This window comes from Molothrus ater, chromosome 12, assembly GCF_012460135.2.
Source record: "Molothrus ater isolate BHLD 08-10-18 breed brown headed cowbird chromosome 12, BPBGC_Mater_1.1, whole genome shotgun sequence".
Classification (NCBI taxonomy): Eukaryota; Metazoa; Chordata; class Aves; order Passeriformes; family Icteridae; genus Molothrus; species Molothrus ater.
In genome coordinates this window covers 12,152,106-12,395,898 of record NC_050489.2, presented here as the reverse complement: position 1 = coordinate 12,395,898, position 243,793 = coordinate 12,152,106, and the positions used below count along the sequence as shown (strand labels likewise).

The following is a 243,793-nucleotide window of genomic DNA, read 5'->3' as shown; positions in this document are numbered from 1 at the left end:
ATCTCAGAATACTCCTGCTTTTAATCAGAGAGAGAGAGAGAGAGACAGGTACCACAAGTATATCAACAAAGGACTGACAATAATACAGGGGAATCTATAACAGAGAGGAACTTTACTGTTTTGAAGAAAGTCTGAGCAGTTGCATTAGAAGGCCAGAGTTACTTAAGATAAAAGAACAACCCAACCCAACAGATGTCTTTAAACTGTCTCATCCAGAAGAAATTTATTTAAATGCTGTTGAACTCAGTTACAAACATCATAACTAAGGGCTTCATATTCTTCAATCATAGTACCCACATGCTAATTTGGGACCTGAAACAAGAAAAAAATACTTATCCTTAAGATGCTATTTTTTACAGCTACAAACCCTCCTTAGTTTGTTTTTATACATAATTACTTTTAATAGCCTTCAAATTAGACATGGACAAAGAGCATAATATTAAAAAATCCCTGCAGTGCTATAAGACTTGTGAAACAATGATTCTGACTCCCATGTCGTTTTCCAGGAAAACAAAGAACTGTGATTCATTCATTCTCATTAATAAATATCCAGATGCTCCTGAAGTAATTCAACATAGATAATCAAAGGATAGGGTCTCAAAGCTGAATGATTTAATTGTCTAAAACATTAAACACAAACCATCTGTTTTAAAACAAGTATTATGTTCAAGGGACTATTTTTTCCAAATAAACTCCCAAAATTGACTGGGAAAAATTTTATGTACTGCTCATTCCCCTTTTAATAGAGAAGATTACATGATCAAGAGAAATGTAAAATTAAAATACAAAGTTTATGGCATTAATCAAAATAGTGATAAAAAAGTCCTAGAGACCTTTGAAGTTTACCTGAAGATGGACATATTTTTGCTGGTGTTTTTTTGCCCTCCTAGCAAAGTTAACATTTGAAAACTTGTCCATGTTTTAGAAGACATCTATTCCCACTTCTGCATTGCAGCATGGACAGCACTGAACAAAACCAGCTTGCAATAATGTGCAACAAAGATATGTGTAAACAAATAATAAACTTGGTGAGAGTAGATAAGGCAGTGAAAAGAAAAAGGCACCTGAAAGGCAACAGAACCAGATAGGACAAATAAAATTAAAAGATGGGATGTCAAAGCTCATTTTACAATCTGTTTTTAAAAACTTTAGTATATAGAAGCTAAGTTTTCCATAAAAGAAGGACTAATGTTAATCTTCAGAGTATTAAATAAATGCAGTTGGAAAAGACAGAGACATCCCACCGTTTCTGTTCCTTAAAAGGATATTTTCTACTACCTCCTCCTCTGCTCCTAGCTTACTCCATGTTTGTACTCATGTGATTTTGATAGTAAAAAACTAACCTTCATAAAAGTATTGTTTTCTGCCAGCTTAGTGAGCAGAACTGCCTTACAGAGGGGGCTGGGCAAGTGCCAGCACCAGTCAAATGCTGAAGGCCGCTGGAGTGGGAAGAGACATGGAGCTAGAAGCAGGGGAAGGTAAATATAGAAAGCTAAATTTAGACCTTTTTCTTTAATTGCATAGCACTTTGGTGCTTATAGTCGCTCTCAAACCTGCTTAAACCACTTCCTGCAGAAATTTGTGTGATAGAAAGATGAAGGTAAAAACAAAGGGCAAACGATCAGTGAATTTGTTTTTGTAAACAAAGTCACTCAGCTTTAGCCAAAGAAAAGAAACAGGTTCACTTACATTTGTGTTTGAACTGATTCTGTTTCCTGAAATACATGGTTGATACTGTTTGTTGTTTGAAATCATTAAGGTTGAAAAACTAACAAAAAATCATGTCTGCTTTTAAGTGCTTATAAAAATTGTCATTTGCTGGGATCTGGCTAAACTCCCAGATTTACTGTCCTGAATAATTTTATGACGCCTGTGAATAACTCCCGTGTCAACAGAATGTACATTTCAAAACAAACATCAAAGTGGTCCCAGGACTCACTCTGTATGGTAGAATTTCTAAGGGAACCAGCGCAAACTATCAAATTCATGGCTGGAAGCAATATTTCCATCATAAGCTCCAAGCTGCAATGAGTACTGCTTACATTTACACAGCACCCCTTCAGTGCTGACCCTTAAGGAGCTCAGTGCATGCTCATTCTTCCATTAATTAAGTGCATGAGCAACACATTCTTGGGGGACTTATGCTGTGAGGATATGCTTAAACTCACCAGAATGACCATGTGAACAAGCACAAAGCTGATGTATAAGGTTTCAAATTCACTCAGATTTAATAGCAATTTTTACCTTGGTTTTGTTTCATGTTCTCAACCCATTTAATGAATATCGCGTGGATTTGGTTTCCCATAATCTGATGCTATTTCAATTTGGTTTGTTCAGGGGTATTTAATTGGTTTATTCTTCAAGCTTTTTGAATTGAATTACATTTTCTAAGATGTATCTAGTGGCAATATTAGTCAGACACAAAAAAGCAGATAGGGCAAAACTCACGGACTTAACCAAACTAAGTCTGACTTTGTTCTCATTAACTGAAGGAGATAAGATCTTAACTTCATTAAATTAATATCAGATAAAACCCTAGTGGAAACAAAATCTTTTTTAGCTGTTTTTTGTCTAGCACTTAGACAATACACACTCCTGTATAAACATAACTTACCAGTGGCCATTTATGGAGCATCAGGGAAGAGCCACACAATTTATGTAATCTGTAACAAGAGAAGAAATAAAGGAGTCCAGACTTACATTTTGCTTCCATAGTAGAATGGAAAAAGTAATTTATAAAATATGAACCTTACCAAAATGAACAAAAATATCTACCTGCATGATTATTCTGAGGTTTGCTTCTGCTCACATGCAAACATTTCAGAAGCATTGTCTAGCCTTATGGTGCTGTCCTAACTTGGATCTCTCATACCAATCTCTGGTGTTTTAAGTTCTCATAATCCAGGTAGTGAACTTCTATTTTGAAACCCTCAAATGGGCACTTTTTCTAATAAATATTTTTCAAAGTTCTAAGGTAAAATGTCATTCTCTATACTTCCAGCATATGCCTAATAATTTGTTTCCTATGCCTTGTCTGTTCTCATATATTTCTTGTTTCTAAAGGCAATTTTATAATTAGCTCACATTTTATGAGTCCATTTTTTCGAGGAGTCAATGCTGTCTACAGTAGATTCAATCATGGGAGAACTTAAAATGCAGCCTACCAACAACTGAAATCAGCTGCACTTTTACATTCACACTCAACCCACCTTTTGATTAACGTGTGAGACTGTTGCAAACACCCATCTACCTGAAAATCCTGCACTACAGAACACAGGGCACCAGCACGTTTGTAGAATCACTAAGCACTATTACCATCTAATGTCTGCTTTCTGGTACATGTTATCTTTGTAACAACAATCAGTTTCATATTGTAAGGATTTGATTATATTCTGGGGATGTCATCTATGTTTTTATCTTCTATCAGTGCTGTATAAGTGGCTTAAAAACAAAGAAGTCGCCTATCAGGGCTGTTAAGCTCCCAGAAGGCAGCAGACTGGTTTTGTTTGTTGCTTTGCAACACTGTCAGTAGCCTCAGCAGGTAATAGATTTAGAATAGCTTGTATTTGACAAAAGCCAAACAAAGAGTTGAGACAGACATAATTAAAGAGCTGAGAAGATCAGGCTCCTGCAAATGAGAGTTTGTTTTGCTATGGTGCTATATATAGTTTAGAAATAAAGTCTAATTATCTTCTTTGTGTGCACTTAAAAAGCAAACTTTTAACAAAAAAAAAATCCATAAACAACTTTCTTAATTCATTTTTATCCAAATACAGTGTAATGAATATCTGGAGATCTAGATGAGTGCAGCAGTTGCTTGGTAGCTTGATTGTGACAACAATCAAGGAAAACAACTCCTTGATAAAACACACAAACTTTGAGAGAAGAAGCAGAATGGAAATCAGAAATGTAAGCCTTGTGGCAATAAAATTGGGCTCCACTATTGCATTTACTAGCACATTTATGGGTATGACAGTGAGTGCATGGTTCACCTTTCCCTTTTCTTTTACAGCCTTTTAATTTTTATTTGCCCCTAAGATTTTTTACCCTCTTGAAAAACGTCATGTCTTACTTATCTGTGTCAGATGACAGATAATAACCGTGGCCCAGGGAAGGGAGCAGTAATTAAATTATTTAGAGTGAAACTACCCTGGCTCCTGAACCCTGTTGTCCTTCCAGGCACTGAACCATCCATCCCTTTGCCTTGCAGGGAGCAGTAAAAAGGCAATGAAAGAACATTAGGAGGGGGCTGCGGCCTGGGGTTCACTGGCTTGGGGTAAAACTATTAATCTGCTAGCGGAAGACAAGAAAGCTTTCATTACATCCCAGATAAATCTGCTGAATGGCCAATTCCTTACTATTATAATCAGGGACCACGGGTCACTTTTAATCACGATTCTGGGCAGTCCATTACTATTTTAACAAAGCCAAATTTTGGGTGTAGTAGCTATGCCTCTCTTGGAGGCTGGAACACACCAATGCTACCGTTCTATTTTCATTTCCATATCCTCTATGACTGGTGCATAGGACCTATGGGTAGAAACCCAAAATATCACCAGATTTTAGGGTTCCCAGCCTCTCAGGCCCCTCAGTCTCGAGCCTGAGGGTCTTCCAGGAGGTGTAACTCATGTGGATGTAACTTTGTGCGGCCCCGGGGCCCTCAGGGAGCGCGGTGCGAGGGCAGGGCCCCCGGCCCGGCTGGCAGTGCCGTACCGTCAGCGCTAGGGCTCCTCTCCATCCTGCCCCCGCGGGGAAGGGGGAGCCTGGTCCCCCGCTCCGGCTGCGGCGGGGGAGGCGGTCGCGGCTCCCCTCACCCACCGGTAGCGGAGGGGCCGACGCGAACTCCGCGGGGCGGGGGGGAGCTCCGGCCCGGCAAACACTTCCCTGCGCACCAGCGGGTGCCGGAGGGTGCCGCGCAACCCCCGCGGGGCCGGTGGGCGGATTTCGGCCGGGGAAGGGCGAGCAGGCGACGAAGGCGGTGACGGAGGCGGCGGGGCCGGGGCGGCGCGGCGGCGATGCCGGCGTGGGGGGGCGGGGTTGAGGGGCCGCCATCGCGTGTCGGTGGCAACGGGCGGGGAGCATCCCGAGACAGCTCCGCGGGAGCGGAGGTAACGCGGTTCCGGCCGGCACGCTCCGGGCGAGGTTTTAGCTTTACCCTTTCCTTCATCTCCCTTGACCTTGAGGGAAAGCGGGCAGGGAGCGGCCTCAGTGCAGGGGCTGCGGCGGCAGCGCCTGCCCTGCGGAGCATCTGGGGCGGCGGCTTTGGCGGTCCGGGCTGCCGAAGTGTGCGGTGGTAGCCAGATGAATGCCGTGTGTGTTTCTCTATTGTCCTTAAAGGGCGCCCCGACTCTGACAGCCCCCGCCTGAGGCGGGTGCCTGCAGCTACTTCCTTCCCGGGGCTGTGTGAACCTCGCTTATTCCATGAGGAGAAAGAGGGTCACCCCTGCTTGTGGGGAGCGGAGCGGCCTCCGAGAGTGGCGATGACACCTCGGGAAATGCCCCCGCTCCTGCGGGAGCCCTCGGGCCGGCGGCCACAGCCCTGGGGTCACGCTTATGGCGACTCGAGGGTGGCTTTGTCAAGCCACGTGTTCCTTTAGTGCCTTTGGTGGTGGGTGCAGAGAGCTAGCACACCTTTTCTTGCTGACGTTTAGTAGTGATTTTGGTTGTTTTATGTGTTTTTAAACGGAGGATATAAACTACAATCTGATCAGGTGCCACCTAAAGAGTACACATGGGTGTAGCGTGTGCCTTTTGGCGTTATTTTTCCTCCTTTGAAGAGGTATCCACTTTTCTGCCCCAGCATGAAAAATAAGGTGAATTACTTTAACAAACTCTACGATTGTTCCTTCCTTCTGTCTTTACCTGTGGCTTATCGTATAAATGTCACCAGATCTTCCTCTCACTGCACCAGCCTCGTGCACTCCCAGCCTAAATCAAGACTGATCAAAGTCCCTGTTGTGAGCTTACCTGTGTTTTTTTCCTTGGAAATATGAAAATAATTAAAAATACGAAAATATTACCTAATTACCATACTGATAAACTATCAAGTGAAAAGACTGTCATAGTAACTTCTCTTTCATACTTTTTTACATGATAAACATACCTTGTCTTTTTTTTTTTTAAAGGATGTTACAACCAATTCTATTTGATCAAAAGTTTATTGGTAGGATTTCTTTTTTATTGTGCTAAAGATGGTGTGTTTGTATATGCAAGCACAAAATACTTGGTTGAACAAATCTTTACAGTGGGAATTGTTTTTGTTGCATGGGCTTCCTGTCTGCTAAGTGTATATATGGCAGGGCAGTGATTCTTCTCTCAGCAGAAAAAGAAAAGCATGTCCTAGACAAACTCTAAGCCTTTCCCATGTAAATGTTCAGACTGTGAGGTGCCTAAATATATACAGTGCAATGAATAAGCGTTTGCTCTGTCGGAGCTTAACTCCCTGAAGGCTTTGATGCTGTTTCCCTGTATAGAGAGCAATCTTGAATATTGCTCATGGGGCCAGTCATTGTGTTCAGAAATAGTAGTCTTACATCTGGTATATGTGAACAGCCAATGTAAAGCTGTGTTACTATGGGAGTTGTTTTATGCAATCAAGAGCTGAGGAAGACAGAAGCAAGAGCACCAGAAATCTTTGCTAATGAGCAGGTATTGTATAAAAGCACAGCAAACACAGTAAGCTTTTAGCAGTTTGGTACTTCACCTTGGTCATGAAATCACTTGCAGGTTCATCCCAGGTAAAACAACTGATGGGTATTCTGCTCGGTGGGAGAAAGGGGATCTTGGCAGATGGTTCCTCTTTCCCTCCCCTTAAAGGAGGCCCACCCTGTAATGCAGTGTTAGTACATTGCTAATTGCATGTTAACCTTCATCAGCTCCTCTGGTACCTGGCTGCAGTGTGATAGGCCTCACCAGAAGATACATTTTTGGTGAAACAGTGAAGCCATCCTAGTTTCAGGTCACTCTGCCCTGGTTTCATACCATAGCTTTCTATACCAACAGCAGTCATTTCAGTAAAAAAAAAAAAATAATAAAATCTACATATATCAGCAAAAAAGATTCCTCACAGCTGCAGTGATCAGCAAAAAAAGAAAAAAAAAAGAGTTGGAGACACTGTGTTGCACAAGGGTGAGCGATGAGGAAATCCGTGTGGGTTAGCTTGTGTGGAGGCAGAGCCCTGCATTAGCCATAGCACTCCTGTGGTCTTCTGTTGGAGATTGTTCTGAAAGTATTTTTAGCTGTATATTAGGATGATTGTATGTTAGAAAATGTATACTATTTGTCTCTGGCTCTCCTCCTCCAAGCCTCTTTTCTGTTTCCACTGAAATAATGATCTTGGGACAGAATAATGGATTTTGATACATGTGTTTTTTCTCTGACATAGCTTCAGTTTTCTCTAGTCTCTGCTTTCCCTCTTTCTTGGTAAGTTTTTTCCAAGTAGTCAAAGTTGCAGATTCTAATTCCACTTAAAATTAAGTGAAGTACTTGAGAGAAAAAACCTGCCAACAGTTTTGATTTTGTCCGAGGTGGTGGTAAGGCAAACAAGCAATTCTGCCCTGAAGGCTTTAAAAGGCATAGTAAACAAACAAGACTAGAGAGGAGAATGAAGTATCAAATCTCTATTGAGCTGTTGTACACACCTTCAGGCAAATCCTAGTTGTTAGCAGATTCCCGAAATTGGGAATAACAAAAGAGACAAAATTGGGAGAAAAGAGTCTTGGTTGAGAGATACTATGATTGTTCTTTCCCGATGGAGATAGTAGGGCAAGAAACAGTCAAAGTCATGGGTAGCAAAACTGTATAGAGCTGCAGTCACGTGCTGCTGGTTGAGGTGGATGCATTTGAAGGGTGACTGAATCTGCAGTTGCAGGTAATTAAATGCACCTCTGAACTCCAGACCATGAGGTAAATCAATCATGGTTACTCTTTGTGCAAAACTGGCTATAAATTAACACACCAGGTTTGATGGGATTTGAATTATTCAATTGACTTAAATCATCAAAATGCCTGAGTATTCCAAGTAATGTGTATGCTGCTGATGAATTTGTACTTTGGAAGGTGTTTAGGAGGAAACGGAAATGATGATTGCAATAAGTGAGCAAGAAATCCTAAAGCTGTGTAGTTACCACCAAAACGGTGTTTTACATTCATGATCAGTTCTTAACATATTTATGCAGTTTTGCCCTTTGGCTATAAGGGCTGAAAATGAACATGGCATGTTTTCAAATGGCAGCTGGATGTCATAATAATAGCTGTAGTATTCTTGTTTCTTCTGCTGACATTTGTTCAGGTTGAATTGCCTTCTAAAAAACATTTGCAACTAGTGTCCTGTCCTGTTCTTTTCATGGAAATTAAAAGACTCAGTTTGGAGTTGAATTATATTTGTATGGGTCACAAGTGCTTTTTTAAATCCACTTCTTACAGCCAAATTAGTCATGAAAACATCTGTTTTGATTACTTGTTCTGCTGTTTTGCAGAACTTTCTGATGACTGCATGGTATCTATAATTGCTTAATGATTATATGCATTTACAGATAATAACTTCCTCTTGTAAAGCAAACAATCTTGTGAATTTATAGAGCACATATATTTTTGAAAACTTTGCTCTACTACGCCACTAACGCAAAGTCAGGCTGCAAGTGGTTGCAGTTGAATTTGGCACAAGGTAGATGGAAGAATAAATTACGAGAGAAACAGGTAACAACTGCTGTGAACAATTTACTTTGCTTTTCCTTTGCAGTCTTGCTGACACTTATCCGTAGAAACTGTGGGGATGCCTCTCTTCTAGTTAATTTTGCTGGGGATGCCTCATTATAATACTCAAGCTTTTAAGTTCTGAAATGGCAGTGATTAGTTTCTAGAAGTTTGAAAACAATTTGTTTGATTATAAGTGTGAAATTTGATGTCTTCTGATGTATCTGTGATATTTGATGTTGACTCATATTAATGATAAAATCTGTATTTAGTAATTAAACATCTTTAAAGTGTTTATGTGGAGTATTGAGGGGAAAATAAACCAGAAGGCATCCAACTAAACAGATTGAGGGTCTCAATCTGCATTATTTAAAAGAACACAGTCTCTAAAGATTGATGAGTTGGAGATGAAGATGTAATATTTCTCAATAAAAAATTTGTACTCCATTTCAGTAGAAGTTACTTCTTTAATTGATTGAAAAGAACCTTTGTAATTTTCACATCTTCATTCTAGTTCAGGGATGTCTGGTCAGATTCTCTGTGCTTTAGTATACAGGTATTGGCTTTATGATAGACGAGGAGTATTCTCTCAAAAAAGGTGTGCCTGCAAGAGCTTGTATGTTCATATGTTACTAGATGCACATGTAGTTTGGGTGACTGCATGTTGACCTTTAAAAATTCCCATATTCAGGTTTTTTTGTTGTCACAGTTGACAAGTTTATTGTTGCATTTAGAAAACCTTTTGTAAAATTAGTGTTACCCCCAAGGAAGCATAAAATCCACACTACACTAGATTAGCTGCTAATTGACCCAGATTTATTCTAATTGACCCAGATTTCAATTTTTTCCTATTCTATCATAAATAGCTGAAGTATACACTAAAGGTTTAATCAGGGACAGGACAAACGAATAGTTATGAAAATAATTCTGGTAGATATGTAGGGCCTGGTTTTTTATGCAACTAATAAGCTAGTGATCTTGTGTAAAATGGGTCTTATTTAGAATTATCAATGTCTTCTTGAGTTGAGAGATTTTATTAGCAGTAACTTGCTTTTGGAAGGCATGGGAGCATTTTCTGGAGACTTCAGAAGAAGGGGGCTCTTTTCCAGTCAGTCAGTGCTGAAGCAGAGGAAAAAAGCTAATTTCTGTGTCCTTAGATACTGTTAAATGCAACTGCTAACAGAGGAATTTGGATTGTGGATTTTTATGCACAGTCTGTACTTTTAGATAAGTGAGTGATGAGGCACTGAGATCTGGATAAAGAGTTTGCAGAGGGAGGGAAGAGCTTGGTGTCAGTCAGAGGTCAAGGCTTGCAGCAAGGGCACAGTGGAGTGAGTAGCTGTGCCTGTGGCCCTCAGCAATTGATAACATGTTGCTAGATCATTCATAAATTACCTGTGTAAGCACAGTGCTTGGATTGGTAGTTTTGGTATTGCAATACATCTGTGCTCGTGCTTATAACTTCCATTTTGGTCTTGTGGTGCGTCCTGTTCTGTAACATCTCACTCTTGTTCTTTCTGGTCTTTCTTCTGCTCTTCTCAAGAGAGGAGACCTTTAATTCTGTCCTTCCTGCAGTTCTGTTTGTTTGTAGCAGTTTTGGTAGCAGTTCCTCTTTCATTCTAAGTTATATAGGAATTTGTCTCTTGGTTTGTCTGGGTTGGTTCTGCTGTTTAACTGTGCATGAATTCGACTTTGTGTAAAAAGAACCAAACATGAAGCAACAAAAGGAAATATCTTAATTTATATTTGTAAGTCATAGGGTAAAAGGTGGAAAGAAGATTTTGCAAGAAAGTCCTGGGATAAAAAAAAAAAAATTATTTCAGCTGTCTATATTTTGTTTTAGATTGTGATTTGGAGTCGTGGAGAATTCACAGTCTTACCACAATGGCAGAAAGGACAGATTATACAAAATCACAAACTTCACTGGCTGAATACAGCCCCGTCAATAAATCAAAAAGGACAGATCGAAGTCGAAAACAGGACGGAGACCAAAATACAATGCAACTGAAGAAAGAAATATCTTTAATAAATGGGATAAGCCTCATAGTAGGCAACATGATTGGTTCAGGTATCTTTGTCTCGCCCAAAGGAGTTCTCATCTACAGCAAATCTTATGGATTGTCTTTAATAATTTGGGCAGTTGGAGGGATATTTTCAGTCTTTGGAGCTCTCTGCTATGCTGAGCTTGGAACCACTATTACTAAGTCAGGAGCCAGCTATGCATATATCTTGGAGTCTTTTGGGAGCTTCATTGCTTTTATTCGTTTGTGGACCTCACTCCTGATTGTTGAACCAACTAGTCAGGCAATCATTGCCATCACCTTTGCTAACTACATAGTCCAGCCTTTCTTCCCTTCTTGTGACCCTCCATATGTGGCTTGTCGTCTCATAGCAGCTGCTTGTGAATGTAAGTATTTATTGAAATTTACTATGGTAAGTTTTTATCCGTGTTTTGTTAAAGGTGTTTTATTAAAACATCTTACCCACACTCAGAGTTGGTACATAATGGATGTGCAATTGTTTGAGTTACAGTGGGGAAAAGAACAATTCCAGCCTGAGAAACTTGCAGGTGTTCAGTCAGTGATGGACCATTTTCTCATTTGGAAGCAGAACAAGGTGTTGAACTCTTCCAAGCTTACTTACCTGGCAAAAATGGGGGTAAAAATTGTTTTCCCTTGAGAGAGATATTTTAAATCAGACCTTGGGGTACTCTTGGTGTGGTCTTAAGAGCTATTGTAGAATGGCTCTTATGCTATAAATTCTGATGTACTTTGGTTTGCAATAATTTCTCAATGGTTACATGGTTCAGTTACTACTCTGGTTTCAAAAAAATCGTTCATTCAAGATTATTCTTTATACTTGGGTTTAACTGTATGATCAGTAGAGCAGTATGTGTGGTAAAGCTGTTTTGAAAAGTGGAAATTTTGTATGTACATAAAATTGAAATATTTGTATTCATATAGTTAGTCAATATAGAGGAAAAGCTGCCCACACTGTTCTGCTGTATCGAAATAATGAAACTGTATGTTTGAATTGTGTGTCTTATTTAATTTTAGGTGTTTCCTATTAAAAGTGTTTATGTACATATTTTACATTTCCAGCAAACAGTGAAAAGTGTATTTCAGCAAGTCTCTAGGACAATGCTTTGTGATGTACTGATCCATTGCTGTGTGCTCTGGAGGCTTTTGACACGATTTTGTATCAAAATGCTAACCCAGAACTTGGACTCTCTTACTGCCAACAATATGCTGCAAGGATATGTGCTGCTTCTAGCTGGTTCCTGTTTGAGGCTTCCTATGGAAGAGTTCTAATGTTCAAATTGTCTATAAAGGATAAGGAAAGGGAAATGACAGAGCATTTGTACTTTGGATATTTGACCTTTGTAATTGGTTATGATGATTGCAGCTTCCCCTTCCATTTTTGTTATTTTTTACTGCTGTGGAAGCATTAATTGAGAACCAGGTAGGGGGGGGGAAATAATCACAAACTTTTTCCAGGAAATCTGTCAGTTTAATCAGTTCTGTTCCCTCCTTCTTCCAAATGAGTGAAGGGCCTGTCGTGTCATGTTCACATTCCTTAAGCAGGTATTGTCCCAAGGTGTCTTGGCACAAATGAAGGAGTGTGGGAGAATCTCCTCTTCCATTTAAGGTATCCCCTCACTCTGAGGGCTGTTAGCCCTTATAAAAAGGAGTTGGTTAAAAAGCAATAAATTAAGACAAAGTGATTAAATTAAAATTATTATATAGTAGGTATAGACAAACACTTTGATGTCCTCTACATATGCTGCTAATCAAGAGGATTTAACACCTCTTTTTTTAGTGGAGACACATGACAGCAGGATCACTCTCAGGCAGGTGGAACAATTTACTTTAACAGTCTGTTTTATGGTTTAAATGCTTGTTCTGCCCTGCTCTGAGTGTCAGTGCTAAGACTCACCCCTGCTCTACGGCTTCATTTAGCTGTTAAAGCTTAGACTTCTCCCTGTCTTGGCACTGCTGAGGGTGTTGTCACATCGCTAGCTCTGGATATGATTAATCCCTTTATAATGAAGCTGCTGGGAGTGGAATTTAGGTTAGGTACAGATTGTGTGTGAGACTGGGTGGGTTTGTTGTGGGGTTTACTTTTAGTTTTGTTTGTTGGGTTTTTTAAATTTTAGTAATAGCAATACTGGAGCTAGTGTGAGAACAGTCTTTGTGTTATACAGCTTCACTTTGACAATCATTTTGGCAGTGGGGTGTCATCTGGTGCTACAGAACTAAACTTGATGGTTCTCAGAAACTTTAAGTGGCTAAACAATAATTAAATTGAAGAAAACAGTATTTTTAGCAAAAGAGAGGTGTTGCTTATTCAGAATATTGATAACCTTTCTTTTTTTTCCCTTATAAGGTATCAGAGTATCATTTCAACTGAAGTAGCGACCAAGCCCTAACTCAATAATTAATCCAAATGAAAGTTGCTTTAAAAAATATGGCAGAAATAAATCCAGCAAGCAAATACTCCGGTCCCTAATACTGAAGAGCAGAGACTGAGCAGAGTTGCTTTTTTTTTTCCTGAAGGCTCTTTGGGAGCTGCAGCAGTCCTGACTTTTGAAATTTGATACGACTGGGTTGTTTTTCCCCGTCATCTTGCCACACTCAGTTGAAGCTCATCCAGCTTGTCCAGACTGTGTAACATACTAGTGCTGTACTTATCTGATCATTACCTGTCTTTTTGTAGCTTCTAAAAGTTACTGTTTTCAATTTGGTAGCTGTGCTAAGGTCATTTTTATCTCAATGGTATCATGGTATTCTTGGATTATGGGAAAGGAAATAATATATCACATCTTTTTATATAATTTTTATTTACTGCTACCTTACTCCTGAAACAATCAAGTTTAGTTTTTATTTATATGCATACTTAAAATACACAGTACAAGAAGATTCTATGGAGATAAAAAGTACAGTAGTATATAAACATTTTTTCACTAGCTAGAGAGAAAACTGAGATTTGGGAGAAACACTGTTTCCAGTACAGAAGTTTCAATTATGTAGTAATCATTTAGCTAAGAAAAATATGTACCAAATTAGGATTTTGTTAAATAAAGAATACTGAAGATACTGAATCCTATTTAGTAGGAGTTCAGGCAAAGGTTGTCTGGCTCTCCACTCCAGAGAAAGGTAATGAATGCATAAGCAAAATGTTGGGAGTCATGAGAACTGTCTTGGGGAAGTTGATCATATGAGTAAGTTTAGTCAGCAACTACAAAATATTTGTGAGATCTGAAAGTCTCATTTCAAGTTTCATTGCAATCTTGTGAAATAGGTCTGACTAATTTATTTTGGGATAGAGGACTAAAGGCATTCAGAATACTCATTACTTCCTACCAGTTTGTAAAAATGCAGACTACTGTTGTATTAGCTGTAAGGCACACGCCCTTTAGAGCCACAGAATGGTTTAGGTTGGAAAGGACCTTGAAGATCATCTCGTGCCACCTCCCTGCCATGGGCAGGGACACCTCCCACTCTCACAGGTTCCTCCAAGCCCCATCTAATCTGGCCTTGAACACTTGCAGGAATGGGGCACCCCCAGCCTCTCTGGGCAACCTGTGCCAGTGCTTCATGACCCTCACATGGAACAATTTCCTGACGACACCTAGTCTAATCCAATCCAATCTAATCTAATCTACCTTCTTCCTGGTTAAAGCCATTACCCCTTGTCCTCCCAGTACATGCCCTTGTAAAATCAATATGTTCTCTCTCCATAATATAGTTCAGTAGAACTGTAAAAGAGTATTGAATCACCTGTAAGCATATTTAGCATTGCAGCTACTCCATGGATGTTGAACTCAACCTAACAATGAAGCATAAAGAAACCTTTTCAAACACTCTTTTAATGTTTGCCCAAAGGAATTTCTAGATAATCTTTCATTTATTACAACAATATTGGTACATTGAAATGAATTATTTCATGTAGCAGTTTCTTTAGTTTCAGGGTAGTTGCAGACTACAGCTGATGAGGGGTAACATTAGGAAAATGGGCAGAGAACAGGAAGGTACTTCCTTCTGTCTATTGAAACAGTGTTTAAAACTGTTTCCAACTGTTGGAACCAGTGTGTTTTCAGTACCCAGTGTATTTGGCTTAGTTTAACCTAAGTAATAGTATAACAAGTCAGTGCATATTTAGATGACAATTAAAAGCTTTGAAAAGTGAGTTAAACTGAGCATTGCTCAAATAGTCTTCTAATTTTTCCTTTTTCTTCCTTCCCTAGGTCTTTTAACATTTATAAATTGTGCCTATGTTAAGTGGGGCACACGTGTGCAGGATATATTTACTTATGCTAAAGTCGCTGCTCTTATCGCCATCATCATCGCTGGACTTGTTCAAATCTGCCAGGGTAAGCTTGTAGAATTGTAGCAAAGGTTTGTGCTTATCAATTAAGCTGAGTGACTGATCTAAGGACTGTGAACTACCCCTGTATGTTTTATGAAATGCCTCAGTAAAAACAGTGTAATACAGCCACCTTGAAGAGACCCATAATACCAATGTTAGGCATTATCATGATACGGTGTCATGAGATACCCATCTTATCTCAGCTGACTTTGAACTTGGTAAAAGAAGGTAATTGACTGCTCAGCAATGTTGTGTTATTTACAGCCTGCAATACAGAATTAAAAAGGAAGTGAAAACAGCAATACACAGAGACAGCAAAATCCAGTGGGAGTGGTGAAAATTACAAATTTCTCTAAGGAACATCCCTACTTTATAGTGAGATCAACTGAATATTTTTTTTTTACAAAATGAATTGGTGGCCTGAAAGTGTCTGAACTTAAGGCACAAATGTGCTAAGAATATGTAGGTAGATTTGTGAAGCTACAGCTCTGTTTTTGTTCAAAGCCTGAGTTCTGTTATAGCTGTTGAGAATTAGAAAGTGTGTGTGTTGGGCATTGTGCCTTAAAGTTAAGAGAAATTCTGAACTTAGTTTTGTTCTTAGCCCTTCCTTTGGGAACAATTTGTTGGTGTGTTAGCTTAAGAAAATTACCATGTGTTCAAAGCTGCCATAAAGGGCTGTCTTTCCCTGGCAATCTAACAATTTATGTCCTTTGCTCTAACTGGTTGTTATTGAAAGTTCATGAGCAAGACAATTACTGTGAACCAATCAAGAATATGCATATGTGAGCACCATAGTCCTTAGCACATCTGCCCATCCCTAGTTTCGTAGATACCAAGCTTGTTCACATCTGATTTCTTTGACATTGTCTCCATTTTCTATTCCTAACTCAGCAGTTACTCCGCCTGTGTCTGTTCCAAGGGAGTAGCAATGTCTGATTGGGATAAAAAGTAGGAAAGAAAAATAAGATATTTTAGAGGCTTCAAATATTACAGTTTTAATGGAGTCTCAACACTTCAGGATGCATAGTATAGGGCACGTTTTGGAGTTGCACAATAACTTGCCTTTCTGTTTCTGGTGGTTTTGTGTATGTTTATATATATATATATAGAGTCTAATATTAAACTATGGTTGATCAACTTGTCTTGGCTTGCTTACAGTCAAAAGATGGCACAAGTTTTCACAAATACTGGTCGAAAAACCACACATACACTTTAGCTTAGGAAAATTTTATCTTAACAGGAATACTTTATTCTCTGTTAATTTTTCTTAGTTTTCTATTATTAGTAGCAAAACCTCAAACATCCCTGTAGGTGTTTGTGTGGGGTTCTCTTGCCATAGTTATCTAAGTCACTTGTAATCTTCGTTTTATGCATAGGCTAAATATTTGAAAATTTAAAAGGTTATAGAAGAATTGAGTGGGTTATTTTCTAAATATATATGTGTTATAGACCCCCACACTTAACCTGAGTACTGCCATTGCCAATTGTTTATATCTTAGTCTGAACTTTATGTTCCTGAACTTCTTGCACTACTGTGGACAAACCAGGTGTTTAATTGTAGAACAGTATCATACACAGAGAATAATTCATAGTAGTTTTAAATGCCATGCCATTCTCATGGCTAAAACTTGGAGTAGAATTGGAAAAAAGTTCTTAATAAGCAGATTTGAAGGAATTAGGTGAGGTGGAAACCCTATGGAAAAATATTACTTACTGTATTTTGTTATTCTGTTTTTCATTGCATCTTTTCCACACAGGACACACAGGGCACTTTAAGAACTCTTTTGAGGGATCATCTATTGATATTGGAGAAATCTCCCTTGCATTATATTCTGCCTTGTTTTCTTACTCTGGTTGGGATACGCTCAATTATGTAACAGAAGAAATCAAAAACCCAGAAAGGTAAATGATTTGAGCTTTCTAAATGGGGATAGTCCCAGGTTGGTGGGCTTGTGGCTGTTATTCACTAATAAATTCTGAGCTTATACAGAAATGAGTGGAACTGCTCTACTGGTGAGGCTGGGGATGGCCAAGAGCAAATATTTACTAAGCTCCATTAAAAGTGAAAAAGAAATTAAAACACAAGAACAATTAAATGTAGATGATTGCAGGATGCTGTATTCAGTGCTAGATAAACTTTCAGTTCAAGATGTCGTTACAATTTATTATAATAGGTGTTATTGTTTCAGTGGTATCTAAATGTTTTCTGTGTTTACCTGTGCAATCATTCTGATTTCATATTAAGGAATATTAATATTTTCCAATAATTTATACTCTAAAAGTATGACTGGCTAATTTTGCCCAGTTGTGAGTCTGTAAGCAGATACCTTTATGTTAGAATAGATTCCCTTTGATAATTTTTGCATCCAGATTGCTATAGCTGAATGATAAAGAAGAATGTGATTTTTTTTTAGTTCTCCTGACTGATTTTTAGTTTTGCAGTTTATTCCCTTCTATGTTGGATGTTGAGTTTTATGCTGGGCATTTATCTAACCAGGAAAGCTATCTATTAAAATAGTGGATAAGTACTTTAAAGAAAACCTAGTTATTTTTAGTTAGATTGAATTCCAGATTGACAGTTTGTTTCTTTAATCCTCTTGCAAGATTTGATACACATATTCAGAAGACACACATTGTGTATTTTCATCAGTCATTTGGTCCCTCAAATCATGGATTTTTCTGCTGAAAAGCTTCTTTTTTAAGTATTGTTGCACTGCCTTTTCTTTTTAAGTTAGTGTTCTCTGTTATCAGTTTGATAGCTCTTCTATTTGATGCATTGTTTTGAAAAACAGTTTTTCTCACAAGATATTTAGCTGATGAAAATTTCTTCATCATCATTTGCTCTAGATAGGCATCAGTGCCTAATACAAGCTTCATTCTTGGTAGAATGGTAGCTGGTAAAGTGAACTTCAAATTTCAGCTTTCTGCATTGACAGTTATTGGGAATAATGAGCTATTTCAGACTTCTACAAAATTACTACAAGAATTACATATTTTTCATGTTCACTTGATTGGTAGTGCCTCCATGCTTGTCCACCCAAAAGTTGCAATGCACAAATTACATTTGACATCGTCCCTTGGCATTAATCTTGGATGATACAAAGTCCTTAAAATGCTATTTCAGATTTTTGTTACATTGTGTAATATTTCTGAATTAAATTCACAGTTTTCTGCTTCTTTTTCTTCTCTGTGCTGGGATTCATGGGTCTCTTACTATGAGTGTGCAACCTTATAGAAGAGTCAGAACTCCCAGTTACTAATTTACTGATTTATATGGAGGATTGTGAGCTCTGTTTGTTTTTCTGCTTCCATGGCAGCAGACAGAAACAGCTGGACTTCTGGGCCTCAGGAAGTTTTTGAGGAAACTTGCAAAGTTTCAGTCAGACTGAGAATTTTTACGCTTTGGGGTTTTGTTTTTTGGAGGTTTTTTATTGTTGTTACTGAAAACAATGTTCATGGCAAATGCACATCAATATCACCCTGCTGTGTTTGATTTCAAACTGGGCAAATGTGAGAGTAACACTCTCAATTCTGCTTCCCTTTTGAAACATTTGAATATTTCTGTGAGGTTTGAGGGAAGAATAAGACTGAGAAAAGCCAAAGCCACACATTAAAAATGTGTTTCCCTGGAGCTGCACACTCAGGCCTGTGAGTTTATCTCACAGTTAACTCTAGCCTGCTCACATCTAAAGGTTAGCAGTTTCCTGTTACTCTTGACTTGTTTTTGTGTAGCTTTCTAGACCTGTGTTTGCTAGTAGGATACACCACATGCAGGGGCTCATAGCTGTTCAGCAATTTTAGATCTGCATCTCTGTTGTGCAGCCCAGTTAGCTTGTTCTCTGCTGTGATGAGTGCAGATGAGAACAGGGGTTTGGTTTAATAAATCTCCCTGCATCATTTCCAGAAGGAAGTGCTGAAAGGACAACCCCATTCCCCAGGGAGGAGGAGGGCAGAACCTCAGAGCTTTGCCTCTTTGGGTTCTAAATGTGGTAAATTAACATGGACATTAGGAAGTCATTTAAAGCATGTAAGTTTGAAGGCTGTCACTACAGATGTGGAAACCTTGAAGCTAGAGTGTTTGAAGAGCAGATGCAGAGAATCCCTTTTTACACATAATTTAGGTTCTAAGTTACTATAAAAATCTGATTTTTTTTCCAGTCTTCTATATTAGAATTTCTAGTTATAAAAGAAACCAAACTCTGATTCCAGAGATACCTTCTTTGAAATCTTTATGTTGGTTTCATTAATTTTCTCTGTATTGTAAATGATACAAATAAATAACTTTAATCTGTTACTAATGTAAGTTTTCTTTTTCTGCAGTTGTGGGTTTTGGAGTTTTGGCATTTTTTTTGTCTTACAGGAACTTGCCCCTGGCTATTGCAGTGTCTATGCCAATTGTGACTATTATCTATATTATGACCAATATAGCTTACTATACAGTGCTGGATTCTCATGCTGTTCTCTCTAGTGATGCTGTGGCAGTGGTAAGTTGACCAAGTGTTACAAGTGAGTGTTTGAGATGCTTAAAAAATCATTGTAAGGGTATGAGCAAAAAGCAGATTGTCTGGGTGGTGGAAGAGAGTTCTATCCTCAGTGGAATCTTTAGGAAGGCTTAGAGCATTGTATTCAGTGGATGAATGAAGAAAGGAGGTGAGAATTAAGCTATTGAAAGAAATCTGATGAAATTGAGGCCCTTAGATCTGCTCAGATATTCTACCTGTGACACAAGCTACAGATTGCTTGTTGCCCTTTATGTAGTTGGTGCAAGTTGGCGTAGGTTAATTACATTGATGAATTTTTAAAGAAACATGGTAGTAATATTGCTTCAGTTTCAAGTCTCTGTGTAATCAAGCAGCAGTTACATTTCAGCCTCCTTGTTGCTATTTTGGGAAGAAGTGAAGTGGCTTTCTCCTTTTCAGTGAAGAGGCTTTGAGCTGGAAAGGATGGAGTGAAGCTATTTCCAGTTTCTGAATGGACTGAAAGTTCTGAGTAAAAGAAGTATGAAAGGATCTTTCCAGATCACATTCTGTGCTGTTTTTCTTGGTGACGGGGCAAAAAAATCCTACCAAGAGGCTATATGGGAAAAGAAATTATAAAATGCCCTCCTTTTACAACACAATTGGCTTCATGTGATATAGCCCCAGTGTTGGGGCTAAGAAATGGATTTTTTGAAGCATTTTTGTTGAAGAAATTTAAGTGATACAGCAACAGCGAGCTTAAAAGTTCTGCAAATGCTCTTCAGATGGTTGCTGATAGTGTCAAATCACTCACTTTTTCAGTGATTCCTGTCAGAGTCTCACAGTTGACTTCTGTTTTACCTCCTTATGGAAACCATTACAACCTTTGCTATTAACTTTGATGGAGATGAAAATTACTCTGTAGCACAAACACAAATAAAGAAGAGCAGACATTTTACCTCATCTTTCACTATTACTGAACAACCTTTTTTATGTTTTTTGAGACTACTATTGTGCTTTTGTCAGTGAAAGAGGCAGCTGGCTCCACAAGCACTTTCTGGGCTGTTTTGTCTCCTGACTGGAAGCATACTGGCTGCCAGTGCACAGTTTGACACCTGCTTCCCGTGTTTGGTCATGTCTGTGGGCCTTGATTGAGTTCCTATAGTAGGTGGTGTTTGGCAACTTACTTCTTTTAGCTCTTCCTTTGGAAGAGCTAAAACTGGTTGAAGCAAACAGTTGTCCTGCATAGCCAGCTGTCTCTTTCTTGGAGCTGTACAGCTTTGTCAGCAAACTGGAGATAAAGAGGATGACTTCAGTTGCATCTTTGAATATCATCCTGTGAGTGCAGTGTAAATCCATCAGTTCACCCTGGTGCTCTCATATGCTAGAGCAGGCTTGCTTTGCTTTGTCATGCTCCCTCAATGAACTGAAACGTGGGAGGCTGTGAGTTTTAGCTGTTTTATTCTTCTTTGGTGTATTTAATAAATATTGACTATTCTCAACTAACCACAAAGATATCGGGACCCTATACCTCATTTTTGGTGCATGAGCCGGAATAGTGGGTACCCCCCTAAGCCTCCTCATCCCAGCAGAACTAGGCCAACCTGGAGCTCTTCTTTTTTCTAACTGAATTCAGACAGAAATTTTGAAGTTCTTCTTAGACCTTTTGGGTATTACTTCTCTTCCTTCATTGGCTTCACTGGCTTCTTTTCTGAAAAGGAAAATCCGCTTGTCCTTAGCCATCAGTGTCATGTTCCTCTTCTTTGCTTGCACAGGCACTTCCCAGTAAGGTTTCTTTGGATGAAGAGCACATTCCATACCTTCAAACTGAGGGTAGGCAGTTGCTTTTAGAGGGAGAGTTGTTCAGTAAGTTATTTGCCTTCTTTCTTGGAGCTAGCTGTAATTCACTGCCAATGCAACACTCCTGATGGCAGCTGCATGGAAGTTCTCTGGCTTTGGAGTCCAGGCTGAAAAGCTGAGCTGAACTTGAGAATGATATATTATATTTTCAGTATGAGATAGGTAAGAGACTTGGGAAACACTGAACCCTTGTTCTACAGCTAGCTATGAGAGATGATTTAAGATCCTTAGATCCTCTAAGAAGAGGATAAACACCTGAGAAGATTTAGATCAAATATCTTCAGCACCTCCATGAAAATATAAATGGAACTGTTTTACTGTTGGAGCTGATATTGGAAAATTTAATGTGGGCTGTACAGAAGAGATAACTTACAGGCAAGTAGGAATGCAGTGTATTAATGCAGCAGAGTAGTGCTGGTTCTCTTGCCATAAGATTGTATTCAGTGACCTAAAAATGAAGTGGGAATTTTATGCTGGACTTCTTACTGCACTGGTACCTTTTTCTCCCAGTAAAGGTATTGCCAATTATTTGAGAGAATTATGTCTGTTTGAGTAGAATTGATCAACAGCATAGTAATTGAAATGATAATTACAAGAGACACATTTAAATTGTTTTCTTTTGCACCTTTACAATTTTCTGGGTTTGGTTGATGGGCACTCTTCCTTTTAATATATGTGACAATAAATCTAATTTGGTCACATGGGGAGACATGTCATACAGTATCCTGACAATGTAATCTATGGCAGTGGGAGAAAACTTCTGCTGAGGTGCTTTTTTTTTTTGCATGTGCAGCTTCCTAATTGCCATTAATTAAGTGTTTGTTTTTGTTAAGCAGTAGCACCTTAGAGTCCTCAGAAGCTCAAAATTAAGAAAACATACTGTAGTTCTGACTGCCAGATCTTCCTGTAATGTGGGAATGTATTTATACTTCACCTCAAGAGAAATTTCAAAGCAGAATTAATCGTGTTTCCAAAATACCAGTCAGATTGCTCATATATATATATATATATATATATACACACATATATATCCCCTTACTGCTCTGAATGTTAATAGAACTTGGTCTGGAAAAGCTCCTGGGCAATAGGCTCTTGAAATGAGTTAACATGAAGAGGCTCTGTAGATGCCTTTTAAACTTTCCTAACAGAAACACCTGATAATCCTTGGGTATTTTTTTGGTATAAGTTTCTTATTCCTGTTAGGCTACATTCTCTTTGCATTTCTCCATTTGTCCCTCCAATCAATACTGTGTGCTGCTTTGCCAGCCTCACATGTGCTTGTGGCTCCATATGCTCTCAGTGTAGTCTGACATTTCTTGTGTGCCTCTAAGTACACTTCTAATGTGCAGCTAAGTGTGATGAAACAGTTCTCATCTTGTGATTTGTAATATGTATGTGGGTCTTGCTACTCATCTGTGTGCCTGAATTACTGAGTGTGAGGCAATATCCTGTGTATTTTGCTGTGGCAGCTCTTGATGCTGGAATTTCTGCTGCTTTTAGTTCAACCTGTTTGTACAGAACTGTTGTTTGGACCTTTAAAAGGACAAAAAAGTGTTCTTGCAAACCATTCACAACTTACCAGCTGATGATCATGAGATCAAGCTAACCCAGGACAAAAATAAAATGTAGTTTATTCAGTCATTCATGCCTTGAAACAAAGCTGTAATTCAGTTTTTGTCCATTCTTCTGGGAGTAATGTAACATTTTAGTTATGATTAAATAAGGGCAGTTCAGCTGAGAAGTGCATGGCTGGAAAGCCTCTTCCCTCATTATTATTCCCTGATATTTGAAAAAAAAATCAAAACTTAAAGGGGACACTTCCAGCTGCATGTCCTACAGTGTGCATGTATCCATGTATACCTTACATATTCAATGGATGGGAGGGCATAAAAGAACTGTATCTGTAATTACAAGGGTTACATCAGCACTTCTCTGAATTCTCTGTTTCCAAGCTGTTAGAAGCAGTTATAATTCAAGTCTGGACTACAGGATTTGTCAGACTGTAGCAGAGATGACAATTTAATCTCTTAATCCTTCTTGCTCTTTAGACTTTCTCAGAAGAATCCTGAGATGATATCCTTCCTCATAGTGGTGGTTTTCTCCTGTTATGGTGGACTAAATGTTTCTGCTTATAGCTACCTCCAGGTAGGCTCCCCTGTCATCCTCCACATGCCTTTGTGAATGCTCTATTCTTTCCTCCATTGTCAGCTCATTTGTTTTTATACATGCACTTTACAACTCCCAGAAGTAGTGGTAGTTAAAGTAGAATTGGTGAGAAGCTCTGCTCAAAGCCCAGGTCTGGCTTATTTCTGGAGGATCCATGATTGTACAGTTGTGGTTTTAGCAGAAAGCAACCACTAACTCTTCTACTTTTCCCTCCCCCTTTCCCTTCTTGGTGCAGTGCACTCAGTGTGCATGCTTGATAATTTGATTTTGTGTTGTACTTTCCTCTACCCTGCCTTCTTATGCAAAATAATCCTCTGATATGCATGCAGTGAATATTTCTCGTGCTGCTTTTACTTAGACTTCAGTAACTCTTTTAGCAAGAAATGCTGTGGAGATCTTTGGGTTTATCTTTGTTCACAAGAGACTATAGCTGAGCTTGGAAGAAGACATTTCTTGGCATCTGTTAGAAGGAGGGTATTGAAGGATTTATAAATTTGTACTCAAGTGTCTGAGTAGTAGTAATGAACTTGGCTGATTTTTGTTATAAATAAAGGTGAAACCCTGTCAGAAAACACCTGCCTACAGGCAGGTGGGTCTTTATGTTCATGTAAAGCTGGTTAATATCAATAGATAGATTAGGCAAACTTCAGGTACCTTTCAACTTTGTTTTGCTGAAAGATCGTTTTGCAGGCAGATAGATCTACTTGGCAAACCAAGCTGAACTTTTTTTAGATGATTCTCAATTGAAATAGTCTTTTGTATTGCCTCACTTAAAGTTTAGCTCTTGAAGTTTCTCTACCTTTTGCTCTGTGATGAATCCCAACTACAGCATTAGAAAGTAGATTGGAAATGACAGTGTTTGGTAGAGGTTGTCACTACATTACTCTTTTTTTTGAAGAGTCTGACTTGTACAGCTCTAGGGAAGTCACTTATTTAGGCTTTGAGCTGGATCAACAGCTGATGTAGAACATAGCCTGCATCCAGAATACATTGAATCTGTAGCATTTTGGTCTGTATATAGTTTGTGGGTTTTACTGTTTATATGAATTAAATGTTGTTTTCCAAGATGTGTGGAACAGTATTAGCATCTCCTAGAACACTGGGATACACGTTACAGGATGGAAATAGCCTTTGAGTTAGTCCTGCACCCATCATTCACACTGGCTCATTTCCAGATGTTTCAAAAGGAAATAGAAAACAACATCATTGCAAAGAACATCTTTGGATGAAAAAAATTTCTCCAAATGTTATATTAGCTAATTTGCATCCTTCAGCATAAGATTGCATTAATAGATTTTTTTTTCTCTCTTCTTTAGCTTTAGCTGTTAATATTACTTATCTAAATGCTTATCCTTTAGGCAGTTTTACTAAACATCTTAATTCTCTAACATCTTGTTCTGTAGCTTAACTTAATATATTAAAACAAAAAATCCTCCAGGAGTTTTGTGTCTGGTAATTTCCCTTATTGTTTGGGTTCAGAAATCAGCAGTTCAGGTTTAAATATTCCTTTAAAATATTACAACAATTGCTTACTAGAGTTTTCTTCTTGTTCTCATTCTTGTTTCCGGAGGAGTTGTCTTAATTCATTGACTGGATCATAACAAATTACATTCTGCTTCAGGGGACTGCTGCTTGCTAAGATGTAAAATGTTCAAATCTTTGTTTGAATACTTATACGTGAATACTGTTTCCTTAAATAGTGACTTCATGCTGTCTAATGTAGATATGATTCTTTTGCTATTAGTTTGCTTCTGTAAAAGAAATGATGGAAGTGATTTAGTTTTGTGTAGGTAGGCTTGGGATGGATAGGAAGGCTTCCAGCCATGTCCTCTGAACACAGCCTGAGGGCATTTCTGCCTCGCTTCATGCTACTGTCCAGATATGTACAATGCTCACACCAGGATGGGAGGTGGAATACCTGTCAGTCTGCATTAATTAAATTTCTTCATGTTTCAAATGTGTTGTCTGATACTTTAAGTCTCTCTGACTTTTTTCTCCATCCAGGAAGTTGAACAGAATAGACCAGGACAGTATATTGCAAATTATTACCCATTTTTTGTTTAGATCCAAGATTGCTGGCAATCAGTGGCTCTTACCACTTGCTGTTAAACTTTGATGCTCCTGACTTCTTGGTTTCAGAGCTCTACCATGGACAGTCACCACAGTTTCTTGCAGTATTATCTAGCAACATCAAGTATTGAGCAATTGATAAGATCACTTGCTCTGTTATTTGACAAATTGTGAGAGTAGAGTCCAGAGGCCCTGCCAGTGGAGCTAAAGAAAAAGGTGCTACTTAGGAAACTGAAAAAAAAAAAGGAAATTAAAGTAGATTCCTACAATAGAATCTATCAACAGTAGCTGTGATGTTGGCAGTGGTTATTCACTGCAATATGGTACTTCCCTGTTTGGTTAGGTAATATTTTTAGTAATCCAAAGAATGTTCACTTGTGTTCTGTAGGTCAGTTAGATAATAAAATATATTAGGATTGGGAAGAAAATGCTCAAAACATTTTCTTTTCCCTTGTGAGCAGAAAATATGACTTCAGATGCTTGGCTAAAGAAGTTTGTGTTTATTTAGAATCCATAAATAAATAAGAGAGCTGTGTGATTCCTTGTGCTGCATTATGAACTGTCTTACTGTGTTACTATTTTTTCCATACAAGTGTATTACAAAAGCTCTGATATCATATTTTTACATATTCTTTTTTGCAGATATTTTCATGTTTCCTTTTCTTTTCCCTTTCATCAGACATTTGCTGACAGGATATTTGGTATATTCAGCTGGACGATTCCCATTGCTGTAGCCTTTTCTTGCTTTGGAGGACTTAATGCTTCAATTCTAGCATCATCAAGGTAGTGCATACCTCTTTCAGTTTGACAAATGTTCATAAATCTTTTTACATGTGACTGTTATGCTGATCTATTATGAGAGAGGCAAAAATACTTCTAAAACTCAACCTATAATGAATAGCCACAATGAAACCACGGATCTAAATAAACCTCTGTGTGTGTGTACATACACCCTTAACACTGCCTTGTTTCCCCAAAGCATTCCTGAGTGTATGCAGAGCATAATTATAAGATCAAATGAATTTTGTCTGGTGAAAATGAATCAAATGAATTTTGTGTGGTGAGTCCTCAGGCCTTCTGATTGTTTGCATTACCTTCCATTTTAATTGATAGAGTAATTCTAGCAAGTTTTTGTTTTCAAATGTGTTTATCTAAAACTTACTGACCTTTTAATATCAGTATTTTAAAACTTTGTACTTGGAAAAACCCTAAAAAGCTTGCTACTGCTATGAAGCTGCAATCAGAAAGCTTAGGATACTGTCTTGAACCTTTTCTTTGAGCACTGATTGTGGATGTAACTAGCAAAAGTTTTAAATAGATTTATTCAGGCATTTTAATATTCTGCCTATCCATTGAATGAATTTGCAATGTCTCTACTGAGAAGAAATATGATCATTTGGTGAAGCAGTCAATATAGAACAGTTGGTAATAAAATTGTGTGTTTGTTTTTTGAGCATGTGGTTGAGTGACATCATTTTAGGGACCTGGCAATCTCTTCTGGTTGGCATTGAAAACTATTCTTCCCTAAGCTGGAATGATTTCAGTGCTAGCTTTTAGAATTTTGTGAAACAATAGAAATTTGTTTCAGTTACTGTAGATATTGCCTATTTTACCTGTAGGATGATTTTTAAAAAATGGTTGTTAACAGCTTGTTTCTAAAAGCTTACCTACCTTTCAATGGTTATTGTCCAGTACATCTTTATAAGAAGGTTCCAGTTTAAAGGACAGAAATTCAGTGTTATAAACATTTTTTTTCACTGGTGTTGTTCTTTGATTTTCTGTAATATATTCTGTCTTGCCTGTGGTCTCAACATGTGTTTTACTGCTTTTTTTCAGGCTATTTTTTGTAGGATCTCGGGAAGGTCACCTTCCTGATCTGTTGTCTATGATCCACATAAAGAGGTTCACACCTGTGCCAGCTCTGCTCTTCAATGCAAGTTATTGCTTTTCTTTTCAACTAATTAGATGGGACACACAGCACAGCTTCCCTCAAAATGGAGCTTCAACACAGGGCTAGAAAAATGTACAAAAATATATATGTATAAAAAATAACATGAGAAAAGTATAAAAGAACTAGTCCATGTATGTGTTGTATTTCATGCTGAAATCAGAACATCAATTTAGCAGAAGCCATGCCATAAGAAATGTGTTCTGTTTACAATGGATTGCATTTTCAGCCATTTGAAACTGCAACTAATAATTGACATATTGTATATAAAAGATTTCTGCTGCTCAGGACTGAATAATTCCTAGAGCCCAAAGTGCTTCTCTCAGATCCTTACTGCATCTAAACGCAGCTGAGAAACCCAGTCTCCTGAATAAGAATGTAATTTATTGTGATACAGTCAATGAATTAAGACAACTTTTTCAGAACAAGAATATGAATTATTGAAAGGAAAACTTTAAAAAATTCACAAGAGATAAAATATACTATCATCAAGGTGATTGCTGAGAGAGTAATTTTTTGAGGCACAAAATTGTGCCAGACACTAAGGAGTATAAGGTGTTACTTAAAGGCAAAAACCAGGATAAACAGTAAGTTTCAAACCTTTGGGTTTAGATTCTAACTCTTGTTCTTTTCTGACAGTGTTTTATGACCCTTATTTACCTGGCTGTGGAAGATGTCTTCAAGCTGATTAATTACTTCAGCTTCAGTTACTGGTTTTTTGTTGGTCTGTCTATTGCTGGGCAGTTATATCTACGTTGGAAAGAACCAGATCGGCCAAGACCTCTTAAGGTAATACTGATTACACAATTGTTAAAAATCCTGACTTCCATATAATATAAAAGTACTGGACCATACTGTCTAAAATCATCTTAAGTATGACCTAAAGGTTACAGATTGGTCAGGACATAAAGTGTGGTTTCCCTTTGATGTTGTACCATGAAAGTTAGCTTGTCTGCTAGGTAAAAACAAGAGATTGTTGTGTCAGTATACTCCAGTATTATATGCTAGTTCAATAAGTACCCCTTCTGTCTGCCCTCTGGAGAATGTCTCAAGAGCCTAACATAGCAGTTAGCCTTTTATCTAGCAGCAGAAATCTCTGGTTGGAATTGCTCAAGTTAAATAACTCTGTGGATCACCTTTAGCTCCGATGGTATCCGATCCTCTAACCTCATACTTGGATACTCTACTCAAAAAAAGTCAGTAATTCTTGTTTCCCAAGTTTTACTGGTTTTGTCTAAAAACACTTCATGCCACTATGCACTTTCTTTCAGCACAGCAGAGTTACCATACTTGATTACTTTTGTAATATTTAGCAACAGTTCTGTTAAGAATAATTCTGCAATTTGCTTGTGGTCCTAAATAGCCAGATATATGAGAGGAAGAGCAGAGAATCCTACAGAGGGGGTTTCAGAGAGAAAAGTCTGTATCATAATGTTTGTAACTATAGATAGTAAATATTTCATTAACATTGTGTTCTCTTTTTTCTGTCTACAGCTGAGTCTGGCTTTTCCAATAATATTCTGTATATGCACAATATTTCTGGTGGTAGTGCCACTCTATAGTGACTTTATAAATTCAGTGATTGGAATTGGCATTGCTTTATCTGGAATTCCATTCTTTTTCTTGGGAGTCTATTTACCTGCATCAAGGAGACCTCAATTTATTAACAAGATTGTGGGTAAGTTTCTTTGTTTGCTGGAGATGTTGCTAGGAAAGAGGAAAAGTAAGTAGACTCTTGATCTGTTCATGGAAAGGGTTGTGGTGGGCGGACCCAGCTGAGTAGCCAGGGCTGGCTCATCAGCACCCCCAGCAGCACGAGGGACCGAACAGGAAGAAAGAACAAAGGTGGGAAGACCTGCTGGTCGAGTCAAAGAAAGTTTAGTGAGTGAAGAGGGGAAAAAGCCCTGCTGCTGCAAGAGCAATCAGTCACACATCTCACAGGCAGCCCAGTGTGCAGCCAGTCTCCAAGCAACAGCTGTATGGGGAAACACTTCTTGCTCAGCCCTTTTCTATTGCTGGACATGACACCAGAGAGCATGAAATAACCCTTGGCATAGTTTGGGTGAGCTGTTCTGGACATCTTCCTGCCAGACTTCTTGCCCTCTCCCATCCTGCCAGCTGCAGGAAGAGCTGAGTAAGAGGAAAGAAAGGAAGCCTTGGTTACTGTGCAAACACTGTTCAGCATTAGCCAAAACATCAGGAAAAAGTCTTTAATTTGAACCAAGATTGATGATTGTAAAAAGTGTGAACAATCTTGGTAGCACAAACCGTCCAGCTTCACTGAATCAGTTATTTGAAAATGGATAGATTTTATGTCAGTAAAGAATGGAATTTTGCCTTCTGTTGAATTACAGCAGTTAAATTACACAAATTTCAATTTTTCTCCATCGGTGCTCTTTTGTTATTGTCACTATGTGAGACAGCCATGATGAGGGATGTGGTAAGGAAGGCTTATAGCATAACCTGACCCTGAAAGCAGGATGTGGTGCTGCAGTAGTAGAATGTATGTAAATACTCAGTAATCTTGTAGCTTTCCCTGTATGCTATTAGTTTTATTTTCTTTATTCCACCAATTTTACACTCCTAATTATAGAGAAAAAAGATTTTACTTCAGTTATTTGCCAGGGTGCCTAAGAAGGAGAACACCCTAGGATATCAACAGAACAGTTTAAGATTCTGTAAAAAATGAGTGGGACAAAGTTATTGTACTAGCTTTTATTGTTTGTTTCCCTAAAGAGAGGTGAGACAGCATTCCTGACAGATTTCATGAGTCAGATGTGTTTTGTACTTAGAGTTGAGATAGGTGGCTGTTGTTCTAATCTGTCTCCAATTTCTCTGCAGGTGCAGTCACACGAAACATGCAGCTGCTCTGTTACTGTGTTTTAACAGAGATGGACCCAAATGAAGAAAAGAAACCAGAAATCAAATCCAAGTAAAGTTTAAAGCCATTACAAGAAGCAGGAGGGAGGATAAAGCAATTACACAAACTAAAGGGAAGAGCTGGAACTGGAAGACACAGAAAAACTGTTTTTGGTGGTCTTTCAGAAATGCTGAAAATATTCTTACTTGCAGATGGATTCCAACGTGGGTCATGCCCTTGTGTCATCCTCCTAAACTGTGGCATGTTTTCAGGGCAGGTTTTCATTGGATAATGATTACCTACTCATTACCTACTCACACAAGCTGTGTGTCAATACTGTTTCTTCTTCAGAATTGGTATGAAAATGGTAAGAGCTAATGGATCAAATTAGATTTCAGCAGAAACAGGTGGTGAAGTAATGCATTATTACATCAGACTAAAACCCACTTTGACTCCAAAGACTAAGTAATTTCCAGCTTAATTCTGATGGATGCTTGCATGAAATGATTTGTTGTACTGTCTCAGTTATTTTCTCAGAAGAAAACTGGTGACAACAAACTACTTCATTTGTTTTTCTGCCCCTAATGATAAATTAAGTTCTGCTCCATTATTTATAGACTGAACCATGCTACATGGAAATGTATCTGAGTGTGGCAAGGATTTAATCAACTAAGCACCTTGCCACTGAAGATTTGATTAATGGTTGATTTTTTTTCTTCTTAACTCGTTGGTACTTTGTGTTGTACTGTGCTCTCATATGTTTTAGTTGCGTAAAGTTGTACTTTGGTTTATACCAGTTTCCCCCTGTTATAATGGTTCTGCCCCTGCTGCCTCCTCCCTCCTTTTTAATGTCAATCTCCCTACCTCCTCCCCGTCTTCCCCAAAAGTGGCTGAATCCATCCCTTAACCCCTCCCTGGTGTCCTGTCCATCACTCGACGGCCCATCCCCTCCCTCTAGAAACTTCCACCAAGGGTGTCGAGTGATAGGTTCAGGCACCGGGGCCCCTCCCTCGGGTGGCCCTTATTGGTCCCCCTACCTGCCTGTTTCCCTGGTCTCCACGCCCTCCTGGATCCCCATTGACAGGCAGGCAAACCCCCCCCCCCCCGGTTTACTCCCTCCCTTTATAAGACCCTGCACACCCCAAGTCGCCATTTTCAGTTGGCTGCAGCTGCTGGGTTTGGGGTCAGCTTTGAGCTCTACAATAAACCTGGGCTTTGACCCCGATTGGGGTCCAGTCTCCTCCTTCTCCCTAAGTCATGCTGTTGTCTCATCCCAAAGGTGAGAAGCCTCAGCTGCTCTCCCAACCTCCCGAGGAACAGGGGAGTGTCCCCTGCAGCTCGCTGTGCCAGAGCAAGCCAGGGTGGCTCCGAGCGCCCACTCAGAGAGGCACTGCTGCAGCTTTGTAAATCTCCTCCAGGTTTTATGAAACTTCCGAAATCAAAATGTTCAGTTTGAAGCCTGCGAGGGTTTGTTTGTTAATTGCGTCAGTGAAGACACAGTAGCTGAGATACCTCAGCTGAGAGAAAATTCCCTTCATAAATTTCAGTGCTGTTCCACTAGAAAGTGACCACCTAAAACCTAGAAACCATTTTGTCATTCTGTAGCAGAATTTCTCTGGCAGATAGTAGATCTTGACAGCTAAGTAGCAGGGAGAAAAACTAGAAATAAAAACAGAAGTAAAGGGTACTACTGCAGCATAGACATGCTGATTCATAGTCTATGTAATTCCAAAGCTGTAAGCCTAGAATCAGGACTGTTTTGATACTGAATTCTGGTGCAGCAAAAGGTAACAAGAAGCCTGTTTGTCTGGCAAAGTGAGGTATGTATTTCAAAAACATACCTAAGATTTTTACCTTAGTTCAGAATGCCTGTCTCAGTTGACCGGAGTTTGGCCATGTGTATGGTTTTGTGCAGTTAAGTTGAACTAAATCTTGAAATTACAAGATTATGGCTAAAGCAATACACACCTCAAAGGGTGCACCACAGTTGCATCAGTGACCTGAATAATAGTGAGGATGATTTGGATTTTTGCCCTGCCTTGTTAACTTTTGTCTGAGGCAAACAAAAATACCTTGTCTCCACTCCTTTTTGTTATTACCAGTCAAGACTGATTGGCCTCAGTACTGCTGCAGCCTCCAGTTCATGAGTGACATTGATCAGCTAAGAGCTGATCTTATCAGCTGGTTTGTACAGACTCAAGTCGGAGAGTGCTGAAATACTTCATGTGTCCAAACAGGTTCAATGGAATTGTTTAAAGATCTACAAATGCAAATTAAAATGGTGACCTGGGTTCAGCTCTGCCAACTTCTGTGATTTTTAAATGAGTAAAGAAAACTTGGTAAAAAAAAAAAAAAACCAACAACTTTGTGGTACAGAATAGCTCTCCAAAGAAAAACACATGCCTTTGGAAGACTGCAACGGACCTAAATTTAGGGCATAATATCCTTTACTTTATGCTAAGAAGACCATTTCCCAAGAGGGACATGTCTTACTCAATATAAAAGGCTGGATGGAGGCTGTTATCCTTGTAGGGCGGAGCTTCAGCATCTCTCACGGCAGAAATTGAAGCTTCACTTACTGACTGTTGTGTAGTTTCCAAGTGAGGAAGAGCGTAGAGAAGTGCAGGAAGGGAGTGCTGCGCACAGTGTCAGGGGGTCAGTGCGTGCTGTGGGCCGGAGCTGTGCTGCTGCCGTGCCCGCGGCTGTCACAGCGCGGGAGGAGCCGCCGTGCCCTCGGTTAGCGGCACCGGACGGCGCTGCCCGGGGCCGGGCTACTCTGCAGAGCAGCGCACCCACGGCGGAGCCCCGCAAGACCGGCGAAGAGCAGCCAGAGAGGGCCGCTGCTTTCCAAACCCGTCCAGGAGCACCGGCCCACTCCGCCCGGCCCGGCATCTTGGAGGACACGGTCGCCACCAGTTTGAAAGCGTTGTTCTGCACGGGCTCGGCCCGGCGCCGCTTGCAGGCCAGGAGCAGCGCCTCGGCCGGCTCGGAGCCGCCGCGCTTCCGCCGCACGCGCAGCACGGCCGCGCCCGCCATGGTGACTGCGAGAGAGGGCGGAGCGGCCGCACAGCGCCGGCCCCGCGGCTCGGGCTCAGCGGCGGCAGCGGGGAGCAACCGCCGTGTGCGGGACAGGGACACGCGGGGCCGGGGCGGGCACAGCCACGGGGCTCAAGGCGGGCACACGCGGCGCCTGGGGAAGGTACACACGGCTTGCGGAGCTGTCGGCCTGGGGCTCTGAGGAGGGACGAGCCCGCGGCTTGTCCGGCCCGCTGCGCTGGTTCCCGGCTGGGGACGTGTCCTGGTTTAGGGCAAATCTGGGATAAAACCTCCAAAAGGGGGCCTGTCCAGAAAGCAAACCCACATGGCCCCTTCCCCCAACGGGTTCGGGAAGGATTCCTCGAGAGAAGTGGAAAGAACCTGTTTATTTAACAGGCACAGCACCCCCAGCACACAAAATGAACAATACCAGATGGCACCACTCTTTCACTGCTCTGAAAAAGATGACAAATTCGGAAATCTCTCTGGGGGATGGTCGTCGCTCTGTTATCAGTCCCTCCGGCGCTTGGGTGGCTGCTGCAGCCACAAGGTGCAAACTCTCGGTGTTTCCCAGGTCCCGGTCCGGAGCAGGTTTGTGTAGGTCCAAAAAAAAGGGAAAGGAGAAACAGTCCAGGAAAAAAATTTGGACTGCTTAGCTACGAACTAATGAGCAGAAGCAAAAAGCGAGAGCAAAGCAGAAGCAAGCAGAAACAAGAGCAAGAGCAAAGCGAAAAGCCAAGCAAAAAGCAAAAGCAGCACTATGTACTGCTCTGTCTCTGTGTCCCCCCAGCTGTGGGGGAGCGGCTGATAGCAAAACCAAAACAAAACATTCACTCTTCAGAGCCAGTCTTGAAGGCACAGAACATAATATCCAGCATAAACAGAACACACGAATGGGGATACAAGCATCATAACGCCACCCACCCTAGGACAGGATGGCGGGGAATGCTCTGGCTGTGCCCCATCGCAGCTCGTTCCTGAGGCGGGCAAGGGCTGGGCCTGTGCTGGGTCCCCACTGTGGAGGGGAACAACTTTTGAATCCATGGGTCTCAAAATTGGCACAGAGACCTGAGGGATGGGTGTTGGAACAGTGAGTGACTGAACTGTTTGCATCAGCCGAGAGGGAAGGGAATATACCGAAGTGGTGGGATATACCCAGTTTATATCCACTCTAGTGGTAAATTGAAGTAGTGGGAGCAAAGTCTGGCAACCAGAGCCTCCTACAGGATGCTGGAGTCAAAAATGAAATCAAAATGAATCATTTTGGAGTCAAAATGAATTAAATTGCGAGTGGAATGGTCAAACTGAACTCTGTTGGGTCAAGAGCTCCGAAGCTAACCCTTACCAATCATTGGGGGAACTGAGAGAATACTGGACAGAACCAGGAAAAACAAATGTAAGGTGGAAAGCCCCAGCTGGATTTTTTTGGATTTGCAGGAAAAAGGAGTACAGCAAGTTACTTCCAAAATGGAAAGGATCATGCACTTTGGGCATGGTCTGACCCATGTTCTTCACTCTCCCCCAAACGAAAAAGTAACCTGTTAAGGGCCCCATTGTATGAGACCCTGAACAGGGGAAAGAGGAGTCTGGAGAAGATAGTCCCTGTCCTAAGTGGCAGGCAGACTTGGAGAGAGGAAGAATGGCTGGCAGCGAGAATAATTGAATATTATGGGCCGGCTACTTGGGCTCAGGACGGAAGCTGGGGATATAGGACCCCAATTTATCTACTGAAGTGACTTACCAGGCTGCAGGCAGTGGTAGAAATTGTTTCGAATCACCCCTCGGAGACCCTTGATTGTTAAGCCGGCAGCACACTCAGGTGTGGGCTTTTGTGTACCAAAATGGAATAGTGTGACTGTTTGTTGGCCGAGCAAGGGGGAGGGTGTGGAAAGTTCAACGAGTCAGAATGCTGTATTGAGACTGATGATTATGGGGAAACCATAAGGGGTTTGGCAGTGGAGATGAAAAAGGTGGCTCATGTACCAGTCCAGAAATGGAATTATATCTTGCAGTCAACCTGATGGGACAGACTATTCGATGGAGCCTGGTGAACAAAATGGTATTTTTTGTAATGTGTTCAGTAGCTGGGGTCGTATTCCTTCCATGTCTAATACTGTATTTTATTAGATTGATACACACTCCAGGAAATACTTATTGATGGCAGGCAGAAGGAATTCTGCAGTGACACAAGTACAGGGTATGCAAATAGCAGTTGTGCCCATGGACCTGGAGTTGGCTTCTGGAAACAACATGTTCAAAATCATGAGCCTGGGGGAGGGTGGATGTACCAGCAATGCCGCTGAGGTCCTTGCAAAATTTGAAAAAGAAGTCAAAAGTAATGAGAATAGTTAAAATGGCTATCAAGAAATCCCTCAAGGAGAGCAGGGCATGCAGAGAATTTAAGTAAGTCCTTCTCTTTGTAGGAGATTCTTGGAGGTGGAGGGTAGATGTCCAGCCTGCACAGTGAAAGAAACTCTTACGCATATGCAGGATTACAAAAGAGATCAGGGTGCTTCTGGCTCAGGCATAAAAAACTGTATAAAACAGCCTTGCTGGAAGCAGCACTCGTGAACAGAGGGAGGTCTGATGCGATAGAGGTCAGATCCAGGTTCACCCAGCGCCGACCCCGGGCTCGACGCTGTCTGTTTGGCTGTGGTTTTTGAGGACTGTTTTTGATCGTAGAAAATAAAATCTTTTGCGTTTTGATAATTTGGCTTTTTGATTGATCATTTATAACACATCTATTTATGAATATGAACGAGGTTAAACTTTCTCTGGAAAAAGAGGTGTCATTTATTAACATAGCTAAAAGGAACTGAAGACCTAGGATAAGCCTGAGCACCCACACAGTGAGCCAAAAACGCTACCCCCAAGTGCACCGGGCTCTCCCCAGAACACAAGTTTCCAAAAAGAAGAACCCCGACCCAAATGAACTTCCCCCATTTATAGCCCCCTTCGAGTCCATTATGGATCCTCATGGTGATTGGTTCGTTTCCAGGCTCCTCATTGGTCTTTACCACCGTTCATTCTGGACCAATCGTTTCTGCAGGGTTTCGAATGATCGGTCAGATCTTCCATCCAAACCCTCTTCGACCTCACCTTGCCCCACCAGACCGCCCTTCCACCAAACCCTGGACCCTTCTCCTAGAACATTCTAACAACCCTCCAAACTCATAACATAATACAATTAATATTACATAATATATACAATATAATTGAACTATACACTAATCTAACATAACTTAACTTTTACCTAAATCACACCCATCTGTTTAATGTCCACCAGCTGAAGCTGGCTGCTCAGATAGTACATTCTCCTACAGCAGCAAATGTTCACCTTCAGTGTGCATTTTATCTCCAAAACCAGGCTGTTAGTCAGAACCCAAATCTTCAATCTGATCATATCCAAATTCCTTCAAAACCTCCTCTCGATATTTGTCCCATGTTCTTCTTCTGTAACACTGGTCCTCATCACTGAAGCTCTCTTCAGAATCTGCAGAGAAAGCATCAACACTTCTAGATTATCCCTTCTTTTTACTTAAAAATTAAGTTAGACTAGTTTAAGCTTCTTGAGAAACTAACAAAGTCTGAACAACTTCTATATGAGCTGAGGTTTGAACTGTGCTTGAAGGACTCATGTACGGACTTCAGAAGGCAGAGGCAGTGTTTCACAATCATGTGGACCCAAGTCATAGATTCCTTATGTAAGCAAGCAAACCTTTGCAATTCCAGCAGCCTCAATTTGACTTCTCAATTTTGTCTTTTCACAAACATTAATTTCTCTTCTAGTTCCAAGAAAGATAATCCTCCTCTACACGCATTTCACCATTTTAAGAGCAAAATGCTACCCCAGCAGTGCACAGTTAAGTTGCTTTTCTAGGGATAGCATGTAAAAAAGAGAGGATGTATACATGCAGGAAAGCAAACAGCATTTATGACAGGTGTACCTTTTTCTCCATCTTCCTCTGGCAAGAATTCATCTTCCTCAGGATAATCATTACGCCAGTTATTTTCATCATTTTCATCATCTTCATCATCATACACTTCCTCTGGACCAGGATCATCATTTACCTGCATGTCAGCATAAAACACAATGATGAGTGTCTGTGTTTATAGTGAATGTTAAGTAAATTTTCATCCAGCTGTGCAATACTATACAGATCAGAAAGAGCCAGGAAATACTTATTGATGGCAGGCAGAAGGAATTGTGCAGTGAAACAGGGCACACTGCAGGAGAATTTGGAGTTGTCACTGCATTCACCACACCACTTCAAATGTGCTTGAGGTGAAAAATCAGTGAAGTCCCACACGTATGTGTTCCAGTCCAGCATTTCACTGTTAATGTCTAGCTTAATCCTACTCACTTCAACAGTAGTGTAATAGATCAGGGAAGGCAGAAAATCATTTCAGGCTCTCAATATACAAATCTGTTGACCACAGGAACTATACAACACAAGACTAAACCCTACATTAAACTTCCTAACTCCACAGTCACTGAAGAAGAATTTATTAAGAAAAAATATCTCTCATGAAGATTAAAGTCAAGTCCTCAAATAGTGTAAAAGTTGTGTTCCCCCTTGCTCTTCTTTTCATTCAGTCCTATTTACAATGCTATTTTACTGGCTGTCTCCTAATTGCAAGCAAGACATAAATGAGTCAAGTTTCCTGTGCCAAAATGGAATTGTCAGTTTGAAACCAGACAGATTCTTCTCATGACATGAGCAGCATCGCTTCCATTTTGTTATATGATGTCCTGGGATCATATAAGAGTAACCTGCAGGAACGTGGGACTGGCAGTTACAAAAGGCCTAACACAGAAGTCACTGAGCATACATGTAGTGTCTACCTTAAAGGACCTTTCTTGGCATGGCAGCTTCCAAGAGCAGAATTTTAAACATCTTTTATTTGTGGTCTTTCTAATTGAGAAAGATTGTTTTTTCCGCACTCTTACCCATTCATATTCTTCTCTATAGGGCTGTACAGAAAGGATATTTTCAATCCAGTCAGGGGCTGATGTTTCCTTATAGTAGATGTCATAAACATACTCATCTTCTTTGTGACCGTGTTGTTCTTTACCATCTTCAGAAATGTTTAAACGCTCACGGATCATCTCTACTGCATTGCAGAGGATTGCATCTGGATTGGTCTTCTGCTGAGAAAAAATGAAAAATATTTCCAATAAATTCATGCAAAGTCTCATTTACAGCCAACAGTTTTCAGATGAAAAGAAAACTTATCCATCAGACCAGGGCAAAGAAAAATAGGGTGGTACAAGCCCTTCCTTAAGCAGCAGCTCCACACAGTTTGAACATTAGTGCACTCAGGATCCTCATGAAACATTCCAGCTTGCAATCTAGTTAAAGCTCCTATGAAATAGTGGAATACTTTCAGTCTGCCCACATGTGCTACTCAACAGCCATCCCAAAGTGTACTTCAAGTACCCCAAGTTCATAGCTGACCTGTGAGTTTGCAGTGGTTACACTGGAATCTCCCACTCTCTCCTCTTCCTGTATAATATCAAACAGCTGGAATTTTCCACAGCAGTCTGAACTTTTATCCACAGCACCACTCTCCTCTGGTGAAGCATCCTGCAGTGCTTCAGACCCCGACCTGTCCCCGTGGGGCACGGCCTGTCCGTCTGTGGCAGGTGCAGCTGTGTGGGCACAGTGGGGCCGGTGGCTGGAAATGACCCGGTACCGCTTCTCCTTCCTTTCCGCCTGCTTGGCACAGCGCAGCTCCTGAAGGATTTGCTGGGTGCTTCCCAAAGGGGGCCTGCAGGCTCTGAGCTGCCTTGTCCCGCGTGATGGCATCTTTAACATATTTCTGAACTGGTTCATTCTGGGGGAAAGGAACAAAGAGGAGGAGGAATCTGATGATAACATCAACATATCAAGTCATACTCCTTCCTGGAAGGGATGAAGAAGTGCAATACCAATAATCCTAACAACATTCAAGTGACTTCTACTATGACTTTAAGCAACATAATCATAATATTCTCTTGTTATGAGGGGAAAAAAGCACAAGATATAGAAGTCCTAAGACTATTTCAATTTGATTTTTACACAACTTTGTGGTACAGAATAGCTCTCCAAAGAAAAACACATGCCTTTGGAAGACTGCAACGGACCTAAATTTAGGGTATAATATCCTTTATGCTAAGAAGACCATTTCCCAAGAGGGACAAGTCTTACTCAATATAAAAGGCTGGATGGAGGCTGTTATCTTTGTAGGGCGAAGCTTCAGCATCTCTCACGGCAGAAATTGAAGCTTCACTTACTGACTGTTGTGTAGTTTCCAAGTGAGGAAGAGCGTAGAGAAGTGCAGGAAGGGAGTGCTGCGCACAGTGTCAGGGGGTCAGTGCGTGCTGTGGGCCGGAGCTGTGCTGCTGCCGTGCCCGCGGCTGTCACAGCGCGGGAGGAGCCGCCGTGCCCTCGGTTAGCGGCACCGGACGGCGCTGCCCGGGGCCGGGCTACTCTGCAGAGCAGCGCACCCACGGCGGAGCCCCGCAAGACGGCGAAGAGCAGCCAGAGAGGGCCGCTGCTTTCCAAACCCATCCAGGAGCACCGGCCCACTCCGCCCGGCCCGGCCCGGCCCGGCCCGACCCCGATACCTTGGAGGACACGGTCGCTACGAGCTTGAAGAGGTTGTTCTCTACGGGCTCGGCCCGACGCCGCTTGCAGGCCAGGAGCAGCGCCTCGGCCGGCTCGGAGCCGCCGCGCTTCCGCCGCACACGCAGCACGGCCGCGCCCGCCATGGTGACTGCGAGAGAGGGCGGAGCGGCCGCACAGCGCCGGCCCCGCGGCTCGGGCTCAGCGGCGGCAGCGGGGAGCAACCGCCGTGTGCGGGACAGGGACACGCGGGGCCGGGGCGGGCACACGCGGTGTCCGGGACAGGCACACGCGGCATCCGGGGCGGGCACAGCCACGGGGCTCAAGGTGGGCACACGCGGCATGTGGGAGCTGCCGGCCTGGGGCTCTGAGGAGGGACGAGCCCGCGGCTTGTCGGGCCCGCTGCGCTGGTTCCGGGCTGGGAATGGCGGGGAACGCTCCGGCCTTGCCCCATCGCAGCTCGTTCCTGAGGCGGGGAAGGGCCGGGCCTGTGCCGGTTCCCCCCTGTGGGGACTCCGGGAGAGGGGCCGCCGCCGGCCTGATCCACATGGATGCTCTTCCATGAGGATTTACTGCTGTGTTGGTTTCTTTCCTCCGTGGTGTTCTCAGGGGTTTCACCTCGATCATCTTCAGGGTCCCCTTTCAGTGTAGGGCTAGGTGACAGATTTTAGGTTAAAACGTCCTTGTGAAAAAAGCATAAAGCGGTCACCAGTGCTTCTGGCCAAGACAGATGTAGTGGGGGAAATGTACAAGAGCTAAAGTGATATTTGTTGTGTTTACTAAAAGTTGTATGGTTGGTTTTATTTTTGTTTTTTTTTAATAGCCAGCATTTGGTGTATTCTATTGAAGCGAAAGCAAAGCTGCACACAATACATAAATAATACAATACGGCTTGAGATTGATCATGAAAACCTTTTGTGGAAGAGCCAATCCAACCACTGGCTCGATGGAGTGGCTGGAAGAGGGTGAGGACTATGACTACCACCAGGAGATTGCAAGGTATGCTTGGAAAAGTAGCCTGTTCTGTTAAAGGACACCGAAAAATGAGCAAATCCAACTTTTTTTAAGGGCAGTTTGGGGGTCTGTCTTTGTAGAAATTCCAAGGGCATGAGGTGAACAGGCTGTAGAATCGTCTAAACGGCAGCAAATGTGCCCAGTGGTGTATGGAGCAGAGCTGTCAATGTAAAATGTTGTAAACCATTCTCCAAGTAGTTTCCTTCTAACTTTCTAAAATTCTTTTCTGTGGAGCTGATCCTGATACTGACAGTGTATCAGGATCTGTAAATCCTGAGCTGGTAAAATGCATTTACCAAATTGCTTTTAAATGGCAGTGCAACGTGTAACTGCCAGTTGTCTGTTCTTGTTGTAGCTTTTTAAGAGCTTAGTGTAATAGCCAGAGAAGGTGAGAAGATTTATTTTGGGGTATTTTTGAGTAGTGCAACCCATGAAGAAATGGGAACCAAAGAAATTTAAGTCTTAGTAAGAAATAGGTCATTAGTAGTCTGTCTTTCATTGCTCTGTATGACTCTATGTGTGTCCTAGGTGCTACTTCACAGCTGTTTGTCCCTAGGTCTGTCTGTGCCTTGGGTCCATTGCTGTGGAGAGGATTTGTTCCAGTGGTTCATGAGTTCATTTATATGCTGATGGCCAGATCACTGAAATTACATTATCCCTTAGATTAGAGAAACACTTCAGGTCTTCAGAGTGTGTCAGTTTGTACATTTGTGGGGCACAGGGACCAGTTGCTTTGCAGAATGGAGTATTTAAACTGGAATATCTTTTATTGCAGGTCACGCTATGCAGATATGCTTCATGATAAGGACAGAGTAAGTACAGAACCAAAACCCTTTTGAATGGTGGGAAAAGAGCCATTGCATTTCTCTTGAATAGCTTCACTGTGTGATTATATGGGTTTCTCTGAAAGATTAAATGATCACATTTTTGTACTGTCTAAGGTACCAGACCTGCTCTTAAATCAGATGTAAGAAGATGCCTTCTTACATCTGAACTTTACTGTTCTGTTGTTTACTGCAGAACATTTTTATGTTCAGTAGCCAATTTTGCTGCTCTGTGTTTGACATTTTTGACAGAGCACTCGTTAGATGAAATTTCAAAGGTTGTAAAAGTGAAGCTGGGCTTCTTAGTTTTTCTAGGAGTATATGTAAAGTCTGTTCTTCTGTGGTATTTCCACCATATGTACAGGCATGATGAAGTCTCCCTGAAGTGAATAGTTCAAATGTTCATTTTCCTCTAGCCATTAAGTCAGCTTTCCATCAATAACATTTTGAAAGATTTTTTTGGTGCCTCCATAATGAATATTGAATTCATATTGAAATAAAACTTGTCAGTGGGATAAGGCATTTAATAAACTTTGTAGAGGCAGCAGGTTGTGTCTGAGTGATAAAAACAGCTACTGGAATTATATATATCAAAGTTGTTGACTAGAATTGTTCAGAAGGGGGTCCAGCAGACCTTCCAAATGTATAATGTTCAAAGGTTGTCTATTCCTTGGAAAGGCTTGATAAATCATTTGGAAAGGAATGTCTTACAGTAGGTTGTTATAAAGAAAATATAACCATATATATCAATCTGTATCTTGTGACTGACAGCATTTATTTTCTTCCTGTTGTTGGTGCTGGTGTGCTTACAGCTCCATTTAATGGCCTGTAACTAAAACCCAGGATTTACACTTTTAATTCTCATGTATGAACCTTTTTGAGTAAATGAAGAGAGGAATCTAAACCAAGATATTTCAGCTCTTGTACTGCCATAGGGAGAACATGACTATTTGAGTGGTCCTGCAGGGGAAGATAAATCAGAAAACCTGTAGTATCTCCCATGGGTCTGATTATTATTTACTTGGGAAAATATATGACATTTGGAAATCATACATATGTTATGAATAGCTGATTGACCAATGGTAATATGAGCATTATGATAAATATTGATATACTTTAAATGGGCTGATTCTGCCAGGTACACTTGATATTGCTGAAGATGGCTTTGGTGTGACTGCTTGGCATGAGGAGTGTCTGTAGGACTTTTTCTGATTATAAACTCACAGTCAAAGAGTGCAAGATTTCTGCACAAAAATTAAAAACAGAAATGGATAAAAGGTTGCTGATTTTTTTCCTTTTCCACAGAATGTGAAATACTACCAAGGTATTCGTGCTGCAGTGAGCAGAGTAAAGGAGAGAGGTGAGAAAGCAATTGTGCTGGACATAGGGACTGGCACAGGACTCCTGTCCATGATGGCAGCTTCAGCTGGGGCAGATTTCTGCTATGCCATTGAGGTGAGTGTTTGTTAGGGATTGCACACAGTCAGCATGTTCTTTGTGATGCTCTTATTTTCAGGTTGTGTACTATCTCTGTTATTTTTGTTCTGAATGAAACAGAAATTCTCTTCACAATTACACTGTTAATATAAGCAGGTTTTTGGCATCCTTCAGTGAGTATTTCAGTGCTGGCTGTTTTGGTTTCATTGACATAGTGTCTTGAGCACATGTAAGTCTTTAGGGCCTTCTGTTGATGCATGTATAGGTATCTTTATTTTTACAAAGAAATTAATTTGTTTAATGTAAATGCTACAATATTAATGTGTATTCTTGTGTTTCAAAAGTTAAATTGGAGTAGCTTTTGGAGGCAGCTGATAACTCTCTAACAGTGAAGCTCTGAATTTTTCAAGTGAGGCTCATTGCCTTGTTTCATGATAGTGAACTTCAAACATAGGAAAAGATAAGACGATGTTAATTTTTTTTCAGAACTAAATGTATTACATTTTGTGTTAGTGCCCTTCCATTTTTGAAAGCTGACTTGAAGGGTACCATTTTGTTACACTCTCGCTCTTCACAGGTGTTTAAGCCCATGGCTAATGCTGCTGTGAAGATAGTGGAGAAAAATGGTTTTTCTGACAAGATCAAAGTAATCAACAAGCATTCTACTGAAGTCACAGTTGGCCCAGGTGAGAAGAATAGGCTAGGCTTGAAAAAATTAGCAAGTACCTGAAAACCATGAAGGAATAGGTCTTACTCTTATTTCTTACACATTTTTTTGGTTAAAACAAGTGCGTTGAGTACACCGAGGGAGCTGGTATGGGTTCAACTTGGGGAAGAGGAGGCTTAGGGGAGACTTCATCTCTACAACTGCCTGAAAGGAGTTATTGGGTGAGAAAGGTGAGGGTTGCCTCTTCTCCCAGGTGACAGGATGACAGGAAATGGCCTCAAGTTGTGCCAGGGAAGGTTTAGACTGGAGATTAGGAAAATTTCTTTTCACAGGAAGGGTTGTAAAGCATTGAAAAGACTTCCTAGGGGAAAGGGTAGAGTCAACATCCCTGGAAGTGTTGAAAAACATGAGGACATGGGTTAGTGGTGAACATGGTGATGGTGCTGGGTTAGTGGTTAGACTTGATCTTAAAGGTCTTCTCCAACCTTAAGGGTTCAGTGATACTTTACATTCTAGAAAGTAACACTGGAAATCTACTACAGAAGAAAGTGTTCTGGTAACATCTCAGTAGCCATTTGTATCTCAAGTAGGAAATAATTTCCAGTCTTCAGCAGACTCTTTAACAGGAGTAAGTTTTTTAATTACTTGTGTATTCAGGTAAAAGATTTAACATTACAATGTTAATTTGTGTCTTTCAGATGGAGATATGCAGTGTCGGGCAAACATCCTGGTAACAGAATTATTTGATACAGAGCTGATTGGAGAAGGAGCTTTACCAACCTATGAGCATGCACACAAATATCTTGTACAGGTAAGAAAATATAGGGAGTCTGTCACATCTATCACTAGAGAAATTCTTCTGCTTCTTTTTAAAGTAGGATAAAGATTATACAGAACTTAGGCTTCTGTATCCCTTGATAAATACACCATCAGCTCTGCTAGTTTCTTATTCAGTCAATAATTTATTAGATTCATTCCTAGAATAAAGCTATTTGAATTCATATTGTAAATCACAGGCTCTGAAAATACACCTAGTTGCTTTGTGTTGAAACCAATAACTTGCTGGTTAACAAATGTCTTTCAGAAAGGCATCCAGTTCTGATTTGAAGCTCTCCTTAATAATAACTTTGTCCCAAGATATTTTAAAAAATTCTCCTAAATTTGATGAGCTTCACCTCCCAGGCATTAATACATTTTTGGTTGGATATACTTTTCTATTGTGTTCTTACTACTCCATATGCATTTTGCATGTGAAAATATTTTAAACAGTGTATTTAAATAACATCCTTTTTTTGACTTACAATCTATGGGTATAATTTTGGGGCTTTCTCTTTTACATTTTCTAATATTTTCCCTTCATTAAAATGTGGATGGCAGAACTTTGTTTAGGTTTCCAGGTTTCCATTCATGAGTTTAAAAGACACCACATAAAGACAACAGCGCTCCATAACTTTGTAGTGATCTCTATTTAGAACTCTTAATTGCAATTAGTCTTTTTTCTGTAAAAGCATTGTTTTATGACTTCATGGTTGGCTCTTAGTTCTTAGTGGGATTTTTAGGACAACTTGTATGTTTTCCACTCTTTAACAGGGATACAGAGTTATCCTTGCATAAATATTTGAGCCATTATTTTTCTTGTTTCCTCATTGCAATTAGCACCTGTCTTGTGTTTTTGATAGCTTAGTAGTTTTCTGCCCTGAGAAGCTCAAGCTTATCTCTTATTTCAGAACAAGAATGGAAATTCAAGTTTAACTGAGGCTAGTACACAGATAATGTTGCATGGTTAATGAAGTAATCTGGCCTTGCTGAACCACGCTGAACAGGATAGATATGTGTATTCTGTTTCACAGAGAGACAAATTGCTCTAATGTTACAAAAGTCTCTACAATAACTTGTGTTTTAGATTTCAAAGCTCCCAGTCCAAATTTTCTTTAAATGGGTTTGCATTTCAGTTGATTTAATCTTACTTATGTTAATAAGTGAAACTTGTTGAATGTGTTTACCCTTTGTTTTGAACACTCAGGAAGGGTGTGAGGCAGTGCCTCACAGGGCAACAGTCTATGTCCAGTTAGTGGAATCCAGAAGAATGTGGTCCTGGAAGAAACTCTTTCCTGTTCATGTTGAAGCAGAGGATGGTGAAAAAATACTTGTTCCACCTTCAGAAATGGAGAACTGTCCAGGTCTTGCTTCTGTTTGTGATATCCAGCTGAACCAGATGCCTTCAAGTGACTTCAGTACCCTTAGTGATGTGGTGAAAATGTTCAGGTAAGGGAGACATTGTTTTGTTCAAAACAAAGTTATCCTGTTATGCCTTTCATATAAGCTGTGTATTGAGCTTAAGAAACTGATGAGAATTTCTGAAGAATTCATTTTACAATTTCCTTTCTAATATTTCTTTTTACAATTTTCATGCTTTCCTGCAGTGTGGATTTCAGTAAACCAGTACAGAGTGCTTCTACCTGCTATAGAGTGCAGCTGGAGCCTGTGAAATCTGGCAAGGCACAAATTGTACTTTCCTGGTGGGACATTGACATGGACCCCTCTGGGATGATAAATTGCTCAATGGCTCCCTACTGGGTAAAACCCACTTCTGCTTTGCAGGTAAAATACTGAGCCTTCAGATACCATTGTCAGATGACTGAGCAACTCTTTGGAGTACTGGGGGGTTTAGCAGCTCTGCCTTAAATTGCTTAGGAACTTTGCTAATATTTTATGTATTGGAAGATACTAAATAAGCAAATTGTAGAAATTTTAGCTATGGTATATGCCCATTTGCGGTTTTCTTTATGTTAAACATTAAGGATCATCTTTTACATAAAACTTAAAGACTGAAGCTGTCCTTGCACATATTATTTCTTTTATGTTCAAGAAATAAAGATTTCTGTATCTTTTTCCTAAATAGTCTCTATCCCTGATTAAATATTAGTCTGTGTTTTGCTTCCTTGTAGTTCTTCTATTAAATTTCCAAGTAAGTGTTATGTTTGTGGTAATATATTTATACTCTCATAAAAAAAAGGTGCTGGTGTAGGAAAGTGCTGGATTGATACAGATAATTACAGAAATACTATTAAGTCAGATTCCTGTGGTTTTTTGTGAGTGAATTTACCAGTAGGATGAACTTAGTCAAAAGGAAGTTACAAAATTATTGCCTACACTTAGCATGTTTGAGAATAAAATTTGAAATTATCAAATTGGAGGTGTTCAATCAGCTTAGAGTGACTGATCAGCATAGGATATTTGCAGTGCAAAAACCAGCTTTTTGAAACACAAAATAATTGTGCTGTGATCAGAGAGACACTAAATGACATAATTCTGGGTGCATGAGGCTGTCAGCAGTTCAATACAGGTTTCTAACACAAGTTAACTGTGGAGGGTAAGCAGCATTAATAAATGAAAAGCAATTTTTGGTTCTTTTTAATTTGGTTGCAGTAGAAGCTTGGCTAGTGAGCAAGCCAATGGTCTTGGGTTTATTCTGTTGCAAGAAATCAGTATTATTCAATATGTGATATTGGTCTTTATTCAGCCTTGCTAAATTGAACAAGGTTCTTTAAATTAATCATGCATTTTCAAAGTTGTGCCTATTTTTCCTAATTGATTTCCTACTATTTGTTTACTTTCCATTTGCTATTTATGAGTGAGTTTCTCAGGTTTTCTATATCAACTTTTTCAGTGGAGAGATCACTGGATGCAGTGTGTTTATTTTCTTCCACGTGAGGAGCCAGTTCTGCAGGGTGAGAAGTTGTCCCTGACTGCCTGTCGTGATGAGTACTCTGTGTGGTACAGCCTGCAGAAAGCCAGGTAACAATCTGTGGGAAAAAGGAAAAAGCAGTATTTGCTGCTCTTAGAGCAGCTCCTTTTCTAGAAGAGCAAGATTAGAGCCTAAAGAGTAGAAAAATATTAAAGGCTAATATGGGCACAGGTGGAAAATACACATTATGCTTAAAACCTCAGTTGGACTGCAAACTCCTGCCTCATACCTGCTTGCATTCTCTGACAAAGAAGCATAAAACAATCATGGTTGATTCTTAGGAATCCTAAAATACAGCACAGCTGAAGTGGCATACAGGTAAAGAAGTGAAATAATTGCCATTCCATTTTCTATTTTCCTAGTCAGCATTGTCTTTTTGAGGTTGCTGCTTTTTGCTCAGATTAAAAAGAGTTTAGTCATGTTGGTTGTCATGGCAATTGCAGCAAACATTTTTAAAACCAGTGCTAGCTTTAAAATGTCTGAATCTGCTGTGCCTTTTTTACTTAGGAATCCAAAATCCAAACAAGTAATTGTTGAAAGGGCAAAGCCTAATGTACCTAACAATCATAGTTAGTGGTAAAGTGGGGGATGATTCTTGGTTTTGTCTTTTAAAGAAGGTGAAAATTCTTTTTGACCCCTCTTCATTTGGAAATGCAGAGTTACACAAATGTCTCTGGAGAACCAGTAGCTTCAAAAAAGTGACAGCAGAGTTCAAATTCATTACTGTGTATATCAGCCAGAATGCATCAATGTGTTGTTTACAAAAATGTCTTACTGATGCTGTGGTTGATACTAGACTGAAATATTTTCCAGAGAAGGGGAGAGCAGAGCAGAGGAAGAGGAGCACAAAGCAGATGTCTGTGTGGAGAGTCCTGTCTGCAGGTGTCGTGCCCATCTGCTGTGGAACAGGCCCCGCTTTGGGGAGCTGAATGATCCGAGCCGAACACGCCGGTACATCGAGTCCTTGAGGAAAGTGAGTGCTTGCTGCCTGCAGGTTCTATTGCCTTCTCTGAGGGATGCACACACTGCTTTATTTATGGAATTATTTATGGAATTTGTTTGTCCCCTGCAGTTTGCTCACAAAGTGTATTTTTCTTCCATCAGAAGATGGAAGTTATAGTTTTGTCTTGAAAACTTCAGTATTAAATTTATAAATGGTAAGCAGCCATTTGTGCATAGGATTTGTAGTAGCTCTGGGTGTTTGTTAGACATGGTATTGGCAGTTGAATAAAGACATCCATTACATTTTTGAGCAAACTTTTTCAGACCTAAGCCAAAGGCATTACATGAGAATTTTTTTACAGTCATTCAATATGAAAGTGTATAAAGTGTGGAAAACTTTTCCCTCTGCAATAAGATTAACAATGACTATTTGTTTTTTGTAGGTTCTGAAAACAGATAGTGTTTGCCTTTGTATCAGTGATGGCAGTCTGCTGCCTGTGCTGGCTCATTATCTTGGAGCAAAGCAGGTACACTACTTGTCCTGTTTTTCAGATCTTTGCATTTTAGCTTGGTATTTTTCTCTCATGGAATTCATTTCCAGCTCATTATTTAACTATTTGCAGTGCCTCTTCAGGGACAAGTGAGGAATAGGCTCACATTGTGTTGAAGGGGAGGTTAAATTCATCTCTGATCAAGCTGAAGTTTAGGAAGATAATAATTAACATATTTGACATTTACCAATTTGTAGTTTTGAGGGAAAGTTCCTTATTCCCCACTGCTTCCTGTTTGCCATCTTGTTTCTTTGAAGAAACTCTATGGACCTAAATGTCTGGGAGGGTATTTTTCTTTTATGCTTGCAATTCCATAATTACATTTATTACCTAGTCTGGAGTGGAAGATCTGTAAGGAAGCAGTAAGAGTACTGAGAGCTGCCTGGCTGTCTCAGACACATAAATGCCCTACTTGATGGGTGGCTCTTTAAACTAAAATCTGTTAGAGCTGAACTGAGTAGCTGGGAATGTGTAATGTAATATAATCCTGAGGAATGTAGCATATTTCCTAACAATTCATCAATTTTGGATAAAAACTAATTTTTTTCTTACTTCAAAAGGCTTCTGAGCACTTTCCAGCTGATACAGTCAGGTTATACTAAGCAGCATTTACAATTTGGCACAGTGGTGATATACCTTCATTTGTTCATGAATAAATACATGCTTAGGACAAATGTTAATATGCTGTGTGTAGCTTAAAAGTGGAAAATAAGTATTGGCATTCTGTTGAGGTTTTTTTTTTTTTTTTCCTGTATAGCCGTGAAAACAGAAGTATTTAACCTGTAGTTTTGGGGGGTGTTTTGTTGTTATAAAAAGTTCATTATAGTGGGCTCTGGAATAGATGCATAGTTCTTATGAACTGTGCTCACTAGGGCATCAAAATGTTGCTTCATTCTTCGGTTACAATACTTTTAATTAAAAACTATAAGGGTAGTTTGACTAACTGTGTTTTTTCATTAGGTGTTTACCTTAGAAAACTCTGGGGTGTCCTGTTCTGTCATGGAAAAAGTGAGTATTCCATTTTCTGTTAAAGCTGGATCTCTCCTTGCTGATGCCTCTGGGCTTGTCTGCTTGAGCTGCTGCTCTGCTGCTGCCATTGCCTTGGTGATGAAAGCCAGGCTGTTTGTTTCTGAGGGTTAGTGAGAGCATCCCAAAGCTTGCACCAGTCTCAGCTGGCAAGCAGCATCCAGCACTTCTGTCTCCAGCTGGGACAAGTGGGAATGTTTGCTGTGCCTTGGGGAAGGCTCTGCCAGAGCAGTGGAAGCTGTTCAGGAGAGGCAGCTGCTGCCTGAGGAATGACTGGAAGCAGCTTCCTGGAGTCATCCCTGGGCTGTGGTTCCTTTAGTTGGCACTGTGTATTTGAAAGAGATCTGGCTCAGCCTGTGGCTCAGAAATGCAAAACCAGGAATGGTGGGCGAGGGAGGGCTGGAACCTGATCTCAAAGAAAAGCCAAATATGCAGTTATTCTTAGGTGAAGTGATTCTTACTTTGCTGGATTATCCTTCTCATATGCTTCAAAGTACAAATGAATGAAGGTGAAGCAGCTTTTGTGTTATCTGCCTTTTTGGATAGATAAGGGCACATGCTCTAGTTCCCTAGACATGCTGGCTCTGGGTGCATGCAGTCTTCAAGAATAGACTTGTATCATCCTCATGAGTTATGGCAGGCAGTTTTGTTAAAATTTCTTTCAGCTGCTGGGGTTTTTTTCCAAACTTCTTTTCAATAAAATTGTTATTTTGGACTCAATTGTGGCTTTTGATAAAGACAGTGTGTTACTGTTTGATTTTAGTTTTTTAAAGCAAATAATCTTGAAGATAAAATTAAAATAATAGAAGCCCGTCCAGAGTTGCTGAAGCCTTCTCATTTGGAAGATAACAAGGTATGTTAGAGTTGTCCATTACACAGGAGTTGGTAGGGAGCAGAAGGTAAAAATGAATTGTACCCACAATGAATTCTGTTATATCCCAATTAATCTAAAATGTAATGAGTAAATGGTTCACACCATGTGCCACTAAAATTAAAGAAGATTAAAGAATGTGGGAGGGTTGTTGCTTTGTTTTTGAAGGGTCTGACTTTCCCTGCTGCATAATTGCCCCAGTAGTTAAGGCAGTTTAACTGGTTCTACAAGGCTGTAACTCTTCCACAGGCCACTCAAGAAGATTGCAATCTATTTGGAAGTAATAACATACTTCAAAACTTCAAAATTCTGTGACTCATTACAAAGCTTCCAAACTCAAACTGCAATATTTTCTCACAAACTTTGTTGCATGAAAATGGAATTTAAAATGTGGTAGCTAAACCCACAGAACAATGTCCAGTGTGCTGTACGTGCAGTGTACAATAATTAAATCCCTATGGAGCAATTTAGATGATTTCACATAATATATTGCACTGGCAGCTACTGGAAGATCTAAACAGCCTGTGTTGTGAGTTGTTTTTCTTTATTACAATGCTTTTTATCTCTTCCCTCCTTTGCCAAGATTTCTGTCCTTGTGGGAGAGCCGTTTTTCACGACAAGTTTGTTGCCATGGCATAACCTGTATTTCTGGTATGCCAGGACAGCTGTGAGCTCTCACCTTGCCAGCAATGTCACTGTCCTACCTCAGTCTGCTTCTTTGCACATGATGATTGTGCAGTTCCAGGTGAGTGATGATCTCACTCCACTTTGTGGGGCTATAGAGAATGTGGTTCTCTGGTAGGCTGTGAGATGTTTGATACTACTGGGAGCACTTACCTGTGCTGGATAGTGAAAGTGGAGGGGCTGTGAGGGTTAGATCTTGGCAAATCCATAGCTGCTCTAAAGTAAACCACACACAGAAATGGTAAGAAATGTTCTTTAGAGGAGTTGAAAATAGTGATTAAAGAATTAACCAACTTAATAAAACCTTTTCCTTGAATTATCTTCTGATTCTTGCAGTAGTTGTAATGTTTTAGCAATATATACATAGTATGTGGTTTGCTATTGAATTTAAGCTACAGCTAAAATTATTGCAAGATTTCCCATTTCCTTTGATAAAGCCAAACAAAATGCTCTTGTTTCTTCCAGGACTTGTGGAGAATCCGGAGTCCCTGTGGCATCTGTGAAGGTTTTGATGTCCGGACTATGGATGATATGATTAAAGTAAGAAAATCAGTTTCACCACAAGTCTTAGCAAAATAAAAATTCAGTTTGGTTTAATCAAGCATTTAGTAACTGTTGAAAAACTTGTGTGTTAGGCAGAACACCATTGTTTGAGATTCATTTGTATCAGTTTCTAGAGCTTTGCTCTAGATTAATTTGGAGGAGTATAGGCAGTTGTAGAGTGGGATTCATATTGAGGGAAGAGAAAATTTCAGTGCATTGTATTTTGAAAGTGCCTATTTCTGTTTCAGGGCCAAGGGCCCCAGTCACAGCATTTGTTTCATGCATGTAGGACATTTTCTCCATTGTGACTAAGTGCAGTCCTGCCCTCTTGCAGTTCTGTTTTCAGTTAATTTTATTCCTTCCTTTTTTCAGGATTCTCTGAATTTTAGGGAATCCAAGGAAGCAGAACCTCACCCGCTGTGGGAATATCCCTGCAAGTCACTCTCAGAGCCCCAGGAAGTTTTGACATTTGACTTCACAAAGACTGTGCCACAGCACTGTCTCAGCACAGAGGGCTCTGTGAAGCTCTTAAGGTCAGTTTCCTCACAGCAATAAATATTTTTGTCATCATCCATTTCTTTTCCTCCCTGTCAAGCTCTTTAGAGGAGCTGAGTTTAGAGCTCCTTTAAGTGTATTACACTTAACCTGGTGCAAATGTACTTGGCAGTTTTTAATAATGTGACCTAAGATTGTGGAAGTTGCTCTGACACAAGCTTCCTGTGGGTATTCACAGTAGGCTATAACAATAATACAATAATGTTTGATATTATTAGATTAGATAATATCATTAGATAATATGCCTCTGTTTTAAAAAACAACATTTTAATAGCTCTCACCATGATTTAAAATTTAAATAGATAAATTTATAGTTTAGAGAAAATAAAATATTACCTGGATGTTTTTTAGTGTTTCTGTTGTTGCCTACTGCTGAGTTCTTGCACAAAAAGCTTCTAAATAGCGTGTCAAATTATTGTGTTTAATAATTAATAACTTATTATGTTTAATAGCTTTAAAATTATATGCTAGTAGCATATAATTGTTGTATATATGTTAATAGCTTTTAATGTATATATTATCCTTTTAATGTATATGTTATCCTTGTAACTGTAATGCTGGCAGTCTTTATATTTTGCCACATCTTTTGAGATACTTTCCACTATAACTGTGGATTGTACTTAATTCTGTAAAGAATTTTAAAATGAGAAAGCTTTCTTTTTTAACTATCTAGAGCTTACGTAGCTCAAACACTGCTGTGTTTCTCATTAAGCAAAATTGAAGCTTTCATAGACTGCAGAGCCATCTGTGGGGTCTCTGTGCCTTTGCAGCAGTTGTTTTCAGGCAGCACAGGGACATGACCTCTGCTTCTTGTGGAGCAGGCATTTGAAGTGACACCGTGTGTGTGGTAAATATTTCCTCTGAATTCAGAGTCAGTAGAAGCTGGGGTCTCTAAAGGAAGTTCTCAGCTTATGCTGTGTAATTCATGCCATGTTACTCAGTGCTGGTTAAGTGGCTGTGCTGCTGAGCAGATGTAGTTATGACATGTTCTCTTCTTTGCCTTTTTTTGGATTTCATATCTGCAAATACTTTAAAGTTTCTGCCCCCAATTACCAGCTCAGTCAGCTGTTCAGCTTTCTTTCAAGGAAGGAAGTTGTTCATGCTTTTGCAGCTCTCACTTAAGCACTAGTGCAGTGTTTAAGCTGCCAGGATTGTGGAGAGTGACAGTTTCCATCCTGCATCTCTCCCCAGGAAAGGCAAGAGCCATGGAGCAGTTCTGTGGATGGAATATCATCTTACTGCTGATATCTCTGTTAGTACAGGACTGATGCAACTGTCCAATGAAAAGGTATATCTTCATTTTAATTCAGTATATCAAAGTCTGTAGGATTGCACAGGGTCTCTGCTGGCCATGCTTGGGTTGTGTAGTACCCCTTCTCACACTGGTTGAACACTGTGTCATCAGAATTACTAAAAATATCTCTTCATGTTTTTATGGGGAGCAGGGGATGTACCTTAAAATGGGAGAGTCTGATTTGCATCCAAATGCTCCCTAGTTTGGAATCAAATTCAGAACTTAAATTGGATGCTAGGTCAAAGCAGGGTTTTTTCTCTGCAAATAACCTCAGTTTAACAAAAGCAAAAGTTTGGAGAGGAAGGAGTAAGTATTTTTAGTATTCTCTCTCAGTATTCTTTGACCAAATCCATTTTTAGGTCTGTGACTTCAGTGTGTGGTGTAGCAGATGGGGTTTCAAGTTATGTGTTCCATAGTGGAGTGGATGGCAGTGTAAATGATAACTGTTGATCACTGTGTGCTCAGCTGGGAACAAGAACTCTTACTGCATTGTTACTGAATAATAATAATATTGTAGATTTTGACTTCTTTCACTTTTAACTCTCTCCTTTAGGGAAACTGTGAATGGAATCCCCACTGCAAGCAAGCTGTTTATTTCTTCAGCTCTGTTATTGAATCAGAAATTCTGTCAGACCCTACTGCTGTCACATATGATATAAAGTTTGACACAAAGACAGGAGAGATTGCCATGGATTTTAAGCTATTATAAAATTCTTTCCTCCTGCTCATATTCCTAAATTATAATAAATATACAGTATTTCCTTTTTGTACAGCAGAAGATTTCTTTTGTGGTGTTCAGAGAGCAAACTTTTCTTAAACATACTTCTAATCTTTTTGGATTTGTTTTCAAAATACAGTTAGTGAGGTAAGGAGGAACCGTTTCTTAGGGGCAGGTATTCTTGTCAGGGTTTATATACATATATACACACATGCTTTTCATAATCTCTTTCAGGGTTTTACATAGTGTTAAGGAGGTACAGAACAGTTGATTTGACAATAGCAGCTGGTTATTGCATGGCATATCATTGGATGAGGACACCAGGCCTTACACTGACATTAGGGAAAAGTGAGTTAAACACTTCTATTTCTAGGCTGCGCTCTTGTCACTGTAAAATGGGAAATAATCTCCAGACTGCACAAAAAGAAATCCCAAGTCAAGCTACATATGTACATTAGTACATTTAATAGGGAGAAGGAAACAGCTTAGCTGCTCTCAGACTTGTCTAAGTTGTGGCTGGTTCTAAGCTGAAATGGCCAGGGAATTGAACTGTGGTGCACTGATGTTCTGCTGCAGCTGATGATCTGAGATGCTGCATTTCTGAAGAGTCCTGTGCCAAAAAGTGACCAAAATCTGGAAAGCTGTGACTGGAAATTAGAAAGTATATATAATTTGAATATGTACTTTCTAATTTCCAGTGACAAAACTGATGGTATTCTGACCAGAAAATAAAAAGAGTCATGGGCAAAAAGCAAATCTTTATGAGATATGTAATATTCAATATATGATTAAAAATTACTCATTCCATCAGAGGTGTAAATAAAACCTGCCAGTTTGGCTAAGTTGTGAGCTGCTCTGCAGAAGCACATGTCCACTGCTGAGGTTTTCTTAGTTGCTCTCCAGATAACATTGGCTGCAGTGGCATTGTGTGAAGTGAGTTCTGCTTTAGATGAAGAATCAATTGATAGCTGTTTTGTATGTGTGACCTATTAAAGTTTTGATAGAAAATCAATGTCCTGCCAGTCCCAAATTATGTCAGCCATCCACAAGGATGACAGTTACAAAGCTACTCCTATTTCTCTGAGCAGCAGCTTTAGCAAAGTGAAAGGAATAACATAAAGAAGCCACGAGGCAGCAGGAGCCTCCCCTACTCTGCTTTCCTGGTCACCATGATACATCATTCTTGTGAGTAAAAATTCTTCCTTTTTTTTCCCTGATGCTGTGATCATATTTGTAGACCCACAAGCCATCTGCAATAGTCCCAAAATTTTAGATCCATTTTCCTAATGAACAGAAACCTTGCAGCTCCTGCTGATGTGTGTGAATTTCACTTCTCAAAACTGTACTTTTAAGATGCTCAGGGTGGGTGCAGTGAAAGGGAAGGGAAGAGGCTGGATGCAGTAGCAACCACCTGCAGAACTGTGTTCCCAGGGCTGAGCTGTGTGCATGTAAGGAAGAACATCTTAAATTTTGGTGCACAAAACCTGGAAGGAGGGAATGGTGAGCATATTTTAGCACCTGTGGGTTCCTTAGAAGAGCAAAATCTGATGGATATGCTCAAGAAACCTTGTGCATGTTCTAATTCACTGTGAGTGTTACCAGCATCTCTAACGCTTGCTGATTTGGCTTGTGCATTTAGACAGGTGCTTTAAGGATTTAAAGTTAAAGTTGTTAAAATTTCTGGGAGCTGTTAAGTTGAGGCAAGCCCCTACCACAAGTGTGTGTAATTAGGACTATTTATTACATGTAACAGTCTTTCTTGACGTCTGTGAATTCTTCAGGTTGGGCTTAAAAACCTGATGTGATCTGTCAACTGTGTGGAAAACAGCTGCTTACAGAGGGACACTGGCCATTTCTTACATATGTGTGCAGGAACAAAATAAGGGACTGTTTCTATCTGTCCTATTCCACAGGGCATTTTACTGCAGGCACACACTTGGGGGAGGAAAGGCACTTCATCAAACAAACACATTACCCAGAGCAGCAGTCAGCCTCCATTTGTTCCCAGACCTGACAGAAGCATTGCAGTGATGTTCTGAGTTGGAAGAGCTGCTGGCTATGGGCATCCTAATAAGCAGAGCAAGAATCCTATTTTCTCTTGGAAGGAACTTATTTGGTGCTGCCAGCACAGGCAATTTTTTTTCTAAATGACAATGGCTTTGATCCTGACTAAGCCTGCAGGCACAGATGCACGTTCTGATAGAAACAGGATCTTCTGCCAGCACTGAACTAACAGCATTACAGTTCAGATATTGCAATAGAGCTAGTGTATAGCTGGGCAGCTTTTTTAATGCAAGACACAGGTTTTAGTCAGGTATTAAAAGTCAATAAACTACCAAGTGTTGCCATTAACATTTAACTTCCCAATTTTGGCTTTCCTGCAGAAGTAAGTGTTCTGTAGTTCTGAATTGCAATGAGATTTTACTAAGGTGTGGTGGTTACCACAGCACAGCTCCACAAGAGGGTGCTGAGAACCCACTTCTGAATTTCTAGCACATTATAAATCAGGAAAATGCAGAGACTTGCAATGCAGCTGTCTGATGCAAATCACACTTGTGTTATGAGATACACTGTACATTCATGCATGGAAGTGGAAAACTAGTGCAAAAAGTGGCAACTGCTAGTAAATCTAACCCAGACCTGCACCTGCTGTTAAAGCAGGCAGGCAACAAAGTGTTTCATGCTGAATACAGAGTGAATAGTGCTCCTTGGACAGTGAGGTTGTCATGGCCCTAATGAAGGACAAGTCTTGCGTTTTAAAGGGTGTTTTCTAAATCATGGCAGGTGCAAGATTTGCTCCTTTATTTGCACAACTGGTACCTTTTGTCTGAAAGCTGGGCACTTCAAGGACTGAGATCCTGGAGCTTGCTTTTCTCCTTCATTAGTCCCTTTGAAACTGCTCTGTGTGGGCTTCCTGCATTTAACAAGATAGAGGATGCAGTTCAGGACTAATTCATTTAGTCACTCATCTTTTGTATTCTATTTGTAGTTACAGCTGGTTGTTAGGGGGGGAAGAGACTATTAGAGCTTCCTAGAGTTGGATTTTTCCAGTGATGATTGTGAGCTGAATACAATGGGTGCTTGTGTTGTCATTCTACCTTATTGACTCTGATAGCATTGCAAAATGTTAATTTGGCTTGGTACTTAATCATTGTAATACTTCACATTTCCAAGCATTTTATGCAGATTAGTGATTAAGATGCTTCTCAGAGAGGTATGTGTTGTCATCTCTATGTTTTGGATGAGAAAAAAAACTAAGTGTGGTTTGTGTGGGTGTGTGAGTGTTTCATCTGCCCCAGGCTCACTATAAGATTAGAGCCTCAGAGCTAAAAATGACTTGCTCAAGGCCATGCAGAATAGACTAATCCCCTGACTCGCTAGCTCTGCTTTAATCATTTGTTTTCTTAGCACAGTGTGATTTCAGATGCAGCCTTATGAGGTTTGACTGAAATGCAGCAGATAAAGACTCAGAGGCAGTAAATCCTTGGATAGCTCAGTAATTAAAGCCACCTGGGTTTTAATGCACATGTAAAATATATTTATATTGTATAGAAGTTACATATTTAATAGAAATATATATATATATATTTACAAAGCTGCAGAGCATTGGTTTTGCTTTCAAAAGCTGTCATGAAGATGACCCACTTTTTTTTCCCCCCAGCAGGATTCTGTCTAGGATCTGAGAGCCCTGAAGATGCCTCTTTTGTGGCCAAGGGCACTAATGAATGAATGAATGAATGAGAGCTGATGATCTTCCTGTGTGCCAAGGGAAGGCCCTGCAGTTGCAGGTCTGGCTGCTCTTCACAGAGGTGTGGGCACAGTCCCAGGGTGTCTTGGCCTTAAGTTACACAAGATTGGCTGTGTACCCTCTGGTTCTTCCTCAGGGTTTTGCATGATGAGCTGCAGCGGCCCCTTTGCTGTGGATGTGCCTCTCACTCCTGTCATTTTCCATTTCCTCTGCTCCCTCTTGCCTTGCACACTTCCCTTGGGGAAGTGATGTACTTGTGCTTTGGGAGAAGGAGTGGGTGCTGCAGGTTGCTGAGTGTGCTGCTGCTTCTGCAGGGTGGTGGATCCTGCTGGATCTGTCCTCACTTAAGGTGCCTTCTGGCTTCCTGTCAGGGTATCTAAGAAACCAATTACTCACACTCCTGACAATCAGCAAATAAATCAAGCTGTGGAGATGAATGAGGTGGGAGGGAGAGCCTTCACTGCAGCACTCCAAAATGCCCTGTCCCTGCTGCTGGGTGTTTCTAGGAATGCTGGAGGGACTGTACATGTCCTGCATGTCTCATCTCCTGCCTGCCTGACAGGCAGCACGAAGTCACTTGTGCCCAGGGGCTGCTGATAGAGGATGAGGCTCCCTCACAGAGGTGGAAAGGCTGGGAGTGCATCCAGCCTGGGACTGAACTGGCCGCTCTGCAGGAGTGGCACCAGGGCCAGGGATGTCCCCGAGCTGCCATGGTGCCCCTTCCTGCTGGGCTCTGAGGGGCTGAGCTGCAGGGGGGGATGGACACACTCTCCTTACCCCTCCCTGTGCATCCAAGGGCCCTGGGCTGTGTCCTGCCCAAAATAAGATGGTCAGCTCCTGCTGCCAGGAGGTTTGCTGTGTTCTGTGAGCAACTGTGGGACTTGAGAAACCAGAGTTCATGTGTTGAGTTTGTATCTGTGTGACTGCCAGCCTGAGGGAACCAAGAACACACAGGGGTAATGAACTGGTGTGAAGAGAATATTCAGACCATATAATTTTGCTGGCTGTTCTGCCACGTGTGTGTCCTGGCATGCTGGGACATGGCACTGAGGGCCAAGGCAGTGGCTTTAATATTGGCTGCTCATGATCCTGCTGTTTTAAATCAGCACTGGTGTTTGTGTCTCTGACCTCCTCAGTTGAAGCTGTTTAAGGGTTTTCCAGAGTGCTTCTCATTGCCTGGTTCTATTGAGTAGCCATCATCTTTGGACTCCAGCTGAAGTAGTTTCATTCTGTCAGTGGAGTTTAGGTGATGGGCCCTTAATGACCCCATTGGCATTGCTTCTTCTTGAGCCTTGGCCTTTGTTGAAATCAGTGCCCACCTCTCCTTCCTGCAGCTCCTGTGTCCCTGTTGGCCAGGCTGGTCCTGAGAGCAGAGCTCAGAGGCCAATGGAAAGCAAGCCAGGAAGTCTCTCAGGATGAGGGAGTTGAACCTCTCTTGAGCAAAAGCTCTTTCTTCCTAGAAGTACATTTCATCTAAAGTTTATGCTTCTGGAATTGATGGAGAAACTGAAAGCTTTATCTGAATGCCCTGAAGAGGCCTTAGCTGTGGGAAGGTGTGGTACAGCAGTTACAGCAGTTCTCTCATGTGTACTGGATGCACTAATGCTGAGTGGCCAGGACTGCATGCCAGAGGAGGGAGGGTTTGCTGGAGGCAATGGGTTAATACCTGATGGCCCTGTGCTGAAAACTGTGCTGCCATATTGCATTATGATGGCTTAGAATGTGTTTCTGTTTTGTATGAAACTGTTAGGGAAGCTGCATCTCTCTCCTTCATGCATTAAATAAATTTCTTTATAGATTTCAGGGGCTTAGATTCCTGCCTTGCCATGACTCTTCATTTTTTGCTAATACTGACTGGTGCTCAACAAAAACTAGCAGTTCCTTCTGTATTGCACAGCAGAATAAATTAACTATGAAGTCAACTTCTGTGTTAAATGTTAAGTTTTTATCTTTTCTTGCATTATCTTGACACATACCCTGCAATATACATGAAAAAAGTCTTCAAAAAGGGAAGAAGGAAGAGAAATATCTAGGAAAAACTATGTATTCATATTTCAATACAAAACAGTCTTTATGTCTGTTGTAGCAGGGTGCTGTACTCCACAGGTTTGATGGGTCTGTGCTGTCAAAACATTTAATTTTTGTGTTTTCTTTTGTGCTTGTTACAGACCCAAGGCACTTCAAGACCAGTCTCATCCATGTGTGGTGCTGCCAGGCTGAGGGGGTTGTTTCATGCTCACAGCTGACAGGAATGTAGCAGCAGGGTACAGGCATAAGCAGCATTTCTGTCCCAAAAGGGACACCAGCACCTCAGGCCACCTGAGCAGGGCTTCCCAAAGCAGGTGAGTGCCCAGGCTGGGCTCCTGGTGCCCCACCAGGGGTGGGTGTGTTCATGTGCAGAAATGGCTGGCAGTGTGTTCCTTGTTCCAGAGTGGCAGTGGGAGGTTTTGGTGAGGATGTGAGGTGGCCCTTTCAGGTGCTGTTTATCCCACTCTCTTGGAGGGCACCCTCGATGGCAGATGTGTCCCCATTTAGGTTGGTGCCATTTCTGTTGTGTCCCTGTGCCAGCCAGGCAGGCCCTGAATGAACACTGGGATTTTCTCACAGGAGATCATCTGTTCAGATTGATGCAGTGCCTTACATCCAGTGCCAGCTTCCTGCTGCTTTCTTGGATGCTGCTGCCCATATCCTTTTGCTTGCAGGGAGAATATTCCACTTGTGTCCCTGCCTCTGGCTGGGAATGAGATACACTGCTCCATTGTTTACCTCCCTAGAAGCTGAGAGCTGTGACTCTCTTTCTGAGACAGTCTGTATTTGCATTCCCTGGGTTGGCTGGGCAACAGCTAATCAAATAATTACATTTAAAATAAGATTTAACAAAAAAAAGGATGTCTAAAAATAGAGGCAAGGTGTAGTCATGCTTGTCACCAACAGAACTAGTCTGCAGTGTGTGTTCTGGGGAATGTTTCCCAAGCAATTAAGGGCCATTTAATCTTTCTTAATGTACTTAACTTTATTTGTTGCATTTTAAAAATATTTTTAGATGTTCTCCTATCTTTGCAGTATGTCTGCAGATCCAGTATCACCTCCCATTCCATTTCCTTCCATTCCCCCTGCTCCCTGTGCTTTCAGTACAGTCTTCTCACACAGAGCCTTGACAGGCACCTATTCATACTTCAAGAGTTTCTGCTTGTAAGCTCCAGTTCTGTCCACGTTTAAAACATGAGTAAAAATAGCAGTGTTGGGGTTTTTAAAATAATAAACTGACAGTCCCAAACAGATAATTATGCTTCCCTTATAAATAAGCATAACCCAGAAGCAGAAGAAATTCTGTACTTTCCCCTGTCCTCAAACCAAAGCTGGGACTGAGTGGGACCTTTGGGTTGTTCTGTATCATCCTTTCCTGCAGCTTGCCTCAAGCACAGACTCTCTGTAAATATACATTCAGCTCTGTTTTAAAAGCATTGGGGTTTCAGAGAGGAATTTTTTTGGTTTATTTTGCATTCCATTGTGGTCATTTGGAAGCTAGTTTTGAACTTTCCTGGTCTTGTGGTCAGAAACTTTCTAATTGTCAGCCCAGGCATCCAGGCCTGGACAAGGACCTGTTATACTGGGTGTGGAGCCACTGCCCAGCCCTTGACAGACCCAGTGTTTCTTTCTGCCAGTGTATAATAAATGCTGCATTTACAGCTTCTAATTTGCTCTGGCTTTGGAACAGAGCTGCAGCATGATGAGGTTTCTGCAGTGAGGTGAGAGGACACTCAAGGTCAGCTGTGAGCAAAAAGATCTCACCAGGTAAGCACTGTGGGTTCAAAAGTGGCACAGAGTTTCAGGAACACCTGTAATGAAGTGGCTGCAGCATGAAGACCTTCTTATGTGCTTATTGTGGACACAAGACAAGTTTGGTTAAAAGTCTGAGTTTGCTGTGGCTATTAAAAACTTCGTCGGCAAATGTGGAGGAGAGGAATTAACTGTAACCAAGGAATAACAGAAAAGAGAGTTTTAAATACCTGTTTCATAACAGTCTGATTTTGGGGCTGAGATAATGGACCAGGTTGCATACTGAGAATTAGTTTGTCTTGTGTGTTACACCTTTCATTAGCAATATATTTAGCATAGGGCTTAGCACCATGCTAGGCCCAGGATTTTTGTTTGGTTGGTGTCCTGCAGACCTTGCAGCTGCCTTTTGTTCCTTGATACCCTGATGTCCTTACTAAGCAATATAAAACATTCTGTGTGGGTTTGCTGGAGCTGGTGGAAATGTGGCAGTTGACCTCAGGAGAAGTGTTTTAAATACGATTCATAGTTTTGAATACCCAGCAAAATACAGCTGGATTTTGCTGGGTATTCAAAACTACCAATTGGCATTTAGAAGGTATTTAAGAACCTGTTACAAAGAAGGTAACAATTATACCTAGGTAGGTCTGAAAAGGTAGTGAGGGCATTACCCAAAGTGTAGCAGGGCTGGGTGTTCAAACTGAGAATCCTCTACTCATTTAGATAAGTTCACAAACCTCTTTAATGAGAAGAAAGGCACCTTGTCACTTTTGATGTGGAAAGATGTCATCCCCTCATCATCTCTTTCTGTTCACTGTGGTGGGATCAGATACACTGGGGAATTTCAGGTTCTGAACTCCCACATCACACTGCCAAGGTGTTCAGAGGCTTCTGAGCAGACACTGCACCATGTGATGCTGTGGCAGCACTGGAGAGTCCTTCAGTTGTTTAAATCCACAGAATTCCAGAAGTGTGTTGCAGAGTGATGTAATAGCCTGTTTCAGCTATCCCAGTTCCTCCCTCAGGTGTGCCAACAACCTCTCCCTTCCCCTCCCCTTTGCCCCCTTGCTAAGTGCTGTCCATCAATCTTAGCATTCCAGCAAGGGCATCGTCTCATTGGCAACGTTCAAAAGATGCCTCTCAGCCCTGGGGACATTGGGCTATCCCGGTGTCACTTGTCCCCTGAGACTTCCCCCCTCCCACCTGGTTGGTGGCACACCTACCCCTTCCCTCCCCCTCTCCCCGGGCTCAAAAGCCACAGGACCATGCGGTTCTTGGTTCTGTTGGAGCTGTTGCAGCATTCAGAGCCCTGTGTGGTACCAGTAAAGCTCTGGATCAAAACCCTCCAGCAGGACCCGCCTCCTTTTCCTTCACTTTGCCTAAAGCCTTTCCACCAGAGGTAAACCTGAGTTCCTGCTTGCCTGGACTTGTCCCAAGCACCAGCTGCAACATCCAGCTTAGCCAAAAGTGTCTCTGAGGTGAAACACCACAGCTGCTGCCCTTGGTCAAGCAGCAAGGGTCAGACGAGCCCAGGCACGTTCCATCCAGCAATATTGGGATCCTAACTCCAATAGAAGTGGAATTTGGTTGGACTGTGAGACCTGAAAGACCATCAAGTTCCAGCCCCTTTGTCATGGGCAGGCTGTCATTCCCTGGATCAGGTTGCTTAGGGTCTCATCCAACATAGCCTTGAACACTTCCAGGGATGGGACATCCCTGAATCCAGAATCTTAAAATTGCAGTAGTATTGTTGTGGAATAAAGCAGTTCCTAGCACAGCTGCATCCTGAGCTCTGTGTGAATCACCCTGCTCAGTGTCTGTGGGTCCCAGGTCACATCTGTGGGTCTGTCCCCCCTGCCCTGCAGCCTCTGTCCCCTGCAGGCAGCTCTGGCTCCCTGGGCTGACACTGCAGTGTCTTGGCCACCATCCTCTGTTTGGTCTCACTGAGGCAGAAGGATTTCAGTTAGTAGCTGATAGTGTTCAATGTGTGTATCTGGGAGGCAAATTCCATTTCAGCTGGGTGGGGAGCAGTCAGGGATATCAATATTCTGTGTCCTAATGGCAGCCCAGTGTTCAGGATCACATTAAGGTCCCTATTGAGCTCAGCACACTGACACATCTTATTGCTGGGATTTAGGAGGGTCAAATCATTTGCAAATAGGAATGGGACTTCTCAGGCTTTTGGTTGCTTTGGACAAAAACTGCTGTGGCTTGAGGAGCTTCAGTAGAGCTTGGCACAAGCCCTGGTGGTCAGCTGTAGTGTAACACTGAAAGCTGTATGGAGCTCTCTAGGCTTTTGTTGCAGTGTTTACAGAGGATATTCTGACACACCTGGCTACCAAATACAGGGCACTTGGAGCACTTTGAAGTTATTCTGCTTGGTTTGGCTTCAGAGACATCAAAGGTTTACTTACAAAAGGGGAAAAGAGTGTTTGGCAGTAGTGGGCACTCTGAATTGGTGAGATGCTCCTGTGGGAGCAGCAGAAGGTGAAGCATCAGCTTACAGACACTTCCAGAGGGGCAGTGCAAGCAGGTGCTGTTTTCTAGGAATTCCATTTACAGACAGGGGAGCCAGCTGAAAGCTGGTGTGTTAATGGGAGCATGTGGAAAATGTCCTTTTATTTTGTGGTTATATTTAATTATCTCATCCTTTAAAGCACACAGGAAAGCTGTAGCATTTTTCTACTATAGTTAATATCTTTTTCTGATTAGTTGTCCATTCAGCTGTGATTCTTGGTACCACAGGGGATGAATCAGTGGCTGAGCACAACTTCAGGAGCTCATCTGATCTACTGATCTGCAGTAGTATGAAATGTTTATCAGACTCAGGAAGGAGTTTTGAGGGTGCTTGGGAAGGAGGAATATGCATCCTGAGTTGAATGTTGATGGTGATTCCATCTTTTTGTGTAACTATTCTCAGATTTTATTTTTTCTCCTCCTATTTTTTTTCTTCTAATCTTTCCTTCATTTAATGCATCTTTCTTCCTGTCCACATTTAATAGTTGTAAGGAGCAGTGGTTAAATCGACCATTATGTAAAATTTGAGAACTGGGATTGTTGTTCTCCTGCCAGTCTTCCTAGCAAGCCCCACACACTGATTTCACAAGTGGCTTCTTGGAGGCTTTCCTAAATGTCAGGGAAAGTGTGGAAGAAAATGGGCATACAGGTTTAGGGAGTGGTAGATGGGAAATCTGGAATAATCTTCTGAAAGGTCAAGAAAATGCAGATGAGCTACTTCAATTTGCTGCAACAAGGAGAATTACTACACCAAAGTATTAAATAGTCAAAGAAAAGGGCTACAAGAATGATGGTTTTAGCAGCATTCTGAGCAGGAATTTCAGTGGGATAGGCAGGTTTGTGTTTCAATAATTTTGCTTGGCCAGGAGAGTCTGTAAAACAGCTAAGGAGGCAGATGGCAATGCTGTTCCAGTGCTGACCCACAGGCAGCTGTTCATCACTGCAGCTCCTGGCACAGGGAGCAGGAAGGAGCTGCAGTTTTCTGTACTTGTTCTTGTAACTGTCTGCAATATGCAAATATCCAAGAAATTACTGTGCTTTTAACTTGTAGTTCCTTAGCACTTCATGGAAGGGAACCCACTCATGAGCTGCTCACATAATAACCAACTGCAGCAATGGGAAAATAGGTCAGGCATTGCAAGAGAGGCAGTCTAGGAATCTACCACTGGAAAATCAAGTCTGTCAAAGTATAATGCAGTGGTAGCATCAGAATGCAGACAAAAATCACCTGTGTGGCAATGGAGAAAGCTGCAGAAAATCATCTCTAATGTCCTGTCTCACAGGATGAGGTGTTGCCTTCCTGAGGCAATCACAAGAAACTTGTGCACTGTCCTTTTTCTATCTCATTTGCATGAAATCCACTGATTGCATCCTTTCTGCTTGTGGAAAAAGTAAATTCTTCAAGGAGGGGTTCCCTACTGGCTTTTAAGGGACCATTTGGGAAGACTAAACCAGTTAAATGGATTCTTTTCTCTTGACATTGTTGTGTTAAATCAACAGTTGTACAGGGGCTGTGATGTGTGGTTTTTATCTTTGGCTGGACAGCACAGAGATGAAAAGCTGCTCTCCCTGAGCTCAGGGGCCTGTTGTGGTGCCCAGCTGAGCTCCTGCAGCCTGCCCTGTCCTGCAGTCTGGGGCCAGGCTCCAGGGCAGGGCCTTGTCCCTAAAGCAGGGACATGGTGTGAGATGCACAGGGAATGCTCTGCTGGAAGGCTGCAAAACTGCTCAGGGGGCTATGCAGGGGCTCTTGGGGCACTGGAGGGGGAGTTAAAGGACTCTTTCTCTTCTGCAAGTTCACTACAACAGGTGTAGCACAGTGAGCTGCACTTGACCCACCCACCAGACTGTGATCTGGAGTCAGATCTGTGTTGGTGACATCAGACTCCACATCACAAAACCAGAGAAAGTGACAGCACAGAATCATTTGAGCCTTGAAATTTTATTATCTTGTTTGCATCAACCAGTTATTCCTTTCAGCACCAATAAAAGACAAAAACCCCTCCATATTTTTTAAAATACCTTGTTTTTATCAGGTCTGTGATTGTGGTTTTCTTGCAGGTAAAGAAACCAATGAAAATATTTAAATTTTTCCTTTTTTTTAATACATTTATAACAAAATGTCAGAAGGTGTGTGCTTACCATATAAAAACATTAGGTTCCAGAAGGATACAATACTGAAAAATCATTGAAATAAAAAAAAGGTTATTCTTATTACAGGACTTCTAAACCTCAGCAATAATACAAGTCTTTAAAAGCATCAATATTATATTTAAAAGAAAATGGCATGGAAAAGTGAGACCTTCAGTAACAATTTGACCCTCATAATGGATAAAACTGGGAGGTTTTCAAAGTGCTTGAATTGTATTTCTGTCCTCATCCTGTAGTGCCAGGAGGAGGCCAAACTGTTTCATTTCTGAGCTGATGATATGTGCTGACACTGCTGTGCTGCTGTGTGAGCCAGGGTAGCTCACACACCAAACTGGGGACAGTCAGATTGGCTTCACCTGACCACCAAACAAAGGCCATTTGAAAAAAATCCTTATTGGAATGGTATGTTCCTTAAATCTTACTGTCTCACCCAACAAGTAGGCCTGAGGGTCTAGCCAGACTAACAGAGGGTGTTCCTGGGATAAAACTGTCATGACACTGGCACAGGGCAGGTGAGCTCCTTCTGCAGCCAGCAGGACACACCTTGGGGCTCAGGCTTCTCCTGGAGCCAGGCTCTGGTAGGTTCTGTTTGGGGGCTTTAGGCAGCTTCTGCCAAGTGTCCAGGCTGGGATGGAGTAAAACTGGGCACCACGGGAATGAGTCAAATGCCTTTTCCCCAGCATGAGGCTGGGGGTACCTCCCTGGGCTCAGTGGCTCCATCTCTAGGGTGTATTTTTGAAGTGATCTAAAGTTACCAACTTTGTCAGGACCTGACACTTCAAAACTCCTGGAAATGCTTGGTTTTCTACTGTCCTCTTTGGGCCTTTTGTTCACTTGTTCTAGAAGTGCTGTTGTAAAATGCAAATTGAACATGAGAAACAGAAGATGTTATCTAGCTTTTATAAAAAGATTTCACTTCATCTGCAGTATCCCTGGTGAGGGGCAGGTATTAACCAAGCATAGTCTTATCAGCCACTTCTTGAAGATGCCTGAAATCCCAGTACAAAGTGGGATAAGCATAGTAGAGTAAGCTTAACTTGATTTCTTATAATAGTCTACTTATAAATTGGGTCATGCTATCCATAAGCAAAGTAGGATTGACATCTGAAAAAGCTTTCCAGGGTTTGTTCTCCTGGGTGTGGTCTCTTTACCCCCAGCCCTGCCCCCCCCAATTTTTTTTAATGCAAATATTTTATTCTATAGTGTCTGCCTAAGGCCTGTGATGATTGATATTGTGCCAGTACAGGCATTGCCTGGGTGGATTCTCTGTGGGGTGTTGGATGGAACTGTGGTGGCTGGAGTGGTGTAGACAAAACTCATTTTTCTCCCGGAGGTCACTGTCGTGGAAGGGGAAGCCTGTTCATTCCAGCTCACTGCTACAGACACTCTCTGACCCCTGCAAGCACTGCCAAGGCAGCAGAAGGCACAGGATCCATGCAAAAACCAAGGAGCATCTGCACAGTGGTGCCACAAGGCTGAACCTCCCAGCATCACTCCCTTGCAAAGCCACATCCCCAAGACAGTAAATTAGAACTACTTACACTGGTTAAATGTCTGTGTATTGTGTAAGAGAGCATTTTACAATCAGCCAGTTCTTGAGCACTGAGGAACTAGGAACATCAAAATCTAAAACAGTTTACTTCAAGTTTGAAAAAACATTTCTCAGCATATCTCAAAAAGCTGATGAAAGTGGCTGATTTTTCAGTCAGCACAAAGCCACAGAACAAATTTTAAAGTAATTTAGACCATGAAAGTTTTACTGTAAATAATGTAACATTGTTTGGCAGTAGTTTTATGTTTGTATCCCACACAGTGTCAAATTCAGCTCCTGCAACTGATACTTGGTGAAATTGATATCAAATTTTAATTTACATTGTTAGGAAAACTATTAAAAATACTGTACCTTGTAGTTAGTCTTACTACTACAGAGAAATATCTGCTGGACAGCACACAAATTGCTACTGGTACTGTTTGGGTTTTTTAAAAAAGATTAATAAAATACAAGCAAGGTAGAAAACAGGATTAAAAAGCATTGGTTTGGGTACAAGTTTTTCTGAATTGACTGGAGCAATAAGAAACCCGAAAAACACATTGCACATATGTGCACCCTCTGTATAAAGACAGACATACAAAGTGGGAAACTGGTGGTGCACTGGGGTAGTACACTAGAGTCTCTGATTCTGTAAACTTGAATTCCTAATTTTATAAAAAGGGGAGCTGAGTCTGGTTCCATTTTTGAGTCGCCATGGGTTACACTTCAGACTACCCCATGGTTTGGCACAGTACACTTTTGAGAGGCAGTCTCTGCTGAAGGAACCCCAGGACTGGAAAACGAGGCGTAAAATGAGTCAAGACCAGGTGCAGAGGGAGAGTGTGAGCAGTGGCCTTGCTGCCTCCTTGGAATAGCCAATACTGTTAGTCCTGTACTCTCATGACTACTATGAGTTTCTCTATTTGCAAAATCAGATCTAAGTACAAGTTCTGTTGTTAACTGTAGCTAACTAAGCAAGTACCAGAAGCTGTGCAGACTGAGATTTCTAATTTAGATCTATTCTGATTTAGCTCAAGCTGATTCACAGCAAGTGTAAACTAAACCAAAACAAGAGCGTCCTCAGGAGTTTGTGGGCAGCATAACTAAAACAGGTTACTTAATGGAGTACATCTAATATTGGGTTAACTCTTCTTAACACAGGGGATTTGTAATGCAAGAGGAAATAAAACTAAACTAGAACAGGAAATAGGCAGAAGAAACTAAGTGAGGGTTAAAACAGAAGAGGTTTCATTGTTCTCCCAACAACACAAACCCTCTGAAATTAAATCCATAAAAAATGCCAAGTCTCGTTATGGACCTGATTCTCAGGTTTTCATTATTTTGTTAAGGTTACAGAGGCTGGGTAGGTCAGGTCATGGGGACAAGATGGCAGAGGGGAGCCCCCCATTTGAAGAGTTTTAATGGAAAGAATTATGATTCAGGTGGCAAGACCCCCGTTCAAGTCTGTGGGTGCATAACAAATGGAGAATCGTGTCTCACAGACATCAAAACAGCCTCTGTTCCTGGGAAGCAGTTACCTAAGGCCAAGAGTCACAGTTCTATTCCCTACTCTCCTTCTGGCCACGTTCCACTTCCCCTTTAAGTGTACTGATTCCTTTAGAAAATGGTCAGGTTATTCTGCCTTATCAATCATACACTGTTCTACACCTTTTTCCCCCAAAATTTCACTTATTTTTATTTTTGACTCTATATCTAGCATGCATTTTACAATTCATTTCCCACTTACCCTTTCTAGCTAAGGCAGAATGTTGGCTCTGGTGTTACCAATGGTACTACAGGAATCTATTCACTCTACTGTAACATACATATCCCATACCATAATTCAGAACTGTCCCACACATGGGAAAGAAAAGACATTACAGGGAAACTATTTCTTCTTAAGGGAATAGGTTGCATTTAGAAAGCTGAAGGCCTGATTCTGGAGTCATCATTCAGACAAAAGAGTTCATCATTTCAGTGGGAACACAGCTGGAATAAGGGTGGGACTGTGTTCTTGAAGTCTCAATTCCAAATCTTTTAATTATCCTTCAATCAGACAGGAAGATACCGGTCTGCAAATTGAAGAGAGTTGTTTGGTTTAAGGTCTACCTGTACTGACAGAAGGGTTTCCAGTCCCAGGAGGCTTTGGCTGGGCCTGCTTTGTGCCCTCCCTTGCCTGCTGCCAGGTTCCTCTGCCCGGTTCCTCCCGTGCATGCAGTGCGGGCGCATGCGGCTGCTGCGAGCGCGAACTACAACTGTCACAGGCTAAAGAAAGAGAAAAAGCTGCAGCTTTGTAGTTAGACAAAGAAATGATGCAAAAAACCATTGAGCAGCACTAACTCACAGACTAAGTACAAACTAAATTGTGCTATATATTAGTATAAAAACATGTTTTAGTAAGAATGGCACTGGTTCAGAAGGAATTAGGACTTCCATCTCGGTTCCGTTCAGTCCACAGTGAAAGCTTTGTAGTACAGGCCTGCCCTGTTGCCTGAGCCACTTGTGACAGTGGCTTTTGGCCACAGCCCCTTCCATTTCTTCCCTTTTTAGATCCATATTGTTGGTACTTTCTGGGAGTAGCCCAGGTCAGGTCTGGTCATCTTTCCTAACGTGGCACCAGAATAGTTCATTCTTATCCTCTGATATTTTTGAAATATCATTCATGTTTCCCTCTTGTAATCTCTCTGAGCTGGTCGGTTTTAAGGGTCATCCTCTCCTGTAGACACCATGAGACGCATTGCTACTGGAAGGTGGTCAGTCAGGCCTGCCAGCTGGGTGATAAAGCTGAACTCTTCCACTTCCTGCAGAAGGAGAACAAAAGATAAGGAGCTCAAAAATCGGTCTGTCATTCCACACATCACAGCTCAGCCTCTTTGAACTACCTTAGTGTACTACAGAGGCGTGGGAGCAGCCTGGTTTGGCTGTGCTGGTGGGGAGCTGCCACTCAGGGCATGGCAGTGTGCTGCAGAGGGTGAGTGAGCCACTCATGCAGCTGAGCTGCTCTGGATGAAATCTGTTGGGCCTTTTCTTTCCATTTACAGTAACATCTCTGTTGTTCCAGACAGACTCATCTGCAGTGCTGCAGTAGGTGATCCATGTGCAGGGTATGGTAAATACAGATGTGGATGAGCTCCTTGTTTACATCATGGAGCTCTGTAAGGCAAGGCCCTACACTAGGAAGCAGACTGCACCCTACAAGTTCTCCCTCTGGGTACTCTCTTGTGTCATCTTCTGCCTACATATTGCAGAATTGTAACTTAGGCAGGTTTATATAGGCATAAAAGAACATCCAGACACTTGAAAACATTTAAAAATGTTCAGATTGCAGGCACAGGAAAAGCATCAGGCAAAACAGGCAAAAGCTTAACAGGAGTGAAATCAAGGTTGATTGGTTGTTTTAGAAGAGCAGTACATCTATCAGTGCTGCTGCTGGAATCTTCAAACTCAACTTTGTTATGCAGTAGCTTTACAAACATGGTACCTGCATGCAGAAGTGGAAAACAGCAAAGCAGCAGGTCCTCCCAGGAGTATGGATGTTAATCCAAGCAGAACAGGCTGCAGTGCCATTCAGAGAAGTGTGTTGTGCAAGTTACAGCCTTTTTTGGCAACTCTGAAACTCACCACTTTCCACTCCAGGTAGAGACCTTCTTCTGTATAGAGCATATAGTCAATCCTCCTCCCATTTCCCTTCAGTGATGCCTTCCTCCCCTTCTGACTGGAACCATGGTTCTTGCTGGTGGGATAGACTAAGTATCCTTTCCTTCCTTCTTCACTTTCCAGCACCCTGTTTCATTAAAAAAACAAACAAAGCAAGTTTTAGTGTTTAAATGTTTGCTCATCCTGGCCATTTTCGCCTTACCCAGGGCTCTCTCCAAGTCCCTGGTAAGGACAATCCCAGTCCCAAAGGACTGTTAAAGCTGTAAAGCACATCTTTTTCCAAATGTGATTTCCAGTGTGAGGCTGCTCTAACTGCTGACAGTGCTCTTAAAGCCTCATGGCAGGCTTGGTATCACTGGTGCTGCCCTAGAGCTCCCTTGAAGCCAGGAGAGCAAACACTGAGAGGGGAGCCTGCTATCAGTGCTATAGGGCTGCTCAGAGCCCCTCTGTTGATTTCCAGTGTTGCTGAAACTGGCAGAGGAGGAAGTTGTTTCCTGAATTGCTTTTACAAACCTGAGCACTTTGATACAAACCTCTCCATTCTGATCAGACCAACTCCTGAAATGACAACATCCAGCCTTACAGACAGGGGATGGGTGAGGACTGGTTTGCAGGAACCATCTGGGCACATGGTGGGTGGTTTTGAGCAGGTTTCAGCATCAGATTACTGTGTCTTGGACCCCAAGCCCTTCCTTCACTAGAAATGGCAGCCTAATTTGCTTGGTTCCTGTCTGTGACACTGCAGACTCCCCCACATGGAGGAGTTACTCAGCAGGTGTGCTAGCACTGCCCTCCCACCTTGCAAGGAGATTACCCAGCCCAAGGCCACATACAGAAGCACTCAAAACTGAGAATTGGTTTTCTAGGTACCAATCTTGTGTTCCAGGAAATAAGATGCTGCTCTCCCATTAAAATACTTATTTTGGGTGTTTAAACATTACCTGTAGGCTTTAAACAGAAGACTATTAAGGCCCTGAGCAACTCAATCTAACTTTGAACTGAGCCCAGCTTCGAACGTGACCTTGGACCATGTACCTCACAAGGGTCCCTGACACTGTTCTTGCATTAATCCTGTGCTGCTCTGTGCTGTTTTCCTGTTGTGTTGGATTTTGAGGGAAACTTGTTTTACCCTCCTGTGTTCTATTTCAGAGCTCTGCCAAAGGAGCACTGAGAGGAACAGCCCCAGCCATGTGAGCAAAGCTGGAATGGGACATGGGACCCACCCCTGCTGGGGATTGTACCTGGGTGACATCAAGTCCAGCACAGGTGGGTGGCACAGCCCACACAGACAGGGGCTGCTCAGGCTGTGGTTTTGCTAAATCTGCCTTAAAAAACAAACTTTCCAAAGCACCTCCTCAAAAATCTCCTTTACTCACCTGCCCCAACCTGAGCTCAGGGCTCTGTGCTTTCCCTTTCAAGGGCTGATGAAGCCTTTAAGCTGCAGGAGAAACACTGAGCCATGAACTTGGCTCCTTGCAGGCACAAAGCCTCTAATGTCACCTTGGAGAAAAATAAGGTCTTTTGATCACCTGGTTTTTAAGACTTGACTTGGAAGTGTTTTATGGGGCTGGGTTCAGGAATTTTTTTAATGCAGACATGTAGGAGTAGAGAATGGAGGAAAAACAAGGGATGAGCACTTGTGGTATGTTTTAATGTGTGAGATTCATATGGTTGCTTTGTTAGATTTTGGGATTTTGGAAGGACCTGATTGGTGGCAGAGGGGACCCAGCACTGGCTACAGCTGATTAGGTCTCAGTAGTGTAATAATCTCTAAGTTTGGGTCAATTAGTACATTTAAAGTGGCACTTTTTGTGCTGCAGCAGATAACAATGGCAAAAGTGATCATGTAGTCATCTGATCAGAACTTTTCTTAACTCCCCTTTGGACTTGGGGAGGTATTGAAGATTCTTAGAGCTTACTGTAATCAGTTTATGAAAGTAAACTTTCTTTTATGTGTCGCTTTGTTTTAATAATAACTCACATTAAATTAGCTTATTGTCTGCACCCCATTTTGATTCTCCAAAGAGCTCTTGCAAATTATTCACTTCCTTAGATTGTTTTTCTAGGTTCAAGGAAGCAAGTTCTTTGATGGTACTGACCTCTTTCAAAAATTGTATTTATATTTGGCAAAGCTAATTAAGTAACAAACTAGAAGAAACTGCTGATTAGCTCTGCAGCACTACTGCAAAAAAAAATTACATATGCATTAGTTTAAGACATTAATTTGTTTCAGCTTCAGTTATGTCTTTTGAAAAGTCTGTGAGTGCTGGGTATTCACTTAACTGCACAAGTGCTGATTGAAGGGAAATATTAATGTCAAATACATGAGGGAGGCAAATTGTAAAAGTGCATGCATGTGCTGCTGCTGAGAACTTGCACCTCTCTGTGCACAGGGGTTTGCTGTTTGTCTCTCCAGGACAGCTGGCTCAGCCATGCTGCCAGTTAAACCCTGACAATTTGAGAGAACATTTCTAATCATGACTGAGCACACCTAAACCTCAATTTTATCAGAATAACTGTCTTGGTTCATAGGATACAAAGAAAGGGAGAATGAAATAATTGTAACTTTGTTTTTCCCTGACAGGGTTTCAGTCCCAGGTACCCCAGAGCTGGAGTGAGAGAGCTCCATCCCTGTGTTGGTTGGTTGTGTGGTGCTGACCCAGCTGCAGCCAAGGAGCACCAAGAGCAGTGACTGCAAGGGAGCCATAAAACAAAAATCCCTCATCCCAGACCTCGAGGGACCAGCTCTCATTCTGGCCAGAGGCACCTGAGCCAGGGAAGACTTTTCTCACTGGTATTGAAGCCTTTAGCACAGAACTGTGAGCCCCTGACCAGCACAGGAGACTGGAAAAAATTGCATTTAAATTTTTCTTAGCTGTGCTGCAATGTGCTCTCCTAGACCTGGCTCTGGTCAGGGTTCAGAGATAAAACTGGCTTCATTCCAGGACTTAACTTAAAGATGACAGTCATCTCTGTGAGATGGGATTATTTGTGTGCATTTCTTGAAGCCTTTCTGAGCAAAAGCTTGTGTGACTTCCAGGACTGTGGCAGGACCCAGGTTGTTACATCTAGCTAATTAATTATTTGATAATCATAAATGACTTATTACTTGTACCAAGACTGTTGTTCTAGTCTGATGTTTCACATACACTGTGCTTAACACAAAAGACATAGTTAGGAATGAGTTGTTCTGCTGCTTTTATGGCCTATTTATTTTAGTAATGTGAAATACCTAATTTTATTTATAAACCAGAGAAGAGTGCTGATGAAGAAATAATTCTCTGGATAGCTGACATTGCCAATTTGAATGTTTGTAAAGCTTTATTAAGGTTTATTATGGAAAAATTTGAGAATGGATCAATTCTAGGCAGTACCCTGCTTTGCTGTGTATGTGAACAATATTTGTTAGCTAGATAGTGCCCACAGCCACTGTGCTATTTAACATTTAAATGTCTTCAAAGCCCAGATTCCATTATCTGCTTTACATTTCCTGGAATTTCCTTGCAAATTCCCTGTTTGCCAGTCCATTCAGAGACAGCAGGACAGGCTCCCTCAGCCTCTCATGGAAACCATGGCTCTGCAATACATGAGCACTCTACAAATGCACACATGCAGAGCCCTGTGCTCCTGCAGAGCTGCAGAAAGAGCCAGGGGGGTTTACAGTCTCCTAGAGGTTATTTCATCAGTGCAAAAGAACTGTAACACATTGCAGAAATTGAAAGCCAACTTAGCAGGCAAGAAGCCTTATGTACATTCTGCTCCCAGCACTCAAGGCTATTTTTCAGTTGTCACAGCCAGAGGTCCTGTGCATGCCCAGAGGCAGCAGAAGTAATATTCTTAATTTGTTATTGATTATTTGATGGCTCCCTATTTAATCAGTCATGTATTTGTCAGTGGAACAGAATTGCTGAACACCAGTAACTCTTCAGTGAATAAAACATAATACCCTAAAAGGAATTTTGTGACACGTTGTCTGAAAAGGCCACTTTAAAACACAGGGTCTTTTTGGGCTTTAGTTTGGTTTGGTTTCCTTAGGGGATGAAGGGGGTTAGGTTTTGCTTTGGTGTTTTGGTTTTTTTTAAATGCTCCAAACCTGCTCTTGGAGGCATAAGATAAAATGCTATAACCATATATAGATTTACATTAGCAAACTTGATTGTAGAGCCAAATTACCTTATTTTTGCTTCCCAGAAATCCCTTTCACATGTACTAAAGTTATGTTTTTAATGTGTGAATAGAAATGTCTGGAAAATTTGTAATGTCTCAAATGTGCAAAGCAGGATTCGCTATAAAAAATTTTATATATTGGATGTAAATTTTATAATTGGATTGTAAATATTATAATTTTAATTATAATTAAAATTTTATAATTTGGATGTAAACTAAAGCCAAACTTGATGCCTAGAATTCAATTTCTTTGTTCAAAACTGAAAGAAAACTTCAGGGTGTGGCCTCACTTAATGCATTCAATGAAGTGTCCATCTATGCCATGAAGTGTACTGTGCTTGCTGAGTAATTACATCAACCTCCTGTCATGTGCCATTTCCATCATGTGTGTCAACAGAAACATCTGGATTGATTTCTTAATTTAAATAACTTTACCTCTGTAGCATATTTTGGTAATGCATAGTTAGAACATCTTTTATAGTTAGTCATGATGCTGAGGTATTTATTTAGCACAGTAAACTTTCCTTCATGGTAGAGAAGGTGACAAAGGGATTGCCACATTAATTAAGTGCTGCTCTAAAATGTACAAAGCTTATTAATTTCTCTCCACTGGCATATTATTTAAAAAACAAGTATTAAGAAATTTACCTTAAGACTTCTGTTAATTAAGATATTTTTGTATTTCTCATAACTCCCCTAGCTCAAACCACAGACACCTGTTTCTGAATATCAAACACTACTTAGAGATGATGCTGCACTAGTATCACTGCAAGATTCTGAGCCATGTTTTTAGTTCTGTCTGCTGTGCAGTTTGATTCCTGTCTGTATTTTTGAGCTGGTGTTTTAGGTGTATTGAACTCTGCAGTGAATGGGTAACTCGGTAGCTGTTGAACTGGGGGTGGTGTTTTAAACTTTGTGGGGTTTTTATTTGAGGAAAACTACATTTCCTTTTTGCTGCCCCTTGCAGTGACCTCAGAACTGGCTGCCTGCAGAGACTTTCAGACAAGCTGGCCATGCCCTCTTTTGGGAGTGCTTGGAGTTCCTTGTGCCGTGGGCCTGACCAGGTAGGACCAGCTCTGGAGACAGACACACACTGCCTGCAGCTCTCTCATCTTTCCACCCACTGAAGCCAACCCTACTTGACTTAGAGAATCAGCCCCTTTTATCCTCTTCCCCAAACACCCCCGGGTAAAACTTTGATTATTTGTTTTGTTTTCAGTCCATAAAATACCTCTCAGTCTGAACATCTGAAATGTTAAACAGCAAGCAATGAACTTGCTTTTTTCAGAACTGTCTAAAGCATGTGGAAAGGTTAGGAATTGCATACTTCTGTAGGTTATCTGGGGTGCACACTTCTTCATCATATAATCCTTCAGGATCCAGCAGGGTACCTGTGAACAGAAGGGAGATGTGAGTGTCCCAGCACAGCTCCTGGGATGTGCCTCTCGGGCAGCTTGCAGAGGCACAGGTGTGTGGGACAGAGGGGACTGCTCTGAGAGCAGTGTTCACCTCTCTCCAGACCTCCCTACTGCCTGACACCTTGCAAATGTCCCCACACTTCCACTTTCTCAGCCCCCATGACTCCAATCTGTTTTTCTCCTACCACAGAGTAAAACCTCATTATTAAAAAGTTCTACTTAACTTTAGTACCTTCACAGTTATTAAAGCTCCTCTGGGGGAAGTATTAATTCCTGTTCTAAAACTTCAGCGAGTTCAACTGAGTCTCACCAGGTATTAATATCTCAGAGTTCCAGGAAATCTTTTGTAATACAAACCTTACAAATTTCTGGAGTTGGTTTGCTTTGTTACATCCTCACTATTTATTGAGCACCAAATGGAACACTCTGAGCAGAAGCTGCAGGCTTTCACTGCATGCACAAAGTACAGAAACAATAAATTGGCTACCTTCCTCTACAAGTAATCTAGAGATTATTTTAAAGGTAGAATATTTGGGGAAGACATTCAGCTAGCTTGATGCATTAGTACTTGATGCACTTCTAGAATGTGGAATGAAGTTCAAGATCTCTGTTTGGTGCTTAATTATTATTCCATGAGATATTGTTAAAGTCTATAAAATTTATGGTATAGAAATACTATAATAAATATAAATATATTTATATTTATTATGGCATATTTATTTAATTTTTATATATGTATATAATATTTATTATATAATTATAAGTATTTGTCCTCCACCAAACCCTTGCTGCTGGTCAGCTGAAGCAGCAGCTGCTTGGGGCAGGCTGTGGGTGGCAGAAGGGAGCATTCCCACACTGAGAGCTGGGGAACTCTTACCGATTGCCCAAGGCTTATCCTCCCCAGGACCAACTCGACACGGGTCTTTGTAGTGTGTAAACAGAGAGTGCTGTTGCTCCAGCTTGTCCTCTGCAGGGAAAGAACAAGCCCAGGAAAAAGCACATCAGCTCCTGCTTGTGAACCTGTGCACAGCTCTGTGTTCTGACACAGGAGCAACACCAAGCCCTCGTTTTTCCTCAGTAGAAGAATCCTAAATACAAAGGTTTGGTTTGAGTCAATTCAGCCACAGCTTTACTGCACAGCAGGATCTTGCCTCTGTCAGAAATTCCAGCAAATGCTATTAACAGTGCTTTCCTGTGCTTTCTTACCAAGTCTTTTCAGTGGAAGATATTTTTGGTAGTTTTTAGCTCTAAGCTGAAGAGAGTTTTTCAGTGTATCTCCCCCCTGTGCCACTGCCATTGTTTGCTTACACAGTACAAAACTCTTGTTGAGATAGAACACCCAGAGGAGAGCTGGGCTGGCTTCCCAATGGCAAAGGAAATGCCTGTTTGTGGGCATATTCACACATCTCAGTAAGTCTGAAGATAAAACCTTATGCTTTCTTTGCTTCAGAAGAATTCACTGACTGAATGTTTTCCAAGCTAAGATCAGAGAAAGGACAGGGAATTGATAATTTGCTTGGGATGTTATCTGCAGCATTAAAGCCATTCTAAACATAATCACCATGACTATCAAACTTTAAATTAAATTCTTCCTAGCTGCTACTGTGCTCCTTGCATTGAAAGCACACCAAGCTCCAAGGTTCACTTGGTAAGAAATCCCACAAAACTGCACACATCAGCATTTCAGAGCCTGAGCAAACCAGCAGGTTCCAGTTCTGTGAGTGCTGCTTATCAACACAATCACCATAACTGGGAAAGAAACTGCAACCTGAAAGTGCCAACAGCTACAATTCCACTGTTAAATGACAAAGAAACTGCAAACAGCCCCTGAAAACTTCCTCACAGCACTTACAGCTTTTACAAGGCTGAAACATTTGAAGGCTCTCTCTTGGGAGAATATTCTCCTGAGTTTGGAGCTGCTGCTGCTGCTGTTGTGAAAATGGGAAATAAAGTCCAAAACAAAACGGAACTGTGAGCTGTGTCTCTTAGACAGAGCCCAGCTCACACACCAAGGATCACATGAATCTCCTCATGTAAAATGCCGCTCTTGCCGAGGAAGGAGCTGCTGATCTCCCTGCTGAACAAAAAGCTGGAGTGGAGCAGTGCTGTGCTCACAGCTGTTGGCTCGTTTGCCATTTTGTTATTCAGAGTCTTTAGCTCAGCTGACTGACAGTTCATCTGGCTCATTACATCTTCCCAGCTAGCTCTCAGTCTTGACAACATCCTCAGAACTGCAAGGAGATTGAAAAACTAATTTTTCAGTGAATCCTGGACTTGTAGCAGATGATTGGAAGATTGACCTTCCCTAAGTTCTGCCACGTGGGCCACACAAAGAATTGTTCTTTCTGTCTGAGCAGCCAGTTGGTTTGTTTAATGTTTATGGAAAAGTAGAAGATGAAATCTTTGCCATTTTTCATTTCTCCAGGTTTTCCCTTGTTGTATCATATGTCTACAGAATCTCCCTCAAAACCAAGATAGATTAAAAAATATTAATTTACAACAGTGGGACTGACCATGGCAAGTCACAGCTGATGACACAAGACTTTGCCCATCTGATTGGAAGGCTTTTTTTCTTATTCTAAAAGGTTTAAACCATAATAGACTTTTACACAAGTTAGTTGAAAGCAACATAAGGAACTTTCTGATAACAGTAAGGAACTTTCTGATAACATTCCCACTAAGTGTGAATTCCCTGTACAAATGTTGCCATAATGTTCTGTAAAACTGAGTTGCAGAAAATTTGTCATAAGCATAAGGTCACTCATGGACCTAAAGATCTTTGAAAACTGTACTGTCAATATAACTAAGAATAGAAGCTTGGTATTCACTGAAACATTAATTAGCTGTTGTATCAGTCTGTGGAGTGGGGAAGGATACAGAAAATCACAAAGAGAATTACACGAAGCTAATTATTGCTTTAAAACAACTTAAGATACTCAACCTATAATGCTAGCAAATGTCCCTGAAACAATGAGTATGTAAAAAGGGAGGAGAGAACTTTAAAACATTGCATTAATCTTGCTTAGTACATATGGAAAGAAAGAAATCTGAAAATAAAAAAATTAAATAGCCAGCTTCATTCCAGTTTCCAGGCTGGGTGCAATTTAAAGGGGAGGGTAATATAAATAAGCATCAGAGATAGCAAAGATAAAATTAATTTTTATAACCCATTTTTCAATCCTCTGTGGCAGTAGTTGCAGTGTTTACAGCTATTATTTGCAAAAGCAAATTGTTATTTTTGCTTTGTCATTAAAAAGACAGCTCAGAATTGCATTAATTATGCTCTGTGCTTCTTGTGAAAGATCTTGGGTAGAGTGCCAGCACTTCTCAGGTGGAGAGTCCTGACCATATGTTCTACCTCCCAGCTCCACTGCATCTCTCTGTCCTCGTGCTGCAGAGCCCATTCACTCTCCATTTGTGATCTGACTGGGCAGGCTCCCATTTCCTTTGCAGCAGCTTGTTTATTTCCTTGATGGACACCTTTGCCTCCAGGCTACTCCATGCAGCCAACAGTGAAAATGAAAGGAAATGGTCAGACCAGAGCAGATGTGTCTGTCTGTCTGTCTGTCTGTCTGTCTGTCTGTCTGTGTCCCAGGCCCTGCCCTGCCCAGCCCTGCTGCAGCTCCTCAGCCTTGGGCACATGGAGAGCTGCTATTGACCATTTCCTTCCTGGATTCCCTCAAACCCTCAGTACCTCTGCTGCACTGCTCTTCCCCCTGAGATGTGTTTGTCTGACTGCAGCATTGTGCAGCCACTGCCACTCCCTGCTCCTCTCAGCAGTGGGAGCAGGAGCCAGCACTGGGACCATTCTGAGTTCATTGGGAGGTGAAGCTGGGATGGATTCCCTGTTTGTACATATGAGCTAGAAATGAGTGAGACAAGGGCTGGGGCTTGGGCTGCTGGTCTTTTCTACCAAACTTTGCTAAAATCCTCCATTTCATGTGTCTGGTACAAGTAATGAGATTAGAGATTACACTCTGGGGGTTTTTAGCTCAATGCTTTTTGTTAAAATTGCTTCTGGTACAGGTTATCTCAGTTACCTGTGACTTATAAAAACCACAGAATCCACTGGGTGCTGTTCCCAATTCACCTGTGCATGCACAAACCCTGCTCTGAGCTGCTGAATCCCTGTGGGAGCTGCAGCCTGAGGTGCCTGGGCAGTGTCCCTGTGCTGAGCCTGTCCCTGTGCCTGCCTGTCCTGAGCTGGACAGAGCAAGGAGGCACAGAGGATGCACACACAACACTCTGCACTCCACATTGGTTACACAGTATAATATTCAGGTTTGGAAAAAGCTTCCATCTCTGTGAGCTCACCACCCATTAATTATGGTTTTGTGGATTTCTTTTTCTAGTACCCTCAGCATCCAATTAAAAGAAAAAAAAAACAAATTTCTTAAAATAAAGAATAAAAACTCAAAAGGACATAGCATCAGTTAATTTTTTTCCAAGACTGATTCAGCAAAGTTGAATTCTCTCTGCAGCATTAGTCTCCTATGTTTGCATATATGTACTACCAAACTATTTTTAACTGCATGAATTTACTACTTTTTCTCCACAAAAATCCTATACATGTGTCTCCCAGTAACTAAAACTCTTGAACAGTAAATGTCTACCTAATTCAAAACTAAACCACTGGATCTGTCCTCATTATTGCTACCACAAGTCACAAATTATTGCTCTTTGTGCCTTAAAAACCATCATGCTTAATAATTCCACAGACCTCATGGCATGAGCCAAGGGAGTAGCTCACACTCAAAGCTCATACCTATTTTAGAAATGTCTGCAGCAATTAAGTTTTTCCTAGCAGAAGGCAGTCATAATTTAGCATATAGTCATATACTGCTATAACCCACAGGGATCAAGAACATTCCTATTCCTCTCCAGGACTAGTAGACACCAGGAAAAGGCAAACCTTGTCTTACCAGAGGAGCAGTTATCAAAGTTGAGATCTCCACAGAGTACATCAAAAGCCACCAGCTCCTCTGGATTGGCTGTACTGGAGGAGGAGGTAGATTTTCTGAATTCAGACAGCCAATCTTGAAGCATATCCAGTTGCTCACATCGAACAGTTGTGTCTCCTGCAGCAAACAAACAAAAATTCAAGGAGTAAGACCTCCTGTTAGAATGTTACTCAGCCAGATATGAGCTGCTGAGCTATTGGCAGACATCCTGAGAAAAAGGCTGCGAGATAAGAAATGGTGTGGCCAGAAGGGCACTCACAGTGCTGAGCCTGTTGGGAGCTCCATCAGGACTCACTTTTTGGTGATTTGAAGTGTCTCCTTCTGGAGCCAGGCACTTCTGAAGAAATGAGAGGACAAGTTCCCTGTGCTGCAGACAACTCCCAAAACAATGATGTTTCTTTTCATAGGAAAATCTGATGCACTGTGTTTATAATCAGGAATTCAGAGTTAAAAACCTACTTCAGACAGAACTAGACAGTCTGTTCTGGGGTAAATCACTTGATCTTGCTTTGCTTTCTAATTTTTAAAAAGGAAAAGTTCAGCTTTCAAGTGTAAATTGCAAATATACATCAATGGTACATTCAGCTTACTAATACTGAATACTCAGTCCATCTGAGGAAAGGTCAACCTATTTATGGTCAAGAAGAGGATGCCTAAACTGGAAGTGTTTTTTCATATTTTCAAAGGTATGTGTTGGAAACAGGTTCAGGTAGGCAGAAATCCAGAAATAGAGAACAGGATTCTTTTCACCAGTTCTGGGGAGTTATACCAGGATGTGCCCTGTTCTGCATGGAAGGGTTGAGCTTGATTGGTTGCCAGATGGAGCCATCTGACACACAAAACAGCTCTTTAATTACAGCAACTAACCACACTTAACTTCAAGCACATCAGGTGACATGAAGTCTAACAAAAAATGATTACTGTCTCTCTCTTACAATGATTACAGCAAATCATTTTGATGTGGTCAAAGGAGTAGAAAGATGCATTCTAGAAACAATTATTTACCATATTGTCTTTCCTTTTATTTTGTTTTCACTGTCCCTAGAGTTAACAGCTATAATTTTGCTTGTTTCAGACTTTTAAAGATATATGAAGTCAGAACAACATTTCTTTTCTTCAAAATAAAAGATTTGTTTTCAAGTGTCAAGAAGGAAAAGCAGCAAGCCCAAAATTATTTAGTCTGAGTAGAATTTTACTTTGACATAATTTACTACTTTGTAAAACCTGTTATGTATGTCCAGAGCTTCTTTCAGAGGCCACTGTGGAGATGGTGAATATTTAATTCTGCATCCTCACAGTTTATTAATCACTCATCTCAAATGCAGCTGTCACCAGGACTCTTTAGAGACTCTTAAAAAGTGAGCCCTGCAACATTAGCACTGTCACTGCATTAGCACACACAGGCTCCAGCCACTAGGGCTCCACCTTCCTACCACTGCTGCCCTGTGAAAGGCTGGAGTTTCAACATCATCTCAGGGCAGGGGTGAGCAGGAAGGAGTTAAATCAATAGTTAAATACAAACAGAATCAGAAATGTTCAACCAAGGATTATGTGATACGATGCTAAATAATTAAAAGATATATTGAAAAAAACATGACTAGGGAAAGAGGGTTTTAAGTAGGTTCTGACACTGACTCACCTCTTCAGACTGGTAATTCCAACAGCAAAAACCCTGATTTTTTTTCTTCTGTTTGTGTTACTCCTAACAAACCTTTACCAGCTGGGCTGTAATATAAAAGCAGATGTGTTTCCCAGATCTATTCCCTAACCTACAGTTTCAAATTGCTTGTCCCTCAGGTTCCCATTGTACCCTGCTCACACAACTTGGGAAAGCCCCTGCAATGACAGCACAAGAAAGCCCCACAGTGGAGATGGAGCCAAACAAAAGCACAGGAAATAGGTCACATGGAACAAATGGAGCCTGGAGCAGGTGACACTCACTACAAAAGGTGTGCGTGACTAACAGATCCTTCCTGCTGAGCTAAAGATAGGGCAGAAATCACAGACCCATGGAATGTGTGAGCTGTGAACGTGAAAGGGACCTCTGCAGATCATCCAGCCCAACCCTTCTGCCCAAGCAGGGCTCACCTACAGCAGGTTGTTCAGGACCATGTCCAGTCAGGTCTTGAAAATCTCTGTAGCTGGAGACTCCATAACCTCTGGGTAGCCTGATCTGTAACTTTGTCATCCTTCCAATCAACACCATTTTCCTGTGTGTAAATGGGATTTCAGTTTGTGCCCAGTGCCTCTTGTCCCATCACTGGACCCCAGTGAGGAGAGGCTGCCTCCACCTTCCTTGCACCCTCCCATCAGGTATTCACACTTGGACAAGAGCTTTCTCCTCCTGAAGCTGTCCCAGCTTCCTCTTTCCTGGTGAAGCTCATTCAAATTCATGGACTGTCCTCCTTTTGCAGCATCTGAATCTTCCTCTCCTGTCTCCTCTCCTTAGGCTGTACTTTTTCTGACCTGTCATTGTTTCCTCATAAGGAACTTTTAGGCATGGTGCTTGTTGATAAGAATGCAGTAAAATCTCATTCCCCACAAAGTCCCAATTACATAAATGGCTTCATTTTCTAAGAAGTGCTTTTACATTCCTGAATGGTCAAGGATGTTTCACTCATTTTCTGTGAATTATCCATCTGGCATGGCTTCACCAAATGAGAAATAAAATAACAGGCCCATTACCACATGGGCAAAAAACTCAGGCAGTAACCTGTCCCAGATCAGCATGAAAAATACAGCAAACCCACTTAACTGAAACAGAGAAAGGTAAAATTCTCCAACAGAAAAATCTTGAGAATAACAAAAGACACACAGACAAAATGGTGTTGTGTCTGATAAGATACATTGCTGTTACTAGGAAAGCATTAACTGCATAGTGCCATACAGCTCTCTCTGAGGATGCTGAGCCTTGGTAACAGCCCTGCACAGCTTTTAACCTCAGGGCTTGACAGGTGAACCTTGGAGCTCTGGGAACATGACTTCCATCTGTCTTTAGCCAAGTGTGCACTTGTGACAGCCCAGCATCCCTGGCTATCCCCATAGAGGTCACAGCAGTAATTGCTCTTCAGGGCACTACTGGGAGCAGGGGCACACAGGCAGCTCCATTTCCAGGACACAAGATGGGATCTCCCTAATGAATCCCTCTAATGAATGACTTGAATGTAATTGTTTTCTGAGATTAATATTATCCAGCTGACTGCAGCTCTCAGCAGGCACTGCACACATCCACATACAGGAGTTACTACCCAGACCCCAGTCTCAGCAGCTCCCAATGATCAATAACTTTGGAGATGAAGATAAGTGAACTCATCAGACATCCAGGTAGAAGAGAAGCCTAAGTTGCATCCAGCACACTCAGGGAAACAGTTCAGTAAATACTGATAGAAGAGAACTAGGTAGTAACTCCCAGCAAAGGTTCAACTTCTTAAACATTCAGATAGAATCAGTGATCTGACTGCCACCAGGGATTAGCCAAAGAATACAGATTTGTGCTAATTGCTCTGCACTCTTTTCTTCAGTAACTGGCCTGGAAAAATGCACATAATTGTGTCCTGATGGGTTCCTGCAGTCAGCATTTCTGAATTCTCTGAAAGCTCCTTTCAGCTTCAAATTCTGTAGAAGGATGAAAGGGTAATATGGGAAACTTCAGCCAGCATAAATAAATACTTCACCTTTGTTCATTGTAGAATAATCATACTTGCCCTTTCCATTCACTTTGAAAACACTTGAGTGAAACCCTGGCTTCAGTCAGAACTCAGGCAAGAATTATGCACTGACTGTTCTATCCTAGTCTGACACACCTTGCAAGGAGCACTGTGCTTGTAGGACAAAGCACAGACAGGCCTAGTCACGGGAAATTAAAAAATCTACTGGAGGAAGTGCAGTATGGCATATATTGGCAGGGAACCTGGGGAAGAAGAGCAAAAAAAACCTTGCAGAGTGTAGGATGTGAAGCCTAATCACAAGGAAAAATTGTTTCCAAGTCACAAACCAAAGGCTTCGGTTCAGCTGTGGAACAGGCTGTGTCACAGGCCCCTGCACTTGTAGCACTTAATCCAGGGTGGACTGAGGAAATAAAATAAATCAAAGTAAGAACAAATCACCTAAACCCCAAAGGAACAGAGTCCCCTTTTATTCTGCTGGGCTCCTTCTCAGCTGGGTCAGGTCCCCAGCCAAGTGCAGCACTGGGGTGGCACAGCTGAGAGGAGGGCAAGGCCAGGCTGCCCTGCTGGGGACACGGCTCTGCTCCTTCAGGAGCACCACTGGAATCACTGCCTGAGGATGCTCAGCACTGGAGCTACTCCTGATTGCACCACCACAGCTTCAAACACTCAGAGAGCTTTCTCAGCTCTGCTTCAGCTCTGTGCAGGCTTGGGAGCCTGAAACTGGGGCTGGAGAAGTGTGGGTTCAGCAGCTGGGCTGCCAATGCCTGCATTCACACTAAATGCAGAACAGGGATGGGAGCAGGTGAGGAGACAGCATCCAGCAGGCCTCATCCCTTCAGCTGGGGCTGGAGTAGCTTGAGGCTAACTCTGGACTGATGGCTTGGTGGGGTGTCTGAGCTGTGACTCAATGGCACTCGGGACGTGGGTGGATTCAAGGCAGCAAAACCTGGCCAAAACATTAATCACTGACTAATCAACAGACATAAAAGAACCATGTAAAATTAACAGCCCTGCAAAATAATTACATCAAATCTCATTAAAGGATCCCTTCATTTGTCACTGAAATGCAGCAATTTCCACAGTGGAAATAAAGAGCTTCTTCATGGCAGCAACCAGTACCAGGCAGAGACCTGTGAGGAAAAGCTACATCTAATTCTAATGTTTGTTGAAAAGGTTGAGGGTCAGGTCTGAACAAATAGTAATTGCTCAGAACAGAGTTGAGCCAGCACATACCTTGAGAAAAGCATTAGCAGCTGGTCCCTGATCATAAGCAGTTGGATCATTTCACTTTATACTTGTGTAAGTATCAGAACTGTCAAGTGTAAGTTTACATATCCTAGAAGGGAAACCAGGTTGCACTCAGCCATGTGTGACAAGATGATTTAAATGGCTGACCTTTTAAACACTGCTTGTTTTTATAGATACACATCTTTACATCGTTAAACTGGGGTTTTGGATAATTTGTTCAATGCATGAATGTTATGAATCAAATGATGCAAATCAGAAAGCACAGCTCTGCCGAACTTACGAACTTTAGTTTTCCATTTCATTACATAAACAAATACAAAATAGCTAGGGACTGACTCTTAAATCATTGTCTGCTCTAGTTGAATGTAGTTTGAACAAGATAAGCCTAAAAATACAAAGCAGGAAAATAAAAGGTTGTGTTTTACCCTTGAACAAACTTTAGGCTGACTTTGAAAATAGAACATTACTTCCCCTTTCTTCTTCCCTCCCCCCTCTTCCTCTTTAATATATTAGGAATTTCACAATGTGGTTATCAAGGACTAACTGAGAATACAGGATTAGGAAAGGAACAGGACTGAAAACTAGAAACAAAACCCAAAAAACTATACTAAACTGGAACAGCAATAAATCTCAGTAATCTCACAGTACATTACCGTAAGTTAAAAATAGAAAAGCAGAGAGGGATGATACATTGTTAAAAAGGAGCTGAAAAATTCATTAATCTTTTTTAGAACCATGCAGTGTCTGTAATGGACTGGAGGGAGTGTCAGTTTTGCTGGCAGGTCCGTGTGTGGCTGAGGCAGGAGCAGCAGAGCAGCCCCAGATGCTCACACACGGATTTGCAGCCACGTGCAGCCCTGGGTCCCAGCACATGGGCTGGCAGCAGCCACTCTGCCAGGGCTCTCCTGCTCCAGCAGCACCAGAATCACAGCCATGGTTAATGAAGGAAGGGTATCCAACCCTCTGGCTAAATAAAATGCTGATCATACTCAAAGTAAAGGTCTGTAGATTTGGTTCTTAGAACTACACCTACTCTAAGTTCAGAACTGTTTTAAAACATACAACCAAGAGGATTTTGCAGTGAGTGCATTAACTTGCTGGTCATTTATGGATGAAGTTTGCAGGTCAAAAGCCAGAGAATTGTGGCTTTTTCCACCAGAAATCAGCAGCTAGAATTACTGTCCCATGTAACTTCTGATTATCCCCCAGTTATGTACAAATAAATTTTTGTTTATATGCTGATACAGTATGGGTTGTTAAATGCTATTGAGTAACAATGATAGTAATATATTTCTAAAATACCAGTATTTGGTTAAGAGAGAGCAAGGAGAAGCTCCCAAGGGATAGTTTTTGTCTGTGCCCCATAATAATTACTCTGAGACTGAAGATGTGAAGGGCTGGGGATACTTGTCTACCCTTCTTTGCACTATTGCTCTTGTGCACAAAATTACCACCCCAGGCCTGGAATAGTGACAAACAAAGAATCATAGGACAGTACCTGCAATAGCTTGCAAGTGAGTGCAGGAAATGTATCCCACAATTCTTTGGTCCTGAGGTGTACTTCCCACTTGCACCTGGAAGGGAAGAAACAAAAAGGTGATTAGTGGAAGAGCTCATACAACTCTACCTCCAAGCCCATCTGTGCAGCCTTTTTTACCATTCTTTCCAGCCAACTCCATTTTGAAACCAGAAAAAGCTCCCAGAGACACACACTGAGGCTTCCTGATCTTACTGGGGCTTGTGGCCAGCACACTGACCCTTTGCTCATCACCATGTTCAGGGTTTTGATTTTGATCTGCACACATAAAAAATGTTCCTTTCTCCTGTTTTTGCAGTCCCACAGGCTCCCTGGCCCAGGTCTCATTCCCATGTACAATTCAGGCCCACCACTCCAGTGCCTCAAAAACCAGTATTACCAGCAGCCTGGTTCTTGCTGCCTGTGTATGACTAGAATGAAAAAGGGAAAATGCCAGGAAAAAGGATGAAATATTAAATAGATATTGGGTTTGATCATGTTTTCTCCATTCCACAGTAAGTTTTGGATTTTAATGGATTTTTTACATTCTTCTGCAAAGGTGTTGGGGGCCTTGGTGTGCCTCAGCAGTGTTTGCATCCTTCAGCTCACAGCAGCAGCCCCCATGCCTGTCAAGCAGACACAAAACACTGCCTAGAGTCATGTTCTTACACACAGAAGAGGAAGAGCTTCCAGGGAAGCTGGAATGTAATGTAATTCCTCATCTATATCTTAAGCTACAATCCTTTAAAAGTGTACTTGCAGGTAGACACACAAGCAAATTATAATAAATTTCTGGTTTAGAATAAATTTCTGATTATTTTTTTAATCAAGCTCTGGTTTAGGTTTTCAACTCTATTGGTAATTTTGGCAGTTCAGGACTTGGCTGCAAATCAAAATTCCAAATGAAAAATGGATAAGTTTTGTATTGTGGCAAGAAACTAGTTTGAGTCTATGGTTTTCTTGTTGACAGTTTATGTGGCAACACTGCATGAATTAAAGAAAATGCCCACAGAGGAAAGTTGTACCCAGGGCTCAGAAAACACCACCACAGATGACTCTACTTCACAAGGCTAGGCTCAAATTTTATCTGACACCTCTAAATAACAAGCAGAGCTCCATTTCATATGGCCAACATTTTCTCAGCTTGGTTGGTTTTCTTGTTTTCCAGCTATTCAAGAACCAGCTGATATATTTTATAACTGAAAAGGCAGCTTTGCAGTAAGTGAATTTAGAAGTCATTTGTACTTAACAATGCCTTGTTAACTTTGAGGGTTTGTGCCAGCCAGGGGAGTAGGTAATAAACAACTGGCATTATTCTGTCCTCAGTCTGTTCAGTCCTTTTTCAGACAGTTTTACAAATGGATATTGATGGTGTTCTTAGTGCTGTTCCCACTCAGCTAACCTGCTCCAGGGAGGCAGAGGGAGCCAAGGCAAGCACAGGCAATCGCTGGAGCTTCCAGCCCCAGAGCTGGAGATGCTCCTGAGCAGCCTCAGAGGGTGGCAGCAGTGCTGGAGGGCTGGCAGGGAGTGCTGCAGGAGCTGCTCACACCTCTCCCTCCTGCCTGCACATCTCAGGGGCACTGCTGAACCATTAGGAGCTTTCTCTCCAACTTTTTAATGCAACATAAACCATTCCAGTAGAAATGTGGAAAACAGTTTATTTCCTCTGCTGTCTAGGACAGGCATGTGAATGAACCATCTCTTCCAAACTTAGTGATTCAAACTCAGGGTTTCTCTTCAATGCTATTAAAAAGCCCCTAAACTATAAACTATAAACTCCACTTGTTTGCAAATGTGCAGTGTTTCCTGCAGCAGAGGACAGGTGTGGATGTCCCACACCTCCCAGTGTCCCCACTCTGGAAGGAGAACACTGCACATAAAGTGTTCTGCCTTAGAGCAGGAATGTGCTCCTTATAATCCCCTTATTGACCAAAGCAGATGGAATCATTCCAGTGTTTCTATTCAAAAAGCAGAAAAGATTTAATTGTAAAAGCTGCACATCCAGACATAAATTATAGCCCAATTGAGAAAAAGAGTCAGCTCAAATTGGCTTTAGAATTTCCTGTGCAGCCTTAATGGAGTGCCTGACAAGGCCCTGTACTCCTCACCCAGCTTGTGCATAGGATCATACTGATTTCCATTAATCAGGAATAAATGTGTATTGTTCAGTGAGCCTGTGTGCTCATCTGTGCTGAGATGGACTTGGGATCTTTTGCTCTCAAAGGATTGTGAGAAATGGCCCAGGATGAAGCCTGGCTGTGCTCTGTGGAGGGGCTGAGCACAGCAAATGCCCACAGGGATGGTGTCCCAGGGCTCTGCTGGAACTCACAATCCCAGGGGGAGAGGAAAGGAGAGGGGCTTCCATAAACACTCTGATTAAAAAATAAAGCTCCAAAGCAAGAGCTGAAGACATTAGCATAATTTGAATTTCGTTGGAAAATGCCAGCATGGAAGTGCAAAGCAGCTTGTCTCCCAGATTTCACGTTTCCTCCAGCTTTTTTGACTTTTAGGGGCTTGTAGTTTCTTTTAACAGGCAGTACTGATGGCAACCACTAAACTGAATATATTTGGTGTATAATCATCATGGAGGCAAATATTTGTGACAACTACTAGGAGAGTAAACAAATACCTTTGCATCCTCCTAGTCAGTTCCCAGCTACAGTAGAGGCATTACTGTATTAAATACAGTCTGAAGTAAAATAGTAAGAAAACTCTGTTTATTCAGTCTAATTTGGTATTTCACAGATGGACAAGGACTGTGGGTTGTGCAGACAGGAAACCTACTTGACCTCTGAAATACTACAAGCCCTGTAATTCTACATGAAAGCATTCTTTTGTGTGGCTAAGGAGCTATTTCAGATGTTGCATTTTCCAGGCTGTGCTGGATGCTGCAGACGTGGCAGGAGGACAAGGCTGAGCCTCCAACGTGGACCTTGGCAGGAGGGCTCTGCTTCCACCACACCAAGTCAGCACTTCACACATGTAATTTTAGCTGCTTAACACAGAAGAAACATCTACAGTCACATTTACAAAGGAAATAGGTGTAAACAAATAAACCAGAGTGGCTCTGCCACCGTAAGCCTGACTTCAGCTCACCTCAGCTGCTCTGCATTGGTAGCTGTGTGTCAATAACACATTTATTGAACTGTCCTTCTGCAGGGACCTACTTCAGGCACTGCTTTCTAAAAATCACCATACAGTCTTGGTTGTGCCATGAACCATTCCTCTTTGTGTATGGAAATGTAGAGGAAGAAAATATCTAAATATGAGGTCCCAATGTTTTAAAATATTTATTTTTAAATGATCACAGAAGGGAAAAGGTATGTGATAACCTGTTAAACTCTAGAGGTAAAATTAAAACTGACTGAACCTATTTGTGGTTTAATAAAGTGTCCAGTTATATAATTTTCACATTAAAAATTAGCCTTTTTCACAATTATGCTGAAATATGCAAAATTTATTCCAATTCTCACTAGATTTGCAATAATCAAATTAGTCAAACATTGAGAAGCTAAGAGTGGATTCAGATCCCTGTTACACCACTCTGACCATTACATTTTGTTTGCTCTTGGGAGGGGGCCATAAAAATCTCATTACAGATGGGAAAGAGAGTTTTTCCCTTAAGGGGGAAATCCTGCTAAGGGTGTGTTTGGAATCCAAAATGCCATTTTCTGCTGCTGCATATTTACATTTGTCCCCCTACCTGCAAACGAATTAAGAAAGTGCAAAAGTGACCTCTCTGAATTTTTGTTTTCCAAGTACTGACTGTGTCAAGCACACCAAAGTACTTGACATCAAGTAGATTTTATTAAAAGATTTCATCTCAGTGCCACAGCACATTAGTACAATCTGTTGGAGACATCACACTGGGACTGCTGTGCAAGACTGGGAATATTCCTAGAATTGTTTTGCAAAAGCTTGTCCTGCATGACTGAGGAATGGTCTGTCCTCCACTGAGACTGGTATGAGGTAATAAATGGCTCATGGAAGAAATCAAGGCAGCAAGGTTGTGGCAGAAAGATTCTTGTTCACAGGAAAAAAACTAATGAGTAGCAAGAACTGAAATTTTAGAGCTACAGCAAGGGAAAATAACTTGAAATTTAATCACAGTGCTTGCTACCATGGGAATTTCCTGGGCTAACTGGAAAATCTTGCATATCTCATGTTTCCCATATTCTGGCACAGTAAGTATACAGAGCTGCAAACTTGACAAATACCTTGTCTCTTAAGAGTTTATATTTACACTCATCTGTTCCAGCAGTGCAAAACAATTCTATCACATCTGGATGATAGATGTCAAGAAAAGCATCAACAGATACTTAAACAAAACCCATGAGAATGCTACTTCAGTACTGGGGCATTTCTCTACCACCTTGAAAAACAGCTTCAGACAGGACATGGCTGTGTCAGCAAATCATCAGGTGCTCTGAAGGAAATGCTCTTTAATGATTAAAAATTTGAATTGTGCATGAGAAATCTCACTTGATTAAAGAACCAATCTAGAGTCTCAAATACTGACCAATAATATATACACAAACCCAAAACATTTGTTATGAGGAGAACTTAATCTTTAGTGACATTTTCTAGAAGCTTCAGATTGCCAGGAGGGAGCCATTCAAAAATATGCAAAATAAAATAGTTTCCTAAACGTTTACCCTCCAAAACAAAGGAACTATTAACATAAAAGTCCAAGCACACGTGATTGCCTCTCCCTTCAGGGAAGCAAATCCTGGTATGCAAACTGGATAAGAGCTAAAATTTTGGCATACTCATGGCAAAAGTTCTTCACAAAGTCTGTTACCCCAGGATCTCCATGTGGCCAATAAAGCCAGAGCTGGGAAAGGTAAATAACCTGCCTGTAACACTGGGACTTCTTCAGGTGAATTGGGATCTCCACAGTCTAGCTCCAGCCTCAACCAGTATAGTTTAATCTCATCTTGGGCTGTAAATGAGCAAAAGCTTCCATTTCATCCACTCAGGTGACCATGGAGGTGTCAGTTTTGCCACTGAAGTAAATGTAACCATAGTGCTGCTCCCTGCATTGCTCTTCTGAGGAGGAGAAGTCACCAAAGTACAGAACTCTCCAGGAAATGAATTCACAGTCATGGCAGGAACCACACTAATGATGGTCATGCTATGAAGAAAAGCTAACCAGGCTGAAAGAAACTCTGCATGCTCTGGGGAGGAAAAACAAAACCTCTCTCCCTAAAACAGAAGTATGAACATGGCATTTGTAAAGAACATCATCTGAGCAGGGGCCTTGAGTAACTCTTTGTGTTGGAAATAAAACACCTCAAAGAGAGAGTGAGTGCAGGGCACAGAAACAGAATTTACAGTTGATGTGACAGTGATTTACTCCCACAGAAATATTCATCATACCATATGTAGCCAATATTTTTTAAGTTCAAGGGAAGCTCCCTTAAAAAGAGCCTGAGACCCAAGAGAATTGCTGTGGATAAAGCAGGTGCAATGCACAAGGAGTGGCATTTCCACACCCCCTGCAGGGCTGGTGCCCTGGGATGTGCTCTGTGCCTCCTGTTCCCCTGCACTGGGGATGTCGTTATGTAACCCAATGCAATTGTAATGAGTTAGCAGTGAGGAAGGGAAAAGAAAGAAATGGAAAACACAATTTGTTTTCTTTCCAGTACAATATTTCTGTAATCTTCCAAACTGTATCAGCCTTTCCTGGACTTTTTTCCCATTTTAGCAAATTTCCAATACAAGCAGGAGAGGCAGCATTAAGAACCTAACTGGGACAGCCAAACTGTCCCAGTCCTCATTCCTGTTACTGCTAAGAGAAGATGCCAAAGAAAACTTGCAGCTACTCCCATTCCCACTTCAAACATTCTTGTCCCACAGAGATGACTTAGATTAGTCATAACTCCCAAGAAAGGTGTATTTTTGGTTAGCTGAGACATGGTGCAAAAAGATCTATCTTATTTTCCATCCTTCAACAGCTCTGCCTTTTGCCTTCAGAAATATGTAGCAGCTTCTAAAGAAGACACATTAGTTAAATCCCTATTTTATTATAATAAACATGGTTTTTTAAGTATATTAAAGAAGTTTAAAATGTTATAGAAGTCGGCTCAAAATTGTGTGGTGCTCTGCAATTCTTTCTAGCTACATTTTCACTTGATTATTTCAGAATCCTATTTTTTCCCACCTGCCATGTGCAACAATTACTGTTCCATGAACTCAGAGAATTTGTTATTTGGCAAAGCTTCATTAAACATATATATGAGGGAAAGTGGCTGTAAATTGGTGCCACTAATGAAGGGCTCTTCCTCTTCTGAAGAGAAGAAAGCCCACAACTCACATTTTCTCAAATCTTTATTTCATTCTGCACAACAGTTTTTATTTATCCCCATTAATGAAGGGGAAAAGGACCATGATTAATAACATTAATTATATCAAAGTGAAGGAACATGGTACAGTGCCATGGTAGAGTCTTTTTTTTGTTCTTTTTTTAAGAAAGTCTCAGTTTATTGGACTCCATCCAATTCCTGCATTAACATTTTACAGCAGAAACTCAGCATGTGGAAAATGTTTAGGTTACCCTCCTGCCTTAAATGGCACAGCTTTAGAGTCATCTAAACAAATTCATGAGCAGCACTAGACATTTCTTTTATACATCTTGGGATAACTGTAGGTGCTGGCCAACTGATGAAGGACAAGGAAATCTAACCACTGGAAGCTCTAGGTGTTCTTTACAGGGGGCAGAAAGGAGCCATTCCCCTTTCCTGTGCAATCCTGAGGTCCAAAATCTTCCCCTCAACCCAGTGTGGAACTGCAGCAGCTGCCCCTGCACTCCAGGCACAGCTCACATGCAAAGGCAGCTTAAATTACCCAAGTGAAATGCATCTGCATCAGAAATATCAAAAAGGAGAATCACAGAGGTAAATTCAGGGAACCCTCATTTTCTCACACAAAGCAGGCTCCTTGAGAGGAGAAAACAGTAAAACTGTGCTTCAAAACAGTTTTGCAATCAGAGCTGCTGCTCCTTCCACCATCTGTTACCACCATATCAGCTCTTTGGAAAACAAGTTGAGCTTTGCACACAGAGCAAAGGTTGCTAGGTTTCCTTTAAGCAATGAATAATGACATGTTCTCTGCACAATTACTGTACTCCCTGAGAACAGCCTTCATTTTCAGAGAATTTGAAAAGTAAATCTGTTAATAACCTCAGGAATTAATATTAATTAAACACAACTTCTTCCAGAAATCTAGCAAAATCCACAAGATGTTCTTTTTCCTTTTGATTTTGAAGAATACTATTAACTGTTCAAACTTCCCACATCAGAAAGCAGTTTTGCATTATGCTCACATACTCTGTTTTAACTTAGAATTCTTTTTTTTTTTGCTAAAATTGACTCTTTTGGCAGATACCAAACCCCAGAATAGTTTCCTACTAGGAACAGTAGGAAGCACAGCCTTCTACACACCATCTGTGTCTCCCAGTGCCATTGGCAGCAAGAAGCCTCCAAACCCTCTCTCTCAATCAACAGCCATTTTGGGAATGATGCCTCTTTCACTCACTTCCCCACTCTGACTGTGCATCTACAATCTAGCTGAGATTTACATGATTGTTACAAATATTACAATTTAGGGATAAGAGAGGTGAAATTTGCCACCAAAAGTGAGTTTTTATTAGATTGCTACACTGGAAAAATATGGACAAACTCACCAGGTCAAGTTAAGGATGCTTTCCAGTTTTGTTGCACTACTGTCCAAAACTCACACAGCATCCCTGGCACAGGGTAACCAAGGCTGCCCACTAAATCTTCTGTCTAAAGAGGGATGTTGACATTTTGAAACCATCTAGTAAATTACAGACAGGTGATGCATTGCACAATTTCTGCTCAGTACTCATTGACACCTTTTAAACGTGATTTGACAGTGCTGATTTGTAAAATCAACATCCAGTTTCTGAAAAGGATGTGCATTTTATAACTCCCTTTAAATCCATCAAAACTACAGTGCATTAACATCATGTGTGAGCCAAAGCTGCAGCTGCAGAGGAGCTGAGGCTGCTGAAATCTGCACCATGCTCCAGACAGAACTGTCCAAGCCAGCTTTTCAGTGCCACTCACCAGCACAGGGGCTGTGCCAGGCCCCCTGCCCACCTCTGTCTGCAGCTGAGCAGCAGCAGAGACAATGGAAGTTATAAAACTACAAAGTGACTGCAGGGCTCTTCTCTTCAGCATTTTAAATGAATGTGAAATGCCAGGCTGGAACAGAGAGTCTCAGCAGAGTCTCCCAAGGGCCCAGACTGTCAAAGTATGAAAATGGATTGGCTGATTTATGTATTTGCTAACTTCTCCTCTGAGTCTTTATGGCAACTAGGAACAATGGTTTAACACTTCAGACATGAAACTGTCATTTAGCTGTGACATTTCCCCCCTTCATATATGCTGGTTTTTTGTGGTTTTCTTACATGCCAATGAGACCCTCAGATCAGAACACAAAAGCACTGGTAGAGTTAGAAGAGCTCCAAGTGCCAAATGCAAATTAGTCCTCTTTGCAGAAAATGGACTTCACACAATGGCTCCTCACAACTAAGTCATCCTCGTGTCTTCATCCTGCCCTGGAAAGCAGCAGCCTCTAAAGATGGAAAAACCAGTCTGGTCTCTGTCAGGAAAATGCCAGCAGCAGCACCTTTTGTGACAGACGTCCTTAGGAGGAGAGCAGAGGCAGACTTCCTTTACACAGATAGCTGTTAGGTAGCATGAAACTGTGCTAAAAGCCTCTGTAATTTACTTCCAACTTGGCTTCTTGGTTGTGACACCCTAGGTGCTAAGCCACAATCAAATCACTTTACCTTCCTGTACTTTAGTTTCTCCTTCTATTAAGCACATATTGACCTTTCTTCATTATGCACTCTGAGACATAGGAATGAAAAGCAGTGGGTAAGAGCTGATTGTTATTACAGCTACTAATAATAATCCTTGAGCTCTGTAAGTCTCTCAGGTAAAATAATTTTGTATGACTAAGCAAATCTCTCAAATCCTTCCAAATCTCTACCTGAACTTTACAATCTAGATAGTGAAGACAGGGCAGGGAAGACAAGGGCAATGGAAAATAATTTCTTATTCATGGGAAACAGAACCCATTCTAAAATAAAAAAATGTGCAAAACACTTGTGCCAGGCCAGTAGGGATCTGTTTTGTATCAGACTCCCCCAAAGCAGTTTTGTCATTTTCAAATTACTTCAACTTTCTTTAAATATTTAGTTCTGAGACCTTTAATTTATCTCCCTAACAGTTCTATTTGTAGTAAGGAGACAATCCTACTTACTAAAAAACAATCAGATTCTTTCTCTGAACGGTCTTCTGAATTTAGATGTTGGGTGTTTCTTAAGGTTCAGAATAATTGGAATAAAGGCTTCATCTTTCCCATGAGTGGAAGCATTAACTGGCTTTATCCATATTTTCAAAACATATGAGCCTTCTCCCCTCAATTGCTTTGCACAACTCTTGGCTTTTAACCAACACAGAGAGCAACTGCTCTTTTACTCAGAGATGGAAGCTGTGCAAGGAGAACAGTCTTTGCAAGTGTCTTTCCAAAATAAAACTCAATTGATGCCTTTTCTACTTTAGAAATGGGAACACTGCATTCCACAGGAGTCAGGAACTTAAAAGCCCAGGGTTTGCACAGGACAGAGGCTCTGCTCCATGCCCCTGTGGAGGGGGAAGCGGTTAGGACACCCCTGTTCTGCAAGGCTCTCTTACTTTCTTTAAAACCAGAGAAACTCTGTGTAGGACTGGCTGGTATTATGGACATTCAGAATTCTGTAAGGGCCAGAAAAAGTCCCACCTGGAAGCAGGGAGATGAGCCGTCCCTCGGGATGGCAGAGTGCTGGCCAGAACAGCACCTGCACCCAGAGCTCTGGTACCCTCTGCCAGCTTCTGCTGCCCTGTGGAACAGCTCCAGGCTTCTGAACGTACTGCACTGATTCCTGCTGACTTCAAAACCCAACCAGGCTTTCACTTACTGCATGTAGTTTTTGTCTCTGGAGTCCACACCCACCCAGTTGCTGACTAAGCACCACATCAAGAAAGACAGCCTCTAAATCTACTTTATTTCAAAGACAAAACTAAGTAATTATTCCTACTCTATGTTGTTGCTGGCATTAAAGAAATGAAATATGCGCAATTGGTCATTTAATGTACAATTAAGAGAGAAAGTAAATTCATGTTAAAGTACACTTAGAATGAAAAATATTTTAGATATGAAAAAAAGTATATCAGAATGACACAGACAGGAGGAAAAGCAGTCTTGTGTCTGGGCAGAACTCTGTTATGTTCAAACGAATGGAGTCATCTTTGGAACTCTGTAATAATTGGCCTCTATTCCCTGCTCAACCGTAACATTATTTAACAACTTGGTTCCATAATTAAGTTCATCTTCCCAGTGGAATCTTGAAAAGAGGCTTAATTTTCTGCAAGAGAAATGGAGACATTGCAGCCTGCCTAGCAGGGTGGCAAATCAATGACTCAGCAATGGGCAGTTACAAACAGATTGGTTTTAATCTCTTAATCCCCAATATTTGCATATGTTCAAGGGTAGTCTTTGTGACCCCAGAAATATTTATACTGCCCAAGATCTATGCTTATTTTTTGCCTGCAGAAATTTGTGATGAAAAAATAAATGGTTTTTGTTTATAAACACATAAGAGTGCAACATAGAGAGTTTAGACCCAGATTTGGAAACCTGTATTCAGATAGGGATTGGCTTTTGTTTATGTCAATGTACCTGAAATACTGAAGTATTATCAGAACCAAAATTCTAATATTTGGGGGTTTTCTTACACAAGTCATGTTACCAAAAGTTTTTGCTTTGGTTAACAACTACAAATGGAGTACAAAGCCTCCCACTGATCCCTGTTTACAATCCATATTCTTAATGGTTGTTAATGGCTTTTGTTCAGGACTTGTGACTAGAAAGTACATATAATTTGAGCATCTGATGTACTTTGCCAATGTTAGAAAATAAATTCAGGATTTAGTTAGTGAAACCATTCTAAACTGTGATTAAATAATAAAATCTGAAATTCAGTATTTTGGACATTTTCAGATCTTTCTAGGTTTGCGTCTACAGACTTGGATCTTTGGCAAAAATTTTTGGTTCTTGATAATTGACAAATTAGAAAAGCCCACTTTCCAGTTTAGAAAGAGCACAGCCAGATAATCCCAAGAGCTAAGCATGAGCAGCCACTAGGTCTTGGAAAAGCAAATGCAGACTTTCTGCTTTTCATGATTTACAGACTTACAACCCCAGGCTTCCTGTCCTCTCTACCATCAGTTAATTTATGTAAACTGTGTTAATAACGCAAAAAAGCTCTGCTCTCCCCAGTGTCCCAGGCATGTTTGTTTTGTTTATTCCTCTTCATATCTCTCCTTACTAATTCTTTTGCAAGCAAGAGAGCAGAGTAGCCATACCTTTCACTGCAATCCTTTCAGTTTTATTATACTGACATTTAGACACTTCATTGTCTTTTGATTGCCAGACAAACACACAACGAGCACAAGCTGGTTTCCAACAGTGATGCTCATTGTACTGTACTCATGTTATGAGGCTTAGAATTTATGCATTTTCTTACAGAGATTTCCATAAAGAAAGAAATTCAAGTATCATGAAAATCACTTCAAATTTTGAGTCTTGAAATTATACTTGAGTTCTACCTCCAAAAGTCCCTCATTGTTTCAGGACACATCCATCATTTATAGGCTACAAATCCTATAAAGATTATATCTATAATCCATTAGGTTATATCAGGAAATCTAATCTGAATATTGCCTCTGTTGCAGTCTAAAGAAATGCTAAAATAATGTAACTGTATAACTTGCCACATATACAGAGTCAATACTTACAGCTTCAGAAAGGCTCTTACCTTGAGAAACAAGGCTCCCTTGGAAGCCAAGGAGTCCATTCCTCTTCCATTGGGGTAACAGTGATAGGCAGCATCCATAACAGGATAGCGGCTGGCAAAAAGTAGACCACTGTTCACAAACTTAAAGCTACAGCAGCTGTGGCAGCTGTAGACCCCAACATCATAGACGATGTATTCAAAATAGTGATGGAGCTGCTCTTTCAATTTCTCCGCAGCTCTTTTGTCAAACACTTCCTGCAAGCACAGAAAGTCCAGGTTGGCAGGGAAGAAAGCAGAGATCTCATGATCAAAGGTCTCATCTGTGTGTTTCTTTTTCCGCACTGAAGTCTTCTTCATGATTGAAGCTTTGTAGAGGAGCTTGTTGTTGACAGTGCTTTGGTCCACTGTACCATCTCCAACACGGACTTTGACTAGGGACTCTCGTGAGGCAGAGCAGCTGTCTAAACTCCCAGAATCTCCTTCCTTCTGTTTGTGGTTTGGTGTTTTTGACACCTCTGCATCACCTTCCAGTGAGGGCTCTGCTGGGCCACTGGCATGAGCCTGGCCGTTGACGGTGTCTGCTTCTGTGTCTGACATGTGGCCATTCTCCTCTCCATTGATACGGACAATGCAAGTGTTTTCTTCCCCCTCGTGTGGCTCTCCACTTCCACCTTTATCTTCTCTGTTCTCCTCGCCGTTGTTTGAGCCACAGTTGTCTCCTTTGTACTCCATTGATGTTGTCCTTTTGATGCCAGCATTAACAGTGCGGTTATCTCCAGCCTGGGGGGAGACCAGGCTGCTGAAACTCGCTGCACTGATGGATGTGTTGGTAGGAGAATCTATGTATATTTTAATCTGTGGCCTGCTCGCCCCATTTCGAATCCTCCGGCCGATCTCCTTAGCCCTGGCCTGTGTATTGAAGACGTTATTAAATCTTGCCAGAGAATCGGGCAGCAGGCAAACATTGGCACTGCCAAAGCAGAAGCTTTTCCCAGTCCCTGCTGCCTTCCATTCAGTGAGCAGTGTGGCTCCATTGGCGTGGTTCTTGTCTTTCAGCCTGGAGTAGATATAGGGCCTTCTGGCTGACTGCAGAGGGGACCAGAGCAAGAAGCCAATCAAAGCAAAAGGAAGAGAGGCCACCAAGAGTGCCAGGTAGATGGGAGTGGTGATAATGATGCAGAGTGCATGAAAATAGCATGGGTCATCTGCTCTTTGACGTTTTTCATAGGTGGTTGGAACAAAAGAGCCCACGAGCCTGTCTGCTAGCCAGTAACATGGGAAAATCAGGCCCCAGGAAAAAGAATGCAGAACTGACAGAAAGCTGTTGGGAAATGGAGAAGTGTATAAAACCATTGCAACTCAGTTATGACAACACTTCAGGGCCTACTACATGATGTCACTGTGTCAAGCATCCATAAGAACACTGGGAGAGGGATGGGGAAAAAAGGTCTGGTCAGGAGATTGTTGGGTTTTTTTCCAGTGAGAGTCAATAACAAAACTTTAAGAGCACCATTTCACTGTGTTGGAGTAAAAATGAAACAAGGCCACTGTTTTTGTCTGGCTTTTTGGCATCTGTATTTGTCAAAGGATGTCATTGTTCACTGGGAGCTGCCATAATGAAACTCTCCAGAGGCAAAACAGAAACCTGCAGAAACAAAAGACAAAACATATTGAAAGTTTAAGTAGCACTTATTGGAAGTTAAAGCAGATTGAGTTTTTCTCAAAACAATTAAAGACTTATTATATTTATTGTATTTAGATGGAAATTGGAAAGGTTGGATCAAGGGAGAAATTGGGAGTTTTTTGTTTTGTTTCAATTACTAGCTCAGCATAACTTCACCGATCTTATGCAACATGTTTGAGTTCAAAGAAATAAGGGACAAGTCAAGTGCTAAATAACAAATGCTTGGCATTTACTCAGTGCCAAAGGCATTTTGGGAGGTTGATAATAGGGGGGAGCCTGGCAGATTTGTTTTTCTGGATGATTTTTAGGCTCCTTCAGTAAAAATGCTCAAAAGTCACTCTGGCATCCACACATCAGATAGGAAAAAAATTAACCTAAAACCTATCCAATTATGTAATTACCATTAGAAAAGAAAAATCTCTAAAGAAGTTATTCTGTTCTTCTGGGTGCTTAAAATGCTTTATAAAAGCCCTATTTACATAATCACTCAGCAGACCAGAAAGATTCCTGTTTACAGCAGTGCCAAGGGTAAACAGAACGTTGTGTTTGGGATCTGTGAAGTGAGGACAGACTGCAAGCCCTATATTCCAACTTTCAGGCTGACAGCCTTCCTGGTGAAAGGTGTAGCAGTGTTGCAGAATATAAGGTCAATTTGACTCTTACTGTTTTAAAATAAAAGACCAGAAGAAAATGCAAAAGCACAATGGATCCATAAAAAAATTGCCTAATTATGTCTTCAGTAGGTGTTTCCTTGAGCATATGATGACAGGATGTTACAACTCCCTGGGGAACATGAAACCAAGGGACAGTTTTGTAGATAGAGCAGTGAATGCCTGCTTGGTGATGTGCTGAAGTAAAAAAAAAAAAAAAAAAAGAATCAATTCAATACAACTCTTGCCAGTTCTATTATGGACTGCAGTATCGATAATCTACAAGATAAATCTACAAGATAAAGCTGTCCAGCAAACCATGAAACACCCAACTAAAACAGCTTCACAAAAGCCATTATCCAGATTGTGGAGACATACTGTGTAAAAGGAATTCATGCTTACTGCAGATCCAACATACTACTGTGTATTTGTAAAAATGGAAGAAAAATTAATGCAATCACAAATCTTTCCATGGGATAGATTGCACAGCCCATGTCATGAAGCAGATTGGTTTGGACTGAGGTCTGTTTTAACAACTTTTAGCAAGAACGTGATTCTCTGTAAACACTAAAGGCTGTATGATGGTTCAAGGCCACATTGGTGACTCCTACACTTCCTTTGCCTTAAAAAGGGAGAGTATCTTTCAAAATCAGGAGGATTTTTGACCAGGTGCCAGCTGCATTTCTCACTACCAGCCTGCTGGAGTGAGGAGGCAATAATGGTTTGAGTACACACTTGTATTCCATGCATTTTATTCCATGAATTCTAATAGAATTCCCACAACTCATTACACAGAAGCACAAAAACCCTGGTACCACAGCAAGCTTTAAAATATAATAGCTGGAAAAAAGGGAAGAGGGTATAAAGGGAAGAGCTGGATGTCCATTAAATTTTTACATATTGCAGACAGAAGACATAGACATGTCAAGGTCCTAATTAAAAACCCTCTTTTTGCGAGGAAATTATTATCCTGACTTACTAAACTTCCAGATGAAAGCAATCACAAAACTTGCCAAAGCTCTGTCACAGACTCTCTGGCACACACGTAAACTGGAACTAAGTTTCCTACTCCTTGCTAGAAAATCCTATGCATGCTAGTGCCTCAAAGCCACCCCAAAAAAGAGAATTAAGAGGGTCATGAGAGGCAGATTTTATCTCAGCAAGATCTTAAGGGGTGAGGGAAGGCACCATGTGAGTCAACAGGAACTTGGAAAACATGACGTCAGTCACATCTCTCCTAATGCAACGGTTTAGATGGAGCCTAAAGCTAAAGTGCCTAATTCCTTGTGATGAAGGGTATTACTTGGTAATCCAATGCTTTATTCATAGGGGTTTGGGAGATTAAGGGAGAATTTAAGATATTGCAATGAAACAGATATTTTTGTATGCTACAAAGACGTAAACGGCAGCGTTGTTTGGTGGTTTTTATTACTCTGTGAGTGTTTGAAGGCTAAAAATAGACTTTATTTAATTTTTTTTATGGTGGCAGTATGGAACATCTCAACTTTAGTGATAACAAGACATCAGGCAGAAAGGTTTCAAAGATTTTTATGATCATAATTATGCCCAGAAGTATGATGGAGACATCATAGATCAAAAGAGATGTTTCTAGCTCCAGCATTGCTTGCAAACTAAATAAAGGACAATACAAGTCAACAAGTGATAGGAGAAACAGAAGAAAAACAACAAATCTTACAATAATCATGTTATGAGAACAGTCTAGAAATGGTCAGAAAAGTTTTAACTTCCTTTTGCTTAGAAACTAAAATACACTTTCAAATTCAGACAACTAAACTTTCTTCAAAAGTGATAGCAATATCACCTATATACAGTAAAAATACAGTAAACTGTATTTTTAAAACTATAAGTAAATCACTGGCACAGTGATTTATTTAAACTGTTATTTATTTAAAAACAGAATAAAACTGCTGAAGTGGCTAACTGATTTGGAAAATTACCCTATGGGTAACTTCACATCATAATTTACATATATTCATTAAAAGTAGTGTTTCTTGAATCCTAACAGTTGGTTTCCAGTGAAGATTGTAGCAATATTTATCTAAAAATTAATTCTAGAAAAGCAGTTTATTTAGGCTGTGGTTTTACCTTGATTTACTTATTGTCATTGTAATTTCAATCAAAGAAAACAGTCTTACAAAAATGATCCCACTACACCATGTGAAACCACAAAAATTAGTGCTTGTAACTGAGCACAGGTGAAATGAAGATCTGGGGTAACTGAGGGAATTCTCACTCAGGCTCTCACGTCATTCAGACTTACTAGACAAACCACAACTTAATTTTTGCTTTCCTCATTGTTCTCATCTGGTTTTCCTCACAGACACACTTCATAAAATCTTCCTTCCTTTATTCAGTGTTGTTCCCCTGATTATTCTTATACATGCTTTTAATTAGAGTCTAGTTCAACAGCTAACTAACCTTCTGGAAAAAAAAACCCACTCCAAAAGGCCAAAACCACGTGAACTGCTTTCCATGCTTGATTACAGGGCTGTAATTACAGAGATGCAGCCATCTCAAGGGGTCAGTGGCTCTAATGAAGATGTTTCCTTGTTCCCCTGTGATCACTTCACAGCCTGATGTTCTATCTGAAATCCTTTCATCCTGGCTGGGACTCGTTCCATGAAAGAGTTCACCATGCAGGCGAAGGGAATTTAGGTAGAACTTACTGGCTCACCTTAACTTCCACTTAGATCAGTAACAATTTACAGCTTAGGAAAATCTTTGTAAAAACTTGGGGAAAACATGGATCCTCTTTGGTATGAGAAGCTGAATTTGGTGAATCACTGCTACTGATGAATAAAGCAGAACCCATTCAAACTAAGGATTTGGCAGGAGGAGAAGGGAAGGAGGACAATGTTTTTGCAGACTTGCCATTGCAACATTCATTTACCAGTTTCTGCCTAAAGTCTCTCCCTCCTTTCTAAAGGTCATCAAACACTGCCAGGCTGCTCTGCACCTTGTCTTTGTCCATAGGCAGCCAACAGGCAAGAATCAGCATAAACAAGATGTCTAACTTAATTGAGCTAACCTGTAAAAAATAAAATACTAAGAAGTGTGAATTTAAAGTCTCCCTGAATAGCAGAAATGTCAGCCATTAAGCACATGTCTGCAGTCAAAAACCCCAAAGCACCCCCACAAGTCCAGGGAACTGCTCAAGCCTCTGGCATATTCAGGGAGTAGATTTGTGATGATGCAATCTGTGTTTGAAGCAAGGAGGTGCTAAATTTTCTTAAGGAGTCCTTGGAATCTCAGTGATGCCTCTGTCTGAACGTCTCCAAAGCTGTACATTGAAGGAGATTTGGTGCTGTTATTAACCACAGGTGAAGGGAGCTGGACCAGGGCTGGAGCCCATTGGTCACAGGGCTGGAGCTGGATCAGCAGGGCCCAAGGTACCTGTGGGCACCAGTGTGAGTGGGAGTCATCCCCTTCATCTGACAAAAGATTGGCTGCACCTGCAGAGAAACTGGGCTGGCCTGGTGCCCTGTGTATCTCCTCACTCAAAATGGGAGCTTTTCTTTCAAAGTGCTGAAAAGTTGTTTGTGATCACACTGTAAAACTTGCTCTGAGCTTTACAGTTATGTGGGCCATGGCAGCAGATTCCCATTTCCAAAAGCAAATTACCTGAATTTGGTAGTCCCAGATCATATTCCTAAGCCAAAAACCATACCCACACACCTTCTGCTACCTAAATAAATTGGGTTATGTTTTAAACTTAATAAAAAAATATATAAATTCAATTATGTTAATGTGTGAAAACACAGGTTAAAAAAAGATCTTTACAATTATAACCCATTGAAAAGCATTAAAAACATGTCAGTTTTGTCCCTTTTTTTCTTTCAAAATGGATGAAAAATTGAAGCTGAGTGCATTGTTTTAGAAAACAATCATCTTTCATATTCCTGCAAGCAACACTGAGTCTATCCTGACACAAGAGATTATACTTGCTCAAACCTTACATCCAGAGTCATAAATGCAGAAGGGACACATCACACCTCTCAAGCCTAGGAGAGGTTTATTCTTTACTCCACACATACAAACTGCACTCCAACAATGAATGCTGTGTTTACACACCAGCTGTACTAATTGCTCCCTGGAGGCCTGACCCAAACCCAGAAACTTCACCAGTACAGCTCCAAATTCTGAAATACACCTCCAAAGCTTTGTGCACTCTGTGAGTGTACCAGTACCAGCCTGTGAACATCAGCTAAATAATCAAATACAAGCCATGTGGGAACCTTTTACAAGGGCATTTAGTTCTACTTCACTGGAGGGCATGAAGACTCATCTGAAAATCTGGACTCCACAAACTTTCTTCAATTATTTTTATTTCAGTGGAAATAGAAGCAGAATGACAGTTTCTGTTGTATTTTAGAGGGGCCAATGCCACGAATGCCTCTAAAAATATCATGGTTATGCAAACTAAGTAACAGCAACCAATGTCAGTTCTGATCTGCAAGGACATTATTTAAAACATTAATTTGACTGCATTGTTAAAGTAGCTACTTCAGAATTAATACCAAAAAAATCCTAAACAGCAGAACTGTCACTTCTTGTACAGGGGACAATTACATATTTCCAAATTATCAATTCCTATTTATGATCTTGGGAACTGGTAAGAAGTAGGATCAATAGCATATTGATAGATGAAAGTAACTGCAAATACAAAGAGCTCTAGGTTTTCAGAAAAGCTTTACTATCAGGCAAGATTTAGACAAAAAAAGTTAATCTGACCACTTGGTGATCTCACTCAGCACCTGGAAAGCTAAACACTCTGTTTTGAGACCTTATTTGGTGAACTTCAGTAGTGAGACAACTGCAGCCTACAAAAGTATGAATCTGTGACACTAAGCTCTGTTTATACAATAGAAACAGAATGGGCTTTATTTACAAAATCACCTTTTAGTGTGCTTTAGCCTCGTATTTTACAGGAGCTGGAGTAATTCAATAATGGCTAAATAAATCTGATCCTTGTAGATGGTTTGTTTAACAAAACCCAGTGAGATGGAACAATATTGGCTTTAGGTGCACAAGACAGAAGTGGAGATAAAATTTTCCCTACTCATCTTTCACCATCTAAATCCTACAGAGGTCTGACTACAGCCATGCCTTGCCCATAAATTAGCAGGGGCACAGGCTCCCTGTAAAATGAAAAGCTGTACTTTCTCAAGCAGCACTTTGAGCCTCCAGGCTTCTGGTTACTCCATGACAGCTCAATAGAAGTATAAAGTAATCATTTTTCCCCAGAGTGGATATTTTTATACTGTTGAAATTGTTCTTAAAGGTGCCAAAGAAAAGTTACCTTAACCTACAGTAAATCCAACACAAATTCCTGCCAATAAATATCTGTTCCTCTGTAAAAAATGCTTACCTACAATTCTTTAAATACTTTATAAAGGAAATTAAAATACAATGCGACTGAATTAAAACACAGCTACCCCTATAGAGAAAATTAAAGTACATTTATTCATTTTCTACTTATGGAAAATTGGAAAACAGAGCCTTTGTAACTTGGATAAGTTTTCATGGAAACCCCAAAACTAGACTCCTTAACACACAGTTTCCATCTCTACTGACAAAGGTGTATTTCCCCAGGACCCAGTGATCTAATTGTATGGTGGTAATCATAAAAAAACCCAGCATTGCTCAAAACTCAAAACATAAATGCCAAGTCCTTCCCCCAAAACTTGCTTCTATGTCAAGCCACTCTGACAAAAACGCAAGAATTCAAACTCAAGCTTTTTACAATCAAATTGCACCAAGATAGGCTGAGTACTTTTGTTGCATATTTTCATACAGCCAAACACACATCTATTGAAAAAAAAGGACCCACCAGCATAAAAACCAACCCAGAGCACTTGACACTTTCAGCTTTTTAAAAGATTGGAAATTTAAGCAAAAATATTACATTTACTTATTTGTAAATTCATGTCACTGCAATACACTGGTAGACTAAAGTGTGCCAATCCTCTCATATTTTCTTTTTACAGAGTAACACATAAAAGAGGACAGAAAGCAAGACGTGATTTTTTAAATTATCCCATCTAATCACTTAACACTCTAAAAGAACACTTGTTGCCATCTTCACATAAAGCATAGCTAAATTTAGCTCAGATATTACAAAGCTACTAATCTCTCAAATACTCAAGAATTATTTAAAACCACAAGATCTATGTGGTGACTTGTCTTAAAACCATCCCTGAGAAAGCAGGGAGAAGATGTTGTGCAGGTTTATTCCAGGAAGCCTCATGGCTTGCTCTAACTATGAGGCTTTGCTGGCTCCTCACAGTAACACATTTATCCTGGCTAGGCTGGGCAGCTCTGGGGGAACAGGGATATCTAAAAAGATCCATGTCAAGAATCTTCTGACCCACTTCACATTCTGCTGCTACTCATCTGTACAGACACCCCTGCAGAAGCCTGAGGACAAGGAGCAGTACTTTTCTGGGACAAATGTCCTTGTTCTGGGTCCTGGGAATAAGCACAGCATAGCACAGCCATGGGGTTGAGGTCAGGAAGCAGACGTGGACCAAAGGCCAGCTCAGTAGGGGGAAAACAAGACCACCTCTGACCCCCAAAGGGCTCTGACTCTTTTCCAGACATGCCAAGAAGAATGAACTGCACACTGTAACAGCTTGCATAGAAAGAGAGAGAGAGTTACCTCGAGGGTAGGGAAAATTTATCTATAAAAACCTACCTCCACAAAGCCCTGGTGTGCACATCCCAGGCTGCTGGATCAGTGCTGGAGCCAGCACTGCTGATCTTTCTGTCTCTCCCTCTCTCTTTCCTTCTACCCTTTATTCAAAATCCACCACTGTGTTTACATGGGAAGATAAGGGACTAACATACCAATTTCCATGCCAAGTGTATAATTTACCAATAAAACTGTCTTTTTAAAAGCCTCTGACTTTTGTGGTTCCTTCTCAACCACGGGCGTATACAAATCTGGGGTGCTTCCCTTCCCTTCCACAACCCTGCAATGTTTTTTGGAAATATGCTTGCCACCAAAATGGCATTCTTGAAAAAAATCTTCTTGACTCTCACAAGAATGCAAAACAGAAGGACTGCAATATGTTTCCCACTTGTCCTAAAACTTTCTTCACTTCTTATTAACCATTGCATTACACAGAAAATGCTGATCCTTCCTCTTCGCCTTCTAAGACATCTGACAAACTGAGAACATGCTCAGTCTGTTTTGGATGCCTCACTGTTACAGCACAGGAAGCAATGTTCAGCCACAAAGCAACCTTTGAAGTCTTCTGACATTGCCTGATAAGAACCAGGTTTCTGGCATTGTACATTAAATTACCCACGAGTCTCCCATATTTTCTTCTGGCAGAACAGATCCAGGCTCAGGCCTCAGCTTTCAACATTTCAGGTTCCAGGTTTCAGAGATTGCTACTCTTCAGACATTACTGCTTTTTTGCATGAGTTGGGAAAGGACTTGGTAGAAAAAAATGAACAAAAAATTTGAGGTGGGATAGGGAGAGGGAAATCTTATTTCTAAGCCAGAAGCTTTTGTATCTCTATGGAAAAACAAGAATAAAGGCTAATCTCATTTTTTGCGTTGTACAAAATGTATGTTTAATCCATAACACACCTGAAATATCAAAATTGTACTGCTGTTAATCAAAGTGGTCCATATTTAGAAAAGAAACAAAAGAAGCTATGCTAAATACCCAACATTCTACCACTTCTAAACCAAGAGAGTAGCATAATCCAGTAACAGAATCTGGCAAAAATCTAAAAGAACAAAAACAAGGAATGAGTGCAAATGGGCAGCTACTTTAGTGAGGTATGCATACAAAGTTCACCTCACTATTCTGTGGACTTTTAGTTCCTTAAAAATACAGCAAATGTTTGTAGTTTTTTCTGTTATTACATGCATTTTTAAAGATCAGGGAAATATAGAGATATTTCATTTTACATCCCATTTTCTATTTACTCTTAGAACCAGAACGAAATCAGAAAGTTTCCTATATCCAGAAGAAGCAAGAGGGACAGAGTGTTTGCTTCCATCTAAAAATACCTTCTGCAGTGATCTTATGTGATCACCAACAAATGAAGTAACTAGATGCTTCTCTTAGCCATCAGCAGAAAAAAAATTTGTTTAAATATTTAATATGCTTTTAAAAATGTCAGTACTGAGTCAAGCTATTACTAGTTTTATATTGTGACCAAAAGTAAAATGTTTAATTGAAGCAGCTGCTCCTTAATAAATAACCAGAAGCTGAGAGCACGAACGCGTGGTATGTGCAGATTAGATTTTCATGCATGGCATTCCATGCATGATCTTTTCATACACTTGAATATATGACAAGTTAAATAAGATCTCAGTCCAAATAACAAAACTGTAGAGAATCAGAAGTGATGATTCCAAAATAGATCTGGGCCTACCTCCAGTATAAACAGCTCAATCTCAGTATTAGTTTTAGGATGCAAAGTAAACATCCTAGATCTTACTGCTGCTTTTACTCACTCAGGTAAGCTTTACTGTTACAATGGTTCAGCAAAAATCTGCTAGGGATTTATACTGCTATTCCAGGGGGGTAAAAAATGAAGTGCATTAAAATTTGGTCCAAATATGGTCAGAAAATTTTTTAAATTGCCTTTTTTTTAACCATACCTCTGATGCATATTCACAGTACGAAAAAACTATTTTTAAAAGGTTAGTTTTAGTAAACTCTGCACAAGTTGTTACAGTGAGTTAAATAGGGATTTGGTTCTACAAGACCTGCATTGATGTATTTGTGAAGTTTGTTTCATTCTTTGGACTTACTGTGCAGTCCATTATTTACAAAGAGCATCCTCAGGCATGTAAAATACCTGTGTAAATTATTAGGTTCATGCAGCTGCTAAACAGTACAGCATCCACAGAGAACTGTCAATAGCAATGCCTAAACTGTAGAGACTTTTGCTACATTTTCCAAACCAGCATAGTCTTGTCCTGCTATTAAATAAACTCATTTTGCCCTATGATTCACTTCAGAATTCAATTTTTAAGAGTCATTTTGCAGAGCAGAAATACATTTCTAAAAATTCAATTGTCTTTAATAGAAAAGCAGGCTTTCATATATTGAATGCTGTGTTCTTGGAAGTGAAGCTCTTCAGCACTGAAATGAAAATCATATTTCAGTCTAAGTTTGCATTATCTCCTGCATGTCACAGAACAGTTGCCAAAGAAACGACAAGGAAAAAGGTGCAAATTGGGAAAAGCAACATTTCTGACAGTGGTAATCTCTGTGCCTTTGGGTTAACTGATCCCCACTACACAGATGAAGTTGTCACATACCAAGAGCCAAGATTCCATGTCTTGAATGGTTCAGCTTCACTGATAAAACAAAAATGTTTAGGGGTTTTTGTAATTAGCCTTATTAGCTATAAGTTGCATTTCTATTTCTGCTGGCTGCCCCTAGCCTGTGCTACACTTTTCAGGACATACATTTACTTGAGTATTGCAGGCAGAGATACCCTTTGTTTATTAGCCATGGCTTTTACTCCTATATTGTCTTAGTAGGACTGCTCCCAGAGATAAATTTGCATTTTTGCAATTCCCAATGCATATTGGGAAAGTGTCAGAGAACTGTTAGACAGAATAATATTATTTGTATAATTCTGATTATTATGCACCCCAAATTTTGTAAGATTTGATGTAGAAGGAACATACTGTTAATATCTTACATAATTCATCCTGATCACTTAAATAGTTTCTTAAAACAGCATCCCCTAGATGCCAGCTTTTGAAGTATTTAACAAGGTATACATAAAGAGGGTAATAATTATAATGGGGGTGTAATGAACTTCACTATCAATGGGAGTCAAAGTACAGTAGATTTTTATCTCAGATAATTATTGTTATGTGCAGTAAATGCACCAGCAAAACTGAAGAAATAAAGCCTTTGGATTACCTCTAGTGAAGGGAATTCACAAAAGAGAACATTAATTTTTATTCTGACTTTGTGCTATGAATCTGACAGGTGTTAAGCTTCTAAATCAGGGGACTTGAGGCCTGGTGTAAGTGACATAAAATTATATTGTACAGCAAAGACAGCAGAACTGGCAATTCCACTGTGCCTTGGCTACAGGTGACAAGAAATCACTTATGTCTATGCAATTAAGCAGCAAACCTTTCACACAAAGGGACAACAAGTTGCAATGTGATCAGCAGGCACAAGTGCCTTAGCTGTGAGAGGCTGAGTGCTATCCCAGAGACACCTGGGGAGCAGCACAATCCCCACTGCACACAGCCACCCTAACATGAGTCTCCTTCTCCTAGGGAACAAAGGGCTTTCCTTTACCAGCCACATTCATTCACCCTTGAGCCCTACAGCCAAAACCACCACAAAGTCCCTAAATATTGCTGCTGCATTTTGTAGGAAGGGTTATCAGGCTGGCCAGGGCTGAGCTCACTGAGCTGGCACAGAACACAGCACAGGTACCACCAGCAGGTTACTCTGCTCACTCTGCTTCAAAGGATTATTGATCTGCTGGGATGGACTGGACTACTGGCCAAAAGCTGTAAGGTGCAAGATCCAATCATTTCAACCTTTCAAAGACAAAAAAACTCTTCTACTAAATTTTAAAAAGTTTGTGATCTTTTTTTTTTTTCCTTTGTATCTCCAACTCTCTTAAGCATTTACACAAGTAATTTTGTAGCTGAGATCAAAATTGCTCTGAATTCATTATCCTTAAACTAATTGAAACTAATGGCTGGCTCACTAAGGCAAAGAAGCCCAACTGGTAAGCACTGAAGATGGTAACACTTTGTTGCTCACTCAGCTGATAACAACTTGATTTTCAGCTTTATGAGAGACTAAGCAAACAACTCACGTCAGGCAGCTGGAGAGCTCCAGCCTAATCTTGTAAAACAGTGTTGGTAAACCACAAACCTGTCAAGGTGCCTTCATGTGCTGCTTGGCATATTAATTATGCCATTAGCATACCATGTTTTTATGTGCACCACTGGTAGATACAGCAATGAAATTATAAGCAACTAACAGAAGAAAGGAAGGCATGAATAGAAGTAAATTCAAAGCAAATTCACTTCAGTTCCAAACCCACTCCTTCAGAATCAGAGGTGTTCTTTGAAGTCAACTGTAACTTAAATGCAGGTTTAAATAATTTTCCATTTTCTACATAAAATAAAATCTTAAATGATTTTCCATTTTCTACAACCCAGTATTTTCTGTGCTGCAGAATTATCTGAAAACAAAGCAGAGCAACAACAAATAAAAGCACTAATTCTATGTTTGTGAATATTTTCTGGAAACCAAATAGCTGCCTTGTTTTATCACATTCATCCCTCTTTTCAATTGAAAGAACTCTGGCAAACAAGTTTTGAGGAACCAACTGCTTTTGTAATTTACACTGATCTCTCCAGGCAGGCTGGGGGCTGCTGCCTGTCCTGCTCCATTGCAGCTGCTTGCTGTGGTTATGTAACACATATTTATGCATGACTTTTTATGTAAAATACTTCACAGTTCCCAGTGTATGTTAAGTTAGGAGCCTATTTTGAAAGTTCTTCACCAAGTCCACCTACAATGGCTCATACCCACAAATCCACATAACAGATTTGCCACAAGAAATTCAGCCAGGCCTAACCCTTTCTCAGATTGTAGCTGTGGCTTTTCAAGAATGCCAAAATCAGCTACAATCAGTGTCAGTCTTTGAAGAAACTCATACTATCTATTTGTGGCAACAGCCATGTGAAAAAAAGTACTTCAAAGGAAAACTTGACTTGGTAGAGGAAAAAAGATCAGGAACCTCAAACTCCAAAATACTCCAGGCAGCATAGACAGCCATTATTTTATAGGACAGAGCTCAACCCAAACCATTCCTCTACTATGTTGTGCTTAGTATAATATTTGAAACGTTGAAATATCTCAAAGGTTTATTTGCTTTCTGGGGGGGGTTTCTAAAAGTAATTTTAAATTTTTCTAAGTTTTTTTTCTACCCATGCATGGACCTTCTGAGCAACCTCCCTCCTGGGGCTCAGGAGACAACCTTCCTTTGTAATCTTAGCATATGCTTTGAAACATGTTTGAAAAAGCAGATTAACACTCACCAGTAGCAGTGCTATATTTTAAGATAAATCACAGAGTAAAGGACTTGAGTAATACTGAATGAGGAACAGTTGAGGATTATTTGATACTGTGCCTCATACCAGGAGGCTGGAAGCTGATGAGGGTTAACTTCTGCCATTTCAGTTTCATATGGTGAGGCTAGGACAGACTTTACGCTGTAATTCAATAGAAAAAAAAATCTTATTTATAAATAGATAATATAGAAAACTTTCCCATCAAATATTAAAAGTAATCATGGCACAAGTGTCAATCAACTGTTTTGCTTTATGATACAAACCTATTGGCCCTAGTTTTTAGTTATTTACTAGGTGTTAAACATATTTGTCCCCATTTCTTTTTCCCTATGGGCTGTGACCACATTCTTTTTTCATTATAAAAATCCCTTGTATTATTTATATTTCTTCATATTTGGGGAATATAACTGAATTATTATTATTATTATTATTATTATTATTATTATTATTATTATTATTATTATTACTATTACTATTACTATTGCTTTAGGAATAATCCCTCAACAGGAACAGTTAGGTATAACTACACGTATAAAAACTAATCACCAACAAAATATTTTGCCATTCACACAGAAGGAAGCTCAAATCTTACAACATGCCTTTCTTTTTGACTCTGCATAACATTTTCTGTTTCGTGGTTTTCTTTTAATGGACACAAAGATATGAGTACTGCTAATACACCCTGTTTCTACTTATTTGTCTTTATACTGCATATGTCTGCTTTCAACATAGCACTTCTACCTGCTTTTAGGCTTAGAACTCTACCTTCAAAATATGCTAAATTAAAGAGGAATATTACAGGAAGGAAGCAGAGATGTGTCTCATCACTAGCTTTGATCTCTCAGAGCCAGTTAATTCCATCATTGCTATTAATTGGACTGCTAGGCCAGAACAAAGGGTGACCTCTCCACAGTAACCCAACACTGTAACTTTACAGAATTTGCATTATTTTCTTCTATTGTATCAGGAGGATAAACGTCATGGCCAGAGTAATGACCAGGTTATGGCAGCCAGCACAGGACAGAGCTCTGATTCAGAGACCTTGAGATGTGCTTCACCATTTGTGACATCTGCGTCACCCACGGTCCCAGCCTGAGACCCTGCCTTTGCCCCCTTGCCCACTGCACACCACAAGCACACACAGTGATCCAGAAACTTCCCAGCCAGCAGCAGGAGCTGGGGAAAGGCTCAGAGCAGAGGGAAGTTCTGCTCCTGCGTTTGCCACCTGCCCCTAGAGGAGCTTTTGAGCCTCTGTGTGCCCCTGCTCGGTCACTGTCCCCTCTGCCAGTCCTGCTGAGCTCTGTGCTGTGACTGACCTCAGATTTAGGCACAGTTTGCTGGGGAGGCACCTCCCTGGTCAGGACCCCATGAGCTGTGGACCTCAGCTAGTCAGCATATCAGAAGAGAAGCTGTCCTCTGAAAATTGGCAATTTTATTTTTTGAGGCAACAATCATCTGTGCAGTGCTACTCAAGCCACTCTCCCCACTGAGATCAGTCAGTTTCTTGCCCTGTGTCTCACCCCTTCACTATAATCTTTTATGAGTGCAGTAACTGTCTATTTTCGTGCCTTTGATGGAAAAATTATTATTCATTGTATAAGATTGCCCATCATATATATAAAATCGTATATTTCATACTCATCATAATAAAAATGGATGCATTTTCATCAACATAATTAATGTTTGTTGTACTGTCACTATAATAATTGCATACAGTTGTAGCTGGAGAACACCACAGCTCTGAAACAGCACTCTTCATCTGAAGATCAATGCAAATGCAGCTGGTAATTCAGCTTTTGTGAACAGGTCATCAGCATGACTAGCATATTAACATCTCAGCCAAGGAGCAACACTTAGAGGCATTCTTTTAGAGGTTAATGAAAGGGCTTAATGTGTACTTCAGCAGTGATTATTTCCAAGAAATTCGTTAAAGGCAAATGGCTATCACTTGAATTTTAATTCAAATTCTAATTTTAATCTGAGCAGTTATTGTAGGTGTTGCCTGGCTGTTAAGAATATATTCCTGCTCCTGATCCCATTGTACCCCGCTGAGATTTGTTCAAATTAATTGTGTATGGTGTTACTGATTAAATTCCCTGGGAAAAAAACACAGTACTCATATATAATGACTAACTCTCTCAGCTTATTGATCCTAAGTTCAGAATCATTATGTCAGTGCAAATGCAGAATACAGGGAAGACAGATGCTATGCTTGGATCATAGAGAAGGCTCATACCACGAGCAGCAGCTCACAGCAGCCATAACTATTTCACATTAATGACATACACTGTTATCTACTTTCTTTTGCATTCATTTCAGCTTCCCACTCCCACCCCCCAAAACAAATTCTGACAAAGCAAATAAATACACATACATACCCCAAAGAACCACTTGGAAGCGTTCAGCATATTCATATTTTTCACTGTAAAGACCCACACAGGAATCCTCCAGTGAATTGTCATTAGAAACAGGCTGAAGAGCTTCACTTGCCATGACCTAAGGGCTAAGGGAAAGATTCATGCAGCACTACCTGCTGCTGTGTAAGGGCTACAATTATTTCTCATATTCCTTCAGCTAGGCTTTGTCTCTTGTAGGGCAATCTTCACCTTTCAGTCTGAAAATTTTGAGGCCTTCTTAGAAATGCATTCCCAGAAAGATCAGACCCTTGAGGCAGAATTGCATCATCCCTTGATTGATAATGCTCCTGGTAACTGAAGCCTCATTCACCAGCAAAGGCAGCCAGCTGACAGCTCAGCTACCAAAAGAGCAGAGACCATTGTGCCAAAGCAGAGATCCAGAATGACTCTTTCAAAATTAATTCTAGCTAATTGTACGTGAGAATATAGTAAATAGAAGAAGGAATTAAAAGAAATTATTTCTTCCCAACTCTTCCTCTATCTTACTGAGGGAAAACATAAATGTTAGAGTCAACATTCCAGCCCTGTTGTCTGCTAGGCAGAGGGCTCTGTCTGCTCAAAGGTGCTTCTCAGTCACTTCTGGGGTTTTCATTTTTAACCAGAGAAGGTTTGTTCACTCTGAGTGTGCTGAAACTCTTCAGCTCATATTTAGTATCACACCCTGAGATACTGAAGATAAAATTTAAAGCACCATTAGCACTCAGTACAATCTACTAAATGATGGCAAAGGGATTCTTGAAAGCTGCTCCTTGTCTCCTGCAGACAGAAGAGGGGAACTTAGCAAGAGATAACCCTTTGCATGCAAATAGCAAAGCAACAGAAACAATGAGAAATAAGAAAAAAAAACCCAAGCAATATAATTTTCATAAAAATAATGCAAGAAGCTCCCAACAAAGCAGTAATGCTGCTTATTTAACCAGCAGGATATTGCTGCCTTTCACAGGAACAATGCTGTTACAATAATCACTCAGAAATTCTGTGTTAAATGCTCTTCAGCATTTTTTTTAATGTTCAGTATTGTGCATTGTTTGTCAGATTTTTTATTTTATGTGTTTGCACTGGAAATGCTAACGAGAATTTTTTCTCCAACAGGACAGTTTTTAAACCAGATGTAGATAGCAACAGGCAAAAAACCCCTACCAGTATTAAACAGTGCATAAGAGATGAAACAGAATCTGAATCTCTTTCTTTGCATGGGTTTGGAAAGGACCTGCCTTGGCAGAAACGTCTGGCATTAAGAAGAAAAAAAAATCTGAGCTCCACAAACACTGGAGAAATACACAAGGGTTGGGTTTTTTTTAATTTATTCTGCTTTGTTTTTTAATTTCTATTTCTTAACATTCTGGAATGTATTATTTAGTGTTCTGTACTTCCTATATTGTGCCTTGGCTTTATGGAAACATTAGGTAACCCTAATTATTTTAATTAAAATTTCTGTTTCCATCTACAAAGTTATTTAATAATTTTCCTTCCTACTGTTCTAATTCTATATTAGTATGTTTAAAAAGGCATTTTTTTGTCTTTAGGTAATTTGTTAATATTGTAAATTGAATAAGTATTGATACTATATAAATTAAACATGACATATAGAAACAAATCTTTCAATCTCTGCCAGGCAAAATTTCTAATCAAATCAGTAAAGTTTTGCCTAAACTATATCTAAATAAGAGCTAGAGGAGTTGGCCACAGGCAGGAGCTGGGACACTTGTCAAAAACCAATCAGGAACACTGGAAAATTCATCCTCAAGAGGGAACTTTGTACCATGCTAACCACACTCCTGACTTTACTCACCCAAGACTTCTTCTCTAAGAACTGATGAGCATCTAGGTCTGCAGCAACATTCCTGGATGTATTTGCATATATTAATATTGATAAGCAGAACTGTTAAGCTATTTTATCATCACTCATGTAAAAGCTGTAGGAAGGAACTGGTGGAATCAGTGTGGTGTATGTTCAACACTGCCAGTTCATGCTTCTTCACTGTTAAATTATTTTTATTTTATGATACAAAACCTTCCTAAAAGCAACAAAAAAGAATTTAAAGTAATCACAGATAATATGCAGAGCATAAAAAATACTTAATCCTCGGTAGGAATATCTCTCTCTTCTTTGTACAGAGAAGGAGAAGGGGCAAGGGAAGAGGAATTTCCCTTGTGTAATTCTCTTCTGGAGATTAATTCAATATAGTACATGCCCCTGTGGATTAAGAAACTCCAGATACATTAAGTATACATACACCTGTTCACTGTCTCACAGATATGGAAAAAAGGATATCTCTTCCAAGAGACACTAAGACAGAAAAAAGAATTGCACTCAAGAAGGAACGAAACAACTGCCTGTCCCCCTCACAGCAGGAAAACCTCCTCCTATTAAAATAAATGCTCCTGTAATGGCAGCTGGTCTGCATAATGTTATGGTAACATGCAGTTCCTTTCTCTGAACAAAAGATGCTGTTTTTCAAAATTAACTTTAAATCAACCCACTAAAAATTGCTTACAATCAATAGTTGTATTACTCGACTATCTATTCATAATTGTTAGTTTATATTTCTCTCAAAGATAAAGGTAATTTATACAATAAAATGAAATGTTCCCTGTAGCTCAGACTCATAGTTCTTTGTGCCGTGGACAAACATTCTTCAATAGCTTTGATGTCCCTTCCAAATTGGTAAGAGGTTTATACACAACCTGTGTGCCAAGCAGGGCTCATTTTTGCTTTTAGAAATGCACTTGGCAATAAGCAAACTGGAAAAATTTAGAACTCTTCTGAATACTGTTCTCAGTTAATTGTAAGTGCTCTTTCTTTTCTCCCAACTTGTATGCAATTCATTACTCTTCAGCTTTTCTTCTTGGCCTTGATAAAACCTGACACTGTAGTTTTCTTTCTCCTTAATTAAAAATATTTTTTACTTTGTTGTAAGGTTTTGGGGATGACTTTATTGTATTTGGCAAGGGAGGATACTTGAAAGAAAGCTACTCTGTGGGCCTTTCTGCACCAGGTCTGTTTCTCTCTGCCTGAAATTGTGAGGCTTTGTATTTGATAACCCAGATGGTCCCTTCTAGTCTTGCATTCCTTAAAAAGGACACTGAGTACTGTAAACTGATGCCACATGGCACACAAAAATCACAAAATTCTTAAAAATGTCATGCAGCTACCAAGCAAGTTTTAGCCCCATTAATACCATTTCACTAAAGGAAAATTACCATTTTCAAAGGCAGTTTGTGTTAACAAGCTCTGAAATCAGAAGATTAAGCTACTTTTACCATTAAACAAAGGTATAAATGCAGCATCTCTCCCCCAGATCTGCAGCAGCATAAGTATAATTATTGAAAATAAATGAAATACAGAAAAACCTGGAATTTTATTGGATGTGATGATCCTAAAAATAGTCACCAAGATGTATTTTTGTGTGGAGATGGGTATTTGACAAGCACATGAAGAGCACTTCCCATCACTGTTGATATGATCTACATCTTGCCTTCAAAGGCTTTACAGCATTTTGCAGAAATTCTCTTACTGCCCCACCAGGGTGGCAGCCAGGGATTGGCCTCACAGGGACCCCCCTCATGGATCCAGTGTAAGGAAACAGCACAGCTGATTTTCTACTAGGAAACCCAGTTTGTAGCCCAGGAGCAGCATTTGTTCCTGTGCATATTCCATGGAATAACCTTCATGGAAGTTTTGTGGTGATGTGCAGCCCAAGACTGATAAGAACTTTCAACCTGACAGACAGCCCTGACTACACCAAACCAGGCTAAGATGTGATGCCAAGGAAATGAATGACTTCAGCAAGGATCCCAGGCAGCATGGTTAGAAGCTGGGAATAAGCTAGGAAGGAAACATGAAGGAAAGCACTAGCAGCAAATCCAGTCTGGAATAAATATGGAGATGCAGTCTGGAAAATTTAATACACATTTGTGTAACAGTCAGGAAGGATCTGAAGCACTGCTCTGTGTCAGGGCACCTCTTTCAGAGTCCAGTGCTCACATCTCATCCTTTTCAGGGATCCACATCGAGTATCCAGACATTCACTCTGGCCTTCTCTTTACTAAGAATGCATTCGAGAAAGCAGGAGTGAGTTTGTAAGCAGGTTCCTATCAAGAATTAATTAAGATTGTTTGTTCTGAACTTGTGAAACCAGTATGAGGCTTTATCAAAGCTTTTCCAAATGATAAGCCTTTCTAAATCACCCTTGCTTTCACACAAGGGATTTTTCAAAGGCACAAAGAACAGTTTGGTGCTCAAATGCCTTTAAAAATGTCTTTGGTAGAAAGCCACCAGGGAAGTGAGTTAGTGTTACAGCTCTGGCTTTTCCAACACTGCAAGTCAGTCCTTTGTTTCTCCTCTACAGAAAGAGCAACGAGTTTCTTGTAATTAAGAATTCCCCCCACACAAAGCATTAAAGGTGGGATTTTCTCATCTCCTCAGAAGTCAGTAGCTTAAATTAAGTCTCCATCTTTGCTTTGCAGGGTTCACAGAGCTTCCATCATTGTCTTTTCAAACAATCTCTTCTAAGCATCTCTTATTTAAATCCTCTTGTATCAGCCAACAACACTAATTTATTTAATGATTTGTTTGCTTTCCCTCCTTCCCCCACTGATCTATCAACATGGTCAGTTAGCTCTTTGTCCTTTAGAGGATCAAGGAAATTTTAACCCAGACCTCTCCAGCATACAGCAGAATATTAGCCCAGAGAATATTAGTCTAAACAATTCAAAATGCAGAAGAAGACAGTAAAAACACTCAGAGAAATAGGTAAGGAGGAAGCAAAATCCCCCATTTTGGATAGGGGAGTTTCCTAAAGCAGTGGCACTTAGGAGAGATGGGAGGTCCTTGCTTCCCATCCCCAAAGTATAGAAAACTGAACAAAGGTGGAACAACAGGGCTCTCCAAAATACATGTTACAGCTTTTCACTATTTTTTTTCTTTGTTCATATCTGGGCTGATTCTTATTTAAGGCTGCTAGCAGGGTTTTGCTGTCATTTACCCAACTACTCTTACCCTATTAGGCTGGGATAGGATAAAGATCAGAGAACCAGCAAGCTCACAGTTCTCCTTAAAAGGATTGCAAAGTAATGACTCCAACTGCAAAGGGTCTTTGTTAATGCATCTATAAACTAAATAACACTTGAATTGTTAGGGGGTGTGTTACTGAAGTCCAAGCTTTGCTCTGTCAGACACAGATAAGCACCAGCTGCAAAGTTTGGAACTGTCACATTGCAGCTCTAGATTTGAACTAGGATTTCACACCGTGTACTAACAGCCTTTCACATTTTGGAAATTTCAAAAACTCACTTGCTTTTCCTATCATATTTTCAATATTTTATATTATGGTGATGCTATAAATAGAATTAGGCACATGGTTATATATGAAAAAATGTGCTATTACAAACAGATTTAAAATACACACTGTTAAAATACAAAGAAATAAACAACCTGTGACTCACATAGTACAAACCTTCTATCCATACAAGTTTAAAAATTGAGTAAGTGCAGGGCATACAGTACAGGAAGTTCTCCAGAAAGTAAAAAAATATAGTTTTAGTTACTGTCTGCAAGGAAAGCTCCCAGTGTCCTATTGAGATCCTTGTATTATTCATCTAATTTTACAAAAAAATACTGCAGAAAGAGGAAATTTCTCTTACATATATGTTCCTGATTCTCTAGTTCAATGAAAATCATTAAACATTTATTGATTCATTCACCTCTACTTACAGACAGAATCAAACTGCTAAAAATTTCACCTGATGATAGCCAAGTATGAAGAACTTAGGGAAAAAGCTCAGCACTTTCCAAGATCAATTGATCAAGTGTTTTTAGAATCCAGCAGCAAAAACCAGGAATCTTGACAAGAGCACTGCAATCAGAGTGCTAAGGCAATACATGTTGCTATCACAGTACAGACAAAAGAGGTCAAATGCTATTATTATTTGTTATTACTGAACCCTGCATGCCTGGCTGCCCATCTGTGCCTGCAAACACTTGCACAGCATAAGCTTCAAGGAATAGAAAACAAGAATATAAGAAAAAAACTGTAACATAAAGGAGAAAAACAAACCCCTCAGCAGAAACACGTGTTGGTAGTTCACACCATAACAGACACTGACACAAAACCTTCTGAGAAGAGTTTTCAGATTAAATGCTGTTGCTCTTTTTATTTTTTTTCGCAAAGGTCACTTCCACTTTCTGTGCATTCATGGCGAAGTGTTTTAGAAAATCCCTAAACAAAGCAGAGAATGTCTGAAAACATTTCTTATTTGTCGTTCTTTTTATGGCAGAGACACTGTATGTGATTGCACTTGAACTGCTCCTCTCCTTACCTTGATCACTTGGTATTCTGCATTCTCTTAACACATCAGCTCTCCCATCCAATTTTAACATTGCTTTTACTGTCACTATTTTTTCATTATTTATTTTCTTCTCTCTTTCTTCACTACAATAATTAATATTTAATTTAGCTACCAATGTATATTTTGATAGGTTGCTATACAAAGCTCCAGTTTAATAAATTTATGATCTAAACAATTCTATCACTATCAAGCACACTGAAATACTTGTATGTTGGGAACAAAACCATTTGTTTGGTAGGTTATGTGGAGACTGTTGTATATCACCTTTTTCAGGATAAGCTGCATTACCAGGATTTTAATTTTTTAATACAGTCAGTAGAGTCTTCACAGCTCTTCACATTCAACAGCATTGAAGAGTGACAATTATATAAAATTTCCAAATACTCTGACAACCAACATTAACAAAGTGAAATCTTAAGCACTGGCATTAAGACAATGCCTCCCAAAAGGAACCAATAAATAATTTGAAGACTTTGGTGATTCGTTAAGTACAGCTACCTCCTTACCAGTACCAACATCAACATAAGATATTCAGTTTGGGAATTTTTAGTTTTTGTCAAGATCTGCTAGGAGGGATGATCCAAACAGCTTTCCTAAAAGCAAAAGCAAGGAAGGAAGCAGCATTGAGCCCTGTCAGGCAGCATCATAGCAAAACTCAGAATCACTTTCCCATGATATCAAAATTACAAGCATATTATAGAGGTCTTAATTAGTATTTTTTTCCTCAGATATACAGTTCAACTCCAGCTTTTTGCTTGGGCAGTAATTAAGCAAGGCCAATTTTATTCTCAGATTTTAGAATTGCATGGATCCCCAACAGACTTCAATATCATCCTGGGAAGTCCTAATCACACAACTCTGCTGCACTGACTAAATACTCAGAGATTCCTGGGAGAGACCCCCACTGCCAGTGCCATACAGCTGGTGATATTTTTACTATAATCCCTGCTGCCAGCCCTGGATTAGGATCAACTGTGCCCAGCTCCTTTTTAGCCCACTATTTGACTGTGATTTTCCCTTTCACTTTGCAAATCAGGGCTCACTTGGGAATGTACAGTTTCCATTTGAAGTGCACCTTTCAGGACTGAAGGCTGCAGAAAGCTGCTCAGCAGATGAAGAGCACACGAGCACAGCCACCACCAAGCTGTAAACCCCAGGCTTCTGCTCTTTGTTTGACAAACTAATCCACCACAGGAGAAGTCAAGTGCCAATCTTGTGAAAATGTACCTGAAAAAAGGGGAGTGGATAAGGGGCAACACATGCTAAAGAGAAGGCATCTGTTTATTAACTAGATGTTGTAATCTGCTCTGTATTTTCCCAATGCAGTGAGTTAATATTCATGAGGCACACTTTCAATCAGATGGGGAACTTCCTCATTCAGACAGGCTGATGGGGTTAATCCAGAGGCATGGCCTCACTTATGCATCAGCATACCAAACTCATTTCCTCTGCAGTGCAAGGTAGGTAGATGCCATACTTAGAGTTACCACTGAAATAATATTTCCAGGTGCTCTGCCTGGAATCACGATTAAAGTGTCCTCTGTGAGCTGATTTTCTGTAATTTACAATAAAACCCCTTGATTTAACCACTAGTTAGGGCTAAAAATTTCAGTTTAATTTCAGGATTCATGTAGCTGCCATGTCCCATTGTTTCCTGGCTCTTTTCATTAACATAGCTGCAAAAGTGGCATTACTTTCTACAGAAAGTTAATTTATACACATTGTTTTACAAGTGCGTTACATTTCAGGCCTACTTAGTTCATTTCCTAATATGAGCAAGTGAATGTTTTTCTGAAAAAAACAGTTTTCCTCCAGCTGGATCACAAATATAACAGAGTTCTTTTTAATATGGTATCAGCAGGCATTCAAGAATAGTGTCAAGTGGTCATTCTGTGTGGCAACAGGAGTTTCACTCCAGTTCCAACCGGAGAATTTGGCATTATGCAATTCAGTTGCTAAAAGACCAACAGAAATCCAAAATTGAGGATGTAAGACTAGAGATAAAGGCTTTTTTAGTTACAAGCAAAATTCTGCTAAGGCGATACATGATTATGGATATTTTCAAGGGAAAAGTTCATCACTTTTATACATTGATCAATACTCAATCCCTACAGGCTACAATCTGAAAAATAAATTCTGTTGAAGAGAATTTTTTAAAAGCATGAAAAATAGTAAGTTTTAGTAACTTATAGCTCCAGACCCTTTTCCTCAGCTTAATTAACTCATAAGGTTTTACAGGAAAAGATTGATGCTATGAAAATCTTTGTTAAGTCAGAGTTACAACTCCCATGGCTTTCACAGTCAGATTTTATAGACAAATAAGGAGTGAGCCTCAATTGCTCAAGGAATTCCTTCTTCATATGGAGTCATAGGGAAGCAGTTTACTGTGCAAATGAGGCAGTCCAAGATAGACTGTATCAGACATATATCCAAGACAGGCTATTATCACACACAAAATATGCATTTATCATACAAAATTAGTGCCCCTCACCTGCATTTTTTTCCTTTATCTGTGCTATGTTTTGATGTAACAGCTGTTATGCAGCAGCTCCTAATTAGATTTTCTGCTCTCATCCACCTTTCTATACTTTAGCCTCATTAACATGATGCTTGCAGATGTCAAGAACAGCTTCATTGAGCCTGGTTTGATAGAAAGGTTTCAATATGGGGTAGGTGGCTTTAGCGGCCACCTCAAAAAAACCCTCCCAGAAGGAGCCACTGGTTGACAAGACTCAGATGCATTAGTATCTCAGCTACTTTCAAATTTTAATTTCTAAGTCCCCAGTATACATAGCTGCACCCAGTAGATCTAAACCACAAACCACATATTTTGCTTTGCTAAGTTTCTATCCAGTAGCAGACCAGCTTTCAAAATGTCACTGCAACATATATTAATCCCTTTTATACTTCCACATAACTAACAGTAATAGATTTAGTTACCTTTCTGGCTGAGTTCTTGTTTTAGCTTCTTTTTGAATGTTAATTATTAACACTGACAAAGTGCACTTGCAGCTGCGCTGAACATTTCTGGTGTAGCTGTGGCCTGGAAGGAAGGAAACCTCATTGGGACATTATATAAGTGCAGTTACCATGAATATCACTTTGCTGCTTTGTGACCTCAGCAAAAATCAGTATGCAAAAACATTGCAATTTAAATATTTTTAATTAGCTGCTATTGAGTTAAAGACTGTTATCTTTAATATGACCCACAAAAAAAATCTAAACAGATTTTAAATTTAGGAGCTGATGAGCTTTCTGCTGCTTTCAATCTCAGTCTTCAAGACTGGCATTCCTAGTGCACAAAGTAACCTCTCAGAGACTTGAAAAAGTGTCAGTAAGATATCCCACAGAATTTCTACTTACATAACCAATCCGCAGTCTTCAAAAAAAGTTCAAGTAAACCAACCTGGCAAGCTCACCATGTTATAAACAGCTCTGCCTCTGCTTTGCATGAATTTGTGACTGGAGGATGGAGAAACAAATAAAGCAGCAGGAAAAAAAAAAGAAAACAAATGGAGGTGTTTAACTCAGAAAGGTTTTGCTTCAGGAAGTAAGTGTCTGAAGGTATTTAAAAAGAGCTTTTAAAAGCAGTCACTAAATCAAAACATTCAAATGGGACAATATTGTAGAATTGTAACATACAATTCTAAATTAAGTCCTATTGATTTATGACCATCTTAAATATTGACTAAGAATTATATTCCCTAATCTCCTGTCATCCCATCAACCTACAAAGCACAGAGTGGGAGAGAATATGGAACAGAGCCCTTTTCTAGAATCTAAGGAAGGAGTACTTATGCAGTGAGGAGCAAGCTGTAACTTCCTAGAATCATGCAGCCTTAAGTAAACACATCAAGTGCATTGAGAAAAAGGAGGTTTGTCTTTGATATTTAACAAATACCTAAAGATCAGCTGTAAGCAAACATGGAAAAATCACACATAAGCAGGGCAATACAAAGTAAATTTTGTCTTGCACCAGTCTCATGTGTGAGTTTTGTTAGTGGTTCTCTTGTGAAACATTTTGCTTATCCCCATATTGCCCCCTCAAACAGACTGTGCACGTGTGAGGTGAGAGTAGAGTAGCACTCCAACTGCTTTACAGAGACAATTAAATCCTTGATAGAATTCAAGCCAGAAGCCATTCTTTCTTCATCAAATCTTACCCTTTTCTTTTCATTTTTCATGAAACTTACTATATACACTGTATGTTTTGAAACACCAAATTCTCTCATTCCACAAAAATAGCAAACTGCAGTGTGCACACAGAGAGTGAAGGGAACAACATAAAGACCAGATTAATGCATAAAATTAAAAATACAGATGGTAAAATACAATGTACATGAAAGCTCCAAGTACAGCACAGTCACATGCACAGGTACCTCCTACCTATCACACAGATCTTAATTTCACAGCATCCATCTCTGTGTTGCTGCACCCCAGGGAACAGTGTTGGCATGGTAACTGCAGGCTCTATGTCTTTCTTTTTTTCCCTATTAGCAGTCATATGAGTTTTTTGTTAGCTTCAGGATCAGGTAAATTTAGACTGATAGCACTAGTGATTTGGGGAAAAAAAAGAAGAGGAGGTTTGTTGGAAAATACAACCAGTCCTACATGGGGAAAGAGCAGAAGCAGAACTTAGATTGAAAAACAAACAACTACAACAAAAATCCTACAAAGACAACAACCACAAAAAACCCAAACAAACAAACAAAAAAGAAACCCAAAAGCCTCATAAAGAAAAGTTATACATGTCTATACTCCTCAAAACAGTGTCACGAAAAAATATACATCAACAACTTTTTCAATCTGACTAGAGTCATGTTAAGGACAGAACAGGCTAAATTTAATTTTCACTCTGATATCTTCATTATCATTTACAGTGGAAAAGCAGAAGAATGGTCAGAACTGGAAAAAGCCTTTGAATTAGTCATCATAATAACAGTCATTATCTTTGTAGATCAAATTTTATATACAGGAAAAATGGCAGTTTAAATTTTAAAACAAAGAAAAGAGCACCTCATATTTCCATTATTTTTATTTCAGCAGAATAACTTGCAGAGTAACAAAACACTAGATATTAGAAGACTATCAGGAAAAAAGTCAAAATCTCAATGCATGCAGATTAAGCTTGTCTGTGTCTCCAGGATAGCCTCAATGACCAAGTGAATGATTCCTATTAGTGCAGCCCTTTTCTATATTCCATTGCACAATACAGACTGACATGATCCAGTCAAAGGCACGTGGTGCATGACAGAACTTATGAATTCATTAGACACTGCTTGTAGTGGACATGCTAAGGGGATGCCCAGGGGCTGTGATATATCCCATGACAAATCCTGAATTAATCTAAGGTTAATCTAAAGGTTTATGTAACTGTCTCTTATACATGCAGGAGTTTACTCAGTGCTTAGGAGATGTTTATTTTTGACCAGGACAACACTCCAGGCACTGCAGGCACCTATAGTACACGATGCCTCTATACACATGTAGGAGTAGTGTGATCTCTTCTTGCAGAAACCAACAGAGAACGTGAATCTGATGGCTTCTGGAAGTTTCTGTGATTGTGAATTAGTTGTGCTGTCACACTGGTATCTCAGCTATGTTTTGTTCTTTCAAAGTGTATCTCATTTGCCAGACAATGATGTAAGAAAGAGAGCAATAACAGATTATCTTTCTTTTTTAAAAGTCAAATCTATTTCAAAAGCACTCTATCCATTTCTTTTAAACTGCAGTCTAGGCAACCATTAATCAAATCTCAACTTCATTCTTTTCCAGTTCCTTAGAGCTTTTAGAAGAAAAAAATTAAAAAGCAATATAATTAACAGAAGTGCCTTGGCTGCTTGTAAGATCCCTCCCACGTCTCAGTTCTTCCACTTCACCTCCCCTAACATTAGATCTCTAAAACCACTGCCCTTTCTTGTTTCCCACCAACAAAGCTGACCTTTCACAAAAGCATTCAAAATGCTTTGGCCATCATCAGTGGGACTACTGGATGTGGAAATCCTTCTGTATTCATGTTCACATAACCTAACAATTGCTACCTGACAAAAGAAGCCACAAAGCCTTGTCACTCACAGAGCTGTGCCTGATGCTTGCAGAAATGGCATTTCTAATGACTGCAGGTGTCAGAGGGGGGGATCTGGGTCTTTCATGTTATGCAGTTACTTTACCATTCCATTCTGTAGAATCCAAAGTGCAACCAACTGCAAGTGAACTCTACAGCCCAGCATTACAGAGCCTGTCTATTAGAAAGGTAAATATTTAAATCAGGCAACTCTTTGCCTCTCAAATAAAATCCCTTTATTAAAAAAAGCTAGAAGAGAGAGGAATTATCTATGTTTCAAAGAAATGTTCACAAGGTGAAGGACTGAAGCAGCTTGGTGCATTTACAATTTTACTATCGGGGGAAAAATGCAAACCTGCTCTGATTAGTACTTTTCTGGAGAGTCCAGTTTCCACTAATAAAGGTTATTGGCAACAAAATAATTAAGCAGGTATGGCCAAAAACCAAAAACCAGGGTTTCAAATAAGTATTTAAGAGCTTTTCCTCTTGATTGAACAATAGAGAATCTCACCTCCACTTGAGCTCAGTTCAGCTTCATAAGCCTCACTCTGCAGGGCTCTGCTGTTTCTTGTAGTGTGAGAATCCAGGCTGGGCAGCATGGAATAACCAGTATTTCAGGCTGACTGACACAGAGTTCTGTACAGCAGCTTTGGAATGAACTTGCCATCTAAACATAACATTTCTTACAGTGAGAGTTGAAAAAATTAGAATTTTTTTCCCATAAAATTTAAGTGTTACCACTCGTTTCCATATTGTTCCCCTTGGCCAGAAGCACCTTTAAATTTTATTTTATTAAACTTTATTTAAATTAAATTCATAGGATCACCTACTTCCTTTTATAACTTAGCATTTTTAAGAATTCTCACACCCCTCTGTGTGAGAAAGGACACCTTTAGTGCCCAAAATAGAAATGCAAGATTAGTTTCAAAACACCTAATAGTGAAAGAGCTGCTCATTTGCAACAATAACAACTTTACCTCATTTTTAAGACAAAACAACTATAAACAATTTTAAAACGGAATGCTAAAACAGCTAATATATAAACAGCACCAAAATGACATAAAACCAGATATATAGAATATACTGAACAGAAGACCCAGTTATGTTTGGAACTTCTTATCCAAATTGCTGTTAGACCAGATTGTCACTCTGAGATGTAACTGCAAATGAGTGCACATAATTATATAATGCTACAGGCTATTTGTTTTGGGTCTTATATGTAAAGATTTCTTTTCGAATACATTCCAGTCATCATTGTTCATATTCTTATGACCAAAGTCATTCAATAGAACCCTTTACAGCATGTTATTTCATAGCATGGCCTAATCATATGCTATATCAAAATAAGATTTGGTAAAGGCAGTACAGGAAATAAAGGAAATAAGATTACACTAATTCAGACACCAAATAAAGAATGGAATGACTGTCTTAATTCAGGCAATTTGAATTATTAATGAACTGTTTGCATCTGTAAAGATTCTGTAGAGACTTATTCTATTTCCTCAACCATCTGGATCAGGAAATTGGAATCTCAGCTTCTGAAAGGTCAGGTGCAAGATGCTGCAAAGGGCTGCTCCTTTCCAGAATTTACTTCACTGAGTCAAATAGAATTCCCAGGAAGTCCATCCCTGAAAACGGACAACAAAGTGCCACAGTAAATACAGTGGGATCCTGAGACAGCAAGGTAAACACATGGTTCCAAAATTATTCTCAAACACTTTTAGAAAGTGTTTCCACCATCGAAATACCACAGCAGGAGAGAAACAGGTGCAATGGCAGTTTTGTATCTGAGTTTCTGTGTCTTTCATCATTCATTACTTAATGGTCACAGCAAGAGAAGCCCTATTTTCTCCTGCACCTGGTGTCTTCCCTTTTCTGCTCCAAAGAAGAATATTTGTTGTGTGAGCTGATAGCTCATGCCAGTTTAATCAGCCCCTCAGCCACTTGGAGAGCAGGGAGAGTAACTTTCACTCAGAAACAAATGCTGACTTTATTTGTTCATTCTTCACACTGGAGAATTCTAACACTTCACAGACCCTTAGATGTGAAATCACTCAGAATATGTATAGTGATTTACATATCAGTAAACCTCTAAGCTTACAGAAATAATCTAATTTGTTCTCTGTACCCAGCAAATTCTGCCTAAAGAACAGCAGCATATGTCAATGTCTAAAACTGACCAAGACTTCCCATGAGAGATTTGTTATTACTGCCAATGTGACTAAAAGAAATCACCAGTCCTTTGCATCAGATATTTTATTGCTTTAATCTTGCTTCATTATATCTTTTATTAAGTCTGTTATTTATTATTTTTGACCTCTCTACATGCCATTCTTTTGGAAATTCAACAGCCTTTTACAGGCAGTTATTTAGGCTTCAAAAATTCCCTCCTCCCTTCTATTATTGCTTTTCCCTTTTAAACTGAAACCAATATCCAAACCCTAATATATTTAGCAATTGCAATGACAGAATTTCTGCCTGGGAAACCAACAAAAATTAAATAGGTTTAAGAAAAGAATAAGAGGTGACCTTTTAGGGGTGGCTGTTAATATTTGGGCTCCTGATCTTCATAATAGTGTATCAGATGCTATTAAGAAAAATGCAGGTAACTGCCATGCACACTATACAGTGTGCTGTAAATAAGAACAAGCAACAATGTTTGATAAAATCTTGTACCAAGCCTCAGAATTTTCCATACAAAAGTTAATAAATATCCTCTGCATATACGTCTCACCAGCTGGTCAGACATCAAATGCTTTGTAATTGTACAACCTTCAGAAGGGATGCATATAAACAAAACTCTGTCATTGATTTAGGCATACCAGTTGGTGAATATATATCAAATGCTCCACAAGACAGTTCTATTACTATCTGCACTAAAAAAATATAATAATCACTTTTTATCGTGCTTTACAGTCAGGTGACAAATGGTACATGAATAATTTCCCCACCCATATTGTAAAACACTGTTATAGCTACAAGATCCTGCACATTGAAGCACAAAAACTACACAAACAGAAATCTTGCAAACAAGACAATCAGAAGACAAAGGGGAGATGGTATTAGCAGTACTGGGGTTTACAGTAACCACTTGCTTAAGAGAGATCCCTCACACCTCATCCAAGCTAACTGCATCTTTTAAGCATCTATTAAATGACAAAGCAATTTTCATTATGCTCTTGGCAAATCTTGCCCAACAAATCAAGTACGGTATTCCCTGTAGTAATCAAAAGTTATGTTTCCCAGCCTGGATTCACCAGCACATTTGTCACACATAATAGACACCTCAGATTTTCCTGAGAAGTGCAAGTCACCAAAGACAAATAAATTGCATTACATTTGTTTTGTACTTTCAACTACATCACTCAGCCCCGCCACTAATTTCTACCACAACTGAGAAGTTCCACATTTCAGCATTTTCCAGTTACAATAGACTTAAAACTAGCACACAAAATAACAATAATAAAAAACCTCATCCAAAAAATATATTTTTACCCCCAGTATGCTTGCCTTGCTATCATTCACATGAGGCATATTTACTATTCTCTCATAAATTTCAGCAATGCCTGTTGCAGAGAAAACTTCAAGGGATACACAGCAGATTTCTGTTGAAAAAATATTGTGCAACAATAACATTTTCAGAGTTGTATATATTTACCTCTGCTAAGCAAAGCATGAGAAAGGTATGTGCCAAATCATGGCCATTAGAGATGGTTTTGGTAATCAGGTAATGAAAGGTTTTACTTTATATCAGTGCCTCATTCCTGCAATTTAGCTCTATGGTTTTTTTCTACCATCAGTTCCACAAAACCCATTTGGAATTACTGAGCACCTCATGCACTGCCTGCAGTAATCAAAGCTTTACAATCGACATTTCTGAAGCAAAATATGCTCCAATCACTTGGGAAATTTCTTGCAAAAAAGTGGCAAAAGCAACATGAAATGCACAACCAAGTTCTGAGTTCAACAGTTACTACAAACACCTGTCAGAAACCCCTTACACAGTTCAGACAATCCTGGAGAGAAGACTGGATAGTCTTATACAGTCACCATTTCAGCTGAGTACAGGAACATATGGCACAAAAGAGATAAGACAAAACAGTGACTGCTTTTCATTGTGCTTCTGAACTACTTCATTCTGAATCAGCCAGACAGAAAGACATATTCTCCATATCAGTTTTCAGAAGCACTGATTCAACATTTTGTACAATACAGAGAAAAGTTAATGGCAGACTTGCAGGTGTGTTTAAATCCACAGGTATCTGAACACATTGACTTCCCAAAGGCTCAAAATCTTCATTTTTTACAATATTTGTATCTCACCAATAAACAAAGGCTATTCAATATGCATATTCCTAAACAATTTTAATGTCAGAAGTTTCAGGACTCTTTTTTTTTTTAAACCCCATCCATTTCTCTTTCCCCCATCCAGCAGCCAACTGTGGATATTTCCAGCAGTGTACTCAGCACCCTCCTCTCTCAGCAGCAAACTTCAGCACATCCCCTCATCCAGTGACAGATAATTACTGCAGTTTTGCAGAGACCCTGACCACAGCCCCATCCTGCTGTCCTCGTGGAGAGAGCCCCTGTGACTGCACCAGAGCTGGCCACATCAGAGGACAGAACCTTCCTTGACCTGCCAGTCAGGAACACACATTCCTCTCTTCCCTGGACTGAAGATCTGGGTCCTAAAAAAGTTTGCTCTGTTATTCTGTTAGCATCAACAGGAATCACACAGGTGAATATTCACACCAGGTCCTAGCACACATGTTTCTGCTTTTAGCACACCAAAGGTGAGAATAGCTCTACACTCAGCTATTAGTGGAAGAAAGATTAAATATAAATGATTATGAACACATAATAGTAATGGGACTATATAAGACTTTAAGGAAGGAAAAGCTTCTGCAATGCTACTAACACACATTTTATCCTATAAATAACCATCTCTGCTTCCACAAGTCAATTTTTATGCACCAATCTTTCTAGACTCAAGAGCTATAAACAGCTTTCTTGAAAAGAAAAAACATCCTCCCAGCAAAACACTTCTATCAAGATTACATAGCTACTTGGTGTAAACATTCCAGAATGCATTCCATTATCAAATTCTTGAGAAGATTTGTAAAATAAAACAAAACCAAGTGACTTTCCCAGCCCCAACAGTTTAGTGTTTCCTCACAAAACCACGGGTAGGCTAATGGTCCCTGAACATAATTTCTGCCTGAAGACTACTACAGCATGACAAACTAATGCTCCACAAAATATTTCTAATGCAAAGCTTTAAAATATAAACAAGAAGGACTTTGTATAATTTCCCAATAATAATATTGCCTTCTAATTTTAAAGACCTATTTGGAAATCACTATGCAGCAACCTATTCTCCTCAGTGGGATTCAGCAGTTAAAAACCTGAGATTTGTACCCTGTGGTTAAGCAAAGGAAAAAGCCATGCTGGTTGCTAGCATTTTGGTCAAATCTGACTTTAAAGAAAGTAGGAAGCTTGGGACTACCAGCTGTGATTTAAAGACTTTTCTACATGGGACAAGTTCAGCCTTTGCAATAACAGGACAAACTTTTGATGACAGGTTCTAGAACCATTCTAAGACTTTCTGCAGGGGAGCACTTGGACATACAAGAGTCCTGCTGCTCATCACTGCAGTCAGCTGAGAACATGGTACATGAACAAGTGAATTCCATTTCCTGCTGACTTCCCTAGTAATTACATTTGGCTTTATGCAAGCAACACCTGCAAATACAATTTTAACATTTTACTGTGAGTATGGCTGAGTTGATTATTGATAACCCAGGCCCACAATGTCTGTGAACCTTTGAGAGATGAAAAGATCTCCTATAAACAAACATGATGGTTTCCAAACACAAAATGTACTTTAAAATTGTGAGCCTATTGTAAAGATCTTTGGAAAATTTTAACAGAAAAATTATGAGCAAAACAAACAGGAAAAAAAGAAATTAGGCCAAAATACAAGCAAACAAACAAACAAAACAACACCAAACAAGTACCCAATACAGAATGAAGAAAGCTGTAGGAGAAATTAAATGCAAAGAAGTAATTAAAAATTTGTAAAAAGACAGCATTTCCCAAAGAAAACAAACACACATACCCTCCCCCCCAAAAAACCCACCCCACTGTAGAATTCAAAAGATCTCTGATCTCACCTTTGTTATGTCTACACAGTAATCTGAAAATGCTTTTGGGTCTAGGTTTTAAAAGAAGTCCAAAATATGCAAGAGTCTATTCTGTGAGCTCCTGTGAAAATCTCTCTATGGAATTATTTTCTCAGGACAGCCAAAGGTCTAAAATACTGAAATATTTCCTCAGAAGTAGAAAATTTTTGACCCAGTGTCCCTTCTGTCTTAATTTGATTTCAAAGTCAGTAATTTTGAATAATTGTGTTTTGATTTTAGAACTTTTCTTCAGAAAATAAGTGAAAAAAAGGAATTTTTAATGAAAGCCCTAAATATTTAATTTTGAAAATAAAAAAGCATAATGATTCAATAATTTTGGTTCAAAATTGGTTTTCCTTAAGGCAGGAGATAAACAGAAAAAAATCCTATTCAGCAAATTATTTTACTTTCAGTTAGTCCATATTTTCTACATAACCCATGCATGTAAAAAATCATGAAGAATCATCTATTTCCTTTTCTACAATATTCTTCAGCAGGAACTGGATTGAGGTGGGAAATGGAAACTGCTGCTTTTCTCAGCTGTGCAGAGGCTGGGAAGACTTGGCTATGAAGCACCTGCTCACCATCAGCTGTGAACAATCAAACATTTGGACCAGTAGACTTTGTTTTAATTCATACTTCCCATGTGCAATCAGGCACACAATTCCATTCTCCTATTTCATGAAATTAGTGACATTTATAAATATAATCATACAGTTTGTTTTACTGCATACAAGTTCCCTGTACATTAAATTTACTAAGCAGTGACAAATTTCTGGTCCCCAACTGGAACACATGGATAGAACTTGGGTGTTTGCAACTTTTCCTTTAACTATTAGCTGGGGCTGATGTGCTAATCCATTTTTTTATTCACATTTATGAATAAAACAAAAGTCCAGTTTCCTCAGGAAAAAATACCCAGTAAACTCAGCCTATTTCTTGGGCCTGGCTCTTCATGCATTGTTACACAAGACCTTGAAAAGGAGTGAAAAAACCCTTGCCTAAACAGGATGTAAATGGGTGCTTTCTTTCAGTCCTCTCTTGTGTCTGCATAAGTAAGACTATTGTTTCTTAACCAGAAATTAGATTTATATATCTCAAAGTTACTGAGGCATAAATCAACATCACTTTGATCAAATAGAAGTAATTACAAGAATTACAACAATCCAGTACTTCAAACATTTTTAGAACAGTCTGTGTGTAAAATATCTAAGTATATAAATTTTTTCTCCCCAAAAGTCAAAAGAAATTAGATTTCTTAATATCTCATTTCAGACGTAAAATTCTGATGTGCAGAGTAACAAATAATAATTATGTAGATAATCAGTAGCACATACAAGATTTTGCTGGTAGAGAAAAAATTCAAAGGCTAAAGTTGCAGCAGAGGCAGAGTAGAGACATCTTCAAGTTTCTTTCTGCATTTCTAAAGATCAAAATTTAAACAATCCAGAGTGAAAATGAGCAAACTTTTTATTCAAATATTTCTGGCTGTTCAAATTTAGTCTCCTATTAAAGCTCTATTAAGGACCTTTCAGAAGCAAACAATGGGCTTTTCAAAAATGAGACAGCAAATCTTTAATAAAAAGAACCACCTCTGAGTCAAACAAATGAAGATTATTAAACTTTTTTTTAATAAATGAAAGCAGGAAAGAAATTTTTCCCCTTAAAAATGTAAGTACTCACACATAGCTATCAGTCAATAAATATCAACAGATTTAATGAAAAGTACTTATTAGTTTTCTATTTTAAATTGGTTCACATGTGTCTGAAATAATCCAATTTTGTACTTCATAGTTAAAATTTAAAAATGCCTTTGTATATTATTTTTTAAGGTGACTGCCAATTTTGAGAAATGATTACATTTTACATAGATAGAAGACTTATTTTATAAGTTACATAATGAAACAGCTTCTCTATATAGAAAAGGTCCTTCCTGCTTGTATTAAGTCTGAACAAAGCTTCCAGCTAATGCAGTAAAATAAGAGAATACAGCAACCCTGGGCTCAGGAACTACAGCTAAGGAGCTGCTCCAGTGCAGCTACAACTTCATCCTGCTGGCTGGAAAACTACCAAGCTTCTGAGCTTCCCTGCAGCATTTTAAAGCCAGGGGCAGAAGAGGAAAGAAACAGCAAAGATTTAGAGCATCAGCTGCCTAACAGGGACTTCAATTTTGGATTAATTTTTAGATGAAATATCTCTACACATGCTGTCACTACAAGCTCAAAATGTATCAGTTGATCTGTTTTAGACTGAAGGGAGCAGTGAACACCTTCCATCAGTGTTGAGCTCCACAAGCACAGCAGCTGCTGCTGCTGTTGTAGCTCAGCTCTCAGACTGCTCCTTAGAAGGAACCACAGAAGAAAATGATGCAGTTCCTGCTCAGATTTTTCTAACCAATTACCAGCCAGACAAACACAAGTTAGATATCTGGGGCCTATGAACAGTTTTCTGTGGTTGTGACCCATTTTCCCCATTTGCCAGCTGCAGTTTAAGGGAATAGAATGTCACCCATGAAAGGGTCACATAAGTTGATTTTAAAAAAATCACAACTTGGTCTGCAACACATTTATAAACATGGGAAAATGGTAGAGAGGAATGAAGATGGAATATCCAAGTATTAGTCCTATTTTTTTCTAAGGAAAAGCCTTCGTGATTAGATTGCAAAATAGCAATACTTTCAATATAATAACATGACTCACAACTATTTATTTACTTCTCTGTAGCCAATATGATCACTTTATATCAAAAAGGTGGAGACTCTGCAATAAAAAATTGTCAGCAGGTATATAGCATACAGAGACATGCTATATGATCTTCCAAACTAAGCAAGAAACTGAAAAAAATTCAGTCTGAGTAACCAAACTTCTGACACTTCCCAGGTTCCTCAGCAGGATGTGTGCCAGACAATAATATTAAGCTTTGTATATTCTAGGAGAAATTGTTCCACCCCAACAGAGATCTTCAAGTAAAACAGTATATTATACACATGAAGCTAAGTAGTGGAAGATGTGCTACATTTTCCATGAACAAAATCTTAAATATCTTTACTTGCAACTACTTCAAACATAGTTTTCTATATGCAATTAATTTTAACTGTAGATATTTTTTCCTACTCTTAGAAATATTAATACTAAAATCAGTTTCTTTAGCATAGAAAAATGTCCTCAATTCCTCCCTCAGTTTCTTTGAATTCTAATATCTATAAAAAATTAATGAAAAAACTCCCCAAGTCTAGAATGCAAATTTTGAAATACAGTAATTTTGTACAAAACCTGTATTTAATTGTAGTCTCCCAGTTCTAAGTGTACCAGGTGAAATTGGCCTGTAACTAGAAATGGAGAGTGGAAACAGTCTGGAACTACAGACCCATCCTCTCCCAGCAGCATTTTCAGATGCAGCTCACAGAAGGGTTGAGGTCATGTTGCAAGCACAGGGCAGAAGAAGCCCAACCTCTGTAATGGAGGCATTCCTGTCCCTGGGCTTCCATTTTGTCACTGTAATTTTGTGGATCCTTTATGAGGCCATGCCCCTCCCACAGTGAAGCAATGGAAGTGCATTAATTGAAGTATCAACTGAATATGCAATTAAGAGTCACAGGAAAATGGCTCCTCTATATCCTCAAGTTAATTCCCTTTAGTTCAGCACCAAGTTCTGCACCAGCTTGCACATAATTATTATTATTGCTATTTATGTATTAGTACATCAAATCACATATGTACACAACATCCATTGTTCAGACTCCAATTATTCAGACCCTGTACAGAAATCAAGTCTACCACAGGCATTATGATTGTGCTATGACTAAAAGATTCCAAGTGCTGTAAGCTTAAATAAAATGGCCAAAGCCACTCAACGTATCCCACAAAAAAAAAAAGCACAGATTTTCTGGAAGATGGCAGCAATCACACAAAGTGTTTGCATTTCACTTTTAGAAATGGAAAGTAAAGAAGGGGCTCTCTCAGTAACCAGCATCAGAGATTCTTTGGATGCAATTAGTTGCAGAATTTGCTCCATTCAAAACAAGCCTGTAAAGCCTTAAAAACTAATACAAAATCTGCTCAACCCACAAAAAGCCTTTAAAGTTTTAAAACCTAACACAAATTTTTGTATTCTGAATTTTATCCTCCTGAAAAGGCTACATTAACACAAACTGGGACTGGAGTCTCAATTAAAAGGCACAATAAACATTAAAAGACAGCTGCCTCTGCAAGAGAAGAGGTATATTTTTGCTAAGTAACTCACTGAACTATAGTAAAAAAAAAGATTTACAGCACTGGGAAGAGGGCTTTTGAATTCACAATAGACTTTGGAAGAGAAGAGGTTGGTTTCTGCTAAATAGCTCACTAGTGCTGATGAAAGCCTACAATACAAAACCTTTTCAAGGTCATGCATTTCAAACCCATGAAAACTGCTTAAACTCAAATTATCTGTTTACTACCAGCTTAATTCCAAACAACTCAAATTTTCTATCTGAAAGTTCAAACTTAGGCTTCAAAAATATTTAAAGGAAAATAAATGTACCTCCAACTACTAAGTGAACTGCTAATGCTGAGAGTCTGATTTTCTCAAAATCAACTCCAGATTTGATTATCCATACTCTAATAGTTGAACTACAGTAGCAGAATGAAAAACAGACATTACAAAATCCACAAAAAATGTAGACTAGATTTCAATAAAATCAAAAATACCATAAAATCACACTGAAGGTTCTAGAAACCTCAGCTACCATGGGTCAATAACAGGAGTTAAATGGTGTTACAGCCTTTTAAATGAGACAGAACACAAAAAACCTTCTCTGCAGCTTGGTTGTCTGCAAAAAGCACTCAGCATTTCAGCCAAAGAAAATATTCTTGAAAACACAGCCAGTCCTACAATGATAGAAAATCAATGTAAAACAAAGAACTAAGGAGCTACTGCAGTAAAGTATTTTTTCTTGACACAGAATCCTGCTGGGGATGAGAGGGAGCTACAGAGGCGAGTGGCTGAGCTGCAGGAGGGCTCTTCCACTCATGCAAATGCTTGCATTGCTGTAAAACCTGCAGGACAGTTCTTGCATGTGCTATTCCAGAAGGTTCTTTGTGCAGCACCCTTGTTAACATTGCTCCATATCAAGTATCCTCATGGTACCTCAAGGACAAAAAAACCCCAGAAACACTCTGGCCAATGTGAGCAGTTGTCTTATTAGCTGACATGGCTCAAACCCCAAAGACCCTGTAGATAACTTAGAAAAAATTAATTAATGACCCAAAGTCTTTTTCATGGAAAGTACAACCAGGGAGAAAGCATCACCAGGAACAAAAATACAGGAGATGTTTGTATGTGTCCAGCAGTGCCTGTAAAAAAATATTCTATTAAAGAAAATGTCTTTTCCATTGTGCTGTCTGGCAACTTGCCTAATTACTGTGGTAAAAAAGAAAAATGGATGAAAAATGATCCTGCACAGCTTGTAACTCTCTATAAGCTCTTTCTAACTTGAAAATTTTATTTGCTCTAAACAAATGTTAATTTCACTGCTTAAAAATGTCTGGGATTGCTGAGAGGTTAACAAGATATACTTTAAGCAATATTTTAATATATTTTATTATAGCAAGAGAGTAATTACATTATTAAAAATGTAGTAAATCAAAAGTTTTTATGGACTTTTTCCCCCTATAGATCCACAGTAATTTTGTAATAATTATCTCAAACTCTCTGCCCAAATAAAATTCCAAGTGGAAATTGCTTCGTATCCATCTCCCACAGTGCTTGGTTCTGGTGCCAAAAAAACTGATTTAGAGGTAAGGCACTAACTAACATGAGCTGATTTAATTTTCCACTCTCCCTATTGTGGTTTTTGGGAGGGGGTTTTTTAATTAAAAGACAGCCTCTCAAAAGCTTCTAACTCTCTACTGCACTTCTTCCTTCTTGGTCTGAACATGCTGCTATATCATTCAAAACATTATCTGCTGATTTGAGTATTGAGTCAGTTCCAAAATTTAATATTAGATCTATCTAACAGATGGTTCAAACTAGGGTTTTAAATGTTTTAACCATCATAGAGCAAAGCAGTGAGCAGAAGAAAAATGAGGGTATAACCCTGCAAGCACCTCCACAGAATTTAAGAGCCCTTTAAAGTTCCCAGTTACATTTAACAGCAGGCAGGCAACCAAGTATGCAAGTCCCTGAAGTGGAACAGGTAATTTGGACATCAATCTAACAACTCTGCCATCAGACTCTTCCTTTCCTTCTCCTTAAAGTGAGAGAAAAGATAACAGAAGCTACATATATTTCCATTAGAACTTCTGATATAAACTTGAGATGTAATGATGAAATTGACAGCTTTACTTAAAGGAATTCACCTCGAGGGCTGTTGCAGGATATCAAGTTGAACTTGTCTCTTCCATTGCTGGGGAAGAATAATGCATAACAGCAGAGCTGAAATTGCACTTGCTCTGTATCCTGTCTGCTTCTATTTTATTAATTCTGTCAATGAGAAACAGATGCAATGTTTGATTTTCTCCTGACAGCAGATCATTGGGGGAAAGCAACAAGCTTGAAGACAGTTCAAGAATGTTTTACAAAATGGGACTCTAAAGGACTCAACCTGAGAGCACAGTTGCAGATAAACAAAATATCCATCAATTTCAATAAGTTTAGGGCTGTTCCTTAAATCACATTCCACTGTACAGTGGAATACAGTGACACACAATAGACATGAGAAGCATTACTGCCACTGTGCCCACCTCCCAAATGTCAGCTGTAAAATCAGCAAGGTACCTGCTGAGTTACCCAGTGACTGTGACGTGCTGGCACTGGCAAGTACCATGCATAGCTAATCAAACTCGAGGTGGATTTCTCCTTGCTCCCAGGTTTCAGGAGCATGCCTTCCCCCCCCATTTTTAGTTGCTGTCTATAATGGGTTTATACAGATTAACTGCATTAATGTTGTGTCCCTGCTAAGCTGCGTTGCTGGCTGGATAATCATCTTCTCTCTCCTTTCCATGACCCTTCTTCACTATGAGTTGTTCCTGGGTTTGTCTGTTTTTTTAAACTGCCCCACTCCCTGACCTTTACAGGCATATTTCAGGATACAGCTGTAGAATGTGTAGCAGGCTGTTAGTTGTCTTGTTGCATCTTGAGAAATTGATGAACCTGTTACTGACTAAATCGAGGCTAATCAGGTATAAAATTCTCATCTTGTAGCTTTCAGTGACCATTACCAGATTTCAAAGGCTACACATCAGTTGCTCTGTTTATCATATCCAGAACTGGTGTTGAATTAGAAGAAAACAACAAAATAGAATGACCCTGGTCACCATGGGTAGATTTCCTTACCTTGCTCTTCCCCCATATTCAAGTCAAAGCTGGTTTTACTAGTCAGTACAAGTCAATTTGAGGGAATGAACAGATGACATCAAAAACTTTCCCAGCACTCATAACTGAAAATTACTAAGGAGAACAGTATTGACTTATGGAGTAATTACCTTCTATACCAGATCATGCTTGTGAATTTTAGAAAGCCCAACAGCAGGACAGAAAGCAGAATCAAGCAGACATAGTGCTGTTCTTCCTATCTTATCAGTAATTTCTAAGGTGAAGAACACAAAGAACCAACTATTGAAAGGAGCTACCTCACTACTTCAAACCATAGTGAAAGAACCATAGTGTGAACTACAGACATTTCACTGCAGAGATAAAATTATTCTGTATGGCTGTTGGGAGGGCTCAGTGTCATCTAGGAGATATGAGCACTCTCTGTTCTTGCTGAATATCATTTTGTACAAAATAGCAATGGAAAGGATTTTCCTCAGTAACGAGCCATGATGGGGGGAAGAATGAAACTTAAGCCAGCTAACTTTTCCTGGATCATAATGTTCTTCATTTTTAGGCCATTTGAGTTCCATATTAATTCTAGAAGGATGGAGACTTTGCAATCCCCTTGCTACCTCTCATTACATATGTACTTGTAAAAGCTACCCTGCAGTAATAAAACATTAATCTCTGTACTTCTTATTATGGGATCACATATTCATAGTGATGGATCACCATGTGTCAGAGCACATTTCCACAGTACAAAATATCACTGAGTCATCATTTGGAATATGAAAGCACAAGTCCAAACCCTTAGCTAGACTACACATTTTTGTTTGTTTTTAACCTACACTGAAGTAGCTTCTGAGCCATATCACTGATAGAAATACCTGATACTTTGTTTAGGCTTAGTCATACCTAATTGAGTAATTCTGCATAGATACAGTAACTGTCTTCTGAAATGTGCCTTCCTTACAATGCTAAAGGCAAAATTTATTATATCCAGGAACAGTAGTACAAGACATGGGAATAAACACTATGCAGATTTAAACAAAAAAGACTGGAGAGATACTACTTCATTGCAGTTGATATGACAGTACTTGCTTTGTATTGCAGTAATAACAGAAATTAGTAAACTACTCTGAAAATTTTCAATGCAGTTCATTTCAACTGCAGGCCTGCTGAAAAAAAAATTGACACCTATGTTCAGATGGTGTTAAAATATAAATTTCTAATGTGGATCTTTACTCCTTTTTCGTGTTTTGTTGCACTGGATAGCCACAGTCTAGCAACACATCTGAAAGATACATTTACCTATTGACAAGAGCTACTTACCCCTTGTTTTTAGATTAAAACAGAAAAAGTCAAATAAAAACCCAAACAAGCAAACAAAAAAATCTAAAATCTATGTTATGTATTTAATTGCACATGCCTAATCCACATAACTCTGCATAAATCAGTCTTTCACACTGCAACAGAACATGCAAATCTCCCACAACTCTGAAAAGAGAAAACAAATTGCAAAATCACAGCATCTTACTTATTGATTCTTATATAAAGGAAGGTTTACAGAGGGAAATCCCCAACTTTACATCAAAACAGTCACATCAACACCACATTAGTATCAATGGGATGGTGCTGCTTTGCCAGTCTATGTAACTAGATTACACATCTATACCCTTTACAGTTTATTTTCCCTTCATCCTATCCAATGTGAAATATTGAGTTTCACTTACTCTTCAGTGTGTCCTCTGTTATAGAGCAACAGTAATATTAGTTACATTTTTTTAAAGTATTGGAATTTCTAAGTATGTAACATTTTCAGTGCTTATCCAAACTGGTTATATATGAAGCTGGTTTACTTTCTCTTGGATTAAGGCTAAAGAAGGACATTGTAAGACATTTACCATAGACTGATAAGCAGGACACAGGAATGGCAAACTAATTATTCCTTACCATAATTCCACAAAAGCTTGGTATTCATAATTCAATGGTCTTTAAGGATTGAACAAACATTGATTTCTATAATATTTCATACCTCCTATTACAGTTCACCTAAGCAAACAAGGCAGAAGGCAGAAGGAATCTTTTGTAAACTGCAACTTTTATTTTTATCAGATGTGCTTTAGCTTTTAAGTAACACTACAATGCTCTCTTTCCCTAGATATGTTGTTTCTTCCTATTTTGAGTTCTGATTATTTAAATTAATTGTTGCCTTTAGCACAAGCATCAGAGTTAACAACACATCAACATCCACCTGACACCAAGAATGAGTAAATATAGACAGTAAATATAGACTGCTCCACTTTTCAAAGGAAAGTAATATAAATGCAAGTGATAAATTCAGCGTGTCTTCCTGGTGCCACAAGTCCCTGTGAGGAGCTGGCAGTCATTTAGCTGTGCTGTGAATTAGCAACTGCATCTCTTATAAGCAATTAGGTGTGGACAAAACCTATTCCAAACAAAACTGCTCCACATTTTATCATACTACATTTAAACATTATCTGAAGTGATAAAAGACACAGCCCAAGTGTTGTGCTCTTCTTTGCTTTCAAATATATCCAAGAAATATTCTGGGCATAGCAGGGAAGACAGCTCTGACCTCTGTAAAGCAACTATTTTTACTCAGACTTACAAAGTTGAAATGCACTTCTCACAGAAGTGCCCACATCTTTCCACTGAAAATGGAAAAAAAAAAACCCACCCAAAAAGGGCAGAGGATTAATTGAATTAGTTGAGATGCTGTGCACACAACAGTTTTATGCTGTTGTGTGGCACAAAGCCACACAACCTGACTACTCCTCACAGAAGTGTAACCTCAGTGTTTCCCTTGGCCTTTGAAATTACTTTGAATTATTCTATTTTGAACTTTCTGCCAGAACACCTGTTTCTCCATCCTTGTTCTCTTGAAGATATCAGCAGAAAAGGTCACTTGTACTGATAAATCCACGCCAGCTTAAAAATTCAGCTCTAATTAAACTGTAGAAAAACACAATCATGAACAGAAAAACACCTGGGTATCTATCTAAAGAATGTCTTTATATTTTCAGAAAGTACTGGCAGTTAAGAATATTCAAAGACAACAGTTTTCCTGTAGGGGGACAGCACAAGGCCCCACAGAACTCCAATACCTAAACCTAAAGCTAAACATTGTGTGCACTGTCTATCATCTATAAATCAGCACATTTTTCAGGCGTTATTTGTAAGCATTTCTAAAGGCAGAAGGAAGCAAGATTTCAATTTGACACACAGAGAAAACATGAAGGAACATCAGGGAAAGAAGCCAGATTTCCCAGTCCCTAAATCTTACAATCAGTACATTAAACCACTTGAGGGCTTTTGAAGAACCACAGTTTAACACAAAGGCAGTCCAAATTAAATTAATTTCACTCCCCTAAAACTTAACTAAAATCAAATTTCACCATTTTTATAAGAAGGAGTATGAATTTCTGTGCAGAAAAACTAAAAAAAAAATAAAATTTTGCCTTTGTCTAAAAAACAACAGATTTTTTCAGAAGTCAGATTTACAGCAAAGGAAAATGAAGAATTGTGAAGTTAACAATGGAGCAGAACTAATTTCTGAAATCAGCCAAATCTTTTAAACAGGATTTACTAAGAAAAAGAAAGCATGCTACACAGAATGCTATCTCAAATAGGGATTAGAAATAGGAAACTGATGTAAATTCTACTTTTCTGTAGAGATTGAACAGTAACTATAAATCTGTCAGTTCTATGAGATGTCTCTATTAAAGTGAGACAATGTATAACATGTTAAGGAAAGTGTTCCTCTGGTGATGTGACACATGAAAACCCTTGCGTTTCTGACTCTAAAACAAAACACTGAAGATATTAGAATCAATAAGGACTGTTGTAATGTTGTCTATATTTTTTTTCAATATCCAGCAGTAAAGAATGAAGAACTCCTGTCCAGGAGATCAGTAGGAATTGCTCTCTGCTAATCACAGTTTATCCAAGTCACCCATTAGCAACTTAAGCTTTTGAAGTTATGAATAATATTTTTGTACAGTCTCAAAGAGTTAGTAGTAATTTTGGCCAAAGGAGTATTTAATATTTTATAAGGAACATAACACAAATAAAAATAAATAGCACCTTCAATGTCTTGAATTACTAACAGCTACAAGGATTCACATGGAATTTTTCAAAGTAATAGAGCAAAAGACTGATGTTCATAGCTCCATTAGAAACATTTATATGCAAAACACTGCTTTTTCCCATCATGAATTTCTTTTAAGATTCATTATTGCCCTGTAGCACATTTGTCTGAAAAGAGACTCTAGGGAGATGACACTTTCTTTGGTTAGCATTGTTGTAGCTGACAGAATGCATAAAAGGCAAAATGCTTTTTCTCCAGCTTTCAGCCTGAGCTCATCAAGTGCAGAATTCTCAGACTCTTCTCATCTTGAATTCTGGATTTTGAAGTTTACAGAATAATTGTAGGTTTCCAGCAGAATACTTTTGGCACATAGACCATTTGAGCTCACAGAAATGCTACTGGTGCCTTAAATATCATTGATAAAAAAATCTTGATCTTTCCATTGTAGATATGTCAGCCTGATTAGAAATCATTGCATATTCTTAGAATTAATGCACATTTCCTTATGAAGGAATGATTCCTGAAGGCACCCCACACTTACCTTCCTATGAAAAAATAATTCATACCTGGAAATATTTTTTCTTCTCTCTTGAGGTGGTATTATAGGCCCTTGCCTGGATTTCTGGGCCCTGCTGTGTTAAACACTTGTACAAAAAGCCAATCTCTTTTCTGAAGAGCTTACAGAATATTTCATTTTATTTTTAGAGAACTGAACAGAGTCACTGGAAAATACAAGTGAACATCACAATAAGCATGTTTAACCACTGTAAAGTCTTTACAGGTGTCACAGCAAATAAGAGTTTCAAAGGACTTCAAAGGAAGAAAGGTGACCCCAAGAAATGTTTAGAAGCAGCTTCTTCTAAACACAAGGAAAGGTCAAATAAAAGAGGCTTGTTAGAAAGCTGGATAAGTAAACCACAAAAACTCTTTGCTGACCTGTACTTCAGAATAAAAAGTAAAAGCAAGTGACACAATAGATAAGCCAGAGCAGAGCAGAGTTAATCAGCTGGCAAGGTCCCCTCACTCGTGAGCTGGAGAGGCAAGCAGGAGAAGCAGCGTGGCTGACTCCAGAGCCAAGCCAGTGACCTCAGCAGCAGAGCTCTGCACTGATGGCAACTGCACTAAATGGGATTCAAGGTTCACAGAGGAGGAGGCTCTTCTCAGAGTGTGGGAGAAGTCTGGAATTTGGAAAGCTTTTTTGGTGGTACTGTTCTTGGTTTTGCTCCAGTTAAATGCAAGATGCTAAGTTTTTTAAGGCAACAATATTTAACATTACCCAAAAGCTCAATACTTTTAAAAACCCAAGAATTTATTTCATTTACAGAGACACTTCATGCTACACCTATACTGTCTCTTCACCCCTGGGGCATCAGGTCTTATAAAAGCCCCATAAGTTGTGAAGTCACCGAGAAAATAAAGGTCTATAAGGGTCAGGACAATATGAGTACCAGAAATATATTTCATCATTTCCTGGGACAGAAAAAAGCCCCAGAGTTGAACATGCAGTGTAATCTGGTCCAGAGCTGCAAATGAGAGGCACCTGAGCTGGCGTGAATTGAAGCCAGTGCAGCCATGTGGTGTGGCTGTGCTTGTGGGCACACCATGGGGCACAGTGTGACTGCAGCACCAGGGGAAAGCTCCCAGGCTCTGCAGGCTCTCCCACCTTGCTGCCAGTGTGAGTCACCATCCACAGCCAGCTCAGCAATTCTGCTCTGCACTCCCCTGCTCAGTTATGCACCACCAGCCAGCCATGCTCACCAGTAACTGCAGCCATCTGGTTCCCTGTTCCAGGCCCCCACTGAAAACATTTCTGACATCAGCACTGTCTCCATAGCACCTAGAAAACTTCAATGATTTTTTCCAGAAAGCAAACCAGAGCAGAAAGCTGGACAAATTTAAATGCAAGATGACATTTCATAATTTAATAGTATTCTAAATGGCAAGAAGTAACTAAACTATGTGCAAGACATCCATTTTTCATCTGTTCACAGAACTTTTGACTTGGCCACTGTGAACCTTCACCAGATAAGATTGGTTTGCACTTTTTCCTGTCTGCTATATGTGTTTTCATGGTACTTTGTGCACTTGTCACTGGCACCTCATGCAGCCCTGCACAGTTAACTAAACCAAGGAATTGATGCAGCTAAAAACTGTGTAGCAGCACTGATTTTCATCATCCTGAAACTGAGCTTGGGTCTGCATCACCAAAGTACTACACAGCACCACAGCACACCACACCAGAGCTGACTACTTTGGTATCTTTATGTGACTACCTGTAGATAAATTGATACAAGAAAAAAGAGAATCTAAATGAAACTCACTTTACTTGCTGCTCTGCCAGTTGACAGCTTCACTATTTATATTCCACTGGATCACTTCCTGTCAGGAGACCTTAACTTTCAGATACATCCTGTGAAAAGGATGTGCAGCTTTTGCCTCAGTTTTCTTAGATTTCACTTTTTTCCTGTACTAGAAGTTGTTTCTCTGCTGCTCAGGTTTATTCCATTTTCTCTGGCCACCAGTCCTCTGTGGGTGTGATCTTCCTTGAGAATGAAAATACACATCCCTGTGAATCAGTATTAAACTATTCAATATGATGTAACTTACATGGACTCTGTCTGCTATTGACATTTATTATCCGGCTGCTTCCTCTCAAGCCTTCAGTTTACTGCACCATATTCAGAACAGTCCCAATAAATTCATCCTACAGCAGGTGCAGTTTCTCTAAAATGTATCCTGTAGGATCTCATAACAGTTACTGTCACAAAATTCTACTCACACAAGAGAAAGGACATTTTGGAAAGGTAGATAAACTTAGTTTTTAATATCTTAAACCACAGAATACAATTAAATTGATTAAATAACAATGCTAGTAAATATCTGTGTTTTCTGGAGTACATTTGACACCAAGTTTTTTTTTCAAAACTGAAAGAACATTAAGCACTAAAGCAGAAAGTTTCAGTCCATATTAGATTATTTTAAACTGCAGCTTAGACATTACTCTTGCAAGTTAAATAAAGGTACCAAACTGCTTGACCTTGTTTCTGTACAAGTAACAGTAACTTTATGAAGTACATAAAACTGTAGAAATTGTAGATATCTGCACCTGAGACACATCCCAGCAACAGCACAGCAATGCTCAGCACAAGCCCTTCTTGGGGACTCTTTCAAAGTAGTCACTTATGACAAACAGCCTTTTGGCAGGTATCAGTGTAGTAGATTTTTTCCCATTTTGCCTCATGCAAAATTCTCACTGCACCATTCTGGGTGTGTACCCTTCATTACTAGGTCACTTCTCACCTTCATGCCTGTAATTGGAGAGTAATGATGCCATAATGGGCTCACAATGTCACTGAGGAGCCAGCTGAATCAAATTCAGTGTACTAACCTCACCAAATTAAATTTTCATTTGCAGAAGGACATTCAAGGGATACAGATGTAAAACAGACCTAAGTTACCCACCCACTCCAAAAAGTGTGACAAAAGGATGCTGTCTTATCATAAGCACATCAAATAGTCTTTGTCCAAAATGAGGCTTATGAGTGTTGTGAGACTTCTTTAGCCTTCAGATTTCTTCAAAACAGACTAAACACACTAAATAATTAGTAAAAAAAAAAAATCTTTTAAAACACACCTTTTCCCAAGCTGTTTATTTACCCCTGTGACATGCCATAAAGGACCGAGAGAAAGCACAATGATCAAGTCATGTGCCTGGGAAAATAGCTTTGGGAACTGCAGAGTAGAACAGGCTCTGCTTTGCCATTTCAGTGTACAAGTTCTACTTCTAAAAAATATACCAACCACGAGATGGAATATTAGCAACTGCTATGTGGAATTGAAATCAGTAAATATAGAATCTGTATGGCACACTGACATCAGAAGACCCATTACATGTGTTTATTAGTGTGTACATATGCAACAGTACTAGGACAACAACCTCCAGAACTTTGTGGCCATGGCTAACAAGGAACACTAGAATACCTCCCAAAGCCAAAGGTCAAAATCTTTAACAAAAAACTTACTTGCAATTGACACCAATAAAGCAGAATAATGGCACAACAGGACAGTTAAGTAACAAGTAAAATACAACCTCCATTCAACCACCCAGACAAAATGGAAACAAAATGGGATTGTACCTGGAACTCACAGAGCAGTGACTGTTTATGGGCAGCTCCCTTCATGCAAGTTTTTTCAATCTCTACAATCACCATCTTATTCTAATTTATTAATGTTTTCAAAGCCTAGAATTCACTCCAGCTAGCTTGCCAGTACAAGCTAAAAATAGCATGATGCCCTAATCTCCAGTTTTATGAAAGGTCTGGAAAGCAGGTAGCTCAAGAACAGCTCATCTCTTTTCCCTTATCACCTCTGTGTGAATGAATCTTACTGCTCTGAGAGGTATCAACACAAATGTAGTCATTTTCAATTTATTTTCATTTGTTTATCAGAGGTTCACTCAGCTGTTCTGTAAATGCAACCGTAGCAGGTAGACATACTTCCTACATGGAAATTACAATATTATTGTTTGCTTATCCTGGATTATTGGAGATCCTTATTTCAACCATGCAAGCACACTAGGAAAGTAGTACAATGTGTGCAAAAATAAAGCTCTGGTTTGGTTTGGTTTGTCTTTCCCCTCAAAAGGCCACAGAAAATTATTGGTTTGTTTCTTCAGCTGCAACAATTAATAATTCATTCTTCAGACAGTGATTAAGAGACAAAGACAAGGCCAAAACATTGCAGAAATGGACACTAAATTAATTTCAAATAAAAGAAATTATTTGAAAACAGAAATAGAAATCTTCTGCAGTAATCTGCAATAGTAAGTGACATAACTAGCCAGAAAGACCACATCAATCAATATTATCACCCTGTAACAGCTCTGCCAGTAAAAAACATGGCCCATGGCTGATTTAAATTTTTTTCTCCAACACAAAACATTCATTTTGTTCATGCTGCTACTATTTTAACATAGGACTCAACACTGCTAAATCAAATTCAGTAGGATTCACACTATTGATTACAGTGATAGACAATCAAAATGTTCATCCCAGGCCCCAGGTCAGAAGGCAGCACAACTCTAGAAGCAGTACTTTGTGAGTTATCTCAGAACTCACAAAATTATTAACAACAGCTACAGTACATTTCAATTAAAGCATTTTCCTCTTGTGGCTTCCCAAACACATTTTTGCACTCTTATAACTAGCATTTATAGCTTCCTTTCACAGCAGCTTTTACTTTAAATAAACACATCCAGAACAGAAGTAGCAAAACCATACTTGTACACTGTGAAATCCTAGAAAACTGTTTGGCAACACATACCGGCTTACAACCCTGCCTTACTCATACTCTGAGTTCTGGGTGGCAGTTTTGGGGTACTGAACTGAGGGGGGGGTGCTGTACAGCTTTTTTTTCTCCTTGGAAGTGTTATTACTGCCCTGACAGCATTCTAAGAATGTCACGCTTTGCTACAGAGACCAGATTTTCAACAAATCAGTTCAGTTAGGCACAAAATCAAAATGGACAAATCTTCACAAGAGCTCAGAACAGTCAGTGCTAACCTCTTTCGAAAATCTGCCCCAATTATAGATGCCAAGTACTTGAAAACCTGGCTCCAAGCTCTTAAAAATCAATTTTCATATGTTCAAAACCAACACTGCAGTCACTAAAGGGAGTCCTGACAATGTTTTTCTGTCAGAGGAGGAACAAAGTAAGAGGCAACCTAGGACATACAGAGTAAATCTACTGAATAAGTCTATTTGTAATCACAAAGCTTACTACCACTACTACATTTACTGGCACCATCCACTTTTGGGTTTAGCCTCTTTTTTATTTCTATATTTGTCTTTCTGAGCCAGCACTGAGCACATCTTCCTTTTGCCAATTCCTCACTGATATCAGCCTGAGGTGTTGCTACAGACAGTAAATAAGAGCCAGAACAATGAGCTGGCCTGAAGGAAAATGTAGCAATCCCTCACACCTTACTTTTCCTGCAACCAAATCAGGTTCAATGTCTGTAAATTATCCCAGTTTACACACCATGGGAAAAAAAAGAACCAGAATATTCATCCAACTGTAAATTTATACAGGTGTGAAAGAGAATGTAACCATTTGCTATTTACGTGGGCTAGAATGGTATCACTTAGCTTTAACACACACCCCAGAATTCATTTCCTAAAGTGTTGTGCAAAATGAGATTGAATTACATATTTTAAAGCTTTCACAGCTTTGAACTTTAATATAAAATGTGAAATACCAAGGCCAAAATTCTGCCTTCAGCACAATGCTTTGTCCCAAAGACACAAATAAAAGTTGTTCTGTTGCTGGAGTTTATTTGAGGATATCAGAATTTAGCAATATAGTAGTTGTTTGTGTTTCTGGGTTCAAATTTAAAACTGAAATGACAGTTTTGTCCACTTCATATAGTTGTTACACTAGAAAGTCACTTTCCATTAGTTCTCTGAACTGCCACATAGAAAAAGAACCATCATTTTTCTGCTGTGATCAGAGCTATATGGAGAAGTCTCCATGCATCTGTTAAGGAACTCTTGCCTTTAAAACATATGCATGAAGTGCTTGGCTTTTTACTTCTGCCACCTGCCCTGATAATTTAAACATCTTGTTTTCTAACAAAAACTATTTTTACTGTGGTCGCAAATACAGACTTCTCAAAGAGGCAATGTTAATTCTAGCTTATCTAAACGTAGGTGATTCTTAAGAGAAAACAAAAACATATGGGATTAAATGTAAAACCCTTCTAATACCCTGGGGTATAATTACATTATTCATTAGCAAGTAACCCCAGGTGGGCATAATTTAATGTTTCCTTCCTGTCCCTTGAGCAAACACAACACAGAATAGCTAATCAATTTGATCCCAAGATCCTAAAGCCTCAATAAAAGCTGATGAAGGTTTAAAGAAGAGCCACCCCAGGCTACCCTTGAGGATTAAGAGTGCTTACCCAATTTACAGGTTCACTCACTTAAGAGGAAAAGGATGGCAAATATCCATGTGCTTCCTGTGCTTCCATCATTTCTCAATAATTTCAGAGGAGAGACATTGTCCTGCAACACTTACTTATCATTTGGTGCTGTTTTTTGTCTAACTCCCCGTTTTGAGGGCTGGGCTGGTCCCTCATGAGATGCCCTGAAAATGGGCACATCTGCCCTAAACCTCACCTCCTTCAAGAGAAACTGTAACCAGGCCTTGATTTCAGCTCGGTACAGCTTGGGGAAGGATCTGCACACTGACATGAAAAAAATTATGTATTAGAACAATGCCTAATAGTCTATTCTATAACAATGCTTAATATCTATTACCAACAAATTAATTAATAAAACATTTAATTACTTAATAAAGCTACTGCCACTGAAACATCTTTTTGCTTCACACTGCCTAGCAGGGTTTATTTCCACAACACTAACCAAGAGCTTTACAAGCAGAAGTCCCACTCCGAGGAGATGACCCACGACATCCCAACACGGCAGCTGTGCCTCTCACTAACCAGCCTCTCTCAGCTGCTGCTGTTCCTGGCTTTTCCCTCATTCTCCCTCCTTCTGCAAGGCTACTGTGACACGCCCGAGTGGAGCAGCAGCCGGCGCGGGCTCCTGAGGGGCCTCGCCCGCCCTGAGGGAGCGCGCTCATCTGCCCACCCGCACGTGCTGCCATGCGGATCCTGCTTTCCCGCCGCGTGCGCTCTCATTGGCTGCTCACGGCGCGGGCAGAGATGAGGGAGCTCTGATTGGCTGCTCACGGCGTGGGCAGAGATGAGGGAGCTCTGATTGGCTGCTCGCAGAGGGGGCGGGGCCTCGGTGAGGGCAGGGCCTCAGTGTGAGGGCGGGGAGTGCGGTGTGAGGGCGGGGCCTTGCGGTGTGAGGGTGGAGGCCGCAGTGTGAGGGCAGGGCTGTGGTGTGAGCGCGAGGCCTCATGGTAAGGGCAGGGAGCATGGTGTGTGGGCGGTGATGCGGTGTGAGGGCAGGGATGTGGTGTGAGGGCGGGGATGTGGTGTGAGGGTGGGGATGTGGCGTGAGGGCAGGGATGTGGTATGAAGGCGGGGATGTGGTGTGCGGGTGGGGAGGGCAGTGTGACAGCGGGGCCTCGTGGTGAGGGCGGGGAGTGAGGTGTGAGGGCAGGGTCCTCGTGGTGAGGGCGTGAGCGCGATGTGAGGGTGGGGGGTCATGGTGAGGGCGGGGAGCGCAGTGTGAGGGTGGGGCCACAGTGTGAGGGTGGGGAGAGCGATGTGAAGGCAGGGACGCTCAGGGCCCTGAGGCGGTGATGGTTCAGGGGGTTTGGTCAGAGATTCTGCTGTTCCCTGAAACCAGGTGCTCTGGTGCAGGGTGAAATGTGAAACGTTCGCCGGTGTTCTGCTCTAGATGAAGTGTGATCTGTATGTTATTAATCTCAATGTTGTATTTGTTCGAAGATAATGTTGGCCTCAGAATACAGTGTCAGTGCCCTCTTGAGGAATAGCCTCGCTTTGCCTTACCTGTATCTTGCTAATGCTATGCAACAAACTTTCAACAAACAGTTCTTAAACCAGGGAAAAGGTGCCTTTACTGATAATAATGAATAAGCCCTACTACCTTTATTGATGGCTGACATGAGTTCTTCAAAATTATATTGGCTTTTTGCATTAATGTGTGATCTATAATGTTTTGGAGCCGTCCCATACTGTTTATTTAATTACTTTGCCTGGCCTCTGTATTAAAATCTTTCTGCATCTTGAAAAGTAATCTAATTTCCCAAATACCAGAAATATAATCATATTCTGGATGAATTTTGGAATGATTTTTAATATTCTACTTGTCTATGCCATAGTAATTTTTCTGCTACAGTAGTGGTAATAGATTCATCAGTGCTTAAAGAATTTCTGTAGATCTGTCCTCAGCAATGAGCTGTTTTTCTTGAACTGTGCAACTTAAACACTTATTACACAGCGCACAATTAATGAAAACAACATGTACTTCAGTGTATGTCTGTGTGCTAATGCTAAATACAGAAACACCATCACAGAACTCAAAAGAAGGATGCACTTTTCCTCTTGTTTTCAATGACTGGCAGCAGTAATGGGCTGGAAAAGTAATAAGGAAAAATAATAGGAAAGAGCAACTTGGTAACTGAAAGCAAATGTAGAAACTTTTTAAAATAAGGTGCTCATTTGGTGTACTATTCTAAACCTCCTTTTTTGTAAGAACTATCTCTCCTCATGTTGGTATCAAAATTCAAGATCAGTTTTCATGAGACCTCACAACACCTCCTTGTTCATGAAAAGCTGTTCAGTTCTCAAACTTGTTCTTCCTACAACCCCTAAACCCTGTGCATTGAATTCACTCAATTTTCAACAATATGTTATGGCCATATTGTTCAAGGATTCTTTTTATCAGTGTAAAGAGAAGCGGATTGTACTAAAAAATATTTGAAAGTATGTGGAGTCTTGACTGCAAATATTTAGTGGGTTTCAAGATACAGGTGTTGGAGTTGACTGTAATGAATGTCTGGAATGTTACTGATAGTAAATCTGTAGCTGTGAGAAATGCAAGCTTTGTGGAAACTATTTTATTCCTAGTAGACAGATTTAAATTGGGGAGGAGGGGTGAGGTGATGTCATAAAACTTTGCTTCTGACACTGTTTTTCATATTGAATACAAGAGGTAGTCTTTGCAAATGAATGCTAGGTGATAGAGTTAAGTGCTTATGCCTATTGAGCACTTCCTCACTCGTACAGTGTCTTTTTACTCACTTGTGTAGTTTCACATCTCTGAGCTATTTGCTGCTGGTTTTTCAGGTAATGACCTTTTAATTCTTCCTTTGTCTGTTTGCTTCTGTGCTGATGCAGAACTGTCAGCTTGGGGCCCTATACACTGCCTGCAGTTCAGCACATCATCGACATTTTTATAGAAACTGTTGAAATTGTGTGATTCTGCTCACTTCACTTACGTGCTTGGCAGCAGTCCCTTCATGGGTAGAGCTGTTGTTTTTCCTCCCTACTGAATGTTCCAGCTCTTGCAGTGTCAGTTCCTTCACCAGCCATCTGTCTTGCTGGCTCACTCACTATCTTAACAGCTCTCCTTCTCAGACTAGATGTAAGTCCTAGTGAGTATGCCATCAGCTGTTAATTTTTTATTCAGAAGCTTTTAAAACAATTGTTGCTGCACATGAATATCCTACATTTCAATCCTCTCAATCTCAGCCATGGCTCTTAATGGCTGCTTTCTTCTGCATCTTCCTTTTTACAGGTTCCTTTGCAAGTTGTTTGTCTATCACTTCACCTTTTTTCCTGAAAATGTTAGAGTAATTTTGTTCAATTTGACAGCTTTTCCCTGAATTCTGTCTGGGGGATTGCACGTCTGAATGCAAGGAAGGCCTAATCCAGTTCTGTTTGTTGTGGCACAGTAACTCTACCCATCACTGCAAGAAGCATCTAAGTAGTTTCAGATATTACACAAGTCAGGTAATAGCTCCTGAGAAGTGTAAGATTGTTACCTTCAGTCAATAAGTTAGATAATAACTTCTCTGTGCTGGTATCAATGTTACAGAGAGGATAGATTGTCTTGTAGCTCAGGGGCTGGCATATTGCTAAACAATCTAGCAATCTTTTTGATGAAAAGTTCTATTTGCTTGTAAGCCAGTCAGGTCTGGATGCAAAATTACTTTATGAAGCCCTGAGAGTATAGTTTTCCTTATTATAGTAGCAGTTTGGTTTATTTTTGTACACTATACTTGTTTTATAATCTTCCAATAGCTAAGATTCAGTTAGATAATGTTGAGAGCTTTATAAACAACTACTTGGGTTTAGTGCAATTTTCAGTTGTAGAAATGAACCACACAGATAATAATTTAAATAGAGACATAGCAGCTTTTCTTCATTTTAATGTATATTGGTAATCCTTTCTCAGACCTTCTGCTCCTTTCCTGGACAAACTCAAATATTGTTTATTGCTAGTGCCAATTAGTCAGCCAAGCATCTGCAGCTGGCAGCTGTCCACAATGAAGAAGCCCCAGAAGATTAAAACTCCCAGTTGATTTGCATGTTAGATGTCATTGTTTGTAATCTTCTGGATTTCTTCCACACTTAATGTTTCTTAATGATAAAGAAATCTGAGTGTGCTTACAGTAGTAACTGATAATTAGTGAGATGGATTTCATTTCCCCACTGTACTCATGACCTCCAGGATAAATTTAGACCTGTCATTTAATGCCTTTCATGAGGGGCTGTCCATCTGAGGAAGATTTGCATCCAAACTAAACATTGCCACTGAAACAGGTCTTCTCACAGTGTGATGCTCTTATGCTGGTCGAAGTGTGTTCATAATACATTCATCCCTTCTGGGCTAGAAACTTGAAGCTGTATTACTACACTGGCAACAGAATTTATGCCAGTGGAATAAGTAATTCTAGTGGTACAGAAAAGTTTTACTAAGCTACACAGTGTTTTTCTGCCATTGCTCAGGCCTTTTTTTCCTTTGTGCACAAAAAGTGAAAACATTCAAGACAGCAGCATAGATGACAGTGAGAGTAAATTAATTTCTTTTCTGGCTTTGTCTCAGGCAAATCAACTCCCTAACTCCATAATGTGACTTCCAGTAGGAAGGTGACAGCAGAGATTGTCTCCAAAACCCTATTAAGTGAGGTACTCAGGTGTGATCATGCCAAGTCATATGATTAAATATAACCAGCAGAGGCAAAGAAATTTGCAACTGTCCAGAAATCTTCAACAGTGAACTGGTTACTAATATACTTTTTCTCTCATTATGTGAAGCTACAGATGTCTTATGCTAAGAAGAGCAAGTATCCAAATCCAAGGAAGCTGCAGAGGAAACTGGTGAGCTACAACTTATCTTCCCTTCTTGTTATGAGGATGTGCTCTGTAGTCGGGGTTCAAGCTAAGCATTACCCCATGAACATTAAGAAATGTCATTGTTGTTAGGTGAACACACCACCTGTGATAATTTACTCTGCTTGAAATAACTTGTAAACTGGTTTCAGAAGAATAAAACTATTCACCAGAATGTGATTGGAAGGGTATTTTAAGAGCAAACAAAATCTACTTACGTGCTATGCTAGAAGGAGCTAGCTACTACTTAGCATGCTATTAACCAAAAGGAATCTCAATTAATTCCCTCTTAAAAAAAAAAAAAAAGTTAGGCCTCATAAGATTTCAAGATTTCATGCTTTAAATAATCTGAGTTACCAAAGAGAATTCCTAACACACCAGCTGGAATTCCCACCAATATAGCTGAGGAAGTGTGAAGTGAATAAAAACTCAATTTTTATATTAGACTAATAAAATCTTTCCATCATGGCTTTAGTTTCATCATAGTTTTTACATTGTATTATAGTTAAATAGATTTACATTTTATCAAAACTATGCAAGCAAGTCACACCCAGTTGGCCAGAAATGCTCATTGCAACATCCTAAAGTAATAGGAACATCACTGTGTAGAGTTTACCATTCTTTTTCATACTTTTTAAAACAGGGCATGGCATGCTGTTCCATTCACCTATAATGTGTTCAGTAAGAAGCTAAATTAAGTGACTTTACATATTCTGTAAGAACAGCTGTGGCACAGATCTAAAGACTCTATAGGTAAATTCTGAATGGAGAAATCTGCAGTGTTATCAGAAGTAGCTCTTCAGAGGCAGATTATGAAATTAGAGCTGTAATCTCTGCCTGACATAGAGTTAATATGAAGCCATTCCAGGACTGAAGCTGTTTACTGGTTCTTCCATCTGTCAGGATTTTCCTAGCTTCTATGGGAAGGAAATACATTCGTGTGAAACTGAGATTGCATGGGGGAAAACTTTCTTTGTGGCTGTGTTAGGGAGCCCTTTTGAAGAATTGTAGGTAGCTGCTGGCACACTAGCAGGTGAAGGAGTGAATGGGCATAATGGATGTGTTTATTTACAGTAACTAAACAAACCAAAATTTCCTTTTCCTCCTCTTAGGTGTGACATTTGAAACTTGTTTGTGCAAGAAAAAACAGTGTGAGAAGTAATAGTTAAAAGCATTAAGTCATGAGGAGAATGACACACTGACATTGGGGGATTTTTTTCTTTTGTTCTTTCTTTTAGGACTGGGCTTAGCTGACTAAAGTTTAATGTGTAAAATCTGCAAGGTTAATGTATAAGCTAGACTTGAAGGACCTTGCCATTGGGAAATAATGAAAGCAAGCATTGTATCAGCTGGCTGAGATGAACATCACATATTTGCTGTAAATTACTTGTGAAGGCTGCCTTGGAAAGTCCAAAGAGTCAAAATTAGAAAGAGCACTTACTTTGTGCTGACCTAGTGGTCTGGTAGGGTAGGGTTCTGTGTCTATACATTGATTCTTCTGTGTTCCATAGCCTTTTCTTGCAGGACTATTGCAATTAGCTATGTGCAGCAGCAGTGTGTGTGCTATGCATCACAGAAACTTTCAACAAATGTGTCTGTGTTCAATAAAGATTTAGCTGTGCCTGTACTTTTTCACTTTTTCACCTTAGGGAATTATGTTTGGCTTTGGAAGACATAAAGAAGAGGATATTGGGCTACAGCTGAGGTTCTAAGAAATTTTCAGGAAACTGCTTTTTAAAAAGTTGCAAATACCTTCTTCTGTCACTCATGTTATCTGAAAGCTAATAGTTTAATATGAAAGGTCAAATGGCAAGTGAATTGCCATTCAGGCCTTCTCACAGTGAATAAAAATCCTTTTATATCCAAGGTATTCCCATATGTTTACAGCGACATACACTGGAATTAGGTTTGCCAGGCTGTGGTAGCCAACTTCCTGTGCTACATTTCCATTGTACATTGTCCTTTCAAAGGAATGTTTATCATATAGCTGATACCCTGGCAGTAAACAGAGTGATTTACATAATTGCACCTTATCAGGACTGGATTCTTTCAGGAATTTTTCCAGCTTTGCTGTGGGAGTAAGGAAAGTTTCCCCAGGACTAGAATCAATGAAGGGCTGGTGTTACACTAGAGAGTCTCTTTACTTGCTCTGTCTTGCCATGCTTGCAGAGTAACAACAGCTTAAAGCTCTATCATGAAAAAGGGGTTGGTTGTATGTGCATCCCCTGGGACTAGCAAGGATCCCCATCTCCAGCCTGTTGCCAGCAGTGTCTGTATCCACCTGCACAGGAATTCATACTGTCAGGGTCTCTTCTTCCCTCTCTTTCTCTCTCAAAGAGGCACTAAGGAATTCCAAGAGGGGTTTTATCCTTCTTCGCTCTCACTCATGGCAACAAGAGAACACCAACTGCTCTCTATCCTCTGACTAGATCTACTAACACATACTAGTTCACAAAGAAATAATAAACTTAACAAGATTCTTATCTTTCTTCATTTTTCGCTGCCAGTTCCTTAGCTTAGATAAGAGATTCCTATCCATGCAGGGTTTTCTAGACTCTCCCTGTCTTTTCTTTCTGCAGGCAGGGTCATCCATGGAGTTCAGCTTCGAGCTCAGTGAAGGACTGCTAGAGGAAAAGCTATAAATCTCTGATCTCTCATCTGTATGGCAGTGCTGATTCCACAGAATTAACTGTGATGAAGGAGTCAGGAACTGAGTATTTTTTCTTCTAGTCTGTGATATTTGAAGTGTTTCAGGGCACACTTATAATTCTGATGTATTTTCACTTGTCATTTCTCACTGAGACAGAATTTCTCATTGTTTTCAACGACAGGCAGTTAGGCTTAGCCATATGGGAAGGATGGAGTAGCCTGCACAGAAAACTACAGCCCCTCAACAGATAGCTGCTTACATTCCTTAGATATTATCTCTTCCCAGAAAGGGTTAAACTCCACTTTTTCTCCAGACAGTAATTTCTTAGTAAAGTAGGAAAACAAAGTTTCACAGCTTGCTGATCATGAATTTTCCTGCTAGCCTATTTGCAATGCAGTTACCCAAAAGAAATCTATGGAATTTTACCCCTTTTTCCAACATGGCTGTACCAATGTTTGGAGTAAGTGAAAGAAATAAAATGACCACTTAACTCTTCTATTGGCAGAGAAAAGACTGAAGCAAGACATCCTGCTTAAAAGTGAAAAACTTCTACTGTGCTTGAAGCACAGTATAGGTGGGAAAGAGCTAAAAAAATCACCAAAACCCTGTTCTTAAAGCAAAACTGTTAATCAATGTTAACTCATTTAGAAATAGTCAAGAGGGACAGATGGAATCCAGTTATTATCTCTCTTTTGCTTGAGTGAGTTTTAAAATACATTGAAGCTTGTATACTTTTGAGTGGCAGATATGGCTTGTCACTTTAAAGGGTATTTTTGCTATTGTTAATACTGAAATAGATTGAGGAACAGCAGTTAACAGAAGTCTTAAGTACCTCAGAGAAAATACTTGCCTTACATTTATTATCTCCGCTTTCAGATTTAAGCAGCTATATGTGGTTAAACTTTGCAATTATGTAACAGTAATAGAATGCTGTTCAAGTTGATGCCTTTTAGAAGACAAGGGAGTGGGGGTGGGGGTGTGATTGTACAGTAAACCCACGTTAAACTTTTTTCCTTAACAGTACTCCTTGAGACAGCAATCAGCTACCCAGAACAGAGCCCAGAACACGCTCTCTGCAGTTTGCTCTGAACTCATAGTGCATCTTGTGGGTTTTTTCCCTATAAGACAGTGATATAAGTCTAAGCATTGATGTAATTCATTTTTAAATCAGAATTTCTCAGCCTATGTTTTTTAACTGTAACCTGTTCCCTGGTAACATATTTCTAGAGTAAACATCCTCTTATTATATGAAGAATATGCATTTTTAATTATCTCAAAACTGAACTGTTAAATCTTGTTTTTATTCTGTAGTTGAGCTGTGTCATAGGTCACACACTACTTTCCAAAGTGCAAGTTTCAACAGATGCTGTGTGAATCATGTTAACAAAGGGCATCTTTAAAAATAATTTCCCATACTTTTAGGATACCAGTTTTTCTGCTTTGTGTTAGTGATGCTGAAGTTTTAATGCACTTCCAAAGCAAAAATAGCAAACCATGTCACCAGAGCAACTCTCTACTGAAAATGTAGCAAGAATAATCTTTTTATGCTGGCACAAAGATAAGTGGACAGGCAGAGGATAAACTTCTTGTGAGTGGAATATTGGTTGTATATAGATTACTCTTCTCTTATAATTTTTGAGACATCTTGGTTCCAAATTTGAACAAGACTGTATAACCATCTTAAATGGAAACTAATGGAAATTCCGTTTGTTTCAGAAATTTTCAATAATTTGGTCCTGTGTGTCTCATGTGGAATACCTCATGTGTCTGTATTTGCAAATTTTGTCAAGTTGCATTTTTGAGGACAAGTAGCAAGAGATCTAAAAAAACCCAAGTGTAATTTTTTGATAGCTGACACAGCCTCAGACACATCTCAAAAAAAGCAAAGAAAGAAATCTGAAAAATAACAGAACAAATTGTTTTGTGCAGTTCTTGCAAACAGGTGCTAGTCCAGGCCTATCACCTCTGCTCTGTAAAATAGCAGGTGAGTGAAGAATGCAAACTATCAAGTATTAGGCCAAAGAGAATAATCATCCCTGACAGAGAAGCAGGCATTCTGCCCAGGCACTTACTCCCACTGAGGAGACTGGGGTCAGCTCACACTGAGCTGTTCTTTAAATATGCTTGTTAAACCTCAAACTTGCAGCACAAGATCCAAGAATGAGAGATTTCTCAGTCTCCCTCACATTCACTGAAATTTTCTATAATCATGAAATTGCTTGCTCCTGCTTTAACTCAAGAGGATGTTTGCTGGTCACCTCTTTAAGGTGTGACAGCATTCTACCTCCTTTTAGAGTAAAAGTGGAGTGGCTGACAGTAGAGCCCTCAAAGGGCTCAGTATGTGCATGACCAAGTCAGGAATCACCAAAATCTGGTGACTTCCCAGTGGATAAGTACAACTGTATGTGCAGGGCTTGCCCTCTGTCCCATAGTTTTTCTCTTCTTGCGCCCATCCCAAGCTGAGAAACAAAGCTGAGTAGAACTTACACAAGGAGGAAAACCTTGTATTCATTGTGATCTACATAAATACTGTCTCCAAACTGCCCATTTCTCAGAAACTACTTGTTCAAGACAAAATAAAATGGAAGTGAATATTTCTGCAAATCTTGTCAGCATTGTGCTGTCAGCTCAAATTATGGATTGTCCCTTTTACAACAATGTCACAATTCAATCACAGTCTAACATTTTCCCAGATTTTAGAGTGGCTTTGACCTATGAGACATGAAAGTACATGATTATAGCAATATGCCTGGAGTGCAGCTACAATTTTCTTCTGTTAGGGAGTGTTGTGGAGAACTTAAAACTAATGCTTAAACATTACAGTCATATACTTAGAAGCTATACCTTCAAAAATCACTGAAAACATTACTTGATACTTGAAGCAAGTCACTGGGATTGCTCCTTTTTAGTTAGCAGGCCCTTTCTTCTAAAATTAAGCAGTACATAATTGCTTATTGCAGTGTGCATTTAAATGCCTTTTTTAAAGAGTAGACTTGGGAGTATCATATAACAATTTACAGGCATTTATGGGGGTAAGTAAAATCTAGTTATGTTTAACGCTAAGAATTGCTAGAATTCAGTAGAAAATTGGCACTACACAATACATGCAATTATTTTTTGGTTTTCAGAATTGTAGAAAATACATAAGCCATCTCAGCCATACCTAGGGGACAATATTAAAAAGATGTTTTGGTAATACAGAGTACTTTGATTCTCCACACCATATAAAGGTATGTGTCCTGTCATTCTCCTTCATACAGACAGCAGTTAAAAGTCTCTGCTTTTCTATAGCACATGTTGATTACTAACTATATCATTTTTGTACAGATTGTCCTTATAATTTTTTTTAATCTTTAAAAACCTTTACCCTTAATGTGTTGCTGTGTAGTGCGATCATAACAGTGGCTCTGACATTAAAATATATCCAGGTCAGGTTTCTGGGCAAGTCTTTTTGAAAAATAGACTTTTACTGAAGTGTAATGGAAAGATTTCCATGACTTCAGCAGTCTCCTTTGGAAGTTAAAATAAACATTTCCACAAAGAAATTGCAACTTGAGATTTAATTTACTGTGCTGAAGGCATGATAACTGGACACAGAAAGTTGCAGTGAATTCTACATCAGTAAAATATTGATTGTTTATTGCCCAAGCTGACATACAAGTAATTAGCAGAAATATTCTATTCGCAATAGCCTTTAGCATAAACAATGTTGGGAAACACGAGAGCCCTTTTTAATACATTTTGGGAAGCCCAGATTGTTGGCTCTATTAAAAGCATGCTGCAGTGGCTTCATTAGGACAAAGCAGCTTTTTCTTTGTCCTAACTGACCAGGTAGAAATAAGAATGTGGCAGCAAGCACAGAGTCTTGGTTTATGAATTATGGCAATGTAGGGGTGTGGTCAGAGCATGCTGCTTAGCTTTTCTCATATTTTAGTGGCTTCTTGAGGGCTCTTGCAGGCAGCAGCAAACTGCAAACATAGAGCTGAACCACCTACAACATCCTTCTGTTATATAGCCTCTTATTCCTACCCAAAAATGAGAACCTATGTTAAGGTTTAACAGTGTCCTTTTAAATGAGAAGCAAACTGCTACAGTGAGATATTCAGACTGGGTTAGGCAGAGTATGCTGTGGTTACCATCACTAAACAGAGCTGAATCTGTTAAGATCAAAATGGTTGACTTGTCACTCTATAGTAATTGTTCCCTGTGGAAAAAATTCAATAGCATCGCTTAAATCACACATAGTGATCACGTGCTCTGAGGCTTCGATGGTTCTTAGACTGAAAGGCAGAGGTGGGGAGGAGCTGTGTCAGGAAATCTAATTCTGCTGGTGTGAAGGGAAGCTTGCCTTGCACACAGTCATGTGTGCTTTACTGTAAAATTAAAAATCAATCACAAATTGATTTTTAATTTTACAGTAAAGCACTATTTTAATTATTAACTCAATTGATCCCTAAAAGGTTACTGTTAAAAGCCAGATGTTATGCCCCTGCATTTCCAAGGTGCATATTGGAAGGAGAGCTTTTGGATGTGAGATGACTGTCAGATTGCATTCAATCTATTCAACTTCTTTTTATTATAGTAAAGTAGAAAATCTATTAATCTGCAGCTTCTATAAGACAAATTGAATGCACACTATCTTAGAAATTAATTACATACCTGAACTATAATAATTAGTACAAAAAAAAAAGAAAAGAAAGAAAGCCAAGTCAATGAAAATAATGAAAATGAGAAGGACTATATTTCTGTCCAGACTGGAGAATCTTTAATATCTTTAATATTATAGGAATTTATGTGAGTCTCACGATTTTGCCTTTTAACACTTACCTTACTGCTGCTTGCAATTTTTTTTCTGGCTCTTTTCTTCTGACAATGATACAGTAACATAGGGAGAGGAGATACTTAATACACAAAGAAATTCTCGATACAGGGCAGAAGTAAGTTAAAACAAAATGCTAAGAGTATCCTTATTAGATTGCATTTGATTTTCTAAAGGAAGCAATTTTTGAATCTTAGTTTGGTTCTTCAGTTTCTTTTGAAAATCAGCACAGAAACTGTAAAAGTTCCTGCTCTGACTCCGTGCAGTCTCCTGGGTTAAACTTTTCTCACCATCTACACCTGAGAAAAGTGCTGAGTTTCTGTTTTGCCAGGCTTCCCCTTCCCCTGGCACTCTCAGAAGGGTAAGTTAACCTGTCTTACCCACAACACAAAAAGGGTGCAGCTGCATCCTACTCAATTTAGGGTGAAACAGTCTTTTGATAGCTCAGGAATACTCACTGATCCTGTGACAGAAGGTGCTACACATACAAGCACTGAAGAACACTTGCTGCTTGATTATGCATGGTTAATACGCTTGCTCAATTCCCTATTCATCAGCCAGCACTGAGAGGAAGCCTGAAGCATCAGGCATAACAGCACAATGCTTGGCTCTAAATGACTTCATGTAGGGTGCAACTTGCCATTTGGCCTTAAATACAGCGGATTTTTTTCCTCTCTTCTTCTGACACCTTGTCACAGAAACACTGTGGCTGCCACTCTGACCTTCTGCTGCTTGTCCTAGCTCTTCAGTGGGGCTGGTAATCCACATGAAAAGAAGTAAGAAATCATTGCAGTGCAAAATCTATACAAGCATTACAGTTGAGGAGGGTACTTAAGGAAACCATTTTGCAGGCTTGACTATAGCACTATCTTACCTGTATGACAAACACATCTTTTCCCCGGCTGAACCATGAGAATAACAATGTGATTCCATGATTCCATTAATATACGTAGGGCTATTTTCCCCCTACATCTAACTAAGTACAGATATTTGCAGTTAAGCAGCCATCCCGCTCTTCCCTTCCCCACTCCCCGGAAACTAAAATAGCGAAACTACTCAGAAGGCATCTGGACCGCACCGCTTTGTTCCCCGCGGTCCGCCTCGCGGAGCTCGCTCCCTGCACACAACTCGCGCCTCCGGCAGCCTCCGGCTCTGGGCTCGGCAAGAGCCCCCCGAGCCGGCAGCTCCGAGCGGAGGGCAGGCGGAGATGCAATGCGGATGGGGCGGGGAGGGAAAAGCTTTACCTGCCGCCTTCCCCCGCGGAGCCAGGGGCGCCTGGAGCTGCTGCATCCACGCCGGGGCGCGGCGGGCGGGCGAGCGCTCAGAACGCCTGGCGGAGGCGGCTGAGCGCCGGGGCCATGGCCGCGCCGGGGAGCGGTGAGAAGGGAGCGCCGCCGGAGCCTCCGTAAGCCGCGGGGAGACTCAGCACCTGGGCGCTGAACAGCTCCACGGAGCGCCACGGGCGGGGCCGGCGCCGCGCTCCCGCCCCTGGGCGCGGGGGGGCCGCGCTCCGCCCGCCGCCCGCCGCGCTGCGGCCGCCCCGCCCCGCCCCGCTGCGCTCCGCGGGGCCCCGGCCCGGGCGGCGCCCGAGCGGAACGGGCGGCGGTGACCACGCTTCCCAGCCGCCCTGCGGAGAGGAGGCGGCTTCGCTCCGGGGACAGCCGGGAGGTGTAGTCCTGGCTTGCGGAGCGCCGAGAGCGCCGGCTCGCTCGGGCGGTGCCGGGGGCCGCAGCGCCGCTGCCCGGGCGGGAGACCCCGGGAGAACGCCTGGACTGGAGCCGCCGCCCCGCGAGCGGCGAGCTCCGCCCGCCCGGAGCCCGCGGCTGCTCCGCGCCGGGGTGTTGGCACTGCGGCGCTGCGCTTTGTGGGGAGACTTTCCAAAATGTTTGATTCTGCCCTTTTTTGGGTTTTTTTGGTGGGGGCAGAAAAAACTTCTTTTTAGTACAGGAAAGCACAAAATCTGCTACTCTGCAGCCTATATGAGACAAATTGAATGTATGCTATCTTGAAAATAAATTACATATCTGAACCTTAAGCATAAGTTAAAAAAAAATAATAATAAAAGCCAAGTTGCTGAATATAAGAAGTACAATCTTTCTGTTCAGATTGGAGAAGCTCTAATAACATCAGAACTGCTGGAAGTCACACTATCTTGATTTTAAACTTGCTTTACTGCTCCCAGCTATTGTCTTTCTGGCTCTTCTTCTGGTTTAATATGGGGGGCATTTCCATAACGTTTGACTGTCCATTTTTGTCAGGTTTTTGGGGGCAGAAAAAGAAGTGATAGTATAGTTCTTATGGTTTTTGAGAGAGTCCTGAAAGCTGTACTGCCTCCCTTCCTCCCACCAAGATTCAGAAGATAGAAGATACATATTGTATGTTGTATGATACATGTGTAGCTGTTCAGAGCAGCTAAACAGTGTCTGTCTCATCAAAAGCAAAACACTGCAGAAAATGTAGCAAAAAAGCCTGTAATCCAATTGCAGATGGTTTTTAGAAAGCTGTCTCTGATATCTCTGTTTATACAGGGCTTTTCATGTAGTTATGAAGAATTTTCTGAAGCAGGATGTGTTATTAGTTAACTTACAAATGAAATGGTACAGTACTTCCAAGCATTTTCTATTTACTTGGACATCAAAAGAAAAGTCATTATTTAGTGTAGTTTTAAATTAGAAGCTCATTTATTCCTTTGCTAATGACTACAATAGAAGAATCTTTCAAGTATTATTTTAAAAAAATAGTTAACAAGTAAAATTAGATATTTGGGCTCCCACCTCACCTGAATAATGTGGCGCTGAAAGATGCTGAAGCCTTGTGTGGAGGATCCAGTATGTTTGAGCTGCACGAAGGTCCCTGCTTTTGATGCTGTGAAATCCTGTTTTCCAAGCATTGCCCTCATCTAGGAGAAGGTTTTAGCTACTGTACTGCCAGCTTTCAAGAAATATGACAGAAATCTGGGGCAGCCAAATAAACTGAGCAATATGTTTTATTTACACTGTCTTTGCAAAACCTCCCTTTGGGTTGTCTTCATTCCTATGTGGTTTTTTCTAAATCAGTGATGTAGGAGTTAGGTTTACTGCTTCTTTTTATTCAATGGGTAGATATTATAATGATTTCTTGCCTACTTTTGGATGCTTTTTTGGGCAGTTCTTAAATGTAGTAGGTTTCCCAGACAGCAACTGGATCACACAGTCACACCCTACTGAGCAAGGTCTCTTGTGCAGCCATCCTGAAAGGGTGAGAAGTTGACACTGATGTTACACTTTGCACAGTGGTTCATGGATTTAAAGTACTGCCAGATTTGTTGTAATGGATGCCTGATATGATACAACATTCTATGCCACCAGCATGCTAACTTGATCACAGCATAAGTCTTTGGAATATATACAGCTGTTTGATAATTATTCTCATCTTTGCTACATGCTGACTGCTAAATTGCTTCCTGAAGTACCTTCCCCAGTGTTTCTACACGACTCACTCAGCTCAGAATTACTTATGCTGTTCCCTACCTTGCTGAACTTTTCAGCATTAGAAAGTGTAGGGGGATAGAATATAAGAAAATAAAGATAGTGCAGAAAGTAATCTTACCCCTAAGGAGTTGCAGCTGGGCCAATTATGAAAGATTAGGAACAGGCCTGACTTTAACAGGCCACAGCCGAAACCAATGAGAAGAAGGGTGCCATAAAAGAGTGGGGTGGCTGGGTGAGGTGGAGTTGCACTTAGTTGGCGGTTTTGTGAAGAGGAATGAGTCAGTGCTTGGAGGAGATACCCATGAGAAACACCAAGAAGGTATGAAACTTTTGTGGTAAGGAGACAACAGCATGGGATCCCTGCAATAAGATGACAACAAGGAAGTTGTAGCAAAGTATAGTAGGTGAGTTTAAAACAGCATTTGCTTTATTACAACTTTTGTTTGGCTGAAACACATTTGTACATGTGGAAAGCACTTATGAAAATATATGGCAAATGTTTTTGGTATTATTCAAGATGTGGGTTTGATATAGTAAAGAACAAATTACAGAAACAATTTCTTCTGTTTGGCATCTCGTTTGGATAACAATTGAGTGTACTTTCTCCAGGCTGGCCTTTAGTGTGCAATTGGGGCTCCCCTTCCAGAAGGCTGCCTGAGATGGAGGCAGTGGAAACCTGCCCTGCCAAAGAGCCTGGCTGAGGCCAACATGAGGCCTGTGGAAAACCTTCAAGAGTGTAGGCAGCTATAGGGAACTCCCAATTTACAAGGCCACAAGTAAGCAAACCTTTTAGTGTTAATGTGGAGGACAGCTACCACTGCTCCTGTTCATTGCTCTTTGTTTTCCCACCCTATTCATCTTAATGAAGCCGAGTTTGTTCTTGTTCCAAGTTTGTTAGCTGAAAGTGTCCTGCTAAACTGCTAACCATGTTCTGCTTTGCAAAGAAGAAAAATAGAAATATAGACACATTAACAATACTTTTGAAATAGTTGTGAATAATCAAAATATATTAGTTCAAGCTGTAACACAGTTCAAATTATCTTTAATTAAAGGATTTAGTGCCTGAAAGAATTTAATGCAAGTAACTTAAATGCATTGTAACTTAGTTAATCAAAAGCTCACATCAATCCTACTCTCTTCTTTCATACCCCCTGTTCTGAACTGTAACTTTCTGAGCACCAAAATAGAAGAACAAACATTGCTATGCTTCCAAACTTTCATAGAAATTCCTGAGAACCACCTTCAAATCTGGAATTAGGTCTGGCTAGGTTAAGGTTTTTACAGTTACACTTGATTCCAGATGGAAGTAAAATTGGGATATCTTTATCAAATCAAATATGAAAAGTTCTTTGAGCTCTTACACAAGGAGCCATCAGCCATTCAAGTACAGCTGAATCACTGGATTCGTGGATTCTGGTTTCTGCTAACCGCAGCTGTAGTGTGCTGTTGTCAGCAGCAACCAATCTGCTTACCCTGGAGACAGTGACTCCCATTTTCCTGCACACATAAGATAGATTCAGGGAAACCCAGATAGAAGATTAAATTTCTTCCCAATTTCAATGAAATCCCTGCATTTATCTCAGTAGGTCATCCATCTTATGAAGGAAAGCAAGAAAAATTACTGTTATTTTCAACAGATACCATAATGTTTCTTCTTTTTAGGTTTTGTACATCCAAATTCTTATTGATGGACTTAGTAAACATTTAATTAGACATACTGAAGGATCACTGATCATTCTGTCTAAGGACTGCCCAATTATGCTTTCGAAGGTTTGTTCTTATTAAATGAAAGAACAGCAGATGTGATGATTCACCCTCACTACCTCCATTTTCTCATCCTCAGTAAATTATAACCATACAGGGCCAACATTTTCTTTGCCTTGCAGAGAAGTAAACTGACAGAATAAAGTAAGAATATTTCTCTTAAGTTGTTAACAGAATAGAAAAGCTGAGATTGTGCCAAATGGTATAACTAAAATAAATGGCACAGCCATATACAGTTAGAGTCTCATAAAGTTGAAAGGATATATAAAAGAAGAAATTCAAGGTATTTGCTAAAAAATACAACTGTTTTTAAAAATTCATAGATACAGCCTTGATCAGGCCTTAAATAGTCGCTACCTAAATAGGGCTTTGAAATTATTTTTAGACCTTCCAATTCACATAGAGAGTACTGCAAACTGGTTTGATGTGTCTTGCATAAGCCTTTCATGATTCTGCCACTGGAGGTTCAATATTTTATCAGTAAGAGATACCAAGGCACAGGATTCTATCTATGGAGTTGTAATGGTTTGTTTATCACTGATTGAGTGTAGATGTCAAATGCACAGACAGAATAGACTGAACTGAGAAAACAGTTGATTTTAGAGCATCAGTTAACAAACCAGGAGGGGAAAAAAAGTGTGAAATAGTTTTAAATGTGCAAGACTTCAGAATTATGACAGGGAACTGTCAGACAATAATGCTAAAAGGCTTTAATTAGACAGTCCAATCTTTTACTGTAGTTCTCTGAGATTTGGAGAATCCAAGAAGGTGATCAAGTGGGCTTCACAGAAGGTGACAACAGTTGTCACGTTTGCAGGAATGAAATGGAGCACAATGCAGTATCTCTAATTGAGTGTGTTGTTGGGAAACAAGTCAGGTAGAGGAATAAAAGTAGAGAATGAAAAAAGCAAAGAAAGCAAGGTATAGTGAACAGTGAGGCATTGGCGTAGGTATTGGAATTGTTGCCAGAAAATTTTGTTCTGTTACTGCTATGAAGAGACATTTTTTAGATATATGATTTATTTGCATACTTCCATTTATTAGTATCCACAGTGGGAAATTAATTTTTCCAGTCTGACTTTATGCTATGGCTTCTGACACCCTTGCTGTGAAGCCTACATGAACAGAAAGAAACTTGAAGCAGGAATGCTTTTTGTCTGAGGAACAAAATCTATGTCTTGTTAATTATAAGGCACCTGTGCTTTGTGTAAAGTAAAGATGATGTTTTATATTGACTGTCCTGCTGTCACCAAGGAAGGATAAGGGGTCTCTGAAGAGTATCTGAAGGTACTAGAAGGTAAAACTTGATCCAGAGAGTAGAGTTAATAGTGTTGTACTGATAATGAAAAATTACAACATTAATAGTGTTGTACTGATAATGAAAAATATTTTACTGACATGGTCCCCCAAAAGCAAGTGTGCTTTATCTCCTGCTGCAATTTTAGTTTAGCTTCTCTAGAGTAGCATTTCAAGTGCTAGTTTCCAAAAGTCAGGCAGACAATTCATGTCCCTACAACTGAGTTTAGTACAACAAGTGTGCTAATTAAACACTGAATCCTTAAAAATAAAATTATTTCATTCATCTTCCTAAATACCATGAGAATAATGCCCATAAACCCTGGCTTTCAAAATTACTTGGATTTGCTTGACAAGAGAGTTGCAATTACTTCTAAATTCAGCTTACCATCAAGAGCTGAAGCCTGCAGCGTACAAAACCACTATTGCAGCATTACAAAATTTATTTTAAATCACCTGTTGGACCACACAACCAGAAGGCAAGTTACCATAGATTAAGACATGAAGACATCTGGTAGTTGACAGGAAGTATTTTCTTTTGGTATTTATGGTACTAAAGCTTGAGGCTGCCTATAATTTATGGATGGAATTTTTATGTGGATGGGTGAGAATTATCTCCCTCTAACAGGGAAAAAAAATGCAATACATTTGATCTGAGATAATTCTTAACCATTACAGGTTATTTCTGTGTAGGGGGAGAAAAAAAGCACCACAACCCCTCTCAGTTACTGGGTGCAACCCAACAAAGCTTTCTTCAGACCACCACCAAAACCTTAATTTTAATCAGTGTTGTGCTCATAGCTACATGCTTTTTATTACAAAGCATTGTGCTGTTGAAATGTTTCATTAATATAAATTGTAGTCAAATCAACTGCATAGAGCAGATTGCATTTATAAAATGTTGAGAGTTAAAAATAGCACAATTAAAGTAACTTCTTGTACTTTTTTTCACTTAAACTCTGAGAGTTGAAAGAAATATTAAGTTCAAGACAGCAGTATTACACTTAGCTTAGTTAGCTACCATCAGCTATCTGGTGCCAAAAAAATGTACTGAGTTCAAAATCGTAAGAGGTGTTGTTACCTCTTATAAGGTAATGAGGGTGAATGATTTATCCAGTATCTGGATATCTTCCGGGAAGAAGATGTTCTGAAGTTTGTAGGAAAATTGTTTTTTACCTCATCAGGATTGGAAAGCAATCTGAATTTTTTCTTTTTTTTTCTCTCTCTTGACCTGTATTTCTCTTATTTTTACATTAGAAGTCTAAGAAATCTCATCTTAAAGCCCATCTGACAGATATCTTGAGATCTAGGAAGCTTCTAGTGGAAGAAAATGTAAAAGTGAATTTAGACAGTCACTCAGAAAAACACATAGGCTTAGGGTGAAGGCACACAATCCATTCTTATGTTCCTAGGTAGAATGTACAAAAGACAGCAAAGCAGGAGCCAAATGTTCATTTCCAGCTTCAGATCTTTTTGTTGCTCAGCAAATTGAATAATTAGGGTTGGATCTGCAATTTAGGCAGTGTAATTATCCAGACTAGTAGACTATGCTTCAGATTTCTGGGAGAATGGGTATCCTTTTTCAAGTCCTACTGGCCAGGATAATTGTAGCTTCCAAGTGAGCAATAGAGGATGATGATTGCTTTTAGTCTTGTCCTAATAACCAGAAACATCAGGGCATCTCAAGCTCTTGTCCTGTGAGCACTTTTAATGACATGAAATAGACAGTACAGACCTGGTTTCTCTGGGCAAATAAAAATGTCTCTGATTTTTGATCATTCTGTTTGGAGCTGTACACTCATCTGTATTCCTTCTTGTTCACTGCCCATCCTTGGGAATGCAGACACATTCCTTCATTACTGGAGTTATATAACATATAAAAGTCCCCAGTAAAGAGGAACCTTGATTTAAAAAACAGAAGCAAACCAGAAATCAGTGCAGTACACAAAATACTCTAACATCTCAGTTACTAAATTTAAGGATTTTTCTGATTAGTCCTTTGTACTTTGCGTGATTACTAGTTTATGTTGATTTTTATGAAATGCTTGTCTTTTTCAGATTTTTGGGCTTGCCACTTAATCAGAATTGAAAGTAATACCAAGTGGTATGTGCAATCTCCTAACTTGATTTTTGGCAGTTCTCTCCCCTTGCATAGCATTACCAAGTTTTGAGGATTACAGACATTTCAAAATAACAGACTACCTCCTCCCTACAACTCACATTGTATTGATTATTTCCCTTCAGTTCTTAGTGTCTGAATTTCCCTTATGGAGACAAGGAGTTAGCAGAGCTTTTGTTCAAAGCTTGAAAAAATAACATCAGAGCAATAATTTTTCAGTGAATCTAAGAATTTGTTCTTACATTTGACTTGAAAGCTCTTCAAATCATGCTTAATGTTTATTTTTCTGGATGGCCCAGTGGTGGGAAAACTTAAATGTGCCTACAGATCTATCACTCAACACTTGGGATGAATATTTTAATAACTTAGACATTTAAGTGACTCTAGAGGAAGAGGATAATTCTTTTGAATACTTCATTCCTTAGGAGTGCCAGGTACAGCTATTTAATGGTGGACCATTCTAATCATTCTCTGAAAATGATATTATTTTAATGAGTCAGGCTGGATCACTTCTAGAAGAGTAACTCTCTAGGCTTGACCTCAAGAACACAAACTGGAAAATACTGCTGGACACTATAGTTAAATTCAGAGGTTCAGTTGCTTTGCATAACTGGATTTTTCATGTTGGCCTGAAATGGGTTCTCTCCCCCAGTATGCAAGAGGCCAATCCACACAGAGCATTGGGATATTTGATGTTGTCAGAGAGCAGCATTAGTTAAAATGCGCAACATCTGGTACATTTGAGTCTACTTGGTTCTGCTTCTTGCTGTCCCTAGGAAGAATGTGTGTGCCTTTTGTCAGATGTGATCTTTTATTGGAATTCCACTTTCTAATGCAACCAGGTAATTTCTTCCCCCACAAAGTGACTCAGCCTTCCTCAGGGCCCAAGGCATTTTTAATAGCAGTAAAGACTGATGAGCTGAATTTGCCCTCTGTGTTGCAATCAACATTTCACAAAAATCATGAACTACAAAATGTTTTATTGCTTTTTCTCCAAATTCAAGTTGTGTTAATAAGGTCCAGCCAGTCAGAAAAAGCTTTAGAAGATTTGAGCATCATCTTTTGCAAAGAAAAGTCAGTAAGCAAAATGAGAGATGCTGGGCAATGTTTGAGTTGCTTTCTCCTTAAAACAACAGCAACAAAACTGAAATGAATTTAATTTCTGGCTGACGACTTTTGGCAATGTCTCCTGTATCTCACACTGAGCTTCTAAGAGGATTATTGATTGTGTATGGTAGCAGCTTCCAGTTTCCACATTAGCCTTAGGAGGAAATTAGATGATCTATAAGTAAATACTGTAAGCATAAAAACTGTGCTGAAGCCTTTCATTATTCATTTGAATTGGATGTTTTGGTTTTTAGAAGACAACTCCATTGATGTTATGGGTGGTTTTATTGTTTTGTTTAATGTTTTATTTATGTTGGAGTAGAAAGCCACTTATCATGGTATTTTTTAGTATAAAAACATTAAAATATCATTATTCATTTTGCAAGCTATTTGTGAATTGAAAACCAGGTATTTGCCCCTTTCATAATCCTTTAAAAATACTAAGTTTGGGCTAGATTTAATTAGTTAAGCCTTATTAGAGAAAAAAATTACTTAGCATGCTTAAAATGCCAGACCATTAATTTAGATTCCTAAGCATAGATCAAGCTGCCTACATTTGGACATCCAAGTTGGGAAACTTCAGAATGCTTTGTAATTCAAATTAGTTTAATATTGAATAATTGCCATAAACAGTTTGCCTTATTAGGTTCTAGTAAAAAAATTTACTTTGATTCTCAGATTAACATTGAGTAACAGATTATTTCAAAAATATTTGATCTGAATATAGATCATTAAGTAGTACAGGGAGGCGGGAAAGAATTAAGCTGATTAAAACAAGATTCATTAAGTATTAATCCATACTGAAGGCATATACTGCCTATCTGGTGAAAAAATTACTGTAATAAATAGTTAGGAAAAAGTTTAATGAGCATTATAAAACAAATTCAATGTCTGCTAAAACAGAAATCTCTGAGGAAAAATATTTGAGAGATGAGACAAAATGAACACATTGTGTAATAAAAACAAATCAAAAAGATCAGATCAAAGTCTAGAATTGAACAGCTTCTCTATTTCTTTCTAATTTTCTTGGTGGAAAACAAAATCCAACAAACAGAAAACCAAACCAAAAAATCCACAAGCAAGCATTTGAAGACATTTGTGGCTACTTGGGCTGATCTTTCTAGTTGGCTCTATTGTGTGATTCTTTCTGGATTTGAAAGAAAGATTTTAGTGTTTAGAGCTATGTGTTCAACGATTTTTTGATTAAAGATATTCCCACTAGGTAGTCAGTTTTAAAAACTTACTGATTATTTAAATCCTTAATTCCTCTAAGGACAATGCAACAAGTGAATCAGGAGGGAGGGTGAACCTAAGCACGTGAATTTGGTAGAAATCTCAGTGACTTGCTGACTCAGAATTGGAGAGATGTTAACATTTTTTCCTGATAAGACATAATATTCTCCTCCAGTGAAACATTTTTGTTTTCTACTATCAGAGAGATTTGTTTTTCAACTGATAGACTGCCAAGCTCCTTGCTCTTATCTCCTGCAGGCACTTGAGTGCATTTTTTGAAAGTGTTCACTGTGGTAGGTGCACAAGTACCTCAAACTGTACAATAGGTCCAAGATCATCTCACCCTCAAAACACTGCCCAGGCTGGATGCTAACTGAAGGCTTCAGACTGGATTTCTGTGCTAAATACTTCCTTTCTCCAATGCTAACTAAAAGAATATGAAGATGACACTTAACACCATAATTTATTACTCAGAGTTCTTTTTCTGCATGGCTTCATCCTTGAATTTCCAATTTTAGCATTTTAGCAGTTTCACACCCTGTGACATAAAAAATGGATTGTGCCAACAAACAATGTAATTGGTTTCTTATGATTTTATGGTATTTTCCAAAGTATCTTCAGTTAACCAAAAAATAAAATGGATTTAAACAGCAGGCAAATTATTATTAAAAGGATTATGAACTTTTATTTATGCTGAGCATTTGCCACAAGCCATTTAGATGTGAAATTGAGAATTAACAGAAATGTGGTTTTGTTTAAAGCCATTTAAATAACTCTTCATTTCTCCTTCTCAATGTTTTTTTCATTTTAATAGTCGTATCTTCACTGAAATTGGAATCAATAATTGAATTTACGGGCTGAGGGGGTTGAGGGGAAAGGGGAATTGGGCACAATTTCCTCCAAGGAAAATTTTGCCCCATTCTTCACTAATGGTTTCCATAAGGCATGTGTTCTGGAAAAGTAACAAGTTAACAGTTCAAGGGACATGATGGCAGAAGTGCCAGAGATTTTAAGCTATTTAATCCCCATTGCTATTGGAATATTTCCTGCTAAAAGAAGCTTTCCAATAGTCAAGTTGTATACTTAAAATGTAAGCATTCTTTTATATGGTACTTCAATTTTAGAAAAAGTGTTTACTCATAGAACAGTTTGGGTTCAAAGGGATATTTAAAGGTCATCTAGTCCAATCCCCTGCCATGGGCAGTGACATCCAAAGTGTTGAATTTCCTTATGCTGACGAGGTACTAAGAACCTCTTCTGCTAATTACTGCATATGATTTGGGGCTGAGCAGTTTTGTAAAAGCAATTTGTCAATTTATTGCAACAGGCCTGCCTAATTTATTTTGTGCATTCCCCTAGATCATTGGTGTCAAAGGTTCTGTCACCTACTTTGGCAGATGAGTGAAATATCTTTCATTTTCAAATGCTTAAGAGTGCCCAAGTAAGCAAGGGAATTCTGCAACTTATGCAGAAATAAATAATATATACCCTTTTGATCATGCTTATGCATATTTGTTGAATGCAGTATGAAGATCATTTCTCCTGGGAGAGGGAATAAGAACTGAAAAAAGCATTAGCTCATATAACAGGGCTTTAAAACTTTTAGTGTAAAGTTTACTTAAAAAGTTTTTTCTTAATAAGAGCAGGCTCAATATTAGCCAAAAGAGGTGGACTGACTGTTGGGATATTCATTGCTTGTTCTTGTACATTGTGTCCAGAAGATTTTTGTCAAGATATGTAGGATTTCTTCATTAAGCTTATTTACCGCCTGGCAGTTCTGCTTTTGTTAATGCTATGTGCTTTGCATCTTCAAACCTTTATTTCCCACATCTTGCAAGTTCATTTTTTGCAGGTTGCTTCCTCAGGGGCTGAACAAAGCAGAAGTTCAGAGCCAAGACAGGCAGCAGGAAACCTTTTCATTCCACAGGCAGAGCTTTGCACAAAGCCCAGCCACACCCACAGGCTTTGCTCCAGACCAAAACTTCACATTTGTGCTCAGCACTCACCCAGGAGAGAAGTCTGGGCCCTCAAGAGCTCATCTATGCAAAAGGTTACAGTGGGGTAAAAGCTCCAGCTGGGTTAAGTCATATCAGCTCTTACTGGAACCGTTCAGTCTCCTCTGCATCCCAGGAAAGCTCAGCAAAGACATCTTCTGGTTTAGGAGCTCACAGGTGGGTTCCGAAGCAAAAGATTCTCATCTGTTTGCTGTGAAGCTCCTGTGAGCAGGTGCTTTGCAGTGTCATGGCAGAGAAGGGGAAATGCCATTTCTAATTATGAGAATCATAACTTTGAATTATCTGACTTTCATTTCAAGCTTAACACAATATCAATTCTCCTTTCCACATTTATTTCCTCGTAAAAAACCCACAAACATTTCTTTGTACTTGATCCTCTCTACCTTCTGGTATGATCTGTGCTCTTCTGAGGTAAGCTACCATCCAAGTAGTGGAGCTTGTAAATCAAGAACAGCTGGTTCTTGTAAGTCAGCTGAGGCACTGAATACAACCTTAACTGTTTCTCTGTTTTCTGAATCTGGTAAAATGGATTTTTTAATTTTTTTTTTTTACTGTTCATGATAATAATCACCATTACCAAAAGCTGTCAGTGTCACTTGATATGAAAACTTGCCAAGAAATATATTTACTTACCATTTAATCTAATGGCACTATAGAAGAGGTGCAGAACTAATCAGAGGTCATAAAATAACATAGATGTGCTTTTTGTTGTTATTTAAACACCAGAATGTTGTCATTAGGCATCATCTGCTAAGACTGATATAAGAGACCCAAGAAGAACCTAATTTTCAGTCAGGAGACTAAAATAAAAGGTGTTGAAATGCACTTGAGTCCTCTGGAAACACTTCTTAGTCACAGGTAGTGAACTGCATTAAAGTTTGGTGATTTTCTTTTTTTCTTTCACTCTCTTTTAAAATGATTGGGTGTGGAATGTATTTAAGAATGAGCTAGCAAGCACAAGCACTTGACATTTGGTACTGGACATTTTTTCAGACAGAAAATTTTAAAATCATGTGTGTTTTCATGTGCTCTCCACATATATAAAGGAGCCCTGCACAGTTGTCCTTTTATTTGTGTTTATTAACAAAGGGAATGTGAAGGAGACACATAGCTTGTCCTGAGAATTGGAGGACAAATATCTTTCTGCAAAATATCCTTCTTTTCATTCCTTCTTGCTGTGTGAATCTTGTCAACAGTGTATTATCACGGCTTCTGTGTGCAGGAGCTGTGCTGGAATGCAACAAATTCTCATTATTTCTTGAAAATTTCTACCTGTGAGCCAAAAATTAATAACAGCCATTATCAACAGCACATTGAGAAATAGAATCTTTCCTGAACTTGCTGGTTTGCATTTGAGCTCTCATCTCTCTAAATGGTTTTCTCTCAGGGTGCAGCTCTTCGTATTTGTTTCTTTGTTATTCAGTTCAGGTATGAAATCCCATCAAGAAGGCAGTGCTGAGGCAAGGCTACTGTCTGGAAGGATGGGCAGTAGCTTGGATGTTAGCAGCAGGTTTGAATTAACTAAGCCAAGGATTTGGATCTGAATTTAACAGTGAGTACCTGAGACAAGAGTTCCCTCTTACACTTCCATGAGCACATATAAAGCCTTGATTTCATTGTGATCTGCAATGAATTTGTTTTTCATGTCAGAGCACTGATGAATAGGAAAAACAATACTCTGCCAGCTTTGCTTTTGATAGTAACTCCTCTTTTTACCCTAATACAGAGTGTTCCTGCTGTCAATAGATCTTTATGGGATTGTTTTAGAATTATGTATATCCTTTGTTAAATAAGAGTTACTTTGGTATTTGAAGTATGCTGGTTGTCTTGCTCACTTCAGAAATTCTGGCTTGCAGGTTAAGCTTCTATTAAAAGGCATAGCATTGAAACTAATCTTCCAGTAAATTAATTATATGGTTTAATGCCATGAGCAGTGCTGAAGTTTTAATCAAATAAAAATGCAATCTCTGTGCAAAATGTTCCCATCTCCTTTCACTGGGACAAGCTATGCCTGGTTTTGTTTACTCTTCTTGTACTGTCATGCATGACCTGCAGCAGGGATCTTACCAGCTGCTACAAGAATTCACAGGAAACACCTAATTTCAAATACATAAATGGTTATATTATTTGTAGAACCAGAAACCTTCACAAATTAAGACATTCACCTTGACATGTTTTTCTTTACCCTCCCTTTGCTCATATGCACTCTGAATTTACTTGGTATAACAAACTAATACATTCTCCAGTTCTGGGTCTTCTGTCTGTTTTATCAAGCTGAAAGACTGAGTTATAGAGCATGGTAAATATATCCAAATGAAGTTTATACAATATAATGGGAAATCTGGCCTAGCTCTTACTATAAGTGAAAGTAGAAAACTGAAATAAATTGAGTTTCTCTGGTGTCTTAAAATGAGGTCTTGGGTTTGGGAAATCCTTATGTAGGAACTGGGAATAATCTACAAGCTTCATGGAAAAAAAGGTCTGAGGTCTAAAGTCTTCACAGAAATTAGCACTTAGAGCAATTCTTTTAAAAGTTCATTATTGAAGCTCCTAGTGTTGACTTCACCAAGACAATAATGTAGATATCTTTCACATAAGATGGATCTGAGAACTGGGTGCTGTTGAATCACCATGTTTACAGCCTAAGGAGGATCCAAATCATGCCCAGAACCTCAGACTGTGTTTTACATCCTCACTTTCCAGTTTAGAAAGGACTGCCTTTTCGACGTTCTTCCTGTGAACACTTCTCTGACACCTTCCAAGGTTAGTTTGCAGCTGTGACCTTTCTGTGTTCATTTAGACTGGGTTCTGCAGGCCTGTTAAATCTGCCATGGAGTTCTCTTCCACCACCAATCCAAGAGGGCATTTTACCTCCTCCCTTCAGTAGGGTCCCAGGCCACCCTGTGCTCTGTAAAATATTGCTCCCAGCATCTAGAAGCAGAATTGCTAAATAGTTGAGAGATGGACTTTAGAAACCTCTGGAAGAGAGTAATTTCTAAGCTAACACAGGAAGTGTGGGTTTTAAGTTTTTCTAGTTTTAACTACAGACAGAATTTTGCCTTTTTGTAAACTTTAGTATGATTTTTACTGCATTAATGTTCTTCTAGGGTTTTAAGAATTATTAGAAAGCTTTCACCTCTACAGCAAGCCCAGAGCCTAACAAAATAACTCCCTGGTTTGCCTACAAAGTGGATTCCAAATTGTTATACTTTTGCAATCAGTGTCTGATATTGGCCAGCACTGGAGACAAGACTGAGCTAATCATAGGCATAATCAAGCTAATATAACAATTTTTGTCTTTCTAGCTTCTTGCTCAGCAGAGTAAAAATATCATCAGAAAGCACTAATTTTGAAGTCTTTGCTCAAGTAGATAACTTAATCCTCTGTGTATAAAATATCAGTTAAGCAGTATTTAAGTACTAAAAAATGAAAATAAAAGTTGCTACAACATCAGACACGCTGAATAGATTAAGATAACATAAGGAAAGAGAAAAGTCTAGTGGAAAGCCACTAAGCATCCTCTTATTTCTTTTTTTAGTTCTGAACCCTGTAAATAAATGTATTAGACATGATTGGTATGGGTTTGGATGAGATTAACATTACTTTCTTTAAGTCATTTGGACTAATTCTTATCTCTGCTATTATATTATAGAAATTAGAAAAAAACACAGAAGATAAAAAGAATATTTTAATGTAATTTGTTTTACCAACTATAACTCACAACTCTCTGCATGTGAGAATGAAAAACCATTGCAATTTTTAGTTTGATTAATTTATTGGTGGAAAACATATGTGTATTCCATATAGTATCTGACACGAGGATTGCATATGGTAGCAAAGAACAGACCCAAGGAGGAAATCTTCCTTGACAAACAGATGAAAGGTTTGTTTACCAAGAGGCTGAAAATAAGGCATAAATTAAATTCTTGCTTTCATCATTCATATGAAATGTTTTCATCGTTATGTGCTGGCTCTTTCTGAGAGGACACTAAACATTACACAATTGAGGTTTGGCTTTTGTTTGGCTTTGCCAGAGTAATTCTGAGAGTAATTTCCAGAAGTTTTGTAATGGCTCAGTTGTAAGTGATTTCTTGGCATGTAAGTATGTGTAGACAAGAACCTGTGCTAGCAAGAATTCTGATTAAATGAACTGCAGTAGCAATTTTCTTGAGGCTAATGGTAAAGCATTTTTGTAGACTGTTCCAAAGTATTCAGTAGCCAAAGAAATCTCAGTTATGTTTCATAGCACTTTGCCTAATCTGTCCACTTAGCAAATCTGTAGCATACAATTTCAAATGTAGTAAATATGACCTTTTAAAAGATTTCTCTTTTTTCCCCTCTGGCAGGATCACTGATCTCCTACCAGAAAATCTCTGGAATACACTAATACATTTTAAAACCATGGAGAACATTACATAGAAATGTAGTGCTCTCCGTGGCTTTAAAATGTAGTTTTAGTTTTACTGACATACAGGTGGACTATAAAATACACAAACCAGTAAGAACTTAGGCTGTAGTTCCTAGGAGACTGAAGCCAAGCCCAGCCATCTGTGATAAGAAATTTCCAGCCTGCTGCTGGTCTGACACTGGTGCATATGTGGTGCTGTGATTGTGCTTTTCAGAAAATCAGTCTTTGGTGAAAATGTAGTTTTCCACTCCCAGATCTGCTGACTGTACATGTCTGTGCCTGATGGAAGGGAAGGGGGCTGAAAATAAATAAATATCCCTTACAAAAGTGAGAGAGCAGGAATGCAGGAGCCCATGGGTAACTCACAGCTGTTGAGCTGCATTACCATGGAATTCTCCTTCAGAATTCCTAAAACATTTCTAGCTTGAAATAACTGGGATAGATGAGATGTTCTAGAATTATACTACATTGGTTTATGTAGATATAATTTAAATCCTAGGGGATGTCAGAAATCAGTCAAGTGTCATGGATAACCTTGCTAGGGGGACACTTTCTTGATGAGCTGATCTGTTCAGATGGAATAGATTTTTAAATATATTTTTGATAATGCCAAGTATTTCAGCAAGAAGTTTATGTTCTTGTCTGCTGTGGCAGGATCACAGGGCTGGCTGCTACAGTTTGCCAACCTTGCTCATTCCAGGATTTTGCTTGTTCTTATGGCAGCTGTGATACACCAACATCTTTCTTCTTGTGATATGTAGTCCATTATTGATTAAAGTACAAGGGCCAAAGTTCTGCTTTGGTTATGACATTGAATAATTCCTGCTTGTAAAATCACTTTAACAATGATGTTGGATAGAGTTTGAGTAGCAATTGCAGTGGCTGAGTTGCACCTAACTTGAAACAAACTGACCTGTGGTTAACTACTGCTGAGGAAGACATTTCTATACTAGAACTTTATTGCAGTATGCAAAAGTAGCTTTACTGCTTTACTTTTCCTATGCTCATGATAATTTTTGTCATCTTTGCAGTTATGTTGAGTTTTGTCATGAAAAAACAAGTTTAAAATTTTTCCCAAACCATGGAAATGGAAATCTAGTGACCATTAAGTGGACAGCCACTAGTTCAAGCCAGTTGGGTTTTTTTGTTTGTGGTGTCTGTGCAGCCAGCAGCTACCTAGACAGTGTTTTAAATCTTTCATTTCTTGCTGTTGCTTAAGCTTTATTTTTCTGTTTCTAAATTTACTGCCTGTCTGTATACTAATAATTAGCTCTTCTTATAGCAAAACACTAGTTCTCCTGTGATTTTTTTAAAGCAAAAATGCTTACTTTTACTTTAACAAGTAGCAGGAGTAATTTCAGAGATTAATGTGGTCCAAATCATCTTTACTAATCACTGTATTTTGATCTTCTAAAATAAGCAATAAAGAGTGGAACTGAGACCACAGAGGAGTCTACCATTAGTTCAAGGAGAAGCGAGCCTTGCAATTCAAGCCTTCTGCTATGGATAGACCCATCATTCAGATCAATTATGAGATCTTTAATTTGGACTCTGTAGTGACTTTTACATAATAATGTTGTCTTCGAGCTGCATTGATGTGGGTCACTAGCAAGCATTAAAAACAAAACTGAAATCTGAGATGCTGTAGTCAGAAAGCAAATACTGAGAGCTGTGGTCATGGCAGTGTAATTTCTGTCTCTCTTGATCTCCTGGGATATCATAACAAATGAACAGAGAGCTTTCAGCTTCTGAGGCAAGGGAAAAGAGGAATCATCCTTCAGAGAGTGATGAGAAATAAAGCAACTACACTCTGTTTTCAGTATTAAACTCTCAGTTGATTCTTGGTCAACTTGTAAGTTAATGTGCTTTGGAAACACTTGCAGCAGGACTTTCAATAGTGAGACAAATGGAGGAAAGGCTGCATTTATGACTCTTGTTGCAATGATGCAAAACCATCATATTTAGATTTATGTGCCCTGTGTTCTGTCTTTCCAGCAGCATTCATTTATTGATGAGCTCCCAATTGATTTATTTCTCAGAAGTCTCAAGAAGGTGCTTATTTATTGACAGTCATTCCAGTTATCTTTCCAGAAAACACAACTATGTAATGTCCTGTTAATTTTCAGATCTGTTTCTTTGATATGATCATTTCAGATTTGGTCCCATGTTATTATTATTTCAGTTTATTTATTTGTTTCTTTATTTTCCCTTTTAGTTGAAAGTGTTAGAAAGTCATGTGAAGACCCTGTTTTGTTGTAGGTCCTGTGCTTTGCCTCTGTAATAACCAGAAGAGCTGTTGTCAAAACTCAGGTTTTCCTCTGCAGAGGCTGCTACACGTGTAGAAGATAATGAAGGTGGTGTTAGCAGAACCAAGTGTGCAACTCCTTATTTACTTAAGATACTTTTAGAACATCAGAATGTCTGCCTTCTGTCTTCCAGAGGCACTACAGAGAGCTTGGCTGGAATGGGATATGTAACTTTCCCTGGAAGGGCACCTTTAGTCTTCTGTGCTCAGTGTCTGTGTTTGTGTCAGTAACTGGAAGTTCAGGAAGCAGCCCTGGAAGTTTTTCTTACAGTGAAGGATATATCTCATCTACTATTGATTATTTGTATGTTTTGTGTCTGTCTGGATGATACACAGTTAAATTAAGTGTCCTATGGTTCTCCTTGTTCCTGTGGCACACCTTGGCCTTCACCAGGGCATCTTTGTGCAGGTACAGGAAAAGGAGCAAATTAAGGAGTTCAGTAATTTGCTCAGTTATTTGCTGAAATAGAGCCTAAAATATCTTTTAGCATTTAAACAATCTCTAACTGAAAAAAATACCTGAGAGCAAAAGATTGTGCATGTTTTCTTCTTAGAGTAAACAATAGAAGAAATATAAATAATTTTCCCACTGCCACAAGTTAACAAAATTCACCCAGTACAGAAGAGAGTGGAGTAAAGGTTGCCAATTCTACAGCATTGGACACAGTTTTACAAAGGTCTTTGTTTTACTGCTGTAAAGCAAATGAGGATTAGTCCAGTAATTTGGTAATTGGTGAGGAGATTAATTGTTTGAGATGCAGTGATTACTAGCAATGAGAAGTGCCTTAAGTGATCAGAATGCTAGGTTCTAGGACTTACACAAGTTACAGTTTAAATTAATTATAGGTTTCTTAGTAAAAAAAGAATTAATTTTTTCCTCCTCAGAAAAGTTTCTCAGAATTCCAGGTGTTAAATTGCTAAAACTTTTTGAGGGGTGTTAAAGGTTTAGACATTTGCCTCGAAGCATAGGAGAATAATGGAGACATTTTCTAGCTAATTCCAGTCACAAGAAAGATATTTTTCCACAGAAATTTTGTCCTTTATCAGCTCTCTAATTGGTCTAGAATTTCTGCTCTTTTTTTAAATGGCTTTTAAATTTCACTGGGCTCTGGAAGACCGGTCAAGTACCCAAAGGAATGGAATGAGTAACATATGTTATATTCATGGACTTAAGGACACTTTTTCTTTGAGACAGATGTGTGCAGTGATGGAATATGTTTTCAGGCACTTCAGAGACTTAAATTGAAGCAAGTTGTAAATTCTGATTAGCTAAGGTAGAATGATCTTAGAGCTACATTTAGCTCACCCATAACAGCCCAATTCTAACCTGGGATGTCATTTTTGCATCTCCCTCTTACATTCTGTTTATGTGATTCTCATTTTCTGTGACTGGGTACTTGGCACTGTACAAGATACTATTGTGGGTAAAATTTTTGCTGGCTCCTTCCCTTCCCTGTCACCTCAAGGTGGTGAAGGCCCCAAGTTTTATGGTATATCTTAAATAGCCCTTTAGCTGCTTTCTTTTCATTATACTTTTTTAAAGTTGTTGGAATTCAGTCTGAGGAGCGTGGTTAAATGTGGACTCATCTTTAAAATTCATTGTTGAGTTTTATGAACTTTGTGCAAAAATTTCACCTGATGTAAAACAACAGAGGATTGGGGGGCAGGGTGTTAGGATAGAGTTGCTAACATTTCTCCAGTAGTAAATCACATTTAGTTAGAATTCTGAGGCATGTACCTCAATGTGCCTTCCAGTGTATCCATCACTTGGATTTGGAACATTGAGAACATAAGGTTATTAAAATTCTCTACATCAGTAACTGATTTCTATTGTACAAATAATGGATCTCCTGTGTAGGAAAAAATAATTTAGTGCCTTAATTTTATTTTATTTTTTAATCTTTCTGCATCCTACCAAAAAGAGTTGCTGTGAAGAGCTGTGAATTTAGTTTCAATACTTGACTGATTGATTCTAGCTGAAAACGGAGCTGGATGCTCAGAATTAATTTATGCTAGAATCTCACTTCTTCCCAAGTACAATTATTCAGAAGTGGAGATTTCATTACTTTGCTGTTTTCTTCACAGACTGTTGCTGATTAACCAGAACATTAAGATTTTCTTTCAGTGTCTGATGAAGCTATTTTTGCTTCTTCAAAGTAAAACCTGCTGAGATGAAGTGGCAAAGGCATTGATGATATAAATGGCACACTGTGTCAACTCTTTACCTCAATCAGCTTTAAATAAACATTTGTTTCAAATGGTGAAACAATTAATGTAAACACAAAGTACCAAATTCAGCTCTGGAATGAGCCAGTGCCCATCTAGTGACTCCTGCAGGTTTGCACCAGTGTCCAATCTGAGCACAATGTCTCTCATAACTGGTGAGGTTTTCAAATGACCCTCCCAAATGACACCCATTGGTAGAAGATAATCTTCCAATAGGAGAAGAAATAAAAATAACAGAAGTTGGAAAATTGATCACAAGCTTAGAACTGGGCAGGGACTATTGGAAACAGAAGTAATTTTAGTGTGCTGACACCTGTTTCTGAGAGTGATAAAAAGAGGACAATTCTGTGAATAGACTGGTTGAGCTAATATGAAGTCTTCATAGAAGACATTTTGAGAGAGGAATTCTGCAAAGGCAGCTCAATATCAGAGGTGAAGGATTATGCTGTCAGTTCTACATACTGCAATGTATTGAAAATTTCCACAAGTTTAAAGGTTTTTTTAAAATAGAATGTATAACACTTGATGAAATATAGGCTAGTCTGACCCTCTGTAATCAAACTGGCTTTGTGTGCTACTGTGCTCTTCTTGACTCCTTAGATCTTCAAAATTTAGTTATCTTTCATCTGCAGAGACAGTTATTTAAAGGCTGCCTTTAGTTTCCTTTTTGAGCTGTGAACAATTTCAAAATTTCAAACAGGGACAAAGAAGTATCCAGAAATAGAACTATGAGTTCAAAATGTTTAAACACTGTGCAATAATAGATGCTTCAGTGTAATTTAATGATTCTTGCTTCATAAAACTTAACATTACACTTTACTATGGAGTTTCAACCCAAATAATCCTTTTTCATTAGCAGAAAGATGTTGAACTCCAATGTTTTTTCCTTCTATGCAATAGGTAAAACTGGAGTTCTGCATTATTTTTGGAGCAGAGCCCTTAAACTCAGTCTCAGCTAAGTGGCAGTGTTTATTCTGTGAAAAGTCTAGCCAGAGCTGTGACCACTAAGAACTTTTCCAGTCTCTCCGTTGATTAGTGTTTCAGATGTCTGCCATGCCATTTTGGGAAAAGAAAATTTCTGGAAAAAAAAAAATACCCACCAAACAACAAAAGAACAAACCAGACCAAATCACACACAAAATTATACAATTTGGGGGGAAAAAAAAAATCAAATATTTTTTTTTTAAATGCAGGACTTTTGCCGCCTCACTGGCTGTCTAGTTAGGTACCCTGATATTCCTCCTGTGTTCAAAGTGAAGGTGTTAGTCCCTTTTTTCCTATTGTAAATGACTGATTTATGTAACTAGAGTAGAAAAATGTGCACAAAGGATATGGACTTGATTATTTTCCTTTTTCTTTGCCCTTGGGTTTTAATATATGTCATTAAGATGTACTAAAAAAGGATATAAGCCTATAAATGAAAAGAAGCTTCCAGATGAACTCAGTAAATTTGGATTCTGGAATAATCAAAGAAGCATTTTCACAGGAAAACCTTGCTACTTCCATTGAAGGTAACATGAATGTTATGAGCCACTCTTTGGAACGACTTCATTTTCCCCAGTCCATCCTATGTGCACTCTGCTCCAGACAGAAAATATTAGCTATGAATCTTGCAATAAATTGGATAAATTTGGGGTAATATTTTAAAACATAGTATTTAATGTTTTTCTCTCTGTCTACTGCTAAACTTTCTGTGGGTAGCCAAACAATTTCCACAATTTCCAGTAGTCCTTCCCAGCAGCCACTTCACTGCTCACTACAGCTGCACAATTTATCCCACTTAACTCTTGGCATTTGGGTGGGCAACTGCAGAGAGGATTGACTGGTTTGCTTGATTTGTACTTCTGTATTAAAGGCAGATGTATTTCTAGAAAATATAAATGTTATCCATAACAAAAGAAGATATCCTGAAACCTCAGTCGAAGTCCAACATATTTATAATTTTAACAGGAAAATTCCAACTTGTTGACAGTTCCAGTACAGTGAAAATCTAGTTGAAAGATCAGCTTGTCATACTATTTATAATACTAAGTTGTATTTGGAATCCTTCATCACAATGGGACTGTTTTGTTTTGCAAGACTAGCCAAAGGAGTTGAAGTTTTGTGTATTAAGTACAAATATCACTGGGTTTTAGAATTTTTTAAATGGAAAATAGTAATATTTTCTCTATGTCCCAAGACATGGCTATGTAAATGGAGATTGCAGGGCTTGAATCTCATTTAGTATAGAGAATATTTTAAAATAAGTCTCTTTAAATTCAAGAATGGTTCAGTCATGGAATTGGAGTAAGAATATATTTCTAAATTATTAATATTAAATTATAAGTAGCAGAAATACTATCTTCATTGTTCTGCCTCATATGATGAACATATACATTAGCTTTTTCTATACTGTATTATCTACAGTACATCTTATACCTTCATTGCCACACTTCTTTTTTATTCAGTGACAATTTTCCTATTTTCATTCCATTTTATCTCTAGTCATAAAAAATAATCTATATTTAATATGGCTGTATCCAGCCAGGGGATTAAAAATCTAAAAATATTTTTACTCCAGCATGTGCCTACAGGCTTTTATTTCATGGCATTCATTGTCAGAACAGAGAAGGATGTGGTCAGGAGGAAATTGGTTACTCTTTTGATCAGGAAGAATATTACCTGAATCATTTTAAGAGCTGATGGGGAAAGGTTTCTTTCCAGACCAAATTTGCTTTGCTGAACAAGGCAGTCTACATTAAAATGTTGTTAATAAGTAATTTCCTGTCTCAATCCCCTCTCTAATAGCTGTAAAGGGAGTGTGGCCTGGAAGTGTTCCATACTAGAGTCTAAAAAGTTCTATTAAGCGAACTGTTAGCTCTAGATTTTGGTACATGTGAGGATGTTTCTGTTTGTTGTGGTGTTGCCCACCATGCCAAGTATAGGGAAATGCAATGAAAGCACAAAATCTATCCAGAAAATTAACAGCTGCATACAAAGGACACCTGTAAGAAAGCAAGCTGATTTTATTCTGTGTGCAAAACCTGTCTGGATTTCAAAAAGACCTGGATCACAGACACAGATTCTCTCCCCAGCTTTCCCTAAAGAAGAGATGCAATCTCATCTAAGTAGCTCACAAATGAGCTTTAGATGTATTTTGCAGTGAACCTTTTCCAGCTGTTTTTTCTTTGAGTTCATTCAGCCTTGTATGAGTGCATTGTTCACCATAAAAGATGCTGCACTTGCATAGATTTGTCTTGAAATGTGATAGGTTTTTACATGCTTCAGTTTTGCTTACAAGGTACTGATCTCACTACCTGATATTTGGAATAGGAAAATAATGCCACTTTTGCTGGACTATTGCTCTCCAAATTTTAATTGTACTGCTGTTCTTCATACCACAGTATGTAATTTGTTCTTATCTAATTTTCATTGGTCTTTTTGCCACACAGTGCATCCTGGCTCAGTTCAGGTTAGAAAACAGCATATTGTGATACACTGCACTATCATTAATTAAGGTGAAGTATGTAATATTGTCTGTAGGAAAATATTATGGGAGTCAAGCTGGCTACTGAAATATGCCTAATTACTCTCTTCCTATTATGGTCTATTTATTTTAGCTATACTTGCTCAAAGCAAACACTTGTTTAAAAAAAAGTCAACAGAACTTCACTGGTCACACTTTGTTTCTGTTCCAAGTCCCAGCTCAGTGCCTGTCCTGAGCAAATGAGCCAGGCTGTGGGCAAACGTGCCAGGGGCCCGAAGGGCAGGAATCATGGTCACAGCCATTTCCAGCTTTCTGTAGCAAGCCACATTGGCAGAGAACACTGTTGGTTTTCTTTCCTCTGGGCTCTTGTCAAAGTGGGGAGAATAAGAACCTTGTTTCTTCCCTCACATAGTTTTATATATGCTTGTCAGGAAGTGAGATATTACCAAATATGGATTATAGGGCTCCAGCAGAATCTTTTCAGCCTGGCTGTCTGCCAAAAATGTAAAATCTTCAGAAAACACAAGGCTATCATATTTGCCTGACATTTGTGGGCAAATTGTATGTGTATGTGCACTATGGAGCACTCATGCAGTAGCCCTGATTTTTCTCCAAAACACTGAGTTTACTGTGTAGCTGATACACTGCCAAATTTCTAATTGTGGTTGGCATTTTCCTGAATAAATGTACATGCTCACTGTAGTAAATTGAACGCATTTCAGAATGCACATACATAACAAATACATGTGGAAATTTTGGACATATGGTGGCCTGTTTGGTGCTGCTGTGTGCACATAGCTGATGTGACCTAAATACAAAATAAGTAGGGTATGTATGTACATATGTATGAATAACAGAGAGATGATTCCCAGGGGAATTGGGAAAACCTCAGGAGTCAGAGACATGCAGGGATACACTGCATAAAATCTCATGAGTAAGAATCCATATGTTACAATTCTTAGGATCTGAGGAGAAATAATTCATAAAAAATCTGTATAGGAGTTGTATGGCTTGGTGGTTTCATCTGTCCAGCAACAGCTAATGTCATTATAGGTATTCACAAATTATACCACTATCAACATTTTGTTTGTTATAATTTTCTGTGTTCACAGATGGGACCTCTAAACAGACATTTCCAAGTATAATTCCAGTCATAATTCAGTTTTGGTAGTACTTTCCATAAATGTCTATTTTTGATTATACACTGCTCTAATTACAGCATTTTTGTCAGTTTTAGACTGGGAAAATTGACAAGAAAAGCCAATTGCTTTTCACATAGCATTGGTTTCTGAAAGAGTTTCAGAACCAAATTGCACAGACATATGTCAGAGGGAAATACGATCCTGTGTACAATTTATGTATTTCATGGTGTTGAGTGAGGAAGGCTAAGTACAGAAAACAGTGTTTTATAGGTAACCTCTAACCCTATTGATTTGAAGCATGTCAGTTTTAAGAAAAGCATCTATATGCTTGACTAATCTATATTAAGCATTGCAGTTATCCTTATAAAGAATAAGCTCATTAATATTTAAACTACACATTAGCTGCATCTCCTATAAGGAGATAATTCCCCACAACTTCCATTAATTATCACCAAATTAACATGAACTGAGAATAACTGATTGGGAATAAATCTTTTGTGTTTTAAGCCAAACCTGAGTAAAAGTGATAACAATAGTTTTAGTAACCCATTATCTCCTCATTTTAGAGTGCATCTCTTTTAAAAATGATGTAACTAAGTTTTGGATTGAGACTGGACAATGCTGAAATTTGGACAGTAGTTCTCTTATCCCATATTGCTCACTTTGCCTTGCTTTCCAATTGTGTGTTCTAAATGAGCCTAAATTTGAGCACCTGTGGAATAGCTGTGAACTCCCAGAACTGCAGTATTTATATTTATTTAGTACCCACTGATCTGTTTATAATCTCAAGGTTAAAATATGCAGTTGCACAGAGATGTGTGTTGTAAGCTCGTGGTATCTGGCTGTACCAGTGAAAGCTTGCTCTATAGATAGGATGTAAACTGAAGCTTTTGTCAATGCAATGCAAATTTTATAAGCTCAGAAAACAGTTTTTGTGCAATGACGTGACAGGACAATCTGAAGAAGCACCCTATGCTGTGTCATATTTATTTGGTTTTCATTTGAGAACATAATTCCTGCAGGGAATTCTGTTTCAGCCAAAGAACGAGGCCTGTGAACAGCTCTTCATTCTGCCTGAATGTTCCCCTATGAATTGCTGATGGTTAGGAAAGCTCACAGTGACAGAACAGGAGACAGCAGCTTTGTGCTTCGATGACAATAGTCTGTGTCTGTGCTAACAGAAGCTGGCACCGTTAACTACCTATCCATAGACTGAAAGCAGAACAATTATCACCGCATGCATTAGAATGATGAAATCCACTCTGTTTCTATAGTAACAGGAGTGACAATTTATATTATGACCTTAAGAAAGTACAATGTGACCATTTCTTTTTTCTATATTTTTGCAATTTTACAAGGAGCAGCAATTCTCAGACAAAATAATATTTAAGATGATGCACATAATTCACAAAGATAAAGGTAAGGTGTACTTTTCCAGTAACAAAGAGATGCACAACATACATTCAAGTTGGAATGTTGATTTTGACTTTTGTTATGTAGAGACATACTCAATTTAGTGCTGTTTGAAGAGGATTCTTCTGTTTATTACAAATAATTTTAAGTGGAAGCTTTAGAAAAAATAAAGAGTAAGAGAAAATATAATGAGGATCTTAGTAAGTCAAAATTTTGTACTTGTTTGGCCACATGGTCTGACATAAACTACCATATGAAAACCAGATGCGTATTCTGAGCTTTCTTCCTCAGAAGCACATCAAAGTATCAACACTGTAAGAGATTAGTTCATGGATATGTTTATTATACTGCAGCATTTTTAAGCCTATCCAAGCTAGCATTTATTTAATTAGCTTGTTTGTTACTAGCAGAATGCTGTGGCTAAATGTCTCACTAGGTTTTGAAAAAGCTATCTTTATAGATATTTTATGAATATTATGGTATGAACCTGTCAAGAGAGAACAGTTCTTGAGTTCTTTAAACTGATTTCAGCATTCTGTTTTAGTATTGCTTTGTTTCATAATCACCTCCCTTTACAAATGATATAGCATGTGTAACTGTGCAGTCATTTAGGAACAGTCGTAATTCTTAAAACATTTAATAATTCACAACCTTCCCTCTCCCTACACACTTGTCTTGCCCAAAGCCTCTCTCCTCATTATGTGCTAAATATATAGATATTCCTGTGGGCCCCTTTGGAGCTCTGCTAGGAGTGAAGGATTATGGAATATCTAAGTTAGCTACAGCTTCAGGAGTGTGACACTAATCCCTGCCTGGTGGTATTTCCTTGGGTGTTACAGAGACAACCAGATAAAGAAAGGAGAATTTAATTGTAACTCTGTGCTAAAACATCCTGTTCAGTCACTTGGTGCTCTTTCTTTCCATGCAGTAATTAATTGCAATCTTGAATTTATAAGATTTTTTTTTAAACTAAGATAAATTACTAGCCTTTATCATAATTCCAAGAGTGTCTATGGCCATGTGTTTTAGAAAAGTTTTAAACCTTCAGCACATTTATAAATTTCCTTTCTCTGTAGTAGAGCATAAAATATAGCATATTGTATCCTAATGCCCCTTTCTAAGCCCTGGTTTAGACTGCTGATTTAAACTCCATTTTTGTAATGCATATAGATGTTTTAAGTAATTTCAGTTTTATTATTGTGCATCCCAGTGTCAGAAACAGGTTCTCTCTACATGGGTAATTATAGTGGTAAACACAGACATTTTTCTTTAAAAATGCAAATAATTTAATTTTAGATGATGAGCAAGCATTCTGTTCAAAGTCTGAAATATTCAACTAATATTATCTCCATTTCTAAGGGATTCAACTGAGCAAATAAGAAAAGTTAAGTAAGAGTTAAGATGCTGAATATTTCTAGTCTAGAATTGCACATTATACACGTCGTCAGATGTATGAAAATAAATCTTGCTACTCATTAGGCAGATTTTACATCATGTGTGAATTAGGAGATTATGTGACTGTCATCTGAGCAGGCAAGGAAGCTACTTAAATAGAACAGGAAGAATGAAGAACTTTGCTTTTGTTCATGTAAAAAGAGCAATACTCAAATCCACCTCACACAGTTCCTCTTCTGCAGCACAAATGGAATAAAAAGCTCTGTTTAGGCACAAAATGACACTGTTTTCTGGCTTCATGAGATCAAGTGTAGTCTCAAAAATAGAGAAGTCTGGTTACTCTGACTGTTCATCATTTTGATTTTGACAATTCTTCTATATGCATGTATGTTTTCTACTCCCTTGACAGTTCATCTCTGGGTGGAAGGAAGATTATGAAGAGAATTTGTGTGGAATGGAGAAAAAAGGAATGTAGGTTACTTATGCTGTTCTTAGAATTCCAGTGATAGGATTATTTTTTTCATAGTTACACAGTTATTTCACTTATTTTAGCTTGCTTGTTCATAGAAAACATGTAGAATTGTTCATTTGTACTTCCTTGGGGTCTTTTATAGTTACAAAAGCTACTTAAACCATGTAGAATTCCCCAATTATTTTTATGTTAAACATCTGAGATGACCACCTTAAAAAAGCCATGTGGCAACAAAAGGAGAATTTTGTGAATGAAGAGTTAGTGTTACAATTGATATCCAAGTACTATATAAATCTTTTAAATTTCGATTAAATTTAGAATTAACAAATCAAACTTCAGCTAATAGTAAGATCCTTAGAAGAATAAAGGAGATTAAATAGTTAGGCTGCGAACACTTGTGAGTACATATTCCTTGTTAAGCCATAAAAGCTGAAGGATCATAACAATGGCTAACTGTAAATTCTGTTACACACACAGACATGCATCAATAAAATATTACTGTAATAATGCTAATATTACATTAACAAACAGTTCTTTGTAATTGGAAGCAAACTGAAAAAGAGCTGTGATAAGGATAGATAATCACTGTGTTTTATAAGGCAAAATTAACAGCTAAATATATCTGATTTTAGTTAGCATGTACCAGACTGACTTTATATTTTAGTGACAATTTTCTTGCTGAGCTTCTGTTTGTTCATGCAGTTTTTAGACTATGAAATCACTGTTTTGTAATCCCTACATCAGCATAGCTGCATCATCATTAAGAAATATTCCATTTTTTTTCCCCACATTGATAGATGTGCAAATATGTGTTGTTTTTCACTCACTGATCCTTCAAAACTGAACAAAAGTGAAAAAAAAAATAAACTACACTTCTCTTTATGAAAGCACCTCAAGCAACTTTTCTAGTTTTGGTAAATCATAGAGAAGATCAGGGAACAGGATTCTTTTCCAACTAGGTGCTCATTTGGAAATGAAAATGAAAAAATAGAAGTGGATGAATGACAGCTCATTTTATTCTGCTGCAAATGTTCATCTTGGACTAATGTACACAGTATTTGCAGCTTGTTCTCCTTTGCCTTCTTTTTTGCTTAAGGAATTCTGCTCAAGATCTGAATGTTAATACATGCCTTGAATTCCTATTAGTATCCCTATTTTACCTCTGCTGCTACAAAGGTTCATAAATAGTTCTGCTTTTTGGCCTGGAACTCTGCAGAGAGTCTGTAATGACAGACTTCAGTGATGACCAAGTACAGAGAAAGTTCAGTAAATAAAGAGCAAGGCTGTGGTTGTTTCCAAAAGGGAAAGGCTATATGCAGAACATAGCTTTCAACATAACTGGAAGTTTCCATTCTGTGGTTTTAAACATATGAATTTCAAATTAAGCCTAGCGTGGCTTTGATCTGGCAACATTTTATTAAATGGAATCTATTTCTAATTTTTCCTTATATCTTGGCTTCTATTCTTTAAAGAATTACTCTTAAATTTTACAGACCAATATGAAAGTATTTTTAAAGTTAAATAATGAGAATTCCAAAGGCTAATCTCCCTATATAATCTGATTTTTACCTTTGTTCCACCATTTCTGTAATATCCTTTAAAATATTAATTTGATAGAGAAGCAAAATGTCACATAATTTGTATATGGGTATGAGTGTAAGTCATGTCTCCCTGGCATATGGAATTCAGCTAAGCCTGGTACAGTTGACATATGTTTAAGTACAGTCTCTTTCTGGTATTGGGTATTTCAATTTCCTCCTTTGCATTTCTGTAGATAAGATGACACAGGGCATTTATAACAGTCATAGATATATCATTTTTCTTGAACAAATTGTTCCTGTTTACTTAAACCTTTCCAGAGAGTTACTGGAAAAAATTGCTATGCAGAGTGAAAACACCAGATCTCTACTGCTGGTAATAAATTCAATTTGCAATAAACTGCAGTCCAACCTGACTTACTCTGTTGTCCATAAATTTGTGACATCTCAAGGACTGGAAGACTTTACTCTTCTGCTGCCATTGCTTGCTGTCCTATACTGGGGGAATGTATGGACATTTTTTGGATAAAGTATTGGTAGTCTGGTCATTGTAGTCTTTACTTTTGATTTCCAGGTTTTTGCTAGGCCACTGTTAAATCTGTGGACAGCTGCAGTGTCCAGCAGAGGGTCCTGCTTAGTTCTTTTAATGCCTCATTCTTGAGTGTGGTAAGAATCACTGGGTCCCAGAGTGGAACCACTGGCTTGTCATACTGAACAAATCTGGATAGCAAATCTTTCCAAAAATTGGATTCACTCCTCTAACGTTGCCATAGCAATATCAACTGCACATTCTGAAGTGAAAGTTTTTAATTTAATGTGAATAGCTGAATTAGGGAAGGAGCACTTAAAAGCTTTAGATATGTTCTACTTTCCTAGACATGCATAATAATAATGTACCTTAACTTGAATTTATTTTAGGAAAAGGAATGAGAACAAAGAATTCTTTAGTGGCAGAGTATGATGTCTTTTAATTATGTAGTTTACAATGAGTGCCAAAAATGGAGAACACCATTTGTAAAGTTAAATTGAAACACTAAAAGAAAGTACTCAGTAATTTTGTAGCTTCTTGAGCTATACCTCATGAACTACTATCCTGAGTGATAGTAGTCTTCTGCCCTTAGATATATGTCCTATAAATTCAGATACAATAGAAGAGATGTGTACAAATTATCTACCACTGCAAACAGATTCCTGATCCAAGCATGTACACTGTCTTTTATTTCCTCCTTAATCAGCTTTGTTCTGTGATCAACTTTCCAATTTTTGCTCTCTGCTGATGTATAGACTTGTGATGTTAAAAAATATATACCCTTTACAAAGAAAGAAATCAGAAATGCCAGGATAAATTTACCAGATATTTAACTACCTAGTGTTTATTAAGGATGCAAATCTAAGGAATGCACCCAGCGGGGATGCCACAAAACTCTGCTTTTATGATGGCAGATCTGTAGGGCTTTAGTTGCTGCAAATAAGGTAGCACTGCAGTATAGTCATTGCAACACTGTGGCTGCAGTGAGAAGCTGGATTACAATTTGGTTGGCGTGGTTCTGGTTTTTTAAAACTATGTTTTAAAGGAAAGTGTTTTTCAAATACCTCTTCTCCACACTGCATCAAAGATCCTGTTTAACAAGACCCAATTCATATTTAGACCTCAAAATTCAATAGTGACAAGTTAAAAATACATGAACTGATTGGAACTTGCTGGTTGATCAGGAGTTTAGGAGACTTAGTTCTTTCATTTCTATCCTAAATGGAAACTGCTGGCTTTTTTAAAGAATCTCTCCCTTTAATTGTAGACTTCGATTGCTAACACCAGGCTGTAAGTCTGGGCTTGAAATGGTCAAGTACAAATCACACAGTTCCAGTGACTTTTGAAAGAGTAGCCTTTTAATCTGGTTATTTGGTTTCATGTTCTTTGTTCTTTGCTATTTAAAGCTTGTGCATATGGTTGTGCTCCTGCATGATCCTCCAGTGGCTTTAGAACTGTTAGTGGTTATAGTTCTTGAAGCCTAAACTGCTCTCCTTAGAGTGCAGGAGTATGTCATGAGTTCAGGGCAGTGTTATTATCTCTAAATCTTTCTGCATCCTTGGATTTTCACCTTCTAATTATAACACTATCACCAAGTAAAATAACACAAATAAAATGAAGTCTTCCCCAACCCACTGATAATTGTCAGTTGATGTAGCCCTATGTACCTGGATGCTGGCTGAGATTAGATACAGATCTTCCCAATGTTTATTGCTTGTATTTAATTTGTCCATCCTAGGATGGAATGCTACATAATGCTGCAATTAAAACATGATTTCTATATAAAATATGTTAAAAGCACTCTCAGGCTGTGATGACATAACAGCAAACAGAATTCTTTCATTAATAATTTGTTAGCATTTGTTGCTCATGAAGAAGCTGACCAGTTCCCCCTTAAGTTACAGGGGAAAACATGGCATACTCTAAAGTGTCTGAATTAGAGTGTAATTCTGTTGGAAACAGAGCCTCATTGATGGGTAGTACAAGCCAGTATCTTTCTTCAAAAATAATGGAATTCAAGGGATTATGGTTTAGCCACAGCATTATGACAGGAGAGAGCTTGTCTTTGGATTACATTATCCCAGCTACTATTTTGTCATTTCAAAGTCCAAACTCATTTCATTAAAGGATTGCTTTATTTTGAAGACAGAGGAAACTTCCTTCTACCTAATGGACAGCATAAATCAGCATGTGGGTAATGGGAAGGGGAAATAAAAACCCTGTATTTTTGGTTTGCCACAAAGTTGTTTGCAATGGAAAACTGTCTGTAATTTCAACATACAAATACAAGCCTGATTACTGCATTTGAGGGAAAGCTATTTTTGACAATTTAACCTCTTTGAGTGATGCAGTTGTGACCACGTTATCTTAGTAGACCCCACTTTGTAAGGTGCTGCTGCAATCAAAATAGCTGTGGTTGCTGTGCTGGTTGCCTGGCTGTACTTAGAGCACCATGGGCTCTTTTTCCCTATGCAAGTGGAGCAAATCATGTTATACAGCTGGAGAATCTTATTCTAGGCTGGGTATCTACCCAGAGACAAGAAAAATCATGCTGAGAAAGAAAAAAAGGCTGTAACTGTTTAACCACAGTTATCTTTGTATAGCAGAGGAATTAGATATTGAAGTATCCTTTTCCGGTCTTGTTTCTAACATGTGAAATGTTGGACTGGGACATTTACTATCCCAAAGCTGTCTGGCCTTACCAGCTAAAGGTATTGAGCAGTGGCATAGACTTCTTAAAGAAAAATGGCTGATATGCAGTAAAAGACAAAAATTCATCGTTCAGAGTTAGGATTAAAAATAAAGACAGGAAAGTGTATCAAGGCATTTGAAAGGAACCATGGCAACCATTTAATTTCTTTTTCTTTCAATTACATTGTCATTTTAAACATTCTAGGCTTTTGACTCAGTTTATATGAAGTAGAGTTCTAAAAATTACTTTTCTTTTCCAGAAAAATTACATTTTGTTCTATGTTCTCACTTCCTTGCCTTCATATGAAGGCAAATATAAATACTGTTTTCCACTGACTGAATTATTTCCCTATGAGATCTTTCTTTATTGCTATTTTGAAAAGAGAAGCTCTCTTTTTTTATTCATGGAGCTTAAAAGAAATGCATGCCAATTCATACTCGGAGATTATTTTGCATTTTGTTACAGGATTCATGCATCAAACATCAGTGCAGCTTAAGAATACTCTGCCTGCTAGTTTCCTACTTAAATGTTTCCAAGCTGTTACAAGGCATGTGAAATACAGATCTAATTTAAAGGGTTTTGTGCAACCATGCATCACAAATATAATACCTAGGTGAATCATAGATATTTATTTACAGGCCTAAAAACGCACTTTGTATTTGCCTTATGAATAAACTACACTGGTTACCTGGAAAGCTTCAGACCTTGAGCTGTACAGCTTTGACCATAGGATCCATTGTGATTTGTGATACAACCTCACTTTATGTAAGAATGAGGTTTGGAGGACAACAGCTAAACTTTATAGTCTTAGTAATTTCTAATATGCAAAAAATCACTGAGTTCTGAGAACTGCTATCAGTTCTGAGTTTCAAGTTTGGCAGTTCCACTCGAAGCCATGTGAATCAAAATCATGGTTTGGACAGTAACACACCACTAATTAAACTAAACCATGCTGGTATTATTTTGCAAATAGCTTTAAAAGAAAAGGATAACTTAATACCCATGACTCATATGTGGATATTAAATTGTATTTTAGCATCAGCCTGTTAAGATTAATTTAGCAGTAAATTAAACATCTACCTATGAATTCTGTATGAAATTTCTTCAAGGCCCTTTTTCAGAAGTCTGATATAGAGGTGTTACTGTATTGATTTAAGGAGCTTTTTAAATGAGTAGTGTGCTCTAGCGCAAGCAGCATTTGCTGACACTTCATTACACATTTCATGGTGTGATGTGCCACCTAGTGTCACCCTCCCCAAAAGAAGGAAAACACTGCAAAAAAAATCCTTCCTCAACCTTACACTTGGAGAGTTAGGGGATTTTCTGAAATGTTGAGTGTTCAGGAATAAACTGAGCATAAACAGTAAAGAACTAATGTTTACATCTGGTTTTCCTGACTGTTTAATTTAATATTTGCCATGTAGTGCTCTGTTCAATAACCCTTGTTGTCTGTGGATAAACATCTGTTAAAACTCTTTTCCCAGCTACAGTCCTGCATTTTGGTGTTTATGCCCAAGGAACTGTTGATACCTGTAACATCCCGTATGAGAGTGCCCACTTCATGCTATTCTTACAAAGAATAAAATTGCCCTTAGAGATTTGTTTCTCTTTGTTTCTAAATCCATATAACTGGGCAGGGAAAATTGTCAATAGCCCCAGAGATTTTGTAATGATTACTCACACAATATGTTTTGTAGTGCAATGATATATTCTTTTAATAAGCTTAATTGGTCAATATTGACTTACTCTGCGTCCATCCTACAAACAGATGGAATTTTGTGCAGTCAGTAGGTACATTATGTATGCCTAAAGACCTTTTACAAAGCTATTAATACCTGGGTTTTTTTCCCCACCTCACACAATAACTCACATAATAATATGTCATTCTTTTTCATCTAAACAAGAGGGAGAAATGGAGAAACTCACTATATTCAAGTTCTTTGTGGTTTTGATATTTATTTTCTGCATTGTGTCAGTTTTCTAAATTAGCCTCATTTTTAACGGTTTCAGGCAAAGCAGTGTAGCAGCAGCTTGTTTTGTGGTCTGGTAGTCATCTCATCTGAAATGGGAGCTATTTCAAGTACTTGCCAGACAAATACAACTTTATCTGCATTTTAGTTGAAGAAGGGAAATGGCTTAAAGTGACTAATTTTACTATGATGGTGAACTTCAGAATCACTGTATTTATGAGTTAGCAGATGAAGTAGTAGACTATAAATGGAAAAGATTAAATGGTACATCTTACAAAAATGCAACATGCTTTTATTTGAATATTAATGTCAGTTGAAATACAGTAGAAAACTGCAGATCTTGGTGTTTCTAATGAATTGAATACATTAAGTGTAATGAGGGTAACTGTGAAATCTCTTCTGGTTTTGTATGTATAAAACCAATTATATCACTACTCTTGTTGCATGTTAAGTTTTGTAAAAGCTTATGTTGAGTCTTCTGTTTCTGTGAAAGAAAGTAGAAAAAAAAAGTGATTAATACAATCCCCACAGTTCACTATCACTCAAGAAATTGGTGCTATACATCTTTCAGTGCATGTTCCTATAGACATGCCACTCACACTCACATTTTAAAACTTTATTAAGTATGCACATGAATTTAGGGTTATGTGACTAACATTTTGATTGACTGGGATATAAAAATGTTACCTCACAAAATTAGTTATTATGGGAATCATAATTAGAATCATAGTAAGAGTGTGAAAGAGCAAATTGTTCTGTTCATTAGAAAGTCTGCCTGCAGAATTCTAATTTCCCGATATTTATTGGCAGTGGTGGTGTAAGTATTGTGTTGTAGCAGAAGGAGCTCAGCTTGACTGTTCAAATCCCAGATGGAACTTGGGCTGCTGGTGGTTGAAAAATTCTATATTTGAATTACAAATTCCTGCAAATGTTGATGCAGGAGAATAATCATGGAACAGGAAGAAATCAGAAAGCTGGAAAAGTAGAACTGATCTGAATATATTACCTTCCACTTGGGATGACGTTTTCCTGACACTGCTGGTGTCTGACTAACAGCTCAAAATGTCACATGAAGCACAATATGGCTCCTATACCCCAGGACAGGATGCTTGTCAGGCAAGTTATTAGTCTAGAGAGTTCCTCAATGCATATTAAGTCAAATTAAGACATGAAATACCATTTTTTATGTCAAAACCTACAAAAATTTAATAACATTTTCATGAGCATTTAAAAAGAAGGAATTGATGCAACAGATTTCTGGAATACTGCTACACTTGCATGGGGTTTAGCTGTTCTTCAGCTGGCTGCCTGTGTTACCTTTTATTTTTAAAGCTTTGGGGATGTAAGCTTTTGGAAGTCTCTACTAGGATAGAAAGGTTATATCATCAGTTTACAGAAAGCATCATACCTGCTGCTCTGCACGGTGGGAAATAAACTCTGAAAAAGGAATTTATTGAGAGATTTTGAAAGAACAAATGAAAGTTTGTCATTTTGCCATAGTTCTTTCAATGCATAAAACAAGAAGCAGAACTGACTCTTCCTCTTATGTTATCTTTTGAGGAGGTGGAAGAAAGGAATACATATTCCATTTTGTAGAATGAAAAAATGCCTCTAAGTATTGTTACAGTGGCTCTGGATGTCTGCTGCCCTTTGTGGCAGAGCAAATGCTGAGTGATTTGTATGGGGTTAAAACTCTGAGTAAAGGGAGACTGCAAAATACACAAAAGAGGGTTCAAAATCCTGAGAAAAATGTACAGAGACAGAGAGAGAAAGAATGAAAAAAGAAGCAAAGAGGTATGTCACAGACATCTTATGAAAATCCTTTCTTAGGATTTTTCCCTTCTGAGAAGCTGAGAGACCTCAGAGACAAAATGTAAACAATGGTTATCTGCTGCTGTGGAATGTAACAGGTGGATCTGTGATTGGTCTGGTGTGGGTGTTTGGAATTAGTGACCACTCATGGCAGAGCTGGCTCTCACTCTGTTCGAGCCACAGACCTTCGTTTTCATTCTTTTCTATTCTATTCTTAGCTTACGTAGCCTCTGAGATGAACCTTTTCCTTCTATTCTTTTTAGTGTAGTTGTAATGTAATATATATATTCATAAAATAATAAATCAAGCCTTCTGAAACATGGAGCCAACATTCTCGTCTCTTCCCTCATCCAAGAACCCCTGTGAACACTGTCACAGAGGTATATAATGGACAGTAGGAATGAATGAGTAACTGAGCATTATGAATATATTTAGGGAAAAACAAAATAAAAGGGGAAGACCTGATAGGAAGATAGGATATTACAAATTAAATATAAAGTATATAAAGATGAAGGAAAAGAATTCTTACACACCTGGAAACAAGTAGTGCTTTGTGGAATCCTTAAAAAAATATAATGCAAAATGATCGATGGAATCTCATTGTAGATCAGGGCATGTAAGATTTTAAGTTAGCCTTTACATTGATATGCTCACTATCCACCCTGGCATAATACATACAAAAAACATCCAAAACTCTGTTGGCTGTCATGTGTGATCTACTTGTTTGAAAACCTGTTCCCATAGCAACATTGCTATTGCATGGTAGCCTAGGTAAGTATAGCAAATCAAACTTTAAATTTTATGTCTACACATGGTTCTCCTTGCCTGAATAAACACACACACACACACACACATTGTGTGGGTACTCAGATGGCAGAGGGTATGTTTGGGAGCCCAGGACATTTGGTTGGGATCTTTTCTCACCCAGATACAACTGTATAGTAGAACTTAATGATTTCAATTATTCCACAGACCCTGAGGTTAGAAAACCTGAAACTATAGATCAAGTTCATAGTTATCTCTATATTTTTTAAGGCCTCAAAACATATTTTTGAAAAGAAAAAATATTCTGTGGAAGTAGATTATTAACTGCAAACCTGAATTTCTGTCTGTTCTAAAGATTAGCATTTAAATTGTGTATTTATGTTACATCTTGAATTAGGAATGTTATTATAACCCAGTTGGATCTTGATTGATTAAAAATGTACCAAGGCTCTAAACCACAGCATACTGGAGTGAAAACCAGGCCTAGAAATCTATGTGGTGAATTCCCAGAGCCCGATGAAATGTGCAACTTTGGCTGAGAGATTTTATTATTGCTTTTTTTATTTGAATCAGGCAATGATGAAAATATAAATGGTAGCATATGTAATAATGATAAATGCAGTAATAACTCATCCAGAGCTGCAAAACAGTGTTTCTCATGCCAGCTTATGTGTAAACTTGCACAAATCAGTTTTCTCTGCACCCCAACCTTGCTTAATCCAGCTGTGCATGATGACAATGGCACTTGAGTATCTTATGACTGACTGTAGGGGAGAAGTGAACAAACATTTTTCTACAAAGAATAAAAGGGGGAAGGACTCTCTGCTGACTCCAAAGGGAAAAGGATGATATCCAGTGTTTGTGTATTATTATTTAAATGTTAAATAAAGGGAAAGTTTTATGAGGAGCAGCTGAGGGCACTTGGCTTGTTCGCCTGGAGAAGAGACTGAGGGCAGAGCTCATGGTGGGCTGCAGCTTCCTCGGGAGGGGCAGTGCAGGGGCAGCACCGATCTCTTCTTGCTGTGACAGGACCCGAGGGAACGGCTGGAGTTGTGCCCCGGGAGAATTAGGCTGGGTATTAGGAAAAGGTTCTTCACCCAGAGCGTGCTTGAGCACTAGAGCTCCCCAGGGCAGTGATCACAGCTCCAAACCTGGCAGAACTCGAGGAGTATCTGGATGATGCTCTCAGGCACAGGGTGGGATTTTTGGGGTGTCCTGTGCAGGGCCAGGAGCTGGACTCGATGATCCTTGTGGGTCCCTTCCAACTCAGCATAATCTATGATTCTACTTTAATTTGCAATTTCCTGCATGAAAACCTGCCACCTGAATAATCTACTTCTGTTTCTAGCTGTATTAAGCCTTTCAAAACTCTGGTTTATCAGAAAGCAAGTCACACAGATCAGAGGGGTTGAGATGTTTATCTTGTATTGTATAACAATGTTACATTTCTAAAAGTAAAAAGAAATCCCAGTGAATTCTAGAGTTGCATATCTAAGGGTTAGTAGATTGGACGTTCCTGCATCAATTCAGCCCTGATCTGACAAGCATGTGTTGCTATGGCAATGGAGATTATTGAGTGTGAACATGCTGCTGCTGCAGCTGGGTGACAAAGATGAAGTCTAATTTTTAAATTAATTTTTATTTTAAAATTAAGGGGGAAATTTTGTCAGTCAGCCTTAGGAACGCTGTGTAAAATTCTAGAGTAAATTCGAATGTTACTAACAACTTTCTAACTTTGCTTTCTGTTCTGCAGCTGATGTGCTTGAGGAGCATGTTCATTCCAACAGAGAAAATGGAGCACACAGCTTTCCTGGTTTAGGTTCCTGCTGCAGAAGACAAAAGAAGCAGTTAAGTATAGCAAATAATTTTTAAAGCAAACATCAGCTTGTGTAAATACATTATTGCCTGCATATTCTAGCCATCTTCATTAATGCATTAGCTCTGCCAGATCATCTTCTGGCAGTTATGTAATGAAAATTAATCAGTTTGAAAAGGAATACCTTCATTTCCATGGAGCTCCTCCAGTTTTCATGGACATGTTTGTAGGTTAGAACTTTACTGTGGGTAGAAAAAGCATTGAAATAAATGGAGCACAGAAAGGCAATGTAAAAAGATATGGAAGATGAAAGCAATTACACAGTAAAGAATAATTAACATTAAGCACTTCATAGGTAAGTACTTCTACAACTTATCAGATCACCCTGATAGGAACATAAATACTTTTCTCTTCTTAACATCTCCTCTTAACTCTCTTAAGAGTCAAAGACATAGCTTATTATTAGCAACATAGAAATTAAACACTGGGAATTGCTGTAATGTCTGGTTTGCAGATTTGTGGTTAGTTGGTGCTGTGCTGTGCCCCATTATTTCTGGACTGGCTGTCAGATGTAGGTTAAGAAAGTTTCCATAAGATCCTGGACTTGTATATCTTGTTCTAACAATTCTGATTTAAAGGAGTAAATAAAATTCATCTTAAAATCTGATTTAAACCTACTCTCTTTCAGTCAGAAACCATTCCACCTTGTCCTTGGGCTAAGGATCCCAGTGAATGAGACAGCACTTTCCCCCTGCCCCCACCAAACCCCAAATACCACAAATACTGTAGAGCTCAGGACCACAACTGAGAGTCAGCTTGATTAGAAAACAAAAGTAAAAAATCTTTCCTCTAGCAGAGAATCACCATTTTTATAGTGGAATATGGAAAGCAGCAGTATTTTCATTAGCTTTGCAAATTGCAAGGTGCCAGTGCTCAGTGCTCTTTGTCAAAAGAAAATTGTATCTGACTGGACTTTGCAGTGGATTGACTGTCTCAGCCAGCATCATGCACCCAGCTGTGTTTGAACTGATTGAGTGTCCTCTGTAAATCTAATTATAAATATAAACAATATCTTCAAGGGCTCATTAAGAGGGTAATTACTAGTTTTGGAAACATCTCTAATGAAACCCTGCCAGTCTAGAACTGGATTTAAAAGTCACAAGCTGATATTAAAGCATGATATAATAAGTCTCTGGACTAAATGTAGGTTTTTCAAGCAGAAGCTTTGCAAATTACCAGAAATAGAGCATTCAGTAACAAATTAGAAGATGTGCTTTCTTCCATAGTTGACTTTCCTGTGCAAGTCTAACTTAGAGAGCAGATTGATGGTAAATCTGAGGAGAATTTAAAATGCAATAAATTCAGGTTTGAATTCTCTGTAAATGGAAAAATGCATAAATACACAAATTTAGAATCAGTTGTGACCACTTAAAAATGCAGTCTTTGGTAAAGGGTATAACTATTGTCTGTCCAAGCAGCTGGCCCTGATGCTTTTGCTGCTCTAGAATCATGCAGACAGCCACCTATTGTCCCTTTTCTGGCCATGCAGTGTTAGAATTCAAACACTGCTATTTTTCTAGGAGAGCTTCTGAGTCAATGAACATTCTGTTTGCCAATTCTGGGGCAGTTCTAACACCTGGATGAACCAAAAAGAAAAGTTGCATTTCATGACGCATCCCATGAAATTTTGTATTACAATACGTGCCAGGTATCTCTCCTGTTTTATGTAAACTGTAACACAGTTACCATAAACCAGTAAAACAGTAACAGGACTTGTTTGTCTACAAAACATAAATGTCTTTAAACTCAAGTGTAGCAGAATCATGGTACATCTCTGGGAATCCTGGATAATAACTGACAACTGCAAGCTAGGTTTGGAGCCTGCATTGGGAATTAGCTCATCATGTTTCAGTAAAATTTTGCATCTCGAATTTAAAGAGAACAGGAAGTGGGAGTAAAGACAGGTTTGAATCAAGAATGTAGCACTTCTATTCAGCCTTGAAATAACCATGTAAAATAAGAGTGCTTAGGAGGTAAAAACTGGGACAAGTAATTGAATACATAAATAAAGAGTAAGGAGAAATTTTCAAGTGATTCACTACCTTCTTCTGTTCTGAAGTTTGCCCACCCACTCCTACATGCCACCTCCTGCAGTGCAGGACGTTTTACTGTGATGTGGGAGTTTAGCATACAAATTCCTACTGACTGCATTTGTGCATAGCTTCCCACACACCTTTTGAAATAGGGTGCCTTATTTAGAAAAGTAAATGAGTCTTATAGCTATGTCCCAAACCACTAGTGCAGTAGGTTGAAAATTACCCATTACAACCATTTTGAATTAATAGACATTTCATAATTTTTTACTTTGCTACAAGTCTGTGCCCCAACTCTGGGCAGCTGGTAATGCAGAGAATGGTGGTCCTGTGCTGGGAACTGGAAAGCTGCAGATGCAGCACCTTGAAACAAGGACCTTACAGAGGGTTAAACCACAAAACCACTGAAATCAAATTTGCTCTGATGTTGACTCACTGTTTGCCTTGATGACACACACACAGAGCTTGGGAGAAAATGAGTTCTTTCTCTGCAACCAATTCATAACTGAATTATAGTCAGGACGACATGACAACAGGAAAGGAATAATTAACAGCTTATCAGTGAAAGTTTGAGACACGTCTCAGGAGCCTTCAAGATGTGCTCTGGGCTGCTTCAGTCAGTTTTGTGTCTTATAGAAAGCGCCAGAACCTGCTCCTATTTGCTGAAGGCAGACTGAGCTTCCCAGTCTGTTTTGGTGTTTGTTCCTGGTTGCAGCTGGAACTCAGAGCTGTTGCAGTAAAACAGATGGAATGTAAGGTCAGCTCTAAACCCTACTGCTCCTATTATTTATCACAACTTGATTCATTTCAGCTGAGAAAAATATGGCATTTCCTGTTTTCAACCTGCCTCTTTGTAAATGAAAGCATTTTTATGGATTATGTGTTTGTACATTTCTGAAAACTCAGTCTGAACCTGACCTTTCTATTTGCTTTCTATTCATTAGTGAAACCAGACAAATCAGTTTAATTTCTCAATTTACTAATTGAGTACAGGAAATAGAAACAAACAACAAACAATAACAAAATAAATTGTTTACTCCATTGACCTGAAACAGTCAGGAAAAAACACTGACTGAGCATACACTTAACATTTACAAAAGCCTTTCTGAAAGGAGTAAATGCACAGTATCTTACTCTATTCCATTAATATATCTTGCTTCTTAAGGGCCTGATGCTAAAGGTTTACTCCCAAAAACAGCCTTACATTAAGTATAAGATGACCTTTTCATGTAAATTTGATCCCAAATCCTGGCTGCTTTGTTGTACAGAAATAGGGTGATGTATTACAGAAACTGTATATAGCTGAAAAACTAAATAAAACTTTGAAAATGTAAATATTTACCAGAGGCTACAAGCAGAGAATCATAGCAGCAGTATTTCTTCTTGTGCACCTCACTGCTTCATGCTTCTGAAAAAAATACTTGCTAATAGTTGGTCACACTTGGGCATACATCCAACAGGTCATTATTACATAAACAAAATGGATTTAATTTATTAAACAAAATCTGGCAATTTTTAAAAATAAATTTGGTAAATCTCTCTAACATTTGCTATGGACCAAACTATTTCCTTACCTAAATCCTATGAGATGTTATCATCACAAAAGGTATAAATTTTACTTTACAAATGGAACCCTTCTAGACTGATCATAAACAAATGAATTAGGTAATAAAACTTGTCTTGTTCTACTGTTAAGCTCCAACAGAAACAAATTCTTGTGTAAATTAGGTGATACTCCTGTTTTAGAGATGTATAGGACTGTTTTCTGTGTTTATGTCCTTGTCTCAGTGGTAATAAATAAGTGATCCTCCTCAGATAGTTAATAACAAAATCAGCTGGAAAAGCAGTAACATGATGACCTTGAATTTATTGCACAGGCTGGTCTGAACAGGGAGATGAAGTACACTATGGTCTGTATTCTTAAAATGGAAGACATGGAAAAATGGCAAAATGCAGTGAAACTTGTGGTCCTTAGGTGAGTCTCAACTACTGAGCTGGGAACTGAGACATCTTCAGATGAAGCCTAGAGACCAGAGCTGGGCACCTCACTCACCATGAATAGCAGAGGTCTCTGAGACCTGCAGTGCTAAATGACTTCTACCTAAATGGAATTAGAGAAAAGGAGACAATGTTTTCTATCTTCGTGTAAATCCAGATCCTTTGCTGCTTCTCACAGGAAACATTCTCTTAGGACACATCATCTAGACATGGATCCCATGCAAATATTTGATAACTTCAGGATTCCCACAGCTGCAGTCTTTAGCAAACCAACATCACACTCTTCTGGCCAGGGAGCCTTAAGTTAGCTCTTGCTAAGTAGACTTTGATGTAGGATGCCAGTAACTGCAGTCCAGCTAGCTACATGTTTTTTCCTTCTCTCTCATGGAGTCAGATTTTTCCTTTTGCTTTGATGAAGTAGATTTTTAAAACAAACACAAATACATCATACCTCCACAGACACCATTCTACCAGCCCAGCCTCTCACTTGTTCCTGCTGCCTGACATTTCAGTTCTCTTTTCAGATTTCCTGACACCTTTAAGCTCTGAGCTAAATGCTATCTTTGTATAGGCATCCCTGCTAAGTAAACTGGGGTTTCTTTAAGGGAATTTGTCATTATTGAAGCATTTGGTCTCTCTCCAAAAAGAGACTCTACATAAGACTTGATTGTCAACAATTTGCTTCTGTCTGGGTGGAAGATTTTCATGCTGTGTTTGGCTTTGGAAGGTTTATTCTTGCATGAGGTGCTGAGGTTTAAGCATCATTTAAGCAAGGAAGAAGCCTTGGGCTCAATGACAAAAGCCTGGATGGAAAGGTTTGAATTGAAGGCAAGGAGGAAAGGGCTTATGTCACTGGATTAGGAGCCAAAACTAGACTGAGGAACTTTTTAATGGAATACTTGGTGGGGTTTTTTTAATCTTTCATGTTCATAGAAAGGTTTGGGTTCACAGGAGCCTTAAAGATTATCTTGGGGAAACTCTCCTGCAATGGGCAGAAACACATTACACTAAACCAGGCTGCTCAAAGCCCCATCCAGCCTGGCCTTGAACACCTCCAGGGATGGGGTATCCACAGCTTTCCTGGCAATCTGAGCCAGTACCTCACCACTCTCTCAGTAAAGAATTTCTTACTAATATTCAACATAAACCTACTGTCTTTCGGTTTGAAGGCATTCTCCCTTGTCAAGTCATGTCCTATTTTAGCTCTGTTTATCTTCATCATATCATAGCCTGGCATAAAAGTACTAATGGACATAATAGAAGCATGGAAAGTGTGAAGCAACATATACTCACCAGCAGATGAAAATACAAGGATGCACCTTCCTAGGGGATAAATGGCTTTGGAACCCTGAGTTAGTTCAGCAAGATGAAATTACTAACAAGGAATGTGTTATGCAGACAATGCATTAATTCACACATTACATTTTCCTCAGGTATTCTTTCCTCCATCCAAGAGTGGCATGGCTGCTTTTGCCCTTTCTTGCTTGCAAATGATCTGCAGACTGAAGATGGTTTAATGACAAGAGAACTTTGGAGTTTAAGGTACATCAGCTTCCACCTAAAAGAATTTGAACAATTTACCTATGTCTGAGTCAAACAAGGACAACAGCACTTCCTGCATCTAGAAATACCACAGAAGCTCAAGGCTGAGTTACGAGCAGAGTGAGGATTTCACACATATCAGAGATTATATCATTCTTTGCTATATGATTTTACTCCTACTGAAATCTCTTTAACAATTCATTACACAATTTCTCCTTCCAAAGTCCTTCCAGACCTGAACTCTGTCCATGGCAAGTGTTGTCTCCCAGATCTGTTTATAGATTCCACTGTCATCTTTCATCTGCACCTGTCACAAGGGCATTTAGTGAGATTTCCTACATTGTAATCTTGCCTTTTGTTTTCAATACATGTAGAAAGGCTCTGCTAGCACAGCTATAACAGCAGTGGTCCTGGCTAATCTTAACCTGCTTAGACCTGGACTAGAATCCTTCTTTGACTACCTCAGACATTACATAATCTCAAAAATACTAATAGTGATGAAAACACTTGATTTGTAAGCACAGTATTTTCATGCAGTCAAATTTACCATCTGTCTTGTTGATTTTACTCACATAAGGTGACATTTTTAGTTATACATGAAATTGCAGCTTGGTCAATAAACCTGCCTTCCCAAAAAGGTTACTAGGTGTGAGTCAGTGGTTACAAGCAAAGTGAAAACTTTGAGGTACAAGATTTATCCATTATTCAGCAGTGCACTAAGAAAACAGAGCTGACAGCATATGCAGCACTTTTTTTAATACATTATTTCTTTTGTACATCATGGTACTATACACCAATCCACTGCATGTAGTTGTAATGTCCAATTTGAGCTTTAATCTGAGCATGAAAACAGGAGTGAATATCTAATTCACACCTTAGATCATTCTATTTGATTTTGAATCAAGCTGAAGTTTACATCAGATAGGAAAAAGGTTCCTGCATATGTACAATTGGTTCAGGGCAGGAAACATTTTGTGGATATCAAACTTAGGTCTTCATTTCCCTGCAGTCCTGTATCTCTCAGGTGAAATTAACACAAATACCATTAAACATTACCTAAAAACCCTGGGTAATTTATATACTGCTGCCCTCTACTGCAAATATATATATACACAAGCCATTGAAACAAACTTAACATCGCTATTTTTAGTAAAACATTGCATATGAATTTCTTGCATTTCATGGGTTCAAACTACAATCTGGTTTTGTCTAAAGGATGCTGATTTTGAAGCTAAATATTCCACTTAACTCATCTGTGGATCTGAATGACCACAAAGGACATCAGTCTTAAACCAAAGCAAACTATTAACCTGGACCTTTAGAGGAAAGCCACAACTCAAGCAAGAGAAAGTCAAAATCATTTCTCAAAACTGCAATCCCATCATTAATGAAATAATTTAGGATGGCACAGCAAAATAGCATCAGACAATCCTGATAACTTCGTTATTTGGAGGTTGCACAAGCCCTGCTAACTCCAGTGTTACATCTATAATCCAACATTAGACCCCACATGCCTCTCTCATGGCTTTGCATCACTCTACCAAGGCTGTTATCACCCTGTCCTCCTCTTCCCTGTGCTCTCAGTCTCCCCAGCTTCCTGCATAAGCTGGCACATGGCTTCAGTGCAGGACTTCTCCATATTAACAGGGAGCTGGAAGAAGGCCACATTCCCCTTTTTCCTGCCATCATATGGGGTCACAAACCTGAGGTAGGCATCAATGAGATCTGTTCTGGAACAAGATGTCCCAATAGTGCATCTAGGGCACAGAGAGGAGCAGCAGTCACTAACACTCTACTGGTCTTACAGTCATTATCATGTTAGAAAAACCACAGATGCTCACAGAACCACTGCCTAGCATGACAGTTTCTTAAGAGCCACAATGCACTATTTCTAATTGGAAAAAGATTGTTTCATACAACTATGAAACTGTATGGTCATCATGCATGGGTTTGTGGGTTAGTTTGGAAACCAACACCATAAAGGAACTGCAGGCATTTAAAACACTTCACGACTGAGAAACTAATTTCAAAATAATTACCTGAGCAGAATTATAAGGCAACCTGAGAACTTTTTTTAACACAAGACAAGCAAGATGCAAGAAAAAGAAATTGAGTAGTCTCAATCCCACATCTTCATAAATTCAAGAACAATTAACAGTGAACTCCAAATGTACCAAAGACAGTAGGTGCATTTGGGAGATTAAGGAAGAATTACTGTGAGAGCCAGCAATCATCTTTAGGGAAGAAAAACAACACCGAGTTTTCATTTCCTTTGAGAACTGAGACAGCACATTATTCACAACAGGAGACAATCAGTATTAGATCAACTTTATTATATTATCAAATTTGACAATAAAATATTCAAAATCTATTGAACACATTCATACACAAGAACATATAAAATGCCAGGCCTCATGTTCTGTACAAAATACTGGTTAGTGTAGAGCAGCAAAGTCACTGCCAAACATTCCCTGAATTTAAGAGGGCCTTGAACACACTGTGCTCCAAGAATTACCTTAATACCAAACATTCCTTCCTTTGGTCTGCAAGTCCTTTGCAATTATTGCTAGTTATTGAAGCTTTCTGCTTTTATACAAATCACATAGTGACTCTGAACCTCTTCAGAAGTACTACAATGACAGCTGAAAGCTTCTTCAGCATTGTCTATACAAGTTGCCAAAAATAAGAAACACATTTGGTCCTCAAGACTAGTTTTGGTTTCTGAAAATATCCTGGAAGAATAAAACTAAGTAAAAATTATGGAAAGAGACACATAATTAATGCTTTAGGTATAACAAAGATACATTAGTGAATTCAGACACTTCAGCTGTGCAGTGTGGCAAAGCACCTGAGTTAATCCTCTTATCAAAGTGCTACATTCTCACTAAAGATATTTTTCAGACCTCCCCCTCCACAGGAATGGAGACAGCTCAGAGCCCGTGGCTGCAGCAGGTCTGACAGCAGTGCTCAGTGCTGCCCTTGCAGAGGATCTGCTCAGAGAGCAGCCACTCCTCACACACAGTGCAGGGCTTCCACTTCAGCAACTGGAATAATGCATTCACTTCTCAATGAGAGCTGCATCCTAACATACAAGAAACTGCAAATGAAAGGGCTGATGATCATTTGGTAGGGGGAAAAATGACCCCACACTTTCCAGACATAAAACTCCAGCCTGCAGATGCACCACAAGTAATCAAAGAACACCAGAGGTGCTGTGCTTGCTCTTACACAGCACTTAGGTACACACATTTCTTTACAACAGTACAACAAGGCTTTATAGTGACAAACAACAGAACAAACAAATAAAAGCCTTGAAAAACCTTCAGCTTCATTTTACCACATTAACTATCACAAGGCTTGTCTAGCAACAGAAAACTGGTATAGAAATCTTCAGTTTAAAAGACACAGCCAACTAATCTCAGAAACAGTACTGGTTGCCAAAATTAGAAAATAATAAAAAAGTTGTGCTTTTTTTCTTCTTTTGGGTCACAAAAAGTGTATTTAAAAAGTACTAAAGAGCCCAAACATTTTTTGAATAATGTATTTTGGAACTTCAAATCACAAAAAACCCTGCAGCTAAATTCTTGCTAGGAGACTGAAAATGCTATTGATTAATGGGTAAGGATCCAAATGAATCTTACAAACGTTCTCCAGATCAGGTTAAGTATTGTTTACCTACATTGTTTTCTCATTTTTCAGCCCTTGATGTCTATGTTGGTATCCTGCAATACAGCCTCCAGCTCCACTCAATCCAGTGCTTATTAACAAGCATTCTCCTTCAGCAAGAAATACAGATTGTGATTATATGTTTTCTGTAATTTATTCAGATAGCCATTTATTCAAAAATTGAGTCAGACCAAGGAAGAACTTTATCATCTTCAAACAGTCTTGGAACACAAGCCTGAAGCTTATCCAGCTGACAAGCCCTGCATAAAATAGATCACTTGGCTAAAGGGCAATTTTCTGTGGGGACTTTTTGAAGGAGGGGTTGAGTTGGCTTTTTTCCCCCTCCTTGTTGTAGGGCTTCTTCTTTTGTGGGGATTGATTGTTTAGGTTGACTGGTTGTGGGGTTTTTTTGTTTTTGTTTTTTTTTTTTTAATCTCAGCAGTTACACATTGCAAAGGCTGTGGACAAGTCAGTACTTACCCTGGAAAAGTCTAGGCAATATTGCTGCTGGACTACAGGGTCCTGGACAAGTGAGGACAAGATTAATGATCCATTTTAAAAATCAGGAAAATGTCTACACTCCCTCAACATAAGCACTAGGAAAAAATGCAGAGGAGGAAACAAAGCTACATAAGGAAGTTAAAACCTAGTAAGATAATTAGCTTGGTGATGACTCTAGTTCTAATTGTTTTGAATTAATAAAAGATTTCTGAATTAAAACTAAAGTCTTACAACTTCCTTCTGATTCCATTCTACAGTAGCAGGAGTTCAAGCCCATCAGTTCAACAGATCTTATTGAAATGTCCAGTGGCAGAAAACATTTTAGGCATGCTACCAAAATAGTTAAAACTTTAGCCTTTTGACAATTCAATTTCTTAAGTAATCAATCCTTAATAGTTTGAGTTTCTGCAACTCTTAAAATATTTTTCTTGGAGAATCTAGCATTTTGAAAGCATTCAAAGCTGTGTTTTTAGAAAACTAAGTGCTGTCTAACTGGGTGACTGGTTTTAAAGCAAGCAAGCGAGAATTTTTGAGTACAACTATTTCTCCAACAGGATTTCTGTAATCAAGGTGGTAGATATGATGGCCTTTAGACCTGCACTTCTGTGGAGGTCAGAGTTGAAATTACTATTTTAACATTGAGTAGAACAACACTGTAGGAAATTACAGAACTGTATGTTCAGCAATTTATAGAAACATTTAAGGAAGCACATGTCCCAACTTCTTCAAATAGCAAAAATGAAACTTGTAATCTATGGGAAATTACTTTTAGTCCTAAAACAAATTCTTTTCAGTGGAATGCAATGTTGATCCAGTCACTGTTTAGTCAGACAACTGGACCAAAAGTATTTGACTGAGAACAAGTTTTATACTCCATACTGGTTTTCATTCCCCACTCTATTTCAGAAGTTCACTTTTCTTTAAATACTGCCCACCATCCATTATCATTTCCACCACAGGGGGTTGTTTTCCACCCAGAAATGCAATTCTATACCTTACAGAGTGCCAGTATTCAATTAGCTTTGATTGATGTGCTACTGCACACTGCTACAGTTATTACAAGCACCAACCACAGTTTAGCTTCATTCCCTCACTGAGAAATAAAGCACAGGCTGAGAACTCCTCAGACTCCAGACTGTATGTGATCAGGGATTCTAGAGGTTGATGAGCAAACCATTTCCTCTTTCTAAAATAACCCAGTAGGGCATCTAATAAAGAAGCTTCAAGTAATTCACACATCTTTTTTCCCCCCACAGGCTGTAATAAATAAAAGTCTGGATTGCCACAGTGATAGCACAGTTCCAGGCAGACCTCTTCCCTATTTTCCCAAGTAGATATGCACATTCACAAACTAATCCACTGGGAACTGTGGATCAGAATATGCAAGACCCTTTAAAATGCTTACTGTGTTTGCCACATTGTTAATACCATTCCCTTGGGCATCCAAAATTGCCATCCTTCCAAACCTTCCACTCCAAACCTGCAAAGACCACACAAAGGAACTCTGGGATCTATGAGTTCATGTGGTATGTGCAAGGGGATGCACAGTCTCCAAATGAAAGTCCGTATGACCATTGGACACAACACCAGAGGCAACAAAATGCATATTTGACAAAATTTTCAGAATGTGAAAATACCATGAAATATCATGAACACAAATCAGAGACAAACAATCATTTAGAATACCAAGCAACTTGAAAACAACCTTTTAAAAAAGCAAAATAAATAATTCAAATATCTAAATATCAAGGGATTAAAAGGCATTTCCCCATATTTAAGGGAAGGCATCACAGGTGAGGAAAATAACTATCAGCACAAGGTTATCACGAACCAATGAGCAGCTTTTTCACATAGGAGATAGTAGTTTCATTGGACAGCATTTGAATGTGCTCGTTTCCTGCAAGCTCAAACATCACCACTTCCTGTTCCTGCCTGTGCACCCACTTTCTACATTGCAAGGCACTCTGTAAGTTCACTGTACCATCCCCATCACTGTAGAAGATCTTGGGCTCTCTGTCAGGGAAGCTCTCGTAGTGGAAGGAGTCGGGGGTTTCCACGCCCGTGCCGTAGAGGCAGTGGATGCGCACGCCGGGCGGGGTCATGGCGTACACCAGGGGCTCCGTGTCCTGCCTCATCAGCCAGCCATCCTCGAAGTTAATGTCCCTGTAGAACTTCCAGTAATCCCTCAGTGTGTAGTTGGCTGTGGGGGTGCTCACAAACACCTTGTCTGGAGGCCACGTGTAGTTGTAGGGGAGCATCCAATTTGTGGAAACTGCTGATCTCTGCTGGTCTCTGATCTTGAGGGAACTGATAACAGGGATTCTGTTGTTGTCGCCTTAGGGGAAAAAGTGGAATTTCATTATCCAGAAAGCAAGACATCAATCCTAATCAGCAGCAATTACTAGCACTCATGGTGATAACATGAATAAGTTTGTTCCCCTGGCTTACAGTGACAATTTGAAAAGTTTTTCCTCATTTATGATTGTCTCGTAAATTAACTTCTGCAAACTGACTTTTAATAACTTCCAAGATTTAAATATGAGTTGATGAATGACTGAAACAAATGGCTTAAACTAACACATTACTAAAGGATAATTTATATGCACCTTTCTGCATATTTTAACAATTGTTCTTCCATCTTCACAAAATCAAAAGCTGCTTAATAATTACAGTGATTACTTAAAAAAAAACCTGAGACAAACACAAATTTATACTCCTTGTTTTTTTCATTATCACAGTGGCTGTCACATTTCAATTCCTTTGTCAGCTGAACTTTGAATTTTATTGTGTCCATTATTAGATCCAGGTGGTTACAGCATGTAGTGGTCCAGGTCAACTATGCCATAAAAATTGAAATGCTGCAACTGAAACCACTCTTCCTGAAAAATATAATTTGGTGCTATTTCAATTCCATGGGGTGGCACTATTGCTTCAGCAAGGAGAAACAAAGCACAGTAATGCCATCTTTAGGAGGACTGTATGTGGACATTCGCTAGTCTGAAAGAGATAAAGTAAACTCAAATGCACAGCAAGAATCACAAAGGTCCTGAAAAATGGGTTTCATGATACTGTGCGGTGTAACCACCTCACTGTGCACTCTCACTGCTAAGTTACTGAACACTGCTTGGCAGTTTTCAGCAAAGAAAGCCCAAGTTCTGAACTGAACAATGAAAGGAATGTGTACAAGATTTATTTCCAGCAGAATAATCAAACACAGAACCTGACTATCCCAGCCTTCTCTTACAGAACTCTTACAAAGTGCTTCTCAAATCCTTTACTTTTCTCATAAGTGAAGAAGTACAGGATGGCCAACACCACATTTAAGTCAGCAGACGCATCAAAACCTTAGGTGTAAGGAAGACACTGCTAATATTTCAACTTTTCAACATGTTAAAAATAGAAACAAACCACTGTGAGCTTTGTGTCTTTGCCCACTATAGTGGGATCAAGCAAAGCTCAAGTACAAGTAGCTGAAAGTATCACAGAACTCTCCAGAAAACAATTCCACCAGTGTACGGTTTACCACTTTGATAACACAGCTGTGGATTTGACATGAAGCTCCTGGCATCACAAATTATAAACAGGAATGGGAGCAGAAAGAATGCATTCATAGAGTGCCTTGTCTTTCCTGCTGAAATGCAGTATTTTCCTTTAAAGCAACAGTTCTTCAGCATACTAATCCTGATAACTTTAGAAACTCTTAAATAGACTAATGCAGTCCAAGGGCTGATGGTGGTGCTTTACCATGGCGGAAATTTGACACAGAAACAGCTTAAACCTGTACATTCTGATATTATGTTTGCCCATGTAACTTTCCCACACAAATCTTAAATTTCTGCTCCAAAACAGAAGTTTAGTACAACAGATACACAGATTAAAACATGACTGACTATATTACAGTAGAAATTTAGCTATTCATTATGCATTAGTAGAATTAGCCCCTTTGCTTGAGATACGTTATAAAGTGTAGACAAGGTATGAAGCAGAAAAGTTTAATCCAACAGAGATATGGGACGATGGAATATAATAGTGTAATTTTATGAGGGTGATATCATTGTTCACTTCTTGCCATTTCTGTAGCAAGCAAGTATGTCAGACAAAGCCTGTGGGAAAAGGGAAATAAATTTTTAGAGTGACATTTCAACAGCTTTAACAATGTGTAAATTGGATGTTTGTATTGAGTCAAGTTTTCTAATTAGTAATGGAGTAGTGCACTACTGTTCAGAATCAAATGCCTTTGCTAGGCAAAGTATTCTTTGCTCTGTCCATGCATGGCTGACTCTTGCTGTGTGTTTTGCATTTTGATGAAGTCCAATTTTTGATGTCGGCTTTGATTAGGAAGAAGACAGTGGATATCCAAAGCTAACAAGTCAGAAACAAGCTACAAAACCAAGCCAGAAACATCAAGAACTAAATGTCAAAGCACATGATGTAATTATGGTATCACATGATGGGTAAGTGAACATTTTCCATCAGTCATTTTCAGTTATTTAGTGAAGTATATTGTGCTGCTTTATTCAATTTTTTTGTTTTTTAGTCTCTGGCATATCCAGTGTGCTAAACCCAAGACCTCAAAGATTCATTTTCCTAATGAGTTACAATTAAGAGTTACAATTTTCACCTGACATTTACACTGGACACACCCAGCGTGTCCCCACCATCTCTACAAATTTCCTTTAATGTTAACCTCAAGCAGCTGTGTGATCTTTAGTCAAAGGAAACTGCTGAATGCTCTGGAGTCCTTTGTAGCTTTGCAATACTGAACAGAGAGAAATCAGGCTGGTGGCAGAAGGGACAGAAAGGGAAGGCATCAGGCCAAACAGCAGACAACACAACAATCTGCTGAAAAAAGGTCAGGAGAGGTCAAGAAGGAAGAAAGCTCCTGGTTACAGGATGTGGGAAATCTCAGTCCACCCCCACAAACATGAAAGATAACAGTTGGGTTGCAGGGCTTGAAACACCCAGTTGTTATTGCTTACAAAAAAAGTATTTTTCCCTTCATGGTACCTTAAACTCTTATCCTGCAGTCCTACAGTCACAGCCTCCTTAGCAGTGTGCACTACACATAGCACAGGGCAGAGCCCCAAATTACCTACCTGAGGCCAGCACACGCAGAGTTTTGGCCACTCCCCCCCACGGAGCACCCAATGACACATAATCCTTGATGTACTTGTCCTTCCAATCCTGGGGCTGGCGGTTCAGGAAGTAGAGGGTGTACATGTTCCCCATGCTGTGGGCAATCAGCACAACAGGGCTCCCATACTGCTCATACAGCAACTCGATCATCTTGCGAAGCGCCACAAAATAGTCTTCATTCTCATCTAAAATATACACATTACACAGTGAGAGTTATTAATTGGGAATGCTGAGCTTTAAAAACAAATAAGCTTTTAAATAATAGTGTTGAACTGTCTGCAGAATTAATAATGCAGACCTCAGAAATTCCAATACTGAATGGGAGGGGTGGGGGTTTTGTGTGGATGTACTTTGCTGAAATGGGTTTTTTCTGTTGTTTTGTTCTGGTTTTAAGCAAGTTTTAAGTAGCAAGTTGGTTAAAGAAGAAAAAAAAAAATGAAACCACAACACCAAGCTTGCATTTGTATCCAGGAGTACCCCAGCCCTGAGAACTAGACAAAATTAAGTTTTTAGATTGTGAAGGATGGGAGAAGTGATTCAATACATTATTTGCTGGGTAGGAGAGTCAAAATTTTATTAAAGTAACAGTATATTATTTACTTGGTGCCTTTCTCCAGTCATAAGGTGCTCCTCTTACATCTTCATCACGTTTGTAGCCCCAATCTACTAAACTCTGCACCAACATATAAAAGTAACTTCCTGTAAATATCAGATAAGAGAGAAATAGAAGAGTAACAAGGTTAGTGTGAGAAGCAGCTGTCAGCCACTACTGCAAAACAAGATTCCAGAGGCAGTATTTGTGACACCCTATGTACACACTAAACCTGCAGTTTGCCTTTAACAATCTAGAAAGCTGCATGCATATTAAACAAAATGAGTTATGCTCACTATCCCCCAAAAATCAAGATAATATCACCACTAAAACTTCTTACTAGATGGCTGACCTCTCAAACCTTTTGGCAGCCAAATGTAGTATATACAAAGTGGATAAATTTTACTCAGCAGAGGAAAGTTTACCCTTGAATTGCAAGATAATAATTTCTGAGGGGTTTTCAGAGTCATAGCTTTTGTTGATTACAAATTAAAATTAACAACAGGTAGGGAGTAACAGTTGGCCAGGACTTCAACATTTATTCTTGGAAACAAATGCTTATTATATACCCTAGGGCAGAACGCCAGAAACTACCCCAAAACTTTTTTTATCTCTGGGGTAGTGGACTAAGACTTAAGTAATTGAACATAAAGCTGTAATAGCAAAAAGGGAAATAGCTGCAGACTGCATATTGAAAGATGTGACTTAATACGAGGTTTGACACGTGGGATTTAAGTATTACCACGACTAAATGCATCAGAACAGTCTACTGAACATCAGAGCCATATTTAAGTTTTGAGCAGAACCTCACTTGTTAGTCTTGAATGTTTATCATACTGTCCCTCAAGTGGAGAATTGAATCATGGTGTAAGAGTGACCTAGTGCAGATCATTAAGCACATCACTGCCCTTAAAGAACAGATCCATGCTATGCAGCACATGAGGCTCAGTCCATTACTGACTATTCAAGTCCTCCAGTCTTCAGCCACAGTGAACAACTCACAAAAGCCTATCAAACTCTGTGTTTTCTGAAACATGACTTCTACAAAGGCACCAAACAAAAAACCCTGAAAACACATTAATGCAGAAATCTTTTGCAGCACAAATGCAATTATATAATTATTCTGACATCAGCAAAATACAAGGAGCTACCCATTGTGGTACCATATCTCCCAATCCAATTAACCCATTCCTAAGGCCAAAGAACATCATCTGAGTAAGAACTGAGTAACAAGTTCTTACTCAGAACTTGTGCTTTTATTTCAGTTTTGCTTGTCAAGCTTCTGTCACAGAATTTTCTACTCAAGCCATCTCATTTTCAGAAAGCATCTGTCCTCAATATGGCTACTCAGATTTCATCCACTTAGATTGAGACGAGATTCACAATTAGTATTGTGTCAAATCTTAGTTTCATCTATCAGGCCACGCAACAAACGAAACAATACAATGCAATGAAAACTCTTAAAAGCCAAGTGAGCTCACAGAACTGTAATTTGAAATCACATTTCAGAAGCTTGTTGCATAAAGACAAACTAGAAAAACCCTGCAAGTGACAAAGCACTCCAGACACAGCTTGTACATACCAACACTCCTTTTACTTGGGTCAAGAAATTCCAAAGAAAACGTCTGCCCAAAGCCGGGCACTCTGATATCCACTCCATCTGGTGGTTCTGTGATCTTACTTGTTCGGTTATACACCAGCCTGGGGAGGAGGGGAAGGAAAACAATGAGAAAAACCATGAAACATGTTTTATTGCCACATGACAACCCTCAATTACACTGGGTCTCACATTCTGAGTGCAGTACAAGAACTTTAAGTGCTGTTACTCAGAAGGAGAAAAAAACCCAACCCAAGCAGACACGATCGGAGTACTCTTATGGCTAAGAGATTATACAGTGCAAACAATTACTTGAATTACTTCAATGCTCCATGGTGCAGAATCTAGGACTTTTTGCCTCTGTAAAACTGAGCATATGGATGTGGGACTAAACTTCATCTTTAAAATATCAGCTACTTTATATAGTTCTATATAAAGAAGTTCTATCATTTGACTTTGCATCAAGCTACAAAATTGAAAAACTTATAAAGAGCATAGGAATGTGGCAATAGGACAGAAAATACCTATTAAATCAGACATCAAAAATATTAACCTACCTAAAAATAATTAATTTCTATTTAACTGAAACACCCATACCAGCATAAGGGAGTACTTTATTTCCTGATTAATGACTACTGGCACCTCAGGAAACATATTGAGGTACTGAGTGTTGTGTAAATACTTTTCAAAATAACTCAGGATGTGAAGAATCTGGAGCACTGAATCAGGAGTTTATTTCTTTAATCATCCCTGTTATTACAGTTGGGGGTTGGTTTGTTTTTAGTACCATATCAATACAATTGCATTTCTGAATGCAAGTTTTTGCCCCTAGATGGAGTCTAAGCATCTAAACTGATGCACAAATCTCTTAACAAAAAAATCTCTCTAATCCATAAGGCACAGGGCAAGACAAAGCAGAATGCTTTACAACAGCTCAGTACATTAATAAAAAAGCAACATGCCAACACAATAGTTTTTATTTGCATCAGCTAATTATTTCTTGTTTTCATACATATATTTATATTATTTTTACAAGAACACTAATAAAACAGATTGAAAACAACATGAAAGTTTTAAATTAGGCAATTTTTTAACACAAAAATATTTCAGGTGGAACTTCCTGTGCATCAGTTTCTGCCCATTTCCTCTTGTCCTATTGCTTGGCAAAAAAAAAAAAAGGAGCAGAAAACCTCCTCCTTGAGATAAGGGCCATAGAGGCATCTAACAAGTGCTCAAACCTACACTGAGTCACTGGTAGAAGAGAAAGGGGAAGAAATTAAGAGAGCCTCTGCTCTTCATCAGCAATTACAGCCACTTCAGATGAAACAGAGCTACATCCTCAGACCCATCCTGTTAGCCTGCCCAGCAGAATTCCAAATCATTGCTCTCACTGGTCTTGAATCAAAAAGGAATTTAAAGGCAGCCATTCTGCATATCAGCCTATGGAAAGGATGTAATTGTAAAGAGGAATATTCCTGCTCTTACCTGATATTATCAATCCAGCAGTCAATGATGACAGGCAGAAGCAATTCTAGATTCAGCCAGAGTGTAAAATAACTGTCTGTCTTCTTAGAGCAGAGATAGTGCACCACTGATGGCTTATCTAACTTTGCTTCCAACTGATTACCTAAGTCCCCTGGAACTGAAAGATATAAAGAGGAGAGAGACATATAAAAAGAAGATAGTTAATTAAAGCATATAAGATTTTCTATTGCAGTATACACAGCTAAATATTGTAGCCCTTATGTGCATTATCACTGCACCCAGAGACACCATCGGGTTTTGTAAGTGGAGAACAAATACTACATAAGAAGATACTATATATACATTTTCCACTGAAAATATTTCTATACTTTCAAAGCTCATTACCTGAGACACCAACATGTAGAGTGCTTCTGGATGAACAGCTCCTAACTTCAAAGAGCAGACTATAAAGGAGCATGTAAGGCCATAGGTATGAAAAGAAAAGATTGTCTAGGACATCAAACTGATCTGTGTTTTCAAGTACAGACTGAATCTTTCTGAGAGAACTTTTTTCCAGAGCATCACAACTACACAACTTTGTTCTCTTTAAACAGTTGCCTGCAAACTTTCAATTTGACATTAGAAATGTAAAAAGTAAAAGACTGATTTATATTACTTATCTTCCCTTTTTCACATAAGACCAGACTTTTACAACACAAGATATGGTTGGCTAACAGTGTAAAAATGCATTTTCATCTCTTTTACATTCAGGTTTTGGCAACATCAGTTACATTTTTTTCCTTTGGAAACCTTACATGAGTAAGACTTGGTGGAAAGGGTCTTGGCTATTTGCACCTTCTTAAGGCATATACTAAATGTCAGTATTCCTTTGACTAAGGTTTATTCTTCATTATTTTTTAAACCCTAGATGGAAACAGGAATATTTTCCCAAATTAGAATTAAACAATAACAATTTTCAGCACCAAGTCTTCAGAAAAACTTCTTACATTCTGTTATGTTTAGTCATTTTTTCCTCAAGAAGCAGTGAGAGAAAAACATTTCAGTAACTGAAAAGTTTTTCTGTATTAGAAAAATTTAGAAGTTAGGCACTTTTTAAGGGTTCTCTCCTTTTAGGTCCTCAAAGCCCCCTTTTTAGGGTGTGCTTGTCAATGTTTAGTTTTGAAGTTTTTTAATGCAGGTCTACCCATACATTTGTTCCCCCTATCCCCCAGTAAACTGTGCAATCAAATCAGTTTGAGTTCTATAATACACTAATACTTAGCAATGGTTTAAGGAAAGAGAAAATATCATTTAGCAGAATGCCTAATTTAACCAGAAAACTAGATGTGCTTTTAGAAAAAAATGTTATTGCAGAACTGAAAAAGGCCAAAACTTCAGATAACCACATTCTTACAACCTCCAACCACAGCAGGTTATGCTCCACCATGAGATGTACCTCAGGATTTCTTTATTAACTACCTCTACTTTCTCATTAGGTTTTTAGGAGCTTTATTTTTGTCACCTTAAGTGAAACGTTAAAAGGCCCAGTAGCTGACCATGGTTTATTTTAGGTCATATTTCAAGGACTCTGATATACTGGAAAGCATAGTAAGGGAGATTTCAGCATTGCATCACACCTTAGAAAGAGTTTACTGAAGTTCAGTCTTGTAACCTCACAAAATCCTACTTAGGAATTGCTTAGAAAACTAAGGCAACAACTTGTTCCAGTCTCGTGCCTCTGGCCTATCAGTGCTTTTAATTGGAAAGGGAACAGAACGTAATTCTATTTATATCAATCTTTCATGACTGGCCAGCTTCAGCAGCAGACCTGCCAAGGACAGAACAGGTTGATTTTGTCTTCAGTTTCAATGCAAAACAAAGAAGGGTGACATTTTGTCCTAGCCTAGAATCTCACTTCCTGTGTAAAAATAAAGTTCTTCCAGCAAAGACACCCTTCAAAGACTTAGACAAACACCTGGGGTATTAGGGTTTGGAGAACTTGCTGAGGTTTCCAAACTGCACTCAATCAATCACAAGCACTCCTGCTCAGAGTAGGGAAAACTCACAGCTGAAGAAGTTTCAGATTATAATCAAGATACATCTATCAACAAAGCACTGAAAGCAGGAAACTGTACAAAATCTCACTTGGACTTAATGGAATGATCTCAGATTAACTGCAACTTTCATTTAGTTAAGATGTTTTATCTTCAAGCTTCTGGAAGATAGAGGCTCTGCTCCTCTGTCCAATTCAGGACACAAGATGAGAAACATGACAAACTGATGTTACTCAAGGGATGATAAGAAACAAGATGAAAAATGGCAATTTTTTCAATTCTAAACATAAGAGAAAGGACAAGTTCTACCTGTGCAAAGATAAATACTGTAGCTAAAAAATAAATTCTGATGTACAGGTATGATACCTGTTTGTTTGTAAAGCAGGGATTAACAAAAATGTTTTTGTCATGTTTACATTTCCATATTAACAGTGAAGCTGCTAATCACTATCACTCACACCTTAGGGCTCTTTTATTTTCTAAAGTATACTTTGCAAACTGAAGATGCTTCGTGATGAACCTATAGGAAACAAAATACAAATTTTTGATTTTGAGATTATGGAAAAAAACATGCAAGATCTTCAGCCTTCAACCCAACCAGTTTAACAGTGTTAATGATTTACATTTTGGCTGGAGAACTACTTAGTGGATTTTTATAAGTAACAGGTTAAAAAATATCACACTGAAGATTAATTCTGTAGGTTAAGGATGTAGCTTTGTAAATTTCTATGGTGGAATTTGAAAGCAATAGAAAAACACGGTTCCCTTTGCTTTCAGGCCACACAGAGGATGGACCTGCAGGCAGAGTAATCTGTAGTAACATCAGTAACATCAGTATGTCATGTTTCTCATCTCGTGTCCTGAATGCAATTTTTCTCCTCTTCTCATCTACCAATATCTGCAGTTTCTAAATCTTTAATATCTCCAGCAAAAAGGGAGTTCTTTAAAGTTCTAAAAGTTCTTTTTAAAGCCTGCACACTGACTCCTAAAATAACTTGTTTGTTAAGTTCTGCAAAATACATCAGCACTAGTTAAGACCGGATGTCCAAGACAAGATCTTCAGCAGTGCCCTGCTTCCCTAATTTGCAGCTGTGTAATTCCTCTGTTGATTTCAGAACTGCAACATTTGGAAAAATTAGATTTCTTAGTCAGCAGAAAAATGTGTTTTCATAAGATTTTGGGTTCTATCAGTTCTAGCACATCCTCCTTTTTCACAAAGATGCTAATCCCAACAAAACTCACTCTAATACATCAATAAACCAAATTCACTTCTAATATTTATAGTATTCTTGGCATATTTTTTTGGTCTCATATGGCCCGACAAAACTAGTAGATCTCCCTCTGGGATGTGTTTTTATATGATTAAACTGTAAAGAAAAGCACATTTAGAAAGATCATTAGAGTTTAAGAGAGGTAACAGACTGTGAATTGCAGTAATTAGCTTTAGGATACATTCCTACTCCTGCCTATCACCATCCTTAAGTCTTAATGACAGATTCACAGTTCCCACCAAGAGACAATTAGCAAATTGCACCCTAAAAGTGACTTGCCTTAAGACTGCTCAGATAAAAATAAAAAAGATCATCCAACAAATGTCCAAATATGAGGATCCTTAGAAAAAAAAAAAAAAAGGGTATCTATTTAATAACAGGATGGGGAGCCAGGATATTTTTTCATGCAGGGGAAAAAGAAAAAAAGAGGGCCAGCAGTTGGTACTTTTTTATTGCTTTTATCTGAAATGCAAATGCCTTTGGGTATTTATCAACTATTGTAACTTTTTAACCAGTAATTATTTCCTCAAATTACTGTTGTCTTTTTGGTTCTATAAATTAGTCTTCCTGCAAAATGAAGCAACTTCCCAGGAAAATTAATTTTAAACTCTGACTACAAGTCTCAGAATGTCTTGAAGCAGCTCATAGACTCCATGGACTGCCACAGAAAAGGCCTTGTTTAAAATTAGGAACAAGAAAGCAAACAACGTCTCACATGATACTTCCAGATACCTTGGATCACATGAGGCATAAACATTTAAATCACTCCTGACATCTAGCCAGCTGACCATCCAAACATACAGAGCTCAATTAGCAGTCAGCAGGAATTCACAGGCACAGCTCCTTTGCATGTAAATCAATTATTAACAAACTTCATTTAGGTGTCTTTCTAGAAAACTTTAGCCAAGTACCTAACAAATTGTTTGCAGAAGGTATCAGAACATTGATATAGTTATTGTGTTGAGTCAGCTCTAAAAGGTAAAACAGTTCAGTGCATCTGACACTGATCTTATAAGGATGGGTTACCAGCTCCAAAAATGCCTAAGACACAAAATAGTATGCAGTGATTATTGATGGACTGTATCAGAGAATGAAGAACAGCCACAAAAACTACTTGAAACTAGGATTAAAGACAACCTGTTGAACATCACCAAACTGATAAGAGAAGTGTAAAAAATTATAGTTCATCTAAATATAAAGCAGATAAGCAGAAGTAATTGCACAGAATACATGTAATATACATTTTTAGTAGAACAGAAGCATTCAGTGGGTTATTTTGGTTCTTAAAGATGATTTTTCTGTATGATTACATCATCCTAGCTAAATAGAAAACACTTTTTTTAAAGTGCCTTGAAAAAGGCATAAAAGTATATCAGTACCATAATCAGTCTCCTTTTCCCCCAAAACACTTGGGAAAGGAATCTGAGACAATCACCTTAGGTTTTAATGAGAATTGGGTCTTATATCAGGCCTTCAAGCAGGCTCTGTAAGTAAGGTTTTGACTTTCACCTGCTGCTTCTTCTTCTTCAACGTCACTATTATATAAATATACTTCAATGCTTTTTTATTTAAATCTCAGAGAAAACTGAGCAATTGCACTGCAGAATTTTGCTGTCAGTTACTACCTATGGCACTCGGTCCCTGGTGCTGCTCCCTTGGTATGAATGAACACGAGCTCCAGGCAGAGCAGCTCCTATTCCTAAGGCACGTCGAGTATGCACAGACCAGCTTAAAAACAACCTAACCCAAGCCATGTGGTGCCACTCTCCGCATTCTTTGTGCCAGCTCGTCCATTAAAGTAATTCAACTACAAAATTAATCACTTCTTCCTCATCAGGTTATTTCCTCATGCTTTAGCAAGACAAAGGACTCCACAAAGTGGTCAACAAATAGGTACAAGGAAAGCTGGGTGAGCACTAATGAGCTGCTAGACTGGCAGAGCTGTTCCACAGAACCACCTTTCACCTGAGCCAGCTGGGGGCTCCCCAAATCTGAGAGCTGCTGCCATCACACCTGTGGCCAAGAGTTACAAGGCTGTCTTCATGCAGCTCAGCTGTTTTCAGATGTGAGATTCCCCGAAGGAGCAGTTTGTCTGTACCTGGGTAGCAGAACAGAAGTTACCCACACGTGAGCAACACTCCATATTTTGCAAGATTCTGCTCTAGTTCCCCTCTGTTACTTGGGTAAGCATAGATTGCAACTGCAAAGTGGGGTCATTACACAAAAGATTTGAGAGCAAGCTACACTGGGTCTTGTGACCACCCCCGTCCAAAATATTTCTGAAGTGATCACTATGTTGACAACATTCCTTTAAACAGCATTTCTTCTTTCTTTATTCCTTAAATCAGGTGGCCAACTTGTCACTTACAGAGTATGACCAAATTTAAGTCCCCTTTCTACTGAGGCATGTTAACCTCCAAACAGATCAAGAGGGAATGCTTTGATCATGAGAACCTGTTTATTATTAGATAAAAATTTATTTTAAAACTGAACATACATGAGAAATTAGGAGTCTAGATGCCAGTCTGATAAATCAGGAGGATCAACTCTGTCTTCCCACCTTGTATGGGCTCCAAATTCATCTCAAGCTTGTATAGGCTTGTATAATGCAGACTTACAGCTCTAAATCTTTTTCATTTGTGTATCCAGGTGATGTGGGTTTTTCTCCCTTCCCCCAAACACCTGTGTTAAGCCAGCACTTCGAATGCTTCCCTAAATGATTCTCATAAGCCCTTCCATCATCCTCATCACAGCAATTCCTAAAAAGCTTATTTTAACATGCCACACGTGCAAGAAGGAGGAAAACTGGTCAACAAAAAATCCAGGAAATTTTAAAATGCAGAGACTGACTAGAACACTGAGAGATACAAGTTCTGCAGCATTTGATGAAAATTCACTGTAACAGCAAGAAAGTCTGTTGTAAAGCACTCCGGATGAGTGTGTGCTCAGCCACACAGTATTTACCAGAATGTCTCTTCAGGAAATGTAGGTCAGCCACAGTTCTTAAAACCATCCTTAGGGAACATATATATACTTACAGAAGATGCATCAGTAGTAAATCCACACTTCTACAGTCAGTAACCCTTTCTGCCAGTTGCTTTTAAATCTTTGATTCCTTTCCAGATAGAGTTCAATAAAATCAGCAACTAAAACATCTCTGTCATCAGGAAGCTTGCACTGGAGCAAGTGCCAAGGCCTATTGCTACATCCAGCACCACAGAGTGGAAAGATGGCATAAAAGATTGTTTCTAGCCTCCTCAGACAGAATTCAAAGAATTCTTCCTGCTTCATTCAACTCCTGCCTCTTAGGACACCCTTCTGTAGTTTCTACTTCCAAACCACAGCCTGTCAGTCAGTTCAGAGACCTTCTAAGAACTGTGGATTTGTACACACTGTACCCTGAGATAACAAGAACATTTTTTAATACGCTCTGGTAGAGTTTGCCCTTCTAAGTCAGAAGTTTGTAACAGTAGTAACAAAGTCACCATCAGAGCCTAAATTATCATGAAATGGAGGCTGAACTGAACAACATGCCACTTTTCCCATCTTCTTAGTTTTTCTTCCCCTGTGACCATCAAGGTTAATCAATAATAAGAACATGCAGGAGGCTGAATATATTCACAGGAATGGCTACTGACATTACTGTCAGTAATGCAGTAACTGCACTTGCTTCTTGTAATTCTTAAGAACTACAATTTCAGTAGACAAGTTATTGAAACATTTAAAATTTATTTACATCTTATTACTAATGGATATAAAAAGAAACTAACAAGTATAACTTTTTAACTCGCATACGAATATTACCTGTATATTCATTACAAACTATTTTGTGTTAACAGGTGAAACGAAAGGCCAGTAACAAATACTCGTTTTTCATGTCATATGATGAAATGCCTATTTTTTTTTTTATTTTGTAATTCAACTGCTGGAACACCCAATCACTCCTCCTTCCACATCTGATTCCAACATCCTTCACGAAAGGTTCCTAGAGAGGAAAGACTTAAGCAGGGATGCTCTGGTGTTACTTAACGAGCTCGATGTGTATTAAAGCGAGCCTTGTCTGTCCCCCTCCGGCTGCCAGGCCAAGGCAGCCCCAGCCTGGACCTCCCTCCGCCGGGCCGGGCCGGGCCGAGCTGCCAGCGCCGGGGCAGCTGCGGAGCTGCCGCTCGGTGCGGGCCCTGCACCCCCGGTACCCGCGGAGCCCGGGCACTGCCAGCGGCGGGCGGGGCGCGCTCGCCGCGGCCGTGCCGAGCCCGCAGCGCCCCGGGCCCCTCGCGCCGCCCCGCCGGGGGTGGGTAACGGGGCCGGCGGGCTCAGCTCAGCCCGGCCCCGCAGCGCCCGCCCCGCCGCCCCCCGGCTCTTACCCAGCACCACGGGCGGCCCTGCGGGCCGGCGGCGCGGCACGCTCCTGCCACCGGGACACAGCAGCAGCAGGAGGAGGAGGCTGAGGAAGGAGCTCCGTCCGGAGCGCGGGAGGAGCCTGGCGCCAGCCGGCAGGAACATCGCCCCTGCGCATAACCCCAGGGCCGGGAGCCGCCACCTCTGCGCCGGGGCTGCCGCGGCCCGGCCGGAGTGCGGCCCCGCCGCCCGGCACGGCCAGAAAAGGGTCCGCCCGCCCCGCCGGGCCCGCCCCCGCCCGCGTCCGCCCCCGCCCGCGTCACCGCCGAGCGCGGCGGGCCCGGGCAGCCGCCGCTCGGCCCCGGCTGTGGGCGTTCGGTCCTCCTGTGGAATGCCCTGGCAGTGTGGTGGCCCCGGCTGTGGCAGTTCGTTCCCTGTCAGTGTGGCGGCCCCGGCTGTGGGAGTCCGTTCCCTGTCAGTGTGGCGGGCCCGGCTGTGGGAGCCCGTTCCCTGTCAGCGTGGCGGGCCCGGCTGTGGGAGCCCGTTCCCTGTCAGCGTGGCGGGCCCGGCTCTGGGAGCTCGTTCCCTGTCAGTGTGGCGGCCCCGGCTGTGGGAGCCCGTTCCCTGTCAGTGTGGCGGCCCGGCTGTGGGAGCTCGTTCCCTGTCAGTGTGGCGGGCCAGGGCTGTGGGAGCTCGTTCCCTGTCAGTGTGGCGGGCCCGGCTCTGGGAGCTCCATTCCCCCTCAGAAAGCCGTGTCAGTGTGGCGGCCCCGGCCGCAGTCACAGACTGCTGCTCCGGACAGGTAGGGACAGCTGCCCCCCGTTCTGTTGGGGCCGGCAGAAAACTCTGAGGAGGGAGATGTGCTAAGGGAGCAGAGACGTCTCTCATTATTATGTCTACAGTTGTTTGGTCGTGAAAAAGTCTTAACAGCGAAGTAATGGGCGTTTGCTGCAAAACATGTCTAAAAATAAGTAGCGCAAAAGGGGCGTGGTCAGAATGGTTGAAAGCCGAAGTGCTTGGAAGAGCTGGGAATTTTAGTGTTACACGGTCAAAGGACTGGGCATCTGATAGAGGAGCTCACGGGCATATCTGCACTTCAGGCAACACCCAGCTCATCTGGGAGCTAATTGGTACAGAGGATCCCTGGGATCAGGCGTTTGGCAATACTGAGAGGAAAAAAAATCATTAGACCTTTATACATGTAACAAGGACAGGCAGTCCTGTAATTACAGTAATTTGGAACCAGAAGTCTTATAAGCCTTTGTGCTTCAGCAATACCAGTTAGTACGGGCTACGTGCTCTGATTGGTGTGCAGGTCGTTTGATGGGTGTCTGCCTGTGGAGAGGAACAAGGAAGGGTATCCATTGAAGCAGAAATTAAATAGAGAAAAAAATGGAACCAGTGTAATCACAGCTCATGATCAGTAATGATTGTGCTGATGGGCTAGACAAGATTTCCTTCACTCAGTCATATATCTGCTCCTGCTGTGGAAACACACTTTCTGAGCCAGATGTTAGCAATTCATGCTCAGGATAGAGCTATTTCTGACAAGGTTATTTTGCAGCAGGAGCACTGCACTGTCTACGTCACAGCTTCCTACATCCCCCAGTAGATCTACTAATTTTCAGAAATATTTCTACCTTGAATGGTTAATACATGAGCATGAACAGTATCACAAGTGAAGATGTGAGTGAAAGACAAGTAGAATTTCTGGCCTCACTAAATTCAGTAGTCAACAACTTCTGTAATTCCTCGAGAGAGACATGTCAGATATTTGTGTGTGAAGGCAGAATCTGGTAAATCAGATACACAGCCTGCTGAGAAGAGCTTTAAAAAACTGCATTGTCTTGGCATTAACATGGAAACATCTTCCTCCTTAAATAAGAAAATAAAGACCCAAATATTCAAGGAAAGTAAGGCTAAGTCTAAATCTAGACTTGCCTTTTTCTAGGCAGCAGCCACACCTTGTATGTTTACATCCAACAAACCCAAAGACAGGTGCTTAGTCACCGTGCAGGTGTTGACATGAAATTACCTCCTACTAAGGCAAACTACAGGGTGTGCAAGTGTGACTGCCTAAAAGTGATTGCAACAGGGAACCTCATGTACGAATTAAAAGTTACAAAATATAGCAAAAGACCTTATGGGAGGCTAAAACACTATTTAAAAGAATGACTGTGTCTGAATTCGGTTTTCTCTCATACTCAAAGGCCCAAAATGCACATGTCCCAATAGCCTGGCTGGGATCACTTGTGCTATGACACAAGGTTCAAGGAATGACACCTGTCAAGCCCTCTACATCTTGTGGGTTCCCTTGGGTGGCATCAGAGCATCATCTTGGGGCAGATTTTCTGTGCCTGACTGTGGGCCTCTAAGGGCACAGGCCTTTTGGGCTCCAGGTACACTTTGCATTTGTCAGCATTTGCAAGTGCTCCTAGTGATTATCACATATGTATCACTTCTGTAACCATGTCCTCATTGATTCTCCTCAAGATGTCTTCAAACCAATCTTAATATTTCCTTTACAAATCTCTGTGCTCTTTTGACAGCTGGGAACCTCCTCACATTTCACTAAAATAGTCTCCATCTAATTCTATCCCAGGAAAAGGCTTCTAAACACATAATAACTATTCCTGCAAGCCCAGGCTCTTTAGATAACAGTCTTTCAGCTGATAAATCAAGTAGCATTTTTTAGTTATTTCTTTTATTGCTTCTTTTGTGAGATCAGAGCATTTGCATTTAAACACAAAGTGCATTAAGCTCTTTGCCTTTGTAAGGTTTAAATATGCACAGCAAATTTCTGTTTTCACACTGAGTGCCTGGTCCTATTGTCACTCACACCAACAAACCCAGGAACCTGGACACACAGCATTGCTTTCCAGCTGATGATACCCTGCTATTAATTGAGTCAGTGTAACTATTTCCAAGGGCTGCTTTGTTAGAAGAGCAATCCAGCTCTTTCTCCACAGAGAATGACTTAGCAACAGGGATTTGTAGATTACCAGCAGTTCACGAACGTGACCATGTGTAGCCATGCAGAAATCTACCTGTCATCATCCAAGGCAGATTCAAAGAATAACAGAACCAACTCCACATCTGAACTGCCAGTAAAATGCCAGCCAGCTCATTATTTTATGAAATACATTTTATATTCTGCTTCCTTCACATGTTTGGTATCCAAAGTTGGCTAGAAATGGAAAATGAAGCTGTTACAGTTAAACTACTGATAAAAGGAGGACTGCATCCTTTTCATTTATGTATGAAGTGAAAAAAAACCAGTATCCAAACTTCAGAGGCCAGTTTGTTACCACTGCAGAATTTTTTTTTCACGTCCGTAATCTGTCTTCTAAGAAAATATTCTTTACTTCTTCCAAAAAACCCACACAATAGAAATAAACCATATTAAATGCCAGAAACTACAGTGTCAGTAGCATTATCTTTGTTTAAGACTCTTTAAGGGCTTGCACTCTTGACAAAGACCATGAATTGGATTTTAGTTTGCACACTGGTTGTTTAAGAGAAACAATCCTTTTCAGAAATCTACTGTTTGCTTAAATGTCTTTTATTTGATTGAACAGAATTCTCTGTTTGCCTCTGATCCTTGCCATTGAAGTGGTGTTTGTATTGGCTCAGATACCCTCAAACACGATTGTGCTGACTTACACACACAAGTAGAAGACAGCTGGTTTCAAAGAAAGATGTGAAGACAACCAAAATGTTGTGACAAATTTACTCTGTCCTTGCAGCTCAGTGCAGTAGCACAGTCCCAGGACACAACCTGACATGCATTTGAACCAGGGCTGCAAAGACAATTCTTCCTTTCACTTCTTCCTGCTTCCTCAGTGCTTCACATCCACTTCCATATTGTTCCCCATGGTGCTGCTCAGTAGCATTAGGACAGTAAACAAAACCTGTGTTCCTCATCGTCTTTCAGGCTAAATTTGGTTACAGTGTCAAACAGGGACTGGAAAAAAGGGAAGAGAGCACTTGAATATTGGGAGTACTGAAAATGCAGGCTTACATAACCATCAACCCACAAACTCAGAGCCAAGGTGGAGTAACCACAATTAAGAGAGTAACAGTCACTGTCATATCTCCTATCTTCAAACCTTTAATCCATATAATAGAGATCATATTACTCCTTTGGCTCATGTTTTGCTAAAGCAAATCAATTTGTCCTTGTAAACCATCCATGTAATAAAGCTTCATAGTAAATTGTGAGGATTTAATTACTAACACTCAGAATTTCAGAATTCCTGCTCAGAGAGAATTTTATTAGAATCTGGGAGTGAGAAATTTTTAGCAAGAATGCTCAAACTTAACTAGTGGGACTTTTACTCAAGATTTACTCAGAGTTGGTGTTCTGGGTTGGACCACTGAAGAATTTTGAAACTGGAGCTAGGCAATATATGGAATTGAAAAAATAATTTAAAAATAAGAGGCGGCATGGGAAGATGAAATGGGGAGATACAATTTTGTGTAGGATGAATATATGAGGAAAAGTGTTGAAAATACAATCCATGTTGTGATGAAAACTGAGTAGGTTGAACCCTCAGGCACAGTTTATGTCTTGCACAAGTTCCCACAAAGTACAACAACTTCCCAGCACATTGCGAGAGCGGTAGAACCTGACACCTTTTGCTCTGCAGAGAAACTTGGGCCCTCTGAGGTAGAAAGCTGACAAGGTGGTTTAATCTGCAGACAAGGTACTTTTTTCTGTGAGGAAGAAATTGGGAGGAAAAGCAGAATTTGGTATGCTGTTACTGTAAGGCTTAACAAATCTTTCAAGACTGAGTGTGGTTAGAGAGGGCACAGTGACACAAGTCAAGCAGCAGCATTTCAGAATTCTAGCCCACATGTAATGAAAAGGCAAGAGCTTAATAAGGATTTCAGTGTTTCATCCAGTGTCACACCTGTTTGGTATCCCAAACAGCTGGACACAGTGTCAGGGAAGTCACAGGGAAATACAGGCCTTAGGAAATCTGCTAGCTCAGAATACTTCTGAAGAGACACAATTCTGCTGCTACTGAATCCAACAGATTAGTGGAAAAAGTGAATCCATCTCTGGAAACACAAGTGTGTCCAGAAGAACTGAAACTGCTGTCAGTAATTTAGTCTTGTATCAGAGGGGATGTTGGTCTTTGTCTAGTCTCCACAAGGTTTCACTCACTCATTTTCAGTGCTAAATTTTTCCAGCACTGAGGGATGGAAAACCATCTGACCCTAATCATATATGTTGAGAGACTTCCCTTCAGCCTGTAAGAAACAAATCTGAGAGTTCCTCTTTCACTGGTGCATTAAAAATGAGAGTTCACCTGAGTTTAAAGGATATGTAAAGATTTTTTCTTCAGTTATGTCTCTGGCTCTGAAATGCTTATGCAGTCCCACTAACCGATGCATCTGTAAAGCAAATGTCATCTTAGATATGAAGATGTAATGTCTTTGTAGACAAAACGTTTATTTTCTATCCTTTAAATCCAGAGTACCATATTAAAAACTAGATATAAACAGGAAAACTGACTACACTTAAGAACTGAATAGGACAGACCCACATTTTACCAAAGTTTCTTGATTAACATTAAAAACAAACAAAATTAACAAAACTAGTTGTTGAGATCTGGGTTTTAACTGCCACTGAGTGCAAAATGAACTGCCTGATCTACTGTTTGGCTGGTACCATGTTCTAAAGTAAGGCATAGATAGGCTATGAATGCACAGGCACTTTCTGTCCCATCCAGATTAAGTTGAAAAGTATTGCTTGATGATTCCTGTAAGGACACAGTTCCCTTCTAGCCAGGGACACAGGCAGCTGGGAACAGTTAATCATGGGGAAATGCCTGAATCAGCAGCATCATGAGTAGCATCGTGTGAGACTCTGTCAAACATGTCAGTGCAAAAATACAGTTTCAGAAATTAAGGTTGGAAGGGACTATTGAAGGTCATTATTTTAATCCTCATGTTCAAATCATATCTGTGATCAAATTTGGATCAGGACAATTATTTTGATAGTTCTGTTGGGCAGATAAGTGAATATAAAGTGCAAATTCTAATAAAATTCCACCATTTCCTTTAACACATTCCTGGTAATAACACTGAATAAAGGACATTTTAAACAGGTAGCAGTGAACTGACCTGTCATGTTTTAACCTGCATAATGACAATTTAAAGACAATTGTGGATATATTAGAAAGAGGAAGCTTGCCAAAGGCTATCTGGATCTGGGCATTGTAGTTTGAGAAGATGGATTTATTGGAAAATAATTTTTTTTAATTAGTATGCTAAAGGCAGCTTGAGATGTTGTAAATATTGTTGCCATGCTACACTGACAATAGACTAACACTCATAAGAGTTTCTTCATGGTATGGTGAAATTAATTTGGCTATTAGTGCTTGGCAGCTGGATGTGAAGCTGCTCAGATTACAAGCCAAAGAAGCAGTAAAAAATGGGTACTGCTATCGTGTGACATGAAAACAAAATTTCTGCTGAAAGCAAGGAATACATGAGTGTTCCTGTAAAAGGTTATACCACTGTGAGGCAATTTCAGCTCTTCTACTTGGACCTCATTCTAACATGTGAAAACAGTTCTGCTGTGTTTGTGTGCTGCAAAGATGCATTGATTAGCTTCAGAGAGCAGTTCTCTCACAGCTGCTCTCTTATTCTGTTTTATTGGATATTTCCTCATTTTGGGAATCTGCTAGACAGTACTGATGTTTTTCTCTAGTGTTTACACAAGATGCTTGTTCTCAGATAACACAGAAAGACTAATAGTGTTTAAAATATGAGTTCTTTATAAATGTGTGGGTAAAATCTGGTTTTATATCCATTACAGTTGTCTTCTTGATATCTGTATAAACTTTTATAGAAGTTAGTAGGACATGATGACAACAACCTAGCAAATCTCTTATAAAATAAGAGATGTATAATTTATAAATTATAAATTGAACCTGACACTGTTCAAAACCTCAATCAATGGATAAAGTTTGTGACTGGGTCTGTGATTTGTCATGCCAAGGGGTATCCCTAGTAATTTGATTGATGGATACTCATCAGCCAGTGTCTACCAGGAGCCTTAGCCATATTTTCTGTACTATGTTGTCTGTTTTTCACTCACTAACAAACAGACCCCAAAATGTGCCAAAAACCAGCCCTGTGTACCAGAGTGTATTGCACACAGCAAACGCTTTGCTGACCACGTGAGGTACCTGCAGCTAACCCTGAGGGGACCCGGGGCAGCAGAGCTGCAGTGAGAGCTTCAGTGACACCATGCTCAGATACCACAGGCCTTGGTGAACACACTCAAAAGACAGGAAAACAACAATCATGAGCAAAAGAGAAGTCACACATTTGCTGTGTCAGAAAAGAGGAGGTGTTAAAGAGGTACCGTTCAATACCACAGAGGATTAAATGCTTCCCACACAGCCAGACATCACAAGACACAAAGCTACCTAGGAAAAGGTAACAGGTGCAATTAAAGCTGCCTTTCATACAGCAATGAATGAATAATTCCAAATAATGGCAATTTTAGATTATACTTGACTTCTAGTGGTTTAAACACAGAATAGGACACACAGCAGAGATACATAGCTCTACCAGTCAGGGGATAACCTGTGGTTTAAGGATTACAAGGTCATTGCATCACATGAGGATTTCTATGATTGTGAAGCATCTGGAGTAAATGAAAGAAGAATGACACAGTGACCTTTGGAACAAAGTCTTCTAAATCTTAGAGCACAGACTGGCATTGAGAAAGACAAAAGCTAATTATTATTTTTATGCTTTGAATGTAAACTAAACTAATCCCCAATCAGACAATAAAGGGACATGTCTGAGTGCAGTATGGCCAGCTCTGTTACACTGCAGCGGGGTGAGACAAACAGACTGGAGATGAGGAAATTTTTACCTCTGTGTGTCTTGATTTCTTTAATTTTCCCTCATCAGCACACTGTGGTTTAATTGAACTATTGAATTTCAGAACTAGTCTGTTCCTCTGTCTGAATGAAACATAAAAGACCTGAATGAAGAGACAATGAGAAGAATGAAGGGATGATAAAAAGCATGAGAGGATTTCTTTACGGGGTATAAGTAAGAAGGTGTGTAGGTATATTCATATATGTAAGAATTCTTCAGTCTGCAGCTAAGCAATGACTGGCAGATGTAGGCTTTAATCAAGGAAGGGCTGTGGAAAGCATGAACACAGGTGTGCTGTTCACTGTTTTTCCAACAGATGAACTGTGGGGAGCCAGCTGGAGCCAACAGAAGAGCAGCAAAGAAACAAAAGGAGATGGTTCTTCACACAGCATGGATCAAAGCTGCAGTGCTACAAGTTCACTGGAGTTCAAGGATAGGAAGTCTACAGAATAAATGTCCACAAACTTTTATTAAACACACAGAAATCATCCCTGATCCAAGAAACTCCTCAGCTGTGATTGACTGAATGCCAGAGGATGTATAGGACAAGTACAGACACACATGGCTTGTTTTTACATTCTTCTCTAAACACCTGCTTGTGGCTGCTACCAGAGACAAGATACCAGGCTAAAAGTACTTTTTGATCTGACTCAACACTAGAACATAGAAAATAAGTCTGCCTAAAACCAGATCATATTATTAGGCTCGAGAGTCAAATATAGGAAAAGTAAGACATCAGATTATTTTAGAGTCTATTAGCTGTACATTCTATTAAATTTCATAAATAGATATATGTTTTAACTAAGAAAATGGTGCTACCACTTTCTGCCAGTGAAAACACTTCATTTAGTGGAGAAGTTATCATTACTCACAGTCATTTCTAATATTATATAGAAATTCTACAGAAACAACAGCTCACATTACAGAATGATAAAACATTATCTGTGCCTGAAGCTTGCATATCTTGCACTTTTTCTACACAGTATATTATGTGTGTGTTTGCTAAATAATTGTTAGTGTGGCTCTGTGTAGCATCTCAGAATGAATCCTGACTACTTTTTGTTTCAGATTATGAATGCTTGGACAAGACGGTTCTGAAGGGCAGCTTGACACAGGGTGCTGGTTTCTCTGGCTATGCAGAACAGAATGTCAGGTATGCTAATTACTGAGGGATGAGCACACAGGCATTCCTTACACACACGTGGTGGCTGCTACAGAGCAGAAGAAAGATCTTTGTGTTCCCCATAAAATCAGTGCAGTCTGCTAATTGCAGCACAATTAACCAGCCTCCTGACATAAGGCCACAAAATCAAAACTTCATGTCACACTGGAAGCAAGGTTAAG

At 39.4% G+C, this 243,793-nt stretch overlaps 5 protein-coding genes and 1 long non-coding RNA gene across 10 annotated transcripts; 2 read left to right on the top strand and 4 right to left on the bottom strand.

Moving 5' to 3' along the window:
• Positions 1 to 236: 236 nt before the first annotated feature.
• LOC118691132 (uncharacterized) lies at positions 237 to 4,986 on the bottom strand. Its single transcript, XR_004980972.1, has 3 exons — positions 4,714 to 4,986; positions 2,615 to 2,663; positions 237 to 312 (listed from the first exon to the last, which is right to left on the bottom strand). It is a non-coding gene; the product is annotated as an uncharacterized LOC118691132 (long non-coding RNA).
• Positions 4,987 to 5,051: 65 nt separating this feature from the next.
• Positions 5,052 to 31,667, top strand: SLC7A6 (solute carrier family 7 member 6). Of its 3 annotated transcripts, none has more exons than XM_036390192.1 (10): positions 5,052 to 5,108; positions 10,538 to 11,101; positions 14,942 to 15,067; positions 16,821 to 16,965; positions 19,424 to 19,547; positions 26,296 to 26,399; positions 27,453 to 27,549; positions 28,204 to 28,353; positions 29,059 to 29,242; positions 30,406 to 31,667. In XM_036390192.1, the coding sequence occupies exons 2-10, from the start codon at positions 10,579 to 10,581 to the stop codon at positions 30,498 to 30,500; spliced, it is 1,548 nt and encodes a 515-aa protein (XP_036246085.1). In that variant the 5' UTR covers positions 5,052 to 5,108; positions 10,538 to 10,578; the 3' UTR covers positions 30,501 to 31,667. The 3 variants fall into 3 exon arrangements, with proteins under 3 accessions (XP_036246085.1, XP_036246084.1, XP_036246086.1); XM_036390191.2 differs by lacking the exon at positions 5,052 to 5,108 and adding an exon at positions 5,155 to 5,813; XM_036390193.1 differs by lacking the exons at positions 5,052 to 5,108; positions 19,424 to 19,547 and adding an exon at positions 23,429 to 23,525 and having other exon boundaries at positions 5,828 to 11,101.
• A 4,562-nt stretch (positions 31,668 to 36,229) lies between these two features.
• SLC7A6OS (solute carrier family 7 member 6 opposite strand) lies at positions 36,230 to 40,351 on the bottom strand. The gene is given in 6 exon segments (XM_036390285.2): positions 36,230 to 36,953; positions 37,408 to 37,531; positions 38,412 to 38,612; positions 38,920 to 39,234; positions 39,236 to 39,298; positions 40,071 to 40,351. Coding segments are annotated over 6 exon segments (969 nt in total). The 5' UTR covers positions 40,215 to 40,351; the 3' UTR covers positions 36,230 to 36,831.
• PRMT7 (protein arginine methyltransferase 7) lies at positions 39,716 to 54,994 on the top strand. Of its 3 annotated transcripts, none has more exons than XM_036390283.2 (18): positions 39,716 to 40,103; positions 40,892 to 41,067; positions 41,858 to 41,894; positions 43,212 to 43,361; positions 43,921 to 44,029; positions 44,709 to 44,821; positions 46,034 to 46,275; positions 46,434 to 46,611; positions 47,681 to 47,808; positions 48,572 to 48,731; positions 49,144 to 49,227; positions 50,212 to 50,259; positions 51,041 to 51,130; positions 51,732 to 51,893; positions 52,298 to 52,372; positions 52,748 to 52,908; positions 54,122 to 54,218; positions 54,778 to 54,994. In XM_036390283.2, the coding sequence occupies exons 2-18, from the start codon at positions 40,973 to 40,975 to the stop codon at positions 54,931 to 54,933; spliced, it is 2,085 nt and encodes a 694-aa protein (XP_036246176.1). In that variant the 5' UTR covers positions 39,716 to 40,103; positions 40,892 to 40,972; the 3' UTR covers positions 54,934 to 54,994. The 3 variants fall into 3 exon arrangements, with proteins under 3 accessions (XP_036246176.1, XP_036246177.1, XP_036246175.1); XM_036390284.2 differs by lacking the exon at positions 39,716 to 40,103 and adding an exon at positions 40,129 to 40,215; XM_036390282.2 differs by lacking the exon at positions 39,716 to 40,103 and adding an exon at positions 40,166 to 40,395.
• An 11,910-nt stretch (positions 54,995 to 66,904) lies between these two features.
• SMPD3 (sphingomyelin phosphodiesterase 3) lies at positions 66,905 to 168,764 on the bottom strand. The gene is made up of 8 exons (XM_036390102.1): positions 168,581 to 168,764; positions 101,189 to 102,812; positions 89,281 to 89,356; positions 82,828 to 82,983; positions 78,783 to 78,872; positions 77,815 to 77,878; positions 72,285 to 72,447; positions 66,905 to 71,464 (listed from the first exon to the last, which is right to left on the bottom strand). Exons 2-8 carry the CDS (start codon positions 102,518 to 102,520, stop codon positions 71,363 to 71,365), a joined length of 1,983 nt encoding a protein of 660 aa, XP_036245995.1. The 5' UTR covers positions 102,521 to 102,812; positions 168,581 to 168,764; the 3' UTR covers positions 66,905 to 71,362.
• A 47,470-nt stretch (positions 168,765 to 216,234) lies between these two features.
• On the bottom strand, positions 216,235 to 234,778 carry PLA2G15 (phospholipase A2 group XV). Its single transcript, XM_036390291.2, has 6 exons — positions 234,568 to 234,778; positions 226,900 to 227,056; positions 225,400 to 225,518; positions 223,826 to 223,924; positions 223,186 to 223,410; positions 216,235 to 220,424 (listed from the first exon to the last, which is right to left on the bottom strand). Exons 1-6 carry the CDS (start codon positions 234,704 to 234,706, stop codon positions 219,913 to 219,915), a joined length of 1,251 nt encoding a protein of 416 aa, XP_036246184.1. The 5' UTR covers positions 234,707 to 234,778; the 3' UTR covers positions 216,235 to 219,912.
• Positions 234,779 to 243,793: the final 9,015 nt, after the last annotated feature.

Excerpts from the sequence above, each read along its gene's own strand:
- SLC7A6 (XM_036390192.1), top strand. The coding sequence starts at position 10,579 with ATGGCAGAAAGGACAGATTATACAAAATCACAAACTTCACTGGCTGAA. Across the intron at positions 19,548-26,295 it reads CTAGTGATGCTGTGGCAGTG|ACATTTGCTGACAGGATATT; the intron begins GTAAGTTGACCA and ends CCCTTTCATCAG. Across the intron at positions 26,400-27,452 it reads TCAATTCTAGCATCATCAAG|GCTATTTTTTGTAGGATCTC; the intron begins GTAGTGCATACC and ends GCTTTTTTTCAG.
- PRMT7 (XM_036390283.2), top strand. The coding sequence starts at position 40,973 with ATGAAAACCTTTTGTGGAAGAGCCAATCCAACCACTGGCTCGATGGAG. Across the intron at positions 46,276-46,433 it reads GATGTGGTGAAAATGTTCAG|TGTGGATTTCAGTAAACCAG; the intron begins GTAAGGGAGACA and ends GCTTTCCTGCAG. Across the intron at positions 50,260-51,040 it reads CCTGTTCTGTCATGGAAAAA|TTTTTTAAAGCAAATAATCT; the intron begins GTGAGTATTCCA and ends GTTTGATTTTAG.
- SMPD3 (XM_036390102.1), bottom strand. The coding sequence starts at position 102,520 with ATGGTTTTATACACTTCTCCATTTCCCAACAGCTTTCTGTCAGTTCTG. Across the intron at positions 82,984-89,280 it reads TCACTTGCAAGCTATTGCAG|GAGACACAACTGTTCGATGT; the intron begins GTACTGTCCTAT and ends TGTTTGCTGCAG. Across the intron at positions 77,879-78,782 it reads GGATAAGCCTTGGGCAATCG|GTACCCTGCTGGATCCTGAA; the intron begins GTAAGAGTTCCC and ends TTCTGTTCACAG.
- PLA2G15 (XM_036390291.2), bottom strand. The coding sequence starts at position 234,706 with ATGTTCCTGCCGGCTGGCGCCAGGCTCCTCCCGCGCTCCGGACGGAGC. Across the intron at positions 227,057-234,567 it reads AGGGCCGCCCGTGGTGCTGG|TTCCAGGGGACTTAGGTAAT; the intron begins GTAAGAGCCGGG and ends TATATCTTTCAG. Across the intron at positions 223,411-223,825 it reads TGACTGGAGAAAGGCACCAA|ATGAGAATGAAGACTATTTT; the intron begins GTAAATAATATA and ends TGTATATTTTAG.